Source organism: Pleuronectes platessa, chromosome 3, assembly GCF_947347685.1.
Source record: "Pleuronectes platessa chromosome 3, fPlePla1.1, whole genome shotgun sequence".
Taxonomy (NCBI): Eukaryota; Metazoa; Chordata; class Actinopteri; order Pleuronectiformes; family Pleuronectidae; genus Pleuronectes; species Pleuronectes platessa.
Window position 1 is genome coordinate 21,204,253 of NC_070628.1, and position 212,214 is coordinate 21,416,466.

The 212,214-nt window shown below is 42.5% G+C and overlaps 13 protein-coding genes across 24 annotated transcripts; 6 read left to right on the forward strand and 7 right to left on the reverse strand.

Moving 5' to 3' along the window:
* The first annotated feature begins 2,745 nt into the window (after positions 1–2,745).
* Positions 2,746–6,368, forward strand: pgam1b (phosphoglycerate mutase 1b). The gene is made up of 4 exons (XM_053418577.1): positions 2,746–3,150; positions 4,164–4,438; positions 4,554–4,734; positions 5,737–6,368. The coding sequence occupies exons 1-4, from the start codon at positions 3,012–3,014 to the stop codon at positions 5,904–5,906; spliced, it is 765 nt and encodes a 254-aa protein (XP_053274552.1). The 5' UTR covers positions 2,746–3,011; the 3' UTR covers positions 5,907–6,368.
* A 375-nt stretch (positions 6,369–6,743) lies between these two features.
* Positions 6,744–12,232, forward strand: exosc1 (exosome component 1). The gene is made up of 8 exons (XM_053418580.1): positions 6,744–6,883; positions 8,418–8,533; positions 8,802–8,876; positions 9,003–9,091; positions 9,368–9,401; positions 9,516–9,566; positions 10,363–10,447; positions 11,248–12,232. Exons 1-8 carry the CDS (start codon positions 6,856–6,858, stop codon positions 11,352–11,354), a joined length of 585 nt encoding a protein of 194 aa, XP_053274555.1. The 5' UTR covers positions 6,744–6,855; the 3' UTR covers positions 11,355–12,232.
* On the reverse strand, positions 12,215–17,253 carry knop1 (lysine-rich nucleolar protein 1). Its single transcript, XM_053418578.1, has 5 exons — positions 17,162–17,253; positions 14,692–15,754; positions 14,290–14,340; positions 13,941–14,009; positions 12,215–13,088 (listed from the first exon to the last, which is right to left on the reverse strand). The coding sequence occupies exons 2-5, from the start codon at positions 15,718–15,720 to the stop codon at positions 12,783–12,785; spliced, it is 1,455 nt and encodes a 484-aa protein (XP_053274553.1). The 5' UTR covers positions 15,721–15,754; positions 17,162–17,253; the 3' UTR covers positions 12,215–12,782.
* A 2,804-nt stretch (positions 17,254–20,057) lies between these two features.
* On the reverse strand, positions 20,058–23,160 carry gprc5bb (G protein-coupled receptor, class C, group 5, member Bb). Its single transcript, XM_053418579.1, has 3 exons — positions 22,050–23,160; positions 20,207–20,319; positions 20,058–20,102 (listed from the first exon to the last, which is right to left on the reverse strand). Exons 1-3 carry the CDS (start codon positions 23,158–23,160, stop codon positions 20,058–20,060), a joined length of 1,269 nt encoding a protein of 422 aa, XP_053274554.1.
* Positions 23,161–33,394: 10,234 nt separating this feature from the next.
* On the reverse strand, positions 33,395–36,814 carry LOC128437357 (lipopolysaccharide-induced tumor necrosis factor-alpha factor). Of its 2 annotated transcripts, none has more exons than XM_053419472.1 (5): positions 36,680–36,814; positions 35,440–35,589; positions 34,651–34,704; positions 34,361–34,508; positions 33,395–34,262 (listed from the first exon to the last, which is right to left on the reverse strand). In XM_053419472.1, exons 2-5 carry the CDS (start codon positions 35,558–35,560, stop codon positions 34,157–34,159), a joined length of 429 nt encoding a protein of 142 aa, XP_053275447.1. In that variant the 5' UTR covers positions 35,561–35,589; positions 36,680–36,814; the 3' UTR covers positions 33,395–34,156. The 2 variants fall into 2 exon arrangements, with proteins under 2 accessions (XP_053275447.1, XP_053275448.1); XM_053419473.1 differs by having other exon boundaries at positions 35,440–35,653; positions 36,680–36,774.
* A 12,883-nt stretch (positions 36,815–49,697) lies between these two features.
* On the reverse strand, positions 49,698–55,387 carry LOC128436911 (somatostatin-like receptor F_48D10.1). The gene is made up of 5 exons (XM_053418833.1): positions 54,824–55,387; positions 52,993–53,133; positions 52,532–52,804; positions 51,165–51,311; positions 49,698–49,913 (listed from the first exon to the last, which is right to left on the reverse strand). The coding sequence occupies exons 1-5, from the start codon at positions 55,385–55,387 to the stop codon at positions 49,698–49,700; spliced, it is 1,341 nt and encodes a 446-aa protein (XP_053274808.1).
* Positions 55,388–70,814: 15,427 nt separating this feature from the next.
* On the forward strand, positions 70,815–135,020 carry pkd1a (polycystic kidney disease 1a). Its single transcript, XM_053419338.1, has 56 exons — positions 70,815–71,350; positions 86,794–86,865; positions 87,123–87,191; positions 88,230–88,301; positions 89,359–89,522; positions 89,733–89,983; positions 90,409–90,669; positions 90,816–90,984; positions 91,327–91,504; positions 93,370–93,584; positions 94,583–94,704; positions 94,798–94,948; positions 96,843–97,105; positions 97,434–97,814; positions 98,157–98,639; positions 99,854–99,985; positions 100,979–101,154; positions 101,857–101,987; positions 103,369–105,992; positions 106,861–107,058; positions 107,158–107,457; positions 107,599–108,044; positions 108,925–109,075; positions 110,259–110,411; positions 111,149–111,289; positions 112,831–113,152; positions 113,383–113,599; positions 115,273–115,432; positions 115,525–115,677; positions 115,838–115,982; positions 117,069–117,401; positions 117,561–117,649; positions 117,824–118,139; positions 118,531–118,708; positions 119,575–119,839; positions 119,924–120,119; positions 120,814–120,984; positions 121,094–121,237; positions 121,440–121,650; positions 121,748–121,874; positions 121,995–122,105; positions 122,404–122,453; positions 123,102–123,316; positions 124,058–124,136; positions 124,226–124,341; positions 124,941–125,143; positions 125,598–125,792; positions 125,928–126,067; positions 126,393–126,523; positions 126,741–126,828; positions 126,970–127,095; positions 127,783–127,954; positions 128,283–128,573; positions 129,780–129,914; positions 131,024–131,350; positions 131,535–135,020. Exons 1-56 carry the CDS (start codon positions 71,076–71,078, stop codon positions 132,579–132,581), a joined length of 14,031 nt encoding a protein of 4,676 aa, XP_053275313.1. The 5' UTR covers positions 70,815–71,075; the 3' UTR covers positions 132,582–135,020.
* Positions 135,021–135,759: 739 nt separating this feature from the next.
* tsc2 (TSC complex subunit 2) lies at positions 135,760–162,181 on the reverse strand. Of its 7 annotated transcripts, none has more exons than XM_053419343.1 (43): positions 162,010–162,179; positions 159,986–160,127; positions 157,905–158,088; positions 157,696–157,782; positions 157,491–157,601; positions 157,244–157,391; positions 155,960–156,077; positions 155,815–155,863; positions 154,799–154,924; positions 154,610–154,683; positions 154,371–154,497; positions 153,700–153,843; positions 153,420–153,557; positions 153,209–153,312; positions 152,965–153,046; positions 152,560–152,715; positions 152,356–152,475; positions 151,954–152,076; positions 151,753–151,859; positions 151,488–151,653; positions 151,260–151,382; positions 151,026–151,160; positions 150,344–150,533; positions 150,089–150,182; positions 149,673–149,775; positions 148,673–148,767; positions 146,170–146,310; positions 143,581–143,742; positions 143,298–143,456; positions 143,095–143,207; positions 142,340–142,582; positions 141,921–142,169; positions 141,140–141,229; positions 139,110–139,267; positions 138,157–138,764; positions 137,658–137,736; positions 137,229–137,315; positions 136,951–137,137; positions 136,703–136,842; positions 136,527–136,605; positions 136,346–136,437; positions 136,164–136,262; positions 135,760–136,067 (listed from the first exon to the last, which is right to left on the reverse strand). In XM_053419343.1, the coding sequence occupies exons 3-43, from the start codon at positions 158,037–158,039 to the stop codon at positions 135,900–135,902; spliced, it is 5,709 nt and encodes a 1,902-aa protein (XP_053275318.1). In that variant the 5' UTR covers positions 158,040–158,088; positions 159,986–160,127; positions 162,010–162,179; the 3' UTR covers positions 135,760–135,899. The 7 variants fall into 7 exon arrangements, with proteins under 7 accessions (XP_053275318.1, XP_053275315.1, XP_053275317.1 ...); XM_053419340.1 differs by having other exon boundaries at positions 157,491–157,610; XM_053419342.1 differs by lacking the exon at positions 159,986–160,127 and having other exon boundaries at positions 157,491–157,610; positions 162,036–162,181.
* Positions 160,140–165,494, forward strand: nthl1 (nth-like DNA glycosylase 1). The gene is made up of 6 exons (XM_053419347.1): positions 160,140–162,228; positions 163,361–163,629; positions 163,712–163,882; positions 164,035–164,194; positions 164,778–164,883; positions 165,029–165,494. The coding sequence occupies exons 1-6, from the start codon at positions 161,967–161,969 to the stop codon at positions 165,333–165,335; spliced, it is 1,275 nt and encodes a 424-aa protein (XP_053275322.1). The 5' UTR covers positions 160,140–161,966; the 3' UTR covers positions 165,336–165,494.
* Positions 165,495–169,550: 4,056 nt separating this feature from the next.
* Positions 169,551–179,755, forward strand: LOC128437267 (Na(+)/H(+) exchange regulatory cofactor NHE-RF2). The gene is made up of 6 exons (XM_053419348.1): positions 169,551–170,380; positions 170,721–171,032; positions 175,954–176,145; positions 177,197–177,350; positions 177,437–177,657; positions 177,745–179,755. The coding sequence occupies exons 1-6, from the start codon at positions 170,174–170,176 to the stop codon at positions 177,910–177,912; spliced, it is 1,254 nt and encodes a 417-aa protein (XP_053275323.1). The 5' UTR covers positions 169,551–170,173; the 3' UTR covers positions 177,913–179,755.
* A 5,296-nt stretch (positions 179,756–185,051) lies between these two features.
* LOC128436744 (transportin-2) lies at positions 185,052–194,687 on the reverse strand. Of its 2 annotated transcripts, none has more exons than XM_053418588.1 (24): positions 194,489–194,687; positions 193,747–193,846; positions 192,825–192,900; positions 192,500–192,649; positions 192,175–192,281; positions 191,923–192,056; positions 191,727–191,808; positions 190,822–190,944; positions 190,606–190,724; positions 190,456–190,516; positions 190,176–190,347; positions 189,627–189,779; positions 189,176–189,401; positions 188,915–189,086; positions 188,630–188,824; positions 188,339–188,497; positions 187,712–187,799; positions 187,482–187,580; positions 187,279–187,374; positions 186,976–187,051; positions 186,451–186,550; positions 186,289–186,363; positions 185,298–185,427; positions 185,052–185,191 (listed from the first exon to the last, which is right to left on the reverse strand). In XM_053418588.1, the coding sequence occupies exons 2-23, from the start codon at positions 193,843–193,845 to the stop codon at positions 185,320–185,322; spliced, it is 2,670 nt and encodes an 889-aa protein (XP_053274563.1). In that variant the 5' UTR covers position 193,846; positions 194,489–194,687; the 3' UTR covers positions 185,052–185,191; positions 185,298–185,319. The 2 variants fall into 2 exon arrangements, with proteins under 2 accessions (XP_053274563.1, XP_053274562.1); XM_053418587.1 differs by lacking the exon at positions 194,489–194,687 and adding an exon at positions 194,303–194,482.
* An 827-nt stretch (positions 194,688–195,514) lies between these two features.
* Positions 195,515–198,133, reverse strand: rln3b (relaxin 3b). Its single transcript, XM_053419000.1, has 3 exons — positions 197,803–198,133; positions 196,007–196,327; positions 195,515–195,915 (listed from the first exon to the last, which is right to left on the reverse strand). Exons 2-3 carry the CDS (start codon positions 196,302–196,304, stop codon positions 195,635–195,637), a joined length of 579 nt encoding a protein of 192 aa, XP_053274975.1. The 5' UTR covers positions 196,305–196,327; positions 197,803–198,133; the 3' UTR covers positions 195,515–195,634.
* rfx1b (regulatory factor X, 1b (influences HLA class II expression)) lies at positions 197,512–210,097 on the forward strand. Of its 4 annotated transcripts, none has more exons than XM_053418996.1 (18): positions 197,512–197,676; positions 198,765–199,140; positions 201,950–202,047; positions 202,165–202,257; positions 203,557–203,630; positions 203,786–204,074; positions 204,171–204,352; positions 204,451–204,570; positions 204,969–205,090; positions 205,238–205,356; positions 205,593–205,696; positions 205,814–205,965; positions 206,191–206,288; positions 207,058–207,207; positions 207,326–207,537; positions 207,641–207,794; positions 208,185–208,230; positions 208,317–210,097. In XM_053418996.1, the coding sequence occupies exons 2-18, from the start codon at positions 198,792–198,794 to the stop codon at positions 208,463–208,465; spliced, it is 2,511 nt and encodes an 836-aa protein (XP_053274971.1). In that variant the 5' UTR covers positions 197,512–197,676; positions 198,765–198,791; the 3' UTR covers positions 208,466–210,097. The 4 variants fall into 4 exon arrangements, with proteins under 4 accessions (XP_053274971.1, XP_053274973.1, XP_053274972.1 ...); XM_053418998.1 differs by having other exon boundaries at positions 208,320–210,097; XM_053418997.1 differs by having other exon boundaries at positions 202,168–202,257.
* Positions 210,098–212,214: the final 2,117 nt, after the last annotated feature.

The following is a 212,214-nucleotide window of genomic DNA, read 5'->3' on the forward strand; positions in this document are numbered from 1 at the left end:
ACAAAAAAATAAATATATATACTATATATATATATATATCTTCTCATATCCTGCGCAGAAGTGAACTGCGCCCTTCCTGCGCCCAAGCGAAATGCGCAGAAGGGGACTGCGCTGGATTCATTCAATTTAATTTAATTTAATATTTTATATTTATTTATGTTTATAAATGTACATAGTGTAAGATATTTTGTAGTTGAAGTCCTGCCAATTTTAGGGGTTCTGTATTTTGCCAAGGACACTTCTGCATGCAGATGGGAAATAGTGGTGATTGAACCCCCAACCCCCAAATTGGAGAACGACCACTCTTCCACCTAGGTCAATCCCATGTTAGGATTAGATTACCTGTTCATTCGCATTAGAAACTAAGCACAGGAAGAAGATGGACAAATTATTATGTGTGTCTGTGTCATTCAATGCTCTTTTTGATTCACATTTCAGAGAAAACCATTGTATTTTCTACTTTACTACATATTGACAGCCTTACTTAAAAGTTACTTTTATATTTTTGGATTTTAGATACTGGATGATTTAACATGCTTTAAAAACCTATTATAGAGAATAACCCAGTAGTTTCCAGCATTGGCTTCTGACGCATTGCAGGAATCACAGTGTGGGACACATTTAATTTAATATAATTCAGAAAATTCATGCAAAACCTTCTAGTTTATATAAGGTGATCAAATAAATGACATATTGTTGCCATCAACTAGCACAAGGAGTAAGGGGCACTCATTACTCATTAATCAAATCAAACCTCCGGCCTACTGAACTTTTACTTTGAAGGGGAGCTCTCTCTGTCCCTCTGGATGTCCTTGTTCAAGTTAAGCTTCTCAGGTTGACTTCCACTTCATGCACAGACCCGGTGAGGCCTCACCACTGCACAAATCTACAACAACAACAAATCCCTGGTTTCTATTACAATTTGTTTGTGTTTTTACCTACAAAGACAATTTAAGTATCCATCTGTCCCTCCCACCTTCTGTCTGTCTGTCTGTCTATCGATCTATCTATCTATCTATCGATCTATATCGTTGTGCTCATAAGCATTTGTCCAAGCATTCAAGGTATCCATTGCTCTCCAGAACATTTGTTAGTACATTTTAACTTGCAGAGAAGAAAATATAAAACATTTATTAGTATTTATCAGGCAACATAAACCAACGTCTTTACACTCTAGTTCATTTGATGCGAGTTTCTCTGCTTCAGACCACAGACCTGTTCACAGTGTTGCTTAGACTTAATTTTAATCTCGGTGTACATACCTGCAGATTTAGGTCTTCTGGTTGAAACCTTGATATTGAGTGGTTTGATGTCCGTCATTTCCGGGAGGGAGAGGAGCAGCTGTTTACCCAGGTGACCTGCTCCCAGTATCCCCACACAGAGGTCCCCATCTCCTGCTGCTGGTGTCACAGCAGAGGCCCCATGTGAACAGTGTCTATTGAGGACACACCTACAAGGAGTAGTATTACTGATTTACAACAGCATCTCTGAAGGAACTTTCAATGATCTGTAAATGCTTGGAGTTGTTTTAAATCACCTCAGCGAACGGACGAGTTTACACAGCGCAACAAACAAGGAGAACATCGATTGACATTTTTGCTCAGTAAAGCACACGTACACCAATATTCCCCTTATAAAAAACACATTTAGATTCACTAAATTCCGATTGTTATTTGTCATGCTCAGAAGAATGGGATGTGTGTACAGACAGACAGCTGAAAACATGATGCCTCTGGTCACAGGCTGTTGCCGTCACAGAGGCCTAAAAACAAGGCACAACAACCACACTGCAATGTGGCAACTGTTGTTTAATTCCCTTTCATGCTTTTAATACAAATTCAACAATCATCTGTGCACATATGTACAAGAAATATTCTTTGCACATAAACACAAAAATTAGCAGATCAAATATCTGCATCACGACATTTCACGTCAAATACTAGTATTCAAAAATACACTGGAAGAAAATATTTTGAGCAGGACAAGGACTTGGCTTGAAGATCTTAAGTAGCGATGCTAAGTAATGTCTACAATTTGATTATGCGTGCAGTAGTATCAGTAGTATATATATGGCAGTATATCAGTCCTATTTGAGTTTTTATTTCAGGGACTCCTTACACATGTTTCTCTTAAAATGCTGAATAACAAACTGATAACTCCTCACTGGAAGGTCAAGGGTCAGTGTTACCTGAAGCTCTGTGACTATTCAGTCCTACTCCAGCAACATTTCAACTGAGAAAAGTCTGACTAGAATACTGTTGAAGGGCAGAGACTCTCAGTAGAGGTCTCAGGATAACCAGCGTCTGTGAGGAGAGTCATTATAATTTAGATGCTGGCTAAATTTTGACGTTTTTATTGGTTCTTTATAAGCTGGATATTTTCTATATATATTCTTTAAATCCACAAAGAAACCCTATCAAATCACGACTATTTGTGTGTTTTCATGAAATAGATTTGATTTTTGTTTGGTTTATCGATTAATTGTATTATTGTTGTTTATATTATAATATTGCTTTTAACCAGGCTTATGTTTGTTTTATTGCTTTATTTCATCAGTTGTCTTGCATTGAATTGATTAACTTCATATTTGCACTGTATGTGTTTTCTGAAGTAGTGGGTGTTGTAACTATTATGATTATAATTATTAATGTTGTGGAATTTACTCTATAGAATCATTAACGCACGGTGTTGGTGGACGTGCGCCAGTGCGCATCCTCCTGCCTCCTCCTCCTCCTCCTCCCGGCGCGCACAGCTCGCCCTCTCATTGGTGGAAACCAGCAGGAAGAAGAGCGCCCGGGTCGTGAGATCTGTCAAGTTCAACCAGAACCAGTCAACTCCTCAAAGCCACCGAGAGTATCAGACCATCCAAAATACTGCGCCCGCGTCTCCGTGCCTGTCTGTGCTGTGCCCGCGGAGTCAGCTCAAATCTGCGGACGTCGCTGACGCATTGTAGGAAGAGTCTCTCACCCCAACGTCTCCGGAAATCCACCACAGAGGACATCGGCGTGAGGATGGCCGTGTACAAGCTGGTCCTGATCCGCCATGGAGAGAGCTGCTGGAACCAGGAGAACCGCTTCTGTGGCTGGTTCGACGCGGATCTGAGTGAGACCGGAGAGCACGAGGCAAAGAGAGGAGGACAGGCCCTGAAAGGTAGAGCACACATCCCGGGGCCTGATCAGGCTTTCACTCGGTGTTTGGATTAAAGCGGTTGCGAGTCTGGTGCTTATGCAACTGGGCAGGGTGAGGAAACAGGCAGCGGAGGGCCACTGCGACACGAGAGCAGCAGGGACAGAGGGTGAGCCTGGGATCTGTCATTGAGCTTGTCATAATGGACTTCTTTTAGTATTTGAAATAAAACAACTGCTGTTGTCACGTATTTCAGGGAGAATGTAGACGCTGCAAAAAGCCTGATGAGACATCTGTCAGTCCGGCACAGATCTCTGTCCCTCTGCTGGGCCTGTGTCCTCCCGAGACCAGAAGAACCATCCTCATTTTATACAGAGCGGCCTCGATTTGTCTTTGGATTCCCTTCTCATATATTCTACCAGTACTGGCACCAAGTCCTCCATTTCAGTTGTTTTTGCTGCTCCCTTCATTTCCATCAGACATTATCTTATTTACAAATACTATAAACATTAACACACTTCTCATTTATGTTGGTTGATGTGTTCCCCAACACGCCATCTATTGCACGTCTGTCCTGGGAGAGGGATCACAAACATGTGGCTCTCTCTGAGGATTCTACGTTTTTCCTTACCCTTGTTGAGGGTTAAGAACACAGGATGTTGCACCTTGTTAAGACCTATAAGACAAATTGGGAATCGTGGATATGGGCTCTATAAATACAATTTGATTGATTGATTGAATAATGATGTATACCAAGTCATATTAATTCATATAGCAGATTAAAACCACCGGAGTGGAGCTAAAGTGCTTTGTAATTATGGTAAAGGAAAACAAATTAAAAGATAAGAAGTGTAATGATGAGAAAAACAGTCAAATAATAATAATTTAGAAATAAACAACTTAACCTTAGACATAATATGCATTTCTTCTCTGCAACAAAAAATGGATTTGATGTTTATGTTAGTGAAATTTCTCCCTTTGTCTAAAATGCTAATAATATACCATCTTTTTCATGTCCTCTCCCTGATCCGCCATAGATGCTGGCTATGAATTTGATATTTGCTACACCTCTGTTCTGAAGAGGGCCATCCGCACCCTGTGGTTTGTCCTGGACGGCATCGACCAGATGTGGCTGCCTGTCCACCGGACCTGGCGCCTCAATGAGCGCCACTACGGCGGCCTGACGGGGCTCAACAAGGCCGAAACAGCAGCCAAACATGGAGATGCTCAGGTCAAGATCTGGAGGCGCTCTTTTGACACCCCTCCCCCTGCCATGGAGGAGGAGCATGACTTCTATCAGGCCATAAGCAAGGTGACACACAGTGAAACACTGTGTCTTTCCCCCTTGACAAATGCAGACATCTTAATTACATCAGTGTAGGCCCAGCTACATCATGCTTCAACGGTAACTCTGTCTTCTGTTGTAGGACCGTCGTTACTCCGACCTAACGGAGGAGCAGCTTCCCTCCTGTGAGAGTCTGAAGGACACCATCGCCCGGGCATTGCCTTTCTGGAACGATGAGATCGTTCCGCAGATCAAAGACGGAAAGAGGGTGCTGATTGCTGCCCACGGCAACAGCCTCCGGGGCATCGTCAAGCATCTCGAGGGTAAGAGGGCGGAGATGTGTTCATCCCCTTTTTAAAACTCAAATTGGAAAATTGGCAGTGATAGATAACCTTAGTATTACTCAAAACTGCATTTATTTAATACAGTATCTTTGATTCACCTGGGGCGGGCACAAGTTTCTGACCCTCGCTGATCGATACCTCACACCTGACAGTCTCATATAAACCAATGTTTCTGTATACCAAACTGTTGATTCTAATGGAGATCTGGCTACTATATGCAGGTTCAAGGGTTGATTGTGTCACATTAATGCATTATCCAGTATAATTGGCTGATACTCAGCCCTGCAAAAAGATGTGATGTGGATTCATAATTTTAAAATATTTTATAAAATCATAAAATATAAAATAATTTGTAGTGAGGGGCGGGACTAGCTGGTGACGATGATTACGGAGATCCTCCTGTCTAGTTATGGTTCAGCCATGGTCAGTCTACGCGGCCCACGAAGGAGGTGGTCTTCACCGGCCAGGTAGAAAACATCCTTCGAAGGAAGGTGGCCCCCGAGTCACTGTTTCCAAACTAAAATGGGGCCAGCAACATTTCCAAACGTCTCCATTTTAGCATCTCTAAACCCCCAGAGTAGTGTGGGCACAAGACCTATCCGTATCAGAATTTATGCATCATTTCAAATGCAGACATAGTAGTATGGATGTTGACAAGCTCCCCAGGAGACATAAATATTCACTGAGCAGTGGCTGAAACTTTACAGCTGGAGGGTAAAGGGAAATGGACTGTAGAATAGTGCTTAAAAGAATAACTGTAAAAGTGGGCTTGATGTTGGATAGTTAAAAACATGATCCTGTGATGTTTGTATGAAATTAATTGAGCTTTGTGGGCGTGTTTCACAATGCCATCGTACCTAGCTAGCAGCAGCGGTGGAACAGTTCAATTCCTTTTGCTTCAATCTGTAGTTGCATGAAAAGTATTTAGCATTCGCGCATGGATGGATTGTAAACTCAGAATATCCTGTTGTTGCTTCCCAGGGATGTCGGAGGAGGCAATCATGGAGCTGAACTTGCCCACAGGCATCCCCATTGTCTATGAGCTGGACAAGAACCTGAAGCCTACAGGACCCATGCAATTCCTGGGAGACGAGGAGACGGTCAAGAAGGCCATGGCGGCTGTGGCTGCTCAGGGCAAAGCCAAGAAATAGACTCATCCTTTCTCTGGGGGATTAGAGTACAGTTCAATGATGTGCTGTTTAGTTATCAAGTTAAAACAAGGTCATTTACTGTGTGTCTCATCGCAGAGTCCCATAGACACAATGTGCACTTTATTGAACAGAAATCTGGTGTTTGATTTGATTGGTTTTTATCTTTTGACATTCTGAAACACACATTTCATCATTAGGCTATGAGTATCACATGTTATATGGTTTAAGCACTGACCAAAAATTGCAAATAGGGACCAGCAATTAGGAGCTAAGTTACTAACCTTGCACATTCATCCCAAGTATTCCTTCCTAGTGTAAGACCTGTGTAGGTGAAGCTCAATGGGAACAGTTTAACATATAAAGTAACCCTGGCTGTTGTCAAAGGGGCAAGTTGATGTGCTCTGCACTGCTGAATTTTGTTTGTCGTGGTATTGTGCGAAAAAGAATAAATGTTGTGATGAATTCAGTGTCCGACATTTTTTCAGCATAGCTGTCCACTGATATAAGTACAAATATTTAAACAATAAAAACACGTGAAAATGAAATAAAATGATAAATAACAATGAATGAAACAAAATAAATATCAAAAAATAGGAGCTACATGTAGCATTTTATATTCTTTTTTAAATATGCAGAAAAATTATATATAAATAATAAAAAATATTCGCGGAGAATATATAAGTATAGTCGGGGACAGTATAAATAAAGTCAGACAGATATTAAGACAAATATAATAAATAAAACACATAGAAATCACTAACCTGGAATGAAACTAAACTAAATACAAGTTGGGAGTTGCATGTTGTGTACCATGTGACCTCGTGTGTGCCTCTCCCAACATGGCGGACCTAGCCGTCCTGGCTTCCTTTCAGCGTGGGAACAGCCAATCAGGATCTACTCGAACCCTACGCATGAGCCAATCAGCGAACACGCTGGTCTTCGCGAAAACATGTCGCCCATGAAGCTGTGTGTTCCAGGTGAGCTCCGCTATCTTTAGCTTTAGCAGCACACAGGATGTACTTACACTTCACTTTACACTCTCTCGGTGTGTTCCACTGTTGCTCGCTGCTCCTAGTCGTCGCTGTGTTCTGCTGAAGTTGTGTTAAACTCAATTCTGCTGCTGTTTAAACCACGTGAACCGTTTCCAAGCTGCCATGTGTGAGATGAGCTTTAGCCCAAAGCGGCTCGAACCTCCCTGTTATACTTCTCTGTGGTTGAAAGTTGGGGTCAATAGAGAGAGAGAGAGAGAGAGGGTGTGTGTGTGTGTGTGTGTTTCTGGGATATTACTTCCGGTTGATTATTGTTAAACGGTGAAGGAATGTGTCTAGCTTTACTTTCCACGGTAGGTTTCATTCCGCAGCCCTGCCCATCGCCTAAGGCAGGACAGCAGCATTCCTTCTCTCACTGGTTTTCACTCACACACCCCTTGATTTATTTTATTGTGCAGTAGTAGTAGTGAATGTAAACACAAGTGTTACCCGCTGGAGCGTTCACAAGTGGGTTTGTGCGGCTCTGGACGGTTGTTGCTCTTGATCCTAATGTGCAAAGTGGGGGAAGCAAACCTTGTCTAATGATAATTAAAGTGAGTGTACATGTAGATACATTCAGGGTTTCCTCTGTGGAGGCAGATCCTGACATGAATCCGTAATTTCAATTAGCTGATGATGGTCGAAAATATACAAATAGTCTCTCAATCTCTTATAAATATTAGTTTTTCCTCACAGAAGTGTATTATTTGATATCCCTATTTGTCCTCCCTTGAATATATGTAGAGGGTGCTTTTTTGTTTTGTTTGTTGTGCACCAAACACCAAATTAAATTCCTCGTATGTAGAAAATGTAGGTGAACATTGATATGATTCTGATTAGATAGTCAGCATAACATCATCTTTAGTAAAGTGTGGTTTGTAGAGATGACTGGTTTTTGTTACTGTTTGTCTGTTTGTTAGTTAGCAGTATTAAACCAAAATACTGGATGGACTACCACTGATCCTGGTGAAAGGATGTGGTATGAGATAAGGAAGACTCCAATAAATATTGGTGTGGCTCCAGATCAGGGGGCAGTTCCAGGAATTAAGGGTTTCACTTTCTATAACATTGTGAGATGAGGTGTTTTTAATATAAACATGTTCACAGATATCCCAGAGCATAAATCATGGATCCTTATGAAAGAATCAGGCATATTTAGGGGACTGAGTATGGGAAAGTTATAGTATGTGTGATTGAATTTAAGGTAACTGATTGGCACTGTATGCTCTCTACTGAGGGCCACTCTAGTTCACTTGTTTCATGCATCTATGTTGTAAATATTATTCAATTTTACCAGTCTGTTTATATTATTTATATTTTTATATTCCCTTTTATATTCTATTGATTCATCATTCTTTTATGAAGTACTTTGAACTGCACTAACCTGTGAGAAAAGGTGCTATACAAGTCAAGTTTGATTGATTGATGTAGTGTTTTCCTGTTCTGACACCACCTCTGTCTTCCTCCTCTTCTTTGTTCACAGGTGACAAACTATGCAACATAGAAGACTGCTCTCCAGGCACAGGAGTATATCAGCGGCACGGCTACATCTACTCCTCACTAGCAGGCTATGTGCTCAGGAAAAACGAGGGAGGCCAGGTGAGGGGTGTGGCTGGTGTGGGCTGGAGAGAAGTGAAAGCTGCAGAAGCTGTCAGGCGTACGATTCGGGAGTGTCTATGTCAAGTTATTGCACAACCTTTGTGAATGTGACCGAAGGGAAAAGGGTTTGGTCAGAGCCTTTGATGAACTATTATCCATATTTTGTGGTCCTTTCTTCAGGCTGTTTGAGCTGCGGTGATGGAAAAAATCTTTCAGGATTTTGTGTGACTGGTTTGCAATCATGCATGTGATTTATGTCATCTTCCAGTTACCTGTGATCTCAGTGGTGAGGGAAACAGAAGCACAACTGCTGCCAGATGTGGGAGCAATAGTCACCTGTAAGGTATGCAGTGGAAGCAAATCACGTCGTCTCATGTTTGATCTGTTGAGGTGATATAGCACAGGGAAGATATTGATTTCTTTGATCAGAGAGCTGGTTTGTATTGAGCATCTGCGTTTGATGGCACAGGTTACCAGCATCAACCCCCGGTTCGCCAAGGTCCAGATCCTCTACGTAGGCTCCACGCCACTGAAAGATCGCTTCAGAGGGACCATCAGGTACGTGACCTAATAGTGATTTCATAGAGCAGCCGTGGTGTATGGTCTTAATTATTTAAGAGTGAGATTGTTTAGTATATTTGTACAATCATTTTAATTCAATGCTCTATATTCTTAGCATTAAACTTGCTTGTTTTACTGCAGTTGATGTGGATGTTAATAGTTCTTGACTTGTGTTAACTCTGTCATGTCTGGACATCAGTAAAAGTTCTGACTAAAACCCCAAAGTGTTAAACCTGCTTATACCAACTGACCTCACTCTCTCTGACTCTGCAGAAAAGAAGATGTGCGTGCGACAGAGAAGGACAAGGTGGGTTTGAATGAATGGATTCGAAAGCTCGACATCAGCTGTCCCTGCAGCTCCAGTTTATATCTGAAAGTGAAATGAGAAGCTTGGTGTAAATCCTTCTCTTTACTTCTACAGGTGGAGACATACAAAAGCTTCAGACCTGGTGACATCGTCCTGGCAAAAGTGGTATCCTTCACCTGACCCCAAAACACTGCTCAGAAGCTATGAGAACTAATCAGCTCAGGCATCAGCCTCTATTGTAGGGGTCGTTAATAAGCAACCTGTGGTCTGGGTCTAGAAGCCCTATGACAGAGCTTTTCTAGCCTTTAGGCCACTAGTAAAACAGCCAAGGAAACTCGGAGACCAATTCCATAATAATCTCACATAATGCCACCGAGCCAATCGAAAACTGTGAATTCTGCTGACCATACTGAGTGGAGTCGGTGCACAGAACCAGACAGACGAGAGAAGGGAGAATAGACGCTGAGAAGTGAGTCAGAGGAAAGTAACTTCACAGAGCGTTCTCCAAAAATAAAAAGGGAGACTGCAAAAATAGTTAACATAAAAAATAAATAATAAGTTAACCACTTTATTTTATGATGCACATTTCAAAAAGCTTTTTGTATTTGATTCGTTAGTTGACATGAGAAAATAGCATTTACTCTCTTTGCTTTGGATCTTTTCTTGACCCTCTTTTAATTTGTATTGAATGTTCCTGGAATGAATCACGTACAACAAAATTACATCAGAAGAAGTCACACAAACTGATTTCTCGAAGAGTTTTTTTTACTAAAAGTGGTTTCAGGACAGATGCACATTTTCAGTTTAGTTTTAAACCCAAACTCATCACTGCATCTCTTCACTATAAGTGAATTCAAAGAAAGTCTCACCTCTATTAAAGATAGGTTTGCTTCACCATCTTCGGTTTGGACTTGTGTACATAGATTTGTATTTGATTTTTGCCCTTAACATGTGATGTCAGATTTCTTTGGGTGATGTTCAGTCGAACTACCTGTTGACAACTGCTGAGAATGAGCTGGGAGTCGTGGTGGCACACAGTGAAGCAGGTAAAACTTGATAATTCATTTGAAAATGTTTGCTTCTGTCTCATTTCATTTCAGAGGGTTTTCAGACATGCTTAAATGCTGCAATGTTTTAAGGAAGAAACTTCAGAGACATTTTAAGGGGAACTCTGTAGTAAGAATACTGTAGTATCCGGTTGGAACACAAGGTGGTGCAAAAGTTAGACCATTTTCATTGTAAGAGCTGTTTTTCAAGTACTTACTGTAGCTCAAATGAGTTCAAATGTACTGATCCAGGCATTTATATAATTTAAAAAAGCAAAGTGAAGGAGACATGATGTAGGGTGAATGTTGTTTTTCTTCTGAGAGCAGTGGAAGTGGTGAAACACATCTACTCATCACAAAGCAATTACAGCATAATGAGCGCCTGCTGTAAGTGTGAGGTTTTCAGACTGAGGTTCACAATCTCAGAGAAAAATGTGAGGCATGAGCAGCAATGCAATCTGTACTCCTTGGAGTCAGTCGTGTGTGTGCACCTCTTACAGAATATACATCTGACAGAAGTTATGTAGCTCTGCTGTATTGACAGTAAGAGGTGACGTAAGAAGCCTCTGTACATATTTCACAAGGCTGAACCCCTTAGAGCTGCGTTATAACTCCCTTTCAGCACCTTTTGGGGACAAAAATATAAATATTATTTTCACTTTAATTACATTTTTTCGCACCAAAAATCAAACTATTCATTCATCTTTTATTATTTTAATCCTTTAATAATGTTTCTCCAGTGAATGCAACATGCTTCTGTACTATTATATCACATTCCTGTCACATCTTGTGTTACCCAGGTGCCCAGATGGTTCCCATCAGCTGGTGCGAGATGCAGTGCCCGCGGACGCACACCAAAGAGTTCCGCAAAGTGGCCCGAGTGCAGCCGGAGTATCTACAGGCATGAGAGCCCTGAACCGTCTCTCCTCCACAAGGAACACACAGCTTCCCCCCCACCCCCCCATACTCCAGTCACTGTTGTCAAGTGGCCTCTCGACTCTGTTCTAGGTGTTTTCTGAGAGACTGAACAACGTGCAACTTGGTGACTACTTCTGGTGTCAAGTATTACCTAAGTGTTTTATTTGTTTTTTTTAAACAGATTTCCCTGTGCACATTGTGTCATCAGTGGATTGTACCAGCTTAGAAACACTGAAGCGGCATCAGACCAAACTGCCAAACTTTTCTATGTGACCGATATGTTGAGAAGCTAAAGCTTTGGAATTACGTACTTCGATCAGGTTAGCTAAAAGATGAACTGTGTTGCTTGGTAACTGTAAGACTTGGTTAGGGCAAGAATCATTTTACACCTGAAGGCAAAGATTAAAATAGATACTCTCTAACCAGAGGTGTGATTACAAAGGGCAGTGGCTGCATCTGGTCTGAAACGAGGAGGCTCTGATGACAATAAGCTGCGTAGTGAGCGCTGCACTTTGAAGCTTTTTGCATGTGTGGCCAACTTGAGTTTCATAAATACCTTGTCTATAAAGAAGTCCATCTCCCGAGTCCCATTTTTCATAAACCTCAGCTCTTCCAGTTACAAAATGTTGACTAGTGTCAACATTTTTAACAGGAATGTGAATGGGATTTAGAGCCTAATGTTAAAACTGACTTGGAACACAGCTCAGCTACCATGCAGTTAATACTGAAGTACAATATATGGTCAAATCTTTTTCTTTTAAACTGCTCCATATTATCTTTGACGTAAAGGGAACTTTTCTTTTTCTTTATTCTCTCCTCACTTTACAGATGTCATGAGCAAGACTGGAATAAAATGAAACAATGATAGCAAGTTTATTTTTATACAGAATGGTTTAAGTGATGTTATTTTGCACTTGTGATTTCCTCAGTTCGTTAACAGATCCTTACATCCACTCAACCCACAAAAACAAGCATTTGTTTTGGTTTTTCTACACATGATTTAATATTAACACATTTGTCACCTTTTGAAAACAAAATGCCGAACTATTAAATGTAACAGGTAAAATCAATGTGGTATCTGCAGATTGTAGTCACTTGCTATTATAAAAATAATTTGTCAAATTTCGACTAATATATAAAATCTGAAATTACAAGATCGACATTTTTCACAAAGTGAGATTTGACCTTGCATAAATTTAAAGTGGTTCTTATCTCATATGTGATAACAGTCCCGTTCCTATAGGAAGAGGAAGTTTACTATACAGCATGTACAAATGGCGTTTGGTCTTGTGTTCAATGGCTGAGGATCACATCTCCACAAGTTAAAAGGTTCTCCAGTCGACCTTAGCAGACAGCAAAGTATGAATCCATACATAAAAGTAAACATGCACAAAAATGACTTTTGATCACACTTATGTTAATCATCAAAGCGAATCGATCGACTTGTGTTGATGTCAATAGAGAACTTCTTATTGGACGGTGCAGAAAACCCAAGCCCTGCCCCTTTGTTACTGAAGTCCATTCTGCGCGTGTGAGCACGCTCAAACTCTCCCAGAAGCCCTTGTTGCAGCTGCTGCTGTGCGTCTTGCCCCATCGCCATATTTGCTCCATCAGTGCTCGCCGCAGCAGGTTGGAAGCCCTTTTTGAAGCCGCCCATCAGACGGAGGAACTTCTGCTGCTGGTCAGAGCTATTGAACCGTGCGGTGCTCCACTGACCCAAACCCTGAGGAACACCAACATTAGGTATTAGACGCTAGTCCTTGATATGAGTAGTACAACCAAAGACTGTTTATAAAGATGGATGTGTTTCCGCTTCCTCCTGAAGTGAAGGAGGAAGCCATCTTGAGACAATGACATCATTTGCAGCCAGAGTGTGTCGTGATCAGAGGATGGAACTAAGGTAGTGGCGTCCCGCCAATGTACACACACAAACTGATAATGAGTCAATCATGTTTCACAACCAACTTTATAGCACCAAATAGCTAATTAAAACCAAACTTGAGTTAAGTGTGATAAGAAGGCTAATAAAAGATAATATAGAGTTGCATTATCGGAAGTGTAGGTCCTCAGCACTTTTTGAAGTTTGACTCGAATGAGAGTCGTGATATCCCTGCTGCATAACTATTGTATATTCCTTTTCTGTCTCATTGAAGTCCCCACATTTTAAGAAAGACATAATAATAGAGGAACTGATGTTGTAAAAACGGATAAATTTGATGCATATCATCAGGTACAAGGTATAAATTACCAAAAGTCAGTATTTATTCTGTGCCACAGATCATTTCGAAACAAAAGCACAAAACACCTCAGACTCATCTGAGAACCTCAGACAAGCATCTGGATCTGGACACAGAATTCTGGAAGATTAAGTTACAGTTAATCACCTCATATCAAAAATATCAATATTCAGACATTTTACTGTGATTATTTGCAAATCGCAGCCTCTGTGGTTTTCTATGTTTTGCTGTGGTGTTGACAATTACGTTATTTAAACGCGATTTAAAATTCTGAGTAACTACAACACCGGGAAAAGCTTACGGGGAAATCTCACAGTACATTTCCCGCAAATACTGACCGATGGTTGAGCTGGGTTTTCAGGTTGAGAGGCCTTGTCATTCTCCATCTGCAGCACCGGTCTTCTCTCCTGTGACAAACCAAAGCACACTTCATGCAAAGTACAGTCGTTTGGCAGGAAATCGGAGGATTCAAAAAAATAATCCATTAAAAAAATGTTTGGGTCTATTTTTGTTATATATGAAACTACAATCGGGAGGTTTATTTTAAGTGGATCAAAAAACAAGATATAATTTGTTAACTGTTGAGTCCTAGAGGTGTGGTAGAAATATATATTTATTTTAATAACCATTGGACAGAGCCACCACAGTTACATATGACATTATCTGTCCCAGTCAAGCCTTGTTTACCTTGTTTCCACTCTTCTCTGATAAAAACACCTCGTCCATCTGAGGGGCCTCCTGCAACACAAACACAAACGGTTCACTCCTGTGCACACTGGGCTCCTGCAGGTTTCAGCCGGTTTAATTAAAGACTTTTTCAGACCATATTAAATCAATGAATGTCCATCATGACAAATATTAAAGATGAAAGGCCCTAGTGAAAACATTACTAAGATTATTTTATATTCAATTTCTGTCAATAGATCCCTTTCACCTAAATCTTACACATTGAACCTTTAAATGAACACTAACATAATGAAGTCCGACCTGCACATAATATTTGAATATATTGAGGTCTTTTAAGACCCTGTGTTAACCCTGGCAGTCTCGGACCTCTGATAAAAAACACACACACACACACTCACTCACCTCTTCGATTTTTTTCTTTTTCTTCTTCTTTGCACCAGTTTCAACTTCAACCTCTTTCTCCGTCTGTGTCACCTCAGCAGAGCTCTTCTTCTTTTGGATTTTCTTGCTTGTTGTGTCACCGGCCTCCTCATTCTCTTCACATTTGATTAATGGCCGCTCTTCCTCTCCCTTTGAGCTTCCCTTTTTCCTCTTCTTTTTTTTTGGCTCTATATCTTCTACTTCGGTGACCTCCACAGAAGCTTTCCTACCTTTTCCTTTTTTATTTTGCTCCGTCTTCTCTTCCTCTAAAATAATCCCACTCTCATCCAGCATACTGTCTGTTTCTGTCTTTTTGGCTTTGCTCCCTGTTTCGACTCCATTTTCGGCCTTGTTCTTGTTCTTCTTCTTCTTCTTCTTCTTCTTCTTCACCGTTACCTCCTCACCCTCAGTCCCTCCTGCTGCTGTCGTTTCTAGCTTCAGTTCATTCTCGCCCACTACAGCCTTCTTTTTCGTTGTAGTCACTTCATCAATAGCTACAGTCGTTTCTTCCTCTGAGGTTTTCTTTTTCTTCTTTTTCTTTCCTTTACTTTGCTTTTCAGTCACTTCTGTGTTTACAGACAAAATATTGTTTTTTCTTTTCTTAGCTTTCTTTGGCTCTTCATCCTTTCCAGCCGTCTGTTCTTCTTCTTTCTTTTCCAATTCTTTTTTACGTGAACTCTGTGCAATTTCCACATTGTTTATATAATCTACCTGCTGCTGCTTCTTCTTCTTCTTCTTCTTGACTCCTTCCTTTGCCGTTTCCATGGCATCAGAACCTCCTGCATCATTCAGAGAATTGTTGACATTTTTCCTCTTCTTATGTTTCTTTTCATCACCTCCATCCCTCGACTCATCTTCTATAACCACTGTCTCATCTTTTTTGCTTTTCTTCCTTTCTTTTTTCACCTCTGTTGGATTTTCAGGCTCAGAGGCTTGTGCTTTCTTCTGTTTTTTCTTCTTCTTCGTCACAAGATTCACCTCACTCCTATCATCCCCAATCATCATTTCCATTTGTCTCTCCACAGCAGCAGACCTGTGGCTTTTCCTGAAAGAGGAGAACAGTTACGGCAAGATAATACCTTTTAAACTTGAAATAATATAAAATATATATGTAATCACATTTAGCGTTTGTGTTCCTAAAACCAAAATTATGTTTGAACCCAGTCAGATGTTAAAAATGTGTCAGATTTTGCTGTGTTTGTGTGAGTGAGCAAAAAAGAGAGAGGGGAGTCAGTAAGTGTAGCTGGTTATAGGACATCAGGTGAGCAGGTGGTTCTTCACATGTGTCGAAAGAAGCATTTGAGTTCACACAGTGGGAAAAACAATGTGTCAACGTCCCAGCCTGCCTGGTCTGAGTGACAGGATCTCAGGACACATTCTGGTGCCTCCACAACTGTTCGCTGTGCTGACCACTATTGGCTGGATCACTCAGGACAGATGTTGACACCAGGTGCGACTGGGGTCTAAGTGCAAACAGAACAGTGCATTAACCAAGCGTTCATGTGTGGCTGCCCGGGCACAGACTCCTGATCGATGTCTTGTTTGCAGGGCTAGTCGCTTAACCTGCAAGGAATAAGCTCATAAGTAGGTGAGCAAACGAATCAACACTGGGTGCAGGTGCTCTTTTAATGCAACAGAAAAGTAGTGAATGCATTATTCTGCACGTCAGCCAAATTATACATGCACAGGGCTGGCTTTGCAGAAAGTGCTGCTGATCTTATTTTTAGTTGTGCGTGCCTCATGATTCCACGATGCTTGGTTTGTGATACAGACGGAATCTCCCTGCACCTCTCTGGCCTTGGCTGTTTACCTGCTCAGGTAAAGCCCACTGTCCCACATCCACAACCTGTGTGCATGGTCAACAACTAGAGGTTCAATCCTGGATGAACCGACCAACAGTTCTGTTCTAATCCAGAGTGGGACTGGTGAAGAAGTCAGCACCTGCTCGATGGTATTCTCTTGAGGAACTGGGTGCAGACTTCTTGGGGACACAGATCACGTCCTGGTGCGTGTGAAAAATGAAATGAACAGTGTTCTCTGCAAATGAGCGCGAGGACAGAGCCAGTGTTCACCAGTACGATCCCAGTCCAACTGGAGCAGCACCACATGGACGACAACATGTCGGGGGTTCAGCCAGGCGGCGGCTCTACACCATCGACTGGTAATGTTAGGATACGCGAATGAATGACAAGTTAGCAAGAGTAGAGTTAGCGAATCCTCGTGTGTGGTAACAGGGCAATGACGACATTACTCAGGCAGGACAAGTTCATTCATGGAACTCTCTTGCTAAAGCATGCTAGCTAGCTAACAAGAGCTAACGGGTCAAATCAATGAATAAGACACACCGATCAAAAGCACAAACGCTGGCACTATTTAATCATAACGACGCAGTGTGTGACAGAACATAAAGTCAAGGAGTGGGTTCGTAAATGTGTACTCTCTGAAAACTCACGTGGAAATCGGTTGACTTTCTTGACCCGGAAGTAGTTATTTTCCCCAGGTCGTTACCCTTAGCAACGAACCCGGTGTCTATAGCAACAAGCGCGCTCCCGAGAACGAGTTCCGGAAGCTGTGCACGAGCGGAGGGCTGCATCAGGTTGAAAAGTAAAAATCTAAATAATCATAGCATACATTAGACTTTCTATGAAGTGCACGATGAGAGAAATACTTGATTGCTTTTGTGTTTTCTGTAATAAATTTAAATAAGCCAGATTGTAATTAGTTTACCCTTAGTTAAATAGAAGGGTTGTGTATGTGTGTGTGTGAATTGTGTGTTTCATGCGGGAACCCTCGACTTATTTTCAGAATCTTCTTCATCGAATATCGCCCATGGATTTTATCACTTTGCATCATTTGGTTGTGTTTTATGCTGTAATAGCATGTTTTCTAATATTTGCAGCCAAAGAGGTGTTCCCCTATGTTTTCTCTATTTGTTGGTATTTCATCTAAAAAAAAGAACTTTTACTCTATTAATAGCTGTTACTCCCTATAGAAAAGTGGATCCATGAAGGAAAGGATTCTGAGGAAGATCAGTTCAATGACCAGACAGTCGTTAACAGAAGAAGTGCACCGATGTATTAGCCACTTTGTGCAAATCACATAACAGACATTCATATTATGCTGCGAGAAAATAGTGGCAGTTTCATCATCATATGAGCAACTCCAAAAACTAACACAAGAGCTTCTTCATATTTGAATATTCACACAATTAAAACTCTGGTTTATAGGATTTTTACATTAAATTATTTGATGATAATATTTCCAAATTACAATATCAGAGCACACACCTGTACAAAACAGCAAAGTTCTTGACAACTTGGATATTCAGTAAAGTGTTACAGCGAGGAAACTGCAACTCTCCAGTCAAATATGCAGGAATTTTAGCCAAACTTTTCAAATATCAGAAACACAAAAACGTTTGCAGTTAATGTCACAGTGATGGCATGTTTTCGTTGTATTTGATAGAAATTTAAATGAAAGGAGATACTAAATCCCAAAACATGTGAGATGCTGCGATTATATTGAAGAAATGTTTGAAATGCTCATGGGGTTAATGATTTCAGGGAAAACACACTGAAACTTGTTGACAAAACATCCCAAACTCAAGGTCTATTTAGTAAATTTGACCAAACTTTAAAAAGTATCACATGGCCTTCCTCTGCAGATAGGATTTACCCTTTGTCATTACATTGTAGATATTTAAAATGGCCATAATATCCTTTTCAGGTGTTCCTTTCCTTCAGCAGTTTCCTCTAAGTTACAGAGGCCAACGTCTTTGGAAAAGATATTTATCTCTATGCCAGGGAACATAGCTCCTGAAGAGCCTATAATTCCTGGGTTGTTTACCGTAAAGTGTCTGTGTTACCAGGTAACATGCAACATGTTTATCTGCCTACTAACTTGGCTCAACATGATTCCTGCCATTGCTGCAGTTGAGTTTACAGCTCATCACTATGAGCGTCTGACCAATTTCAAAAGAGTTGGCCTGCCGACCAATCAGAGCAGACTGAGCTTTTTGGGAGGTAGGCCTAAAGCTGGATATAGAATTTCAGACATAGTATGAGAAGAGGCACTGCAGCAATATCTATAGGATGTAACAAATATAAATACTTTGACCATCACAGCATGTAAACTTGTCATTGTAGACCCCCAAATTAAAATGACGAATCTTTAAGTGGCTAAAATATGGGCACTTTTCATTTCCACTTTGGATTGTTTTGTCAACTGTCAATAATCTGCTTAGAAACTTAACAGAAAAACTGTTATTTTCCCAAATATATATGTATAAATATATATATCAAATTTTTTTACAAAACATTCAAAATACATTAAATCTGACAAAAATACGGGACCTTTAAGCTGTACTTCCACATGCATCTCAAATATCACAATGCCCAGACAAGATCAGCGCTAATAAAGTGCAAAATCACATTCTCCAGCAGTAACTCCTACACTACAGAGTAGCTATTGCAGTATTAAATGGCTTTTTAAGATATGCTTTTAAAAAAAACTAGATTTCCTATAGATTCATCTTAAATCTTATAAATCACTTGAAAATCCCCCATGAACCAGCACTAGCTGTTAAATACATGACATGTATCAATAGGCCCAGTGAAATGTACCAAACGGCCGATAGCACTGAGAATAGAATGGAGGAGAGAAACACATTGGAAGTCCCTTTTTTCAGTGGGAAACACTGAGGCCAAGCAAGCTCTGTGGGCGTATGCAGGAAATTTACATAAACGTCCTGACAGGTTTTCCTCTTAGGTGTAGCTTCATTCCAAACAGGAAGAGAAGGACATTTTTACTGAGTAAGTAACCCCGATGGTCAGGAAGGTAACATGTAACAGCGCTGGATTAGCACTGCTCAAGCAAAATGTTCACTTAACTACATTCAAATCCTCCTGTTATCATAACTCTGCCCCTGTCTCCTTCAGTGTCGCACTGGACTCTGAGTTCTCATACATTAAACATTAGCCGTGTTTCTACACCTCTCATCAAAGTATTGCACCTGAATCGCAGTCACTTAGGGATGAAATGTCCTTAACTATGGAAGCCACAACCATTTCTCTTCCCTCCCTTTGATTTCATGTCCAGTGATTAAAGTTATCTGATCAAAAAGGCAATCAAGAAAATTCAAGCACAAATACTATTACAATTTGTTTTTAAAATCTCAAATTCATACACGTGAGCAGAAACACAAATACATTAAAGATATTTAGCTCCCATGAAATCCACTGGAGAGTGATAGGGGATGTCTTTAATATTTCCATCTTCTTGTCAGGCAACCTCAAATTCCTCAATCACAAGAGTGACTCAGATATATCCTCTTCGAGCCTTGTCCCACATTACCATAACCGGCGTCCAGTGTAGTTAATTGGGGCTGTGGGCATCTACGAGAGAGGGAGGCAGAAAAACAAAGGCCCATTGAGTTAAGTTATTGAGTGATTAAGAGAGGCTGACACACACACAGAGGGAGTATTTCGGCCCAACTCACCGTGCCACCGTTCATGACCAGAGCCATCTCAGTGGGTTGGTACACATGACCTCTGAAGGCGATGCCAGGACGCGCACTCCCTTGGCTGCCGTGGTACGGTCCACTCCGGAGAGCTGACAGGCCAATGGAGACACAGCACACAAGTTAAATGTGTCACATCTCCAAAATGATAATCATTCCAGCATGTACAATACCCACTTTGATAGATGTGTTGTGCTCTACTAAGACAATCCTACACATACTGAGGTATGATTTTCCCAGCAGCTGGGTAACTCAGATAATGTGACAGGAAGTCTAGACATCAACATTAAGATGGTCGAAAACTATGCCGGATACAAAGTTGATCACATAAAAGCAGTAAAGGGGCAATGAAAATAATTAATTATATAAAATAAAAGTGGCCAAGAAAATTATAAGAAGACAATAAATAAGATGACATGAATGTCCCTTTTATTTTCCCCATAGGTAAAGATAAATGAGAGCAAGAAACTGCCCTGAATGTCTCACAAGTACAAAATTAAACATTGCATTAGGAGATATCTGGTTCTTTGGTGAAAGGTTAAACGTTCACATTACATAGATATTGGCACATTGAGTTTTATTTTATTTTCCCAATATAGAGGTCAGATGCTTCAAAGACCTAATCACTAGCGGAGCAGGATGTGAGTGAATGGAGTGGCACCACCAGCGGGAAACAACAAACATGTCGTGTAATGAGGTAAAACTGTGTTTTTGTCTTGTTTTTCTTTTATGATATAAAGAGACTGAATGACTCAATGACTAACGTTAGCAAACTTTATAGCCACTGTAAACCACAACTCAATAATTCTTGGTTTGAGTTGATTAAACACTTATTGCAAATACTGTTTATCGTTTCTGCCAGAAGATTCCCCATAAATCCTACACACAGCTTTTCACATCCTGTGTCTTCTTTCCATGGGTCTTGCAAATTTTCAGATACAAGCTCATTACTTGCTTACTCTACTGCAGAGATTTTAGAGACAAGGAGGCTGAGTCATGGCTTAACACCACATATTCCATTAGAAAAGGATATCAGATATTCTAACGTCGTCCTTTCAAACAAAAAATAAATCCTCCCATGCCTTTGCTTACACCGTGTTACATGACTTTCCTCTCTGACTCCCTCATTGCCTCCTCCTCAGTCAGCTGAACAAATGTCAACCTCCTGAAGTCTGCTTTCCTGGAAGACGCTCGTGATTTCTTTCCGCCACCTCCTCCACTCTTTGTTTGTCCCGGTTCCTCATAGTTTAGCTCCTCATCTGTGCATTTGGCTTCGTAATAAATACAGAGAGCTGCTGTCAAAATGAGTCAGAAATCTTCCTTTGGGGAATTTCACAAGGTTTAATTGGAATTTGGATCGTGTACAGTGGCTAGAAGTGAGCAACACTCTGCTTTATTACACTTGTGACAGGGCATTGATGTGACCGACAACTTGCAAGTAGAACAGGGCGTTGATCTGCATGTTATGGCTTGAAAGGTTCATAGCTTTCAATTAAAAGTAAATTTGATTCATAATTACATTTAATCTTCACCTGCATCAAGGAGGTAATGCTTTTGTTTGGGTTAGTTTGTTTGGTTATTTCTCCGTATAGTAGTTAGCAAGATTACACAAATACGTGGATCTTGAGTGCCTCATTTTTGTAAAATATTGCGATTTATGGTTTTTCAACGTTTTTTTTGAAATCCCACAGAATAATTCATGGCTCTTGGGGGCTGAGACCAACCTTGTATACATTTTCTTTTCTACACATTTTTCATTCCTCTCTTGTAAACACTGTCTCACAAACACACACACACACACACATACACACATTTGGCTTACTTGCACTGTGCTCCTCCATAGAAAAGGTTGGTTGGTTTTCTGGGAAGGGTCGGTGAGGGCGTGCAGGGAGCTCATCTCCAAAATGTGGAGGAGGGGACGTGTGACTGGTTTCGAAGAAATCTTGCGTGATGGACTGTGGAGGATTTCGGAGACACAGGTGCGCCTCTGGAATGGCATGGAACAGCAGCAGGATCCATCCCTGAATAACCAGGGCCACCGCCAGAGCAGGCTCATCCAGCACTTTGACGTCTTTCTTCCTTCCACCATCTAACCTTTCTCCTTTCCCCTTTCCCCTCAAGGCCTGGCTGCCGTACAGATAAAACCCCAGCCAAGCCACCCACAGCAATGCTGAAGCCAGACTTGACAGGAAGAGCCACACAGCATTACACTTCCATTTCCGTTTTTCACTCTCTCCTTCTCTGTCTTCTTCACCTCCACCTCCTCCTTCGTCCCCAAACTCTCCTCCACAGAGCACGACCCCCAGAGAAAGCCCCATGGCTATGAGGAGCAGCCCCAGGGTGTAGGTGCATGTCAGAGCAAAGTCCAAAGGTGGATATTCGCAGGCCGGGTGACCCTCCCTGACAACAGTCAGCAGGACCCATTCAGCAGAGATGATGCCCTGAACCAAGGCCAAGGCCAGGCCAAGCGCTGCCAGGGTGCTGCCCGATGGGCTTGTCTTGCCAGCCACCAGCCTCCTGAGCCTCACACCCTGCACCAACAAGCTGGAGAAGCAGAGGGCGAAGAGAGGCCCCCAGAAGGCCCTGCGGACCACACAGAGCGCCTGGTTCTTCCCCACCAGGAAAGCCAGAGAGATGGAGAAAAGGCCGAGAAGCGTGCCAAGGAGCAGAAGAAGAGGCCCCATCCCTGAGCGCCTGGCGGGGTCAGAAATAGAGCGCAGCTTGACAAGCAGGAGGACAGTGATTACCAGAGAGGTGAGACCACCGCTGCAAGCCACGGCCTCCAGAACCACTCCCCAGACTGACTCCAGGTCACACAGCACTCTGTACGGAGGGTCCACATCCTCACTGCATCCCCGAGGAGGAGAAGAGGGGTGGGATGAACCATGGCCAATCAGTGATAGGAGGCAGATGATTATCGGGCTGACGGCCATCTTAGAAACACAGAGACAAAAACAAATGCAGTGGTGAGAGATGGAGAAAGGGTTAAAGGAAATAAAGAGAGGTACATGTTGAGAAAGAGATAAACAAAAGGATTGACATTGTGGAAGGAGATCCAGGGAGGAGGGAGGCACAGATGAATGTAGATATGTACTTTTATTATATTAGTCTTAAGAGGGTCTCAATGATGCACGACCTACTGCTGAAACTGCAGCCAACAAAACAAAGCTGTTATATACCAAATATTAAAATGTTTCTACCTTTCAGATACACACAAAACACACACACACACACACACACTCTCATGTACTCACAGCACAGAGCTGCTTTTAGCACTGGGCAATGGTTACCATGGGAACGGGAAACAGCGTGGGCTGACTACATTGCATACTGGGCTTTTGAGAAGTCGAGTTTCAGTAACCGAAAGCACAGAGGAACGCACGACTACACACTCACACTGACACACGCACACACGCACACATGCACACAAACATACACACACAGTCATGTCTCAATGACTTCAGAGGACATTGCTTTGACAAACAATCATTACATGCAGACTAACTCTCACCTTAAAACATGTATTTAGTTTACCATGTCATTATTAATGCCATTGGTTGTCTGCTTTTTTGTGCTCACAAGAAAGGCAAGTCCTCATAGCGGGACTGTGTAAACAGATTTAGGTCCCCACAACATGGGCCACAGACACACACACACACACACACACACATTGATTAAACTTACTTCATAGGATCCTTATTGACATTATTTCTTAGCCAACAGATCGACATAATTTAACCAGTGTCAGTAACTATATTAATTGGTAATCCTAAGTGTAAATATGTGAGGCTTGACTTTGAAAATATCCTAATTTTATGCATTGGAGCACACATAGACACACACACACACACGCTCACATACACACAAATGAGAATAACACAAAACATTAAAACGCCATTAAAACCATTTCATTCTCGAAATAAAAGAAACTCCAAACTCACCTCAGACATGTTCTTGATTTGAATCTTGATTATTGAGGGTGAAGCGGCGTCATACTTTTCCAGTCTGCATCACTTCAACTTGTCAAAGTGTCGCCCTAATCCCAGCTAATGAATTCCTCTCGGCAGCAGAAACAAAACAGTTTCCATTTTGCCTCTGAAAATGTCTCTAATGACACTCACAGTGCTCCCACTGTTCTGAAGTACAAAATAACACACTTTGAGAGACCAATAATGTCCTGCTGCTCCAGTGACACGTCCGGCTGCTCCGAGAAGAATCCACAATTATGATGCATGCCTTGATGCTACACACACCCACATATACAAATATATCTTCTGTCTCCCTTTCACTCTTCTCTCTCACCGTCTCTGCCCCTCTCTCGCTCCCCCTGTCCTCCTCTTTCTATTCATTCTCTCTCCGTGTCTGTGCTTCTCTGTCCCTGCTTCACGCTGAATGTGCGGAGGAGCAGAGATGCAATCCCAGCTTTACCTCTGTTCACCTTCACTCGGGGAGTTTAATTTGCTGATGCACCTGTCTTACAAGGAAGAAGATAGGGAAGATACAGCATGTAAGCTTGGCAACGTACTGCAAATCCCATATTAGTCACCCGTTTGCACATCTCCCTGCTGTTTCCTGCCTTCGTCCTCCCACGTCTTCCTCATGCTGCTTATACAATTCCTCCTCACACCGTGAACTGTGGGTCATTTAGATTCATCTGTAATCACCAGTTTTGACCACACCAATAAGAAGCCTGCTCAGCCTCCTAATGGTGTGTGTGTGTGTGTGTGTGTTGCAGAATGAAGATGGGATTTGGACAGAGAGGGGCAGATGGCCAATCCAAACACAGGTGAGCCTCGTGGCCACGTGGCCATCCTCATAGAGAGTGTTACATAATACCCTTGAAGACATGATTCAGCCAAGTGTCCCTTTAGAGTGCAGTTATCTCATCCCCTGGAGGGGGCGTCATGTCGTGTTGGAAAGGGACATAACATGACAAGGGGCAACAATTGTACCCGCTGATTGAGTCGTTTTGTTTCACAGTACCGGAGATTGAAGCTGATAGATATCAGTCAGCTTATCAAACACTGGAGAAGCCAAAGCTGGTTTGTGATGAACAAACACATTCTCAGACAAACAGATGCAAGATGCAACTAAAGAGGTGCACACATGCAGCCTTGAAGGAACAGTACATCAGCTGCAGAGAGCACAGTGCCTGAGAACATGGCAAGAACAGAGCTGGTGCAGTGTTGTGTCTGCAATGTTTCTTTGATTTCCCAGAAGACATGCTAACACGAGTAATACTTTTCAAAGCAGAGATTACAGTTAGGTCCCGCTCACACAGGCGCGACTTTGAGGCGAATATCCCGGGTCAAAGTTCACGCAAAGTGCCTCGCCAAAGCAAGTAAATGTTTTATTCACCTCCTCGCTATCATGAATTCGGCCTGAGAAGGATGAAGGAATTTACTCTTTTTGTAGCAGAAGACAGTGAAAATCCTGCAACCCATTATTATCAGTTCAAAACCAAAGATTCCCAACATCACCGGACGTGAACTGTGTACCTGTTGTAAGAGGACACAGAAATACGATTCATCCATCTGCACTGTGCATCATATGGAAATTAGTTGCATACAAATATGGTTGATTTAACACAGCCACAACCATGTAGCTGGCAACCTGCTCCTGCAGTCGAGAGAGGCTAATCCAGACCTTGAGTCCTTGATATTATGTAAGCGGCAGAAGCAACTGCTCTGATTGGAGAAAGCAGAGGACTGCCTGGAATGATGAATGCGTGGAATGGTGCTTTAGAAGCTTATAGTCATTGCTTAATTCACCATCATTGAGGGAAATACTCAGATGCATAACAATGACTACAGCAGACATTCTGAATCATTGAGGCAGGAATAGTACAGATTTTTCTTAAAGAATAATACAAATTAGATCAGTTTGTAGATCTGGGCCATTTTGATGAAATATTATTATTCAAGTCATTTTGCAAGCCAAGAAGCTACATTTTTGTTTTGACAGGGAGAATTTTACACTTTCTCCATTTAAGTGTCGGTCGGGAAAGGAATAGTCAGCGCCGGAATTTGCCAGACTTTCTGTGCCGGTTGCCAGGTAACCAGTGGACACTCCAGGAAGTTAAAAGCTCAGCTGGTCTCCTGCCTCCAGTCAGTCAGCTGCTGAGGCTGCTGGCTGTTGCTTCATACTTAGCGTACAGGTATGACAGGGTAATACATCTCATTTCAGTCCAAGCAAAGGAGCAAATTTCACGGATTTCTTTTTATTGGCCACGCATTTAAGTTATGATTGCAAAATCATTGTGTGATGAATCGATAGTTAAAACAATCCCTAGCTGCCATCAGCACTATTTATTACTTACAGTCCAAAAGGAGCTTGAAAATCCTGACACTCAGGTGAGGTTTATCTTGTGCGTGTGTTGTCATCTGTTCTGGTTTGTCCGTGTGTGGTTGAGTCCACTGACACAAAGAAAGACTGCAGTGGGAGACAATGGGGCAGAGAAGTGCTGACCAACTTGGGTCATCAGTCCTAATCTGGGTAATCTAGTGGTTACTATGGTCACAGTGTGACAGGACCTCGATAAGTAGGAGCCATCCCATAATCCCATCTTCATCCCACCTCAAGTCTCTTTTGACAAGACACATATAGAGTCCACAAAGGAAGTCCTCAGGGGAAAGCTCATTGGGCTGAACATGCATCGCGTGTTATGGTGACTATGCAACACCTTCCTTCACACTTACATAATGAAAGACCTTCACAGCTGGGGAGCTTTAGTTTCATCCTCTTGACCTTGAGGCCGCGATGGACATTTACCGGTTGTGTGCTAGGTCCAAGGGTGGGAAATCATCACAGTGGGGTAGATTTGTTGTAAAGGCATGTGTGCTGTGCAGTTTGGAGTCTTCCTTTATTTCACATCTTATCTTCTTCGTGTTGGGGAGTCCGTACGAAGTGGCAGTGGTGTATTGTGGGAAACTGATGCCTGTTCCCTCTTGCAGCCTGCTGGCTCTATCTGCTGTCGTCTAGTTGAAAGCATCAGAACCTGGTCTCTTCAAATTAAATTAGGTCTTTAGCCAGGTACACAACCATTTGCAAGTTTTTAGACCTTTAGCAAATAAAAACTTCTCTCTTGTCTTTTTCTTTGTCTTTATTGAAGAAATCACAAACCAAAAACCAGACCAGCACAGAGTACATCATGGTATATTGCTTAAATCATAGCATGAAATCATCAGAATATGGATTGCACATATAATACACACCTGCTTTCCTTTTATATTGATATTTGACATTACTCTCTCTGGACTATTTATATCCCTTTATTCCACAAAAAAACAGCATAACTTCAAAAGTAACTCATGTTTCTCACGACACCCATACAAAAACCCTCTGCTTTAGTATATTTTGCTAATTTATGGAACAAAGAACCAATAAATTATATCATGATTATTACATTTTTTGCTTCATGATTTGCTGATGAGAATAAGACTTAAGTTTGCATCTCCAAAATGTTTAATGACTTACGTTAAATAGTGCATCTCAGTAATAAAGTCAACAGCCCTTCTATGTAAAGTGCCTTGAGATAATGTATATCATGATTTGGCAGAATTAAAACAAAATTTTAAAGAATTAAAGCTACATCTCAGTAATGATTTATTGGTCATTCATTCATATTAATAATTATGTGGTTTAAGCAATGAGTTATTATTACTGCACCTTAAGTAATTAGCTTCTATATCATATTATACTATCAGTGTTTCACTAAATGTTTCTGTTATGCATTTTATCTTCCCGCTTCTTTTGAATTTGTTCATGTGAGAATATTCTTTCTTCATAATAAAAACTAAATTATGAGTCAAATGACAATTTTCAATTAAAACATTCAATATGTCATTAAAATAAAATCTATATAACAACTTCAGAGAAAGAATAAAACTTTGAATTTTCTTGTGGACACTATATATAAACAGGGCATTCAAATTTAATTAAGAAAATACTTTCATTTTACACTGATCCTTTTATTATAAACGACATCAGTCAGATCGCATTTTAAATCATATGATTGAAAAAATAAAGCACAAACTTGTGTGAGCTAAGAAACATTTGTGTAGCCAGGTTTGGCCCCTGTACAGACGTAGGTCTCATCATGGCTCTTTTTTATATCTTTCGGTCTTTGAGTTGAGACAACACTTCTGTTTCATTTACGTTTATAGACATGCAGGACGGTGTTACATGTGGGGCAGGAAGGCTCCACATCCTTACAAGCATCCGCAACCAAGGGGATCCAGAAAAAAGGCTAGAGCCTGGAGTTGAGGATTGTAAAGTCAAAATAATGCTTGTTTACTTAGTGTATGTACCAGTGTGTGTGTGTCTATGTGTGTGTGTGTGTGTGTGTGTGTGTGTGTGTGTGTGTGTGAATACTCACAATAAGGCAGCAAGTACACTACAGAGTGCCCAGCTGAGTGCACCTCTTTTATATTTGATTGTACTGAGAACAGGGGTTTGGCAGCGAGGACACATCATCTGTCCTGGAGCCTTTGGCAGCTGCTGCACCATTAACATTGCTATAGAAAAAAAAATACTTGTAGGATCCAAATATGAAGCTGAAACAACAATATAATTCCCCCTAAGTTGAATGGGCATCGCTGTGTGTGAGCAATGGTATTCCTCAGGTACTTGGATGCACGGTAAGCTCACCAAGGTGGTCAAGTGTTTGACCCTGAAGGGTGAAAGAGTCTTTGTGTTTATTTATTGGATTGGCTGCTATCCCTTTAAAGCTAGTACCGTAAGCCTGGCATGGAACACAAACTCAAAGCCTGTTGCTCAGATTGTGCTCGGATGTTGGACAAATGACAAACTTTTTGAAAAGACAAACTTAATAAAGCAAACTATATAAGAAAATTATTGCAACATTTAATGGTAAAGAAGGATAAAACACAGACAAAGAATGCTCATTAAATGTACTTGAATCTGTGTTGGATCTGATGTCATGTGATGAAAGGGGGAAATAATGAAATATTGTTTAAAGCAAAAATAATGTTTAATGGTGTTTTGCTTATGCAAAATCGTTGGTTTCATGTAACGAAGTTTGAGTGGAAATGTTACTCTAAACAACAAGGTTTCCATGGACTGATGCATTGATGATAGATGGAAAATGACAAAGAAGAAAATTCCTGATGACTGGAATCCTGTATCTCTTATTTAATTCTACATAGTTGGACATGTTGGATAGAGACACGAGACCAGGCGCTACAGTCTGAGATTGTTTTGGGGCGTACTGGTAACTGGTATTCCTTCACCCAAGTTCTGCATGCTACTCATGTTTCTGCGGCTGTAACATTGCAAATTTCCCCATTGCGGGACTAATAAAGTTCTTCTTAATCTAAAATGAATGAACAAAATCAGAGGAGCAGGAAGATGTCAAGCTCTTCTTTTTTTACCGGGATCTTTCCCATTTGGATGTCTCAATCTATTTCTGTTGATCTATTGCTGCTTATTTCAGGAGTTGTACGTGTGCACCTCAGCAGCCGGACGTTTGGAAACACAATCAAGTCCAGTTGTTGATGTGCATATGTACTGCTTCTGAAAATGCCATGACCTGGATGACTGAGAATTGTCCCAGATCTCTTGCTGCTTACCTTGGTAAGGAGGACAGGAGGGTGTGTCAGAGTCGGTCACTGCTTGCTTCTGTGATTTTTGAGAACGACAAATTTCATGTTAATGTGTCGGTGGAGGTGGAGGAGCAACGCTATGAAAAAAAAGTCTTTGAATGTGATATCATCATTTACAATAACCACACTCTGTGCTAACATAGCAATTTCAACAAAACTATTTTAAGGTATTTAATAGTTTCATTTATTTATTTTTATTTTAATACTACAGTAGCTTACTACTAAATACTTATTTTCCCAGTGCAAACGTGCTCTTTTGCAGATGAGGCCTGTTTGGAAAGATAGTCTGAACAAATGATAAGATCAAGTGAGTGAAAATCCTAAACCACCTGACATGTAAAAAAGAGTCATGGTGGAAGAACACTTCAGTGAAACATATTGGTCAGTGGCTCACTTCACTATGTGTTTGAGCATTTTCACCTCCACCTCAATTTCAGTAAAACAAATAGGTTTCTATATGTCTCTTCTCAACCTTGCCCTGACAGCTTCAAATCCCTTGGACTCACACCAGACCGTTGACTCAGCTTTGGACAGCATCTACACATACAAGACAGGAGCCAGCAAAGATCCAGACACTTAAAGGACACTCTCCCTCCCACATCTTCTCCATCTGTTGTACAAAAGTATCATCTAACCCATCCTACTTTACACCTCCACCTGTTTCGTCACCAAGCTCTCTGTCACAACCCGCAAATAACACTTGTCACATGCAACTCTCCCTAAGTAACTCGCTGTAATAGATCTCTGGATGGGAAACAACTCCGACTAAACCTCTCAGTGATCTAGAACCATTTACCACGCTCCATGGTGCTCTGAAAACATTTTGGTCCTGAACTCCACGAAAACCAAAGAAATCATAATAGGCTCCCGCAGAGGCAGAGCAGACCCCGATCCACTCTACATCAACGGGGACTGTGTTGAAGAGTCCCAGTCTTCAGGTTCCTGGGCCCCCCCCTGGGCACCCACATTGCTAAGGACCTCTCCTGGATGGATAACACCACTGCAGCAGTGAAGAAGGCACAGCATCTTATTCCTGAGGATCCTCAGGAATAACATCCTGCCAGAGAAGCAGCTGGTGTCCTTCTATCACGGCTCAATCAGGAGCGTGCTGCATCTCTGTGGGGTTCACTGGATGCTCAGCAGCGTACAGGACAGAGGAGGATCACCGGCAGCCCACTGCCCTCTCTGGAGTCTTATTCAGGTCTCGCTGCCGCAGCAGAGCAGCCAACATCCTGAAGAACCCTTTCCACCTCTGGATATCATCTGTTTGACCTGCTGACCTCTGGCAGACGCTTCAGGTCAGTCAAATCACGGACACACACTGAAAAACCCCTTCTACCCCACAGCCATAAGAGAACTGAACTCTTCTAAAAACTGACACACGGACTGTTTGGGACCTGAAATATTCACAATGTTAACAGATGTTTACATCCACAACAATGCACCCTCTGTACATACAGTGCCTTGCATAAGTATTCACCCCCTTTGGACTTTTCTACATTTTGTCATGGTATAACCACAGATTAAAATGTATTTCATCGTGAGTTTATGTAATGGACCAACACAAAATAGTGCATCATTTGGAAGTGGGGGGAAATATTACATGGATTTCACAATTATTTACAAATAAAAATCTGAAAAGTGTTGAGTGCATATGTATTCACCCCCTTTACTGTGAAACCCCTAACAAAGCTCTGGCGCGACCAATTGCATTCACAAGTCACATTTGCAAGTCACATAATTAGTAAATAGGGTCCACCTGTCTGCAATTTAATCTCAGTATAAACACACCTGTTCTGTGACAGACTCAGAGTTTGTTGGAGATCATTACTGAACAAACAGCATCATGAAGACCAAGGAGCTCAGCAAACAGGCCAGGGATAAAGTTGTGGAGAAATATGAAGCAGGGTTAGGTTATAAAAAAATATCCAGAGCTTTGAACATCTCTCTGAGCACCATAAAATCCATCATAAGAAAATGGAAAGAATATGGCACAACCGCAAACCTACCAAGAGGAGGCCGTCCACCCAAACTGAAGAGTCGGACAAGGAGAAAATGAATCAGAGAAGCAACCAGGAGGCCCATGGTTACTCTGGAGGAGTTGCAGAGATCCACAGCTGAGGTGGGAGAATCTGTCCACAGGACAACTATTAGTCGTCTACTCCACAAATCTGGCCTTTATGGAAGAGTGGCAAGAAGAAAGCCATTGTTGAAAGGGATCCATAAAAAAATCCCGTTTGAAGTTTGCCAGAAGCCATGTGGGAGACACAGCAAACATGTGGAAGAAGGTGCTCTGGTCAGATGAGACCAAAATTGAACTTTTTGGCCTCAATGCAAAACGCTATGTGTGGCGAAAACCCAACACTGCCCATCACCCTGAGCACACCATCCCAACAGTGAAACATGGTGGTGGTAGCATCATGCTGTGGGGATGCTTCTCTTCAGCAGGTACAGGGAAACTGGTCAGAATAGAGGGAAAGATGGATGGAGCCAAATACAGGGAAATCCTTGAAGAAAATCTGATGCAGTCTGCAAAAGACTTGACACTGGGGCGGAGGTTCATCTTCCAGCAGGACAATGACCCTAAACATACAGCCAGAGCTACAAAGGAATGGTTTGGATTAAAGAATGTTAATGTCTTAAAATGGCCCAGTCAAAGCCCAGACCTCAATCCAATAAAGAATCTATGGCAAGACTTGAAGATTGCGGTTCACAGACGGTCTCCATCCAATCTGACTGAGTTTCATCTTTTTTGCCAAGAAGAATGGACAAACCTTTCCATCTCTAGATGTGCAAAGCTGGTAGAGACATACCCCAAAAGACTTGCAGCTGTAATTGCAGCGAAAGGGGGTTCTACCAAGTATTGACACAGGGGGGTGAATACTTATGCACCCAACAGATGTCAACTTTTTTGTTCTCATTATTGTTTGTGTCACAATAACATTTATTTTGCACCTCCAAAGTACTATGCATGTTTTGTTGATCAAACGGGAAAAAGTTTATTTAAGTCTATTTGAATTCCAGTTAGTAACAGTACATAATGGGAAAAAGTCCAAGGGGGGTGAATACTTATGCAAGGAACTGTATACTAGATTTACTATGCTGCGAAAATATCTGCTGTACTGTTTTTAAATTTAATTTATTTTTTACCTCATACATACACAATTATTAATATTATTATTATTGTTATAGTATTTATTGATTGCTTAAGCACAATTTTGAAAACTGGGTCCAGTTATTCAAAACAGTACACACAATTAGCACAACCACACACCCAATTAGCAGAACACCTCAGATCCTTTGCAAAATTTGAAACACTTTTGTAAAAACTATACACAAATTTATTAAAACCATATTGCTGTACCATATGAAGCACACACGTTTCATATGACTTAATTCTATTTGAACCAGTTACACACTGCTGTTGCTAACCTAAAACACTTTTAGCAATTCTACTTCTCAGTGATTAGAGTACTGTAAGTGAAGTACACAGAGAAAGTGCAAATTTACAATAAATTCACCAATCTACACAAGACCAATGATGCAGAATGATAAAAATATAATTTATTTCTCTCCATATACCCAAAGCTCAGCAAATATCAAACAAACATAAGACTCTTTATCCAGTACAGGTTACAATGACAGATTTCACTGTATATCTGCTGAGATTCGGCTGAACTCTTCGTCTAGCCTCCCTCAGCGTCAATCTGAGGTTCACGACATGGTCAACTAGTATTTTACAAATTTCATTTGATAAATTTGGTCCTCTTCTTCTTTAAGCACGTTCTCCTCCTGCTTCAGGTCTTCCTCTTCTTCTACCTCCACCTCAACCTTTACCTCTGGCATGGCCTCCACCTCTTCCTCTCCCTGCTTCTCCTCCTCCGTGGATTCCCCCTCTCACCCTCACTCTTCTTCATCTCTGACTTCTTCCATTTTGGTTGAAGACAGGTGAACTCACCTGCTGCATTTGTATAGTGCTTAATCCTGATTGGTGCGTCTACAATGAAGCAGTCATGTGTTTGCGCACCTGATGGCTGTGTTGAACCAATTGGCTCATAGGGGTGGTAGTTTGACAGGTAGTGCTTTGGAATTGCAAGGAAGTGACATCATGATATACTTCTGTGTCTAATGATACAAGTGTGTTTAATGTTCTGAAAATCACTGCAAAAAGTGTGAGTCTGACATTGTGCTTATAGTTGTGCAAATCTGGGCCAATTTTTTGCTCCTTGAGTGTCAGGTTTTGATTATTGTGTTATACTTTTGATTTTAGTGCAATCGAAAAAAACTGTAAGACAACTCTGCTGTTTCATCTGCGTTTGTGGACATGCAGGACGGTGCGGCACACGGGACAGGTGTGCTCCACGTCCTTACAGGCATCCACAAAGAAGGGGATGAAACAGCAACACCAGCACCTGGAGGGGAGGAAGGTCAAAATAATACTTGATTACTTTGCTTCATATATGTGTGTGTGTGTGTGTGTGTGTGTGGATGTGTTGGGGTCTGTACTTACAAGAAGAATCCAAGTATCCCACAGATCAGCCACGTGAGCATACCATTTTTGTACTCGGTTTGACTGAGAACAGTGGTTTGGCAGCGAGGACACAGCATCTGTCCTGGCGCCTCAGTTGGCAGCTGCTGTACCACAACCACATGATTCACTGTGATAGAAAAAAAAACTAGTATTACTGACAATCACAATCCCCATATTCCCAAGGACTAGGCACTGAACATGAACCTGTCAGAGTGCCAGACAGTATATATATATATATACTTGTGAGAGAGATTGAGAGAGACACCTACCAGGATGTATGATCTGAGTCTGTTGCTCGTAGTACTGGTATCCATGTTGTTGAACTGTATATGAGAAGACATTATCAGAGATTTCACCTGAGAAAGGCTTAAAAAACATTCACTAACAAGGACGATGCCCCAACTATATGTGAAATAAATTTGAATTGAAATGTATAAATTGACACTGAGGGGAAATTAAGAGACGTTGAGGTGAAGATGCATCTTATAGGCTGGTCAGGGAGGATGCACAGTTGAGGGATGAAAGGATGAAGGGATGGGGTAGGGATGAAAGGATGTGTGTAGGAATGAGGGAGGGAGGATGCAGGAATGAGGGTGGGGATGAGGGAAGAGAGGATGAAGGGATGACTGATGAAGGGATGAGGGAGGGAGGATGAAGGGATATGGATAAGGGAACTGGAATGAAGGAATGAGTCTTTGGATTCGGGATTCGGGATGAGATTTGGGATAAGGGAACAAGTATGAAGGAGGGGGGTTAGGGATAAGGGAGGTGGATCAATGGATGTGGGTCGGGATCACCGTCTCTTTCTCTTCTCTTTCACCACTGAAGGTAAAAGTTGTGTTGAAGAATCTTAGATAAACAGCGGATGATTGGTTGACCAGGTATATGTCGGATTGACTGAGGCAAAGTTGAAGCCCTGCTTCTGAACCGCTAACTTCATTCAAACATTAAACACACACTCCTACCACATGGAAGTCTGTATGGTCTGATGCTTCAAGATTCAAGAAATAAGAACAATGACACTAAAAGAGAAAAAAAAGTCCAATGACCAAACTCACCAGGGTAGCCCGCAGGTGGAGGGCCTCCCTGATAGCCTCCCATGTCAAAGCCTGCAGAGGGGCCTGGGTATGGTGGTGCTGCATCTGTCATCGGCACGGGAACTCCCTGACCCTTTTCCATGATGCCTGCTTAGTGGACTCTGGAAAACTCTTTGAAGGCAGAAAAGAGTAGAAATCGGCCTTTTCATCCAATAATGTTTTCCAATGATCCCCTCTGTCAATGAAGGGCAGTCGGGTTACTCAGTGGTTAAAATGTGTTGTGGGGGGGTGGAATGCGATCTCTATTCTTGCATCATTTCTCCTCTCCAGTGTGAAAACCTGCAAATCCAGTATTTCCACACTAAGTCTACACTGAAAGCAGTCACTGACTCTATGCAGGCGAGCAGGTTGGGTGGCTTGACATTTTTCATCGTAATGGAACAGGGTTTATAGTTACACTTTGAACAACAATAGATCTCAATCATCTCATTACTCATCTTAATTAACTTCCTGTACTACCCACTCCTTATTCTCGAAAAGGAATATTTTGTACTCGAGATGGTGCAAACCACAAATTGCTATTATGTGCAGAGGAGTGTTGGCTGACTGGATTTTTGTCAACCTCATCCGTGAGGTAAACAATGCTTGGTGAGAAAGATGTGTTGACCATCATCTCTACTCAAGTTTCGTGAAGATAAGATTTGTTCACGTTTACAAGCAAATCCAAATAGGAGCTATGAGAGATCACTGTCCCGCAACTTAAAGGTCCAGTCTGTAGAATTTAGTGACATCGAGTTGAGATGTTGCATGTAACAGCTGAATACCCCTCACCACCCCCGCCCCCCCCCCCCCCCTTCCCAACATGAAATTGACATCTACTCCGTAGAATGGACAGTACCCTGGGAGGATAATGTTGATGAAGCGATTGAGAGGAAAAGGGTTTATACCCTCTCCACAAACCACAAATCAGACATGTACATGTATAGGTTTAGTTTGCATTCATCACAGACGGTTACTCTGACCTTGTGTCTCTGGCAGGCTATAGAGCTCAGTATAAATTAAAATATGCCTAACACCTCAACAAACGTCGACTCCTTGCAACAAGGAAATGAGTCGTATTTTAGATTTCGAAGAACAGAAGAGTATGAATTCTTAAATCAGGAAGATGTCAGGTTCTGATGGCATCTAGGTTGTTGTTGTTTTTTTAATCCGAACCTTAGCTGTTCCCATCTGTATGTTTTATTGATATATTGTTGCTTACCTTGATACCTTGGGTGCGAGAGAGCCTGACACTGTTCCTTCCGTGACGAGAGATAAAATGTCAAACACCACTGCAGTGTGAATGGAGGGAGGTGGAGCAACAACAGGAAAAAGGTAGACCTAGGTGAAGATCACCTGTTTTGTCTAATCTGGAGCGTTTCAACATATCACTCTGTAGCACGACTCCTACACAATCACCATTTGTTTATATTTCCAACTCTTTTATGGCATTAAATAGTTTAATTTATTATCTGTATTCTAAATGACAATATTCGATAACCAAATTCTTAAAAACATATATTAATTCCAAACTCTATTTCTTAACAGCGGAAACTGTGAGAAAGATTTCAGGTGTGACGTCTATGTAGAGATCATCTGAACAAATATTGATTGGGACAAGAAGTTAGAGGTAGGAACAAAAAACTGTAGACTATAGTAAAGATTATTAAAGGTTTTATATGCAACATTAAAACTCGACTTTTATCAAAGAAATACTGCACATGTGTGGGATGTACTGAGTATGTTGAGAATTAAAAATGCAAATTTGTGTGCTCATTTTCAAGTTGGTGAAAGTAATGCAGCGCCAAGCAAATACCCCGATGGAAAGTATTTGTCAGTATACCTGCACAAAAAGGTTTTGGGTGTGTGTGCGTGCATGTGTGTATTTGTTTTTCCATTACAAAAGCTAAGCCACCTTGGCTTTTCCGTTTCTGAGCAAACACTGCATTACTGGAGAAGTATTTTAAGACGGTGACTTATAGTTTCGTCTTACAGTGAGTATCTAGGAAAAATCCGGTTTGAAACTGTTAGACTGTGAACCAGGGCCTGTTATAATTCTCCACTCGTTTTGAACTTATAAGAGACTCCTTATGTTATGAACTCAGTATCTTCTTGTTTTTTGGACTGTTGGATTTCTCAGTGTGTGCCCTTTGAGTTTTTCATTTCCTGTTTGAAACTTCTTTCCCTTGTGTGTGTCTTGACTCTTATATATCCTTATATATAGAGTCTGTGGTGTTGATTCACTTTCTGTCTTCTCCTGCTTCCTGCCCTTGTGCTCCTCAGCACCTGTGCTCAATGTTCCCCTCAGCCTTGCTTGTGTAATAGTCTCTGTTTACCTTTGTCTTGGTAAGTTCATCTGTTAACATATGGATTTCTATTGTGTCTCAGTTCAGTTTTTATTAATGTATTTAATCCATCTGTCTTTCCTGCCACAGGCCATCAGACTGCTCAATTGACTTTAACAATAAACACATATGTAGGCCCGATGTTGAACTGCTGAGCACAGAGACACAAACTCAGATATCCTATCTTCTAAAATGCTGCTATTTTTTAGAATTCAGTTTTTCATCATTCAAGCAACTTATTAATATTACATTCACCAGTGTCAAGTTGTGCTTGATGTGCTGTTGCTCTGCAATAATCCAAACACTATGAAATGAAATGCAATTTCTTTAGCTCTATACATATATTTTTGTCTGTCTATGCTGTATGTTATGTCTATTTTTGTTGTGTTAAGTGTATTTGCCATTTCATGTTTGCACGTGGAGCCTTGACAAACACGATCTGATTCTGCTGACACCGAAACCATGAACCTGTTTCCACTCATTCAATTCACCTGCTGGAGAATTTGGGCCTGGGTCTGGGAAGAACTCACTAAATCTTTTAGTGCAGATGCTAATTAAGGGGCTAATCCTGAATTTTCTATGACAGATAAATAATTTATGTAACAAGGCCACTTCCTGATTACGTCTATATATCTATATAAGGACCAGACATTCATGTATGGTACTGATAGGCCTTGGTGGAGGTACTGTATGTGCTCTCCTAGTTGTAGATATAATGCTGCATAGTGGCCACATGGTGGAAGCAGTCAACAAGGAATATTGAGCAAGACATGCTCTAGTAATGAACTGCTTTTACTCAAATAGGTACAATTTTGAATTGCTTTTACTTACCTTATATTTTCATTTCATGCTATTTAACTCTTCTATTCCATCTTGCATTACATACATTACATACATATTTGATACCTTTAATTATTTTTCTAATAAAGATTTTTCAATCATTCAAAATTTATATATTGTTGTAGGCTAAAATACTAAATAATACTTGCAGAGGGTTGGGGTTATGCCCAATACCCTGAAACATTTCAAACAGTTTAGAACGGGCACTGAACTTGTTTTGTCAATTTAGAATATAGATTTAAATTGGGATGAACCCAAAATACACATAAAAAATCTTTATTTTAGACACTACATTTTTTCTTGTTATTTTTCAAATTTTTATTATGGGCTCAATCAGCCAATCAATTCAATTTTCATTTCTATAGCCCATATTTACAAATCATAGGGCTTAACAAGGAGTGATGTCCTCTGCCATTTACCCCTTGATAACAGTAACTTCCTATCAATTTAGTCATTCATGATAAACAGACACAGTTATATTAGTATAAGTAAAACATGCTCAACAAAAGAAAATAAATAAAATGGAACTCTCAAAAGCTTTCAATACCCCATAAGTCATATTGGACTGAACATTACAGATACAGTAAGTGCACAGTTTGCAACATATAGGCAGGTTGTCATCCTGCAGCTAAAAGGATATTTTACCCTGCATATATGGCTCTGCAGCCCAGTGTGAGGTGTCACGATCTATATTCAGGCTCACAAAACAGTCATATTCATTCTTGCAGTATGAAGTGTGGCCTTTAACCTCTGCAGGGGAACCGTTGACAAAGGAGTCTTTTAATTGAGGCAGGATGAAGAAACATCACTGCTGGTTAATTATCATCATCAAACCCAATAAGTAGCACGACTCAGGAAAATTTGACAATGATGGAACTTTGAGTGCATAATAGAGGGAACGATGAATGTGGGATTGGTAAACCATAGAAATTAATAAGCAGAAGTGACTTTCTTCAGCTTTTTCTGATAGCTGCTCATTGCTGCTTGCTGGTTTAATCTATGGCAAGTAAATGGCAAAGGGGTTAGAGCTCACAAAATGCAGCTTTCGGCTATAATTAGACATCTTCTACTGCAGCATTTATATTAGTGGCTACACCGCAAATATGCCGACAAAATGTATATGTTCTGCTCCTCTGGTCTTGTGATTTCCTCTTACAGTGTCACTATCAATTTATATTTATTGTGCTGGCTTGCCTCCCTCTTCTAATTGTCAAATAATAATTTCATCATTCAATTGATAATATTAATGTGTGCTTATAAGTTAGACGTTTTGTTAGTTACAATGTGTCATATGAATATATGAAATGTGGCTGTCGCGTCTCTCTGACGTTTATTTCAGACATGCACTGAACACAAAATAATCTCTTGCCAAAATTTGGCAATAAACTGATAAATGTCATACCAGTAAGCCATCTGAACTGTAGGTCACTCAATGTTCTGGTTTTTGCTGAAACGGAGGTCAGGCAAGAGGGGTACGGCAGTGCAGTGCAGCTGGGGGGAGAGGGCAGAGAAGAGAGGTGCGGAGATGAGAAAGGACCAGCAGAGAGTGTCGAGAGGCGACAGGGGAGAGAGACAGGGAGAAAAGCTGGAGCGATAAATGCAGACCCCCGACAGCGTGGCCTTTCATATTTCAACACCCCTGCTCATCATTTGTCTCCTCGGCAGACCCCGCTGTCTGGCCCAAAACTCGTGGAATCCTACCGGGGAGTCTTCAACCAGAGAAAAGCATGATTCATCCTGAGCTTCTGCACAGTTTTACACGTATAAACATTATAAAGAATACATTAACAGGGTTTTAGCAAAGACTGTCCAATCCACATGCCACACGACTTCTTGAATAATATCAGAGTGTAAATTCCTCAATGGAACAACTCTCACTGCAAGCACAAGGATCACAAAAAGGTACTGGGTGTTATTAGTTCTGGTCCTTTAATCTCAAGGCTCATAACTTTACCTGCTTCTGTTGCATATCTTAATTTCCACCAGCTCAGTTTAGCAGCTCCTCTTCTTCATCCCACATTCTTTATTGAATAGGCTGAATCTAAAGGTTTTAACCAGCATGTCTTTGAGATGTGCAACATCCAAAAGAAGATCGCATCCTTTTGTAGAGGTCTGTTCGTATCAAAGTGTCACTGTGAAGCTTCTCACAGAAACACATGCCGTTTGGCTTAGACATAGATGCTATACTTGTAGGCAGTGCCGGATCTAGGGTTTTTCTAAATCAGGGGCCATAGAAAGGCCATAATTTACACTGAGAGGTTAATTATATGTCCCCCACAGATGCACAAAAGCACTTAAAAGTGTTACTACATGAACGATGTTAATGCAAATAGTACATTTAATCCGTATGGCACCTTTAACATATTACAGGATTACAAAAAAACGGAAGGCAGATCAAACAAACCATATTAAATACTCGCCATAATTATACACCACAAGCTGTTCTGAAAAGGTAGGTTTAGTGTTTTGAAAGTAGACAGTGATTAGTTGATGGAAAAATAAAAGACCACTGAGGTTATGAGGCTCTCGAGGGGCCATTAGCAATCATGATGATCAGTGCAGATGCTTCGAACCAGTCCTGATTGGATGTCGACGTAGGTGTTCAATGCCATGAGCAACACTTGAAAACAGATGCTGTTGTCCACATTGTTTTTGTTGTGGCTAAAGTCAGTGGGAATGCTGCTGGGAAATAATGGACAGCGACATGTAAAGTGACGTTAGGACGTAGCTCAGAGGCTGCTCTAGCCCATTGAAAAGCAAACTGGTTCTTATAAGGTTTAAAAGTTTAACCATCTCGGGACCAGCCCTATCATCATCCCAGCACTATTCACTTTTACAACGGTGGGGCCAGTTCCTCCCTAACCCTGCTCCTGGATCTGCCCTGGATGTAGCAACTAATAGAGGAACTACTGCGTTCTGTTAACCATTGGCTAAATCCTTTTGTTTTTAGGTGATATGTTAGCATTTTAAATGCTGCAGTGTCTGAGCCTCAACTGAAAATGCCACACAAGAGTGGCGTTTTTTTTTCTTCAAAATTGTACCTGATGGATCCGAGTGGTGCCTCATTGATTGTCTATTGTTTTTCACGAGAACCAATCAGTGTCTCTGAAAGCACTGCACATAGACAGAGCTTGAGGAGGTCATAAATCTGGCTGTAGCATCAAGGGTCAGAGAGAAAGTGATTCAATGATTGGCAGACAGATCGACATCGATAAAGAATAAAGATTGCCTGCTGACAGTCACCAAATTTGAAGCAAATGTGGCCACAGGAGGTGACTGGAATGCAAACCATTTAATTATAAGGTGAAGACATGGGTTAATGTCAAGTTAAGGTTAGGCTAAGTTAAGGTTAAAAACGTGGGACCCTTAGTGGGTATCACAAGCTGCACTGGCACAAGACAGGCTTTATTAATAGTACTAAATATGGTTAAGGTCCAGGAAATCAATGTAAGTAAATGTAATGTCCTCTGAAGTCGTGAAGACACAACCATGTGTGTACGTGTGTGTGTTTGTGTGTTGGGTCGGCCCAGAATTTACTGACGTTGTGGGGACCTAAACCTTTTTACAGATTATGGGGACTTATTACAGAGACTATAGCAAGTTCCCATAGCAGAAATCAATGCATTTTTATGGAGGAATCAGCAAGTAGTAACTAGAATAAGTGGAGAGAATAAATGGAGAGAAGACGTGTGTGCGTGGTCCTGTACTTATATCTTTGTGAGGACCATTTTAAGCATAGACTGTACAGAGTGAGGACATTTTTGGAAAGTGAGGACATTTTGACCGATCCTTACTTTGTAAATGGGCTGATTGAGGGTTAAGACTTGATTTTAGGGTTAGGGTTAGGGTTAAGCACATCTCAAGGGGCTGTGCGTGTTTTCCTATTTTAACCTGGTGATAATGCTCTTAGTCTAATCACTGTTTCACTGCATAATGTATTTGCCTCAGTCTGTTGTTTACATATATTTTACAGATTCCTATCACAGATTTTTCTGTAACAATTCATTAATGTACCTTTTATATTATTTCTCTCTCTCACTCTCTCTCTCTCTCTGTCTCTCTCTCTCTCACCCATTCTGTCACCACATGTCATCAGGGATGTCCTGTGACCTGCCTCTCCTGCTTTGTGTGCACGCCTGTGCCTGTTCCTGTGTTGGTGTCTAAGCTTGTTTGGTGATAAGAAGCGGAGATAAAGGTCAAGCAAAGCCAGCCTACGAAACCCCCTCATCCAACAGAAACCAGGCGTTCCTTTTGACTTGACTGTCCCAGCAGGGGGCCGGGTTAGGATTTTTGTTGTATTTTTATTTTGATGAGACTGCAAAAATTATTGAATGTAGAGGCCTTCACTGACTGAACACAATACACACTAGTGTGAGCGAACATGCGATTTGAAGCTTGAGAAACTGTAAACAAGCAGCTCAGCATGAATAGTGAGGTGAGCGAAGCAACAGTGGTGACATCGAGAGCTAATGTTTATCAGCGACAACCTGTATTTGCTCATATGCTGCATCTGGTGATACACAATTTGTAATCTACTGAATCTCTTTTTCAAAAAGGCTTATAATGATGGAAATAATGGAGTTCGGTACCATGAAAGGAAACATTAAGGACCACAGGTGGGGGCAGGTAGTAACCATCATAGAAAAGCCCGTTTTAGATAATATATGGCCATTAGGACATCCCCTAATGGTCCCGGTGTGATCTTACACCATTAAACAAGAACAAGCTTGATAAATCTAAGAAAAGACGAGTGGCGACTCCGTGGTCATTTTCTGATATGACATGCGGGCAGTATCAGGAGAATTGGCTGCAGTGTTTACCCGCAGTTTTCAGTTCACACATGCACAACACAGCCGGAGATCCTCTGCACAGATGTGCTCACAACAGCATCATGTAGGGATTCATTGAGATTCTTTTCTGTGAAGCAAACAGTCAGTCAAGCAGTGAGTCTGAAGAACGATATCCTGAGTGACAGTCAAACCCCAGGTGATTAACTTTACCTCCTACAATGCAGAGAGAAAGCTTTCTGCGAGGGAGCACATAACAAGTTCAGATGGCCCTTTGAGAGGCACATCTTAAGTCTATAATAATCTCACGGAGAAGAAAAAGGGACATCAAATTGATGGTGAGAAGTTAACATTTCAGTGATGATCAGTTTGTAATTATGAATCACAAATTAAGAGGTGAATATTATTAGAATCGCTCTGCTATGTGTTTTTTGAAGGTGGGGACTGAGTGTTTAATGATGCGGGAATAGAATGAGGCTCTGAAACAAAAAAAGAATAGAGTTTAAATCTCCTATGAAGTGTTCATTGTGTTGATGAATGAGGTTTTATTTAGACACGTTTTCACTGTGCTGTTGCCAGCAAGAAACACTTTAGACAAAGATCTCCTCCAACATGGATCCATGATAAAGTGTGCGACCGTGTTCTATATATATAGTAATGTATAATTTATTCTATGATGCTATTAAGCGAGTGTACATGGGCCTGTGTTAGTGTTTGAGAGGCTACATAAGTGATGAGGGAGCTGACATCCAGTCTGTGGTCATTACAGAGATTGGCCGTCTCTGAAGACATTCTGGGAGAATCTCACAAGGGCACACAGAGTCAGATAATGACAGAATAAGAACATGATTTCTGCCATTCCTCTCTTCCCCTGGGTTCAATAATTAAAAGATGGTGGTGCAACACATGACAATCAACACAGTACTAAGACCCTTCATGGAAATTCACTCTTGACCTTTAGAGGATGTTTTTGGTAACCGGTTGATGACTTTGACCTTTTCCCAGTTGCTACAGGGACTGGTTCCTGGTGCCGAACTTCACTTGAGCAAAATCCATTTACTAAAAGAAAGATGTGATATGCGCAAATGTTAGCAGTATGCCTTTAGTTGAGAATCTTTTTAATGAAATATTGAAATTGGTGAAATTGTATTTTGCAACTAGGGAGGACACGTCCCTACTTTCTGCCACTCTCCCGAAATATAGAGTAAATATAAAATAAAAGGGATACGAACATCGCCATATTGCGCAAAAACACTAAAGGGACATGTTACAGGTGATAGGGGTATTAAGAGAGGAGGTGCTCTTACAATAAATCTGTCTTCAAGCTCCAGCATCAGGGACATGGGCCTTAATATCAGACGATGATCCTTGGAGGAATTAAGTGGCCGAGAAGGATAATATGCCTCGTGCGATTTAGTTCAAGTGCTAGAACCAGAAGTTGCACATTGGACAATAGCATCTTAGATTTGACTTGGGCGGTCAGCGGAGGTCGATGAGCAGCAAACTGACATGAGCTCTTTTAGGCTGATTTGGGACCAGAAGTGATGTGGCGTTCTGGATCATCTGAAAACTTTTCATTCAGGATAAAGGGAGATAATCATGGCCTGTACCAAGAGCTGGGTGACATAGTGAGTCAAGTATGGTCTGATTCTTCTTATGTTGTACTGTGCAAGGTGGGAGGACTGGGAGCAACATGTCAGAGAATTAAGGATAAGTGGTCAACAAACATGACACAGTACTGCATTTATTTTCTGTGTCTTTGTTGACAATTTATGGACAAAAGGAAAAAGTTTTCTCTCTTTTTCTCTTTCTGAACTCACTTTAAATCAAAAGTTTAACACCATGTTTCAACTTGTAGCAAGAGTTCATCAGGTTCTAAAACGGAGGAGTAAGACATTTTACTAGTTAGTCAGTTATATAACATTAGGCTCGTCCCACTACTTGAAATGAAAGCAGTGAGGCAAGCTCTCAAGCTGAGGAGCAGCTGTCGGATGCTTTCTCCCTGTTGTGATGTGAGAGGAAGTAACCTCTATTACCTGATTCCTGACAATCACACAGCTGCTTGAACCCAGAGCTTAATCTGACAACACAGTGTGTGGCTGGTGAAGACACACTTACAGCCAAACACATTTTAACATCACAACTTCTAGACTTTGTGTAATTTGGATCTGCGTACTACGGTGGCCCTGAGAGCTCAACGAACAGCAACTTAAGAAAACACATGCAAGTTGACAAAACACAAGCAAAGTAAGAAAAACATCTTCATCAATATCACAACACAACACATTACAGAAACGCGCAGCAAATAGACAAACGCGCTGCATATAGACAAACGCGGTACAAATAGAGGAGAAAACACAACGGAAGTGTTTCCAGAGGACAGCTAAAAGTGATGGACACTGCTGCCACAGGAGACACAAAAACGTCCAATACACCATACAAATTTGGTTCCACACAGGAGTCTGCCACCCGTGGCTCTGAAGCCGAACGCGGCTCTTCAGCCCCTCTGCAGTGGCTCCCTGTACAGTGTTGTGCATATTTATCGCGAACGCTGAACTTAAAGAATCAGTTTTCATATTATTAACGTGAACATAACGATGAACGTGAGTGAACGTCACGTTCATTTTTTAAATAATCATCCTATCAGGCCATCATGAAGTACCAGGAGCGGGCGAGTGTGTGTGTGTGTGTGTGTGTCTGTGTGTGTGGCGAACACTCCGGTCCCGGGGCTCCGACCCCGCCCACTCGCTCATTTGATAGTAAAGGTTTCCTACCCCGGCACACTATGGACAATACATTGCCTCACAAACAGGGGCTTGTTAGCTCTGTTTATTCAGTTTAATAGGAGAAGACGTCATGTCTCTATATCGGACCATCTTCCTGCTCAGAGATCATTGTGGATGTCTCCGAGCGATTGGGCGGGGTCGGAGCGCCGGGACACACACACACACACACACACACACACACACACTCGGCCGCTCATGGTATTTTATGATGGCCTGATACGATGATGATTTAAAAAATTAACGTGACGTTCACTCACGTTCATCGTAATGTATACGTTAATAATATGAAAACTGATTCCTTAAGTTCAGCGTTCGTGAAAAATATGCACAACACTGTACTGTACAGCCACTGCAGAGGGGCTGAAGAGCCGCGTTCGGCTCCAGAGCCGCAGGTGGCAGACCTCTGTGTGGAACCGAATTTATATGATGTATTGGACGTTTTTGTGGCAGCAGTGTCCATCACTTTTACCTGTCCTCTGGAAACACTTCCGTCGTGTTTTCTCCTCTACTTGCAGCGCGTTTGTCTATTTGCAGCAAGTTTCTCTATTTTCTGCGCGTTTCTGTAATGTGTTGTGTTGTGTTGTGATGTGAAATTGATGAAGATGTTTTCTTACTTTGCTTGAGTTTTGTCAACTTGCATGTGTTTTCTTAAGTTGCATGTGTTTTCTTAAGTTGCTTGTGTTTTCTTAAGTTGCTGTTCGTTGAGCTTTCAGGGCCACCGTAGCTTTCACCTCTATAATAACGTCAGAAGCAAAGAAGAGTAACTAACTAATGTAAAGTCAAACTTTAAGGCCAAACACTGTAAATAAAGATTGACGACATGACTTCCCCCAATATGTGAAGCAACGCTCCTGGTGGCTGGCTGCAGTGTAGGTCATAAATCTGGCCTCCACGTTAGCGGATGGGACATGGACTCGTCCAAAAGTCATAATTAAGTCTAAAGTCAAATTGTTTATTTGATACTATGCTCATGATTCACTGTTAAGACTGACTCACGATTGGTCAAGCGCATGTATCATCAGGACCTTGTTAGCACGACTCCATCCCCTGATCGCTACTGCGCAGAAACTGCCTCCAAATGTGAAAGATGGTGGCCTTTGTATCCGAGACATTTCATATTCATGTCTAAACAGTGTGAGAAAGTGGAGAGATGTCGCCCATCTTTATATACAGTCTATGGTTAAAGTAATTTGTATTGAATCTACGAGCTGCTATTATACATAACTTAAGGTTGATGCTTGATATTTACAGATCTATTTATCTATAAATGTTTCACTTATTTGATATTTAACACACAAACACTCTTCTTTATCAGGGTGGTGCAGAGGTTTTTTATTCAGATTGGATTTACAACATAAGCAAACATCACATTTAAAAATGTTTCAAAACAACCTGTCTATTCATTTGCTTTTCCAGTAGCCAAAGTCTGGGTGTGTGGATGGGAGAGGATGAGCAAAATGTCAGTATTTTTGTATTGATCGTGTACGTAATGCTGTAGTCTATGCATTTAGGACCCCCTCAAAAATGGGATGTGATATCCTCCCAATAATTCCTACTTTGGGAAAAAACACATTCGAACGCGTTGCTCAATACTGATTGGTGCTTGTACAATAGCAAGTGTGAAGAGCACAGACAAAAAATACTGTTATAGTAAATTGCCATCTACATCTACATTTCATATAAGGACACAAAGACCTTTGTCTTTTGGTCATAAAAATATAATCAGTTAATCCTTGGGTCCAGGTTAATCTTTGTACCAAATGTGAACGGATTCCCTCAAGTTGTTTAGGGAAATGCTGTCTGTCTTTTAAAATGGTGCTCATGTATTACCCCACCGATGAGGAAATTAATTCAGAAAATACATACAGTAGGTTTAGATTTGTTTTTTTCAGGCAGAGAGTTTATGGTGTGTTTTCTTGTGTCTATAATAAGCCATAGTGTGTGTAGATATGTGAGATGCAATAGTTTTCCTCTTATTATTTGTGTCCCATACTCATGAACCTTTAATTTAATTCCTATCTTCTGCCTCATATAACGAAGACATGACAGGACTGTTGACACGCGAGTTAGAGATGTGAGGTTATGTAATCACACGGTTTGTGATTTCCGTGTGTAGACTGTGTCACACATGGGACATGTTTTCAGGTCTTCCAGCTGGCACACCAGATGTTGTCTTTATAAATATGAGCACGAGGGACAGGTCTGACCACAGAAGGGAGGAGGTATTCCTCTCGGAGGTCACAGAGCTGGTGCTGTCTGCCTCATTGCCTGGCTAAAAAGTGCAGATCTTTAGGTGTCTGGGTGTGTTTGTGCGACAACAGCAAGCAGACATGTTGGGTTTATGATCTCACAATTTTATTCAAACAAACATACAGCACTGAGGCATCTGAACAACTATTATCATGTGGTAACGGATCCAGCGTGGGCTCTGTATTTACACTCAAAAAAGCTTATACTATTAACAGCATTTTTTTACTTAAATTTCTTCAAGCAGGCACATCTTCCATTAGGCTTCACAGGCATTGCCTTCACTCATTACATTAACCTAATCAGCTGCTGTGTGTCACTCAAGCATTTTATTTAGTTGCACAGATGATAAGTGGCAGTAAAAGCATATCCATCCATCAATGAGATTCTCTTAAAACCTCTTTGTAATTTTTTCTACAACAATAAACTAGGCGTGGGATAGTTCACCCAAAAATGAAACTCACTCATGATCTTCTCATCACTATGCCGGTGGGGGGGGGGGGGGGGGGGGGGGGGGGGTTGAGTGAAGTGTTGAGTCCACAAAACACTTCTGGAGTCCCCGAAGTAAACTGTGTAGCAGCCGTATCCGAATAATTGGATTGGATTATTGACAGTTTGACACAGTTTGACACGGGTATGACACGGGTGTGACACAGGTGCGTCAGCAGGACTATGATCCTCTGATACCAGGGCTTTAATCCACTGTTGCTACTGCACAGACTTTGGCTCCAACTGACGTCACCAGCAGAAGATGGCAGCGCTTTTGTCAAAGATATTTGGCTTAATTATAGTACAGTGTGATGTGTCGTCCATACATACACAGTCCCCGGCTGTGATATATATACAGTTCAAAAGGCAAATCTAATAGAGGATGTGCCAGCTGAGGCATGAGGGGCCAGGCTGATCATATCTTGCCTCCACTGTGCAGTAAACAACGCGATCATATAATAGCATTAGCAACAGTATATGTTGCTATGAACCCTGGAATAACCAGCATCACAGTCTCTGCAGAGAGAAAACACATAACAACACACGTGCAAAACAGCCACCAATGTATATTCACACACATTCTCTCACACAAAGACAACCGTATATATGAAGACACAAAGAAAGAGGCCTATATACAAAGAGGTCTGAGGTTGTGTGTTGTGACCGGGCTATATGTTTGAAGAAGGACACTGACCAGGCAAACAGTCATATTTCCTCTCCGGACACCTGACATCCGGGTTAACTGGCTACTGCTGCTGTGTGGCTGTGGTGGCAGAGAATGCAGGCGCAGTCAGGGCGGTGACGGTGGGAGGATCAGCAGGGGTGGCCGCGGTGGAGGTCACTGTGGTAGCAGTTGTGGGCCCGATCCCGGGGCAAGTGGGGGGAGCTTGATGGGCGGGGATGGAGCGGTGCAGGTCTGCTGCTGTGTGCGAGACAGGCCGGTCTGGAGGGTGAGAAGAGATCTTCAGAGAAGGAGAAGGAGAAGATGAAGAGTCATGGAAAGCAGAGGAGGGGGGGCATCAAAAGCGATAGAAAGTTAACCAAAAAGTAGAGATTATAGTAATTCAGTTTTGCATCACAAGCACAAGTCTATGGTTTGTTTAAAGCAAAGGTTTTCAACCCTTCTGGACTGCGAACGATATGATTCTGAAAAATATATGTTCAGCTGACGAGTACACATGAACAGCATGAATGAGATCCAGTGCAATTTGATCTCATTGATTCTTTTAAGCGAACAATTCTATATACCTGCTGTGTTAATTATACTTGCTGTTGCCATGGTAACCACACATGTCGCCACATCTGTCAGGACCAAAGTCTTTTTGCTAATTACTATCATTATTACAGAAAATAGATACAAAGAGCTTCACAGATAAAAAAAATCACAAATATGAAAAAAACATACAAATTCAAACTAGAAATCAGGTAAACCCAGGGAATGCAGTCTTCAGCTGAGAGTCTGAGACGGCTTAAAGCCACTTTGACTTATAGCCTCTGTTTAATTATTCCCCTGTGAGAGAAACACTGGTAAAACACAGGTTTCAGATGTATACCTGAGTTAGAAGAATATTTGCCTCTCCTTGCATGACGAGATGTGACTTATATCTACTTTCTGAGCATAACCAATTACATGAATAATTGAGCGCATATACTTTGTGACTTATGGAAGATGTTGTGGTCTTGATAACCTTGATCCAGCTGAAGGAGCTTCGGTAGAGTCTCATCAGGGCCGCTCTGTCAGTCTGATGCACCTCATTGCTCCTGTGCAAGTTATCTAACGGGACACTGTGAATCCCCGAGCTGCAAAGACTGACTCAAAGCTTTTTCATTCCCCCACTGCAACTCTCTTTATCACTCAAACACACACACACAAACACACACAAACACACAAACACGCAGAGACCTAATCATTGCCTCCATTGCAGTGTTAATTTACCATCCTACCCAACATGTTGCATCATACCCACTGGTGATGCAGAGAGCGGCAGGGTGTGTTTGTGTGTGTGTGTTTGAGTGTGTGTGCGTGTGTGTGTGTGTACAGTCTAGGCCAAGGGATATGATATTAGATACTGTGTTCAAAATATTAACAAATCAGTCAAATGTATGTCCCATTTGACTCAGTGCTGCAGGGCAGTATGATTTATTTATTATTTACCACACACACACACACACACACACACACACACACACACACACACGCACATAAAGAATACCTGGAAGGTCTCGGCATCTTCGTAGATGTGGTTACGAGGAGAGAGCAGGATGCAGTCTTGTGCAGTGGATTTCTCAGTGCGAGGGGCGCTGGGGTCGCCATCATCTACGCCGTTTGCCTTGCACCTCATCCTCTTCAAACAAAGCACCTGCAGGGCCACAGAGACAAGCATCTGTGAAGGTTTCCCAGCTACATCAGAAATGTAAAGGAAACAACAACAGCCGCTGTCCCTGGGATCAAGTGAATCATAAAACCAACCAGACTAGAAAACAAGGGCGTTCAGAGGTGGCCCATAAAAGTTCCCTCTCATTGTGTGATTATTGTTTTTACTTTAACTGTGGAGGAATTTCTCGGTGCAGCACTGTTTCCAAGATACATTTTCCTAAAGGGAGAATAATAATAATTATAATAATAATGTATATCGTATCATATCTCTTCTATTTATTCCTTTTTCCATAATGTTTTCTAAATGTGATACCAGATGAAGATAGGTATGTCTTGCAATCCTGAAAAGAGATGGGCCATATGCATTAAAATTTTTCAATAGAAATAGAATAATATTTATTTATATGCTTGCAGAAAAATGACAAAGTTTGTAAGAGAAGAATCACGTCAAATCGATTGAAATCAAACCTCCCTTTCAACATTAATAAGTTCAGAATGAGGTTTGTGCCATACAGCTCATGTTTACTCACTACCACTCATTGATGTATTATTGATCAACTGATCAGGGAAATGAAATATTGTCACACTTTCACATGAGTCGTGAGTTTAGAAGGAATCAGCGGCTCTCAGGTGAGATCTGACAGATAGGGAATATTTTGTTTCTCCTACAAGTCGATGCTGAGATCAATGTACTCGAAGAAGGAACATTTATTTGTGAAGTGCAGAGATATTGTTTAAAGATATCAGAAACTCAGAAATATAACTACATTCAATATATATGCATATTATCTACTTGGATATTATCTCGTACAGTCAAGCAAGGAATAAAGCAACATATCTAAACTGTTTGCCCATGTTCTAATATTTTCTGAAGAAGGAGTAGACATTTTTCAAACGAATGTTATAATTGTTATAAATAATCTAGCATGTAACCCTCGTAGAACCATTCGTGGCTTGGAGGAAGTCAGGTTAGATGTTTCCGCTTGTCTCCAATCTTTACAGTAAACTAAGCTGATTGGCTCTTTGCTGCAGATGAACAATGAACACATGACAAGCGATGAGGGTGATTTAAGTCTGCTCATCTAACCCAATCCACCAATCAATGAAATGTTTTTCTTAAAGCTCATATTCACGAATGACTATTTGCCTCATAAGGCTAACCCTGGACCCAGTTTTATTTCCTAGAAAGGCATCCGAACCTACCTTTCTGAAACTCTGTTTGAAATTGTCTGACAGGAAGCCGTAGAGCAGCGGGTTGGCGCAGGAGTTGGCGTAGGACAAGATGACCGCAAAGAAGTAGACGCCTGCGGTGATGCTGGACTCCGGGATGATGACGACCAGGTTGACCATGTTGATGATGAAGAACGGCAGCCAGCAAAGCACAAACACCACCACGATCACCACCACCATCCGCGTCACCTTGCGCTCCGAGCGGCGCCGCTTGGTAAAGCCCGCCCGGGCCCCGGAGGACTTCACCTGGGCCAAAGATAGACTGATTACCATGATGGCTCTGAAGCGGATTAATGGGACTTTAAATGATGAGGTTGGAAAATTAAAGGGAGGATGCGGAGGATCAAGGAAGTTATCATTATGTGGATGCAGATTGCAGTATGAATTTATACATGAGCTTTTATTTAATCAGCCTCACACACACATTAACTCACCTTGATGATGATAAGTAGGTAGCAGAGGCAAATGATCAGCAGCGGTCCAAAGAAGCCCACAGTGGCAGTGTAGAGAATGAAGGCTGTCGACCACACGTCCTTCGGCTCGGGCCAGATCATGTTGCAGGAGTTAAATGTCTCCTGACAGGATGAGTAACATTCAAATATTAAAGGAAACCTACAGATAGCGACAGAAATTCAGTCGCTATCAACTTAGTCAAACAGTGAATAAAATACCAGAGGTAAACATTGCACTTTAGATTGCCAGGGGAGAATGTGTGTGTGAACTTCCAAACCAACAAGGAACTTTTAAACACAAAGCAACCTTTCAGTTGTGTTGCTCTCAGACCTGTGTCCTCCAGCTGTACAATGGCAGCTTCGACTCTAGCTCCATTCTCTGCATAAAAGTCTTCTATTCAAAAGCTTTTGTGTTTTCTTTCTGAAAATACTTTTCTTTCCATTAACATATCATAGATTCTGCTGAAATGATATGCTGCTTCTATTTAGCTGGCATGCTTAGCATTTCAGTCTGTTCTTGTCATTGTTTTTTTTAGTTTTTTAGCCACTTGGGGCAGAACAACAAACAAATCACAATATCTCATTATCAAGCTGATATTGCAAACATCTTAGTAAGACTTCGCTTGTTTACACATCCAGCAGACACGGACAACGTTTCCTTTATGCTCCACTTCTGATCTCCCCCAAGTTTTTAGAGTAATATCTGGCTATTTCGCAGCTAGCAATCCATCTATGCTTGTTTGCTAAAAGCAGTTTTCAACTAAAACGCTCTCTGTAATGAATAACCTCCAGCAGCTTAACAGTCTTGAAGAAAAAGATCCTGCATGTTTTTTAAAGAATTGTTCAATATTTTGCCAATAGTCTCATTACATCAATTATTTTTGAAAGACAATGGCTACAGCCATTAGGACAAGATTAGTCTAGCTCAGAGATGACCAGCACCCTCCTGTAACTTTACATTTCTCTGCCAACAAACAACCGAAAATGGAAAACCGCATTTTTACATTGCAGTGCTTGAACAACATGAATATGTGAATTGTGATTTGTTAACTAGTGAGCATTAGAGATGCTGATAAGTGGATATTGTTATATTTGTGCTCTAAACTTTGTTCTTTGGGCTTTATATTAAGCAAACAAACTTGGGCGGTGGATTTTCTTTTACAATTATGTATGAGAAAACAAATAAGTGTATTTCACAAAATGTCAAATGTTACACGTTTTGTGTTACCCATATGATGTCAGCTACACAATGTTTCATTGTTGCCGCTTTCGGCAAGATATGATTTAAAAGATGTTTTAATCTTATCAAATTTTATAGTGTAAAAAAAGTTGAATTTACAGAAGGTATAATGATGCTTTTAGGATAAGTAGTATAGCAATCCAGGCAATTTGCAGTTAATTCATTCAAATAAACCTGCTCCTATGCCGACACCACTCTGGCTCTTTGAATAGTATAATAATATAAAATTGACAGCAGTCGACCTTAACGTCAATTCTGCCATATGTACAGGACATAGCTGGGATTGAAATGCTGTTAATCTCTGATCCACGGTGTAAGTAGACATATAAGTACACCACATGTAAGTAACACAACATGTAAGTATACTCAACATACAAGTATGCGGTCAAAAAGGCACAGGGTAGGTAGGATATGAACTGCAATGTATGATTGTAGTGGAAACGGAATATTGCAAAAATAGATTAATTACAAATGGCCACTGTTGATCCACAGAATAAGTACAATACCAGCAGATAGATTGACAACAACTCCCTGAAGTTTGGACTGGCACAAAGTTAAACATGGTCTTTATACCTGGACATCAGAGAAGATGACCACCGGCAGGACCACCACAAAGGACACGGCCCACACAGCGGCGCTCACCGCCTTGGCCACGCGGGGATGTCTCCACTTGGTGCTGCGGATCGGATGAACCACAGCCAGGTAGCGATCAATGGACATGACCGTCAGACAGAAAATAGACGTGAACTGGTTCATGGAGTCCGCGGTCATGACCACCCGGCACAGGAACGAGCCAAAGGGCCAATAGGAGAGCACATTCTGCGTGGTGAGGAAGGGGAGCCCGAGGATGTAGAGCTCGTCGGCCACAGCCAAGTTCAGGATGTAGATGTTGGTGACCGTCTTCATCTTGGCATAGCGCAGCACCACGTAGATGGCCAGAGTGTTGCCGGTCAGACCCACCATGAAGACGGTGAGGGAGATGACCGCAGTCACCAGAGTGCTGCTGCCCTGGAAGGGGACGCTCTGGGTGGACAGGTTGGAGGAGATGTTGAAGAGGCGCGGGTAAGAAAAGAGGAAGGGGCTTGGCGCAGCAGAGGAGTTGATGTCTGGTGGCAGGGGAGGCCAGTTGGTCTCCATTGTTGTTTTCAGAAATAAAAAGTGGGAAAATGCTTCCACAAAGACGAGATGTAGATTTGTTCCTCTCTGTTGTCACGGCTTTCGAAATAACGTATTCACCTCTACCCTGTAAGTTTCCAAGATTTACATTGGAGCAGATTAGGAGGTGATGAGTGACCAATCCTCACACCAGAGAAATCCTCCAATCTGATTTACAGATTGTCTCAATTGTGTGTGCGTGAAAGTGACTCATAGGATGAAAGTTTGCGCTTTGACCATGGTTAAGAAGATGGGCACTTCACACAGCTGTCGCCTCATTCGCTTCACGTGCCAAAGAGAGAGTTTTGCCGTCCTACATTCTAACGAAGGAGTTTTCACAAGGAGTCGGTAATTACGCACGGAAACTGGCTGAGCCACGAATCACGAACTTTCTCCTGTGTGGGTCGCTGGGTTTTAAATAGCCCTAAAATATTGTCTTAATCCAATTTACCCTGCCAGCGCACACAATTCATCCGCAGTACAGTGGCATTGATTGGAATTATGCCAGAGCTTTTACGCACGCTCTGTTACAGTATCTGAGTTATGGATATGTCCTGTAACGCATTAGGATTTAATGTCATGCACTTCCACTGTAAACATCCTCAAATCGCGTATTCACAACACTAATGCTACGTTCAGAGATTGCGAGCTGGCTTACTTTGGGAGGCAGTGAAGAAGTCCAAGTCTGTGTGAACAAATTAAAAAACGTGGATCCCCCCAAACCAAAGATTCAATCATCGGATTGTTTCGCTCATTCTCCGAAATCAATAAATAGCTTGTGCCGAGCTTCCAATCGTTCGCTGTCCGTGGTGCTGAGCAGATTGTCTCCGGAGCTGCTCCACACGCTCCTTCAACTTTCTACTGCCCACACAGACCTGCTGCTTCTTTGGTATGATGTGTGTGTGTGAGAGAGAGAGAGAGAGAGAGAGAGAGAGAGAGAGAGAGAGAGAGAGAGAGAGAGAGAGAGAGAGAGAGAGAGAGAGAGAGAGAGAGTTGTACTCCTTCATGATGACGCAGGCACTAACGAGGGATCTTCAGTCTCTTCATGTGAGGATATAATAAAAAGGATAGAAGACTTGTTTTAAGTACTGCCCCAATTTTGAGGTGTCAACTCAAGTCTATTAATAATTGCACATTAAGATACAAAAATACAATGTGTGATCAACATATGAATCACTATGCACGCCTACAAAGATTAAGTGCATGTATTAACTGTAAAATAAGATTGTACATCATCCATAGGAATGTGATGCTGATAATACTCAAATTTATTTTAATTAATATTTTAAATTGTGTATTGTTATTACTTTTATCTCTAAGTAAAATATGTGAGTCCCTCTCCCTATCAAAGTGACCTGGGCTATTTTCTGAACTTCATATAATCTCTGTAGCAGCAATCAAACAATTTAACTATGAAATATATTGCTTTCCGACCGTTTGAATCAGAGTCTTTTGCAGTTGGTGATTCTGAAAGTTTTATCTCAGGATTTATTTTCTTTTTACTGAATCGGATTTTGTCGGCACAGGATATTGTCCAATGTCCAAATGCCAAATCAGAGCGAGGGGTATGTACTTGTCTGATATTGACTATCTGTCATAAACTGAACCACAGAGCACACTGACATTTTGTTTTTGAGGAAAGCGCCACTGACTGGGTCTAATTTCACAAGAAAAATTCTTATCCACACATTCTTAATTTAAAACATCTCTCTCTCTTCACATAGCAAAGTGTCTATCTTCTGCAAACATGGCACATTGGACACATCACACATCAGCATTTATTACCACTACATGACCTAAAAACTGATGACGGCATTACCAAAACGAATTTTATTCATGTAGCCCTATACCAGAAATTACATATTTGCCTCAAGGGGATTTCAGCTCTGTGCAGGATTATGTCACCCAGTGTCCTTAGATTATCAAATCAGACAAGGAAAACAAAAAAAAAAGAACCTTTAACGGGGAAAAATGGAAGAAACAAAGCAACAGAGGAAGAAAATATTCTCAGGATAGACAGGCATACTAGTAGAATTATAGGAGTGATAGCTCTTCTAGTAGAGCTGGCACCCCATGACCTGAGGCCTCAGTCCTCTACAGTGATTGATTTTCATTGATTCTGGCTTGCAGACTGCTGTGCGTCCTCCCCCCCTCTCTCTTCATGCTTAATCTGTCCAATTAAATAAAGAAATAAATGCCCATAGTAGAATTACTGTAGGATCAAACAAGACTACATAATTATAGACTACAAACGTTAATCAAGAACGTGATGTGGGACACCATCAAGGTACCACCAGCAGACATGAGGAGGTGGAAGGAGCACAGACTACACAAACATAAAAAATGCAAAACCGAGGTCAGCGTTCACACGTCTCGTAGAAAGAAGCAAACGCGCAGAGGGAGCGAAAAGGATGAGGCACTCCTGGAGGATGAAGACCCAGATCCAAAACATCTGGAGTGAGGCACCAACAGCCAGTAGAAGGAGAGTGTTCCCAGGTTGGCCGATGGTCCCGCGCAGAGAGCCTGAGAGAAAAGTGAGGACAGGGGGGGGGAAAGGAAGGGGGATAAAGAGAGAGAGAGAGAAACAGAGTGAGAGAGATGGGCACACAGCCTGGACACTTGTGTGCTCGAGGGAATAAACAAACAGAGGATTAGAGGGACGCATCGGATTCAGGAAGTTTACAGTAATCTCACTGGAAGGACTACATGGACCACTGTACGTTCTAGGTTTAATGGATTCATTGAGACTGAATGGTAACAGGTACCAGGCCTCAAGAAATAAGCCTCAGACCAAAAGTTAAGACATAGATATACGTTTAACGTATGGATTTAAATATTTTACCAGAGACAGACAGTCTGATTTCAGCATATAGGTTGAGCAAGAGGAAGGTCGCCCAATATGAAAAGACCCTGCAGCCTGCTGACTTCTTTTAACTCTGCAGACTCGCAGGATTCCTGTATCCCGTCTGTCCTGAGGTAAATAGAGTGCAGGTTTCAACATGAAGTAGAAGGAAAGCAGAATTTTGAATTTGTACTTCATTAAAAGCACCTCAAAGTCCGATCTGGCCTAGATGGAGAACCAATGACGGCAATCTAGAATTGATGGAATTGAGTCAAGCTTTCTGGATTCAGTTACAATTCTAGCAGAAGACTTTTAGTACAAACAGGTGCCAGAAAACAACCATCACACCTAACCAGTGTAGATGACACGAAGCGGCGAATAAGGATTTCAACATCTGCGCCAGACAGAAAAGACAGAATTTTAGCTTTGTAAAACATCATTAGGCCACGCCATTGTCCAGGCTTGTCGTAGTTTATCTGAATTTAGGAGCGTAAATTGATCGGGAGCACAGTGCAATTAATTCCAGGAATGTCAAAGGGCCAAGGGGTGAAATATAAAAAGAGAGAAAAGCATTGGGCCATGAACAGAACCCTTTGGCCCCTTTGGTTGACCTGTGGTATTGCTATAGCTTACTTGTGGCTGAGATGAGGCAAACAGGAGCAGACCACGCAAGTGACAGTGTAACAATGTGACAGTCTGGGCCGAATCTGGGTCTAAAGTTTGAGACCAATCAGTGCAAGAGATCCTGGTATAAGGTGTTTTTCTTCCCAAACTCTTTAGCTGGTGAAGGTTGGAGAAGCAGGTATAAGGTTTCGAGACCAGCACCAACTTAGACAATGACTCTGTTGATGTAGTTTCAAAATGTATTAAGACAGATTTGGCCAAAAATACTAACAGAAAATATGATCTATTCTAAACTATTGGGTGAGAAGCTCAAATATGGCAACTTTTTTGTAGCCATATTTGCAAAGATTATTGCGACTGATTGAGTGAGATTTCTTTTCATTATTCTTTTTATTTGTTTTTTTATTTTTATTACACTAAAATACAGTAGTTTCCTCTGGTACAGGCTGTGGCTGCTGTATTTTGATATTTACAATAGGGAATAGGGAATTTGGTATTTTATTTTAAAATACATTTGGATGTATTTTTGCCCATCTCTGAAGATAGGGATGTGATTATATGAACTAAATGTTAGTTTTTCTCTTGCTACATAACCAGCATGGGGTCACCTAGTAGCCGAATCGTTAGGTTACATATATCACAGGAGCATACATGCCTTGAGCAGTGGGTGTCCGTTTTGATTCCTATTCAGATCCGAAAATGGACCTTAAAGTAAACCTCAATATCTCACAGAAAATGTCAGCAGGAGTATGAGCATCCTCAATAATGCAGGAATCCCCTCAATCCACAATCTCAGTAAGCATGAACCCTGACACACCTGGAAACTGCATATATAAACACAAACGAATAGAGCATGTAAACGCTGTATTTTAATACTGTGTAGTACTGAGAATACTATATGAAAAATGCAATTTATGCAACTTAAGTATATTGAGGCAACAGCGGAGAGATAAACAGACATGCAGTAAACATGCACATTCACATAACCAGATATTTCTTCTGAAAATGTTTTTTTGTTTCTCAGAACGTGGTCCTAAATTTATAGGACAAGGATAGGACGTATAGATCTCTTTAGTAGCACTGGCCCCATGTTTTGAAGTACTGTCAGCACTGATGTCTAGCAGGTGTAGTGCAAGTCCCAGAGTGTGGTGCAGATTGAGTACGGACGTAGAGCTGAGATATGATCATTGACATTAGTTTATATTTCATGCATATAGAGTCAATAGAGTCAATAGCTCTCAAGGGTATTTCACACCAGCCCGTCTGACAAGAACACACCATATACACCGTAGATGTAGCAGAGGGATATATGTAGAAACAAACAAGATCATAATGAATGAACACTATAAACACTGGTCGGCCAGTGGCTGTGATGAATGACTGGTTTTGATGAACACATATCAGGACAGGAATGGAATTATGGAAACATGAGTCAAAGCTTACACGTGTAGGATTCAAGCACATTCATGAGCAAGTCCTCAAATAACCAGAAGGAAAAAAAACTGCCAACCACCTTCAAAGATGAGAAGAAGAACGATGACAAAATAGCTTCAGCGTAGAAAACAGAAATCTGTTGGAGAACTAAGACGTTGTCAGACCTGATAGATCTGTGTATGTTTTGATGGGTGTTCAGGTGTAGCTATACTTGTGACCCAACACATAGGTGACGACGACTGGACATATATTTGTCATACAAAAGTCTTTAGTTGGATTTCTAATTTGTAACTGGATCAAATGTAAACAAATATGACACGAGGTGATCACAACCAGTAAGCCCAGATAAACCAGAATATAATGGGGTGTTTGACCAGTGTCGCTCTCAGATCGACACCATAGCAGCTTTGGCATCATTTCTCTCTACAAACATCATTTCAATTCATACGTGTGACTGTTTACCTTCACATTGACATTAAATGTCTCCTCTTTGCTTAACAGAGATCAGTCAGTGCTATTTGCCAAAGCAAGATACCCGCCTGCAGTCTATGTATACATTAATAAAGTCATCTAAATACAAATATATTCCCACATGTACAAGATAAGGTAGGTGCTGCAGTGTTTTTCTAAATTCCTTAGGCCTGGTGCATGATATCAGTAGGTGTTTTGCATTTCATTGCACAGCACAACAGAGAGACATTGAGGAAATGACATAGATAAAGGTTGTTGGCTGTAGCCAAACAGAGGATGCTTCAGTCGACCGTCAAACCGGCCTAGTTTAACGTGTTCTCACCTTGTAATCATTCAACCCTGACCCTGAGAACATAGAGGGTTGTGACAGGATGATGAGAGAAGATGAACAGTCCGAGGTTCATTTCCTCTGCGATGATGACAGTGTTATCTAGAAATGATCAGCTGGCCTCCCCAACAAGGGGCAGCTGGGACCTTGCAAGGTCCATGGACATAACGTTGTTGACTTCCTCTTTAAATTAAAGCAAAAGTACATCAGCAGTAAGTATTCAAAACTCCTTTGGGCGTCTTATCATTGACGTAGTGTAATTGTTATGGAATGTTGAAATCGAGTTTATGTGGCGTTCTAGTCTGCCACATTATAAAACTCCAAATGCCACAGTCGGAGTGAGATGGATACAGATGGGCACAGTCATCTGGGGTCAAGACAGAAGAGAAATGAACTTTCTAAAATTATTTTATTCTATATTTGGAACTTATTGCAATTTAAAAAATCATAAGGAAAATCATCAGTTTGTCTTTCCATACTCACCCATCCACCCATCCACCCATTCATTCTTCCTTCCTTCCTTCCTTTCTTTCTTTCATCCATCCAGGCATCCATCCATCTACCCATCCATTACCTTATCCTTTGAGGGTTACAAGGGGGCTGGAGCCAAACCCAACGGACGAGTCACAAGTGTATCACTGGGCCAACACACCGAGACAAACAATCATCCACGCCTGCCACAAGAGAAACAAAATGAAACGCATGAACCTCCTTAATGACTGGGAGTCTCTCATGTTGGCTGGTGTGTTTGTGCTTGTCAAGTTTGCTCCCCGTGAATAAGACCGGTTAGAATGACTTTTAGAAATCCTGCTACACAAAGATTGAGTACTTGTCGAGTAAACATGTTATGATTTTGTCTTGCTGCATCCAAAGATGGTGTATTTAAATTCCTTTTTTGAAGGACGCAGCGAGCGGCTGATGTGTGTTTGATTGGGCTTGAATGATTACTCACCAGTAAGACTCTCAGCACATCGAGCCATTATGTCCTGAAAATAGCTTTTTCACCTACCGGCACTGAAGCACAAAGACATGTTTTATCAGGCAGTTTATACTTTTTCTGAGAGAATAAAACTCAACATGAGCTGAACTTTCGAAATAGTACATTATGTGCAGTTTATGATATTGTCAAGTTATTCAGTTCATGGTGACAAATATATATTATAAAAATCTTTAAAAGGTTCCCTCCTACTCATAGATTTCTGTGAATAATGAATGTTGAGTGAGTCATTAATTGCATCTTTAAATGTCAGTCATATAAAGATGTGTTTATATAATTTTTACCTCTTTTTCACACACACACACACACACACACACACACACACACACACACACACAGACACACACACACACATAGAACGGAGGAGGAAAGGCAGATGCATTTTGATATTTAAAGGCTTGTAGTGTTACATGTTACATCGTCATTGCCTTTTTTCCTTCTCTGCAGAGATATTCTACACACACCAAAAAAAATGATACAAACACACTTGCTAATAGGAGTTCTATCATCAACATGACTGCATGCATCGCCGACATAAGTGTGTGGATGATTAACAACTTCCTCCAGTTATATCAAAACAGAAATCCTAATTATTGGGGCAAAAGCTGAGTGAGAAAAACTGCCTGATCCCTTAGAATCATCTGAGCTTAATACCAGGGAACAGGTCAAATCATTTAAAGTTATATTTCAGAAGTTTGACCATTCGTCTCCCAGGCAGACACAGAAAAGTTAATACCTCCATTTATCTCCAGAAGGTTGGATGAATGTAATACTTTTTTAGTGGTTGTTTTGTTTTTCAAATTTGAACTTAACCTACTCCTTACAGTATGTCCAATTTTATTATCTCATTTAGTATTATCATAATGTTTTAATTGCTTTTATGTTATCAAATTGTCTCCAATTTAATTTTGCATGATATATAAAATGTAATACTAAGTATTATTATTATTATTATTATTATTATTATTATTATTATAAGGGAGCAGCTAGAAATGTATTTTAAAATGTGTGAAATGGTAGGAAGGTGGCTGGCAGAAGTTTTGCCAAGAAACAGTTGTGGTGTGCACAACTGCATGTTTGGGACAACACTACCTTTGTGTGAATTCATGCTGTATGCCAGTGAGCGGCCTGTGCACACAGTGTAATACGGTGTCAGTGAGTGCACTGACTGGAGAATCGCATTCAAGACACAGCATTATACTTTAGTTAATATCAGGGTGGGTAAAGGAGTTAATACCCATCTTCACAGGGATCCCCTGAAGTGAAGCTATCACACAGGCTGAGGGTTGACCTATCCACCTGTCAACGGCCATTATAATCCTGTGGGCAATGTGTTTGTGAGAGAGATGCAAGGAAAACAGGAAAATATGACTGCTCAGAAAAAAGAATCTGCACTACAACATAGAAAATAACTATCTTTATACTCATAAGCTCAAAATATTACCATAAAAACTCGAATTTAATTACAATAAAGACTGTTAATTAATTAGAAATAAAAGACAAAGAAGCATCTTGAGGGGAGTTATACCAAGTAATGGAAGCCAAGAAGGAGTCTGTATTTGTGATGAATGTAAGGTTGATCATATGTTCAAATATAGAGTGTATATGAAGCAATGTTGGTAAGAGAAGATAATAGATTATTACTGGTAGGTAAAGTTAGATTTTTTCTATATCTACTCAAGAGCGAGGTCTTTCAGTTTGAGGGGAGAACTTATTTAATTCACTTTCAGATGTTGAAATAAGCAGATAGCCCTTCTTGTGCTTTGATTTGCTCAAGCAACTAAATATCTGAGCGCTTCTTAAAAGATAGGGGAAAATAAATAGTTGGTGAGAACAGGAAAGTGGGGTTACATGCAAGACAATATATATATATATATATATATATATATCTTGCACTGAAGAACTGTGGATTGAACCACTAACCCTACAATTAATGTCCAGCCTGCTCTATCACCTGATCTACAGCCTGGCACCTAGATGAGCTGCAAATAGAAGGCGTTGCTGCGTGTGAAGCTTTAGGAATAATGAAAAGTTGAAAGCTATTTAAGTGGACAGGTAAAACACACATGGACATGGGCACACACACACACACACACACACACACACACACACACACACACACACACCTACACACACACACACACACACACACACACACACACACACATCGCAGGTGAAATGAGATGCAGATTCCTGACAGAACAAAGAAGTGCTTCCTCATTAAATCACAGGAGGAGCAGGTTGAGAGGGTAAGAGGTGTATTTGTTCTCTAGTGTTCACATAGAAGAGAAACCACTGTGTCACATCCTTTAGAAATAAACTCTTTCTCTCTCTCTCTGCCTCTCTCTACCCCTATCTTTCTTAACTGAGAAAAGGCTGGTGCTGTAATTCACCTCTGTCGTCCCGATACCAAACCCAGCCTGGATCACACTGATACGATTTTTGGATCCAGCAGCCTTTTCCTATATCATTTACTATCATTACGTTCAAATAACTCATTGAGATGACTGTCCAGCCTTTGGGAAGGTATGTGCCCTCTGAGTGCTTTTCTGAATCTCCATATTTCTCGTGGCTGGACCAGAGTGGCTTGAGGTCACTGACGATTGAAGGTAAATTGGTTTGGCCTTGGCGTATATCTAGATGCATCAAGGATTCTGCTCTTTCTTCTTTTGTTCATGCTCATTATTGTGTAGTATTGACTGGCAATATTCTCCCTGTCAACATTACAGGAAAAATGCTTTACAATTGTTTTACATTTGCAGTCAATACTGAAGCAGCTTTTTTTTTTTTTTCACTTTTTAACATGATTTTTTTAAGCCTCTGTTGAGAAAGATTTATTAAATGCTTTCCTCAGAGTCCCCCCCACTACGCCTTTCTGAGGGTTGCTTTTCCATAACTTTCCCCCCCGCGGTGGAGACCCCCGGGCAGCCTATGACAGCCCCAGCCTCGCAGGCAGGCTTCGAGTGATGGAAAAGCGACCCTTAGACAGGCGTAGCCCCGGGAGGAGCCCGGGGCGCACACCAACAGACTTTTGCCAATTCTTTCCGGGACATTGCCTTCAAATATGAATTCAATCCATTTGCTCTTGTGTTTTCTGAGGCTGGGACGTTATGTACAGATCTGTGCTGCTGACCACATCGCACCAAGGTCAGCTAGGACTGACTCCAGCTGCAGCTGAGACCCTCGAAGGATGAGTGCTGTGGACGATGGATGAATGAACGTTCATTCAATTATATAGGTGTCGAGGCTTTACTCTTTAGTGGTGACAACTGGAATATCTATGTGTATCTCTGTAAAACCTTACGACTGGGATTTCTCAGTTTCACACGAGTGAGATCTCAGATTACCTGAACATGTTCTGAAGTTCAGTCAGGAATCACTCATGATTTAACCATTAATTGCACAAATGGGAAAACAGTTGTGCTTGGCACGGATGGCTCCATTCTTTGGGTGTTCCCTGGAGTAGCCACGCAGCATGCTAAGATAAAACAGGGAACACATGCAAAAACATTTGTTCAAGATGAATACCATTTACCCAGTGCTAAAAGGTTGAGGCTGGGGTGGTGGAGGCAAGTTGCCACCATTATTGAACCATTTATGAATAATATGTTTACATTTCTCTTAATTATACTATTCTTTTTATTGATCACTTTATTCCACTTGGATAGGACAAAGGTAATTTAATTTTTTTTAAGGTGTCGTCTTGAACAAAAATTCACTTTTATTGTCAGAATGAATCTTGTATTTCATTCCAGTGACATATTACTCCATACCAAAGATTTTTTAAATGTCTTTTTTTTTTTTATATCTGGCCTCTGAGTGTTTATAAGGGAATTTACTCAACACGGATTTTATGGCAGTGGTTCCCTTAATATAAACTTGTCCTCTTGAAAGCCATTAATACGAAACGGAAATACGTGAGCTGTCAGAATTCCAATCAAATGATCCAAGAGGGATTTTCACCTCTCTGGTTTTATCATTTAAATAATTTTACAGACATTGAGAAGTAAGCACCTTGCAAATGGGAAGAAAAGCACCAGAAAAAAGAATTTGAGTTTCAGATTTTAGCTTTTCTTTACCCTTACATGGAAATCAAATAGATGTTATCATGGACTAGGTATTCATATATGTTACTCGAGTATAAGTAGCGAGAACGATGTGCAAAAATACTGCAAATAAAAGATTCTACTTGAATAGGAGGTACACAGGTAAATTATTGTTAGAGTATCAGTGATTTATTGTGTTATATCATTATCTTATATTTATCATGTTTTGAGAGTAGTGTTATTGATCCATTGACGTTTGGGCTTTTTAATCTTACAGTTAATCCAAAGACTAGCATAATTAAAAAAAAAAATCTGCTTTATTTTTAAATTATTTATTATAATATTTAATAATATTTATTTTTATTTTAGTAACAATTGTTAAATAAATAAAATAAAGAATTGTATAAAGTTTTATTACGTATCCAGTGCAAACGATTCATCATGAATCCTGTTTAGAAGAAGTGTTACTAATATCGAGTTGTTAATTAGCCAGGAAATGTGTCGCAGTTAATAAACATGTTTTATATCCTGTTAGAAGCAAGACCAGGCAATGAGTCTCCAATCAGTGAGAGTTGGTAAATAAAGCAGATCTGTAATCATTGCTGAGTGCTATCCTACAATAAGAGGAGACAGAAGTTAAGTAACATCTCTTTTGCAGCACAATATTATTGTTATGATAATTTCGTGCTTTCTCTCTCTTACCCTCTGCAGGTCTCTGTCCCTATAGTCATCTCCCCCCCCCCCCCCCCCCCCCCACATCCTCAGTGCCCTATCCTTCAGCCTGTGACAACAGCTCTCTTCTCTTCCTCTTTGCCATGTGCTTCCATCTCCCTCACCCTCTCAAGACCCTCCTCACTCTCTCCTTCGGCATTCTGTCCTCATCCCTCTCCCCTCCGCTCCCCCTCTCTTCCTGTAGCCCTACAATAACACAGACAGAGGCCTAAGTAAGTGTTGTTTTCCTGGCCGGGCTGGAGGACCCTCCCTATAACCAAACAGAAGCCAAGCTCATTTTTATTTTCCCCCAGCCCAGACTGGGCCGTTCCTGGCCAGACACATACCTTATAAAATACTGCGTTTCAAACATAAGTGGTTCAGTAGGCCAACTGCAGTATTCTGTAATGTTCAATCGAAATGTGTACATTAACCGATATGTCAGTTTTGATCAGGTCTCACAAGTAGGACATGTTGGGTGGTAAACATCCGTACCCTGACATGATGAAGACAATTTTTCGGGTGTCAATAAATATGGAATAGAATATTTCGAAAAATCACATATTGGCTTTAAGGCAGTAAACTTCAAATACACTTCTCCACACATATATCTATGTATATTGTTTTTAGCTCTGTTAGCAGCATGGCTCTAGAGATGGAATTGAAATCGATGTTGGAAAACAAAATGCGTGACATTTTTGTGATTAGATGATTAGATATTTCATTCAAAAGTCTCTGATGATCCCTTAACTTTTCTTCTAGCACCACCCTGAGTTGACATTTGTGGCCTTCAGCCTTTATAAACATTAAATGGATCTATGCCCCTTGGTAGGATGGATTATAGTATTGAAGTGAAGTGTTAGCTTCATATCGATCAGCCTCATCGTTACCTTGTGTATAGTGCTGTTTATCATTATTACTATTTATTAAGTGTCAATCAAATTCTATTTGGATAGCCCATATAAACAAATCACAATTTGTCTTATGGGGCTTAACAAGGTGCGGCATCCTCTGTCCTGAACCCTCAACAAGAGTGAGGAAGAACTGCCAAAACAACCTTATTATAGGGAGAAACCTAGAAATCTCAGAGAGAGCCACATGTGATGGATCCCTCTCCCTCGACGAATAGAAGTGCAATAGATGCTGCATCTAACTGAGCACATCAACAAAATTACACTATTTACAACATTACTTAAAAACTGTTTTTAACACAATAGAAAGGTGTGTCAATGTTTAAAGTATTAACACATAAGAAAATGTCTGATATTAATGAAGGGATTAGCAACGACAATTGAAATGGAGGAGTTAGTGTCAGTAATGGTAGAATGTTTGTGGGTTTATAGTAAATCAAGCATTCTTGTTGTAATCATGGTCCATGATCAGCTGTCACCATGATCACAATCCATCTCCACGCCCACAATAACGATCCACCATCATGATCCACAATCAGCTGCCTCCACAATCACCATCCACCATCACGATCTTTGAATCTTGATCCGCCATCAGGATCTGTTGCCACAAACACAATCACCACAAACAAAGCTACATAGAGACACAAGCATGACTGCCTGACATCCAGAACACCATTCAATTTAACCAAGGCTCACTGGCTAACTAAAGTTACCAGGATAGCTTTATGTACAATTTGAGTCTGTGAAGCCCTTTGAGACTAACTATTATTTCTCTGCCTGCTTGTCACTGATCATTGTAAAAACACAAGAATACATGAAAATCTCCTCGTGTTAACTGCCTCCACTTCTTTCAGCAAGACAGCACAGCTACACCTCATTGATTAGAGCTATCACAAGCTCAATATAAACATTTTCTGAGGAAGAATCTAAAGCATTAGTCTGGAGGACTGAGGCAAAATGACGTCAAACACAAAGGTAAATGTAGGCTATAGAGGAGCAAGGACCCTTTAAGGCACTTTGGTACCATTTTCTCTGTGATGTCGATATATATTCATAGTAACATCTCTATTTTCTATCATCTTTTATCTGCTCATCCATTATCTTGTAATATTTCACAATTTAAAGTCTATGTTCACACTATTTTTTACTCTAAATGTCAATGTTTCCAAAGCTACTAAATATGCTAAATTCAGTTCTGCAGAAATTATATTTTGATTGAATGGTGCAGCCAAGAAAACCTCCAGTCTAGGGTTTGAATAGTCACTCAATCTGAATATGAAGATTCGATAAAAAGTTGGGAAATAAAATGTGTATAGGCTGTAACTCTGTGGAAAGCAGATATTGAGGGTTTAGCGCTGTTATTTCTTGCGTTATATGAGAACATAGAAATGATATACAATGCTGTTATTTGTCCTGGAAAGTAACCTTTAGGATTATTTGGCCTAATTTCAACCACTTGTGCATTTTGCTTCTCAAACATGAACTCTGCAATGAACTGCTGCCAACGAGGACAAGAGAGTTTGAGAGTCGCTGTGGGGAGTTTCTCTTGTGTAGCGCTCCAGATTCCTGCAGGGAGGCTGGGTTGGCTCCGGCCAAGTCAAATACCAGGGAAACACCTCCAACACGTGCCCGTGCCACTACTTTCAGGACATACCGCAGAGAGGGATGGACGGCTGGGGAATGGGGTTTCTAAAAGGCCCCAAAACACAAGTTTGGATAACTGTCACTTCACAATCAGATCATTGGGGAGCAGTGTCATCGTCACACTTCTGTGAGATGAAAACTTCTCGTGTGTGTGGGTGAAGGAGGCCACGCAGCAGTTACATCACTGCCTCAAGATGAAGGACTCCAAGGCGACTGCTTCAAAGTATTCTCTTTCTTTTTCAGCAAAGCCTTACATTTGATTTGTCCTCTGATTTATTGTTTTCCTATGAAATCATTTCGGGATTTATGCGTAGAGGCGGTTTAAGATACGTGGTACAGCTTTTGTTAGCAAAGACAAAGCTTCTTCTCTGAATTAATGGAATTTGGTTTCCTTATCCATACTTGAATATATTTAAAAGATCATAACTGCAGCAACAGATTCTTTTTTAATTTATGGCTGAAATTAAATGATGGATTCGTCAACCTATCAGGTATGTTTAATGCCGCAAGCCAAACTCCAAAGGTTCCGGTACTTAAAGTATTACCACCCGAAAGTCTATTAAAATTCGGCTTGATGGTTCTTTCAACAGGGAAAACTCTTGGTCCAACGTGCAAGTGAACATTCAAACCGAAAAAACCTGTGGTACAAGAGTATAATCTCTGTGTTACCATATGGGAGGAAGCAGATAACAGTCTAGGTCACTAGAAGTCATGTTAAGGTTCATCTAATCCCAATGCCAGAGACCAGATGGGAATTTATATCTCCCAACATAAAACATCCTAAAATAATTCCTGCGGAGGCCTCCAGACTGCTCTACTTTGGTTCAGCTTATTTTCCTCGACCAAGGAGGTTATGTTTTCATCAGCACGGGTTTGTTTGTGTGTAAATTAGCAAGATTATGCAAAAACAACTTGAACTGATTCCCCGAACTAGATGGAAGAATCAGTTATGATCAGGGCATCAGAACCCATTCAATCTCACTGCAGATCCAGATCAGGCGGTGGATCTCGCATGTTTTCGCACTTTCTTCAACATCGTGAGAGATTTTCATTGATCTCTCAGAGAATAATTAATATAGCTGATATTTATGAGATCCAAATAAAAATGGGGTTTTAGTTTATTTAAATGTGGTGTCATCAGGGGACTGTTAGGCCTCGGCAGAGGCATCTGTTTGTTGTTAGTTATTTCACAGTCGTGTTTAATACAACATTTCAATGTTTTCTTTTCTGAAAGTTAGCCTGTAAATTCAGGTGCTTTGATTACAATGCAAGAGAAGCTTGAGGCTATTTAACCGTGTATCCCTCCTGTGATGCACTGTAGCAGGTTCAAGGAGACAGAGCTGTGCCAGGTCTCAGCGGTGGTGCAGGGAACTGCATGCAGTGGAAGGAGGAGGAGGAGAGAGGAAGTTCTCCCAAACTTTTTTCTCCCCCGAAAGAGTGGTTGAGACGCTCCGTTAGATTTTCAGAGGAAAGGGGATCCGAGCAGACCTAAGGGAAAACGCAGGGGACACATCGGCGTCTAAAAGTTGAACCCCTTCCTCTGTTTCTGTCTCCCCGCATGGGACACGCCGTGGAATAGCGGACGCGCGTTCTGTGAACTTTGTTTTTCTTCCCGGACTGAGAGGACTTACACCATCAGAGGCGATGCGATGTGAGTGAGCTATGCCTTGTGGAAATGGACTGACTTTATCCAAGCGAAAACATGGCGTCTGCGCACCGAGGTTCAGCTTCTTCTCCAGCCTGCTTGTGGCGCTCTGCTGCCTGGAGGCATGGGGCTCCGGGCCGCAGGGGGACGGCGGCAGGAGCTGCGGCCCCTGTCCCGTCAACTGTAGCTGCTCGCTGGCGGAGCACCAGGCGTCCTGCATCGTCAACTGCTCCAACATCGGGCTGGAGAGGGCCCCAGCGGCGGCAGACATCCCGCTGGCCACCAGCGTGCTGTAAGTACCGCGGGTTCGATAGCTGAGCCATGAACTGGGGATCAGTGCATGGAGTCACTTTCACCAGCTGTTAGTGGCTGGATCAAATTCAACACACTCACACATTGATAACTTTTTTCTACATTTTTTCCTTTACAAAATTATTTTCCCTTAATTTGTTTATACTTTCTACAAACGCATAAACACTGGATTATGTTCATTTCCACCAAATCCCTGTTTTCCAGTGGTGGATCTAAGATCTTTTATAAATCAGGGGCCACAATTTACATTCAGAGCCCAATTATATGTATAACATCCATGCACAATTCCAGAGTCAGTAAGGTATATATTCATTGTTTACTGTTAGCTCTATAGCTTGGATTCAAAGCCAAGCATCATTAAATATATATTGAAAAATCCTTCCTGGTTCTACACAGTTTGTATTGTAGATACAAATTCTTTACATATTGTCATATTTATCATTAGTAATTAAAAAGAAGAAAGTCTACTGATAGGATCTGCATAGGCACTTCAGAAGCCACCCAGTTTTCATCTGGGGCCAGCGCCCCCTCGTCCCTACCACTGGATCCGCCCCTGCTGTTTCTTCACACTATCCATCTGTTTTCCTGATCAATTAATAGTTTGAGTCACCGATGAAGCAGAAATTGTGTTTATCACTTTTGGTGCAACAAACGCATGCAAACATTATTTCTTACAATTTTATGACATTAGACATAATGATTTATCAATAAAATAAATTGATTTAAACAATAGTTAAAATCTATTGTTTGTCATGAATTTGCACTCCGACAGATGCGGGGATTGGATTAATGATGCCTTGAAAAACGAGCTCCAACGCTCTTTAAGGAAAATTGCTCAAATGTGTAAAGAAGAAAGATAATAATAAAAAAAACACTTTCCCTTTACTTGAAGTTGAAGGTTAAGTTTTGGGGCCCAGGCCTTCATCCGAGGCCACACTGCTTGTGTGTGTGTGTGTGTGTGTGTGTGTGCGTCTGCGTGTGTGTAAGAGAATGTGTCCCAGTCTGGTAGTTTCAGATGGAGTTGTTCACCAGCGAAGTGAACGTTAGTGCTTGAAGTGCAGATCAGTCTTCCGCCTCTTGTGCGGCTGCAGCGAGAACATTCTGTCCTGCGCCAAAGGAAACCATATGTTGTCAGTTATTTGTTTCCCCTCTAACAACCCTCTTTGATTTAACTTAAAACATTTACCCTAAATAGCAGGCCTATAATCAATGCAAATAACTTTGGAACCGGCCTGCCTCAGAGACTTGGAGCAGATAAACATATGGCCTATCGGGTTTTCGGAAGCAAAGTGAAACTGAGATTCTTCTCAAATAAAGACAGCATGCATATGTTATTGTTTAAGCCTTTTTTTCTTTTTACCCACTGTCTTATCTCAGCACGTTGTCACTTCACAGTTTTTCATAGTATTTGAAAAGAGAGGGATTTCTCCCTCTGTTGGGTGCAATGTTAATTAGATACCGATCTTGCTGCAGGATCTGTCTCTAATCAGGTCCGACTCAGTTGGAGCACTAATTGCATCAGTCCACTTAAACCTTCTCGGTCCCACTGTACCAGCAGAAGCCATGTGTGGAGGTGACCGACTGTGAGAGCAGTAGCTGCTATCAACATGGGATACATTGACTTTAATCACTTGTCTATTGCTCGTATACTCAAGTGGACCTGTCTTTGTGATGTCTGTCTCAGTAAGAGAAATGAGAGTGCAGGACAGAAGTATGATCAGAGAATAACTGTGGCCTCTTTCTGCAGATGTTTCCCAGCAGTTTGTTATTGGCCCTGTTGTGTGTAAATCTGAGACTTGCAGGACCAAACAAACCCTGGGCCTCTACTGGATTAGTTGTTAAAAAAAAAAACTGCTCACAGAAAACAAATGGCTTTTAAACATCAACTAGGAAAGATAGTGTCAATTAATAACAGGCCGACATTAGCTGGAAGATGGGGCACAAAGTCATTTTCATTATTGATTAATCCGTTGATCATTTGTGAAAAGACAGAGATAATATATAATGGCAAATTGCTGGAAGTAACAAATGACCTAAATACTAAGTCATTAGTTATAACAATTATTGCATTGATTCATTTTGAATTGAATTAGGCACTGTCATTCAGATCCTAATGCATCTCACCTCGATGCCATTATAGTCGATGTTGATACCAGTGATGGATGATAATTTAAACACTAACTTTACTCATTAGATACTTTGCTATGTAATGTAGCTTCACGGCTCAATGACATTTTACCACGGCTCAGATTCTCCTTATTTCTGCATCATCACCAATAGAGCAGTTATAATAATTATTAGAATTTTGAAATTTATTGAGTAGTTCAGCAGAGGCAGGTGCATGATGAGTGTCTCACATGGAATTGCTCTGGTAATTGCTTCTGCAAAAACATCTGCAGCGGGATGTCACCTTGGTCTTTGCTATGACTGTATTTTATAATGTGTGTGAGAGAAAGCAGAGGCAATTTCTAAGTACCAAGTTTCTTTTGTTGTTAGATCTTAACATTTATTGTATAAGTTTAATCTCAGGGGGTACTGTTGAGTATTTATCGTAATTGTTAAGCAGTGGCAGTTTTACCTGGTTTGTGGGTTTTTTCAAGTCGATGCCCTAAATCTGTTGGCAGAGACATAAAAAAACGTATTTTTGCCAATTCTGTTGGCCACCTCCAGATCATACCAACTTTTTTATCTGAAGGATTGGATTTTTCAACTGTTTCTCCCTTCCTAGATTTCTAATATGGCAGGTGCTGCATTATTACTGAAGCAAGAGCATGTCACCTAACAAGAAATTACATAAATTAAAGTAAAACCAATGTCACATCTGTCAAGTTCCAGCTTTCCTCAGTCCTTGCCTCTGTCTGGCCTCACACCTGAAAAACTAAATGATGTGCTGGTCGTGGAGCATTTGAACATATTGCAGTGTGCCATTGGGGAAAAGCATTCCCATTACACATTGGTCCATCTGTTCTATCCCACACACATAATAAAAATCTCTTAACACTTCATTTGGACAGTTTATGCAACTCTGAAGTCACTTCTGGGAAATGCCTGTGGACCAGACTCAGGTTTTTGAGACTCTCTGTAGCCTTTGTTTAGTGTGATGATAGCTGCGACACAAATCATCCGTGAAAGTAGACAGAGAAAGTGAATAAGACACTCAGTCAACATGTGTCTGAATGTGTAGTAAACTGAACTTCTCATCCGTTCACAGTGGAAGACAAGTGGTTGGTGTAACACAGCAGCAGAGTGCACAGATGTCTGTGTGTTTCCTCTCCGATTAATGTGACCACTCAGTATTTCCAACCACCAAATTGCTCTTATTTTCCTTTTAAACACACGGACACCTTTGTCAGTAGGTTATAACACATTTATACCGACGACTGCTCAGTCACCTTTCATGTATTCCGTTACTGTGCAAGTTGAGATGATATTTTATAAATCAATGAGAAACCTACCGTGTGTTCCAGGTGATGGGAACAAACAAGAAGTCAAAAAAACTAGAAGGCTCCAACTGGTGGATCCTTCTCAGGCCAAACTATCCCAGGATGCATTGCACTTCTATGACATACTGTTTTTCAAAATGGCACAAAGCTTTGAATGTGGCCATAAGACTATATATAGACTCTAATTCCTGTTCCAGTTAGATGGAGGGAAGAGATTTATTTTTATTTATGTCAAGTAGGAAAGTAGAGTATTCGTTAAGGTGCAGAGTACTTTCTGTAACACAGTGGATGGATGGGGCAGTGCACGGTTTACCTGGACTGTAAACACACTCTCGCTCTCACACATCCTGGTCCTATCTGTTCCGTTAAGGCTACTTTTGTGGTGTTACCATGGCAGCGGGATGCACACAGACACACACACAGACACACCGCAGCCACGGAGATGTGCTTTCGTGCTGTAGCGGAGAGCAGTTTTGGCTTTGACTCGTGTCGTGAGGTTTCACAGCTGTCGGACAGCCGGGACTCCGAATCTGAAATTCTCTCACTTTCTAGGTTCGTTCTCTATCCGTCTGCTTCTCCTCCTACTGCGGTGGTTATCATCCATACAACTACTTACACACACACACACACACACACACACACACACACACACCGACTTTAATGAAGTGGGAAAGGAAAGATTGAATGTACGGACCAGATGCAATGGGGGGATTTGTTGTGTTACCATGGCGATTCGAACTAGTGACATCACTGAGAAAAGCACAGACATTCCAGAAAGTCATAAATATGGGAAGGAACAGGGAGAGAAGAGGAAGACAAGACAGCTCCCATCGGCTCCTACTCTCTCTTTCTCTCTCTCTCTCTCTCTCGATCCGTTTGTGTCTGTGTTAGTAGTGATTTTTAAGTGCTAGTTATGCTGTGGTTCATTATTAACTCACTGAGGTAATGGTGGTGGTTACGTGACAGCCTAAAAAAGGAAGTGTGTGTGTGTGTGTGTGTGTGTGTGTGTGTGTGTGTGTGTGTGTGTGTGTGTGTGTGTGTGTGTGTGTGTGTGTGTGTGTGTGTGTGTGTGTGTGTGTGTGTGTGTGTGTGTGTGTGTGTGTGTGTGTGTGTGTGTGTGTGTGTGTGTGTGTGTGTGTGTGCATTTGAGTTAATGATGCAACATGCGCTTCAGATTGAAGTTATCCTTTGTGTTTTGATCTTTCTTACACTTTTACTGTGTAGTTTGCTCAGTAACAACCTCCAAAGTAAACTGCTGTGTCATGTGCACAGACTCATATAGTTGGCTGCAATGCCTCCTGCCAACCCTGTGCCAGACGTGATGGGTTCTGAGATGGAAAACACTTGAAAAAAAAAAAAAGTGTAGAAGTCCCTTTCCAGGTACCTTGTCCAGAGACATAATTGAGGTTGAAATGTATGTAAGATGCTGTTGCTGAAAAATAGAAAACAGGAGAAAAAGAAATTGAAGCTTCAAAAGCATCAATAAACACTTTACCTTCAACATATTTTCAATTCACGTAATTTATTTCGGCAGCTTTTAACCCTTCATGTAGTGACGCTCAGTACAGCTAATGTATATTCTGAACCTTATTGATGATGTTATTTATCAGACTGCAGAAGGGTTGAGCTTAAGCCATCAATGTATTCATGTATACACTGTATACAGGTCCCCTGATGGGATATATACATCTAGGGTTTAGACCTGCTGTGTCTGTGTAGCCTGGTTACTGGGTGAGTCATATATACTTAAAGATATCCCAGAAAAGCTCTCTGCTTGGATTTAACTGTTAACTTCCTTTAGAGCGAAAATAGAAAACTGTTTTGTTAGTCTCTCAACAGCTGAATTACAACTCTGGCAATATTCTGATGAAATACAAAGAGTCGGCGTCTACTTTTTTATTCCTGCCAATAATTAAATAGGAAATGCACATTTAGCCTCATGTCGTTTTCTGATGCACCTTTGTCATAATCAAAATATATGTTGACCTTAAACACGAGATCAACAGAAATAGCGCGAGTGCTTCCTCCCGTTTCCACGTCAACAGAGGAGCTTGGTCTCTGCATCTGTGAAGGTGGCAAGTTGAAAGAAATCAAATTAATTTCATACCACTGAACCTGAAAGCCACACATTAGAGGGATCCAACGAGCAGAACGAGCAGAGAGCACAGTAAAGTGGATTCAGTGCTGCATGCTGTCACCTCAGAGCGGAGCACGTGCTCATCTTCACCAGGGATCGTGTCAGCTGCAGACGAGGTGGTGCTGCAGGTTTATTGAACTCCTGGGTGACACATGTTGCATCAATTTATGTGGAGCATCCCGCTTTTACAAACGACAAACGCTGCGGTTTTCTAACAGTGCCTGCACACGCTGTTCGATTGCCTGGGGCCACATGCATAATGCCCCACGTAGGCTCCAGACTAGAAATATGCAGATGTGCTGTTTGTGTCCGTTTTGCACAGCAGTGCTTACATGCTGCTGGTTTATGAGTTTATCATCATTGTCAAACTATTCACATGTACAAGACTGACTTCCACTAATGTACACAGGATGCAGACCTGTCCTTAACCTGCTGCCACACGTGAACACGCTGATCCACCAGTGAGTGAGCACAATGTTGGTGAATGCAGCATAGCAATCATGTTGTTGAACTGGAAGAGGCATCAAGCATCACAAGAGTAGCCTCACACACTTTTTTCTTTTTACAGCCACACTACCAGAAGCAGGCTGGTGTTTTATAACGTGTGGTTGTGAGAAGTGTCAGGACCTTTCCTAATATTGCTGCATGGGAAATATTTTGGAAGCACATTTCGATGCACTTGTTTTCATTTAGCATTTTTGCATCGCTGTCTGCACTGTGCTATTGTTACTATAATGTAGGATATTTATCCTTGGTAATCCACACAGGTGTTGAAAATTGAATTGGGGTGGTTGCTATGTAGTTCCAGTCCGCTACTATGATGAAATATTGGGATTTTCCCGACAGCGACGAACACGTCAACAAACTGTCGGCAGTATGGAAGGAAATGCTGCTGGTAGCTAAGATTAAGATTAAGATTAAGATACATTTATTGTCCCACACACATGCACACACACACACGACATGCAAGGGGGGAAATTTGTTTTCTGCTATGACCCATCTGGTGTACACAGGAGGACACACAGAGCAGTGTACATACAATTAAAAGCCATACAAGACTCATGCAATACATCAATCAAATATTTAGGAGCTTGTTGTCCACTGTATCTGGTCTGGTATGTAACACAAGGTTAGCATTCGGGCAAACCACCTTGGATTGAACCCATTCTGTCGATATTGTGTGTTTTAGTATTAATATTAGCTTAAGGCTGTGCCTGAGTATAAACTCCGGGAACTGTTACACCACGTATCACACACTCTGACCTAGTGTTAGTGTTCAAAGTACAGAAATAGCTTTATTTTACTGATGGAACGAGATGCCGCTGCTGGAAGAACTGACCAATTTTGTTGGTTTTTCGCCGACCAGTTTTGTGGAATATGCAACTGGGGCAAAGCTGTTTGTCTAATGGCATAATGCCTGTTCATACTGAGTGTGACTGCACTGTGTGTCACCACAGAGTGTGAACAAATGCATTGGTTAAAATAACATCAGTGCTGTTTTAATCAGTTAATCTTGTTCCTGCTTCTTGAATAGTAGCGTAACATTAGTTGATGGAAATAGTTCAACAGCTGTTTTTGTCTGTTTTCTGGTGTTTAGCTTGTAACAGAATATGTCCCTGTCTGTGTTTATGTTCTTTTTATTTGATGCTTTGCCGAGAAGAACTTCTGTTTCAATGTGATGGTTTATGTTTTGATATTGATTGAGAAACCGCAGCTGATGACAGCTCGCTGCTGCTTATTACATTACGTTTCTTTGGCAGATGCTTTCGTTCTAAGTGACCGTTCAGTAGATTGCAACAGTGTGTGAAAGATGCGTCCACACGGTCAGAGATGAAGAGAGACAAGCAGAAGTAGAAGCAGGTCCCACTGCGCCATTGTGTACTCCAAACATTTGTTTACATTTGCGGCCAGGTCTTCAGTTTTTTTTTATTCATGGTACAACTATTCAGTCTTTCTGTGTGTAAATACATAAAAGCAAATGGAAAAGAAAAGTTATACTCGACTGTGGTGTTTGATTTTGAGTTACATTATATAAGTTGAATATCAATGAAATATATTAAGGAGTTCCCACTGAAATTATGCTTCATTGAAATAATAACTATTTTTCGTTTTTGTAGTCACACCCCAGAAGTACTGCGGGTCTGAGACCCATTTTTGGTCGAAGCCAACAGGTTATGACTTGGAGATATGTGGGACTCAGATCTGTTTACCAGAATAGGAGCGAACAGTGCATTTAGGGTTGTGTTATTTTTCCCTGTATTATTGACGGCATTTAAAAGTGTGTGTCTATGTGAGTGCATCGCTCTTTGAGTCAGTGTGTTTAACCACGGCACACAGCTGCCCTTCACTTGCCAGCTGGACACCAGACAACCCAGGCAGCAGCAGCTGGAAAAATGGACAGAATGTTCAGGAGAGGAGAGGAGAGGAGAGGAGAGGAGAGGAGAGGAGTGTTTGTGACCCAGCCAGACTTAGACTGTGATGCAGAATTTATTTTTCAATCCAAATCTCCTCAATCATCACTTCATCTCCCCCAGCTCCCTGACCCATTCCCCTAATTTCATGCTCCCTCTCTTCTTGCAGTCGGGTAAATACCCATCTACCCCTAAGATTTCACCCACCCCCTCACCCCTGTCTGGGGCATGAGGTGCTGGCTGGCAGCCCACAGTGGGGTGATTGTTCTCTGTTTCTCTCCTGCTTCCTCCCCACACCTGCCTTCATTCTCCTTCTCCAACTCCATCATCTTGAACTCCTCCTTCAAATTTGTCCTGCTCCATCTTCCCGTCAGACTCTTCTTGGTCTGTCCGGCCATCAAATGTAAACAAGGCATCAGAGCAACAGAGAGAAAAAGAAAAGAGAAATAGATAGAAGTGTGTGGGGGAGGGAGGGAATCAGCTAGTGATTCTGAGGGGGATGAAAGCTGCCACAGAGCGGTCTGTGTTTAGTGGGTTACTGGAGCGCTGGCCTTCACTTACAGGGACCAAGACCACTGAGCCACCGTGATATCGAACTGTCCTACAATAAGACCTACGTCGGTTTGTATTACCAAACTCATTACCAACCCATCGTCTCCTCCTCTCTCTATCTCGCTCAATCTGTTTCTCTTCTTGTGTGTGTGTGTTAGTAGTGATTTTTAACTGCTGGTAACAGAAATAGCGTGAATCATTATTAACTCACTAAGAGATTGGTGGTGGTAAGATAACAGCCTGAAGAGGAACTGTGTGTTTTTTGGTAGTATGAAGTTTGTGATGCAACGTGCGCTTTAGATTGAAGTTATCCTTTGTGTTTGCAGCTTTTTTGTTGTTTTATTACAGCATAGGAGTCTGTCTCATCACAAGTGGAGTCAGTTTCAACTATTAAAATACCCCAGAGCAGTTCGTGAAATGTGTTGTCACGTCGTCCCTTCACTGCAATATACAGAGAAGGTTTAAAATATCTATGCAAAGAATATAATGTCAGCCTGATGCTTTTTAAAAACACAGTCTGCACAAACTGTATGTGTTGAGAACTAAACACACATGGGGATGTAGGATGTTTGATATTTAATATGACAGAGCAGCAGCTTGAAATCAGTTGGTCTCAAGTCAAGTTTGCATAGACAATATGTGCCAAGAAATGTATTAGATTAATATTTGCAGAATAATCCAGGACTCTGCAGTTCACCCTAACGCTCAGTACGTCCCAAAGAACATCTTCCATCTATTGGAAATCTATTGCTAAGCATACATGTCAAGCTTTGGAGCATTGAGGGTTTTATCGCATTTGGTAGAATCTGCACAGTTTATAGAGGATAATGCTGCCGGATTAGTTCCTATAGAGGCTTCAGAAGTAATTTCCCTCCCAACATTTCGAAAGTGTTGGATTCAAACTGATTACAGACACTCTGAAAGGCAGCGCTTACACCTGCCTGCTGAAGACTTTATTGTTCTCAGTTTGGTTCAGATTGGAGACGTATTCAATCACATATCAAGCTCCTTCCTTTGAGCTTTTTTTTAGTCCCCCAATTTCCCCCCTTTCCTCTAATCATATTTTCTCTCATTTCCTCTACCCATGTAGTTTGTGCGTGCGCGTGTGTGAGGGCGTTTGTGTGTTCCATACTCAAACCCAGTTAAATGGGGATCGCCAGTTGGGAGTGAGCTGATTTTTGGGTCAGTGATTAAAGACAGGGTAAGGGTTATTGTAGGCATGGTTAGGATAAGTTAGGAAATAAATGTAAGTCGAGGCAAAGAGAGAGAACGTGTGTGTGTGTGTGTGTGTGTGCGTGTGTGTGTGTGTTCTCATCCTCCGGCTCAGAATAAGTGGCACCAGACAGGCCTTATAAGGAGTGGTTAGATCACTGGCCACACCGTCAGTAAAACAGAACCATATGTGTGCTGTGTGTGTGTGCATGCATGCCCATATCTAAAATGCGATTTGCAGGGTGTGTGTGTGTGTTAGTAAGTAAAACCATGTGTGGCCAGAGGTAGCTGAGAGAACGGGAGCCTGTTGTTAATAGACATGTTGAAGGTCACATTATATTGTCATGTTAAACACACACAAACACACACACATTTTCTCTCTCTCTCTCTCTCTCTCTCTCTCTCTCTCTCTCTCTCTCTCTCTCTCTCTCTCTCTTTCTCTCTTTAATCTTCATATGTCTAAGGATTGTTGCCAATTTGATCAGAGTAAGTGTTCGTATATGGTCGAGCTATAAGAAGAGGTGTCAGCCTAATGTGTGAATGATCAGATCATGGGTGGAGCATCTTTCTGCCGTCCTCTTTCATCCACTGATGGGTTTAGCAGAGGAGGACTCGCTCCCTCTCTCTCTCTCTCTCTCTCTCTCTCTCTCTCTCTCTCTCTCTGTCTCTCTCTCTCTCTCGGTCTCCATCTTTCTTACACAGCTTGTCTGGAATGTACAGATGTTTCCTTTTGGGAATGGGCGTCCTGCTCTGTTCACACACACACTCAAACATTCACACACACTCACACAAACACGCACACATGCACACAAAGAAAGAAAGCGAGAGATACACGTCTTCCTGCAGTAAATTGTCGATTGTTAATTCAGCACACTGAAAGTAGAGATATGGATCAGAAAGGAAGTACAGCTTTTTCTACATTAGATCATTTCTGTTCTGCAGACCAGCACTACCTTGGCGTCCCACACAAGCAAACGACACACACACACACACACACACACACACACACACACACACACAGTGCTCTCACAACCTCTGGCTTCTTGTCATCTTGCTCCCTGTTTATTTCTTTCCTTCTCCTTTTGTCTCATGGTTCTCTCGTGCAGCTGAGGCTGTGAAGGCTCACAGACGAGACTGAAGCCACTTAACTCGGCTCTGCCCTGCTCTCCTGGTTTTTCTTGGCAATTCGCCTTAACACTTACACCAATTCAGTTTTCTCACTTTCCGACTCACTTCTCTTCTGTTTTTTTCCCCAATAAAAACACCAGTTTGGAAATAATTTTTATATTTATTTATATGTGTTTGCGTTTGCACTGTTGAATGTCAGTAGTGGATAGTAGGATTGGACGTTTACATAAATATGATCATTTGAGCTTATACACTTATAAGTTATATTTAGTCTGATATTAACCTAACGAAGATATATAATTATTGAAACATATCTTGGCTGATACTAGAGTAACAAGTAACAATATTACCAAATTAAAAAATATTTTTTCGGTCGATTCAGAGACAATTTTAACAAAACATTTTCTGCCTATTAATAGAGAGTTTTGCAGTTTCTGTTAATGCCTGTGTGGAATGGGTGGTTTGTTTGTCCTGCGGTGAATCTCTGGACCTACTTCAGAATGATTCTTTGTCACTAGTGAGGCCTCCTCAAACAGTTCTACAATATACATTCACTTTTATTATTTATGTGCTGGATGTTGTGCGCTGAGATCATGTTGCAGAGTAAAGTTAGAAAACTTTGTGGTCATCCCACCTAGTATATCTTCAGTGAAGATTTTATAGTCAATGTTTTTCCTAAAATTAGACCAAATCTGCTTTATTAAGATTCCTGTGTCTGATTTTTATTAGAGGTGTGCATCTTCACTAGCCTCACAATTCAATAATTCAGCAGTCAACTATTTCGATGCACAACAATGCATCTCGATGTATTTCAATGTATCACATCTACAATTTTCTATATTACTGCATATTGCTGCTTTTCAATTAATAAAATCAATCATACTAACATTAACTCTATTTGTATTTATTAAAGTGCTTTAAAAAGAACTATAAACTGTTACTGTTATTACAATTAAGGTTATTACAAAATAAGGTTTTCAATTGAAAAATCAGACAGTAAGTCTATGACAGTGTTCAATGCGCTCCACACTGATTCATTGAGTTTAGGCTTATGTGCTGCACCTAGGGTTGCAAAAATCCAGGGAATATTTATAGTTGGAAACTTTCCATGGGAATTAACGGGAATATACGGGAATTAATGGGAATAAGCTGGAAATGTTGTGGGTAATTAATACTAACTGTATTTACCTTGTCATATAAAGACATAAATATAAACATTTTGTTTTGTCATAGGCTAATTGGAGCCCTGAGGAAACTTTGGGCACTTGACTATATGCTTCTGCATCTTTGTGTCATTCTTAACATAGGTCTTTGCACAGTATTTGCAAATGTACACAGCCTTTCCTTCTACATTGGCTGGGGTGAAATGTCTCCACACATGAGATAGTGCACGTGGCATTGTTCTGTAGAATAAGATGAGAAAAAAGTTTGTAAAAATTCACTAATGCAATGCCAGAGATATAAATAGGTAGCCAAACAATTGGAATCGACTGTAAAAATATTTTACAGTTGATGGATAAATGAATAGAAATAGGCTAGATGAACAGATGAACCATCCTCAATTAGCATGCTAATATATTTTCACCAGTTATATCTTTGAAACTTACCTGACTAGTCCTGCACACTACAGCAGGCCTCAATAGCCCTGCTGTAGTGTGCAGGATGCTGGGAATTATCTGTGCATGTGATGGAAGAATGCACAGTGGAGGGTTGAATTCAACGTGAAGCGTGTGTTGCATTCCATACATCTATAAAATACAGTTTTGAATGATGTTTTTATTGCTCAGCGTTTAATTTGCGTATTTTATTTTTTTCTAAATTCCAAAAATTCCCGTTGTGAACAGCGTTGTGTCATAACCTGCAGGAGTGTGTGCGTGCGTGCACTTATGAGTGTGTCTGATCTTCTCACACACAAAGTGATAACCACATGTATTTAGTTATTAATTGATAATGTCGGATCATGACTCTGGATCGTTCCGGTCACTTTAACACTAATGTCCTGTCTGTGCGAGTCACGTGACGTCTTGTGTTGTTCAGCAGGGGAATGTGTGCGCACGGTGTATTTCAACACGTGTCTTATAAACTCTAGAGCGACTCAAACGTCAGTCCTGTACGTGTCCTAATACCATCCGTGATGGTGTATATTATTAACATGTAAAGTGAGTGCAGGCCATAGGGGGAAGGAGGAGGAAGCAGACTCAGACACAGTCTCCGACACAGGAAGACCGGACCTTTAAAGTGCGTCTTTCCTGATCCTGGTGCACCTGGTAGGACATCGCTAAAACAATGAACGTAGTGAAAACATGAATCGATTGTGTTCTGCCTCTGCATCGATGCAAAGTCGTCCACGTCTGCATCGCGATGCATCTAAGTATAGAGAAATGTTCACACCTCTAGCTAATATGTAAGTTTGAATGATTTACTGAGCTGTTTTCACACATTTTATGTCGGTTATTTCAGTGGTCTGTTAAGCAACTACCCAAGTCTTGAAGTCAGCTTGTTATAAAGGTCTTTATTGCAGCAACAAAACATTGTGCTTTTACTTTGAAGATAAATTGCTACACTATGAATTTGTTACCTTGAAAGAGATCAGTGCCTCTGTTGTGTGCCTGTGTGTCAGTCCCATATGGTATAATAAAAATAATGCAATAAAAAGGACATGTTCAACTGGGTTCCACAGACAAAAGACACACTGCCCTGCCCCAATTGACTACTACAGTATGCTGGTCCCCTTTTGAAATCATTTGTATAAATATTGGACATATAACCTGTCCAAATAGCCACAAATACAACAGTTAGTGAGATATGTGTTCTAAATACATACAGAATAGTTCGGTAGATTAGATCTTTACCTTTCAGCTGTAAAATATCAAATTCTATACACTTAATTCTACATTAGCAAATTTAAAGGAACCATATCAAAAATATATGTTTGTGTTTTGTGTTTTAGTTGGCAAAATGTAAAACCTAATTTGAACAATCTTATTTTTTTTTGTGGTATTGGCCTAAAAAATAAGTTAAGTTTTGATGTGTATTGACATTATTTGAGCATAATGCTAGAAGTAATGTATTATAATCATAGAGAATTATTTCTGGAAGTTTTTTAAAATAAAAGCAAGAAAATCTAAAAGCCATTACTGCAGAAGAAAGTGGGTCGCCCACGAACATGCACACATTTCCATGCAATCATGAAATAAGTGACCTGAACTTAAAATATTACTGGGTCTCATTTGCATCTTATTTCCTCCAATTTTGCATCATGAATTTGAATATGAACATTATAACATTTCTTTTCAAGCACCTAAGTAAACCCTGTAGTCTGGTAGCCGCTGTTCCATTCGTCTTCTTTCCTCCCTCCTAGTCACAGAACGGAGGAAGTGTGTGTCATTATATATAATTCACACTGTGTGAAAGAACTGACCTGAACTGATTAAAGGTGTTGTGTTTCATGGAATCAGTTCCATATATAAACTTGTGAATATATGGTCATTCTCAGACCGGGGTTCATTTCTTATTGATTGATATTATATAAACCCATTAACTCATAAACTTCTGGATTAAACTTCTAATCACATAATGAAGAAACTCACATGTCCTCATTGTTATAGAAGGTCCAAAGCTTTATGATTTGCTCTTCACTATTTTTTCCGAATGCCTTCGGGGGCCTCCCAGAAGACATTTCACATCACGTCATTTTTTACTTCTTTGCTTTGGCTTGCAGACTTTAAACTGTTAAGCAGAAAGCCCATATTATAAACAGGGAGAGTGCAGGGTTTCAAAAAGCAGGGACACTTGTAAACTGTGGCGTACGTATGATATTTGTTCCACTATGGAAAATTTGGATCGTCTTTTTGTGTCTTGGAAATAAAAGTCAAGACATAGACCTCTGTTGCTTCAATTTAAGCTCCTCTTTACTTCCCTTGCAACAGCACATTTATTAACTCATGCTACTAAATCATAAGAGTGCCCATTTTAATAGTTTATTTTCATCAATTGATAAAACAATTACATATAACATAAGAATTACTCACTAGCACAAACAGACACACACACACCATGCTGTCATTTTATTTGTTTGAAAACATATTCTGTTCCTCCACAAATAAAAAAGGACCTATTTTACTTGATATGTTATTTGTAAGGAGAGTTCACTGAATTTCATGTTGTTGAAAACATTGACTTAATAAACTGAAAAAGTCAAAGGTCACTTTTATTTTAAACAAAACTATTTTTCAAACGTTTTGTTGCTAAGAAAATTCAGTTAAATGACATTTTTTGCCGACAGCAGCCGTATGATGTGTCATCACAAAGGTTCTCTATTGTTGTGTCCTCAGCTTTGTGGTCTTTGGCACGTCCACTTACATATTTAGAGGGTCTGGTTTTATTTATCCCCGACTCTTTTCTTATGAGCTGAAAGTTTCACTTTCTCTCTTCTTCGCTGTCACAACATTTCATTTCACAGCACTTGGCCCATCACATTGTATGGTCAATTACGTCATTGTGCATCTTAAAAAGTGGATATCCTGGTTTGTTTCCTCAGAGATCTTTCAAAGAACCACATCTCCTCCCTTGATACCAGCCTGTTGGATCGTCTCCCCGGCCTCCGAGAGCTGTGAGTACAGTTAGAGTGTTGTTCAATTTTCATTTATACCAAACTTATTTGTTTGTCTGCCTGCTTAAAAAAAACTTTTTACTCAAGAGCATGGTCGTTCAGTTTGAGAGCATGACATTTGAACAAGAGCAGAAGCTGGAGCGGAGGAAATTTAGACACAAGCAGAGTATCTTTGAGTGTTAGCGAGTGTGAGATAGGAAAAAAAATGCATCTCTGTCAATCCATCTAACTATTTCTATATATCATCTATCTTTTAGGTATCTTCAGGGGAACCGGATCAATGTTCTCCCTAGAGGTGTATTCTGCTGTGGGCCACTCTCAGTCGTGTAAGTACAGAGTCTGGAGAAGATGAGGACCTGGAAAACAAAAGGTTCTTAGTAAAGTAAAAGAGAGAAGCGAGGGAGAATGAGGAAGATGAAAAAGGAGAGAGAGAAAAGTTTGGTTTAGTCTGGATTTAAGTAGGCAGAAATCCCAGGAGTAAGCTAGCTGAACCAGAAAGCGTTCATGAAAAAAACACACCCACACACACTTTATATTGCACACACACACGCACACACACAGACACACAGACACACACACACACACACACACACACACACACACACACACACACACACCAATCACTGCACAATTAAGTTCAATTACAGCTTACTGCTCCAGGCTCCCAGTACCTCCTTCTATCCCTCCCTCCATCTGTCCATCTCTCCCCTTACTTCACCCATTACCTTAGTTCTTCCACCCATTGGATTGGTGTTTAAGTGTGTGTGTGTGCGTGTGTGTGCGTGCGTGTGTGATGAGAGAGGACTCTAGCGGTTTCCATCAGTTCCTTCCAAAACCACCACACAACGGCCCCATTATGTAGCCTTACTGGATAGAGGAGAGAGGGAGGGATGAGAGAACAAGCGAGAGAAGCATGGAACCAAACCATGGAGAGTAGAAGGGTAGAAACAACACAAGTCTGAAATAATGTCTGCTACTCAGCACTGAAGTTGTTTGGGGGTTTAAATTGTGTTTATGTTTTCTTCGTCATTAGAGTTGTGTGTCGTTTTATATATTTGAGTAATATGAGCTATTTCTATGTAAAGAGAATGTGAGAATGTTTTTTTCTCAGTGATAAAAACAAATCTTAAAAATCATTCTGGATGCTTGCATCTATTCAAAATTGGATAATAATGCAGGAGAAACATCCAATGACTCAATTATTGGCTTCAGATTTTTTTTGGGCAACGATCAACTCACATTGCATAAATCTTGCCAAAGTGATGGTTTGATAATAATTGTCACGAATCAGATTAACCTGTAAGTGAAGGAGAAAGACGGGCTCCTGTTGGACTGTGATGAATGTGTCTGTTTTATTCCATCAGCGATTTGAGCAACAACCAAATCACCACCATAGAGGAGAGAACATGCGACAACCTTTGCAATTTAACTCAAATGTAAGTAATCACAACTCATTGAACACCGCTTTTTCTGTTGTGTCTCTAATAAGTATGAAAATATGAAATAAGAATTAAAATATAATTGGACCCTTGTAACATATCACACATGCACATAAATAGAAGTTCAGCATGATCACACATGCTTTGAAAACAAAGCAGGGCGTTTCCAGTTAGCTCACCTACACACGAGATGAATGAAGCTTTGTTTCAGACTGGAGTGGGAGGTGGGGACTGGGGAGTAGTAATTATTCCTCACCAGGGTTCTGGATGAGAAACGTGCTCGTGCACAGTTTATATCTGAGTGGTGTAAAATGTGTTAATTGTAAATAGACAGAGGGACACATGTTAGATTGTATTTCTGTTCCCTGTCTGTTTTTTTCCCACGGGCTCATTCCTTCTTTTTCTTAGATATTACCTTTTGTTATGTCATAAGCACGGGTGTAGCTCATAATCTTAATGTTCTGCCAAACATACTTTTCAGCTATATTTAACTATGTTTATGGTATCTTGCAATATTCACAAAATGGTTTAATTAACAGAAAACCTACAAATATACTGTAATTATAAAGAATTACTGTTTTTTACATGCATTTTTACAGTTTTTATTTCACAAGACATTTCCGTATTATTTTATTGCATAAGCTGAAATGTTTCACGTTATTTTGTTTGAATATCAACGTTAATTATAGTTTGAGTGGAGTTTTATCTCACGGTCACATTTTTGCGGGGGTTTTGGAACGTTGGGTCAATTATTGACACAATGTTAAGTGGAGATATTTCCATTTTACAAAATGTATTGAATCTCATACTGCTTAGTTTTCACAGTGCATAATAACGAATCAGAGAAAGCTTTAATAATTTCATACTGCTAAAATTTGCTAGTCACAGTAATACTGCCATCTTTGCTTTGGCTCACTGATCAAACTGCATTTTAAGCACCACCACCAGTATGGTGTAGAAAACAACAGGGAATGTCAGCTTTAACAGTTGATCACATTAGCACACACAAGGTTAAGAGTTTAAATAAATGTATTTCTCTTCTTCTCTCCTCTAGCGACCTGAGCAGCAACCCCTTTGACTGTGACTGTAAGCTCTTCCGGTTGGTCATTTGGCTCCAGGAAAGAGGGGTGCGAGTCCGACGCCCGGACGCCATGCTCTGTAACACCCCCCCCAAACTCCGCCACCAACCCCTGCTCAACGTCAGCCTGCTCACCTGTGGTATGACACAATACACACCGAAATCAGTCCGCTGCATGCCGGATGATAAACAAATTGACCTAATGCCACAAACATAATCCAGCAAGAAATTCAGACATAAGTTGCTGGTTTGGACAGCGATGGTCCAAAGCTGGTTTAAAACATTATAAATATATATAAGCTTTATTAAGTGAAGTGACCCCTTTAATTCGTGCCCCCCCCCCCTGTCAGGTCTGAACTATGCAGCCTGTCCTGAAGACAGCAGCAGTGGCGTAGTGGGACGGAGTCAGCTTGTTATCTTCTCCTCCTCCACACCCGGGAACTTCACGCGGGAGCAGTGTAACAGTGTGTGTTTTGCCGAGTCTCACCTTTACGGGGGCTTGGGGGCGAGGCACGAGTGTCTCTGCAGCAAAAACTCCGAGCCCAACCTCATCAGTGAATCTCAGTGCTCGCCCGCCTGCACGAATCCCCATGTTATGAAGGTACGTGGCACACTCTGGTCACTGCAATGCAAGATCTTCATTCCGGTGTTTGCTTTGTCAAGAGCAGCTGCTAATGGAGCCCACTTTCTGTATCGTTTCCTTCTCTTGATTTATTCCTTCCTTTTGTAAGTGCGCCAAACAGGATTTCCTCCTTTAACCCACCAATAACTTCCCTCTCAGGACTGAATGACTCTCTTGCATCCTCAGATTCAGATTTCTGCACGACTGTTGCATGGAGTTACCCACAAGACCTGAAATCAAGATTTGTTTATTTTCAATTGGAGCTCTTCATAATTTTAATTAAAAACCATGGAAAATGAAACCACAAACATCTGAATAATTAACAGCAAAAAGTACTTTGTTTTACTTTTGAATACATAGCACCAAACCCTGGTTTTCCTCACATGGTTTCCTTTGATTCACAGGAATGTGGGTGGACTCTGGCTCTCGACGTGTTTAAGGTGGACTTCTCCATCTCACTGAAGCCACTCCCACTGCAGAGTGTCCATGACCCCGTCGCTTTGGCCGCCACCTCCTCTGTCACCCCGGTGACGCTGTCCTGGGACTTTGGCGACCTGTCATCCCGGGTCAATGCCACAGAAACATGCCTCACCACAGCAACTCATAAATATGGACTTCCGGGACACTATCCAGTCAGTGTGATGGCCTGGGCTGGAAACAAGGAGGTGAGACAGAAAGAAATGAAATATGTTTTTATTCAGATACACTCAATAAAACAACAGGTGGTTTTCTCAATATTTTTAATGTTTTCTGTTGGTGTATATTCAGCATTGTGGCCTGTGGTAGAAATCATTTGCTTGCTCATGCTCAGGTCTCTGCACGCGGAGAAGTGACCGTGACAGTTCCTCCCAAACTGGAGCTGCACTGTCCAAACCTTGCTGTGGCCAATAAGAGCCTCGAGTTCACACTTGTCAGCTGGGGTGCTGTTGGTGTGGAAGTGGACTGGAAGATCACAAAGGATGGCGTTGAATTTGCCAAAGGTAAGATACACACAAGCTGTGATCATCTAATTTTCCTTTGCACAAATTCAGCATTTAGCACAGTTGCTGAAATATTAGTTTGACTATTGAACTGACAGCCCTGTATAAATGCACATTTCCGAACAGTGTTGACTCTCTGCACATGTTGACTTATCATCGGCTCTCCAGAGTGTGCTTTCAGAATGTGTTGTGTAGTTTATGTAACATGGGGCTAACTCAGAACACAGTTTTTCAGCAATAACTTTTTTCGAGCAATAAAATAGCCGGTGCATGTTTCCCTGATGTTGTGTGCTTTCAAACAATCTGGGAAATGGCGTGACTCACACATCTGTCCTCCGCCAGCCTCCCCTCACTGTCCAAAAGACGGGGTGTACCACGCCGAGTCGTCACGCTGTTTTCAGATAGTCCCGGGGGAGATGAGCTGGACCGATGCTCGACAACAGTGTTCTGACCGCGGCGGGGATCTGGCAATCCTCAGGACGGATGCACTGTGCAACCTGCTGGCACCCAATGTCACACAGTGAGTGTTGTCTGTCTTTATGAAGTGCAAAAGTGGGGCTGCGGCGTCTCTCTCTGTGCAATTAATTTTGTTTTGATGTAATTCTTTATGTATATTTGATTTTTTTCTGAATTTCTTGGTCAGCTTTCCTCAAAACAAAGACCTTATTCTTTCAGTGAGTGCTCGTGTGCCAATGTGTTAGTATCCCTCTGTACAGACAACACATCAATATATATTAATAGACCCATAAATAGATATCAGTGTTCATACTATGTCAGTTTGCAGAATGCTGGCACATATAGAACAGATAAGCTGCCAGCTCTGTGACACAATGCGTCATCCCAGTTTGCGTTTCAAAAGTTAACAGTTCTCACCATGTTGCCGTCTGTTTGCGAAGGCGAGCCAAAGAAACCATGAAACAGACAACAAATTCTCAAAGCAGATGTTGAACTTTCAATCACTGACAATCACAACAGGACTTGGATTGGATGGGGGTGTGTGTGTGTGTGTGTGTGTGTGTGAAACATGTGTTTTTCTTGCTTCTCCCCTCCTGTCTCGGGCACATTTGTCTGAATGTGACCCTTTGAGGGGTTTTTCCCCCTGCGTGCTTTTTTTGTTCAGGCATGATGCCTTTGATTAGGTTCTTTGTTTGTCTATTAATGTTGTATATCTGTTGGTCTGTTTATTCTGCGGGGGCTTCAAAATAACGATTATGTTTGTCAGTGTGGCACATAGTCCGATGCTAACAGAAGACAACAACGAGCCTTGTCTCGGCAACCACACACAGTGTCTTTGTTAGAAAAGAGCCGCGTGTCTTTGCGTGATCCACCGCACATCTGTGTGATGCACTGTTTCAGGATGTCGCTCTTAGCTGTGCGACGACACAAAAAAAAACACGTCGGACCTCGCACGGGTCTGAAGGCCTCCTTTAGGGTTGGAGCAGGTCGCAAAAACACACATCTGTAAAAGCACAGCTGCATTGTAACTGCAACACCCGGGGAGGAGGAGTCCACACGTCACGCTGTGTGTGTTAATGCGAGGGTAGAGGCCCTGCACTCGCAGACCTAAGTGGATGAGAGAAGAGAAAACCTGCTGCAGATGGAGCTTATCCCCCTCTCCTCCTCCTCCTCCTCCTCCGCTCGTGTGTTTCTCCATCCCCTCGCTTATATAAGGAGCTGCTCTTTCTTCAGACCTTGTTAGTGTTTTTGCCACAAAGACCCTTTTTTCTTGGTCCCTCTCAGCTTCTAATTCTTAACCCCCCCTGATCCCGTCTCTTAGATGTCGTTTCCACAGATGTGAGCCGGTGTAGAAAAGTCTGATCAAAAGAGAGAAAGAACACACTGTCATTTTGTCATTGTGTATCACACGGTGAGGGGAGCTTCATTGTGTTTTATAAGTTAAAAGCCATGACAGAAAAAACTGAGAGGGGATGTGCAGTCCATTAGTGGAGAGTTTATCTGTCGTAATCACAGGGACACACTAAATATCTGACATCTCCTACGGAACATCCCACTGGGCTTCAATCAGAAGCCATTTGCCTGGTCTCTCCTCCCTGCAATTATTGATTGTTGAAGGCAATCTAGCGCATAATTCACCTATTGATGAAACACATTGATTTAAGTCTTGATGTTTTGTCGGGAGGTTTGTGTGTTGTGCTGTTGCTTGTTCAAGGAAAATTCCTTTTTTCAATCGTTAAATTATTAACTCTTGATTATGCTTTGTTTTCCGAGGATCATTTCATGCAGTTCTTCTTTTCTTTTCTTACATTCGGTGATATTTGGATGTCCGTCTTCTCTCGTGTGCACTTCGAGTAAAGGAGCCTATTTTCTAGCTGTCGAGCAGGCGCTCTGTTAATCTCTGTGCTACCTGTCCATTCCCTGCCCCAGGGAACGAGGCGTGTGGCTTGGCCTGAGTGACGTTAACTCTCCAGGAAAGCTGCAGTGGGTGAACGGCTCTGAGGCGCAGGAGGGAGCGGAGGGCCCGCCGCCTCGCTCCCCGATACCCCCTGGGAACGTGTGCGTCTCGCTCGACCAGCGGGGTCAGACCAGTTCACATCCATGCCATGCCAAACGCGCCTATGTCTGCCAGTACAGGCCTCAAGGTAGATTCCATATATTCACACAGACACACACACAAACACAAAACATACAAAGCAGTTCAAATACCTAGAAACCCATGATCGGGGGGGGAAATGGAAGCTGAGACGGAGATTCAATACGAATATCCTTTAGCACCTAAGTTGTTTGGGGTGAAGAATATCAACCTCCTTCACTTTCATATAAATAAAAACATGGCACAAACGATTGTAGCATGAAAAATCTTACTGCTTCCATCAAAACTAATTACAAGCACAAGAGTTGCTCTCTGAAGCACCATTTAGAATTAGAGTACTATCGGCATTGAAACAAATTGCTCCCTGTGTAAGAAGCATCCAGAGACTCTTCTTTATTATGATTCGATCAGAGTAATGTGGCACAGCATCTCCATATTTTAATCAAACTAATGCACTCTTGTCTCTGGAAAGAAACAATGTCATGTTTTCAAACTAGGTGGACAGGGAGGATTGGAAAAAAATGATTATGTAGCTAATGTATTAATTATGTTCCCCAAAGGCCACATACATAATGAGCATGTCCTCTTTCTCATTATTACCTCCACCAAGGTGCTTATGTTTTCACCCCTGTCCCCTTTGTTTGTTTGTTTGTAAGTAAGATAATACATAACCAACTAAACAAATTCCCAGGAAACTTGGTGGAAGCGTGTGGTATGGGTCAGAAGGGAGCACATTAAGTTTTGATCCGGATCCAGATGAGGGGGCGGATGAGGAATTATTTTCACTTTATTCAACATTGACAGAAAGGGTGTTTTATTTTTACATTTTCACTGATTTGCCAGGGGATTAATTTGCATAGAAAAAAGAAATCAGACACATTTAGGAGACTGATGAGTGTGTTCAATTTGGTGCGGCTGGATTGAAATCAAGAAGACTGTTCGGTCTGTCGGTCGAGGTAAGTGCTCTACTGAGTGCCAGTTTAAGTTTCTTCATGTATAATCAACATTCTCGTTTTTGATTTCACTCTTTTTCTTCCACCTCTACAGTGCGTGTTCCAGATGCAGGGATCTGGACTGTGGGGCTGCCTGTGTTCACCTCCCAAAATCCTTTGCACCGTGCCTCGTCCTCTCCGCTCCCTGCTCCACAACCGCCCAGCAGTGGCATAGAGGTGAGGCGGAATCTCAGCTCGTCAGTGATGGCCGTTTTCTCTTCATCAAACCTTCTTTTGTCAATCTCTCTGTTTTTGTTTTCTCTCACTCAGGTGCTGTTGTTCCCGGCTCTTAGCTTCGTTCAAGCGGGTCGTCTGTCCTCCCTTGAGTTCCTCACTCAGGAACTCAGCTCGCACATCCAAGTTCGATTCCAGACCTACAGCCCTCACTGCCATCATCCAGGCCTGCACCTGCTGCTGCCCGGTGAGTCACACACACATGCACAGATTCACACTAACACACACTCGGCTTGTAAAAGCATCCGCACATTTCTGGTGAATATCAGCAGGTGTCAAAAAAAGAAGGAAAAAAAACAACCTATAAGCCACCTGCACTCATACCTTCGGCTAGATAAAAATACACGCACACACACACTCTCACCCTCACACACACTCACACACTCACCCTCACACATACTGACACACACACACAAACACAGTGACCAACGCTTGTCTAAAGTTGTTAGGTAGGTGAACATGACGGAGGAGTTTGAAAGGAGACAGAAAGTAGGATGACACAGAAGAGGAGCGAACAACACCAATCAAGGTCACCTCCCTTCTGAGCTCCCTCCTCTTCTCATCCAGACACAGCACCGTGTGAGATGCTTTCTGTGTTTCCTTTTGTACACCTCCACCGAGACACAACAGAAAGATTGAGGAGCAGAGAGCAGACGCACACGACAGACCCGAGAAACAAGTCCACAGAGAGGCGAGCGGTTGTTTTGTCTGTAAAACTTTCACTTTGTGAAATCTGTGAATGCAGCGGTGGTCAGTGGAGGTAATGACATCACGCAGCTGCCCTATAAATCCCAGAGAGCACGTTTACTCTACCCCACTCCGAGATGGATTCAGGCCCAGCACGCCAATTATCTTCCCACTACAAAAACACTTTTACACAAGTGCACGCTTTTTGGTGTTGTTTTGCAGAACTTTTCTTGTGTGATTTCGCTTTCATCCAGTAAAACGCTGCTTTTATGTGCAGTTTATTCTTTTCAGATGTAAGATGTGACCACACTGACGCATCAGCTACACATTGAGATTTATTTGTCGATTGTTTTTTCGCTTGTATCCAGAGCCATTATTTACATTACGTTTTATTTAGCTGGCACTTTCATGCAAAGCGATTAACAATGAGTGCATTCAACCATGAGGAGCAAACCCAGAGCAACAAGAATCAGTCATTACAATATGCTTCAAGAAAGCCAAACTACAAAGTGCTATATGTAATAGCCATACAAGTGCAGTGAGGGAGCAGCAAGCCGATTGGCTTGGCCATTATGTGAAAGGGTTGTCCGTCCATATAGAAGTACACATGTCCCATTCTTATGAACACAATATCTCAGAGGTTTAAGGCTGAATTATTACATTTTGATGGTCGATGGTCAAGCTCTGTGGGACCTTATTACACACAGAGAACAAAATAATTCATCCATGAAAAAAGAAACCAAATAGTTTTTTATTCAATTTCTTTACTGCACACAGTTTATTGCATGAGTCTGGACAGACATCAAAGTGAACAAGTGGTTCTTTCTTCTTAAAATATCACTCTGTTTTTAATGAAAATAGTAAATTTGTATAATTTTTACAGATGATGTATAATTTTCCATTAAACATAGAGAAGGCGGAATGAAAAACACAATATATTTAAAGACTACATTAAGTGTCCGAGGGTAAAAAATACTTTTATTAATTTTGCTGCTGTTACTTTTATATACCAAACACACAATTAGCAGAACAATTCAAAAAGTTCACACCTATGTAATATATTTTCCTGACTTGTTCACAATAATGTTCAAACCAAGAGAAATCCACAATTTCACTCAAATATCAGGACGTTTAATTCGGCTGTTTTTTCCTTCACCTGTTTGGATAAGTCACTTTTAAAGCCTCACAAAAACAAAAATCTGTGAACATGATTTTCACCAGAGTCAGGTCGGGTAGATTTTCCTCGGCAATGATCTCACCCGGCCTCACGGCGTCATCAAACAAGGTCTTAAGTTCTGGTTTTGAGGAAGAGACTCCTAGAGCCGGAGGTTACATATTGTACGTTTAAAAATGAGAAATTAAGGTCTGAAAGAAAAATCTGTCTCGTTTCCCAGGTTGTGGAGGTCCAGCGTGTGCTCCAGTGGCTGTTTGTGTCCCAAATGACACCAAGACCAGTGACCCACCCCCTTGCCCCCACCTGGAGCAGTGGTGTCCCTTCCAGCACCGCTGCCTTGCTCTGTCGAGTCCCTGCCAGCCGGCGTCCTGTCCTAACTGCAGCCAAACGCACCGCCTGCCTGCTGGGGCGCTCAGGCCCCGCTACACCCTTCAAAATGAGGTGGTCTTCACTCTGCCAGCAGGACCGGCTGCTCATGTAGTGGTGAGAGGGATTTGTTTTGCCTCCAACGTTACTCCAAAGTTATTGAAGTTAACAGGGAGCAATGTTTTTGAATTTTTGCTTTTAAAATACAGAAAACTGATAACTTTCAGCTACCGTTTGAGGGTGTTTAGATAGATAGGATAAACAGGGAAGGGATTGCAGCTGTTGTGGAAGGTCGGCTATTTGACTGCAACAGAAGAAGCAGATTATGCTACGATTCAATAAAGAGGACTCTTCTCTTTGTTTACAAAGTTGGTAATGTGCAATCTTACCTTGACCTATGTGACTTTGCCATTGCCTCTAACGTGCACTGTCCTGTTTTTCCCAGGTACAAGAACACCTGGAGGACCTCTTGGTTTCCGGCGGTGATGTCATCGCCCTGCAACATGATGCCGGCCCCGGGTCCTTGCTCCGCTGCCAGTCCTCCATCCACTCACAGTGGCGACAACCTGTTCTGGCCCTCAACCAGTCCGAGTGGTTCTGGATAAACAACACCAGACATTCAGCGGATAGATCGGCCAACTCTGACGCCGACCCTCTGCCTGACCCGGAGCTGGACGTGGAGGTGCTGGTGGCGGACGGCGAGGGAGGGTGGCTGGAGGAGGTGGTCTGCCCAGTCAGAGTGCTCTATGTGGGGCAAAGTGAGACCCAGCTGCAGGGAGCAAAGCTGTCTGATGGTTTACCGGAGCCTGGACTCTACAGCCTGCTGGTAAGACATCAAAGCAGCGTGTCATATCCCAGCATGCACCTATCAACATGCATGAGGAGGCCAAACTAGAATGTGGAATATACTATCACATATATCTTGTTTCCTGGAAGATTTCTTTTTTCTAATGACTCCAATGTGAGGCAAAGCAATTAACTTTAGATTTAACATTTTAAAAAAGAGTTTATTTAAAATTTCAGTATAGATCAATTTAATTTATTGATTATTTTTAACAAAATGTGTTTTCAATGTGAAAATTACACTGTCAACCCCAGATAAGTGTCTGTATTAATATTTGTCCTTTATTAGCCCTTCTTTAATAATTGAGAGAAAATGTACTTTCAGGTGACCTCTGCTGAGCCAGCATACCCGGCCTCAGCATCATGCCCACTGCGCGTGGTGCCCCCGCTGGGCTTGACAGTCCTCCACCCCCTCCCCCAAAATGGCTCCTACTATGTGCAGCCCAACGACACCCGTCTTCTGCTCCGTGTCCAGTCTCGCTACGCAACACAGGTGTCTTGTCGAGGCAGCAATCGCAGCATCACCTTCCAGCAAGAGTGTCCATCAGGAGTTTCATCCGGCGCGGCGCTCTGTCGGCCCGGCCTGAGCTCAGGGACGGGGGTCAAGGTCACCGAGCCCAGCCTGTACGCAGTCCTGGAACTGAATCTGGGAGCAGAAGAGCAGAGGAGTCCAATACAGGTGGAGCTGGAGGCACACAGTAACGTGACTGAGGCCAGCCTGATTATAGTTGTCCACGTGGAAGAGCCCCTCAGAGGACTGGTGGTGCAGCCACACCCTGCCCACCGAGTGCTGATGGAGTCAGTTGTGGTGAGTGTATGTATTTGTGCATTTGTATTTCAAGTATAAGGGTTCCCATGCATACTGGATAACCTGGACATTTAGAGACTTGCATTATGTTTTAAATCCAGTTCACAGTTTTTAAGAAGCTGGTTTATTCTCTCCTGTAACTCCTGTTACTGTGCGCTACTATAGGTGCGTTTATCAACCCAGTACAATAAAAAAACAAAGCTTTGACAATTACTCACACCTAGGGCTGCAAAATTCCGGGAATATTCAAAGCTGGAAACTTTCCATGAGAATTAATGGGAATTAACAGGAATAAACTGGAAATTGTGTCTGGTAATTTATACTAACTGTATTTACCTTGTCATATACAGACATAAATATAAACATTTTGTTTTGTCATAGGCTGATTTGAGCCCTGAGGAAACTTTGGGCACTTGACTATATGCTTCTGGGTGTCTCTCTTAACATAGGTCATTGCATCGTATTTGCAAATGCACACAGCTTTTCCTTCTACATTGGCTGGGGTGAAATGTCTCCACACACGAGATAGTGCACATGGAATTGTTGCAACCCTACTCACACCTATCATTTACCTTATCATGTGATTTTTAGAGAAAAAGCATAGATATGGAGGAAGAGCATTGTTGTTTGATGTTATGAGGGACCTGCATATAAACCAGTGTTTACAGTGACGGCCACATTTCAAGTGCTCAAGCAAGACAAGTTAGAAAACATTAAGGAATAACAAAAAAAGCTTAGTGTACAGACAGTAGTGGTCATCAGTAGTCATCACCTGTAATTAAAACACTCAATCATGAACCCATCACATATACAGGAGACCATTGACACCATCCCTGGTGTCTTTGTCATCATCCCGTGTTTTGTATCTCCATTTGGTTGTTTCTTGTATATTGTCTTCATCACCACTGCTATGATATCTCATATTGATTGCATATTGATATATTGTGCTATATATTTATCTTTAATTTGACCATGTCCTTGCAAGTACAGATGGTCATCCTATTTGTACTTGAACCCTGAAACCCCCATGTTTCATTGTTGTCAGTCTGACAACTCATGTGGAAATTTGGCGCCCAGGCTCAGCTCACTCCCCCTGATTATTTGATGACCACTCAAAGTGCTCAACAGCACCATTCATATGTTAGGGGGGAATATGTTGAATGTGTGCCACGTGTGATGTTGATATGTTGTTAATGTATATACGTCTGTTACAGAGCTACACAGCATCAGTCCTCGAAGGCTCCAGTCCCACGTTTAAATGGACAGTGGACGACAAACCCTACTTCACCTATTACAACACTGTTCTGAATGTCATCTACCAGCACGCTGCCGTCTACAAGCTCACTGTGAGTTTATGTCACATGACTCAATCAATCTGCCAAAGCGTCTCTGTTACGTGCCTAAATGCAAGAGTAGGATTTTTTAGATTAAATTTGTATGTGACAGGTTTTCTTTTAGTCTCAACACTGAATGGCTCTGCACGGTTATTATATTAAATATTGTATTAAATATTGTATTATTACAAACATATATATATATATATAATTATACATGTTTATAACAGTAGTGCAGTGTCTGTTCTAATCCTGCCTGTTTGGGAAAAGCTCTTTACTTGGCCTGTGGTGATGCTGTTTGCAGCTTTCTCTCAGAAACTGTAAAAGTGACCTGCAGTAATTAAGCTACAGCTAGTAAAGATCATCTGCAGGACTCAGTCCTCAGAACACTGATCCACTGCTGCTGCACAGAGAGCTGTTCACCTGTGTGTCGAGCGTTTGGTGAAGTTTGACTCAGTACGCAGAACCCCCAACTGGAGAAGCGGTTGTTGTTTTCTTGAACATGCTGTTGTCCTGATCGAGGTCACTTGCATCAATCCCTGTATTATTATAAAATAATAGGCCTGGTCGCGTGTCCCTCAAAGGGCAGTCAGCCAATCAGAGGAGGGGCTCAAGAGGCAACAGGAAAACAGCCTGTTCTGTCTGCAGCTCCAGAGAGAGGCAGAACAGAGGACATGGAAATACACGTTGCAGCAGTTTTTTCAACTTTAAACCACAGATATATCATCTTATGGCCAATACCTCAAATTTATCCCAGAAAGGTGTAAAACATGGGCTCTTTATGCACCTGTTTTCTGACCAGTAGTCATAATTCCAAAGAGACTCAACCAGCTAATATTTATAAAATGTATACAAAATGATTGAAACACTTAAAGTACTGATAAGTCTAATTTACTGGTCACGACACACGTGAGTGAGTGAAAATACATTACAAGTGCTGACCCAGTGTTGTCACATTAATGGTTGACTGAGTGCCACCGTCTTACTGGCTACTTCTTTGTGCAGGTGACGGCCAGGAATCATGTCAGCACCCTCACGGAGCACTTCAACGTGACAGTGGACCGCCTGCAGCCCATGGCCGGCCTCTCTGTGAAGGGCGTTCCAGATGTGGTCCCACAGGGCTCCACTCAGACTCTCACCACTTCTGTGCTCGTGGACATGTCTGTGGCCGCCACCTTCCGGTACGTGCAGAGGAGGAGAGACGGACAGAATCATAGATGGATAAACAAATAGATGCTGTCTTTGGTGTTTTTGTTTTTGTTTTAAATTAAAAACTGCCTGTTTTCTCTATGTCTATTCTTCGTTTCTTGTTTTTGAGGCAGTCACGGTACATCTGTTTGTATTTGGCAGCTAGTTTCCTCTCCTCTATCTGTCCCTCTTTCTCTTTTCTCTGTTTTTGCCTTCCTGTGCACCATAATAGCAAGGCAGCATTCATACCATGCAGAGCCTTGGATTTATAACTGTGTGGTTAGCCCAGATTGCTGACAAGAATTTTCCCTTCTGCTCGGCTGTTTCCCCCGTACTTCCCCCCCCCCCTTTCTTCCACCCCTTCTCTTCTTCTCTTTTCCCGACCTCCCTCTTTCACATTCCCACCCTCCCAACTGTGGTGCACTCTTTCACTTAGTTTCCCTCCACTCTCACCATTCTTGGTCCAGAGAGGCTTCCTGAGTTTTGAGTTTCCACTTCTCTTCTTCCAAACCCTCTATTGCCTTGTCAGAGAAGATTCCCACTTTCCAGCAGCTTGTGTGTGTGTGTGTGTGTGTGTGTGTGTGTGTGTGTGTGTGTGTGTGTGTGTGTGTGCGTGTGCGCGGAAATGGTTGTTATTACTTCTCTTCATCTGAACTCCTCTTTTAATGGTTTTACGTGTCTCTGTTGTGTTGCAGCTGGTTTTTTGGTGACGGGGGATACAAGGAGTTTGAATACAAGCCTCCCTATGCCCCGGCCCTCCTCTGCCCAGACTCCCCCAACCAGGTCCTCCTAAGCAACAATGTCACCTATATCTACTCTCAGCCAGGTAACCCCTCACTCATCTTCCATTCTATTCATTTAACTAGAAGTGTACTCTGAGAGCGCAAACCTCCGCCAAGGCTAATGCCATGTCGGAGCCGCATTTCCAATTAAGTATCTAGACTGTGGCAGCCAGTCATCTTCAAATTTGTCCTGGCACAGTTTCATATTTATTCAAAAACAAACTTCTCATGGTAACATACAAGATCTTTAATTTAGTTTTTTCTCCATAGCTGTTTGTTGTGTGCGCGCACTATCTATATATGTGTTAGCTTCCACGCAGATAGTCAGACCTCATAGATTTTCACTTACCTGACAATCCAATTAGTTTTTCCCGCAATAGACTCCACCCATGGAATCCACACATTTATTTGGATCCGCAAAAAAAATGTATTCGAGCTTTCCTGACCCAAATCTGTTTTTGCGTAATCCTGTTAACTAAAAGACAGATAGACTAAACAAAAGCATAAGTTCCTTAACTGAGGCAAAATTTAAAAGGGATGAGCAGTTTGTAAGTTTAAATATAAGTTTGAAGGTTTTACATGGATCTTCTCATTTTCTTTGATTTTAGGGCCTCTGTGGTTGTGTTTCCACTGTCACCTGTTGAAAAAACCTTGGTCCAGACAGAATATGCATCTGCTTTGGAAGGAGTGAAAAAAAGACTCAAATGTAGCGAGTCCAGGCCACACATCAAAAAAATACTGCAACACCGCAGCTCTCTTCAGCTTGCTTTTACTGTAATGATACAACATGAAACAGGGACTGCATCAATTTACATTCTCTTCTCAACTGTCTCTCTCTGCTCAGAATGCAAACTGACAGAGAGATTCCTGGGCGCATGTTCAAAAGAGCGACATGTGGGGGTTTAGAGTTCAAAATACTCAACTTATTCATATCAAAATAAAGATTCATAAAATATGAACCCATTTGTCAATAGAGACAATCTCCTAAATATGTTAGAACTGATTTAACCTACATTTATACAGGTAGGAAAAATCCATACTTCCCCACTCCTATTATTATGGGCAAATGGAACATCCCACTTGGGACAATACCAAGTCACTCAGTGTATAGGGGCTTAAAGTTGGGTGTTTGCAGGATGCGTAGCAATGAGGTAATGTATTGTAATTCTCATTCAGATCTCATCCAACTTGTTTGTAAGAGACCTCGAGTTGGCGAGGAACAGACTCGAGGGTTCTGGTCTGTACGGGTTAGCCTTTAGCCCAGCGCGTAGCCTGACTCGCTTCCCCCGCTTCTGTTTCCATGTGATGATGTGTGTCATAAAGAGGCTGCGTTATTAATACAAGATTATAATATTAATACAAGATTATATAGCTAATTTTACCACTTTTGTCTTGCTCTCCAATTTCCCCCCTCTCTCTGTACAGGAATATACTCTGCGCTGGTGTCAGTATCCAATCGTTACGACAACATCAGTCAGAGCATCAACATGAGTGTCTACAGCATCCTCACGCGTGTTGATATACAAACAGAGACACAGCACCTCCTCGCTGGCAAATCAGCTGTTTTTGAAGCTCACCCCCTGCCCTCGGCCTATGGAATTCAATACGACTGGCACTTTGGAGATGGTTCAGCCCCATTACAAGGTCGCCGCTTGGAGCACACCTTTGCACTGAGTGGCAACTTTAATGTGTGCGTATCGGTAAACAACACCATCAGTGCTATGGAGGCTTGTGCTGAGATGTTTGTATATGAGGAGATTGAAGATCTAAAAGCGGAAAGCTCATCTCCAACAGAGCTTCACAGCCCTACTGCCGTGAGGGCCCGCCTTGCTTCAGGTAACAACATCACATGGACATACTCCATGGGTGATGGAGCTGTCTACTCTTCATCTGAAGCTCACGTGACGCACAACTACAACAAAGATGGCAACTACACAGTGAACGTGACCGCCTCGAACGCTGTGAGCTCTGGTTGGACAATCCTAGAAGTGCAGGTGTTTGTCTTCCAAGTGATAAGGATGGAGCCGTCTGGGTGTGTCCAAGAGCAGACTCCAGTCAAATTTCAAGCCTGGGTTTCTGGTAATGAATCTGCTCACCTATATGAATGGTGCTTCGGGGATGGAAGCCCCAACGAGACACACCAAGGCAACCCCAGAGTGTCACACACCTACTGGAAAAGTGGAAACTACCACCTCTCGCTGCTTCTTTCCAGCGGGGTCAACAGGGCCACCAAGGCTAACTTCTTCAACTTGGTGTGTGTGCAGCCAGCTTTGACCCACATAAGCCTTCCCATTGAGAAATCCCTCTATGCTGTTGGAGAAGACATTCTGTTCCAGGTCAAAGCTGAGCCAAGGTTTAACTACTTTTATCAGTGGGACTTTGGTAGAGAGGAGGACTCTGTGCTCATCCATGGTTCTGGGAATGTTTTGAAAATGTATAAAAACCCAGGTCGGTACATGGTGACAGTCACAGTCTTCAATAACATCTCCAGCAGTAATACCAGCGTTGTGATTGAGGTTCTGATGCCTGTAGGACCAATCGTTATTCAGCACAATGGCACCAAAATCAACAACTTAACACTTCAAGCACCGTATGCTTTCACAACTTCCTCCCAGGCCTCCGATGTAAATTACACGTGGAACTTTGGAGACGGGAATACTTTTGCAGGTCAGAATACCCTCCATACCTACAATATGTCTGGAAACTACAATATCACACTGACAGCAGCCAACACAGTTAGCTGGAATCATACTACTCTGCCTGTTGCTGTGCTGGCACCAATCCGTGGGTTGACCGTCAATGCCAGCTTGGTCAACGTCCCTCTGAATGCCTCGGTTCACTTTGAGGCCCAGATGGAGAAGGGAGATGGCGTCCGGTTCTCTTGGATCGTTTGTGACCACTGCACCTCAATACCAGCGACCCACACCATGTACTACACCTTCCGCTCTGTTGGAACTTTCAACATCATCGTGACGGCTGAAAACGACGTTGGAACGACACAGGCGAGCATCTTACTGTTTGTACAACGTGAGCTGGAGGGACTGCAGATTTTAGCAGAGGAGGAGATTGGAGGAAGTGGAGGCACCAAAGAGAACAGATGCTGCTTTGCTACGAACCGCCTGCTCCACCTTCAAGCTGGACTAAAGGAAGGAACCAACATGACATTTACTTGGAACATCATCAGAGAACTAGACCCAGCCAGCTCAAGCTTCAACATAACCGGAAAGAACGTGGAGGTGAATTTCTCTAAACCAGGCCCATGTGAAATCTTCCTTCGGGCCGCCAACCTCCTGGGCCAGCTTACCATCAACAGAACCATCCACTTCATGGAACCAGCAAAAGGCCTGTACCTGCAGATTAGCAACAATCCAGTTGCGGTCAATTCACCAACTAACTTGACAGTCTTGACCATGGAGGGCTCAGACTTGCAGTACCGCTGGTCTGTGAATGGGGATACTCTGATATGGAACAAGTCCTGGAAGACCCACACCTTCAGCAGTCCTGGCCAGAAAGTAGTTACTGTGGAGGTCTTCAATAACGTTAGCTCAGAGGTTGTTTTAGAAACTGTCAGTGTCCAGGAAATCATTTCTGGACTAACATTCACAGCTACCAATGTAACGGACCCAAATTACATAGCAACAGGCGCTAATGTCTCACTCCAGGGAGAGGTTCTGACAGGAACCAATGTGACATGGACATGGCTGATCGACGGAAGAACAGACACAGGAAGGAGAACCTCCCTGGTTTTCCAGGAGCCAAAGATGGCCCTCATTACTCTAAATGCCACCAATGATGTCAGTGGGCAATTTGTCTCCAGGGAGTTATTTGCTCAGGACAAGATTCAGGGGTTGGAGCTGAGGGCAAGTAAGAAGATTGCAGGAATTGGCGAGAAGGTGGAGTTCACCATTTCTATGGCAGCAGGGTCGGACGTTCACCTGATCCTCAGCATCAGTGGAGATGCCACTGTTATCACCCAACCCAACCAAACCTATGTCCACGTGTTCAGTAGAGTGGATACCTACATGGTGAATCTCACTGCTCACAACCAGGTAAAGTCAAGAACATGCATAACAAACATTAGAAGATAATATAGTATCAATGCTTTGTCTGTTCATTTCTCACTAAAATTATAAAATATAGAAGATAGACTCGTTAACATTACATTAAAAACGGCCAAGGCTGTTAAATAATATTAACTGGTTAGCCTTATATAGATTTGTTGCCACATATGAAAAGTAAAACATGTACAGTTCGATAGAATTTGCCAATGAACCAATTCATTTCTTCTTTCTCTGCATATATATTTATACAAAAGGTTTATTAATCACTGCCTCACATTTGGGTGTATTTAATGCTGACAATCTAATGACACACAGACCGTAGCGTCATGGTTTCTTGGTTTGTGAATCTTGAAAGAAAGACCTTGACCTTGAAAGAGCATCTTTAAAACTAGAATAGCACTCACCAGAAATCTAACGCCAAAAAGTTCCATCAAGCTGCACCAAGTTTTACTGGATCGATTTTTCCCTGGGAAATTGGTGAAAGTGTCAAGAAAAATCTTAACAATGTTAAGCATCAAAATTGTATGGGTATTTTACTGATCCATACCACATTTTATTCCTAGTCTCTTGGTAATCCGTTCAATATTTTGTTAAATAGTCAACAGACAAACAAATATACAAATGCAGATTAAAAATAACCACCTCAGCAGATGAATTTAAAGTAGATATGTGCCTGAATCATATAATTGAGCATATTGTTTGTTTTCGACTAAAATATATCAGAATAATTAAAATTATGGTCCAACCAAAATTCACATGAATCTAACCACCAGTACATTTCTCTTCTTTTGAATCAACTGAATATATGGACATGATAAAAATAATTAAGCCAAACTAATGCAATGTTACAATCCAGGTGAGCTCCAAGAGGCGGCACCTCCAGGTGGAGGTGATGGAGCCTGTGCGTGGACTGTCCATCCTGGGAAGCTGCACAGCAATTCCTGTCGGTGTGAAGAGACTGTTTGTGGCCAACATCCTGACAGGCAAACCCGTTAGCTTCCTGTGGACTATTGATCTACACCACCTGCACAAGATTTCACATATGGGAAAAGAGGTCAGCTCACTCAAATAATAAAGCCTTTATAGTTGTGATTTACACCACATAAAAAAGCAAAACGGATGTAATGTATCGCAATGATTCCCCCAACTGCAGGTGTCATACACTCCAGAGGAGGCCGGTTTACTGACCATCTACCTTAAAGCTATCAACGCCCTGCATCACCAGAACATCACCATGCACATCCTCGTGCAGAACCTGCTGACGGCTTCCTTCCTGTACGCAGCACCTCAGGACACGTTCATCCATAAAACAATAACCCTGATGGCCTCTATCACTCCCAGGTCAACCCCTGTGGAGTGTTTGTGGGACTTTGGGGACGGTTCTAGTCCAGTTCACACCAACACCACAACTGTGGGTTATGAGTACAAACACCCGGGACACTATATGGTCAAAGTATGTCCCTTTGAATTCCATAATTCAATGTAGATAATTTCTCTGTTGGTTGATCCCTTAAAACATGAGAATGTGTATTCAACAGATGCTGTTTGTGAAAGCTTAATTGTAATTTCACCAGCGTGTTTTTCTCTGTGTCAGGTGAACTGCAGCAACCTGGTGAGCTGGGTGTTGGCCCAGGTGGAGGTAAACATCAGTGTGTTAGAGTGTGAGGAACCAGAGGTGCAGGTGGTCCAAGCCCCCCGCCTGGCCATCTGGCGCTCCCAGCCCACTTTGGTGGAGGCCAGTGTCGATCTGAAAGGCTGTGTGCGCTACGGGGCTCAGTACCTCTGGCAGATATACTCCAAGCCCTCCTGTGATAATGACAAAGACGACCAGATGTCTTCTGGAGCCGTGACCAGGCCCTCTCAGTCTTTGCCTGTTCCAGTCATTCGCCTGCCGGTGGAGGTGGATGTGCGGCGGCTGCAGCTGTCATTACCCAAGATGGCTCTGGTGACAGGAAACTACAGCTTGGTGTTTTCTCTGTCATATGAAGGCGTGCCGCTGAGGAAGGCTGCCTGTCTGCAGCTGAGTGTCATGGCTGCCAGGTCAGTAGAAAAACTATTTCCTCCATGTAAAGCTGTCGATTACTTGTTCCCACCCCTCTTTATTTTGGTTCTAAATAAGCATAAATCTGATAGTTTGATGCCGTGTGAAATCAAAGCAACAATTTTTTTTTTTTTTATTTAGTCACTTTAAATTTATTCTAGTACAATGGATACTATGGTAATCTACTTTTACAATAAGACCACGTTGATTTATAGAATAACACGTTTTTGCCATTCACACAACTGTACACATCTGCATTTGTAGACAAGATGACACAGAAGCCAAAGAACCATGTTGACTAACAATGATTTGGGGTCTGGCACTAAACGTTAGTGCATTCACTGCAAGCTCAACTACAGGCTAACAAGCAATCTCAGCAAGCAAGTGGCAGGTATTGATGTTCGAGCATAATGTGTCAAAACTAATTGTTTGGCTCAATTGGAGCTTAACATCGATAAACATGGGTGAACGTGGCCTCTAAGGATAAACTAGCGGGTTGGATAACTTCACTTAAACAGCCCCACGTCAAGTAAGATCGAATGACATAGCAAGCATGCAAAAGTTCTAAGTTTCTTGTCCAATGAACACAACACCAGGGAGGCCTCTTGAAGCTCTAATCAATATGCACCGATTTTCAATTTTTGTTTGGTTTCTTACTGAGCGAGCTACGGCTAGGTGCTAGCTCCAGCTCTGGTTGTTGGTGTGAGACTTAAAGCAGTTTGTAAGGTTCCAGCATGGAGCACCACAGTGACATAGTACAGCTCCAGGTGTCCACAGACATGCCATTCTCCTTATTATAAGTTTGTGTACCATTAAAAGGATTTGAAGGTATAAAAACTACTTAGTGTTGCTTTAATTTGATCCTGTTTCCTTTCTCAGGCTGATGCCCATTATAGAAGGTGGTACTTACAGGGTGTGGTCGAGGACGCAGGACCTGCAGCTCAGTGCGGAGCAGTCCTACGACCCCAACTTGGACCCAGATAGCCAGTCACTCCTTCACTACCACTGGGAGTGTCAAAGTACCTCAAAGGTAAGAACAGGCCAAACATGAAAGATGTCCTCTGCTCTTCTGCTTTGGCTCTTGTGATTTGTCGGGATGGTTTCTTTCTCTATCTCTTTCAACAATTGACTCGAGTCTAGTCGAAATAAGAGAGTGCTGAATTGTCAAACGCAACTCTCAAACTCTTTACTGATGAATTTATGTAACGTACTTTAGAGCGCAGACTTCATTCTGAAAAGGAGAGTGTGGAAAAGTTGTGTAATGGTCATCTGGTTCTGAGTTCTGCAACCGCCTAAAGAGAGGCCTGGCAGCATTGATGTGACAAGGAAACCTCAGATCAGTTTGTGAGTGTGCCTCTTTAATGCTGAAGGTATAGGACTTGGTTTTAGGCTAATGGTTAGGTTTAGGAGTAGAGGTATTGTCAGGCTTTCAGAGGCACTGAAAGGACGCTTATGTAACGATTTACTGATGAACTCAGCATTCCACAGCTTGTGCTTTGCTCCCTACCCTGACAATTATAGACTTTAACATAAACAACAGGCACACATTACACACATACTCACATGTATGTTGTGAAAGATCACTTTAGGTAACTTTACATCCACATACATTCAGTATGTGGAGATTCACAAAAACCCTAAATATAACCACTGCCTGCTTAATTGTAATCTGACTCCAAACCTTAACCTTAATTTATCCTTAATCTTAACCTAACTCTAATCCTAACCCTGACCTAACCTTAACCATTCGACCCATAAATTAACCTTATCCCAATTGACAAACTATATACAAGAGGAAAGGTGTCCCTACTGTTTTTAAGTCAGAATATTGTTCAAAAAGTTATGATATGAGAGAAACACGCTCCCACAAAGCTGCTGTAAAAATAGAGTGAATAGTGATAGAGTTTTGTCCTCGCGCCATCTTTGTGAAATTTCACTGCATTTTTAAGAACAGGCCTCATCGCCACATTGTTGTCCAAATAACTGTGGAGTAGTGACTCATTCACTTGCACATTGTGCATTTTGCCGCAAGCAAAACACAACTAATGACCATTACATGTGCATTAAGAAATGTTTTTTCTTGTATATTTAATGTTGGTGTAACAGTGAAGTTTTATCAATGTTTCATACTAAGTGGCGAGTAAGTATCATTCTATCTAATTTCCCAGTTTGACAATGAGCTGCTTTAGTGATGGTCCAATCTGTGCTTGCAGGGTCCAGAGCACTGCTCCACTCTGAACTTCGGCTTGGGCTCCAGCGGTCCAGTGCTGGGAATCTCTGGCTTTGAGCTGGAGGCAGGCGTCGAATACACTTTCAAACTGACTATCAGCAAAGACAGGATGCCACCAGAGTCCACCACGCAGACTGTAAGTGCACACAATCTCCTGCGGATGATAATAGATCCATATTTTAAGTCTGTGGTTCCAAACTTATTGTGTTAATAAAAAGAATAAACAAATTATTTATTTTTCGATTGATCTTCAGTCTAAGTTTGGGGTGAAGGTTATCGGAGAGCTCATATGTCATACTAGCTGGGGGTCAACTTCTGTACTATTGGTGTGACTCACACCAATCGGGAGCAAAATCTTACCAGTCTGGAAAAACAGTTTCATGGTGGAACAGAGGTTGTGTTTCTCATTAGTTTCATGCTCTTACCATTACTTCAGTGATAATTTATCAATGACACTGTCACCAAATATTATATCAATACTGAAATTATCTGTTTAGTCTTTCAGAAGATTGACCTGAGTTCAGTGCCTGCCTGAAAGCAGCTCTGTGAAGACATTTCAGTTGAATTGCTGAAGGTCATCACAGACCATGGCAGACTTTACAATTTCTCGTTTTACTCGTGTCATTTCTACTCACTTATCTATTTATTCACGAAAATATTTGTCTTGACATCTCTGGTCAATTGATCAGCAATGCATGTTACTGAAATGTGTTACTGAAGCTGCTTCCAAAACAGATTAAATAGGAAGTGGCATTTAGACGGTGAAAAAAAAAGACACGGTAAACAAAAGAGGAGGCAAATGTGGTGTAAATAACGTGGCATGACACGGTGGAGGGACTGTTTCCCATGCTATTGTCTCATGTCGCGTTACAGGTGTTCGTCCAGAGTGGTCACATCCCCATGGTGTATCTGGAGTGTGTGTCCTGTAAGGCCCAGTCCTTCTACGAGGTCAGCCAGAACTCCTACGTCTACCTCAGAGGGACCTGCACCAACTGCCAGGGCTTTCACCGTGGGGTAAACAAACACACACTCACACACACACACACACACACACACACACACACACACACACACACACACACACACTCATGATGAGGTCACTGCTTCACAGTAGCGACAGTGAAATCAACATTTCCAGACCCTCTTTTCCTTCTCCACCTCATCTCCTCCTCCCTCCTTTATTGAGTCTTTCAATATGTGATGCCGGCAGGGTGTGGGTGTGAGAATGAGGTCATTGTACAAGCAGAGGGGAATGTATGTTATGTCCTTACCAACACAGAAAAAAAACACTTGTTGAGTCACTGGGCCTCAAATTGCAAATACCAGTTGACTGTGCTCAGCTGTTCTCTATCTTACTCACTTTTTAAATCATTTCCCTGTAGTTTTCCAGACTACACAAGGATAGTTTTTCATTAACATTCTGTTAAGCTGACCACATGCACTGTGGTCAGCATCAACTGGAAAGAGGTTCAGTCTACATCAAACATTTCAGTTCATTAAGTCAGTTGTACGGAAATGCTTTTATAGTGGGGCTGCACAAAGTATCGAAAATGTATCGTCATCGTCATCGTTTCCCTATCTCTCTCTCTCTCTCCCTCTCTCTCTCTCTCTCTCCCTCTCTCTCTCTCCAACTCGCTACAGTTTAAAAATGGATTGGTCTGTTGCCACAATATTAACACGGATCATCATTTAATTATCACTTCTTTTATTAATGAGTTCAATCTTTCTTCAGAGCACTGCATTCGTCATCAGCTTGCTCGCTCTTTTCCTCCCTCGCTCTTTGTATCTCACAAACATACACACAAAGACAAATGTGATCAGACGCATGTTTAAACCGAGTCTGGGTAAAAACAACACACTTTGTAAACTTAGTAAATGTATGTAGAGCTGGTGGAGATGGCGAGGCACAGAGAGGAGGAGCAGTTAATAACTGACAGAGCTGCTCAAAACTAAAAATAACTTTTCAAGGTCCAAATATTTATGTAAAGACTTTAAATGATCACTTCTGAGTGGAGCTGTGCATGGCTCCCTGGTGTCTGCCCCCGGAAAGCTGTGCGCCTGCTAGCGGCTATGGAGCTGTCTGTGGTCTCTCATCAGTAGCCAGGGACTGTTTATGTTTATTTATCACAAGTCATATCGTCATCGCGATATTCAACAATCCTAATCCATATCGCATTTTTTCCTAATGTCTAGCAGGCCTATTTTCTAGTCAAATATTCCAAAGCTGGAAATAAACGTTTTACATTGATTATAAGCCAAGCTCTGGAAATATCCAGGAGACACAGTTCAGCCAATCTGTGAGACTTTAAGTTACAATATGGACCATCAAGTGGACATGACAATTCAGAATCAAGCAATCCACTAGTTTCTCAACAACATTACATCTGTACAATTCTCAAAGGATACGCAATATATGGATGAATAATTGCAAAAGTTAGTCATATGTGACATCTAAGTATTGTTGCCTGATTTTAAGTTGCGTACTTGCTCTATGTCTCTGAGTAAATGACCAAGTGTAGTTTGCTAAATTCTCCTCCTCTGCCTCTGTGTCTCAGCGTTGGAGTGCCATGACTCTACAGAATGAGACTCTGGTCCTGGACTCCTCCTCCACCACCACTGGAAGTGGCGGCATGAATCTGGTGCTGCGGCAGGGCGTCCTGCGCCACATAGACTCCTACATCTTCACCCTGCACGTAACAGACGGCAGTCTGGATGGCGAGGGCGTGGCCTCCATAACACTCCATCGCAACATGCCCCCGACTGGTGGAGAGTGTCATCTGAGAGGTGGAGGGGAAGCAGGAGTGGAGTACGGAGACGGAGATGGTGAAGGCTGGGAGCTGCGCACGCTGGTGGACAGGGTTCACTTCAGCTGCTCAGGTAAGAAATGTACTCGAAGTATAAAAGTAAAAAGTTCCCTCCTGAAGGCCATTTCTACTGGCTGTATCGGTGCAAAGCAAAATGAGACTCAAGCCACATTATTATAGTTTGAAGTAGAAAGTTCAACACTTATACAGATAAATGTACCAAAGTACAGTAACAAAGCACTTTTACTAATCACCAATTACCATCTTTTCCTCTTTTCTGTCTCCTCAATTTTTTGCAACCAGGTTACACTGATCTGGGCGACTCGGAGTCTCCGCTGCTCTACAGTCTGCTGGTGACGCGCTGCAGAGAAGACTTCTGCGAGGACTTCTGTGTCTACAAAGGCAGCAGTCCAGAGCACTCGGCCTTCCTGCCTCCAGGCTTCAGCTCAGCCCGACAACGTGTTGCGGTGTCCATCACAGTGGAGGACCATCAAGGAGCTGCCATCACTGCACTGAACAAGTAACAACATTTGACTTTTCTGTTCTTGAGAGGAGTGCAGCCAATTACTGCAAATAGGATTCAGACATTCATCTTCTTTGTGTTCACCTCCGGAGCTTCTGTAGCCCTCTTATGTCTGCACATCAGTGAAGTTGTGCCAAGGTTTTTGCTGATTTCTCCCTTTCCTGCAGAAAATAGATGAGAGAAAACCCAAAGAGTTGACTTGCACTTCTGACAGTTTAAAGAGATTTCAGCCTCTCCGTTGCCAAATTATGATGCAAGAGTTTTAATGTGATAATGTGTGAAAAGCTGGATAATATTATTATATGTCCCCAAAGTTGGATCCTGGTCAGGATTCTGTTCATGTTTCTCAGAAAAAAAAATTCAAAGCTGTAAGTAAATCTGGTCGCACTTTAATTTAGAGTTTAGTCCTTATATCACTTGAAATAGCTTTAGAGACAGTATCACAAAAAAATGATATCATGTTTTAACTTCCACCAGCTCTTCAATGAATTTATAGTATTTAACTAATAATTCCAGAATCTGTCTGTCTGTGGCTCGCATATCTTGAGAACCATTTACCTTATCAGCTTCACATTGGCATGTGTATGGTTAAGGGCAGAAGGAAGTGCAGTGTTGAGTTTGGTGCGATGTGACATATGGATAAACTTTGAATAAACTGTTGACCAGCGTTCTGTAGCAGCAGCAGCCAGGACTCATCCAGATAAGGGACAGTGTTGATCACGACAACAGTACGTTCACGGCAACGGCTGCGCTCACGTCAACTGATTCTCCAGTTCAAGGTTCTGTGACCTACAGTAAGTTGAGGTTCACCAAACTTTGAGTTAACAGGTGAACAGCTCTTTGTGCAGCAGCCGCCCTTTATCTGCTGGATTACTCAACAGTTTCCTAAGGCCAAGCTAGCCGGCTCATTCCACACAGTCAGGTTTAGAATAGACACTGCACTAGCATGAGTAAAATATTGTATTTTTTATTGGCTGCACATTTTCAATAAAAAGACATTGTCTATATTAAACTAAATTTCTACAGAAATCAACATGACATGTTAAGTATAGCTGGATAATTTGGCCGTAAAGTTGCATTTGAACAACGTTCAGCTGAATCTAAAAATGCGACACTCAAGAGAAGCATCCAGTATTATGCTGTCACTCTACTGAATCTCTTAAACAGGACTACAAATGAGCAAACTATTTTACTGGAGGTAAGTTTTAAATATATCTACCTGGGATTCCTTAGAAAGAAGATTTGATACAAGTGTATTATCCTGGTAAATACAGTAATTTGTGATTATGCTATGAAAGGATCCAAAACACCCAAAGAAGGGAATATAAGTTTAACTCATCTGTGCTCAATGCTAACATCCTCATGCTCACAGTGACAGCCCGTTAGCATGCTAAAGATGACCAACATTTAACTTTTCTAAAGGAACTTGCCTGTATCAGATTTCATGATTGACCATCCATTAGGTGTCAACACATTTCACTCTAAACCACAAGTTTGTAGAGCTGTCAGCAGATTTCGCCATCCCTGGAGCTGTGCTAGAATAATAAGGAATTTATTTAATCTGAATTTAAACAAAACTATCCTTGCAGTCACATTGGTCCACAACAATACTCTGAAGTTATAAACAGAATTTTAAATAAGAGTTCCTTTTGTTTTGTGATGGTGCCCAGGTCCATTGAAGTATGGCTGCCACATCCTCCCTCGGGGTACAGCAGTCTTCCTCACTGGCTGTCTCACCTGACAGACACCAAACTTAAAAAGTTGCTGGAGCAGGGAGACTCCCAGAGGGTCAGAGAGTTATCACTGGCCCTTATCACAGTCCTGAATGAGGTAGGAGAGGCCACACAGCATCAATGAGTACATCCACACTAATTTATAGTATATTAAACATACTTATACCTGTATTTACTTTCTCCTTACAGTATGAGCGGCTTAGACAATCAGCGCGGGTGTCCCGAGACGAGCGCGGCTACAGAGTCGGAGTTCGCAGCAACATCACCAGAGCCCTGACAGCTCTGGATCTGAACACTGTCAACGACATCCAGCAGACCTCTGCTGCTCTGGCACAGTGCACGGTGAGCAAGCTGAGAGGGAGGGGGAGGTGGGAAGGAAAGGCTAGAGGGCACGAATAGAAAGAAAGAAAAATAGGGAATTGGAAAGGCGATGAATAAAGTGAGAAAATATGTAAACGGAGAAGAAAGCACACAACTGATCCGTTCCGCACGTGTTTTCCAGGCGGTGAGCCGTGAGTTCGTCTGTGAGGAGTGTCAGAACAGCACTCTGAACAAGCTGGAGTCCATGCTGGAGATTCTACAGACTGACACCAAGCAGGGCACCGTCACTCCCACTGAGATAGCTGACAACATCCTGCACATCATGGGTAAGACTGAGAGTTTGCAGTTATTCAAATTGCAGTGTTTTTCAGGACGATGTGGATGAACAAACTGTCACACACATCGGGAGCTGTCAACTAGTCATTTATTCATGTTCGTCTATTGCAAAGTGGAGGACAGCACCCTCTCACTGCGGATCTTTATCCAGATCTTACACCTGGTCTTTAAGAGGAGACAATAAGAAACAGCTGCCAGAATATCTTGGGCAATTTCCCACGTACCTTGTTTGTTCCAGAACATGTTAGTTAAATCTGCACCAATAGAAGATTGATGTTGAGACAATATAAAGCAAAGAAGAAGAAAAATAAGCGTCTCACAGGACTGTCTTTGCTTCTGATGCAGTAATGTTTGGTGGATTTGAAGAAGTGTTGAGTACTGTGCCTGAAGTTGGTGATCCCGGTATTAACACAATTATGATATTACAGTGGCAATCAAAAAAACCTGGTCCATTCAAACTGAAAGTCTACTACCCACTAAACAGTGAGGCATGCCAATCAATCCAATCAATGTATAGGTAGACGCATACAGATTATACCTCAAACCATAATTATGAAAGTGGCTGAAGGTAATATTTATTTTGAAAGACCCTTTTTTCCTGTATGTACTTTACTTAACAATGATATACATTTTGTATTTGCCTTTGAAACCTGTCCTGTGTTTTAATAATAAAAAGTATTAGTATCTGTCTGGTATCGACCTTGTGAAAACTCCCTCAGTGTCGGACTGAAGGATTAAGTAGAGCTGCGTAAATCTATTGTACAACTACCTCTCTTGATTATAGTGTTGCTGTATATAATTATACAGTTTCAAGTTTAGTTACCATCCCACAAATGTCTGTTTTGTATTTCTGTATTTTTCCATTTTTCGGTTTAAAACGATACCTTAATTTCGACTAAACAGACATATTCAGATTTATCAGGGATTGGATCACACTATTTCTCGAAAATACCTATTACCACCCACCAACACTCAAGATTTATGAGAAAACCAACTGCAGTGATAGAAAGGTCCCTGCTTATTAACCTCATCTTTTCCTCCTATGTTATTAATCTCATATACCCCCCCCTCTCCAGGTGATCTGATCCATCAGGTCAGCCAATCAGCCTCCCAATCTTACTTCCAGCCCTATGTGGATTCCCCCTCACCCGCGTCCAACTCCTCCTTCTCCTCTTCGGGTGAGGAGCATGGCGGCCCCCTGTTGGACTCCTCACCCTCCTCATCAGAGCCACACCCCCTGCGAGTGGCTGCGAAGGCTTACAGTCTCTCCTCGGTGCTCATGATGATCCTCCTGCATGGCCGGGTGCTCAACGAGGAGCCGCTGGTGCTGAGGGGGGCTGAGATCGCTGCAACCGGAAAACTGGCAGACCCCCAGAGCCTGCTCTGCTACCATGGCAACAACAGTCCAGGTGAGCATGTGTACCCAGTGAGTGACTCATAAGTTAATGAACGCTACGTTTGTGTTGGTGAAATGTTAATAACTTCATTATCTGTAGAAAATAGACATTAAAAGGACTGTGACTAGATGTGTTTTTTATATTCCTTCGGTCCCTCCTTCTGTTTTCCAGAGTGCCAGCGCTTCTCCATCCCACGAGCTTTTAACAACAGTCTCGGCAGAGCGGCTGCAGGAAACAGCATCATGCAGCTGCTCTTTCAGGTAACATCAGGAAACAGCTCACATGACCGAAACCACTCGATCAAGTACAAGGTTCTCCTTTAGAACTTTGTCTATAGATCTCAGTGTCTCATCATCAAACAGGGAATGAAATAACTTTTACCTTCTTGTGTTCTCCCTCTCAGCTTCTTATCTCTCTCCTTTTTTTCTCCCTAGGTGGAATCCAACCCCTTCCCCTTCAATTACGTGGCTAACTACACCGTCTCCACTGAGGTGGCCTCCATGGAGTTTCGCACTGAAAACGGCACGCAGATCCCAATCTCAGGACTGGACGACAGTCTCGCCATCACTGTTGCCATCAACAATGGCAGTAGTGCTGAAGTGGGCGTGGAGGGCTCTGGTAGCGGCGGGCTGCCCACAGCTGGAGCCGTTAACATCAGCCTCTGCGACTCGGTCGTGGTCAGGGTCAGCGCGGGCAACACCAACAGACAGGCGGGGCTGTTTGTGCAGCTCAACTTCACTTCTCTGGAGGGTGAGCTCCGACGCTCACAGTGCACACAGTGGAACACCACAGGGACATGTGAACAATATAACAACCAATCTAATACAGACACTGATTGCTTAAGCAAACAATGTTGAGTTATTGACGCTGTAATTTAGTAGCAGTGTTATGTTGGTGCCTGGTGCTTTATAATCTAATGTCATTTTATCTTAACATATATACTTCAGTATTTAATTGTAGCATGAGAAAGTCACAATGTGACTGATATAGATTCATGAAATACTTTCTATGGAGGCTTTACCATAATGGGCATAAATAGGTTCAAAGTTACATTAAACCCACAATTGTATAACAGTTGTTTCTATTTTTTTTTACGGTTTTATGTTTTGTTCTTTACTGAATTCTTGTTTTCTTCCTCCAGATGCCTCAGAGATGGACAACAGAGTTGAAGATGAAGAGGAGCCATTCATCACAGCTTACCTTGACTCCCATGCAGGGCCGAGCGAGTTCAACTGCACAGACCGAAGACGAATCTCACTCAGTATGACCAGGGGCCAAGATCTGGACCACAAGAAATACACCTTCTTCCTATCACCAGAGTAAGTGCCCTAGTTCAGTCACTGCATTTTAACATGATGTCTACTGAACATGTACTTAGTGAGTTTAGAATATGAAACTCAGTGCAGGTCTATTATGGCGTTTATGACCACACCTGAACATATGATAGTCCTCAGAACAGTATCTGCAAGCACACAACCTTACTCGCAAGCCAGTATTTCTGCTCCACATGCTCAACTGTGGTTCCACGAGCAGGGGGTGGAGACCAGTGCGACCTCGGCCATTGCGAGGCACCCCTCCCCTCCTTCAATTGGTTAGTTTGAACACTTCAGTCCCCAGCCTAGGACTGATCTACCCCTCCCCTTCATTTTTTACAGCAATTGCAAACTTTGTGGATCATATCTACCACTGCTGTCGACCCAGAAGCCCATGTTACATGTTGTCTATGCACTATTTATTTGTGTTAAGGGCATTATAGAATGAACTGGCTCAACCTATCTTATTTTTTTCCCAATGATGACATTTCTCCGAGATTGTCTTGATGACTAAGCTGCCTAGAAGGGGGTTGGAAAATCACAGATATGCTGGGGACTAGAGTGTTCAAAGTGACCAATGGAAGGAGCGGAGCTTCAGCCACTTCTCCCTCAAAGTTCAACATGACGAATGACGGGCATGTAGGGAAGGGCGAGTCCGTGCTCCTCTCTGGGCTCATGAAACCACAGTTGCATGCGGAGCAGAAATGCTCGGTCTCAATTATGCCTTTCAGCTTGTGAATAGTGTTCTGTGCACTCCTGTCATATTCAATTTTTCACACTAATTAAATGACATAGTCGACAGTCTGTCCTTAAAGCTGGAGGCCTGTTTGTTTTGGATAAGGTTTGAGTCACGTTGTTCCTGTGTTCCACAGGTCCTATGACACCACACTGGACTACTTCATCAACGTGAGTACGCCCTGCAGCCCCGGCTCTCGGTCTGTGGGCGTTCGGCTGGAGGTCGGGGTGTTTGCCTCCCTGTGTCAGTACTTCAGTGAGAGTGACAAGCAGTGGCGTACTGATGGCATGGTGCCCCTGGCAGAGACCAACGCCAGCAGAGCTTTTTGCCGCACAAAGCACCTCACCTCCTTCGGTGCCGGCCTGTTTGTACCAACCAACGCAGTCAGCTTTACGATGCCAGTCAGTATCACACGAAAATACACTCACTCTCTTTGTGCACATTCGCCATTAAACACACACTTAAACCATTTCCCCCTTCCTCAGGTGCGTTCTGGTGCACCGAGCCTGGTCGTGCTGTTGGTGTGTGTGTTGGGTTTGCTCAGCTATGTTGTGGCAGCGGCCATCTTGCACAAGCTGGACCAGCTGGATCTGCGCCGGGCGGGTGTGGTTCCGCTCTGCGGCCAAGACGGTCTCTTCAAGTACGAGGTTCAGGTGAAGACTGGCTGGAGTCGAGGGGCAGGTGAGCCGGGGTCACTATTACACAGATGCAGGGTGACAGCAGATTTATATGTATTTGATTGTATTTATGGCTTCTATATGTAGTTTCAACAAACACATTTTTTCATCATTGATTAATGTGCTGATAATGCATAAATATTAGTCCCCTAAACATGCCTTATTTGTTTCATCAAGATAGAGAAGAAAATGTTTTTTCATATATAGTTTTTCTTTTTACCTCTCTGGCCCAAACGAAATCCTTCCACTAAGTTTTGTGGCGATCCATTAAGTAGTTTTTGTGTAATCCTGCAAATAACGAAAACATTAACTCTTTGGCAGAGGTCAAATCAAGAAAAAATGTCAGTCACAATTTCCAAGATCCCCATGGTGATACAATCAAATTTCTTATTATGTCTGACCAAAACACACAAATATTATTTTTCCTATGATATTCTCATATTTAAGAAGCTGGCACTGTCAAATAATTTGTTCTTTTGCTTGAAGAGTTTATTACTTATCCAAACAGTTGCTGATTAATGCCCTGTTCATATTTTTAGAAAAATCTATTTAGTAAAAAAAAAATAACAAACATGTCAAAGAGAGAAAAGAATCTGCAAACAAATGACTCAACTTTTTCAGAAGCAAATTAGTTAAGAATTAAAACCAATCAAATGTTAATAAAGGTTGGTCTAGCAGGTTTCCATCTGTTTTCCCAGGCACCACGGCCCATGTAGGAATCAGTCTGTACGGGCGGGAGAGCCGCAGTGGACACCGCCATCTGGACAGCAGGGGAGCCTTCTCACGCAACACTCTTGATATCTTCCACCTCGCCACAGACACCAGCCTGGGCAGTGTGTGGAAAATACGAATCTGGCACGACAACAAGGGTACACACACACAAGCACACACACACATAGAAAGTATAGAGCTCTGTAATCACAACATGTTTAACCAGCTGATATTTGAGCAAATCATTGTTTCATGACCTTTCCTCAGGTCTGTCCCCAGCGTGGATGCTACAGTACGTCCTGGTGAAAGATCTGCAGACAGGAAGAAGCTACTACTTCCTGGTTGAGGAGTGGCTGTCGGTCGACAACGAGAAAACCGATGGGCGTGTAGAGATTGAGGTGGAGCCATCAGGTAAGAAACTACACTGATTAGATGATGAAATTCTCCTTGCTCCTGACACGGCTTCTCAGCCTCACTGCTCGACTCCATTTTATCTCCTAATGCGGAGCTTTGGAATGACTTAGGATATAAAAGCATCGGAAAGCATTTTTTTTTCTAAAAACAGACTTGGTGTGCAAAGACTTTACTCTTGTCTTCCTTCACTTTCTTTTAGAGGAGGCTGTGCTCCGTCATGTGCCCCGTCTCATGTGGTGTGAGCTGCAGAGGGCGCTGTGTGAGAGCCACCTGTGGCTGTCGCTGTGGGAGCGGCCTCTCCGCAGCCCCTTCACCCGCCTGCAAAGAGCCACTTGCTGCACTGTGCTGCTGCAGCTGCTTCTGCTGGCCAACACACTGTGGTACAGCATCGTGGTGGACAAGAGATACAGGTACTAGAACGTGTGATGTTGGTGTTTTCGTCTTTGTCAATTACCACTTTGCAGCTGCTGATCTGTTCCAATATTTGAATGCTGTCCTGCGCTGCAGCCCGTGGGCCGTGTCGCAGCTGTCTTCGTTGAATGGAGAGACCGTGGCAGCCGGAGTGGTGACCTGTCTGATCGTCTACCCGCTCTACCTGCTCATATTCACGCTCTTCAGAATGAGCCGCAGCAAGGTAGCACTGATCTGCTGAAGACCAAAACAAACATTATCGGGGTTTCACTGCTTCCCAGAGGCCAGAAGCTAAATCATTTCTCTTTGTGTGTGTGTGTTTGTGTGTGTGTGTGAACGTCAGTGTGTGTCTGTGGAGCAGGTACCACCACAAATGGACCAGGAGTCTGTGGAGATCGATGACTTCCTGGAGAACTCTATGGCTGGAAGCTCCTTCCTCTTCTATAATGGCGAGGTAATGTCTGAGGGAAGAAATCTGGGATTTAAAATTGAACAGAGCCTGATACTATTATAGTTACATTTGTTGATATATATTTTAGTTTCATATGCTAATATGACATTTTAATTAATCCTGTGGTTCTGGTCTGGCAGTTCTTTCAGAAAAAAAATAAAAAACGCAGTTGAGCAAGAAAATAATTATATTTTACCCTTTTCTCTCTCTCTCTCCCTCTCTCCCTCTCTCTCTGTCTTTCTCTCCCTATCTCTCTCTCTCTCTCTCTCTCTCTCTCTCTCTCTCTCTCTCTCTCTCTCAGACCAACTCAGAAGAAACCAATGTCGATTTGCCCACACCATCAACCAAAAGGTGAGCTGCTCTGTTGCCATGGCATTTGATTTAGATAACGTGTGATTTAATGGAATACAAATATCAAGTACATTTTTCAGCTGTCGGGCTAAGCTCGGGCCAGAGAGAATAGAAAAATACTAAGGCTAAAATGGCGGGCCTCCTGTTTTGTCTAGCATATCTATCCAAGAGACTTTTTTGTTTGTAATGAAAAGTCACATGGCCCTATCTCCATCTTGTTTAGATGACATTCACCTCAATATGAAGTTGATCTGATGAAGCCCTGAGACAAGTTTGTCAAAGTAAAAAATGTGGAAAATGGCCACTAAATGATACGCCCATTTCAAATTACTCCAAAATACAAATACTTTTTCAGGCTTTGAATTTCCTGCAAACTTTGGTGAGAATTTGAGCATGTGTAGGTCCTGAAAAAGCCCATGAAGCGAAATACAAGTCCTTCGAAATAAAATAGAGCCTCCCACCGGAGGTGCTCGGGGCCTAATAAAACCAAAAGCCTTATTTGTTCCAGCAGCACTGAGTGTACTGTTATTAAAACCTCATTACTGTTTTATATCTGATGAATTAGAGATAATGTAAGGCGGCTATTAAAGTGACCGAATAATTTGCTTGAGACTCTAAATAATGCTAATATCTCACTGTGTGTTTCAGTGTGGACAGTTGGACCATGGCAGAGGAGGATACGGAGGACAGGGATTGGCCGGAGCTGTTGAGTGACGTGTCTGTGGTGGGAGGGGCGGGGCACGGAGCGGGACTGCCCAGGCTGAAGAGGGGTCAGGGGAGCAGGCACTTGGGTGTTGACATGACCTTTAACCCTGACGATGAGGAGGGGACTGAGCAACGCAACAAATATTTCACCTCTTCAGGTAAAAACAGTAAGACTTTTAAAACAATTGTTCAGATCAGGTGAATAAAATATGCTCATACTACATACCGGATACTTTTTATGCCTCCACGCCCGCAAACAGCCAGTGACCAGAGAAATAATGTTTTCAGGTGGTCGATTTGCTCGTCTTTATGTGGCCCTGGGAACACAATGTCTTAAGAAGGCCTAGATGGAAATTCTTCAAAATAAGTACAGACATTCACAGACTAACTAATAAGAATTTGGTGTTTAAAGGTCGAGGTCACCATGATTTTACAAAATATGTTTTGGTCTTGGTTAATCCAACAGCTCCAAAAAACCTTGAGGGAATTTGTTCAAGTTTCATACAAGTGTTGACTTGAACTCATAGATGAACTAAATGGATTTTGGTGGAGCTCACCATGACCTCACAAATCTCTTTTACCTGATGAACCTGTTGACTGAAGAACTTTAGAGAATCCTTTCAAACTTTGCACAAATCTTCAAATAGGTCAAGGTTACAAAACATGTTTCAGCCTCTGACACTTGATATCGTAGGTCTGCCTTTAGGAAATTACTTCTTGAGTTTGATTGGTTTAAATTCGACACTTTGATTTGATTAATCGGTTAATTGATTACATTTCAAAGGTCACAATGAACTCAAATCAGTCCGATTAAAAAATCTATGTAGACAGAACTGCACTGATTGGTCCAGTTGACGTAATGAGGTCCAAACTGAACTCACGCTGCTTTTCTCCCACAGATGAGGATCTGATCAAACACATCCTGGCAGATGGACAGAACTTCTTTCCCCAGGCCGATGAAAGTGAGATGGCCGACCTGTAAGTGTGATCTCTGAAAAAGACACAGTAGACGCAAAGAATTACCTGCATTACTCTGAACGAGTTTAATGTGTTTTACTGTGCGGCAGGTCGAGCATTTTCGGAGACAAGACTGAAGTGATCCTCCTCCAGAAGCTCAATGAGCCTCTTCCTCTGGAATCTGTCAGAAGGGACCCACCGAAAACTGCTTTCACCGCGAATACAGGTGTGTGTGTGGGTGTGTTTGTGTGTGTGTGTGTGTGTGTGTTACAGATAAATGTTTTGGTGGCATGCCTAGTTTTTTATCCCACTTAAAAGTCCGTGACACTAGAAAGCTCCGGTTCTTCCTTCAGTGTTACAACATTTGTTAAGTTTGATAAACAACTTCCAGTCATGTTTGCAGCCATGACCAGAAACAAAGGGTTTTTTATTTTCATCATTCACCAAAGTTAAGCAGTTTGACGAAGACTGGCTCTCGGCTGGATTGTTTTTGATAAAGTTGGATCTTGTCTCAGCGGAAAAAATAAAGCTTATATGAAAAACGCCACGGAATTGTATTTCCTCGTTATGTAAGAGTTCCTGCTACTTTTGTGAACTGATGTTTTATCAAATAAAATAAAACCGCTATTGTTTTTTTATTAATTGCAAAGAAATGTGCTGCCAATGACCTGAAATCTGAAGTATAATCACAACACTACAGTCATTGTAAAGATCTGCAGATTTGCTGTTGATTTGCTGTTTTGGTCAGATATAATTTCTTCTTTCTCTTGATCTACTTTTAATTTGTTGCTTCCCACATCATCTGGACCTGTCTCCCTTCTCTAGTTATGACTGACGTGTGTCGTCCCAGGCGGTTCCCTCCCTGGTGTGGACGTGCCACCCTGTGGGGCAGCTGGGCGGTGATCGCTCTGGCCAATAGCGTCTCGATCTGGGCGGGCCGCGGGTTCAGTCAAAGAGTGGCCATGATGTGGCTCATCTCCTGTTTTGCCAGTTTCCTTTGCTCGTGTCTGCTGCTGGAGCCAATCAAGGTAGACACACACACACACATTCACATTTGTATTCTGTGATCCACTTTTAACAAAAACATCTTCTCTCTTTTCTGTGATGCCTCAAAGTTGGCAAAAGAAAATTAAATGAGGCAGGTTTCAGATAAATATATAATTGGAGACTTTTGTCCCTTTGAAACGTGAGAGAGATTTAAAACCCGTTGACTTCAGGCGAATAACTGGGCTGTTTTTCTCTCTTCCTGGAAAGCTGTGATTTCATACACTTACTGCACACACCCAAATCTCTTTTCATTGAATTCCCATCAGGGTGGGGTCACGTTGACACATTGTATCCCACTTTTCCTATTTTCCTTTAAGGTGATCAATATAAATCACATAATCCATGTTGAGCTGAGTAAATTGAACAACCTCTCAAGCTTTGATATAGATTTCCAAATCTCACTGCTTGGCTGCTGCTGTGCTCTCTGTCTCACAGGTCTTGTGTGAGGCAGTTTATTTTGCAGTGTTTGTGCGGCGCCTGCGTCCAGAGGACCAGGATGTGCTGGTGGAGTTCCCCCGTGTGGAGAGGGTGGTCCAGCGGGTCCCCAGGGTGAGACCACCGCAGGGCTTCGCTCTGTCCCAAGCTCGGCACCAGGCCCGCAAGGTCCACATGCTGCACACCATGCTGAAGGTGGGTCAGTAGATACTGTAAAGTGGCTTAAAGAGATGATGTTGGAGGCTGTTTTTATACTTATATGATTTGGTAGAATAGATATTTAAATATATGTCTTGATTCATCACTAAATGTTTGGTTTCTCATTTTCAGAATTTCCTGGTTTATATGTTTTTCCTGTTGGTGGTTTTACTCCTCAACTACTCCGACTCTGCCAAAGACGCACACGGCCTCCGACTGCGCAATCAACTGCAGCAAGTGCTACACACACCTGAGTATCACAACATCAGCAGGTACACACACAATCAAGCAGGTTCTGAACTCGACCTCATAAGAAACTGTCCTGTTTTAGTTCAAATTTAGATTTTTCTATTCTCCAAAAATAGAGCTTTTAATTAGCTGCTAACAAACCTCTTGATTCTCTTATTATGGAGCTGCAGTTTTTCTCGTCTACGCTCTTGAGAATCAACCTTCATTTGTAACTTTATCAAAACAAGAGAGAATAAGTCTTAGTTTGTGTAGAGCAGAGCATGAATAATGTCTTCTATTCAAAGGTATAGACACTGTATGATTTTCTTCAGTATGATTTTCTTCAGCAACGTGTCATGTGTCTTTTAGCCGTGACAACGTCTTGATGTGGCTGAATGAGTCCCTGTTGCCACGGCTACTGGACGACCCTGCCCTCCTGAGGGACACAGGCAGCGTGTTGCTCGGCACAATGAGGCTGCGACAAACCTGTGACACACAAGGTGAGATGTAACCGTGGTCACTGAAGCTTTATTGATCTGACAGAAACTCGCTGTACACGTAAAGTCAGCTGCATTTAGTTTTATATGTGTAGCATCACAGGTCCTCTAGCAGATGTTATTTTTATCATTTCTGTTTATTGAACTTATGCTCTGTCATCAGCTCAGTGAGATGAGATGGTCTCAGTTTGATCTTTTTAAAGCTGTTATTTCTTCCCAGTGACAGGTGGTGCAGGAGACAGTGACTGGGGCTGGTTCCCTTCTCCAAATAAAGACGCTGAGGATTCTGCTGGTCGAGATGCAAACTGGTGAGAATGGGATTGAAAAGCCGTCCGTTACAAAACAGATGTTCACTTAAGATTCAGCCAGATTCAGTTGTACGTTTAACATCTGGTTCCCTTTTGATGTGTCATGTTCCACACTGCATTTCCTCCCACACATCTTTCTAGGGTGTGGCGTTTGGGTCAAGTGAGGGCGTATAACAGCGGCGACGTGGTGCACCAGCTGAGCCGAAGCCTAATGGAGGCCTCTTCCTCCTTACAGCAGCTGAAGCAGCAGCACTGGCTCAACTACAGGTAGTAAACACGACTGGAATTTTAAGAAAAGGTTATAAAAAAAGCCAAAGTTATACTATAAGACTAGATCCTAATTCAAAGTCAGACTAATAAATGTGTATTATCTGCAAAAAAGCTAAGAAACTACTAAAAACCTGATTTAAAAAAACTCTCTGACCTCATTGACCAGATTGTTCCATAATCCAGGGGCCAGGGGTGAGGGAGTTGAAATGGGGCTCGATGTGCATGTGTGCACAATTACACAATGATTCAAGCAAAACAGAACCATGCGCGCTCGAGGCTTTATTGTCCCTGCGGTGCAATTTGCATGCAGCCTGCAGTCATTAAAAAGTTGCACATGAAAATTAAAAAAAAATCAAACATTAGAATAAAACATAGAAAACAATCAGGGAGAGGATGTGCTAAGAATGTGGGCTCACTTTCAGCAAGTGTTCTGTTAATAAGTGATAAAAACAAAAACAAACCTTTAATCCTGTTTAAACCACATGTGGTATGAGGTTGCAGATATTCCGCTGGGAGCAACTCAGAGTAGATACAAAACGGATGGTGAAGGTCTAAAATAGAACTTCTTGTGATGGAAACAACCAGGTTACATAAAACAAATAAAATCCTAATATCTGTCTCAGAACAGGAAGTGAGTCTTGATCGCCCATTGAGCGTGTTTTGTGTTTATTTGTTTGTTCACAGGACCCGTGCTGTGTTTGTGGAGTTCTCGCTCTACAACATCAACACAAACCTCCTCGCCGTCTTCTCCTTCCTGTTCGAGTTCCCAGTTTCCGAGCGTGCCCAGTCCAGTCTTGACCTCCATGTCATCTCTCTGTGGCCAATCACAGGCCTTGACCTACAGCTCCTTCTCACGGTAACCACTCGCAACCCCTAAATAAATACACAGTCACTTTTAATAGTTTGTGTGATGGGCATTGTGTGCAGAGCAGTAGAGTGAAGTTAGAACACTTTCTGTTCAACCTACCTGGTTTATCTGTTAGAAGTTTTTCATAAAATGAAACTATTTGCTTCATTACTGATCACATGTGTGGTTTATATTTAAGTATGAATGATTTACTGAACTGTTATTTTTCACATACATTGCATGACAGCAAGTTCAGAGTTCTGTTAAGGAATTGGAACAATCTTTAGACACACGTTCACACCTTTTCAAAATAAAAGTATGATTCCTTGTTCTCTAGATCATTCTCCTCGCCCTGGTGCTGTACTTCCTGGTGCGGGGGATCATGGGCTTCCTCAGAGAGGGCTACGGCTACCTGCTGTCCGCCTGGAGAATCCTGGGTCTCTGTAAACTGACTCTGGCAGCTTCTGTGTGCGGGCTGCACCTGAGCCGCTGCACCATGGCCAAGAAGCAGTGGACGTTGTATATGAAGCACCCGCGGGACGCCTTCACAGATTTCTACCCGCTGGCCAAGCAGAGTCAGATGTACACAGTCATGTCTGCGTTGCTGCTGTTGATACTGGTGCTCAAGGTAAGAGAGAGGGAGAGTGGGTTGATTATTAACATGTAGAAAACATGACATATGTTTGATTATTATTACTTTGGTGTTATTTAGTAGTCTCACCTTCTTAGCTATCAGTTCTGTTATAAATATAATAACAGGGCATGTTATCACTTAAAAGAACATCATCACAGTTTATAGGAGATAATTCGATTTTTGTTATGGTCAATAAATCCAGCAGAACCTTGGTTCAACTTGTTCCTCTGGGCTCAAGAACTTCATATAAAAACAGTTAGAAACTTGTTAATAATCCACATTTTGGAATTGTACTTCCCAACCCATATTTTCATTTACATTTTCTAAAAAACTAGAATAGCCCTCAGCAAAGCGTGTGCCTCCGTCTCCATTCCCGTTTTAATTGGATCTACACCGAATTACACACACTCAGAAATATCAGTGGCCTTTTTTCCATCAAGATCAATGAATTGTCCTCTGAGAAATCAACAAAAACTCAGAAAAATGCCTCTGCCAAAGACTCCTGGATCGGCCTCCTGATCCAGATCCACACCAAAATGTACCGGTTTCCTCCCTGACCCATACCGCATCCTGCCACCAAGTGTTGTGGTGATCCATCCAGTTGTCCCATGCGTAATCATGCTAACTAACAAAACAAACTAAATCAAGCAAAAACATAACCTCCTTGGCGGATGTAACTATAGAGTAAATATTTATTGAAAGAATTTTGTCTTCAGTAGGACGGCTTGAGAAAGAGAGCCGCTTACTGGGGGAAGATAGTTGGAGTATAATACTATTATAGTATTTTTAAAAGACAACAAGTTTTAGAGTTGTGCTCAATTTGTGTTTCAAGATATATTATTCAGCAAATTTGTTTATTTCCTCTGACATTACTGATTCAGATAATTAATATGATATACTGTGGTGAGTGGTGATAGCTCAGGTGGTTCTGTCAATAGTCCATGAATTGTTCGATTGGTGTCTGTGAACTAGACACTGACCCAAAAATGTCTTGTGAGTGTGGGAGTTTAGTATTTTGACAACAGTATTTGCTGAATGAAAGATATAAAAAGCAAGTAATGTTACCATAACGGCTACAAGTGGGGGCCACGACTATGCAAGTAAGGCCCAAGTCGTAATCTGTGTTTTATTTAGTATTATGAATTATCAAGACAAATCACTTTCCTCCTCTCCTCCCTCCCTCGCTCTGTCACCCTGCAGGCGTCTCACCAGTTGCGGTTTCTCAGAGAGTGGGCCGTGTTTGGCCGAGCTCTGCGGCGCTCGGTCTGGGAGCTGCTGGGAGTCGCCCTGGCATTACTGGTGTTGATGCTGGCCTACTCGCACACAGGACACCTGGTCAGTCTCCAGTCTGTTCCTGCTGGTTCTCTCTCTCTGAGCCCCTCCTACACACACACACACCAAACATGTCTTTACAGGAAACCAATTCTCCAATAAACCTTTACATAAGCATAACCACATATTTATTATTAGACCGTGCACAATAACAGACTCACGGCCAAACAGCTTTACTGCTCCTTCAGGTCATTTCTAGCATAGAAGTTATAATCACAGGAACTGACTCTACTTTGTACAAAATTACATGATGACACATTATAGCTGTTTGTTTTTTTCTTTTATTTGACCTTTTTTGAACCGTGGAGATGTAACATGTGTTTGAGACAGCAATGTCGAAATGGATGGATGATTATGATACATGAACATGAATAGAGGTAAAAAGAAAAATATAATTATTCTAAATAATAATGAGAAATGATGGCAAAGAGTCATTTTTTCAAACAGAAAACTGAACCAACATTACTCTGTGTCACTGTTGGACACCCTGTGCTTTCCACTGAGCATCATTCTTTTCTTATGAAGTCTCTTCCACGTGGTTTTGACTCATCAGGACTATTTGAAGCAGGATAATGTTAAAAAACAAGAATGATGCAATCAGTGAGACATTTCCAAACACAACTTCCCAGTATTCAGCTGAGCGAATTCACCGGGAGCCTGAAATAAACAACACTGTAGCTTTTCAGCGGAGCGCCACCATCAGGTCAAATAATTTTGTACTTGTCCAAATGTGTGGTATCTGACCAAATACCTGCAAAAATAATGATGTTCCCATGAGCCTCAGCTGTACTCGGTTCAGTGCTAGCATGCTAAACTAAAAAGACGGCCATTATTAATTTTATATTTACCAAACATTAGCATGTTAGCTTTGTCATTGTGAGCATGAGATGAACATTCAGCTTTAACACATTAGGGTGCTTTATGTACAATTCTGGTATCTATTAACCATTTAAATATAAGATTCATATGTGACGTGAAATGTCAGTTTAATTTCTCACTTCACTATTGCAACATGTATAACTTACTGTATAAAGTAAATCCAGGTATTATTATTTTATCCCGGATCCAGAAACTCTCCGCTCTACATCTTTGCTCTGTCTCCTTCTCCGCAGCTCTTCCACTCTGTCCTGGACGGTTACGGCAGTGTGAGCTCCAGCTGTCTGTCTCTGCTGGGCGCCGGGGGACGAGGCCTGTTATCGTGGCGTCCCGGCTGGACGTTCACCGGACCCTCCAGCTCTCTCACCTCGCTGGTGTTCCACGCGAGCTTCGCTGTCATTCGGCTGGTGCTGCTTTGGTTGATCACGTCCGTGCTGCTGAGGAACTACCGCCGCGCACGAGCCGAGCTGTACCGGCCGGCCGTGGATCTCCAAGACTACGAGATGGTCGAGCTGTTCCTCAGACGACTCAAGATGTGGATGGGACTCAGCAGGACCAAGGAGGTACACTTCCTGTTTCATTTACAACTCTGATTCAGGGAAGAAATACAATAGTTTGAGATGAGTGATTCTTTTAGGACGAAACGATAACTGTTAATTATTGGTGACTTAGGTCAACTTAGATCATATGCATCAATTTCCCTACTTTTCCCCTGAGCCTCCATCTTGTCTTTTATCTTCTTCTTAGTTTCGTCACAAGGTGCGTTTTGAAGGCATGGAGCTGCCCCCATCCCGCTCATCCTCCACCAGCGACTGTAAGTCCCTGTGCTTGCCGCCGCTGGACGGTCCCGACTCTCCACCCACACCTGACGACGCCTGCTCAGAGGCCTCGTGGCGCCCGGCCTCCTCCAGCCCCTGCAGTCTGACGGAAGCACCAGGGATCGGCTTGGGGCTCGGGTTGGGCCTGGGTTTGGGGCTGGGCCCCGGTGTGGTGGTGGGAGGAACCAGCTGGAGGGAGAGGGCCGAGACGGAAGCCTCTCTGAGGAGGCTGCTCCCCACCCTGGATGCCCTGCTGCAGCAGCTCGACCGTGTCACCGTTGCAACAGAGGATCTGTACCACATCGAGTGTAGATTGGAGCGAGCCCAGAGGAAAAGGAGACGTAGAGGCAGAGGAGGCGGTGGTCAGAGAGGAAGGAGCGAGGCGGGACAGACGGGGAAGGGGGATGACAAGGACTCTGCTGGATGGAGAGAACGGAAGAGCGGCAAAGAAAAACACAAAGGGAGCAAGAGGGGGAAAAAGACAGATAAAAGTGAACTTTCAAAGGATTGTGGAAACACTGCTGCCAACCCCCAAGAGACTCCTGCTGCCACACCTGTTCCTTTTCTGAAGCCCAGCCTAACCTCGGCCTCAACACATACCCCTGCTCCTCAGTCCTCAGCCAAACCTTCAGTCAGTGCACCCCCGCCCACACCAGTCACAGATAAATGTGACTCCTCCTCTCTCCCCGTCTCACCAGAAAACACTCCCCCTACTAAAGTCTCACCGCCCAAAACCCCCACTGCACCTCCAAGTACCCCTGCAGCTTCCCTGCCTCCCACTCCTGCTCCTACACCTATCACCCGGGACTGGGACCCTCCCAGAGAGAGGGAGACCCTCCCCGCTTCCAGCCTGTTCAACCACCCCGCCCACACAACCACCATTCCCACACGCAAGCGGAAACGCAAGCCCCCACCCCTCAAAAATAAGGTGCACCCCAACGTAGACAGACACGGCTCTGGACAGCCCAAATCCTGAGGACTCTGGATGGAGAGAGGAACAGAAGTGAACGGCGGAGGGAAAGAATGTGGGAGTAAATGTTGGGTTAAGGACGAGAGGAGGACGGGGGGCAGCTGGTTCTGTCCCTGAGGACCCCCTCTCTAAACCCAGAGGAAAGAAAGAAAGAAAACAAGGATCAAAGAGAAGAGCAGTGTGGGGAAAGACTTTACAGAGATCCAATCCTAACTCCAGAATCAAGGTGCAGGTCACCAGATGCTTAGTGAGCTGGTTTAAACACCCTAACATTGAAACCAAGGTACACCCGCTATCCCATAATCCCCCACAGCGACACTAACCCCTGACCCCACGTGACCCTGGAGGTTACGCGGGGTCATCGACAGGAGCACACGAGCGTGTTCAGCAGAGAACTGAAGCAACTGAAAGCAGACAGTGCCGTCAGTCTTTTTGTATATCTCTGACAAAAATAATGTGTTGATTTCTCAGTCATGTCGTCTGTCTCCGTATTTTTTTGATATTTGATATTTCGGTTACCATGGGTACTTGTGGCCTGTCTGTCAACAGTCACGTTATTATGGTTTTCAGCCCATATGTATTTGCATGCAGGCACACACAGATATACGCACATGCAGGTTCACACATGCATAGAAAATTAACACTGTAGGCGCCGACGTGCTAATGGTAATGTGTCGTACAATTCAGCCTGAACGAGAAAATAAACAAACAAACACACGCACACAAACACAGTTGTGTCTTAAACATGTCTCCACAGTTAAATTGAATGATTTAACGATACAGGTTATAGGGACTTGCTTTTTGTCCCCATAATGTGACTGTCATCAGATTAAGGTCCCCACAACATCAGTAACACTGGCACTACACACACACACACACACACACACACACACACACACACACACACACACACACACACACACACGTCTGTTGGTATCCCAGCAGCCAGTCCTTCAGGGTGCAGATATCACCATCTTCTCCGTAATTGGTCCGGATGTGAGAGAGAGATGAAAATTTAAGGGAAGAAATAAGCAGCGAAAAGAAGGAGCAGCAAGTGGAGGTAGTGCAGATGAGTAGGAGTGATGAAGAGAGGGAATAAAGAAGGAAAACATGGTGCTTAGTAAAGTTTAGTGTTAGATTAGTGTTGAAGAAAAACATGCTTTTTCAGTCCCTTATACACAGTACTGAATATTTACACATCATAAAGCTAAATGACTCCCAATATCTTCTCTCAATGTTTGTATTGTGTTGTGTTCAATATGGTTGTAATTTCAAAGCACTTTTGTCCAGACGTAGAGGTGTGGTGTACAGGAATAAGCTGGGTATCCAAACCAATAGAGGAAGCTTCACTCATACTGTATCTTCAGCATAAACGTTGCCAAAGCTTTTGCATCATTCACGTATCCCGAGTTGTTCCCAGCGCCGAGTCATTCATTCATTTGTCCGTTTTGTACTTAGCACTTTATTCTCTGATGGAGCTGATATCCAACACCATATTTAACTCTCATGTGTCATTATAGAGACATTCAAGGTATCAAATCAGTAGTTTGCAGTTGTTTCTTGTGCTTTGGTTGTGTTTTTGTCATCTTGTTTTTGATAAGGCGTACGTACGTACCTCCTGTGTCCAGTGGGCAGATCTCAGGGAACCCGCCCTCTCCCCCAAAACCTGGAAAACCAGGAAAACCAAAAACTGCAGACAGGCTTCCAGACGCCAGCTTCCTTCTCCTCTCAGTCCAAACGCGGAAGCTGGCCCTGTTTTCACGGGTTGTTAGAGAATATGAAGATGATTGAGTTTTTTCCCCTCTTTAAAGCAGAACCACCGTCACAGAGCATTAATCAAAATGTTGAACTTTAAACGCACCAATTTCCGAGCAACTAAGTCGTGTTTGATTTCACTCGTTTCAGGATCTCAAAAAAAAAAAAGGGAATGAAAAGGGCCCAAAGTCTTCTTCACCTTGTGTGTGTACATTTCTGTATATATTGGTGCCGTGTGGTGTATATATTTTTGCTTCTCATGACCAGTATCGTTTGTGCTGCAGCAGCGTATTCATTATGTCAAGCACTGGTGTTGCAGATTCCAAGGTTTTTACATTCCTCCAGTCAAACTGAAGCACTTCAGCCAAAGCTATCAATGTATTTAATATAGATGTTTGTTCACAGTGTCCAGTACGAATCCCAGGAGGCCCGGCAGTTCACCAGCGATGCCTCCAGACTCCTGCTCTGTGTGTACAGTGTGTAACAGATCCGTGCCAAAGCCGACCCTCGTGTCCTCCAGCTGCCTTTATGTTGTTGTTCCATGCGTTTTGTTTTAAAAGCAGTGTTACAGAATTTGTCTTTGAAAATATTTGTCTAAGCTCTTTTGTATCTTATACCTTTGTTTTGCAGTTGTAGCACTTCTCATGTTTTTGCACTTGACAAAGTCAAATAAAGAGTTTGACAGCTGAACTGTGCAGAATGAAATGTTTCTGGTCACTAATTATTGTCCTGCTCTGTGCTGAAGGTTCACGGCCTGAGTGGAGATGGAATGTAACTGACACCTGAACATGGAATCATGACCTTTGACCCTGTGAGCTCGTTGCTTGTTAAGACACCCAGCGATTATGGAACAACCGAATCATCCATTTTGGTGGACAGGTGTTTCTGACAACTTGATGACTTAAAGTCTTTTGGCTCCATATATGGTCTCCTGAGGAAATATATGTGTAAATAGAACATTTACAAACTGATGAGCAGGTGGTGCAGGGGGGGGGGCTTAGCTTTAGCCAAAAGGGAAGAAGTGAAGACGCTCAGAGACCAGTGACTGAACCAGGACAGTAAAGTTATGAGCCGGACAGATAAACTAGCACTCGGTCCTGCAGATACCTCTTCAAAGACAGGCCATTTTATGAAACCACAATTAAGTTTGCTAGGTCTATCAAGATCCATTAATTATTTCCTGGAAAGTCGATTCACATGTCAACAAATCCTTCCATTGACTTTCATGGAAATGTGTTCTCTCATTTTGAGTCATCCTGCTGAAAAACAAACATAAATGAACACAAATGAAATCTCCTTGTTGGAGGTGATAAACTGGAACTCACACTGATGCTGCTGATTCAGGTGATGGACAGATGATGCCTTTCACGATGTTTTCATGAGTAACCGATGATGATTGTATCTTATTATAAACGGCACAATGCAACACTTCCAATTTTGTCCATGGTCACTTTTTATTCCACACATGTTGACACACAAACACACCCTGTCTATGGTCATGAGTGCATGCTCGCATGTGTGTGTGCGCAGGCGTTGATGTGTCTGCGTCTGCCACGGTAAGAAATGTAATTAAACAAAATCTGTGAAATCGTCCACTGTTGATACAAGTCTCTTTCTCTGCCCCGAGGTTTCAGGGTTTGGTGCCTGACTGCTCTGCTGAAACGACTTGTTCTGCTGACTGTGGCCTTGGGTCAGCGAGATGCCCGGAGTCGAGCGAGACTGAATGTCCTCTTGTGCCTGAGAGTCAGAGCAGAGAGAAAAGATAGATGCAATTTCAGAATGAGAATCTGAGCAAACCGTGACAGTGATTCAGTTTGTTTGTTTTGTTCTCACCCTGGTCCTGATCCTCTTGATGTGTCGTAATCTCGCCAGCCACTTCGAGGCATACGCATCTGAAGGGTTTGCTCTGTACTGGTGCACCAAAGAGGCCATCTGCACAAACAGAAAGAAGAGTGAACTGACTGTGTGACTGTGTGCGTGTGCGTGCGATAGACAGAGATAAGGGGAAGACTTACATTCGCATGCAGAGCCATCTGTCTGACTAAGAGTGGAAGGTTGCGATCTGAAACGATTTTTGCCACTGTTGTGTCGACCAAGCCCTCGAGGTCTGAAATAGAGAACAGGATAACAAAACAATGTAAAACAGAACTGACAGCAACAAGGAACAAGATGAGAGAAATGATGCGGCTGTCTCACCTTTGCGGCACTGGAGGGTGACCAGGTTACATTCGAAGTCCAGTGGTTTTATAATGACTTCTACAAAGTTAAACTGGCCCTAAAAAAGAAGAGGAGACATTGGAGCTGAAACATGAATACTGAATGCAATTTCGATTTGATTTCTTTATTTTTTTTGCTGGTGCGCGTGCGTCTACCTTAATTGTGCCGAGGTTGTATTCCTCTGAAGAGTCGTTGTACACAACCATGACAAAATCGTTGCCGATGTGACGCTTTTTGTTGCAGCAGCCCTTGTCGCTCTCCCGGTTTGGCATCAGTGTGGCAATGTGGAAGATCGCTGCAGAGACACAGATTCCATTCAAACCAAAAAGAGCAGACTGGCAGCGGAAAACAAATAACCACCATAATAATTAGACGTAATTTCCCCAGTCACACGTGCACTGACCCTGCATGATGTCGTCATGCCAGCAGTAGGTGAACTCCCCGTCGTCTCCGTACTGGTCGAGGCCTCCGAGGAAGATCTGGTCGGGGTCACAGTCCTTCAGATGGATCAGTTTGCCCAGGCCTGTTAGGAAGGCAGCGTAGCGGTTCGAGCCGTACTCGTTTGATAAGATGGAGACTTCATTGTTAACCTGAAAAGTGTGAAGGGGATGAGGGTGTGGAGTCAGCAAAAACTGCAGTAATTATGAATTAAGACAACCGTCAAGGGCCGTGTCTTCTCACCTGGCCAGCTCCTACAAACACCACTCCGATCTTATGGGTGTCATAAGGAGGCATCTGGTCCAGAACCTTCACAGCTCGGTCGATCACCTGCAAGAGAGAGAAGTGGTCGTAAACTACAAGTGTACTCGGAGAGCACATCACAGCCAAAGCTGATGACCCCTTCATCCCCATGTGGTTAATAAATATATTGAGATTAGGTACTTCAAACTATATAGAGACATTTTCTGAAAAGTGCTTATAATTTCACCTGTTCAATGATATTTGTACTCTACATAAACCAGATATTTTTTCATTAAGATTCCCTAAAATGTTAAAAATAATATAAATAAAGCTGAAAACTACCACATAGACAAGCTACAATGAAAACATGAGCGAGGTGACAACACTGTAGAGCAGAGATCAGGTGACTCGGGTCAGAGGTCAACCAACCTGAGTTTTAGGCAACAGCAGCGGCTTGTTGGCCTCATTCCCAAAGAAGGGAGAGTGGTAGAGCTGGAGGAAGACAAAGCTAGAGGAGAGAAAGACAGAGAGAAACAGTGTTAAGCACACACACACACACACACACTCTTTTAAAGTCACATTGTCACGTATTTGACTGACATTTAAAACCCAAGAGATGTGTTATTCATACAAAATCATTCACTGATAAATATTTATAAAAAGACATTTAATGAAAATCTAAATATATCCACCAATGTACTGATTATGTTCTAGGAGAAGTGAAGAATGTGCTGCAGTAATGTTTCCACCAGTAATTTTTCATCCTCTCAATGTAAACGCTGGCTGTGGACTGTAATTAAATGTTGTGCACTGGCAGAGCTCCACTATGAAACTTGCCAACTGAGCAGACATTAGTTTACTATGTCAGTGAATTGGCAGTGACGGAGGACGGAGGCTGCAGCAGTGTCCTGCATTAATGGTCGAGTACCTGGGACTCAGTCCAGAAATCTTCTCCGTGTTGCTGGGTCCGGGCCGACTGTGGTACAAGTCTCTGTCTGTCCTCCTCTCCCTCCTGGAGGAGGGGGCCGAGACAGAGATGGTGTGACCCCGGGGCCGGTGGCCTCCGCCGGGGGAGATGGGTCCAGGTTGTGGCACCGCTGCTGGAAACTCCAGCCTCATCCTTGCCCCTCCACTCTGAGATGATGCTACAGCAGGACCTTCGGCGCCTTGACTCTGGCCTCCCAGCCCATTAACGTCCCCTCCCGCGCTCACCTCCACCTTATCTTTCTCAAAGTGAGGCTGCTGCTGCTGAGGCTTGCCATCCGAGGGCCCTCGGGGACGCAGAGTGTCTGCCAGCACCGTCTCGGCCTCCAGAGCAGCCTTGGCGAAGGCTTCAGGTAACGTCTGGAGCTCCGGGGAGGAGCTGGACTTGTTAAGTCCGTGACCCTGGGACGGAGAATGACTCTGGAAGGGAAGCTCGGGCCCCTGGCTGCCTGGTGTCGAAGGTCCCATGGTGGGCTGATCGATGGGAATCGCTCCCTCACTCACTTCCTCCAGAGTCGACTTCTCGTCATCTTGACTGGAGGTGGAGGAGGACTGGAGGAGAAAGGAAATAAGTGGAGTTGATTACAAGCTCTTTAAATGATGACACCATGACGCTGAGCAGGTTTAAGCAGATACGATTCTAACAAAAATTCACTAATGTGTAGCAGTGGGAATTTTGTTCAGCAACAAAGGTGAGAAAACTTGCTCCAAAAGCAAAGCAGGTGACTTTTGACTCCATCAGCTGATGATAAAACAGCTTAAATGGTGGAGAAGATGTGATAAACTTTAAAACAAACCATATTTAACAGGTAATTACTCACCTGCACATGTGGTGTTTTGTTTATATCCTGTCAGGGTATGTTGAATGTGTTGTGTCTGTTTGCGCCAACAACCTACCCTGCTGAGTGTTCCAGGAGGCGGGGTCTTGGTGAACTTGTCAGCGGACATGAAGATGGGATCAGAGGTCATTGGCTCAAACTCCTCACTCTCCGGCCAATCGGAGGGGCTTTGTGCTGCAGCGACCCCTGAGCCTTCCTCCAGCACCACCACAGATTCTACAGCAGTACACAGCAACAGCCATGTGGGTTATACACACACATGAAAACTGACTTACACTATCAGAAAAACACAAACATATACACATGTGGAAAGACTTCACCACAGCTGTCAGAAATGATTTTTACACACACTAATCACACATTCTCTCTAAAATCTAAACTTGAGTAGATAAAAAGTCAAATTAGTCATAGTCACAGGAAATAGAATCTGATGCATCCACATGATTAAACAAACTCTAAAGGCAGCCAGGCAAACACACACTCTCACACGCACACGCACACGCACACACACACAGATTAGATCATGACCAAGAGTGAATCCAACCAACAAACACTGCGATCAGAGACACAGAGAAGATCAATGCAGAAAGCAGCATTCATCCATCACTGCTTCTTCTACTTGATTTCCGTCAAGGCGCATGCATCTGTTTGGTGGGCTTGTTGGTGACAGAGCGATACAGCAGAAGGAGCACGTTTTTAATCCTAAAGGAAAACCGCAGCCCAAACAAGCTGCAACTACAGCAACAGCAGCCCAGACCAGGCCCCTCCACTCCTGCTGTCTCCCAATGCTCTCTACACACTGGACAAAGAAGAAGGAGCCAACACAGTCAGGCGTGTCTGATGCCGGAGCGTTGGCCTTTAAAGCTGCAGCTCTGACATCGTCTTCAATGTCCTACTGTTCTGCCAGTAAGACGAGGAGGAGCAGCAGAGTTAGATGAGGTCTGGGCTTTCCTGTTAATAAGGTCAAAGTTTAAACGGTCGATCTGAGTGTATGTAAAAAACACAAGAGTTAGAGAGGATGATTGGGACGGACAAATAAATCATGGAGGCAGACAAAAAATGAATCATGTCCCGTCTTTAGGTGTCATTGGAGTGATTAATCCGAGTGCAGGCGTGTTTCCCCCCCGTGTTAATAGAAGACTGATGGGTAAAGCAGAAACGTTCTTCACTTGCACAGTTGTTCAGAATTAGAGAAGGTGAAAAAAGAAGAAATTCTAACACATAATGTCTCACTTCAAATTGAGAGACCAGTTTAACATTTTGGAGAACACCCTTATTTGTTTTCCTACTGATAACAATACCACTCTCTCTGTCTGTGTGGCAAATAGGAAGCTGGAGCAAGGAGACAGTAGAGCACTGTGGAGCATATAGCCAAGAAATAGCAAAGCACATAATCCTATATTAAGTCATAACTTGTTAATTTGCTTTTAGACAAACTTTGTTACTTTGAATAGAGACAATATGTTAATGTTAAAAGTCAATTTACACGTTGAATTTATCTCCAAGATGGTTTCTGTGATGCTATAAAAACTAGGTGAAACGCCCTGATTGACAGCTGTAACTGACTCATGATTGGCCGAGCACATTTATTGTCAGGACATCGCTACAACAGCTTCATCCCCCGATCGCACAGACTTGAGCTAAAATTTGCAAGCTGGTGCTTTTCATGGACAAGATATTTTAACTTAATTTCTGGATAGTGGGAAGAAGCAGAGACGTAGTCTATAGTTTCAAGTCTTAATGCTAAGCTAAGCTAACTGTCTCCTGGCTGTAGCTTCAAAGTGGACAGACAGGTAAGAGTTTTTTCAATCCATCTCACTCTCACCAGAAAGCAAATAAGCACAAGTTTTCCAAAATGTATAACTGTCCTTTTAGGGTATTTCATTTTGAAAACAATATTTTGGTCCTTCAATTGTACACTTTAAATAGCAATGCGATCAATAAATTTGAACTTCTATATAATATGGTCATTATAAAACCATGTGGTGACTACAGTACTGTACAAGTGAGAAGAAATACACTACACCAGGGGTTTTCTGGAGGGGGGGGTAGGGGTAGATGTGGGCTCACACGCGAGATGGACAGTACCTGCCCAGGAAATGCTCCTGTGCAACCTGCCCGGGGCTGGAGGGCCTGAGGGGGCAGAGCCCAGACCCTGAGACCACAGAAAGCCACCAACTGCAGGCAGGACACCAGACGACAGGTTGGTGGTGCATGACGCCACATTACAGACCGCAGCCAATCACCAACCAGCATGGTGGTGAAAATGAAAAAAATAAACATGACAGCAATCCAATCAGAATGAGGAGGGAAATTTCAAAGGCAATGAGGAAACAAATTTGTAAAAAAAGAAAGAATGAAGGAAAAAGATGGGCCCGGCTGAAAAATGAAGCAGGTGGATCCACAGAAAGAAAATAAACAAATGCACAGGATTGTGGCAAAGAAGGCTTCGGCAAAACAAGACATTTAACTTATAAAACAAGTACCTGTAAGATCATTGATCTTTGATGATCAGTGAGCTGATTAAATCCAGACTGATTTATTGATCACCTTCTGGTTCAAATAAAGTACTTACACACAATCTGACACTTAGCTCAGTTCATTTGAGAGGACCAAGGACAGGCAGTCAGGCAGACTCCACGGGTGTATTCATGCGTACCATTCGATTTATTCATTAATTATGATTTTATGTTCTGTAGCTTACTAGTCAGGGTGTGCCATTGTCTTTATTACACAGATATAACAATGACAATTTTATGATCGTTAGCACATTATTACTCACCTGAACAGCTACTTACACACACCCACAAAATAAAAACTAATCTCAAACTTTCTGATCATTCAAGCTTCCCCTCAGACTGTCACTCACCAGTGTTGGAGCGCTGGATCAGGTTTGCCTTCCCTGCGACGCCGCTGAGTGATTGGGTCAGGGGCTCTGAGACGGGTGCCGGCGTGGGAGCAGCGGTGCTAGCGGGAGCGCTGGTTGTCTGGGCAGGAGGCTCCTTCACTCCCTCCATCGACATCAGGACAGTGGAGAGCTCCTGCAGAGGCATGTTGCCGAGCTCAGAGGAGAAGGGGCTGGGGGGGTTCTCCAGACACATGAGCCAGCTTGTGTTACCTGTGACGACAGAGAGAAACACAAACAGACACTTAACTGCTGTAAATGGACCACAACAGGGATTCTGACCATTTCATCACAATAACCGATGTACTGATGTTATAGGTAATATGTAGTAAACTGAACAATATGTGCTACAGCCATGCTATGGCATCTCAGATTTAATGTACCTGACGGTCTCCGGATGAAGATCTCTGCCCAGCCCTGTGTGAGTATGGGGACAAAATCAGCCAGACTGGGGTTGTCTTTGAGAGGCGGGGGGGTCGATGGGGCCACAGAGATGGAGGAGGGAGGACCCAGGCCATCAAGGGTGGGACCGGTCGAGGGAGAGAAAGGAGCGGCTAACTCGCCCTCAGAAGGAGACACGAGAGGACTGAGGCTCTGAGCAGGACCGGCACGTAGAGCGTGACCACCTGGAATATAAGGTCATCTGATTCAATCACAAAGGACAAGTGTAAAAGTAGGAAATTATATTTCACATATATTTTGACAGACAAAGTAAAAAAGAAAGACATAAGTGAAGATGTAACATCAGCTACTAGGGGTCCCTCCATCAAAACAATGACAAAGGACCCAGTTTGATGATGATGTGAAGCAGCTTGGAATCGTTGGAGCTGTCTTCAACATCATTGCCAATGAAAACTACACTCAGAAAATCACAGCTACCTGATTTCTAAATTCAAGACAGCAGGAAGGACAATTCAGCCATTTTTACCGAATGGATTGTTGGGAAAACAGCACTAACAAAAATGCCTAATAATGCACAATTATTATACAAAAGAGGTGTTTTTGTAATTGTCACCATTGGACAGTACTCTTCTATACCAAAAGCTATAGCTGTATTTGTAAATAATGAGTTAGTCGGTTGTACACAGTATTAAGTCCTGAGGGGCGTTTCCTGCCAGGGTGGATATTTATGTTGTACCTGAGATGGAGCGGACCCGTATGCGTGTGGCTCTGTTGTGCTGCTGGCTTGACTGGGACTCCAGTTTGGCTGGAGCCTCTTTGGTTATTCGGGTGTGTAGAGATGGATCTGACCTGAAGGAGAAACAACGATTTAACAAAACAAAAACATATCAGGGGAATTCTTTCATTGTGTGAGTGCAAGTGCTTGTGAACATGCTTGACCTGGTCATTTCCCCTCCTCCTCCCAGACGTTCAGCCATGTCCAGGCCTAGCAGTGCTTGTGTTCGGACCCCTCCGCTGGTTGTTATGGTCACCAGCTTGTTGCCCACAAGCCAGGTCATACTGCGACCCCCTGCCAACAAGAACTCCGCTATGGGCGACCTGAGAGGAAAGCCAGATTTATCACCGCCACACCCTCTCTCATCTTCCACCAGTTCTTCCAACACTTCAAAAAAGTACCAACCACACAACACACACAGACATATGGAAAGAAGCTCTTGCCAACCTCTTGGGCAATGCGGAGAAGTTGGAAAACACATATCGTGCCATCATGTCAAGGCAGGTCTCCGTGAGCTCCAGGTGGACGGTCTTCAGCGCCTCGTCTGCCTGAGACGCCGCATTTTCATCAGAGGAGCCCAGGCTGGACGTGGTGGTCGAGGTGTGCATCCTACGGCAGAAAACAGAGAGAGGGCTTAACAACAGCGAGAGGCAGAGCAGCGAGAGGAAAGCACGCTGTCTGTTGATATCTAACATGAAATCAGTGCACACAGAGACATGCAAGATCTGGTATACAGGTGAAATGAGAGGGATGCAGAACACGGAAAAAAAAATAACAAAAGATCACCAAATGCACATTTCTGTTTCGATCACATGCAAAACAAAACTCTATATACCCACACACATGCATTCACACATTTTTTTTCCCACCATAAGTACATTTTATCAAGCAGAAAAACAAAGACAAACATGGGACTTGGTATAAGTGGCTACATGAGCAGTGATACCACAATGTTTATCGCCCTAAATGTCGGTAAGCTCTGTGAAGCAAGTGGAAGGGATCACACGTTCTCATGGTCACTAAACTGCATGGCAACCAGAAGGGGGGAGCTGCTGAAGCTCATGTGTTCAACCTTCAGCTACAGCTAATGTCTCAGCCAAATCCAAATCACTCCATCAGTATTCACTGTGGAGCAGGTTACACCTTTCTGGTTCCAACAGTCATAGCTGCGTGCAAATCACTGTGAAAGCACATTTACAGATGTTAAAATCAGTCTCAGTCAGGACTGGAGCGATATTAGACTTGAAGTGGAAGCCACGCTGGCTCGCTGCTGAGAAGTAAACACACTCAACATAAGCTATTTGCAAAAACATCGAGGACGACTGAGCCCGGCTGAGATGTGTCCGCTTATCACAGTGGGCAAGTAGTGAAGGCAGGAGCTATTTTCATGCATCATCCTGAGGAGTAACAAAGGGGGAAGGTTATCGTGACAGAAATACATCTCGGCTTCAGATGACTTGTCAAGATTAAAATTCAGATGTGTTCGCAAGTGAACATGTTGTCAGGGGACGTTTTAACAGTTCTGTCAGAGGGAACAAGAGGACATCTCTCACTCATACCAAGTCCCAGCACATGGACAGACAACTGGTCGACACATTTTTATACTTACCTTTCGTACACTGCCAATAATTCATTATTCATTGTTTAATGGACACATATTCCAGACAACATGACCCACTCACCACTGCGTTGTGTCAATGCTTTCAAAAGTCTTTACAACATTTTTATCCATTATACTTCATTTGAATGATTTTTATACAATATAAATTAAGCATAGAAACTCAATTTCTTGTTATTTTTAGTGCAGATACACTAGTCAATCTGTTTGTATCATTTAAAAACCTGTAGGTGATTAATTTCACATCAAAAATGTGTTTATTAAAGTAGGCCGCATTGACACCTAAAAGCTTAAAACAAGGTCATGTTGTCTAAAGTGAAACCAGTGTCCATCAGGAGACAGGCCTCAAACTATCTCGTCACTCAGGGGTTGCCGTTCAAGAGACATAAAAACCAACCATTTGAGACAAAAGAAGCAGATTTGCAGCCATTTAGCAGTTAAACCAGTCAAACAGATCCACACTGCAGCGGTTTAAGCTCATGAAGTTCCAGGTTTCACTCTGACATTAAATTTATTAAAGAGTTTAGTGTGTAAAAAATAACACAGCTTGGCTTTTACTGCCATCTGTTGGGCGGGAGCGGTACGACAAGTTTAAGAGTGAGACGCTGGATCAACATCAGCCAACTGCAGTGATAGATCGCACATCTGTCAATCGCTCAAGTAGCAAAGATAAGCGTAAAGGTACTAAGGTAAGGGATGGATATGAATGATTTGAGTCTGTGATCAAACTGCATTCAAAGTTCACATTAGCCCAGCGAGTCCTTAAATCCCACTTAAAGAGATTGCCATGGTTAGAGCAGCAGTTTTTAATTGTGAGTGGAGCAAAACAAAAAACAAAAGAATTATCAAGCAAGCAAACAAAGCTGTTGTGCGGTTGTCGTGCCCTCCCACCAGGAATAGAGAGGCAGAGTAACTGGATGTAGTTGTTGTCAATCACGATCCCATTACTGTGGAAACATGTGCTTTGAGCCGGCCCTCCTGCCCTTCTATTTGTTACTAGGCCAATTGAGCAGCAAATCACCCAGCAAAACAAACACACAAATAAAAATCTAACAAAAAATAAAAATAAAATAAAAACAAAATCTGTGTTAGAGCAAAATCAAAGAGCAAAGCATCAACATGGGTCAAGATGTTTTCCGATGTCTTCTGCGAACACCGCATGCAAAAGCAAATCACAAGACAAAACCTAAACACAGCACGTTTATGATCGCAGCCCAAAACAAACCAAAAGGGTCAACACACAAACCTTCGTAGCATGCACCACCCGCTCCAGGTGTCCCTGGCAACAAACCACCCAAAGCCGCCCAACGGACCCACATGACAATGAACCTACACCCTCAACCATCCCATGGAGGAAGCAACAAGTGTTTGGATTGTTCTAGTTTTTTGTTTTGTTACCCGGAAGGCTCTTCTCTAACCTGCGGACCGCATGTTCGGAGACACTGATGCTGCGGGAGCGGAACGCGTCCATGGCTGACAGGTCCCTCAGCTCTTTAACAGGAGAGCTGCTGCTATTGGCTACCGCCGCTGCTGCCCTCGCCACTTTTGCCGCCCGCAGACTGGGTGGTGATGAGTACCCATGGCCAGGGGCAAGGGAAAGGGGCCCGGGTGGCAATGTGGTGGCGGTTAGGGTGGAAGTGGTATGGGGAGTGTAGGGGGGGGAGGGAGTGTGGCGTGAGGAGGAGACAGCGGGAATCGTCCCCAGAGCAACATGAGCAGGAACGCCAAGTGGCACACAACATGGATAGGGAAGAGGAGGGGAGGGGAGGAGGGGGCAGGGCCACAAAGGCCAAAGGGGAAGAGAGGGGAGGGGTCAGGAGCAAATTAGGATGGATCCAGGGTGACACGACCACCCCCCAAAACCACAACCACAACGAAGCACCCAATCGCAGGCGGCAGGGGAGGGGGGTCGAATGAAGAATTGAAAGAAAAAAAAAACAAGGTGAAAATTAACAGCAGTGAACACTATGATTCAGATTACAGGAGAGCGAAGTAAGAAAAAGAGAAAACATCGAACAAAAGGAAACAGACAAAGCTACAGCAGAGGGTAAAATAGCTTCTGTTGTTCAGAAAAAGAAAATACGCACACAAAAAGTATTCAGGTGAGCAACAAAATAAACATTATTTCACAGAGCAGGTACATAGTGAAGCCAAGGACTCGAACAGGAGAAGTAGAACAGTAGGGATGGACTCAGCACAGGCCTGAAATCATGGAGGTGAAAAAAACAACAAATCCAACTAAAAATGAATTGTGCGTTAAACCTGAGGGTTGGAGCAAAGCAGGACAGGACTCAATAAATCTACAAAATACTACACTTAGTAAAAAGTTGATCCTTCTAGAGGCTTTTAGAGACTTCCAAATGTAATCATAAAACCAGTAGCGATATCGATATGAAAAAAGGCTTTTGAAATGGTCCAATAGGACTCTGACATGCAGAGCTCCAACCCAGCAGGGGACAATGAGCAGCACAAGGACAGGGTCACTGGGTGAATAAATGATAACACAATATAAGACACTGAAAGTGGGTTTTGATACAGAGGATCAGCAGACACTGATGTTAGGGACTACTGTAACAGGGAGTGTGCTGGATTGCAACAGCAGCAAGGGCGTTATGAGGTTTTTGGAAAGGGATGGGACCCAATGTGTTTTTAAATGATTTAAAAGAAGATGTGAACAGAAGCTGCGCTAATATTTCCTCAAACATATTCAACCGAACAACAGAGGAGGAAGAGAGTAAATAAGCTACTATGAATCTCGAAGGCAGAAAATAAGACATGTGGGGATGAGCAATTAAATTTGACTGAATGATTGATTCAGAATACATATTGTAAAACACCAGGGAAATATTGGATAAGAACTGTTTTTCTTGGAAAGACAACCTCATCAACACTACTGCTTCCAGGTCATTTTTCTGAAAGTCAATTTCTTTTCAGGTGGCAAATTAACAGTAAACATCTGTCCCTTCTCTCTGTGATCACCTACGCTAAGTTTTAATTAGATACTTGAAGTGATGATATCATACAATGTTAGCGCGATTTAGAAACATAAAGCTGACAGACATTCACATGTACAGATGAGACGCGTCGCTAAGAAACACCTTATGGCTTCCTTACACGCTTCCCTGTCTAAGGCAGAGTATTTCTCAGTGTTGTCTGTATTCACCGTTGTCTAAACAGTAGAGGGTAAAGCTAAGTTCACACTACACGACTTGCCCTCTTGTGATCAGGAGCCTGACCATATTATCCTACACGACCCCGATGCATTCAATATAAACTGCACTGAGTTTGTGTTACCCTGTCCCCGATGAAAAGAAATCAGGGGGAACCTCACAACTACATATACCTTCAGCACCTTAATCCCATACTGCGCTCTGATTGGCTGGAGTTGTTGCCGACTCAGGTTAGAAATCTGATCCCAGTCTGTGCCTCGCCAGGGACTCATGGGCAAGCCATGGGCGGGCACAGTAGCACAAACACCTGGACGATATAAAACAATCCACTAAAAAATATGAAAAACATATTAAATTGTACAGCCTCAGAAACGACCAGAGTTTAATCAGAATTTCTCCTTTAATGAGAAATGAGATTGCATTATAAAGGTGTTCATGTTATTGCGTCCACCCCTGTGTGTTATTAAAATGAAGAGAAATAAAATATAAAATATAAACTCAAATTGTGGCAGAAATTGAACACATAAAATGTGACAAAGCCTAAACAAAATGATCTAATGACCACCATGGCAACCTGAGAGGAGTCATTGCAACCGTCGTGCCACAGTAGCAGTCTGGCTGAGTCCCCTGTTACCTTGGCAACACCAACCCTCTTACACAAAAATGACCACGTGGGCAGTTTGCTGTTCTGCTGGATTGTACGTCAGCACCTCCAGCTTTTTGAGTGTGTTTGTGTGAACGTAAGTTTTACCTCTTGGGTCTTTCATTGAGGCTGGTGCTTCGGGCACGGAATGGACTCTGCTCGTGTCCGTCATCGAATGGCAGCAGGGCGTTGGAACGCAAACCCTGGGGACAAGAGGTGGATGTAAAAAGTGACACAAATTACTGTAGGTAGACTTCACACAGAATCTGCAGCAAATCTAAAAAATAAGGACAACAAAATCTGTGTATAAGGGTCACAGACTGGGTTATAAAATGTGCAACAATGAAAAGTTGTGGCTCTAAAGATTTTTGTGCGTGACCACCTATTGGCCAGACATAGTGAGTCTGGTTAACAGCCCCTAGTTCTATTCACCACAGGAGCATGAGAGGTAAAGCACTTCTAATGTAACTCTTAGTAAGAAAATAAGACTCATTTTTCCTATTATTCCACCCAATGTCCAAAAATGTATTAAAAGCACGATTACGAAATTACTATGAAGGTCTACAGAGGTATTGACAACGACTAGATGACAGAAAATGACACTTGAAGGCGATTGAATTTGGTGAGACATTTATCAAATGTTTCAGCAAGAGTGAAAAATATTTGCTTGGATGAAGTTAAATTACATTACTTGACTCCCACATGGGATTTGAGCTTTTTCTTTCTTTTTGTCAATATCTTATTTTTTCCACTATGTATTTCTTTATGCATTTTTTGTGCTCGTGGGTGAGAAACTGCAGAAGTTGTGACCTTAGCTGTATTTTTTCTGAGTAACAGTGCTAATGTTAGATTTCTAAACTAGAATTAATGCAAAAACTGGACTACCAAAAATCGAATCAGTTCATCCTTGAGTCCAAGTGAATATTTGTACCTAATTTTGAATAAATTCTCTCATGGGGTTCATGACATATCGTGCTCAAGCGAACGGGACGTATTGACAGACGGACAATTCGAGAACACACTGCCTCAGGCCACTGCTGTTGACGGCTAAGAGGCTAAATAAAATGGAAAGTTTGGATAAAGTCAATAAAGACAGAGCAGCACTAACCTTTGTGATGTACTGAACAAAGTCTTTGCGGAAGGGAAGTCTGCAGCGTATGAACCACATAGCAATCACATGGTGGGCCAGTGACACAATGTACTGGTTGAACCTGACAGGATTTGAAAAGAAAAAAAAGTAGTCCATAATGTTTCTGAGAACTATATATATTTTTGTGTGAGTGTGTATTTGTACAGATATCTTTGTGAGGACCATTTGAGCCTACAACCTACAGAGTGAGGACATTTTGGCCAGTCTTCACTCTCTGCCCAACTTTTAACACCATGTTTCAGGGTTAAGACTTTGTTTTAGGCGTTTAGTTTTGATGGGTAAGGTTCGGGGCTAGGGAATGCATCATGCCAAATGAATGTCCTCACTAAGATAGATGTACAAATGTGTGTGTGAGAGTGAGTGAGTGAACTTACTTGGAGGGATTGGTGTATGGTAGAGAGATTGCAAACACACTGACATACTGCTCAGCTACAAAGTTGGCATAGAGATGGGGCAGGCGCACCAGAGCTATGACACAGAATGGAGGAAAGAAAAGATCATTCCAACACCTCCGCTTTGTGCTGGTTCTGTGGAAATCTGAAGTGACGATCTGACCTTGAGCGCTGAACATTGATTGTTAAAGAAACACTGAAAAGAAAAGGTTCTAGAGAAAAGTTGTTGGTACTCACTTGAGAGGAACTCAAGCATAGGAGACGCCATGGCAACAGTGGCAGAGATGTGGGTGAGCTTCACAATAAGAGCGGGAAGGAGCTTGATCATGATGTCAGGCATCTCCACCGTGCACATCGTAAGGGCCACTACACATTGCTTGGCACACCGGTAAATGAGGCCAGTCTCGAGGCACTGAACCAGCTCTCTCTGCAGGGGGAGAAGTAGGGACATTTTCAAGCCGAGTCCGAAACCAAGATTCATGTCTCTGTTAAATTGTTTACATTTGATTCGGTTAGACTGGATTTCACATTGTAATTTAAAGACTTTTGTACGACACATATACTTCTGTTGTCATCACTTATATAGGCTGCGAATACCTATACTTGACATTGATGTGCTATTGTGTGAATCTAATATTTACTGTTTTCTATTATTTCTTTATTCTTTATTTCCGTTTAAAAACTAATCAACCTGTTTTACTGTAATATCATTACAGTATTACCACCAGCAAAATGAAGGTCCATCTTGTCCAACATAATATAGTTGGAGGCAAAGACCACAAGTCAAATAAAAAACATTAATGATGGGATATTGTCCAACGTCATTCCTCCAAACTTGATAGTCATTGAGTCAGATAAGCATTCACACATCCGACAAGCCTATTTCACTTTCTTTCTACAGACGGCTCGGGGTCCGTACCTGTCTCGACTGCTCCAGGTAACTGTGATAGGAGGTGATCGCCGTGAGGACAGGAACCACTGCCAGCTGAACATCAGTGCGGGAAAACCCCTCTGGGGTCTTCTTCAAACGCTCTGAGATCAGACGATCTGTCACCTACAAGCACAGAAACAACATGTCATGCATAAAGGACGTATGTATGTATATAAGACTTGTAAATGCAGATTTGAATGCAAGTGACTTTATTTTCAATACCATGCAGCAGAGTGTAGAACAGAGCTGGTCCAAGCTGCACGGTGATGTCAGCAGCAGCACTTTGTACTGCAGCATCCAAGGGAGCTTGTCGAGAACTAGCTTCATCACCTTCCAATCTGTCTCCTACAAGCCAAGAAACAAACCCAAAACATATCAGATATCTTTAAGGATAGCCGTGAAATCTCTCTGTCTATGACTGTGTGTGTTAGTGTGTGTTAGTGTGTGTACCATCTTGAGGCCCTGCAGGAGGACACTAAAGGCAGGTGCATAGGGCAGGTAGGCTGAGCGTATGGAGGCTGTTGAAGGGGGAGGAGCGGCTGGGGGGGCTGGGCTACCAGCAGGAGGAGATGTTGAACCGGTCGGCTTCTTTTCACTGACTCGCTTCTCTGGCTCCCTGAAACAACAAAACAACACAAGAAATAGTTTTCTGATTATTTAATAGACTGAATTGTAAGAAAGATCTTTGGAAAGAGTGGTGCATGTGCGTCCTCACCCTGTGTCACAGTAGCAGTAAGGGCTGAATCTTATGGCTCCGTCTTTGTTGGGGACTCCGAGACGATGAAGAGAGTCTGCTCGCATCATCAAGAAAAAGTCAAAGACCTAAAGACAGAAAATGAAAAGAAATAAAAATGTGTACATGACATTATAAATGTAGTAAAAGACCAATATGGAGAGAGAAATGTATTAGACCTACCTGTAGTCTAATGCTGGAAGCAATAGCTGAACAGTATTTGTTTTTATAGTGAAGCTGCAGGTGGCTGATAAGCAACTCATAAACACGACTGGCATGGCTGGCTGGTAGACTGTAAAGCTTGCTCTGTCAGGAGAGAGGAAAAAGATGATCATCAAATTCAATCACTTGTTTTTCTATTTTTTTATTTGATGAATTAATTTTAAAAGATTATAATCAATAGTAAAGACATATATTGTCCTTCTCACAACATTTTCAAACACTACTTATATAAAATATAATATAAGTAAACTTCTCCACTGCTGTAACAAGGTGAACAGTCAAAATGGTGAGGATCTGCAAAAAAAGGACTGCCCTCATAACTAATTGAATCAAGTCCTTAACATCTATAAGTGTGGAGTCTACCTGCAGGATTTCCAGCAAGCCCAGTATAGCAGTCCTGATGTCCTCCATAGGAGACTCGGCCGTGGGGTCTCTCTCAGAAACCTCCAGGGGCCCTGAACAAATCAGTGAGCGACTAGCAACCTGAAAAGAAAACAAACCCCAGAGTTACGTCTCTCAACTTGGCTAAAATGGAGAGAACTGAAGTGTAAATATGAGACTGTGTACCCGTTCAATGATGTCCAATAGACTGGTGAAGTGGTGTGTATTGCAGCCCTCAGCCAGGTCCACCAGCAGCTGGGTGGCCTGCCTTCTGACAGCCAGGTCCCGGTCTTCAGCTATACCACTGAGCTGGGGGATCACCACCATTTCTATCAGCTCATCCTGGAAGAAGTCGAAGAAGAAAATATATAAATTTTGAGGCATTAAAATATATGAATTGGAGAAACCTGCGTAAAAATACACACAACAGCAAAACAGTCACACGTTCATTTTACAGAAACAGGCAATATCAGATAAGTACGATACCTCCAATCTTTAGCTATTACATGGCAGATAAAACAAAGGCTGAATAGATCTGTGTCTCGACAGTGGAATGTACATAACAATGTGCCTGTGTGTCAGTGTACAGACCTCGTACAGCTGTCGGTTGGTGCTGAGAACGAAGGACAGAATGTGAAGCACTTTGATTCTTATCACACTGCGAGTCTCGTTCCTTTCAGAAAGACAGTGGCAAAAAAAAGAGGTGGACAGGATAGATAAAACATAGCAGGGGTGAGACGAGACAGGGATTGAGGATTATCAAACAGAAAGAAAATACCAAGAGGTAAAGTATTCAAAGTGTATTCATCACTGTGAGTGTGTGTGTGTATCTTACCTGAAGAATTTCTCCATGAGGCGGTGAAGGCTCTGAATCCAGCCGTCCTTGGCTGGCTGGATAGACTGGGCCCTGTACGAGATAAGGGTCAGCACTGATGCATCCTGTCAGACACAAAAGAGCATGATTAAAATAAGTTGCAGAAGTATGTAGGAGGATGAAATGACGAGACAGTGTGGTACAGTGAGAGACAGATACTCAAAAAGCTTACAGGTCTTTTGTCAGCACATTTCTCCACCAGAATGAAGAACTTCTCTGTGGAGCCATGATAACCGTTCTGCTCGTACAGCTCCTCCACTGTTGTCAACAGCTCATAGACGATGGACTTCAACTCTGCACTGCCTATTGTCTGTGAAGACAGATGAGAAAGACCAATTGGTCAAACAAAAACTGTTATATTACGCTTTGTGTGCATGTGTGTAGCTGTTTTTCAGAAATTATCTGGATCTGGGCCTTTTCCCATCTGAAGAACACAGCATTTATCTGTGTACCTGGATCTGCTGCAGCAGTCGCTCGATGACGCCCAGCAGGATGTCCCAGGTGACCACCTGCAGATCCTTGCCGTACTTTTTGATCAGCCGGGTGATGGAAAGGACGATTTCATAGGACACCACCTCATTGGCACACGACATGGCCTGTGATAGAGATAAGACACCAACAGTCACCTCAACAGCTTTTTTCAACTTCAAAGCATCAAGTATAAACTTGCTTCTTCAGACCACCATGGTCGTTTCTCATGTAACTTCACTCATTATGCCTCAGCTCCTTAGAACTGGAGACCAGTAACAACTGAAATTCTCAATGGATACTGCATGACAGAAAATATAGATTGTATTATGTACATCAAAAAATTGTATGTATATCAAACATATGCCATACACTTTTCTTTTTTTTTATATTCCAGTGGTTTTTCATTGACAATGTCAGAAGTTAACGATTAAACAATAAATGAATAATTCAATGAATGTGTAACAACAATGAAGGTGCATAAAGAGATTAGGCTCAATATTCATAATTTGGGGTTTTAACATTCTGTGATATTAAACTGTCACTGTCTGGTTAAGAATACTGTGACCTGGTTATGTCAATGTTTTCTGATATTTCCTCGACCAAATGGTTAATCTGGAAAATGTGTGCGTGTGTGTGCCTGCATGTGTGTTACCTTGTAGAAAGATGGCAGAACCAATGTGGGTGTGTTTTTCAGAGCAGGCAGTCTGTGTGCACCCCACAGTGCCATTCCAACGAAAAACACAGCTCCTCTCAACAGTGGTGCATCCTCCATGTATATCCTGGTGAAGATTGTAGGTTGTAAATGAGATGCACACATAAACCCCCTCCACAGTAATATATGCTTATTTATTCACCACACACACAGAAGTATGATTAAAGCTGGAACATTACCTCTCCTCCATGATGCGGCACATGGTGTAAATAGCGCTATGGCCGAGGTGAGTACCCAACACCTTCCTCATCAGCTGCAGAAGCAGGGAAGAGAATCAGACTTAAGTATTGACTTATGCTCCATCAAATCACTTCTAACGTGCAAGTGAAGTGTGTGTGCACGGATGTGTTTGTGTGCCCTTGTCTCACCTTCCAGCAGGATTCACAAAACTCCTTGACATTGACTGTACGACAGAGTGTGATGATGAAGACGGTGAGAGAGTCTGAAGGCAGGCAATTGTAACACACCACCGCATCCAGGACCTGTAGAGCTACCTGCACACAACACACACACACGTTGTTTGTTTACAATAAAGCCATTTGCAATTTTCAGGTTTAAAATTGTAGAAAAGTGCAGTTAATAACAAACCTGTTACACCAGACTGTTAATTGCTTAAAATTAAACACATATTCACCATAAAATCCAATTATTTCCTGACTGATTTATTTAAATAGATGCTAAATGCAAGTTTTTGATTCCTGACTACATGCCTCTTGTATTTTAAGTAAAGTACTTGTAACAGCCACTTGAACTGCCTTATTGTTTAAATGTGCTGTACAAATAAACTTGCCTTAAATGTAAAAGGTTTTCCCATTAGAAAAACATGTGACTTCAGTATTTCTCCAAGCTCCACATAAGGTAAACTGTTTCCTCTATCATGAATCCTTGGCACGTCAAAGTATTCAGAGATGGAGATTTGAGTATTTTCACTGCACATTAATAAAGAAATAACATGAAACTAACATATGAGAATCAGAGAGACACTAATGAAATAAGATTGCCTCCCTCTGTGCTTGTAGGTGTATTTAATGTCTCTAATCACGTCGGGGAGTTCGCTTATACCCACCGATGACAGCCAATCAGGGCCAATCAGGGCCAATCAGGGCCTTTAGTTGGCAAGTTGCAAAACTTGTCAGCTAGAGGACAATCAGACCAAAGATTGTGCAGCTTAAACTAGGCTGGAAGCATCACTCAAGCGCTGCATCATTTAATGAGCAAAAGAAGGAAACTACATCTATAATTATATAGCAGGGCATTGTGTACCGTTGAACATTAAAAAGATAACTGAAGAGTAATGTTAAATGTTCTTCAGCTTACATTTGCACTGTAGTTAAAGTTGCTCCAGCGAGTTTAGGTACAGCTGTGTTAAAACAAAATAACCCACCTCAATATCTGTTGACGATGTTGTTCTGTTGCATTGGAGACAGATTTTCCTGCAGAGGGCACCACAGAGCAAGCAACAGTCACAAACGTTTCAGAAATGAGAGAAACTCAGAATCATGGCCTTGCTCTTTGTTTGTTGGACTTACTGGACCATGGTGGAGACATTTTGGTCCAGGTAGCAGCTGTTGAACTTCACCAGATTTACAAGAACGTGCAGAAAGTCTGAGGTGAGGCCAATGTCCATCCACAGGAGGACAAACCGAGCTGGGACAGAAAATAACATACCAGCAGATAAAGCGTTTGAAAGAACATTTGTGTTTTCACAATTTATAAATACAAACATTACAACCAATGTGGCTCATATCAGCCTGAATATATATTACCAGGATTTGTCAGCTACAACTGAGGATTCAAAACTTCATAAAAAAACATTATATCTGAGCCCTGATTGTAGATGATACTAACAATAATTTCCTAAAGATTTGCCCTTTTATATCTACAGTTGAAGCAGGTCCTCTTGGACATAGTCCAACATGCTGCACAACCATATTTCTGCAGTAGCCTGAAATGTACAAACAAAGCACTGGCTCTAAAGTTGATTGTTTTTGCCGGACCTCCAGGCCACTGTAGATTATTCTACGCATTTGGAATGAGAGGGGGAGATGGGGTGAATTCAGGTGGGGGTAATACGCAACTTCACAGTAAATTGTGAGGCACATTGAACTGCACTAACCTTCATGAATACAATCTGCTATACAGATAAAGATTGATTGATTTATTGATTAATCCTGGACACTGAAACTTTAAGGAAAATACTTAGATTAACTTGACAACATTAGCTGATGTCAGTACAAAGACCATCTGCAAAAAGGGAACAGTGCTCACAAGTTGAAACATGAGACATGGCAAAGACACAAAGTGTTTGCAAATCGGTGTTTGCTCTGCATTTGACAGTGAAATCTAGATTTTAAATGCAGAATCCAAATGACAACTACAATGACACTCAGGATGACTCTTGCTTCTCCCAAAGAAAATCAAACTGCACCAAATTTCACACACTCATAGACATCAGTTCCCTACATACCCCCGCTTAATCAAGAACCTTGGCTTTTTCCCTGGGAAAACCGTGAAAACACCCTCTCTCGCAATGTTTAAGAAAGTGATAAAAAATTCCTGCATCCACACCAAAATGTAATGTGTTCTTCCCTGGCCCAAACAACATCCTTCCAACCAAGTTTTGTGGAAATCCGTCCAGTTGTTATTGTGTAATCTTGCTAACAAACAAACACACAAACCAACCAACAGAAAAATGGACATGTGAAAACATAACGCCCTTGGCAGAGGGAAAAATGCAGTTATTAATTAATTTTAAAAAAGGAATACGTTTGTGAACCAGACAATAATAAGGTGTAAGGTCCAAACTGCTTTACCTATATCCTCCTCCAGGTATGTGATGTCTTTTCCATTTTCTGTTAAGGCCTTGAAAACTTCCAGCCTGTCAGAGAGCTCTTCGTTGCAGGGCTGGTAATCTCTGATCACCCTGAAAAAGTAGGCTCTCAGAGGGCCAAGTCGCTCGCCCTTCAAATAAACAGTGAATTAGAATGCCATTAAGAAAAGACAAGAATTGTCTTTGAATGCTGCTTGTGTATATGTCCACACTGAGAATATATAGTGTACCTGTCCCTGTATAATGGCCCTCAGCAGCTGCAGGACAGCGTGTCTGGCCTCAGGTGGCTGCTCTGGAGTGAGCATGTCCTCCACAGCTTTCCAGAGTGCCTCCACTGCATGCTGAAAGCCCTCGTGTGTAGATGTGAACAGTTTAAATAACACAGAAGATTTCATGCATTGCTGTATCACAATGTGACACCCAGAGGAGACTCACCTCCTCAAATTTCTTAGTTTTTGCCAGTTCGCAGACATGGTTCATCATGCGAATGCGATTGCTCAGGCCGCAGTCGGGCTGGAGCTCCTGGAAGACACAGAGGTGGAGTGAGGCCCCGAAAAGAACATGATGGGTAAAGAAATCAACAGCATGATGAGATTAAGTGTGTGTGTGTGTGTGTGAGAATGTGCACGGTCTCTTCTGCACACCTTGATGATGTCTTCGGTAATAATGAATTCCGATGGTTTGCTATCACTCTGTTTGTTAGGTGGGCGCGTTGACCCCAGACCAAACATCCCCTTCACCTTGTCCTTCAGACTCTCCTTGCTTGCTTGTTTATTCATGGCCCGTCCTGGAGCGGCAACACACTACGTAGGCTGGGACTGCGGCTGCCTAATGAAAGAGTAACACACTCGTTTAGAAACATGTCAACAACCATCACAGTATAGTATACATTACAAAAACCTAAAAAAGCCTGAACATCACATGACGAACATGGTCATGGTCACACCACTGATAGTGTTGCTACAAACTAAAAGTTCTTCCCTGTGATGTCTATATAAAGCCGCTGTGAGTTGTATTCACAACATTGAGTTATATGATTGTGCTATAACTGTTATAGAACAACATTACGTACATTTATTCTATGAGCAAACGATTTCAAGTTACCACCAGTGTGGGACAAGTTTGTCCCATTGTGCGGTTTTAGAAGATAGATACAAGATATATTTATTTATCCCAAACACATGCACAGACACACTCATGCAGTTGAAGGAAATTTGTCCTCTGCTTTTAACCCATCTGGTGCAGGACACACAGTGTCACAGTGGGCAGCCATGTACGGCGCCCGGGAAGCAGATGTTGGGGGAGTAAGGTGCCTTGCTCAGGGGCACGAGACAGTGGGGTAGGGAGAATCCTCTTAGAAATTGGGACAGAGCCAAGTGTTGTCCATCCAGCTTTGTCTTTTTGTTGTTACTCCGTCCAGGTATTTTTTTTGTTGTTACTCCGTGGAGTCGAACCAGAGACCTTCCAATCTGATGTCTTCCCAATGTTCTGGCCATAGTCCAAGTTTTTCTGCCACTAGTTCACCACCTCTGCCTCTGACATTTCTCGGTGAGACAACAGGATTTTCACTTGGAAAGTTAGCTGAGGTGATTTATTCTCAACATTGGGCTATTCATGATTGTACTATAAGTCCTTTACACAATGTTTTTAGGCTAAATGTCAGCTGTAATCCACATGCGAACGCAGCCCTGGAGGAGAATAACAGCCGACATTTAGCCTAAAACAAGTGTAAATGACAACGCTTTAAGTCATTTGAATGTCGGGGCTTACAGACATTTGGACGACACCACAGGAGCAGCATGGAGGCATCTCATGGTGGGTTTTTTGTTGTTTTCTTATATTTGAAGAATTGGTCACCATTTTCCTTCAATTGTATTGGATTTGGCTGCAACACTGTTTACCCCTGAAACTCCAAAAGTGTTTTGAGGACTCAAACTCTTCACCCGCCCCTCAATCGCCATAGAGCTGAGTAGATAATGAGTGAATTTTTATTTTGGGATGAACTAACCTTTTAATGAACTTAACTAGAGTGATGGTAAACTACAGCCAAAGAAATGAACAGGGGGGGAAACACAGAAACCTCAGGTTCACTAGTGAGGGATCGCTCTCCCTGGACGGACAGAATAATACCACATTAATGGAGAGGTGTATTCATGTTTCTGGTATTTATGCAAAAGAACACTTTTCTGACATGCTCACATGATTTTATGGGATTTAGTTAAAGAGAGCAGTGCATTCCCAGTGACCAGTTTCCAGCAGCAGTGAAGTTTGTCCCAGGTTGTAAATGTGTAAACCAGGGGGAGGAGGGGGAGGAGAAGGGGAGGCAGGTTTAAAGAATGTACTGTCATGTGGATTTGACAGAGAATCAGAGAGGGAGGGAGGGAGGTGAGCAGCACAAACAACCACTGTTCTGTTTCAGTTCTTATTCAACAACAACAACAACAACAACAACAACAACCAGCAGCAGCAGCAGTGCAGAGTCTCGTCCTCCGCCGACCACAGCTCATCATATGTGGGGACAGCGCACAGCTCGGACCGCAGGGTGCACCATGACGCTGCTGAACCGTTAACGACGTGTCTACAGTCCCAGTACATTGCTCCTGTCAGGGACGAGCCTTCCCCTGTGGTGTCCAAGGTCTGCTAGCTTGAAACGCACACATGCACGGCGTCTCCTCCTCCTCCTCCTCCTCCTCCTCCTCCTCTTCTTCCTCACCCTGCTCCTCACCTCTGAGTCTCTCTCGGTTTCATCCAGTCGCAGCTCCTTCCTCCTGCAGCTGAGCCGGGTCCTCCTGCCTCGGTGTGTGTGTGTGTGTGTGTGTGTGCCCGCAGCCCGGAGCTTGTTCTGGTCCGAGCTCGGTCCTCCGCTCCTGCACCGGATGACACATGAAAGCCGTGACAGGAGCACTTCCTACAAAAACACGCCAGCCGCGCTCGCTCATGGGAAATGTAGTCGTGAAACGAGCTAAAGCCGTAAAACTACGCTAAAGCTCGTACTTTAGTGTGTTTTTTCTGTGTTGTAACCAATCAAGAGGAAGGAATCTGCGCGTGTATCTTCCCAAAGGCCCCGTAAACACATTTTAACAGTCCATTAAAAGTTATGTCCGTGTTTACTGACACAACAACGTCAGCCACAGTCGGCTAGCAGCTAGCTTAACGAGCTATCAACGATGAAGTCGGTTTCTTATTGGGAGTGAGAAATGGTACTTTCGCTAAACTGCCTGTGAAAGGAGCTTTTGGAAAACAGCTGTAGTTACACTGTCAAGTTTCATGCAGAAAATGAAACGCTTTGATTGTTAAATGAGAAAGTGCAATAACGTTTATTTGTTAGTTTTTGTACTTTAAAAGAACCTCTTTAGCAGGACTGTGTCAGAGGATTTTTTAGACCCCCTCGGAAGGGGGGCCCTACATCGAACCAAACCGATAAACCCCCCTAGAAACATATTTAACCAAACCACATTATTCCAATTGTTAAAACAACGCTGCTATTACCAAAATTATAAACAAAGTTTATACTGAGCACACACCTGAGGTAGTCAGGTTTAAGATCAAACCCCATCATCAGACACATCATACAGACGTAACATTGAGTCTTTGAACAAATCTCTACCATTCCACAGCTTCAGGCAGAAGGCTACTACGGATGGGGCTTTCTTGGGTTGTTTCTGACTGTGGTGTCATTGCAGTCTCCTGTAAAAACATTCAAGAGGGGCCTCAAAAATGTTGTTGCTATTCACTAATGTTTTCAGCTTTTCTCGGGCCCCTATAACGCCCCTGCTCCTGGTAATTGTATCCTCGTTCCTGCCTTTGGTCTGACTCCTAGTATCAATCTTTATAAAAAAATAATAATAATAAACGTGTAAAGTTGAGAATGTTCTAAGTCTTGTTTACTGGCAACACTCAACACATTACCACCTGGAGAAAATAGACATTTATCTTGTGCTGTATTTCTTTTACTGTATTTCAACTGTTTATTATTTGCGACCTATACGGAAAGTTTGTACAAAACACACTATACAGTTCATTCTAACATATTCATAACATAATCCTTTCATAGCTACGATATTGAAGAAACTTCATCTAGGAAGCTTTTTCGCTCTTAGTCCTTTATAAGTTGTATTATAGTCAATTTTGTTGTCATCTACACATAAATAGAGAAGAAAACATACTTCTATCATACTACATTCTCAGATGTGACCTAGTTCTCGTTTTATTATTGAAATGGGTGGTTATGCTTACATTTCTGTAACACGTGTATTTATTCATTTCTTTACGACCGTGTTTTTATTTGTTTTATTGAATTTTTTGTGTTTTAACTTGTGTGCTTTTTTATTTGTGAAACATTTTTGTTTTGAGTGTTTATACATTATTATTATTATGATGATTATCATTATTATTATAAGAAGAAGAATGATATGACTATTGGTCATATGTTGTTGCTAAACTCTAGTTTATACTATCAACTCTACTATAAAACTTGAATAAAAAGTGAAATTATCCCAATACATATTCTGAGAGTTATAAATCAGTTTTTATACATCTATAAAATATGGTTATAGCATATAAAATGATATACACATGGGGGCAGGGACATTTTTGATAATTGAGCTCAAAATATTTTTACCCTAAAAGAAATGATCTATTTGTTTACACAACGTTTCTGCTTTTCCTCGTGACCCGACAGCGAATGCGAAACTGGCTTCAGCTTCATGGCTGTGTTCTGCCGCAGCACGAGGGTCTGCGATGTGTTACCGTGTTTCAGGATGACTTCTCCTTACTTCTCCCAGAGCAGATCCGGGGTCCCCCGGGGTGGAGTTCACACTGGTGGCCGCAGACCCGCCGACTCTCTGGGCTCCAGGCTCGGCCGGAGACGGAGGAACGTGGATCCAGTCTCCTCCGTGGAGGTGAAGGTGGAGGTGGAGGAGGCGAGGATCTCTGAGCCAAGACCCTCCTCGGCCCCCTTATCAGCGGGTAATGTTGCGCACAGACACTGGCGAAAACATATATTTAGAAATGAATGAACCTGCCACTGGTTTCTAATACACTCTTCTGCAGAGACTGGGAAATAGTGTGGATTTGTTTACGGTTCACTGGGACACTGTTGCATCTTAAACTGGAAACACTACAACAAATACACCAGTAGATGGAGGAAGCTGCCACTCAGGCTGCTGCAGATTCTAATTCACCCACTATTATCATCTGTCAGCGGACAAGCACAGGTCACAGTACACCCAGTGTGGCCTAAGGTATATGGACAGGTGGCCCCGTGGGTAAGATTTAGGTGAAAGGGATCTATTGACGCAAATTGGATATCAAATAATTCGAGTGATGTTTTCACTGGTGTGTTTTTGAATTGTACAAAACGTTGTTTTCTTGACCCTATATGGGCCTTTGATATTTAAATACTTTATATTTACATCAGGAGCAGGTATTTTGCAGTAGCCCAGGCTGGCTAAACTAAACACCTTTTGAGTTTTTATGACAACTGACGGTTTTCACAGGTTCTCTGTCATGTCTGAAGGGGAGGGGAGAGGGAGGGGGTGTGACAGGTATTCATGACATAACATGCAACTTCACCACTAAAGTCCACTAAATCCTACGCACTGAACATTTAAAAACAGTGCACCATTCAAATGTAGAAACGGAAAACAAACTCTATAAACACAAGTAAATCAAATATGTTTTCCTATACTAGATCTACAGAGACCGAAATGAAAGTAAAATCCACTGCACAACACAGGGTTTATATTTCAGTTTGCCCATTTCATTATTTAGTTTTTCCCCTTAAATTCCCAAAACTGCACCTAAGTTCCCTAAATGTGCCAGATTTTTTTTTCATCAAGATCCATGAGTAATTCCTAGGGGAAATGGTGAAAATGCCGAAAAATGCCTGATTTCACAATGTTGAAGAAAGTGGGAGAGAAATTCTGGATCTGCACCAAATTTTAAAGGGTGAAAATGAAAAATGTGTCCAGTTCTTTTTGTGTAATCTTACTAACAAACCAATATACGAGCCAACAATCAAACATAACCATAGTTTACATTACATCACATATCATTTACCTGACGCTTTTATCCTGTGCTTTCATCTGTGCTCTTTCAGTCGGGTGCCATAAACTCCTCCAACAGGCCAGTGTGCAACCGAAAACAGAAACGGACGCTCTCCTGCTGTCTTCGCAAGGCCGCAGGAGGAAACAAATTAAGGTGGAATATGACGAGGATCAGGGTGTTTCACTGGTGAAGACAGAACAGTGGGAACCTCCAGACTGGAAGAAACAGTTAGGTTTCATTCGCGAGATGAGGAGCGGTCGAGACGCGCCTGTAGACCACATGGGAGCAGAGAAATGCTACGACACAGACGCCCCTGCACATGTAGGTGTGGTTTATACGTTTTTAATGTCTGCCCAAGTCAGTAGTTCACTTAATCCCTCTGTTATTGTCCGTGTCGGCACAGGTGAGAAGGTTCCAGGTGCTGGTGTCACTCATGTTGTCCAGTCAGACCAAGGACCAGGTGACGGCAGCGGCCATGCAGAGGCTCCGGGCACACGGCTGCACAGTAGAGAATATACTCAGCACTGATGATGAGACGCTGGGGAAACTCATCTACCCTGTCGGCTTCTGGAGGGTAAGACTCCTCACCTCTGCGTCCTTACACGGTTCACATCAGTAACTTTTAATTAAATCAGTCTGTGGCCACACTTCCACCTTCATTACCTCCTTGTCTGTTCCTGCACCTGAGTGAGTTCTCTCCTGTCCTCCACGCCCACTCCTCTATAGACTAAAGTGAAGTACGTGAAGCTGACCTCAGCCATGCTGCAGGAAGAGTTTGGAGGGGACATCCCAAACAGTGTGGAGGGGCTGGTCCGCCTGCCGGGAGTTGGACCTAAGATGGCTCACCTGGCTATGGACATCGCCTGGGACCAGGTGTCTGGAATAGGTAGAGACCCGCTGCTAAAACCACAGGCACATACAAATCATATGGAATTAAATACATACATTATGTCTAACAGGGAAGCATGACTCAAACTTTATTTATCGTTTTTATAAGAAGATGCTTCCTGTTGTTTATGGAGCTCTGAATATACAGAGACTTTTTAGACAGTTAAAAAGGAAAAAAAGAGCCTGATTGAATTTAAAGGGAATGTTGGACCCTGACAAAAATATCCACTCTTCTTAGAGTCATTTTAGTTCTTTATATGATCATCTATAAACATATATAATGTTATATGATACATTTCATGTTGTTGCAATACATTTATGAACTGTATGAACTTTATGAATTGTTAGATGGCACTGAGGCAAATGGTGTTGTTTGGTTGTGTGTCTTAAAGAAGTCTGAGGTTGTGATAGTTACAGCTCAGAAAAACACGATAAAATGGAAAAAGAAAAGCTTCTGTATAATTAAAATCATGTGACGAGAGTTTACATCAAATTTACACCTTTTTTTTATAATTATACACATTATACATAAATGTGTGTTTGCCTGCTGAAATTGAGGGTGTCTTTTTTTATTTATTTAGGCGTGGACACACATGTGCATCGTATCTCTAACAGGCTGTTCTGGCTCAGGAAGCCGTCCAAGAACCCAGAGGGGACACGCAAGGCCCTGGAGGAGTGGTTGCCCAGGTAACAGCATGGCTGGTTCACTGCTGACCAAAAAACTTGATTAGAAATGACCGAGAAATAATAAATTATAAGACTTATTATAATAAATAACCCAATTGATGCAGGTTTAAAGTGGCTGATTTGTTCCTCTCACGCTGTTTTGCAGGGAGCTGTGGAGTGAGATGAACTGGCTGCTGGTGGGTTTTGGACAGCAGGTCTGTCTTCCCATCAACCCCCTCTGCTCCTTGTGTCTGAACCAGCACAGCTGTCCCTCGGCCCACAAGAACTCTCCCACCAAGAGGCCTAAAGCTGGATCGCCACACTCTCCGAGCCCGAAGACTTCCGTCAAAACTAAAACTGAACCTGAATTGCAATGTGCTCTTAAAGATGAGAGGACAAAGAAGGAGTCCCTGTCTTCACCTGTTTCCCCGACCACACAGAGGAGGCGGCTTAAAACCAAACTGAGCCACTGATTCATCGCATAAGTTTTAGTTTCTGTGACCAAACACTGAAAACAGCAATATAAGCTCAAAATCATGATTACAGTTTATTTACCGTTCACATTAAATTAAATATTTTTGTACTGTTAGTGATTTGTTTTTTTACCAAATAAAAAAAGGAATGTTAGAAAACTAGCTTTGTTAAGGTCATTCATTTCAGGTTTACCATTGATTGAAAAAGAGAGAGAAATCTGTGGCAGTTTGAGAAAGAAAATTCATTCCAGATCTCAAAATAGTTTCTTTAGAATTTCACAAAAATGATGAAAAGCACTTATTTAAGAAAGTGAAAGTTAAGCGGTTCTTGTTCGGCCTATATCTCTTCCTTTCACCGTCTTTCAGTAAAATCGGTTTAGTATTTGCGAAATCCTGCTAGTGCTATGAAAATATCCCTCTAAGCAGAGGTACTAATCCAATGTCTATTAGTGTTGTATGCACATACATTCTCATTACGTAATTTGCCTATGAATACTTGACCTGGAATGTACTACACATCACTATAGAAATTAAACCACATGAACAGGATTCACAACATGCGGAAATATTAAGTCGTCTCAATCATTTCTTTCTCAATAAAGCTCGTAGCTAAAAAAGTGTGTGGCAGATCACATTTTACCCTGAATTGTGAAACTTTAATTGTTTAAACTGACCCAACACTGTAAAAATTGTATTTGTGGTTCAACCACAGAATCGATTTACAACTACCTCATACTGGCCTCTTTTCAAAAGTACACAACAAGTGGTGGCAGGTTGATACTCAGCAGCACAGCCTGAATTGTTTATTCTCTCTATTTCAAGCCTGTATGGAAACAACAGTCAGGTGCCTATGAGAAGACCAAAACAGGTTTTGCTTGCTGTAATTATCTTTCCTGCTCATGGGAGTAATTAAAACACATTCATCTAAAGAGTTATTGACAACATGTTCCAGACTTTATCTCAACTCGATTGTCCAACAATAAAATTGACTATTTCATATTGATAATAGTATCGTTTAAGGCAACACAAACTCTGAACTCGACCTTTAAACCGTCAATATTTATTCTGTTATGTAATAGGAATGAAATTGAATTTTCTTGGAACCCTTGTCCCATGAGTACATTATAAAAGAAACTTGCAGAGATAGGATTGTGTGGTATAAAACGTCCAGTAATCACAGTAACAGGCATGTTATAGCAGGAAGAGGGCCAGTGTAATCTCTAGCAGTAAGGAGTGCATCCTATTAGGTGTTGGGGCTACTTGGATCACTGCCACCCGGGGCCGGCCCTGGCAATGTTGGCGCGCTAGGCGAGATTTCAAATTGGCGCCCCCCCAACATACACACGCAAACTGTCATGCATCCCCAAGAACTTTTGGACTGTATACAGATGCACACACAGGCAGACAAAATTGTATACTATAAAAAACAATAAAAATATATAATAAAAAATATCAAAAGAGTCTGAAATCAGCTGTAATGATAGCATATCATGTCATGTCGACACAAATAAACATTAATGATATCCACAATCGGGGTGATTCTTGCCACTATATTGGTCTTTCTTCTCCTCCTCTACTTTGCGGTGCTTTCTGAATTTGGCACCTGATAATTTAATCTTTTTTTGATTCATCTTTGACTCTAACCGCTGTCTAACACCGCAGCGTGTGCATCAGGGACACACCTGAGGCAGAAGCGCAAATTCTGTGCAAGCCGCCGCCTGACTGTTCACACAGGGAGCCATCCAGGAGGATGTTGTAGATGCTGGCTTACCTGTCCACGGAGCTACGGGTGGTGACATCAGCAAATGTCCCTACAATGCTGCCAAAATGAGTAGCTTTTGATACCTCTCTTTGTATGCATCTTGCTTCTAATAGGAACTGTTGTGAAGTGAAATGAAAATCCCTTCTTTTTTTTCTGTTCATGCTGAAATAAAGTGGCTTCACTTGGTCTGACGTTTTCATCTTTATAAAACACCTCATTAGCTTCACACTACAAACCCTGGTGTGGGGGGGGGGGGGGGTGTTTTGAGAGAAGATTCCAGATTCATTCACTAGACTGTCACTAGGTAGAGCTCAACAGAGCCGTATAGATTCATCTCTGATCCATGCAGCTTCCTTCTACCAAGTTGTGTGGTTATTGGTCCAGTAGTTTATTACATAAACCTGTTGACTGACAAATCAGAGATGAAAACATAACCTCCTCAGCGGAGGTAATAAAACCTCCACACATTTTTATCAAGGAAATGTCACCAACATTATAATTAGAAACACAACAGAAAATTCAAAGTAGAATGAAATGTTTCGAGAATATCTAAATAGTTAACGTATAATTTTCTGTTGGTCAACTTATCAATTAATTTATTAAAAGCTAATTTCCCCCTGCTACTTAGTCTATAGGGTTTTTATACTGTGTGTTATTTACATTGTATATATTGGTTTATTTTTGTTGTGCACTGATTGCTGGTTGTACATCAAATTGCCCTTAAAGGATATTAAACATTTTCTTTTATGGACAACTTCAGCAGAATCAGCAGAAGAACCCAGCAGCCAGCAGGGGGCAGCCTCCGGACATCACAGGGAAACAAGCAGCAGCAGTCTGTGATTCTTGTCAGGCGTTCTAAAAGTAACTTTTAAGTAAGGCTGTCAAATAAATGTAATAAAGTAGAAAATATTTTCTCTGAAGTGTGTATCAAAATCAGCATAGAATGACACGGACACACACTCACGATAATGTGTCCATCTTCCTAGTATGCTTAATTCCTTACGGGAATCTGCAGGCGGTGTGATTTTTGTGAAGATCGGTCAATGTGAAAATGTTCAAGGGGTCTCGGGGGCACCGTTGAGCCATTTTACCACGCCTCTAGAATACATACATTTTCACCACTTTCTACTTTTCTGCTAATTTTGGTAAGAATGTGAGCATGTTAAAGTCCTCAAAAAAACAATTAATTTGGAAGACACAAGACATAGTGTTGCATTCAGTTGTGCTTTTGAAAAGTGCCTGCAAATTGTTGGGTTATAAATGAATCAAAATAAAACAAACTAAAAAGACTGCGTGAAATGGGTTTGAAGATCGAATTGTGAAAGTTAAGTTACAAAACTGGTTTTACCGTAATGAGTCAAGGAGCGCGGTTCCATTTGAAAAGATTCTCTGAATACAGTCGCGATGGCGAATCTCTCTTTTGAAATGTTAGGGACACAACTGGTGCAACAGTTGTTTCGCCTTAATCAAAATCAGTTAGTTGATTGATAGGTATAATCCCCCCCACAGGAGATTATGTGCTTGTGTGTGTCCGCGGCGCTTACCGCTGCTTCCCGGCACTGCGCTGCGCTGCCGATGCGAACAGTAGTTGGGCGAGGAAAGGAGGCGGACCGCTTTTCGCTGCGCTTCTACCTCCGGTGCGTCCCGGGGTTAGACGATGATGGTGTGACGTTAATGTTGTTTTACATTGCATGTGTCACGTCATGATAAATCAGTCTCCTGCCGCCACCTCACTAAGACACTTGACCAGGGCCACCTGAGTGTTGTTAGCTCCACCTGTGTTTATCTCTACAGAGGGTCCAATTACCGGAACATGTCAGAAAGGCACACATTATCCCCTCTAACGGTTAATTCAATTATTAGACTCTTAATTACAGCAGAGTTGACTGAGCCCTTACATTTACATTTACAGTTAACGAACACGCATGGGAGTGTTGACTATGAAACAGCTGACAGCTTGAGTCAGGCAAAAATGTAATATTTCCCCTTTTGCATGCAGCTATGGCGCATTGCTCCAGGGCACATCAGCAGCACTGTTGAGGATTACTGTTTTAACAAGCGTACAACTCAGCTGTAACGCATCAAACAGTCATCTACACAAATATTTGTCCCGGGCTTGTGTCATCTCTCCTGAACTGGATACCAGTGATATCTTGTACTTTACTGGCCTGAATCACACGAGATGCTCCTGTTTCGTTTCTTTCCCTACACGCCCTTCCCTCCACACCACAAAGACCAGGACATTTTATATTTCATGAGAGATTAAATCTCCTTTTTACGCAACCGCTCCGTTTATCTGATCTCCATGTGAAGGCACAGGGACAGAGAGCGGATCAGGAAGATTTCCGCTCTCAGGTCACAGCCAGTCTGGATTCACCTCCACCACCTGTGTGTGTGTGGGGGGGGGGGGGGGGGGGGGGGGGGGGGGGGGTCTACTGGATCCTTAGCATTACACTGTCCTGACACCTTGGCTGCCTTATGTGCACTCATGTCATCCCCAAACAAACGAACCTTGTCTCCTTTGCGCTAACTCCTCGGACAGGTAATGGGCGGCTGCGCTGAGTCGTCAGGTGTGAGCTCAGAGAGGAAGGGGGGGGGGGGGTGATTGTAGTGGCATCTGCCGTCGACGCCTCCTCACTCACTCTCACCGGGTCGGACAGGACACCAGCCTGGTTGACGAGAAGAATTAAGTGTTACGTGCGAGGAAAAGCTTTCTAATCTCTGATCGCTTGGATTATTGCTCCAATGGACGGGATTTAGCCCCTGTCCGTGCTTTTTGGACACTATTTTACGCACAGCGCGCACCGCCTTTTCTGCGGTCGTATCCGCGCCCTTAGCATTCCTGCACAATGGATTAAGCACTCATTAGTTTTAACCTAGTTTTTGATTTTCTCTTTGAATCTTTTTTGGATTATTTATGGACTCGCATCATGCTAAATGAGGTGATCTTTTGGTCACTGCAGGGCGCAGCCGTACATTGGATTAAGAGGCAGAGACTTTCCACAGCTCCTGGACCAAGCGCCCGTCTGTTCCCCTGAGACACTCTGACTTGTTTCCCACCTTGCGACTCGCAGGGATGGAGAGTGAGCTGAGGCCCAGGCTCTGTTTCCTCACCAAAGGAGAGCGCGGATACGGCTTTCACCTGCACGGTGAGCGGAATAGAGGAGGACAGTTCATACGCAAAGTGGAGCCCGGCTCCTCGGCTGACCTGGCCGGGCTGAGACCAGGAGACCGGGTGGTGGAGGTGAACGGGGAGAATGTGGAGAAAGAAAATCACCATCAAGTGAGTGATAATATATAGAGATTGGGGGGAAAAAATCCCCTCAGGTGCAAAGTTGTGTTGGACATGAGCCAGGAGAGCCACATGAACTCTCTGAGCTGCAAACAATGAGTTGTGTACTTGTTAGACCACTTTTTCCTTTGCCTGAGGAGGAGGAGGAGAGCTACTAAAATGGGTCAATGTGCTCCTTGTGTCATGGGAATCACTGGGTGTCTTTGTCACCTCAGACGTATGTTATGCACAGGCCAGCTCAGGGTAAACAACATGTTATTACACCACAAATACATCACATTTTAATATTTCTCAATCCTCCTCTCGGCCACTTCTCTCTCCCTCACTGCAGGTGGTGAATCTTATCCGGGAGGTGGAGCACCGCACCAGGCTGCTGGTGGTGGACAGGGACACGGACAACTACCTCCTCAGCGAAGGCCTGGCCTGCACCGAGGACCTGGCCGTCGAGATGGGAACCCTCTCCCCTCTGCTCTCGCCCACAACCCCCCCTTCCTTTTCTCCCATCCCCAGAGAGTGTTCACCCATGTCACCCAACCAGACATACTCATTTCACCCTCCTGCTGCAGACTCACCCACTCATGTGATTACGCAAGGCAAGGTCAAGAGATCCTCAGTGACATCAAGTACAACAACTGACACAGAGGTAAGGAGGGAGATCAACACACAAGACTCTTATATATACTTGTATATTCAGACGACTCTCTTGGACGACCTGTTTTTATTAGAAGAAAAAGAAGGGAACAGGCCGAAGTTTAAACTTGAAATGATTTGTTGGGTTATTGTGTTTATATTGTGTGAGACACTGAGCGTACCACTCTTGTACCTAATGTCCGCCGAGCACCAGTGTGGAGCACTCAAGAGAGGGTCTTGTCGCTTCTCATAACAGCTATGACTGAAAAAAAAAAAACAGGGTAGAAACGGGCCTCTGGAGTTCCAACACAAACTCGGAGGGAGAAAGACGAAAAGAGGAGAAAAACAAAGAAAAGGGGCATAAGACACAAAAGAGGTTAAGAAAAGACAAGTCTTGACTGACTTGAAAGGATTCTGCATTATTCACAATATTGTGTCTGCATTCCTTTTTTTCACACACAAAAATATTGTAATCACTTGTCCTCCAGTCAAAGTGAAGCGGTAGAGTCTAGTAAAAGAAGATTCTGTGGATAATAAATTGAATTAGAGGAGGTTTAAATCAAACATCTCGGAAAATCTGAATCCACTTTATTACAAGCCACTGATGTCTCTCATAGTTGTGAATATTTAAACTACAAAGATGTCTCATTTCACACAATGAGATTCCACACCATCTGTTGGGTTGTTCCCACCTGACTGTAGACAAAACTCTGCCCGACTGACAATGGGTGTTGTTTACGGAGGCCGGATCTTCACTTTGGGAAAGACAGTGTGAGACTGTGTGCCCAAGTCAGAGGTGTCAACCACAGACTTCCCTCAGAATTGATTTTGTCCCTTCACGGCCTCATTGTTTTGTATACAGCACTATAAAGAGACAGATGAAAACAGTCTGAGAGGTGTAAATCTCAGACGTCTGTCGCCCTTAAACTCTTATTTTGACAGGCTGCTCGGCTGAGGCAGTGAACCCAGGGACTGTTTGGATTTGATCGCTCACTGCTTGACCTGAGCTTAAAGGTTTTGGAGGTTCTGAATGTCTGCTGGGAGGAAAGATAGCAGACGCAGGAGGGATCCGATGTCCAATAACTGCTTTACACATGTTTTGTAATGTATTTGTGTAGTTTATTTTGGGCTTGCGGCACCTAATCTCGAGTGCGGGACATCTGCACACCTCTGACTCTGAGAATAGGTGGGGTGATTCTATTCTTTGCTCTCAAAACTGTGCACAACCAACTCATTCAAATGTATTGACCTGCCGGTGCGCATGATGCAGCAAAATTTCCACAAGTGCCCCCGTCAGACATCACTATGACATGCGGCTGCATAAATAACCGGGGACCTGGCTGTCAGAGATTGAGCCCAGTGTTTGGGCTTCAAACAAAGTGGGACCAGGATCCCAGGGAACCAGCAACTCCCGTCAAACAGCCATCTGTTTGGCCGAAGGCACGGTAAATACAGGCTGGCCGTCACAACTGTCTCGCACTCTCTCTCTCTCTCTCTCTCTCTCTCTCTCTCTTTTCGGTAAAAGGTTCAGATATAACAACAGCATGTGCAATGACAGCCGCACCTGTACAACACAGTGCAATCTATTACATCACAAGTGAGGATCCACTTATCAGCACAAAAGTTGATCTATACAGTAGATGTTTTTTAGTTTTGTTTTTTTATCGCAAGGCTTCGGACATTGTTCCCTTTGAGCTACGTGGAAATAAACCTTTACTGGGGGCAGAGTTTTTTTTAATAATTTCTTCAAAGTGTGTTTTAAGGCATAAATTGTCTCTTTGCCATTAATACATATCCGATAAAAAAAGGCAGACAAGAAGGATGACAAGGAACTCTTTTAGTCAATTCCCCTCCTGCATTTGAATTCAGAATTTATATTTTAGACCATGTAGGATTGTTTTGGAAGAACCTTAACCCTAAGAAACAATTAATATATAGGTCCTTCTTCCTCTTACCTAAAGAAAACATCTTTTGGTGAGGACCTTAAGGTTTCCCATATTAACATGCCTCTACACTACAAAGTTGTGGACATTTTGTTCACTTTCTATACCTATTGAAATATACTGACAATGGTGCAACTTTTCTATTTGAGAAAAAGTAAGTAAGTACATGCTTTTAAGTATACTTAGGTATTAAACGAGTGTAGCCTCTTCCCTAATGCAGCGTTCTACTACATCTTTAACTGGGCCTACTTCATGCAAGAATGATGCAGATTCTATCATATTGATAAAGAAAGCTGCAGATGATGCAAATGAAAACACTGTCATGTTGATTAATGGACGAGTCTCGGCCCTGCCTGCTCTGTTTGGATCACTGGACCAATTCTCCTCTCAGTATTGATTACTTAGAAAGTGCAGATATTTGCTGGTATACGTTGTGGAGTGAAAGTGAAAAGTACCTGAAAATATGTAAACAATCTACGTAAGCAAAGTACAGATACATGACAAATGTACTTAAGTAAATGTACTTCTTTATACGCCACCACACCGATCATATCTTCTAAAATGTCAACACTTTATAGACCTTAACAATGGGTGTAAAGTGTGTGACTGATTATTTTTGGCCTCTAATTCAGCAGCTCTGATTAGAGAACCAAGCATATTAATCCCGGGCTTACCACGGACGCCTTGTGCTTCTCATGCAAACAGCACACACTCACATCACAATCTCTTTTCATCTCTCCACCTCTGTGACGTACATCTTGTCACTGACATTCATCTGCACTGTACATATAAATACAGACGCAATTTCAACGTCGCATGATATTATTATGACAGCAGACACCCATATACAGTAGTGTTACGTAACCCCAGTGTTGACTGCTGTCATGGCCACGCAACAGTCACACGCAGTTAACTTGAACTAATGGAACAGCCCCACTAACCTCCCTGTGAACATTTGATTTACTTAAAATGAGTACTGCCAAATTTGTGGTATTTAATTATGTTATTATCATAATTATTATTATGGGACTACAGCTGCAACTAAACTATGTTTTCGATTGACATATAGATTTCTAACTCAATTAATTGAATAATTGTCTTTTTTACAAATTAGTGAAAAGCAAACATTAAACATCTCATGTTGCAATTTTCCAGAGCCCAAGGGTTAATCTTCCAATTTATTATTTTGTCCAGCGAATAGTCCAAGCCCTGAAAATGAATTTATTTATAACATTATTAAACAAGATAAGCAGTGGAATGGAAACAGAACACTATACAGAATCTTTGCTTGTAAAAAGAATGATCAATACCACAACATAGAATTACTGTATCTGTAGAAAAAAAGACATCAAAGGGATCAGTTTATTTTCAGGTCAGCATGGCGTTCAGCCTGGGAGTCAATTTGGGCCGATGTGGTAAATATAGTAAACAGGGCAGCGACTAAGACTGATGTTTAAAAGCAGAAGGAGACATGGTGACCCCATCACCACAGCGACCTGACCTGGCACCATGGTGATCTGTTCCATTGCTACAGCTCAACACTCACAGTCAGGGACAAGCCATGATGAGCGTGTATTCATGTGCAAGTGTGTGTTTGTGTGTGTTTGTGTGTGCGTGCACTCTGAATCTTTCTTAATGAAGCAGAAAGTACAGAGACATCTATCAGAGAGCCCTCAGGTCAACTTAGCCATAAAGACACAGTCACTGCACCAAACTGCGCTGCCATCAGGACACGGACCAATGTGTTGTCCTGGCACGGCACGGCACAAACACACACACATAAACACACAACCAATGTACCTTGAAGTGGAACGGCAGGTTCAGTCAGGCAGGTGACTCACACTGTTTCAACTCCTGTCATTAGTCCTTAGACTCAGGATTGGTACTAATGTCTCTCGGGCAGATCCACTTAGCCCACTGGCTCATCCCAGCAGCCACTTTCTCCTGGTTCACAGCCACACCAGAACATTCTGTCACCACTTTATTCAAAATAAAACAAATGGACATAACTCTTCATAAATTCATATGAAAAAAAACGTAATAACAAGTTTTGTTCGTTGAAATTTGAGATGTTTGATTTCAATTCAAATTTATTTGTATAGTGCTAAATCATAATCTAACTTATTTCAAGGTACTTTACATAGAATCTTAAGACCTTTAAAATGGATGCAGAAAAATCAAGAGGGCAAAATATAAAAAATATGTGATACAATACAATACAATACAATACAGTATGATACCAAATCCATGTATCAATCCAACTTTATTTGAATACCACCTTTAATTTTTATTTCAGCAGTTAGTTCTGTTCAAGGTGCTTCAAATAAAAATGCTGACTATAACATATTGTGAAAAAGATTTTAAATTTTATAGCAATAATAAAAACAATAGAAAAACACAATAAATGCCTTTTTATAATAACAATAAAAGAGATGTATACAATAAATAGAAGAAACACAAATAAAATAAGATGTGTCATGATATGATATACGATCATATTGTTGTAAAAGCTTTAACCTGCACAATCCAACACCGAATCCTTGCAGTAGCTCGTATATTGTGTATTCGTTTTTACACTGTGTCACAAAGGCGTTACTTAAACTCGACCAATCTAAATTCAAGTCAATCTCCACCTATCAATGCACTGATAATTCAATAATGCTTAAATCACTGCGATGGACTGAGGCAAGCTTCAGGTCTTTATAGTGAGTATTTTATTACCACATTGAAATGAAGGGAGGCTGGAGACTGGTCAGACAAGAAGGAAAAAAAAATTTCAGTACAACAGCATAGTTTACGAAATGGTAAGTTATTTATTTTTGTTGTAAATTGGGCTAAACCATCCTAAAGCTCTGGTATGAATTAAAGTCAACTCTACTTCATTATGAGGTTCATATAGATATGATTTATTGAGGGGAATTTGTGTCTTATCATCTTCTCTCATTATTTGTTCTTGTAAAGACTTTGTTTTTGTCTTATTTCTCATTACAGCTTCAGTCGGAGCCCTCATCAGAGTTGAGAACTGAGCTCTTCCCCCGACTGTGTCACGTTGTGAAGGGGGAGAACGGCTACGGCTTCAACCTGCACAGCAATAAGAAGAAGCCCGGGCAGTTTGTCCGTTCTGTGGACCCTGGTTCACCTGCAGAGAGCGCAGACATCCGGCCCGGAGACAGACTAGTGGAGGTAGACAAACAGATCATTAAGAGTCTTGTTAAATAGGTTACAGGCATATGAAGAGTTTATTAGCCAACCAAGAACAGTGGCAGGTCAGGACAGCAGTTATCAGACATTGTCCAAATACAGTTGCGATCAATGGGTCAGGCCGATTTGCATTCACACACAAGCAATTCCTGCAAAACGTTCTATGTTCTATATTCACATGATCTCCATCAGCAGGATGTAACATGGACATTATCAAATCTACGTTGGGTAAAATTATTATTCCTCATCAAGATACAACCCTAAGGACACACACACACACACATTAGATATAAAAGTTTAGAGAATTGTCAGGAAAAACAACAGCACCCCTCCCCGTATTTAACCGACTTGAGATGTGATTAGATTAGAGCAGATTAACTCAAGATTAGAAAAGGGGGGAGAGAGAAGTCTTAATCTAAGAGGGAAAGGGAGAGAGGAGGATAAGCTTGAAACGAGGTGCAGAGGGGGAGATGGTGATTCTGTGTTTTATGACATTTTTACCTGCATGCACGTGTGTCATGGGGCGGGGGGGAAACAGTTAACATTGAGGAGGCAGGAAGAGATTTCATGCAAATCGGTTCCCTTCTACTCAAATCGGCTGATTGTTTAGAAAAGACAAACTGTGACTCCTGCCTGTCATGTGGTGTCATGGCTACTCCCTAAACCCAGCTATGTCTCCTATTCTCCTCCTATGTCTCTGGTTATGTTTAATCAGTAATATAATAATAGTAAACATGATCTGTGCAGTACTTCTCTTAGTAAAGTTACGAAGTGCTTAACAGAGAGGACTAGAAATCCCACTTGCCCGGTGCTGCTAGCAAACAACTAATATTGTAATATTCCCTACGGATGTTTCTGATATATCCTGATCAAGCGTTTGTACCAAATTTGTTTGAAATATATACGGACGGACAACCCAACAATATAATGCCTCTGACCACAGTCTGTCGGCAGGGTGGGGGCAGAGAAAAGTGAATCAGTTCATTCTCTCCTACATCTCGATCCTCTGACGCGTCCTTATTCTCTGTCTCAGGTGAATGGAGTGAACATCGAGGCTCTGAGGCACTCGGAGGTGGTGGCCCTCATCAGAGCAGGAGGGGAGGAAGTCCACCTCATCATGGTCGACCAGGAGACGGACAGGCTCTTCCACAGACTAGGGATCACACCCACCACCAGCAAAGTCAAAGGTCACTTTAGAACACACACACACCGACACTTACGTCTTGCTATACTCTCCTGTCATCCTGGGTAACGCTGTGTCTTCTTTTCTCAGGGGTCTATGTGGACGAGTCGGCCTCAGAAAGTGTCCCACCCACTCCGTCTCCCACCAATGAAATGCCAGGCACGGAAGCACCAATCATCAACGTCACGCTGACAGACTCCCCCATCACAACGGTGTCTCCGAAGTCCCGCGTCAACGGCAGCTTAGCATCCCAGTCTTCTAGAAGCTCCACAACCCAATCAGAGATCAGCAGCTCAGACATGAGCATCCAGGTGAGAGAGGAGGCGATGTAAGTGTAAGGAATGTGAAGCTGCGGAATGTGTTGTATTAACAAATGTGTGTGTTTGTGTGTGTTGTAGGTGCCTGATGAGGACGACAGGCGCGTTTCAGACCCTTTCATGGACAGTGGCCTGCGACTGAGCCCGACAGCTGCCGAGGCAAAGCAAAATGCCCTCGCCGGCCGCAACAAGAAGAGAGCGCCCCCTATGGACTGGAACAAGAGACAAGAGATCTTCAGCAACTTCTGAATGACATCACGCTTGCTACCGTAGGTGTGGGCGTAATCATAAGGACAGTACCTACATCTTGGAGACGCAAATGGAACAATGAACTGAAAAGATTCAAATCAAGTAGTCACCGTTACATAGACTGTGTAACGATTCAGGCCCGAAGGAGGTCGGTGGGTCACGTAGAGTGCGATGGCTGAACAGAAATGGGACGGTCTGGTCTACGGAGGATTTCTGTGATCTGCGTCACCAGCTCGTTCCGCCGAGCACCAGAGCTGCTGTTGGACATGACGAGAAGTTTTAATGCCTGTGGGGTTTTTTAATATGTGCAATGTTAGCTGTTCAGTTGAGTTGAGGCCTGATACATTTCTAATAATCTGATGTTTTGTTCTTGTTACTTGCTGAGGCCATTATCCCTTTGAAAAGCAGTTTGCACACTAAGCACAATGAATCCAGGGATAGGTCGGCCTGAGAAGGATTTGACGCAATTGGCCTTCAAATGCAGCCTCTGATGGAGGCAGCCCCTGAATTGGGACACAGCAGCAGTTACATTCATATAGTGCAACTAATTATTTCTGTTCTGTGTAAAAACACATTGTATTTATCTTCTCTAGATACTAAACAAGGACATTGATGATCAGGAGACCATCAACTGAAAGACTTGTAAATTGAACCGGTGCCTGCTCAGGACACAGTGTTTCGCTTTATTAAAACATATGTCAGAGGCATGAGGAGTAACATGTGAGTCTACAGCGTGTGTGTTCTCCTGTTTGTGTATCAATCATATTTTTTCGGCATGTGTCCGGTTTTGGGCCATGTTTACTGTAGATGACTCTTTTATTTTTGAAGTTTTGTCTTTTTCGGTTTGATATGAGTTTGTCACCCTGGCGTTGTTGTCTCTACATTAACTCCACATCTATCATTTCTTGTAGGTGTTTCAAATAATGTTTGAAATTACAGTGTCAGAATACCAATGTAAATGCCATGGAAATAATATTGGTCATGAATACTCAGTAAAAAAAAAACTGGGGGATTATTACAGAGAAAACATGAAGGCTGTTTATCTTTATTTTTGATAGATAATATTTTAATTACATATTTATTACATAAAAGTACGTATAAATGTATATTTGGTGTTCCCTCCGATGCTTTGCATTTCACAACTGTTAACCCAATTGACACTATCACTACCTGATAGACATCAAATACCAAAAGTCAAAGAAACTTGATACTTGATTCACATGCTTGAATTGTGGTGGGAAAGGGAGGGGCTTGTGATGTCTTGCAGAATTGTAACTCAACACGCCTTTAATTGAATAATGATGCCATCACAGGGCTTGTAAAAAAAAAACTTAGATAACATTAAAATAAATGTTGGAAGTAGGACACTTATTTAGTCAGGTGATCTGTGCATGTGCATGTGCCTGATCTGGTTCAACAGAACCACTGGCTAGCCTTATGAGAAGCTTTTCATGAATGATGTTGTGGGACCTGCCCTGTCAAAGAAAAGAACATAGTCTAAGAATCAGGTTATGTGTGCATAAGAGTGCAGTTAAGTCTACAGGGCCACCAGGTTCTATTGACGTGTGTTCATCATCAGTTGCCATACACCAACAGGAAGATGTCCTTCAAGGCTAGAGAGTTTTAATTAATTTTAGTCATTTTCTGATCTGATCAGTTCGATCTTAGATTTATATCAGAACATATAGTCCTTTTTCAAGTGCCGCTGAGGAAATGTCTCTATACCTTTCTCAGGCGGTCAAATCCATGGGGACATGAACATGACACTGAACAATCACACCTACAGAACAGGACAAACAAGTTAATATCAGTTTATACGGAAGCTATTAAACAGAGATGTACACTAGAGGTATCACCCCTGAGTCTGGTGTCATAAATCTTTTATGTCTCAAAACAATGGCAGCACTTTGTGGCACTGTTCAGATGCACATTTCATTTAGCCACAAACTGCTCTCATACACGTGATGGTGTTTGCTTTAGTTCTCGGAACACAGGAAATAATAAAGTCATAAACTAAATGTGAGGATGGAGCTGGTGACACAGACACGAGGAAGAGTGTACACAGGGATTTCCCTCAACCCCAGCTCCACCCAAAGCTTCAGGGTAAACAATACCATTCCAACAGATCTTGTTTCCCAAAGGTGATTGGAGGCCACATCCTCTGCTTGATTATGATAATGACAGTGGGCAGTGAAAGGGAAGCTTCTCTGAGGATGACGATACTGATATGGTTCAAATCCTTGTGTAGATGACGACGTGAGGACCCTGTGACTCCCCAACACCTGGGGAAACTTTTGAACTTGTGCCATTTGACATAATTGAAACATAAGTGACTTATTGATTGAAGATTTCCTTGATGCCCGCTGTCTAAAGAGAACTCAAATATTTGAGTGCTATTAACGCAGCACGACACTTCATAGAGGGATCGATGAAACTAGTGGGGAAGACTTTACTCTTTTGAAACAAGGTAGTGACCAAAGGACGATCAGCAATTATGGAGCATATTAACATTGTTTACGAGGCTTCAGAGTATCTGCAGACACAGATTCAGATGACCCAAGAGATCGTTCTTTCTAATAAACAGATTCTTAAAAGATTTATGAATCTGTTGCAGCCTCTGACACGACTGAAAAGGAGCCTATTTGGAAAGACGACCCAAATGTGCGTCAAATTAATATGAAAGTATATTATAACTGATTTTAGTACTCCTAATGTAGATTTGTACCCCATCAACTTTACTAATACTTAACTTTTACTTTAAAAAAAAGTTTCTGTCTTGGTGAAGGTTATTCACTCAGCATGGAAAACGAAAACTGCTTTATTTCCATACAATTATGCTGGGAACGCATGGTGCTTTTCTTGGTGATCTGTATGTTTGTGGTAAAATGGGGCGACGGTATTCTGCAGAGCGAGCATGTCGTTTAGAATCAGTTCTCTGTATCAGGAGCTTAGCACATTGAGTCAAAATAATGACTATCTTGCATCTAGAGACAGACTCTTCTGCTCAGACAGAGATAGACACCTGCAATGTGGAGTTTTCACTCTGTCAAAGCCTCTTTCTGTATCATGTCAATGAGCATCTTATATTTCACATGCAAGCACATTCTTGTACATCTATGTTTGTGGGAACATTCATCGGTATAATCCATTCCCTGGCCCCTTACCCTAATCTTAACCATCACAACTAAATGCTTGACCCTCCAGGGTCCTAACAACCAACACATGAAACATCTGTAAATGAGACAACATGCAAACCATATCCTAACTTTACTCTAACGTCAAACAGTTTGACCTAAATCACTTACCTCCTTTCTTTTCTTCCATATACTTACCGTCTGCCATGTCCCCGAACACGAACCTTAAACATTAGGAGACATATCAATCTGCGCCGGCAGGTTTTAGGCTAATTCGAACCCAAACCCCGGATGCAACCCTGTGAGGACACTTGGAAAATGAGGACCGGACAAAATGCCCCCCAAAGACAAATTACAATAAAGTACAGAAACACACAAACAGAGATCATTTCTCAGGCCAGAGTTCCAGTCTTGGTAAAAGCGGCACGCTATGGATTCATACATATTCCCAGTGATATTGTAAATGGTTTTAATTCATAAACTTTTTCTTTTGATGACCACTCTTGTGCTTCAAAGTAGTTTTTTGGCCATTCACCCATTCACACACACATTCATTCAGCGCATCCATGTGCAGCACTTTCTATATCACACATCTCTCACTGCTGGCACAGCCATCAGGAGTGTTTTGCCCAAGGACACTTTGGCACAGAATGGGGGAGTATGGGATTCAAACTCTTCTCCCTGAGCCACAGCCGGCCCCAATATCCATTCATTAAACATCTGTTCCACTTATCCTTAGAGGGATGGGAGTTGGGAGTAGACTTTAGAACAAGAAGTTCCAGGACAGGTCAATAGTCCATCTCAGGGTCGAGATATAGAGACAGAAAACCATCCATGCACTTTGGACTGTGGGTGAAGCCAGGGTACCTGTAAAAAAAATATGCAAGCACAGGGGAAAGATGCTAACTATACAGGTTCAAACCCAGAATCTTCTCACTGTGAGGCCTCCGTGCTAACCACTGCACCATAGTGCCAGCTCCCAACCACCTAACCCTGGAAATAAGAGACAAAGCTGGTAGTGGCAGCTCAGTTATGAAAGGAAACAGTTCAGATGTGGGTGGAGGTGATGGATCAGTTTCTTCTGAGCATATGTAGTTTTTACAGATTTGCAAATGTCAGTGTAGTTCGATGATCCTGTTTAGGGGGTTTCTTTCCACAAGTAGAGGCCAAACGTAACCAATCAGCATGAAAACTAACGTACACCATCAGACCGGCCTTCAGCATGCACTACGTGATTTAGTCCAATAATTCACACTCCTCTGGGAGTTTTAAGATTTTACACACAAATTGTAAATCATGTAATAGACTGAAAAAACATTTTATTTCCATTCCCACCTTCAAAAAAAAGGATCACAACTGGTAAAGGTAATAACCAGTAGTACCAGTACCACAAAAAAAAGGTATCAAAATCTTTCTGCTAAATAGCAACAATATCATGCTTTTTATTATATAAGCAGAATTTAGAAAAGAAAATATTGTTCCTCTCATTTCCTCCTTTGTTCCCATCTTTTTTGTAACAACTGAAACCCATTGTGTCCGTTAATTTGTCACTGCTACAGCATCATCCAAAGAAAACGTAAACTTATCTTTCAGATACAGAAACCGTTTATGGAACTAAAAACATCAGTTACCCGCATTAAAAAAAACACGAAACTTAACACGAAACCAAAGACATTTCGTCATACAAGCTTTGAACTAAGATTGTTGAAATAGGATTGGACCCGGGCTCAGATTGTCCTTGTATTTGAAGTGATTTGTGATTGGCTTGATTATCTCCGTGATCACAGTCTAGGTCCAATCAAAGTACAAGTTTCCAAATGTCTACATGCTGGAAAACAATGGCAAAGAATCAATGAAAACATCCAGATCCCTGTAGTTAAGTTTACTGACTAACCCTTATTCTATGATTAATCCTAAAAAGCTCTTTAGTGCCTTTACTCTACATCATCATGATGTACAAACTGAAAGTGAATATAGCAGCTTGTCTTTACCTATTGGCCATTGTTAAATTCCCCTGGCTATTGCTCTTTGGCAGTGTCCTAGCTTATATTTATGTATTATTCAGCTTTCCCCTTATTGTGTATTGAGGTGGTGTGTTGGTGTGTAAAGGGCGATCGTTATACTCCGACACATACATCAAACACACACCACTGCACACACACACACAGACACACACATTCAGTGAAATCACAGACACAAAGCATGCACACATCGTCGGCTGGGGCAGGCTACAAACCCTTCCAAGCAAACAAAAGTAATTTGTGCCCCTATTGTGCACACATCAGATAAACACTAACTACCCAAAACATGCTCATAGGCTAAAAAGGGGTTATCATGCACGATACTCATGCAGGATCTCACACATACACACAGACAAACAAACGCATTCACACACCCACCTCATCAATATGGCAAGGTTAGTCATTGTAAAAGTGCGGATTAGTCGCAGTTTCACAAAGTTGTTTTTATTTGCCATTTAGTATTGGGATATTTTTGCCAGTCAAAGACACTTAATTTCACAGTGCAACACAGTATGACAAACACTGACATTAGGGTCACGACATATCATATGGGTGAGGTTAAAAAAATGTCCATACAAAAAAAAGGTAAAATTAAATTAAAAGTGCAAAAAAACAACTGAAACAGTCACTGAAAATAGCATTAATTCAAAACTTTTTTGCGTTAATTGTGCGAATTTAAGTTTACTATAGAAACAAAACTCATCAGTAGCAGCAAAAAAAAAAAGGAATATGGACCAGTTTTAAAACATTATAAAGAACACAATGGCATTGCTAATCACTGTTTTACTTAAGATATCAATATGGCATCAAATGGATATCAGTACGAATGCAGACATTGACACATACACAGTCTTGCCACACACATTCACAGACATACACACACTTGGTCACAGTTAACAGGTGCCGAGGACATTGTGGTGGGAGTCAAGTTTTTAAGCTCGGTACCATGATCAAAAACAATACACATTTCACTGTATACACAGAATGCCAGAGTAAGGATTAACAAACTGCACCTGGACACAGACACACACACACAGAGGGCCCAAAAGTCTGATCGGAAAGTGGTTTCCAGATTTGTGGGCCCCACTGTACACACGCACACATACACACAGAGACATACACAGAACACACACACAAATAAAGGTGTTTATTCTTTCTATGATTTTGTCCCGTCTGGTGAGAAAACAAATGTGTTAGCCCTAATCCTCCCTCTCCTAGAGGAATGGTTTCTGTGAAAGACACTTTCTCTTATATATTTATGTTTTTGTTCCCCCTCTATCTCTCTCTCTCTCTCCATTGATCAGGTAGAAAATGTGACAGGAATATGTCTGACAGACGGATAGCTCTGTGAAGCAGCTCTCTGTTCAAAATGAAGGAAACATAGATGTGGAAAGCGAGAGATTATCTTAAAGATCAGTAGAATTCAGTCACTACAGATGAAGTTATTCTTATTGAATCCTATTCCCCGGGAAAATGAAAGAAATCACCCAGAAATTGAACTGAGTTTAGACACCTATCTGTCTGTCCCCAACTACATGTAGTAGGTCTCAAAAAGTCGAAATAATAGTGCCACCCGCAGTCAGTTCCATGTACTGCATGTACAGCATGTGCAAGTGTACTGTATGTTTTGAGTCGGTGTACGTTGGTCTGTCCCTGTCGGTCAAGCTATCTATTACTCTTACACTTAGGAATCCCATTAAAATCTCCACTGTCTTTCCAGCCAGTAACAGACCGTTCTATAGCTCTTTATTTTTCCCTGCCTTGTTATTAAGTTCCCTCCCTCTCTTTCCCTGACTCTCTCTGAGCTTGTCTCTTTCCCTGCCTCCCGCTTTCCCCTACTTGTCTTTCCCTCCATCTCTCCTCCACGTCCTTCTCTATCTGTCCCTCTCTATCTGTCCCTACCAGTTAGTTTTTCTGTGTCGGGTCCCTGCCTAGTTAATCTAGAGGTGTCCCCCTGTCCCTCCCTCCCACCCGCCCACCCTCCCTCTATGGACAAACACATAGGGCGTGGGGGCTGTCCGTCAGGGGGAGCGGCCAATAGCGTCCCTCTCCCTCCCCCCAGATCAGGGCAGTGCAATACACAGATGGATGAGTTTCCCATTCACCCTCCTCCTGCTGGCTAACCTGTGAAGATGGACAAAGAGGGAGAGCAGACGCAAATAAATTAATTTCAGTATAATTCTTTATACAACGTTGATTTGACTTTAAATAATAGCAAACGCGTAGTTACCTCTTGGGTTGGTGTAGAGAATCTAAACGCCATAGCAGGCTGCCAGTCTGTCCTTCAGCAGTGGGGGGAACTGCTCTGAGAACTGCTGCCAGTTCTCTTCCCCAACCTGCTCCTTAAAACCATGCAGGATCTGTGGAGGAAAATGTAGTTCAGACAAACTGTCAAGTCATTTTCAACTTCTTAAGCAGTTTGGCCACAGGAGTTATTATTATTAATTATAATAATTGCTCTTGCAACTAGTGTGACCCTTTTTTAACTGTTCCTTCATCAAGGTCTGGTTTCATGAAAGCAACAACCTGGCATTTGATTGTTCGACTGACTGATCGGTCTCAGTGGATGGGGATGGTTTCTCTGTCAAAATTTTCAAATTCATAATTTTAGTTACCTGAAGTAAGGAGGTACGTTTTTCATTGCTGTTTGTCCGTTTGTTAGCAGGATTACACAAAAACTACAGAACCCATTTTCTTGAAACGTGGTGGTAGGATGAGACACGAGCTAAGGAAGAGCCCATTTCATTTTGTGGCAGATCCAGGAATTATTTTCACTTTCTTAAAGCTTAGGTTTTTTTTTTACAAATTGAATACACAAAAAGGAGGATGGTGTGACATCCTGGTGTATGTGTGTGTGTGTGTGTGTGTCTGTGTGTAAGTGAGGGAGACGATGAGATAATTACATAGTTTGACATGAGGGAAGCGTGCCTTGGTTGAGTCACCCCGTAGAGCAAATGATCTCTGTCTTACAGCAGGCAGAGGCAGGAAGTGACAAATGAATACTGCTACAGAGATCACGTGATTTTCTTTGCAACACACAGATGCCGGAGTCGGCTCTTATAACCACAAACTCTCTAGAAATCTTCGTCAGTCTTCTACGTGTATGCCACCGCTTTTTCACCGGGAGGTATTTTTATGCCCTTGTGTATCTTTGTTATTATGGAGGGGGGTTGAGGTTTCGATCTTTGGACCTCGCCCCTCCGTGTGACCTGGAACCTCACCTTGTAGAACATGTCTCTCAGATCATCTTTAGGATTCACCCAGGACGCCACCGCATCACAGAAGAAGATGAAGTCCTGAACAAACAGAGGAAGTGATTATGAATAAAAGGTCTCAAGGTCAAACCCTAAAAACATCAGGTCTTAGAGTGTACAAAGCCTCACCTGTACCACTCCTCCTGGGTTCACGCCAATCATCATGCAAATCCCACGGAAGGCCGAGTCTTTCTCCTCGTTGTCTCGGATGTTCCGCAGAGATGTGCACCTGCCGCCCACAATAAACCAATCAGATGCTGTACAAAGATTTTTACTTTCTAATCTTGTCTTTGAGGGTAAAATTAAATACAAATCACAAGTGAGCTACAACCAAACTGAAAAAGTTAAATAAATGCTAAGTGCTACAATCCTTGTGATTCTGTGATTGTGTTCTGCAGCAATGTGATAATGTGGAAAAGCATTTTAAGGAATTTAAATCTTGCATTTAAGGTTAAGCTAACATGAGAGCAGACAGAGTGGAAGAGAGAGAAGAGAAAACAATGGGAACAATCTGATGCGGTAAGCACACAGAAGATAAGAGTGTGTGTCAGTGATATATGGAAACTGCCAATGCTGACCGTGCATGTTCAGGTGTGGCACACCTATAGAATAGGCAATGAGAGGCATTAAACAAGAAATACAACAGTTTCTCACCAAGGTCGGATAAACTGCGGCAGCATGGGAGCGACCTCCTGAGGACACACATATCCCAGTCGACCGATGGTGATTGCTGGAAGAGGACACAGATCAGTCAGGACAGACGAGAGTGTGTCCAGTACTCTGACACTAACTGCACTCACTTCTACCATGTGAACCATTAAATGCCACTTTAACTGCATTGTGCTGTCAGACCCCCGTAACCTTACTTAAAAATAAACAAAACAATCAACAGACAAGTAGACAGGGGAGAAAACTGGCCTCCTTAGTGGGGGTACACATTTGAATATGATCACATACCAGTGTTCTCCAGCAGGGTCTTGGGGGTGTTGGGTCGATTAATAATCTCTACCAGCTGGTTCAGGACAATGGCAATGTAAGGCTGCATCTCCACTCCTAACAGAGCAGAACAAAAATAAAGTGAGACACACAGCATCTCTTGTTATATTTAACCACAGAAACACTTAATGACATCACATAATTTAGGATTCGCTAAAACTCACCCATCTGCATGCAGATCTCTCCGATGGCCCAAGTTGCGTTGTTGCAGACAGAGATGAACTCTGGGTTAAGATTTGTCCCGAGGATTGGCATGAATTCAGCTGCAGCACACACACACAAACATGTTAACTCCACATTGGATACACACAAAGGAGGATCGTGAGAGCTCCTGGTCTGTGTACAGTGTAAGTGTATGTGTCTGTGTAAGTGAGGGAGACAATTAGATAATTACCAATACATGGTTTGACATGAGGGAAGCATGCCTTGGTCAAGTCACCCAGTAGAGCAAATGAACTCTGTCTTACTTCAGGCATCGTATCCTGGGACAAAAAAGGCACAGACACAAGGAGAAATGTAAACACACAGTGTCAAAAGATGTTATCATTCATCCTGTGGAGAAATCTAACAATGTGGCTGTACTTCTTGTTCCATTACAGTTTTACAAAAAGTAAAAGATCATTTGAGTGAAAGTGCAAAAGATCTGTGCATTTCCTGAGTGAAGTTGACACTTGGCTTTTTGGATATAAAATGTCATCACGCTAAATTAGTGTAAGAAGGTTTGAGCGAGGTCACAGGGACCTCTTGGGTACAAGAAATTAAACACCCTCCGGTTGTTCTAGATAAATCTTGTTCACAAGAAAGGGACAGACAGCCTAAGAGACCTTTTCCACCAAAACCTTATCAGTTCACAGTCCAAGGAAACATTTGTGACCAGGCACTCCGGAGATCGGAATTCATGAGAAAGGGGGGAAAAGGTCGACAATCCAAATAAAGAATGATGCCGTTGGAGTAAGGGCATAAAATAAACCAGGGATTAACTTAAAACTCAAATTAGACATAAAACACCGGCTCTTGTCACCTGCATGCACTGGAAAAGCAGAGTCATGATGTTACTGCGAGCCACAAGTGTGTCTACATGGCCCCCAAGCCCCTCAGCCAAGCCACTTAAAAGATCCAGAGCCACGATCATGAAGTCCTTGTCGGGGGCCTCGTACTGGTCTGGCTGCTGACTGTACATCTGAGGAACAAACAAGCGTAAAGAAAAATTCAGAGGTGGGATAAAGTGTATATGTAATGTAGCAAAACCCTGAATTTGCTATTCAGTGGGCAAACCCATGTGTGAGTGAGTGTGTTTGTTTGTTTCACTTACCATGGACTGAGCCAGTGTCTTCTGGACAAGGGTGACACAACGCTGGTAAACAGGCTCGCAGTAGGGGAGGAAGCCGCTCTGCAACGCTGTGGCAACAGACGACAGACACTCCAGCAATGGGAAGAGGTCTTTGTCTTCATCCTTCAGCTCGTTCCACTTGGCGATCAGTGGAGGCATCAGTTTCAGTATGTACTCCTAAAAACAAAAGAGATTGAGTTTGGCTTGTCGTTGTATTATACAACAAAACAGGGGTTTGTGCAGACATGTGTAACTTTTTGAGCTCACAGATTGGTTCAGATGGTGTCCCACTGAGTCTGCCAGTGTTCCTATGGCATCATAAAGAATGAGCAGGTTCTTGTGCTGATACTTCCCGAATGCAAAAACCAGCGTGTCCAGGATGAAGCTCAGATAGGGCACCAGCTCTGTACACGCCTCTTCCTCTAGAGTGGCGAACGCACTGTTGCAAAGATAAGATAGTAAAGAGAAAAATTAGCGGAAAGTGAGAGAATATTAAACAGATGGACATGGAAAAAGAAAGGGTTGTACCTGCATGCCGCCTCCTGCACCCTCTTGTTGCCGTCCAGGATCCGTTTGAGCAGCTCAGTCATGAGGGGTTTGAGATGGGCATCAGGGGGCTGGCTGACCACCCAGTGGGCGTAGCGGCTAAGGGTCCAGCAAGCGATGGAGCGGACCAGAGCTTTCTTGTCACACAAACACTGAATGAGGTGGGGGATGAGCTCAGGCAAGTAAGGTACCATGCCTTGCATGCAGCCTGGGTGGACAAAAAGTTGTATACAACATTAAAGCCAAGTCAGCAATGAAATATCAAGATAGATCAATTCAAATGTGGAATAAATGTTTCCTTTAATCCTGAACCTGAAATGTACCCCCCCAACCCAGTTAAGGTCAGTGACCAATCTAAATTGTAATAATCAAAAGAAAAATCACCCATTTGGCTCAAGTATACTGTATAGTATAAGTCTTTGCCACATCTTACCCTCAGCAATAGCCCCCAGGACAAGGATGCCAGACTCCTTGATGACCCAGTCAGGATGGAAAAGCAGACCTTTGAGCAGGGGTAAAAGATGGGGGAGCAATTCCTCACGAAACACGTTGGCAAGGACATCCAGAGCTGCTGCCGAGCACTTCCCTACAAAGAGAAGACACCGTAAGCATTTGATAACCGTGACATTTTTTATCTAATTCTGCATGTGAAAAACTAAGGCCCAGCAGAGCACAAAAGAATACAACTACAGACCAATGAGCCAATAGTGGGTCCCAGAGGTAGTGTAACGAAAGTCTAGATGCTTACCTGTGTGTGTGTGTGCGTGCGTGCGTGCGTGCGTGCGTGCGTGCGTGCGTGCGTGCGTGTTTAGCTACAGTGTAGTTGCCATGTTTTGTAATGGTTGAAAAACAAAAAAGGAGCTGTAATAATCCTTTTACATTAAGCCACTGCTCAAAAAAATAAGACAGAAAGTACCTTAATAGTATCAACTATTGCATGATTACCAGAGAGGATTACTAAAACTGCTTGTCTGTAACTCACGTAGGTTCCAGTCAGACAGTGTATCATCATCATCATCCTCGTCTTCATCAATGTCCTCCCCCTCCTCGCCCTCCCCTCCTTCGTGCTGCAGGGTGACGGTGCGGGATTTGTGGAAGCGAGGTTTGATATCTTGCTCACTGTCTGGGACTGCCTCATCCTCTTCAACGTCGCCCTATAGAGCAACAGAGAGAAATATGAATGTAGAGTTGAAACGGGTTAACAGCCAGAGAGGAGAGCAGAGTGTGAAGAGGAACATTTGATTTGTCCAGGTGTGGCTGACCTTTAGAAGAATGATGTCAATCTCAGAGTATTTCATCCCATTCACCAGGATAGGAATCAGCCTGAGACAGACCACAACAATATTACTGAGCTGAAATCATTTGGTCATCCCGTTATACAAGTGCAAGATTCTCATAGAATCAACACTTACTGGACCAAGTGGCCAGAGAGGGCCTCTTTGCAGATGGGCTGTTCAGCCAGAGTCAGCCAGAACTCACAGGCCTCCAGAGCCACGTTCTCATCTGGGTCCTGGGTGCGCTGCAGCATGTACTGGAGAAAAAACAAGAAGAAGCAGTCATGAGGGGGAGAGTGTTGAGGAGTGAGAGAAGGAGCAAATACTGTCTGTTTGATCAAGTCACACCCTCACCTGGATGATGCTGTGCATGTGTGGGATGAGGCGGTCAATGCGGACTTCCAGCAGCATGACGAGAGCCCTGCAAACGTTCTTCCGCACTTCGCTGTCCTCGTCCCCGGCCAGTGCAAACAGACACTGAGTGGGAAAGACACAGGAGAGATCAACTTGGACTCAAAAATGTCTAAATTGGTGACAAGCCTGCATGTCTACGAACACGAAGGTCAAAACCTGTGACGGTACTAATTAGACTATGGTGGGTTGCCAGTCAAGATAATTCATAGAGGTGTGCATCTTCCCCCCTGTTTTCTAATCATCACACTAATCTCTAGCATATCAAAGATATTCCTTGATAAAAGGGTCATCACTTCTTCTTCTTATGGTCATCCACGTTGAGATTTCCAAACCTCTAATAATTCATGGGAAACACTGTCTTACACTTAATCCTTTTACATATACTTTTACATTACATTACATTTCATTTAGCTGACGCTTTTATCCAAAGCGACTTACAATAAGTGCATTCAACCCCGAGGGTAAAGACCCAGAACAACAAGAATCAAGAAAGCATATACTTCGCAAACAGGAATAAACTCGAGCGTGATGCTTGGCTGAAAACTGGTCTAATGCCGAGATAACATGACTGCGTTCCTTCTGCACCATCAGTGGTTGAAACGAGCTTTGCAGCATATTTCTATGTCGTTTTTCTCCTTTAACACAAAACGTAAATTTCTGCATTGCCTTGTTTGTCTGTTATACAATCAGTGTGAAGGGGCTAGACGTGAATGCAGCGAGGGGTGCTGGAAAAACTGACTCTGATCTTGTTTTCTCGTGATGATCGAAGAGAGGGAGAATGATCAAAACATATGGTATTTATGGTAACAACACAAGCTCTACCAAGACCAAGTCGAAGCACCCACCTCAATGAAGGTGTCTATGTTATCCATCAGAGCCTGAGCTCGACCAATGATGAACTGGTTCACACACGCTATAGCATGGGATCTGAAAAAAAAAAAAAGCAACTGATTTTTATCGGGAAGATTCTACTGTTGTGTTCTACGGAGGCGACACAAATAGCTTGTAGGGTCAGCCAGAAGAGTCTAGTGTTTTACTGACCTGATCTTGGGGCTGCAATGCTTGAAAAATTGGAGGAATTTTGGGATCATAATGTTGAGAGGTCTGTTCAGAGCATCGCTATCCAGCAACTCAGAAGAGTCTTCACAGATTTTCTGCAGAGCTCCAAAAGAACCCTGACAGAGAAAATAATAAACAAAGTTGTTGTTATTTTTAAATCACAAGAAACAGAGACACATCTGATTATTGCAAAACATTGCAAAGCGTATGTGTGTGCAGGTTAGTGAGGCTGACCTCGCAGGTGTTATAGTCATCAGAGTTGAGCAGATTACAGAGCTGAGGCAACAGTTCTGGCCACGTCTGCAGCTCTCCTTTAGAGGCTATGGTCGTGATCAGGATACCTTGATGAGAAAAAATCAAGTTACTTACAAACTCAATAAATAACTGCACCTATCAGCCGTTTCAGTGATTTTGAATCTCTTGACAATACAACGCTTGCTCCCACACAGCCACATTACCTGCAGAAATTCAACCACCTACATATAAGTCTGACTCACACTGGTGAGAAAGTGCAGCTAACACTCTTTCACAATTGTTCCTTTCTCACTCAAACACCCACCGATCGTAGCTCTGATGAGCGGTGAAGGGTCTCCAATGTTGTTGAGGCATTCTCGTTTGATGAAGTCAGCCACATTGGGAGGAAAGTTCTGGTAGTGAGCCTTCACATTGTTTTTCAGTATCAAACCGCTCAAAGAGCGAGTGGGTTCATCTTTAAAGAAAGGCAGCAGAGAGGTGGAGACAGAGACACATTATTTATTTATTTTGAATGGGAAGGAGGTTTACAAGGAAATATTTGCTGCAGACAATAAAGGTATATACTTTTTAAGGAAACAACAATTCCGCTCTGTAGTAAATATCCTTATTTTTGACGTGCACATACATACCCTCAGACTTGAGGCTTGTGAGGACAAAGATGAGATAGTTGTTGAAATCTGGAAACTGATTAAGTTGCTCCAGTTTCTGCAGGTTCTGTTAAGGAGATCAAACATGTACACACACAGGGTATAGCTAATTCTGCCCATGTTCCTTGTTTCCCTTTGAGGCAGAGTGGATTCATATACATTAACAGTGAATCATATTGGCTCACTGGCTTTAATCTGCACATGACAACATGTACAGTCAGCTGTCACAGTCATTCATTATGACAAACAAGCAACCACAGAGGAGTTAAAATCTCATACTTATTCTGTCACCCTCTCCCACACATACAGACCCTGTTCAGACCTGCTATTAACATCCATCCTGAAATATTCAATCAAGTGGACAGGGTTAAGTTTGTCTGTCTAAAGCGCCTCTGAATGTGACTCCTGTGGCCAGTTATGATCTGATCGCACATCCCTGCTCTAAATGCATTACTCAAATTTTTGTTTGCAAAGATGAAATAGTGTGGTTTTACCCAGACTGAGTATAAAGATGTTTCCGATGCCAATGTGCTTGTGTAGGTGTGTCTGCATGAGTGAGCAAGAGGTAGAGAGGTGTGAGGAGGCGCCGAATGAATGCAGCTGTGAAGAAAACTCATTTAGAAAAGTATCAATCCTTATGTGGTGTTCTGTCCCAAAGAAATCACTGTATGGTCACTGAGGAGCAAGGAGGATGATGGATTCATTCATCTGAGCAAGATACATTCATTTGTGGCCCTAGACACGTTCACACAGCAAAAAGAATGTGGCCACATCTGTCTGTGGGCTGAATGGTGAGATCTCAGGACGCATTCAGACCTGAACTTGACTCAGGAAGGATGTAAACACTAGGAGTGAACGGGTCATAATCCCTCGCACACGTACACACACACAAAGATGAGGATACTTCTTGCACTGCTCTCTGTGTTGCTGTGTCTGGGGACTGGGAGTCCTTCAGTAGCTGAAGCACTTGCTGCAGACCCTGTTCATTTGGCAGCCAATCCATCCTACAAGACACACAAATACACACATTACCTGTTAAGGAGGAATGTGCAACACACAACCAGACGGCCCCGCCTCTGTGCATTATAACTCACATCACGTAGAATGCGCATTCACAGTAGCAGCTGATAATACACGACAACAACGAAACAAATACTAGCCAACTGCCAAAGTCACAGCTGGGTACTTGGATCTCAATATAGGTTCATCCACAGTGTTTGCCTATGATGTTACTGTTAGCATAGCTGTTTATTAGCATGTCCCGTTCCTGGCTACGTTAAACCGAGCGGTGCCGCTCGACGGTGGACTTGTAACAACTCACAGCTGCATGAATAAATAACCCCCCGGCCACTCACTACAGAGACGCTTTCTACGTGAGGCCCAGGCGGCAAATGTCTCGGCTCATTTAGCTAGCAAGCTAGCTTAGCATCGCTATGATGCTCATCCCGCACCGGACTCACATAGAAATCAGCCGACGGGAGAGATCCTCCGGTGACAGTGTAGACACGGCGCGGTGCTGTCAGAGTTGTGTTGCACTTAAAACCCCCGAGACGACGCAAATGGAGGGCGTCGAGAATCACAACAGTCTATCGCCCAGCAGCACGGCTAGTTAGCATCACCTAGAAAGTGCCGCGAAAGGCTTTTACCTGGACACCCCAATGTCGCAGACCTTTATTCCTATAGACGGTGGTGCAGTTCCCTTGATGTCGCTAACATCAAACAAACGATGACGTCGACCTCTGTACCTGAACACAAACGACCTCGGTAGATCTGTGTGCTCGCTACTTGGTATGTGACACAGATCGCATGCTTTGCAATCAAGCCGGGTGATCTGTCTAATCGCGTTCGGCTTCCGTACTGGAAGGAACGAGCGACTGCAGACACATGATCAACTTTTAATATCCCCAATCATTTATATTTAATGAACAGTATTCAGTGTATGGTATGTTACACTATGTTGAGGTGGGATAATTAGTTATTGACGCATCACATACATTTTAATGGCATATGCATTGTTTTGCGTGGTGTTCTGTTTCTGGCCACCAGGTGGTATCAGATCCAACGACAGTAGCTGCACAATGATATGTATAAGGTGATGCAGGGCGTGGGTGCAAGGACAGGACCACCAGTGCAACCTTAAAGCACACCATCAATAAAGGCCTGTATATGTTAGGCTTGTTCAGCCAAGATTTGCTGTCAATGCTGTAAAATTGATTTATAACAGATCTTTGCATTATTTAGCAAGCGGAGCAGAATGTCCTTGAAATAAACAATGAATTTCCAACATTATAAACAACACAACGAGTGTTGCAGGTTTATTCCAATGGATATCAGTGATTTGTGAATGTGCAAATCTACGATATCCACCCCTCAAAACAACCACATGTAAATCAGAGAATAGTAGGACACGTCATGTAGTCATAGTCACCACCACTTCCTCCATTTCAAAATCCTACTCAAACTTGTTTTTAAAACAAGGGTTTGGAAAAGTGGAAATGTGAGCCTGAACTGTCATTTTAGCTTATGTTTAGTAAGACGAACAGACACATTCGTAACACCTCCATAACACTTTATTAAACATATATATATATATTAATCTGTTATAATCACAATAAACACCTTTTGTAAACACATTCACGATCCTGTATCCATTAGTCAAAACACAAGGACAGTAAGTTGGAAGGGAAGTGTCATTTCATGAATGGTTACGATGAAAAACTGGAGTAATCACAGAAAAAGAGAGGAGCTCTGCATTAGTGACAGGTCAAGAAGCACGTTTAAGGAGAGTAGGTTCAGCACAGAGAGCTGATTTCACTCTTGCTACAGCCCCACTTGCAGCAGGCGTTGGACAGTCCGACCACTACATCCCGTCCTTTCCTGTCCGCACTCCGCAGAGCCTCCAGCACCTCCTCTGAGATCGGCAAGCGAGCTGAGTGTTTGAATCCAGTAGCCACCGGTGCCACCTCCAGTGTTTGATCTTTCCATCCTTTGGACTCTGCAGGGTCCTGCTCACTGGTATGTTGAGGGATGGGGTCTGTGTTCCATGGGTCAAAGGCTTCTTCTCCAATGAGAGCTGATTAAAAAAAAGGAAAGGTAAATCTCCTCATATTGCATTCAGGTTCTAGGTAAACATGGCAGATATAATCTCTCGCACACAGTCTTACCTGAGTCTCCTATGCTTCTCCTCCAGCGAGAACCACCACAGGTAAAGATGACAGCTCGTATGAACTCTCTCCCGCACAGTTTCACCCCGTAGAAAGAGGGATGGCCGTCGTTGGAGCGCACCCTGTCTACCAGAGCCACCAACAAACCCAGGGTCAAGATTGCTGCCTTCCACATGGCGAGAGTGAAAAGATGCTGGAGGTCTTTCAAAGGCTGGAAATGGCTTGAGGCGTTGTGTGGTTTGCGTTTCATCTCGAAACCGCTTATATAGGACCTCAGCTCGCCTCCACTATGTGTCATGCTCAGAGATAAGACCCGGAGACCTTTAGGAGCAACAATGCACATGGAGAAAAATTAAAAGTTGTGATTAAGTAGCGAATGACGCCAGAGGTGTTGTCAGCAGAGCTCTCGGCTATCTAACCACATGTGGCCTTTTGCTGGCCTTTCTGACCTTTACATCAGTTGGGCTTGTGCTGTCACCTGCACTATCTCCTCCTCGCTATCTGCTCTGCTGGGGGATTGGATGGAGATCACTATTCATTCAACCCAAGAATAGCTGGGGCGATACACGTTGGCGACACACACACACACACACACACACACACACACACACACACACACACACACACACACACACACACACACACACACACACACACAAACACACACACACACACACAAACACACACACACAGAGTTGTGTATCCATGATTCCAGAGGACATTGCATCGACCAACATTAAGTCCTTGGCGCTTAACATTGATTTTGATGGGAGATTTGCTCATTAGCCACCCTAACTAAATGCCTAACCCTAAACTGCACCCCAACCCTAACCCTGACTAACCTAAAGTTAATCCTATCCCTTTCCATGAAATAAGGTCGTAACTCTAAATTTAACTCAACAGAAAGGGAGGACTGGCCAAGATGTGCTCACTTTCACATGAATACACTTTATAAATCAACCCTCCTGGAGACGTACTCTAACCTTTACTATAGTTACCACTTGTCGTACCCTTACCCTAACCTTAACTTAACATTAATCTTAAAAATAACCTTAACTTAATCTAAACCTCAACCTTAACCTTAACCCAAAACATGTTTTCACCTATACAAGCTTCTGCGGAAACGGGCCCTTCTCAATGTCAGATAATTAAGAGTTTGTCAACAGATTTTAGGTCCCCACAACACTGGTAACACACACACAAACACAGCTGTACATACACTCTCAAGCCCTCTCACACACACACACACACACACACACACACACACACACACACACACAACTGATGACACTGCATTGACACACACGATATAATTGAATAGAGAGATATGAGGGATAATATCAACATGGTACATTCTGTACAATCATAAAAGTCATATTGGAAGTGGACGTTGTGCTCTGACAACATTGACGGACAGGGACGTCTACCAATCACTGAGCGGTATTTGTAGTGACGTCGCGACCACCTCCAAGGTCAACCAATCAGCATTTAGTGCAGGGCGGGGCGATAACGGGAGGGTAGCAACAGTTGCCCCGGTGAAGGCGAGGCGCCATAGTCACGGTAGTCCTGGCGACAAGAACCAAGCAACGGGAGTCAACAACAACAACCGAAATATAAAGAAGGAAAAACACTTTCACGACTAAAACGGACAAAACTGGAATAAAGCCGAGGTGACAAAGTCAATATCTCAGTATCATTGTGTCGTGTTGTGTACATGTGTGTGCTTGTGTGTACAGTCGTCAGCGGTAACGTGGACTCGCTCGAGACTCGGTGACGGCTGCTCTCTGAACTCACACCGTTGTTATGGCGATGTCAGATCTTTGATACGCGCACAAGATGGCGGGTGTGTGATGGTTGTAGTGGTACAGTCGTACTTTTTTCCCCGTCACATCTGTCAGAGTGTGTCATTCCGCTCCACGTGACGTCGTAGACCCGGGCGAGGTGTGATCGGTGACGTGGTCATAGATCGATCTACCACCGGACAGGAGTGTTGAGCGTGTAGCTGCTCACACGTCACGGGTCATCGTGAGCTGCTAGCCCGGGAGCTACACTCTCACTCTCGGTTTCACAACTCGCTTCTCAAGCCAGCGATCCAGAGCCGAGGGGGAACAGAGAAGCACATGGGGCAGCTCGGCCGACATTGGGGCTAATGAGTCGTGCAAGCGGAGACATGAGTGTGACGTGTCTTTGTGACTTTGAAAAAAAAGTTTTGGGTCTGACATTGAAAGTCGACAAGTCACCTCCGTGCACGCGGTGTGCGGTGTGATCGTCTGATTGTGTTGTTTGCCTTGTGGGTTCCCGCAGGAGGGGCTTGTCCCACAGGGGGATGGCCCTGAACTCCTGTCTGACAGTGGGCCTCAACACTGAGGAGTTTGTTTACAGACGGGGCAATGGGGCATTACATTTTTTAAGATTTTATAATTTTCAGTTAAGTCATTATATTTATATTAAGACACAGATGAGTTAACGTTGCTTTTGAAATGTACAACATTTTCTCATTTCCATCTATTGATCTTAATTTTGCACTGTTGTTGATCAAACAGGAAAGGCTTTAGACTGCTGCTTGATCTGAGACAAAAGCCTCACTTCCTCCTCTGGTTTATGTTTCCTCACACACACACACACACACATGCACACAACACATTGGTTTGCACACACTCTAGCTCTATCTAGCCGAAACCTCTGTGAAATTATGATAAGCCAACCATATGTGTTTGCAGCACTTTCATTAATGACTTCCATCGCCTTCTATCCACAGAACTAGTGCCTAGGAGGATTGGTTGCCATGGCAACTTCTGGCTACTCGGAGGACCTTCAGCCTCAGCAGGCCAACTCAGTAACCTTGGCAACACCTGCTGCCACCACACCCTCGTCCACGAAAACGACACACTTCCTGTCTGAGATCCCACCCACCTCTGGAGCCACCGCAACCGCCAACCAATCAACCGGCGTCTCCAAAGCCGGACAGGATGCACTTTGTTCTCAAGCTCCGCCCCCCCAGGCCCAGAGCCAGAAGGCAGTGGTTCTGACCACTCCCACGCAGCACTATGTGTCCCCTACCATCCAGCACTCGACGGTCCAGAAAAGTAATGGTCCGAGTGGTTCTCCTCAGTACATCATAGTCACGGTCACAGGTGAGAGGCACGAGTATGACTGACACTGTACAATTCCCATTTTGCGAACACACACACAATGCTTTCACACATTTTCAAGCTCCTAAAAGCAGCGGGAGGACATGCTACACCGAGCAGTCTGAGGTTCAGTGTGTCCTGCAAGTCTCTTATAAGCTAAAAACAACAGGCTCGTTCCAGCTGGGAGACTGACAGCCTGTCTGGCACAGTGTGCTACACTTTAGTTAGAAATCAATGGCAGGGTGCAGTTGTGTTTAGATATCTGTATAAAGATCTTTAAAGCAATGACAAACACTTGTACTTAGTTTCCAGGACCAATTGCCATTTCAAATGATTTTTGAGCAGTAAAGAAAAATTCAAATAGTATCAATATTATTATGTTTATAAAGATGATGTTAAGTTATTGTTTGGGTTTATAAGTCCAGGTTACACATTTTATGCCCTATTGACTTGCCTGCCATCTTTACAAGTCCCTGATTGGATGATGAGTGAAGACTCCCCAAATCCTGTAAGAACTGAGGAGCCAGTGATGTAGTCTGCCTGTCTGGTCCGGTGGTGCATACATTATGAGGACAGAACACACTGATGGACTCGGTTGCTAGGCTGCGTAGTCCCTAACGTGGGAGCCTGGACGACTGATGGATGGAATCTGACTTTTCTTTTACTCTGCTGTTTTCACTGTTCTAGATAGAGAGTGGCATACTGACATTTTGATCAATATGATAGAATCCAATTTGAATTGGGCTTTTGGTGTTTTTTGAAATGTATCCTCATATATAAAAAACATTTTTATTCAAAAAGAAACCAGTTTAATCAGGCATTTTTAAAGATGGTGGAAGTGAGAGGGAATCGACCCCAGCTCTGGAGTCTATCTCTATGTTTATTTTGGGGTCGTCTATTCGCAGATCTTCTTGCCTGCTGGTATCATGTAACACTATGCACTCTCACCCAGAGGGAGAGAGTCACATGGCCGAGGCCTGGATGACTAAGTTAACTGAATAAATGTGCTCATTTAAAAAAGAATCCCCCTTCATCTGAAGCATGGACTGCAGTTTGCCTCAGTACTGTTTCTCAGATAATTTAGCATAACTACTTGATTAGAGAACAGTGCAGTGTTTGTGCTCTTCTGTTGCATGTGTTCACATTTTAGTTTTCAGGCTGAAATGATGTACATTAGCATTTATATTAACCCAGTATATCACATTGTGTTTTACTATACACAGGGATTACCTAGTTCCTGCTCGTAGTATTAACTTTAGTTTTTTTAAACAGAAAACAGAACAGAACGATCAATGTGACAGTTATAAAGGACAAACGTTTTTTCTGCTTATCTGGGACTTCATTACAGCAGCAGCATTATGAATGCAGCAGGGATCATAAGAAGTTAAGCTTCACCTGTTAAACTGGCAAATACGAAGATAATTTTTCGTTATCAGTCAAAGTGTCTCGTGTTTAATTCCAACCTTAAAAAATGTCCATCACAATCGGCTAAAGATTCTTAGAGATGTGGCCTATAGTGACACGTCCCCACATCTCTGATAATGTAGGAGACAAAATTCTGCGGTTATTTGAGCCGACCACATATTCAAAATATTAATGGTAACAATGTTGTTTGCAAAAATATCTTAATAAAATAAAGGATTAGGTATTAAGTATTATGTGCAATGAAATGTACATAATGTCCATCGCCCCCCTTTATGTCCCGGGGCCTTTCCAGTTTCTGGATTTGATTCTGTAAATGTTTTTACAAAAATTTTTTGTCTGCGCCTTATTTGTAACCCAAAAATATTTAATAGTTTTAGAAAAAGACTACTGATTAATATGTGATTGTCAATCAATGAATCGATATATAATATTTCTGTGGAAATGCCCAGTGAAAGTGAGGCACAAGCAGTTAGAGCTAAAACCATCAGAGGAGAGACTGAATCTCATTTTCCACCACCCATCGTAACATGAACTCAGATTGAATGATGGTTTGTGCCGAGTTGTGCTGGCTCTGTTGTGACCCAGGAGTAGCTAGGATGGCACATACCTCCACCAAGCTCCACCCTCATAGAGATCAGTTTTCTAATGTACTAGACTTTTTTCCATTAAGATGCAATAATTATTCACTGGATGCGCATTCTGATCTGGATCCACCCCAAAATTTGACGGGTTCTTCCCTGACCCACACCGCATACTTCCACCAGGTTTCATGGAAATCTATTCCCTTGTTTTTGTGTACTCTTGCTTACAAACAAACACACCAACGATCGAAGGGACAGGGGTGACATCCCAACATCCTCGTCTGAAGTAACTTCACCCAGGGAGTTTGCAGCAGTTACCTAAAAGTACAATAAAGAGCGGCACGGTGCAAAACACTTGTTTCTCACCTGAAGGATTTAAAGAAAGTGAATATTACCCTCTCCCCCATCCGCCCACTCCCCTTCCCTCTATCCTCCATCCCTCATGTATCTCTCATTTCCCTCTCATCTGATCTGCATGTTTACAAGATGGAGGGATTTCTCTCTCCATCTGGGGAGATTAGCTGTCCAAGGCTGTCCTTCTGCATGCAACATATAAAGATGAAATGAGAGTTCGGACAGACACACGCTTTCCCATCTCGCTATCGGTCTCTCCTCTGCCAAGCAAAAAAAAAAACGAAAAAGAAACAGTTGCAGGATGTTCTGCAGCGGCTGTTATTACGATTTGGAAGCAGTGTGTCGTGAGTACTGAACTTGTGGTGATGGTGGCTGGATTTTTTTTTTGTATTGCTTTTTATCTGATCATCTGATGAACCTTCTCTCCCTCACTCTCCGTGTGCCATCCCCAGAGGGCTCTGTTCACTCCAATGACAGTCTGTCGGACTCCAGCCCGTCTGGCCCTGGCGTTCCGACTCAGGTGGTCCAACCGGTGCAGACCACCGCACAGGTGAGCCCCTTGCATATTTACAAACCATATCAGCCAATTGAGTCCATAGGAGCAGGTTATAAGCAGAGGGATGGTTGCAGACAAAGCTTTATTTGACCCTCTGACTTTACTCAACAGCAGAGGTCAGTGTTGCAGGCAGTGTCACAGGCAGCCAAGAGAAATCAGACAGGCCACATCAGCAACCTGCAGCCGGTGCTCATTAACCAGGAGGTAAACAGACACACACAAGACATTTTGTGTGATCATGTAAGAGACTAGACATTAAATTTCAGTTTAAGTTTATGGGTAATTCCATCATGTGTTCATTATTCATGGATTTGTCAAGTGGTAGATTTAACAGCAAGTCCAAGAGCGGGATGTAGGAGATAAAGAGTTTAGTGCCTGCACCTCTGACACACTTTACCTTTTACACTCTCTCAAGCTGATCCCTCACTCTCTCCACAGTTTACCTTAACAGTGTGTTTGCCTTGCCAGAGACATGATATTCAACCTTATGTTCTTCTTTACTTCTCCTTCCTTGCTTCACTGGTTGTAATCCTATATCTAAAACACATCTTTTAAATATCGTGTCATCTGAGAAATTCGGTCAACAACATGGCTTCCACTGTTAAACAGTAATCATGATGTCGAGCTGTCCAACAGGTTTCAAATATTGCGGTGGCACTGCTCTGCCCTTCCTCTGAGCATAAACCCTCTTGACCTAGATGAGCGGTGCACATTCTTCACTACTGCTACCATTTAGATGTAGGCTACGTTTAATCTGCTCTTATTCATTTTAATGATGAATTGAATGACTAGATGTAATTATTAAATTTGGGAGTGGTAACTTGTAGGATGAATCAACAGAGAACTAAAATAGCTCTCAGAGAGGTCATACCTCTGCCAAGGCCCAACAGTCTGCTTATGGAGCCACATTTGAATTTACTAGATCCAGGTTTTTACTTGGATCCTGCACCAAATTGTACAGATACATAAATATCAGTCACTTCATACCTGATTTTTTTAGTCAACGGCTTTTGGAAAACACCATTTATACTTAAAGTAAAAAAGAAATCATGGATCAGCCTCATGATCTGGATCTAATGGATTCTTCTCTGAGCCACCCTACATCCTTCCATCAAGTGTCATGGTAAACTCGTCCAGTTGTTTTTGCATAATGCTGCTAAGTAACAGACAAAGAAACAAATGCAGAGGAATACAACCTCCTTGGTGGAGGTAATTATCTCCCTTCTCTCACTTTAACTGAGCTTTTAAGCATTTTTCAGCAGGGAGACCTGTTTCCAGCAAGCAAAAAAGCTTAGAAAACCCACAGTACACTGCCCTGCAAAGCACAAAACACAGGACACATAGAACACAGGGGAAATATGTGACTAGCCAGGACATTGTGGAGCAAGTAGCAGCTAAAGAGCAAGAGATGTTCCTCCATGAGTGGTGGAGACCAAATACAGAGCTGAAAGAGAGTGAATACTTTCATGTCCTCATTATGTCTCCTCTTCTCTCGTTGTCCAGGTGGAGCATGTGTACCCTGGCCAGGTGCAGTATGTGGACGGAGGCGGAGATGCAACCTTCACCACATCCAACATGTGAGAAGAAACGCAAACCACTCTGGCTGATTTTTACACATCTCTCAGAAATGCTCTCTGACACCCACGATCAATCATACACATAACGCAACTTTCCTTGTCATAGAAACTATTGTGTATTCATGTTTCTATATGTTCTTCTCTTTCTTGTCCAGTCGATCAAGCAACTACCCTTTCTCCGACTCGCCGCTCTACTCCCAGACCCCTCCCATCTCCTCTTCCACTTACTATGAGGATACGCCCGGCTCCGAGTCCGACATCGGCGGGGCTGTGACCTCAGTTTCTGTGGCAACAGGAGGAGCCAATAGCGGGGCAGCTGCGGGGGGAGCGGGCTACATCGTTCAGGGAAGTTATGTGTTAGGAGGAGGAGGGGGGGCATCAGCAGGTGGAGGAGGAGGAGGACAGAGTTACACTAGCCCTAACTCCCGTGCCCCACCTGCTACTGTGAGTACTCAAGTTGTAAAATGAAAAAAACGTACGTAATCATAATCTATGACATGAATGCTCAAAAAATACAATGGTGTGACCCACCATCTTTAGGTCCAGTGGCTGTGTGATAACTACGAGGGGGCGGAGGGGGTGAGTTTACCTCGCTGTACCCTTTACTACCACTACCTGCTGCACTGCCAGGAGCAGAAACTAGAGCCTGTTAATGCTGCATCCTTCGGGAAACTCATCAGGTCTGTCTTCATGGGGCTACGTACGAGAAGATTAGGGACTAGGTACACAGACACACACACACACACACACAATCACACATTGGTGTTGATAGACTCATATGTCATGTCACTGTCCTAACCTTTCTCTGCGTGTGCTTCAGAGGGAATTCTAAGTACCACTACTACGGCCTGAGGATTAAATCTGGTTCCCCGCTCCTAAGACTGATGGATGAGCAGCAGCACATGGCGATGAGGCAGCAGCCTTTTTCACAGAAAAACAGGTATCTGCGCATGCACTTGTACTTTTGTGAAACCTTAAATTACCACATTACCATTGAGATCCTGTAATTTAGTATGAAGTCACATCAGTGCACATCCTGGTCCTTTTGAATTGCCCCTGGCATGAGTTGCAATTTTGTAACTGTCCGCGGACATTGCACTGATGTCATCATTGTGTCTTCCTTCTTTTCACTTGTGTTGTGACATGCTCTATGTGCCTTTGAGTTGCCCTCCGGGGACAAATAAAGTGGTTTTGAATTAAAAGATTAATTCAAACAGCCAGATGGAACAGTTGCTTTGCTTGTGAATTTTTTCAAATGCTCTACATTCAAACATAACCTGCTTTTTTTTTAACTGACTCCTTCCTCTCTGCCCCCCTGAATGCTGGGTATTCTAACAGGATAAAGCCAGCTCAGAAGACACAGGGGATCACAAACGGTACATCAGGTGGGACGGGTCAACAGCAGGCAGCGGCGCTCTGTGATATTTCAGCCCAGGTCCAACAGTATCAGCAGTTTCTGGGTGAGGAAAACCCGCATGAAGTCCACCATTGCCTTCTATTACTTTACTCAATGATTTGAATCTGAAGCAGTAACATGTGGAACTCAAGAGCTTACTGTTTCATCTCCATGTTCCTCTGTTTCTCTGCCTCTGCTCAATCTTGTGTAGAGGCGTCAAGGTTGCTGCCAGTCTTTGTGGACGTGGATCTGCAAGACGGCCCCCTGCCTGATGGGATCCTTTTAGAACACCTCAAGGCCTTTCAGACCCTCTACAGAGAACACTGTGAGGTAGGCTGCAGTGAACAGAGAGAGGACACACACACACTGATCACATCGTCCTTCTCCTGGTGATAAAGGTTGAAATACATATACAGCTGTGCAGTGCAGGACTTAGGTGTTAAAAAGTGCTAACAAGATAGCCAACTCCTTTGTACTAATGAGGGATTGAAAATGTAAAAATATTATTAATACAATTGCAAAGTTTTAAATACCTTTTGTGTTTTTATGTCTGTGATTCCTCACAGGCCGTTCTGGATGTGATGGTCAACCTTCAGTTCACTCTCGTGGAGACACTGTGGAAATCCTTCTGGAGGTTCAGCCAGAGCAGTGACACAGAATCTCTCAACCTGTAAATATCACAAACGCACGATGCAACAACCTAATGAGAGATTCAAAACACTGCTACAACCGACTCAAAACGGCCCCGTCTCCACCTCTGTGAAAACTGATCTCATGTGTTCCCCAGGCACAATGAGTCTGAGAAGCGACTGCCCAAGTCCTGCCTGGTGGTGCTGTGTAAGTTTGAGCCAGTGCTGCGCTGGACCAAGGAGTGCGACAACCTGCTGTACCAGACTCTGGTGGAGATCCTCATCCCGGACGTACTGAGACCCATCCCGAGTAAGTTATTAAGGCCTTTAAGAGCCCTGAATGGATGACTGTCTGGTGAGGTAATCGAGAGATATTCCTAGATTTACGGGATCTCAGTGTGAAAGCTGAAGGGAAATTGTTCATAAAACTAGGGGCAAGGTTGAGGGGATTCTCCTCTATGACACCCTTCAGGTTTAAATCAAAATGTAATTGTCTCTCTTTCTCCCCTCTCCATCCCCACCATCACTCCTTCAGGTGCCTTAACTCAGGCCATCCGGAACTTTGCCAAGAGTCTGGAGAATTGGTTGACAGGTGCCATGATGGACATTCCAGAGGAGATGGTTCGCATAAAGGTATTTGTGTGCTGCACTGATAAGATATCAAGTCGTTTGAAACAACCAGAGTCGAGCAAGCGTCTGTACATAGAATAAAAACAAAGAGAAATACAAGATTGGATTAAAAGGCTAAAAGGCGAGGCCAGTCAAAACCCTGGGAGAACATTTGGGTCTTCAGTTTTAACCTTAAATATGTCTAAGGAGGCAGAACACTTAATTGTAAATGTTGAACTGTTTCGAGGCTTAATAGCGATTACAGTAAACACTCACTTCACTTTTTTCCTTTAGCCTTGACAAAGGCACATCCAGGAGCAGCTAATGCATTGTATCACGAGGCCATTTAAAGCTTTAAAAACTAAATAATCTTTTGCTGAATCCTATACTTAAAAGAAGGTCAGAGCTCTGCATCCCTTTCTTTTATATCTTTGTATTTCATGCCCACACACGACCAAATGTCAACGATTTCTATCAATGTCTATCCAAAGGATTTCTTGATTAAGTTTAAGCAGGGACCACTGAACAGTTTCACTAAAGAGCCACAGGCTGCAAATGTAGTGGGTATCAGATTGGAACAATTCACAATTTGTTTTAGATGAGATACAAATCACACACGCACAAAGAATCATCATGCATGTAAACATGTGCGACCTGAATGATGGGATGTAACTGTATCTTTTGTTTTGTTTTGCATGTTGGTTGAGTTCCATGTGAGCTGCCTGGACCTAATTGCAGCCACCTCCTGACATGCGCTTCTTATATTCCTACTTTCCTTTCCCCCTTTCCTCAGGTTGTGTGCGTCAGCTCTTTCTCCCAAACGCTGCGACGCTACACCAGCCTGAACCACCTGGCTCAGGCCGCCCGGGCCGTCCTCCAGAACTCAGCTCAGATCAACCAGATGCTCTCCGACCTCAACCGTGTGGATTTCACCAATGTACAGGTCTGTTAGTATTCACCAGTCTCTCTCCTCTACCCCTTCCCGGCTCTTATTTTCACGGTGTTGATGCTAAAGTGAATTACAGCAGAACCCTGACTTTTTCGACACGCGTTCCCCTCAGGAGCAGGCGTCCTGGGTGTGTCAGTGTGATGACACTGTGGTCCAGAGGCTGGAGCAGGACTTTAAAATGACTCTGCAGCAGCAGAACTCCCTGGAGCAGTGGGCTACCTGGCTGGATAGTGTCGTCTCACAGATGTTAAAGCCGTACGAGCAGAATCCTGTCGCCCTACCGAAGGCTGCAAAGATCTTCCTGCTCAACTGGTCCTTCTACAGGTGAGTTGGAAAAAAAACCCTGATCAATAGAGATGCAGCTAAAAAAAACTATTGGGTTTGTGATGAGGATACATTTTGTGCTTCTCCTCTGGTTTCTCACCAGTTCTATGGTCATCCGAGACCTGACTCTGCGCAGCGCCGCCAGTTTTGGCTCCTTTCACCTGATCCGCTTGCTGTACGATGAGTACATGTACTACCTGATAGAGCACAGGGTGGCCCAGGCTAAAGGAGAGACACCCATTGCTGTCATGGGAGAAGTATGTACCCACTCATGGTGTCAATCTCTCTGTCTGTTTGTCTGTCTGTATGTGAAACGCAAATCAATAGAACCGTTCATCTTCTAAGCTTCACACTTGCATTGTGTATTGTGAATGGGCCAGGGACACATGGTGCTATTTGGACACGTAATACGTTCACTATTAATAAACTTTGCATAAACAGGGAAACGGCCCTGCAGAGAGCGGATGCAGGGCTGAACTGTCTGTGGAACTCTGAAATAGCCAACATGATATGTATGAAAAAATTACAGTAATCAAACATATATGAACCACTCGTGTGAACAATAATAAAGCAAATTTAGTATCATTTTACAATAACGGGCACTAGAACAACTTTAATAAATGTCCAATATTTTGTCTGTGTTGTAGTTTGCCAGCACCGTGAAGAGAAGAACCTCTCCGGACATGGAAAAAGGTAAACATCGACACGGAGCTCATCACAAATATGTTCCGGCCTAGCGTCTGTCATCTCATTGTCGTGTCACTGTGTTTCTCCACCAGAAGAAGAAGAAGAGGACGAGGAAGAGGAGAGTGAAGACGAGAGCGGCGACCTCGTGCTGCAGTCCAGCTCTCTGAGCGCGGTCGACGAGGAGTCGATGGAACCGCCCGCCAAGCAGCCCAGGGCAACTTTAAATCTGCACACACCTTAGCCAGTAGTCATCTGAAGAACTAACATGCTCCACTTCATGCCCATGCTTTAAGTTTGACATCATATCATGGTCGTTCTGTCGAGATGTTTGACGTAGAGTCTGTGGCCGTTTGGTGCGTGTGATAAAACTGGGAGAACCCTTTGCCAATTATGTATGTTCCGCTTTTTTTTTTTGCTGCCATTCTTTTTACTCCTTCACCTGATCATTTACAATCCTTCCCTGTGCCTTCCCTGTGTGTGTGTAGTGGCTCTGCGTGAGTATCCACTCCTGGCCAGCCTCAGCTGTACAGTATATACAGTGTGTTCTGGCCTCCCTGCTGCCCTGCCTTAACCACTGACCTGATTGCTGTGGAGAGATGAGAAGACTGCAGCAGTTTCAATTGTAAAACGTCTAAACTCCAAACTATCTTACATTGCCTTTAAAGCAATGACTATGCAGGGGAGCTGGACTTAATTGAGCAGCACAGTCTGAATTATGATTCATACGTTTTTTTTGTCTCAGAGTAGCATCTGGTATGATACTGCAATTTTGTGATTTTCAGCTATTTGTGGATGCCATATTTGACTTTGTGGTTTTTGGTTCCTTTTGGCCAACTAACTGATACCCTGTGCCTTTGCGAGATTAATAGCCTGGAAAAAAAAATAATGAAAAAAGCTTGTATTCTATATATTCTGTATCGATGGATTAATAAATGAAGGTCCTGTGAAGTGGCTTTGGTGTTGTCATGAGCTTTTGCTGGCTGTTTGGAAAAGAAACCGAGATTTTCGATGGTTGAGCTTTGTTGTGATGAGTCCACCCGGTTTGCTTTTCATCCATCCATCCATCCATCCAAGCTCATTATATGTCTTATACACACTCAATCTCCTACTGGACAGACAGTGCTACCCTACCATGCACACACGTTGATAAACAGTGCAACTTTAGTCCAAAGCTCATCCACACTTTACTATATTGTATCCATTGCAACCTCTGTACTGGCTAGATGTACCAGCCACAGTTTTTGTAGTGTAAAAGTAGATGTTTATTTTCTGGGTTTCTATGTTGAATATATTACAGATAATCTATCTTATGTACCTTTTGTGAATGCTGTCAAATGTGGGGACTGTTTGTATTTTGTTGAACCATCACTGCCTTAAGAAACATGTCGTGCTGTGTCCACCATCCAGAGTATTGAGCTATATTTTTATTGTGATGATGATGATGGACCAAGCATTTGAATATGGTGGCTGGCTTTCTAAAATGACCTTTTCTAAAGAGCACATGCTCAACCAGCAGCTTCATGCGTGGGCAGGAGCAGATATTGATTTAATGAAGCGTTGGACTTGTAGAAAAGATGATAGTCATTGGGAGACTGAAGGAAGACCTGATTTTAAGATTCCACCAAAGAGCACTGAATAGGAAAAATTCAGTGACGGCAGACAACTAAACCTGCCTTGAAAATTGAAATCAACCGCTAACTGCACTGACGCCATCAACAATTATGTGACTTGGATTCTGTCCCTTGTTTGTGCTGCAGAATATTTTATAAACGAGGGCCTCCTGCTGTTTTCCTGAAGACCTTTGTACTCGAACCTGTGATCAATATTGTAGCTTTATTCTCACTGTTAACTATAAAGATGTGATTGCTCTCAATGTTTGCCACATGTTCCCTTCTTACAGAAACGCATTGCATTCAAAAAACACTTTTCTGAGTTGAGATAGCACATGATCGATTTTATTTCTGTCTGAACGGTCCCAAAGTCCTAAAGTTTCTGTGAAATGCCGACAATCTATAGTGACATAAATAATGCTTAAAGATGCAATATACACACCAACCCTAACCGATGCTAACAGGTGGATTTTTAAGTAGACTCATTAGTTCAGAAAAACAAAGCAGATGTTTTTTTTAGGCTTGTTTACATTCTGCATGGGAAACATTGTCTTTGCTCGACTTCATCACCTACACCAGAGTTGTATTTTATCCCCATTAATTGTGACAACTTAAATAATAATCCAAAATTTAAGCTGTAGAGTTATCCTGACGTTTAATCTGGAACAAAGCTCCTAAACCATTGGCTCGTATACAGTGCCTTGCATAAGTATTCATCCCCTTTGGACTTTTCTACATTTTGTCATGGTATAACCACAGATTAAAATTTATTTCATCGTGAGTTTATGTAATGGACCAACACAAAATAGTGCATCATTTGGAAGTGGGGGGAAATATTACATGGATTTCACAATTATTTACAAATAAAAATCTGAAAAGTGTTGAGTGCATATGTATTCACCCCCTTTACTGTGAAACCCCTAACAAAGATCGGGTGCGACCAATTGCATTCACAAGTCACATTTGCAAGTCACATAATTAGTAAATAGGGTCCACCTGTCTGCAATTTAATCTCAGTATAAATACACCTGTTCTGTGACGGACTCAGAGTTTGTTGGAGATCATTACTGAACAAACAGCATCATGAAGACCAAGGAGCTCACCAAACAGGTCAGGGATAAAGTTGTGGAGAAATATGAAGCAGGGTTAGGTTATAAAAAAATATCCAGAGCTTTGAACATCTCTCTGAGCACCATAAAATCCATCATAAGAAAATGGAAAGAATATGGCACAACCGCAAACCTACCAAGAGGAGGCCGTCCACCCAAACTGAAGAGTCGGACAAGGAGAAAATTAATCAGAGAAGCAACCAGGAGGCCCATGGTTACTCTGGAGGAGTTGCAGAGATCCACAGCTGAGGTGGGAGAATCTGTCCACAGGACAACTATTAGTCGTCTACTCCACAAATCTGGCCTTTATGGAAGAGTGGCAAGAAGAAAGCCATTGTTGAAAGGGATCCATAAAAAATCCCGTTTGGAGTTTGTCAGAAGCCATGTGGGAGACACAGCAAACATGTGGAAGAAGGTGCTCTGGTCAGATGAGACCAAAATTGAACTTTTTGGCCTCAATGCAAAACGCTATGTGTGGTGAAAACCCAACACTGCCCATCACCCTGAGCACACCATCCCAACAGTGAAACATGGTGGTGGTAGCATCATGCTGTGGGGAAGCTTCTCTTCAGCAGGTACAGGGAAACTGGTCAGAATAGAGGGAAAGATGGATGGAGCCAAATACAGGGAAATCCTTGAAGAAAATCTGATGCAGTCTGCAAAAGACTTGAGACTGGGGCGGAGGTTCATCTTCCAGCAGGACAATGACCCTAAACATACAGCCAGAGCTACAAAGGAATGGTTTGGATTAAAGAATGTTAATGTCTTAAAATGGCCCAGTCAAAGCCCAGACCTCAATCCAATAGAGAATCTATGGCAAGACTTGAAGATTGCGGTTCACAGACGGTCTCCATCCAATCTGACTGAGCTTCATCTTTTTTGCCAAGAAGAATGGACAAACCTTTCCATCTCTAGATGTGCAAAGCTGGTAGAGACATACCCCAAAAGACTTGCAGCTGTAATTGCAGCGAAAGGGGGTTCTACCAAGTATTGACACAGGGGGGTGAATACTTATGCACCCAACAGATGTCAACTTTTTTGTTCTCATTATTGTTTGTGTCACAATAACATTTATTTTGCACCTCCAAAGTACTATGCATGTTTTGTTGATCAAACGGGAAAAAGTTAATTTAAGTCTATTTGAATTCCAGTTAGTAACAGTACATAATGGGAAAAAGTCCAAGGGGGGTGAATACTTATGCAAGGCACTGTATCTCCCATAGTGCAACACTACATTCTAAAGACCCTCAATACCTCTTGGAATTCCAACC

What these genes read in the sequence shown, in the direction of transcription:
- pgam1b (XM_053418577.1), top strand. Translation starts at nt 3,012, where the DNA reads ATGGCCGTGTACAAGCTGGTCCTGATCCGCCATGGAGAGAGCTGCTGG. An exon ending in TCTATCAGGCCATAAGCAAG is followed by an intron (nt 4,439 to 4,553) that starts GTGACACACAGT and finishes CTTCTGTTGTAG; the next exon opens with GACCGTCGTTACTCCGACCT. An exon ending in CATCGTCAAGCATCTCGAGG is followed by an intron (nt 4,735 to 5,736) that starts GTAAGAGGGCGG and finishes GTTGCTTCCCAG; the next exon opens with GGATGTCGGAGGAGGCAATC.
- exosc1 (XM_053418580.1), top strand. Translation starts at nt 6,856, where the DNA reads ATGTCGCCCATGAAGCTGTGTGTTCCAG. An exon ending in CATGAAGCTGTGTGTTCCAG is followed by an intron (nt 6,884 to 8,417) that starts GTGAGCTCCGCT and finishes CTTTGTTCACAG; the next exon opens with GTGACAAACTATGCAACATA. An exon ending in ACATCGTCCTGGCAAAAGTG is followed by an intron (nt 9,567 to 10,362) that starts GTATCCTTCACC and finishes ATGTGATGTCAG; the next exon opens with ATTTCTTTGGGTGATGTTCA.
- knop1 (XM_053418578.1), bottom strand. Translation starts at nt 15,720, where the DNA reads ATGGAAATGATGATTGGGGATGATAGGAGTGAGGTGAATCTTGTGACG. An exon ending in CAGAGAAGAGTGGAAACAAG is followed by an intron (nt 14,010 to 14,289) that starts GTAAACAAGGCT and finishes GGTTTGTCACAG; the next exon opens with GAGAGAAGACCGGTGCTGCA. An exon ending in AAAACCCAGCTCAACCATCG is followed by an intron (nt 13,089 to 13,940) that starts GTCAGTATTTGC and finishes GGTGTTCCTCAG; the next exon opens with GGTTTGGGTCAGTGGAGCAC.
- gprc5bb (XM_053418579.1), bottom strand. Translation starts at nt 23,160, where the DNA reads ATGGCCGTCAGCCCGATAATCATCTGCCTCCTATCACTGATTGGCCAT. An exon ending in TATGGAGGAGCACAGTGCAA is followed by an intron (nt 20,320 to 22,049) that starts GTAAGCCAAATG and finishes TTGGCCTGTCAG; the next exon opens with CTCTCCGGAGTGGACCGTAC. An exon ending in TGGTCATGAACGGTGGCACG is followed by an intron (nt 20,103 to 20,206) that starts GTGAGTTGGGCC and finishes CCTCTCTCGTAG; the next exon opens with ATGCCCACAGCCCCAATTAA.
- LOC128437357 (XM_053419472.1), bottom strand. Translation starts at nt 35,560, where the DNA reads ATGGAAAAGGGTCAGGGAGTTCCCGTGCCGATGACAGATGCAGCACCA. An exon ending in TCCACCTGCGGGCTACCCTG is followed by an intron (nt 34,705 to 35,439) that starts GTGAGTTTGGTC and finishes TCTCATATACAG; the next exon opens with TTCAACAACATGGATACCAG. An exon ending in GACTCAGATCATACATCCTG is followed by an intron (nt 34,509 to 34,650) that starts GTAGGTGTCTCT and finishes TTTCTATCACAG; the next exon opens with TGAATCATGTGGTTGTGGTA.
- LOC128436911 (XM_053418833.1), bottom strand. Translation starts at nt 55,387, where the DNA reads ATGGAGACCAACTGGCCTCCCCTGCCACCAGACATCAACTCCTCTGCT. An exon ending in TCAAACAGAGTTTCAGAAAG is followed by an intron (nt 51,312 to 52,531) that starts GTAGGTTCGGAT and finishes GTGGCCCTGCAG; the next exon opens with GTGCTTTGTTTGAAGAGGAT. An exon ending in AAGATGCCGAGACCTTCCAG is followed by an intron (nt 49,914 to 51,164) that starts GTATTCTTTATG and finishes CCTTCTCTGAAG; the next exon opens with ATCTCTTCTCACCCTCCAGA.
- pkd1a (XM_053419338.1), top strand. Translation starts at nt 71,076, where the DNA reads ATGCCTTGTGGAAATGGACTGACTTTATCCAAGCGAAAACATGGCGTC. An exon ending in CCTGGGCTGGAAACAAGGAG is followed by an intron (nt 90,670 to 90,815) that starts GTGAGACAGAAA and finishes GCTCATGCTCAG; the next exon opens with GTCTCTGCACGCGGAGAAGT. An exon ending in CAACATCCTGCACATCATGG is followed by an intron (nt 115,983 to 117,068) that starts GTAAGACTGAGA and finishes CCCCCTCTCCAG; the next exon opens with GTGATCTGATCCATCAGGTC.
- tsc2 (XM_053419342.1), bottom strand. Translation starts at nt 158,039, where the DNA reads ATGAATAAACAAGCAAGCAAGGAGAGTCTGAAGGACAAGGTGAAGGGG. An exon ending in CTTCCAGCATTAGACTACAG is followed by an intron (nt 151,860 to 151,953) that starts GTAGGTCTAATA and finishes TTCTGTCTTTAG; the next exon opens with GTCTTTGACTTTTTCTTGAT. An exon ending in TTGTTCAGTACATCACAAAG is followed by an intron (nt 148,768 to 149,672) that starts GTTAGTGCTGCT and finishes TCTTGTCCCCAG; the next exon opens with GGTTTGCGTTCCAACGCCCT.
- nthl1 (XM_053419347.1), top strand. Translation starts at nt 161,967, where the DNA reads ATGGCTGTGTTCTGCCGCAGCACGAGGGTCTGCGATGTGTTACCGTGT. An exon ending in CTCGGCCCCCTTATCAGCGG is followed by an intron (nt 162,229 to 163,360) that starts GTAATGTTGCGC and finishes GTGCTCTTTCAG; the next exon opens with TCGGGTGCCATAAACTCCTC. An exon ending in CTGGAGGAGTGGTTGCCCAG is followed by an intron (nt 164,884 to 165,028) that starts GTAACAGCATGG and finishes GCTGTTTTGCAG; the next exon opens with GGAGCTGTGGAGTGAGATGA.
- LOC128437267 (XM_053419348.1), top strand. Translation starts at nt 170,174, where the DNA reads ATGGAGAGTGAGCTGAGGCCCAGGCTCTGTTTCCTCACCAAAGGAGAG. An exon ending in GTACAACAACTGACACAGAG is followed by an intron (nt 171,033 to 175,953) that starts GTAAGGAGGGAG and finishes TTCTCATTACAG; the next exon opens with CTTCAGTCGGAGCCCTCATC. An exon ending in CACCACCAGCAAAGTCAAAG is followed by an intron (nt 177,351 to 177,436) that starts GTCACTTTAGAA and finishes TTCTTTTCTCAG; the next exon opens with GGGTCTATGTGGACGAGTCG.
- LOC128436744 (XM_053418587.1), bottom strand. An exon ending in TCATGTCAAACCATGTATTG is followed by an intron (nt 187,581 to 187,711) that starts GTAATTATCTAA and finishes TGTGTGCTGCAG; the next exon opens with CTGAATTCATGCCAATCCTC. An exon ending in CCGCAGTTTATCCGACCTTG is followed by an intron (nt 186,551 to 186,975) that starts GTGAGAAACTGT and finishes TGTGGGCGGCAG; the next exon opens with GTGCACATCTCTGCGGAACA.
- rln3b (XM_053419000.1), bottom strand. Translation starts at nt 196,304, where the DNA reads ATGACACATAGTGGAGGCGAGCTGAGGTCCTATATAAGCGGTTTCGAG. An exon ending in GAGAAGCATAGGAGACTCAG is followed by an intron (nt 195,916 to 196,006) that starts GTAAGACTGTGT and finishes TTTTTTAATCAG; the next exon opens with CTCTCATTGGAGAAGAAGCC.
- rfx1b (XM_053418996.1), top strand. Translation starts at nt 198,792, where the DNA reads ATGGCAACTTCTGGCTACTCGGAGGACCTTCAGCCTCAGCAGGCCAAC. An exon ending in CGGTGCAGACCACCGCACAG is followed by an intron (nt 202,048 to 202,164) that starts GTGAGCCCCTTG and finishes TTTACTCAACAG; the next exon opens with CAGAGGTCAGTGTTGCAGGC. An exon ending in CTCTCCGGACATGGAAAAAG is followed by an intron (nt 208,231 to 208,316) that starts GTAAACATCGAC and finishes TTTCTCCACCAG; the next exon opens with AAGAAGAAGAAGAGGACGAG.